The sequence below is a fragment of the Myxocyprinus asiaticus genome, chromosome 35 (assembly GCF_019703515.2).
Source record: "Myxocyprinus asiaticus isolate MX2 ecotype Aquarium Trade chromosome 35, UBuf_Myxa_2, whole genome shotgun sequence".
Taxonomy (NCBI): Eukaryota; Metazoa; Chordata; class Actinopteri; order Cypriniformes; family Catostomidae; genus Myxocyprinus; species Myxocyprinus asiaticus.
Genome location: NC_059378.1, coordinates 26443455 through 26731812, shown reverse-complemented (window position 1 = coordinate 26731812; position 288358 = coordinate 26443455). Strand labels below are relative to the sequence as shown.

The window sequence follows — 288358 nt, the reverse complement described above, 5'->3', positions numbered from 1 at the left end:
TAGGTCATTTCTCACGGCGACTGCAGCCCGGGATGCTCGTGCACTGGGCAGTCTTCCTGGCACAACCAAGTTGTTGTCCCCAGACACAAGCATTCTCCATTCACCTGGCATGTGATCCCCCAATGCTGTGGTACCATCTGCAAAATTTGGTGGAATGTACTTTGATGCAGGAGACGTTGCAGCATCTGTGAGGGCTAACATATTGTGAAGAGCCACACAGGCCTTCACAACATCCACTGCCTTTTCAGGCTGGAACTCCATGGATCACCCAATAATCCTCCAGCATGCTGCCAGATGCCAAAAGTGTTCTCAATATCTCTTTTGGCCCGTGAGTGTCTATAATTGTACACTTTATGGGCATCATCCAAGTCGGCACCTGAAAAAACAGACACAAGTTCACAGATTTGAGAAACATGTTCTATTTTTATGTGTTACATTATGTTCACATCCTGTATATGTCATATTACGTAGTAGTTTATGGTATATATATAATACTATTTTTACCTGGATAAAGTTGCACCAAGTTCACATGCAGTGGAAATGCAACATCTCCCTGGAACACATGTGGCAGTTTGGTGTTGGTGCCTGGCAGGTTTTCCAGCTGTGGAAGTTCAAGGGTGCTGTGATGTAGCCTGGAACCAAAAATACTGTCGCTGAAAATCCCACCATCATTTTCATGTCTGTACGAACCAATGTCCACCATAGTGAAGCGATATTTGACATCGCAGACTCCATGAGAACAATGGAGAGTGTTCCTTTATAATTGTAGAAGTCACTCCCAGCATTTGGTGGTGCCTTGATTACGACGTGATTCCCATCCACGCACCCCAAACAGTTGGGAAAGTTCCACATTATCCAAAAGTCCTGCCTGATATCGAGCCATTCATTGCCTTTTGGTGGGGAGACAAAATCACCTTTCTGAGCAATCCAGATGGCTTGGCAGACCTAACTCACAATCAGCGAGACTGTGGTCGATCCCAATTTATAACTTGAGGCAACACATTTTTGGCTACTACCAGACACAAGTACGCGAAGTTTGACAGCCAACCTCTCTTTCAAACTCAATGGGCTCCTGTGGGTTCTTTCACGTTCAAGATAGATATGGTTTGATGCGATGCAACAAGACGTCAAACCGGTGAGCAGACATTTGGAAATAGCTGAAGTGCATTTCCTCGTCCATTGCACGCATCTGTCTAACAAAAGCAGTGTATTTGCCATCTCTGTGTCTAGTGGTATTTAATGGACGGACATTCCATCTTCTCCTTCGTCTTTTAGACAACAACAACAAACACAACAATTCCTCCTCAGCATTCAGCAACTCCACGCGAGACGGCATGTTTATGAGCGTTGTTCTGGCAAACTACTACTTCTCACAGCTACTTCCTGTTGGTTTAGAGGATGATTACTCAGTCACCCCTTTCGTTTCAAAGAATAGTACAATGGAGAGCGCGTCAAGTATAAATGCCTCGCCGTTTGGGGAGGTGCGCGCAGTCAGCAGAGGCTCGTGGTGTGGAGCCAGGCGAAAGGATAAACAAGGCATATAACTCATCCGTTCGCGCGTGTCTGTGAGTGAGAGCACGTGCGCAAAACTAGTTCGGTAAGCCTGTTTATTTTTTCATTCATTACAAACCCGAACTCCGCCCGAAACCCGTTGGGTTGCAGTACACTGAACTGAGAAATGCCTCTTTCGGACATAATACTGAGAACTGATGATCAGTGAGCTGCTGATGAGCATGCGTGAACCGAGGACATGAATGAGGGGGTGAAACTTTTCAATCGAGAGATGAAAATACATTTTACTATTGAGTGTTGTTGGTTGGTTTCTGTAAGAAAGGTTGATTAAATTAAGACTAGTTTAATCACTTTATATGCTTTATACATGTGTAGAACATCCGTGTTTGTATATTAATGTCAGTATTGGGTGCTTTAGGTGCAAAACTTGAATCAGAATGAAAATCAGAATGAGCTTTATTGCCAAGTATGCTTACACATACAAGGAATTTGTCTTGGTGACAGGAGCTTCCAGTACACAACTATACAAAAAAACAGCAACAAGACTTTTAAAAAATAATTAAAATTGAATAAAAAACAGATAAATATTGAAAAGAAAAAAGTATATATAGAATACACAATAGACAATATATATATATATATATATATATATATATATATATATATATATATATATATACACATACATATACATACATACACACATACATACATATACATACATATACACACACACACACACACACATACACATACATATACATATACATACATATACACATATATACACATATACATACATACATACACACACACATACACATACATAGTGCAAATCTAAATACAAATTGGTTATGTACAGTGCAAGAGAATGTAATGGCAGAAGAGGTAGTATTTGTTGGATAATATAAAAAGACTAAGCTGTGTATTGCACATTAATTATTACTCAAAGGGGCAGTTTTAACTGTTCATGAGATGGATAGCTTGGGGGAAAAACTGTTCCTGTGCCTGACAGTTCTGGTACTCAGAGCTCTGAAATGTCAGCCAGAAGGCAACAGTTTAAAAAGTTAGTGGGCAGGGTGAGTGGGGTCCAGAGTGATTTTTCCAGCCTTTTTCCTCACTCTGGAAGTGTATAGTTCTTGAAGGGGGGGCAGGGGGCAACCAGTAATCTTTTGTAGTCTTCTGATGTCTGATTTCATAGCTGAACCAAACCAGACAGTTACTGAAGTGCAGAGGACAGACTCAATGACCGCTGAGTAGAACTGTATCAGCAGCGCCTGTGGCAGGTTGAACTTCCTCAGCTGGCGAAGGAAGTACAACCTCTACTGGGCCTTTTTCACAATGGAGTCAATGTGGGTCTCCCACTTCAGGTCCTGTGAGATGTAGTGCCCAGGAACCTGAATGACTCCACTGCTGCCACAGTGCTGTTTAGAATGGTGAGGGGGGACAGTGTTGGGGGGTTCCTCCTAAAGTCCACAATCATTTCCACCGTTTTGAACATGTTCAGCTCAAGGTTGTTTTGACTGCACCAGACAGCCAGCTGTTTAACCTCCCTTCTGTATACAGACTCACCGTCATCTCGGATGAGGCCGATGACAGTGGACACCACTGTCAGGAGCTTGACAGAGGGGTCCTTGCAGTCATTGGTGTAGAGGGAGATGAGGCCGATGACAGTGGACGCCACTGTCAGGAGCTTGACAGAGGGGTCCTTGCAGTCGTTGGTGTAGAGGGAGAAGAGTAGTGGGGAGAGCACACATCCCTGGGGGGCACCAGTGCTGATTGTACAGGTGCTGGAAGTTAATTTCCCCTGTCTCACATGCTGCTGCCTGTCTGTCAGAAAGCTGGTAATCCACTGACAGAAAGATGTGGGAACAGAGAGTTGGTGTAATTTTGCTGGGATGATGGTGTGAAAGCCGAACTGAAGTCCACAAAAAGGATCCTTGCATATGTCCCTGGTCTGTCCAGATGTTGCAGGATATGATGCAATCCCATGTTGACTGCATCATCCACAGACCTGTTTGCTCGATAAACAAATTGAAGGGGATCAGGAAAGGGTCCAGTGATGTCCTTCAGGTGGGCCAACACCAGTCTCTCAAATGACTTCATGACCACAGACGTCAGGGCGACAGGTCTGTAGTCATTAAGTCCTGTGATTTTTGATTTCATTGGGATGGGGATGATAGTGAAATGTTTGAAGCAGCATGGGACTTCACACTGCTCCAGTGATCTATTGAAGATCTGTGTGAAGATGGGGGCCAGCTGGTTAGCACAGGATCTAAGACATGCAGGTGAAACACCATCTGGGCCCTGTGCTTTCCTTATCCTTTGTTTTCGAAAGACGCGGCTCACATCATCTTCACAGGTCTTAAATGCAGGATGAGTAGCAGGAGGGGGGAGGAGGGGGGTTGCAGGAGGTGTTGGTGTTTGTGTGAAGTGAAGGTCAGAGTGGGTGTGGGGTGTGAGATTGGGCCTTTCAAATCTACAGTAGAACACATTCAGGTCGTTAGCCAGTTGTTGGTCCACCACAGGGTTGGGGGTAGGAGTCCTGTAATTCATAAGTTGTTTCATGCCACTCCACACCGATGCAGGGTCGTTAGCTGAAAACTTGTTTTTCAGCTTCTCAGAGTATCTTCTTTTAGCCACTCTGATTCCCTTATTCAGTGTGTTCCTGGCCTGATTGTACAAGACTTTATCCCCAAATCTGTAAGCATCCTCTTTGGCCTGACGAAGCTGCCTGAGTTCCGCTGTAAACCATGGTTTGTCATTGTTAAATGTTAAATAAGTCCTAGTTGGAATGCACATATCCTCACAGAAACTGATATATGATGTAACAGTATATGTGAGCTTGTCCAGTTCTGTGGCTACAGCCTCAAAAACACTCCAATCCATGCAGTCAAAGCAGGCTTGTAGTTCCAGCTCTGCTTCATTGGTCCATCACTTTACAGTCCTTACTACAGGCTTAGCAGATTTTAATTTCTGTCTGTAGGTTGGAAGAAGATGAACCAGACAGTGATCAGATAGTCCCAAAGCTGCTTTAGGGAGAGAGCGATATGCATCCTTTTTTGTTGTGTAGCAGTGATCCAGTATATTTCTGTCTCTGGTTGGGCATGTAATGTGCTGTTTATATTTGGGCAGTTCACGTGTGAGGTTTGCTTTGTTAAAATCCCCAAGAATAATAATAACTGAGTCCGGGTATTGTTGTTCTGTGTCTGTGATTTGATCAGACAGCTGTTGCAGCGCTGTGTTCACACATGCGTTTGGCACGATATACACACTCGCCAGAATAAACGAGGAAAACTTCCGCGGCGAGTAGAAAGGCTTACAGTTAATAAAGAGCGCTTCCAAATTAGGACAGCACATCTTCTTTAATGTTGTTACATCTGTACACCAACTTTCACTGATGTAAAAGCATGTTCCACCTCCTCTCGTTTTCCCCGTTAACTCCGATCCACTCTGAACAGCTGAAAGCCCGGCAGATGTAACATGCTGTCCAGAATGGCTTCACTCAGCCAGGTTTCTGTGAAGCACAAGGCAGCAGAGGTTGAAAAGTCCTTGTTTGTGCGGGTGAGGAGATGTAGCACATCCGTTTTGTTAGGGAGACAGCAGAGATTCGCTAGATGATTGCTCGGCAGCGTTGTTCGAAAGCCCTGCCGACGGAGTTTGACCAGCACGCCTGCGTCTCATTGCACGTTTAAACAACACAGCCATGCCTCCGACTAAAATGTCAAACAAAACGTCAGAATATTCAAAATCCCGGAAAAGATTGACTGGTATATGCTGTCGAATGTTCAGCAGTTGGTAAAACTGATTGGAAAATTACTAAACACGGGACAAACAAACAAAAACAACAAAACAATACAAGCGCTCCACACCGAGGCGGCCATCCGCGCTGCCATCATGATGTAAATGTAGGATGTATTGTAAGATCACTGAATGAAACACTGATGACAAGAAACATAACTAAATAAAAAAAATATAACATAACTTAATTAAATAAAATGTAATAATCAGCAATATGTGGTTACAATTTATTGAATGTGTTTGAGCGTGTATTCTATGACGGCGGCGTATTAGCATTCTGTACAGGGATGTCATTATGCAATGACGTAAATTAACTGGTGAATCGATTTTTGAACCGGTTAATTGAAATGAACCGTCCGAAAGAATCGGTTTGTGGAAAAGAATCCCGAGACTTCCCATCGCTACATTGTACACCCACTCAAAGTCACACCACTGGTCAAGCCAATGTTACTGTGTCATGTTAGATGGGCTGCTCCAATAAAGAGGAATGTTTTGACACAACAACATTGCTCAGCCGATGATGTTCTATCCACATCAACTGTAGCAACAGTTGCTAAAGAAAATAATGTCAACTTATACACTTACAATGGAAATCGCCTGGTTACTTGTGTAACCTCCATTCCCTGATGGAGGGAACGAGACATTGTGTCGAAGAAGGTCCTTCCTCAAGGGATTTGCCAGGGGGGGCTGTCGTGAGGAGCGTGAGGTCCAAGAACCACGTCTGGGTGGGCCAGTAGGGTGCTACCAGGACGACCTGCTCCTCATCCTCCCTGACCTTGCACAGGGTCTGTGCAAGTAGGCTCACTGGGGGAAATGCATATTTGCGAAGTCCAGGGGGCCAGCTGTGTGCCAGCGCGTCTACACCGAGAGGTGCCTCGGTCAGGGCATAACAGAGCGGGCAGTGGGAGGATTCTTGGGAAGCGAACAGGTCTACCTGTGCCTGCCCGAATTGACTCCAAATCAGCTGGACCACCTGAAGGTGGAGTCTCCACTCTCCCCTGAGGGTAACCTGTCAGGATGTGAGTGGCTCGTGCGACTTGAGGTGCTGCTGACTCCAGAGGAGGAGACGGCGGGCGAGTTGTGACATACGACGGGAGCGTAAACCACCTTGGCGGTTGATGTATGCCACTGTTGCCGTGTTGTCTGTCCGAACTAACACATGCTTGCCTTGGATCAAAGGCCGAAACCTTTGCAGGGCGAGTAGAATTGCCAACAACTCGAGGCAGTTGATGTGCCAACGCAGCCGTGGGCCCGTCCAGGAGCCGGTGGCTGCATGCCCATTGCATACGGCGCCCCAGCCCATTTTGGAGGCGTCTGTTGTAACCACTCATATGCATCAACCTGAGCGGAGTGACCACCGCTGAGAATGCCATATGCCCCAGGAGCCTCTGAAACAGTTTCAGTGGAACCGCTGTCTTCTGTCTGAACGCCTTCAAACAGGTCAGCACTGACTGTGCGCGCTCGTTTGTGAGGCGCGCCATCATCGAGACTGAGTTCAACTCCAAGCTGAGAAAAGAGATGCTCTGAACCGGGAGGAGCTTGCTCTTTCCCCAGTTGACCCGAAGCCCTAGTTGGCTGAGGTGCAAGAGCACCAGGTCCCTATGTGCACACAACACAGCTAGGATTAGCCAATCGTCGAGACAGTTGAGGATGCGAATGCCCACTTCCCTTAATGGGGCAAGGGCTGCCTCTGCGACCTTCGTGAAGATGCAAGGGAACAAAGACAGGCCGAAAGGGAGGACCTTGTACTAATACGCCCGACCCTCGAATGCAAACTGCAGGAAGGGTCTGTGTCGAGGTAGAATCGAGACGTGGAAGTACGCGTCCTTCAGGTCTACCGCCGCGAACCAATCTTAATGCCGGACGCTCGCTAGAATGCGTTTTTGCGTCAGCATCTTGAACAGTACTCGCAGGTCCAAGATTGGCCGCAACCCACCGCCTTTCTTCGGTACAATGAAGTAGGGGCTGTAAAACCCCTTCTTCATCTCGGCCAGAGGGACAGGCTCTATCGCACCCTTCCGTAGGTAGCGGCGTTCTTGCCCTTCACCGAGGTGAAGTGGACGCCGCTGAACCTGGGCAGACGCCTGGCGAACTGAATCACGTAGCTGAGTCGGACGGTCCGGACCAGCCATCACGATGGGTTGGAAAGTGCAAGCCACGCATCCAAGCTCCGGGCGAGGGGGACCAAGGGGACAATCTCGTCGGACGTACCGGTGGGTGGGGCCTAGTGGCGGGGCGGATCCTGAGGTGCCACGCCGTGTCGTGGCCATGCTGAGTTCAGGGACATCGAAGCACTTACCCGGCTCCTTGTGACCACCCCCGGAACAGCCTGGGACGGGGGAGGAAGAGCCCTGTCCTCGTGACCTGTGGAGACCGTCACATCGGGGGCGGATTTGTGCCACAGCTGGGTGCTCAGGTGCGGGGAGACCGCCGCTGGAGTGCCAAACCTGCCAAAATGGAATGGTGGACGGTGGTCATGATGACGGCCATGCGCACCAGGTATGTGACCCAGGGAACAAGGAAACTGCTCTTTTGCTGAACTTTTGGGTACCGCAGCCACTTGGGCATGCGGTGGAATTAAATGAAAAGGTAACAAATATTCTCCTCCTGGCCCTCCACCAGGGGATGGAGTGGTCTGCTTACCAGCTCCAGAGCAGCGGGTTTCGTCGTCCCTGGGTTGCCCGTCTCAGGGGCGCTTCGAAGCTTTTTGCGGGTTCTTGGCGGCCGGCAGTGAGACGGGTGGCGTCTTCTTCCTGTGGTGGGCTCCACGCCAGGCCGCAGGGGCAGGCTGCGGCGGAGCTGGTGCAGTCACCGCAGGGGGACGCCCTTGGCGACGAGCAGATGAGGTGCAGGATCTTGAGCTGGGGCAGGAAGTACCGGATAGCCTCCGTCTGCTGCTTCACCGCCGAGAACTGCTGGACAAAGTCCTTGACGGTGTCGCCGAACAGGCCAACCAGGGAAATGGGGGCGCCAAGGAACCATGCCTTGTCGACCTCTCCCATCTCAACCAGGTTGAGCCAAAGGTGGCGCTCCTGGACCACCAAAGTGGACATCGCCCACCCGAGAGACTGCACCGTGACCTTCGTCGCCCAGTGAGCAAGGTCAGTCGCCGAATGCAGCTCCTGCATCAATCCCGGGGTGGAACTACCCTTGTGCAGTTCCTTTAGCGCCTTGGCTTGGTGGACTTGCAGGAGAGCCATGGCGTGCAGGGCGCAGGCGGCTTCTCCAGCGGCACCATAGGCTTTGGCCATCAGGGACAACATAAACCTACAGGCCTTGGACGGGAGCTTTGGGCGCCCACGACAGGTGGCGGCGCTCTGCGGGCGTAGGTGCACCGCAAGCGCCTTATCCACCGGGGGGAACATGTCCGTCATCTCCGCGTCAGCCTGTGACTGGGTGACCGTACCCGAGGGGGGGAGCCCAGCTGAGGCTTCCGCATCTGACTGGACGAGCCTGCTCTCCGATGCTGCGCTCGAGAGCTCATCACCTTCGCTGGCTCCGAACAAGAGGTCGAACTCGCCATAAGATGAGCCAGTGGACCCCTCCGGAAGCCTGATCGGGGCAGACGAGCGTGCTGGGGAATGGGAGGACCGTGGGGGGATACCCGGCAGAGGTGGTCCCATTGGGGTCCCCAAATCGCCCCCAGTGCTAGCCGCGCTGGCCTCATACCTGTGGGTAGAAGGACCGAGGTGGGGAGCCGCTAGGGTGGCTTGCTTTCTTATGAAGGCAAGCCGCGACCGCATCGTTGCCATGGACATGTTCTCGCAATGAGTACATGACCCATCCACGAACGCTGTCTCCGTGTGGGCAGCGCCCAGACATGAAAGACAGTGATCGTGACCGTCAGAAGGTGAGAGATAATGACCACAACCAGGAATAACACACAAATGGAAAGGCATCTTTAAAAAGACGCGTCTTTAAAAAGACGTTCCATGTGTGCTGCTCTTTTAAAGAAATATACTCTTTTTTAGAATATACTCTTTTATTTCTGCCAAAGCACCCAGGGGCGTTCTCTGCAGTGCACCAGTGCAGAGGGGGGAGAAGCCACTGAAATGCGCCGTCAGATCCAGCAGAGGTGAATGAACATCCGTGGGAATTCAGCTCAGTGAGCATCTACCGTTCGGCTCCGAAGAGAATATCTGAATGAGTGGTTGCATACCAGCTCCTTTTATACTTGTATGTTCGGGGAGTGGTATACAAATACCACTTGCAAATTTTCATTGGCCTTTTTTCAAAGACCAGAGGTGTTTCGGGCTCCCAAGAGTGACCCATTGTGTCACTACATCGACACAACATCAAGTGAGTGACAGATAGGGAACTAGAATTACCAACCTATAAGGGATGAGTCGAAATAATTTTTCTTGGTAATCATCAGCAGGTCAGATATTTCATATAGTCATGGTAACCTGCAAAATATGTACTTTGAAGATCTATATTAATTGTAAGGAGTAAAAAGTATATATATATATATATTTTCCAATGGAAATGTAATTAAGTAAAAGTTAAAGTAATTAGTTTCAGTCCTCAAGTACATTAAGTAATGTACTGCAGAGAACACCCCTGGGCGCTTTGGCAGAAATAAAAGAGTATATTCTAAAAAAGAGTATATTTCTATAAAAGAGCGGCACACCCTGGACTCAAGATGGCGCTGAGTATGGCTGCTGCGTTGCGAGCTCCGACACAACATGGCAGTGTTTTGTTTGTTTTGTTCACAATTCTTATGTTTTTTGTCTTGGATGTTGTCTGCCTTATTGTCTACGACAGACAAACACTTTTGGACATTGGTTCAGCAATTTCACACCGTAAACCGGACTTCAAATTCCTCAATGCCGACCCGCTGTTTACAAACACGCAAGCGGAGCCCTTTGTCTGTGCTGCACGGCCGCAGAAACGCAGGAGGAAAAGGGGAAGGAGAGCCGGCGTTCTCATCAGAGTAAGACGCTGCGCAAATCGACCCCCACTACCCAGTATTCTACTAGCAAATGTTCAGTCTCTGGATAACAAACTCTGCGAGCTGAAAGCGCGGATCTCTTTCCAACGAGAGATGAGGGACTGCTGCATTATCTGCCTTACAGAAACTTGGATGTCTGTGGAGATTTCGGACTCAGCCATTGAACCCGCGGGGTTCTCCATGCACCGAGCGGACAGAGCGAAAGACCTCTCAGGTAAAAGCAGAGGTGGTGGTGTATGTTTTATGATCAACAAATCCTGGTGTGATCAGAGGAACGTACATTCTATCAAGTCTTTCTGCTCTCCTGATCTGGAATTTCTCATGCTTCTGTGTTGACCATTCTGGCTACCGAGGGAATTCACAGCGGTCATTATCACTGCTGTGTATATCCCGCCACAAGCCGACACAGACTGGGCACTCAAGGAACTGTATGGGAGTATAAGTGAGCAGGAAACCGCGCACCCTGAGGCCACGTTCATTGTGACCGGGGACTTTAATAAAGCTAGTTTCAAATCAGTCGCACCAAAATACCACCAGCACATTAGTTTCAACACACGAGGGGACCAGGTTTTGGACCACTGCTACTCTCCCTTCCGGGACGGCTACAAATCCCTCCCCCCCCACCATTTGGCAAATCGGACCACTCTTCCATTCTGCTTCTGCCCGCTTACAGGCAGAAACTGAAACAGGAAGCATCCACCCTCAGAACGATCCAGTGCTGGTCGGACCAATCAGACTCTATGCTACAAGATTGATTTGATCACATGGACTGGGAGATGTTCCGGTCCGCCTCTGATGATGACATCGAGGTTTACGCTGATAGTGTAATGTGTTTCATCAAAAAGTGCATTGAGGACGTAGTTCCGACCAGAACAATATGGATCTATCCGAACCAGAAGCCATGGATAAATAGTGATGTACACACGGCACATAATGGGCAGACCTCCGCTTTCAATTCAGAACAGCAAAATGCCAGTACAGGAGCAAGATTGAAGGACAGTTTAACACCACCAACTCTAGAAGCATGTGGCAGGGAATTAACATCATCACGGACTTTAAAGGGAATAAAAACTCTGCCATGAACACCGCTGCCTCTCTCCCGGATGAGCTAAATACTTTTTATGCTCGTTTTGAGGGAAATAACACCGCCCTCATGGAGAGAGCTCTCGCGGCCGAAGCTACAGAGGTTAGTTCACTCTCCGTCTCTGTAGCAGATGTAACTCGATCCTTCCGATGGGTGAATATCAGCAAAGCCGCGGGCCCAGACGGCATTCCGGCCCGCGTCATCAGAGCATGCACGAACCAGCTGGCTGGTGTTTTTACAGACATTTTCAACCTTTCCCTCTCTTTGTCTGTAGTCCCCACATGCTTTAAAACATCCACCATTGTGCCTGTTCCAAAGCAATCAAAAATAACTTGCTTAAATGACTGGCGTCCTGTTGCTCTGACCCCCATCACCAGCAAATGCTTTGAGAGACTAATCAGAGATTACATCTGCTCTGTGCTGCCTCTCTCTCTTGACCCATTGCAGTTTGCTTACCACAACAACCGCTCCACTGATGATGCCATTGCATCTACAATACACACTGCTCTCTCCCACCTGGAAAAAAGAACACTTATGTGAGAATGTTGTTTGTAGACTACAGCTCAGCATTCAACACCATAGTGCCCTCCAAGCAAGATGAGAAACTCCGGGCTCTGGGCTTAAACAGCTCGCTGTGCAGCTGGATCATGGACTTCCTGTCAAGCAGACGCCAGGTGGTTAGAATAGGCAGCAACATCTCCTCATCACTGACCCTCAACACTGGAGCCCCACAGGGCTGTGTTCTCAGCCCACTACTGTATTCCCTGTACACACATGACTGTGTGGCAACACATAGCTCCAATGCCATCATTAAGTTTGCTGATGACACGACGGTGGTTGGTCTGATCATTGACAATGATGAAACAGCCTACAGAGAGGAGGTGCACACTCTGACACACTGGTGTCAGGAGCACAACCTCTCCCTCAGTGTCAGTAAGACAAAGGAGCTTGTGGTGGACTTCAGGAGAAAAGACAGAGAACACAGTCCCATCACCATCAATGGAGCACCAGTGGAGAGAGTCAGCAGCTTCAATTTCCTGGGTGTCCACATCACTGAGGAACTCACATGGTCCATCCACACTGAAGTCGTTGTGAAGAAGGCTCATCAGCGCCTCTTCTTCCTGAGATGGCTGAGGAAGTTTGGAATGAACCGCCACATCCTCACACGGTTCTACACCTGCACCGTAGAGAGCAACCTGACTGGCTGCATCTCCGCCTGGTACGGCAATAGCACAGCCCACAACCGCAAAGCACTGCAAAGGGTGGTGCGAACTGCCAGACACATCATCGGAGGTGAGCTTTCCTCCCTCCAGGAAATATATACAAGGCGTTGTGTGAAAAAAGCTCGGAGGATCATCAGAGACTCCAGCCACCCGAGCCATGGGCTGTTCTCACTGCTACTATCAGGCAGGCGATATCGCAGCATCAGGACCCGCACCAGCCGACTCCATGATAGCTTCTTCCCCCAAGCAATCAGACTTTTGAACTCTTGATCTCCCACGATCAAAATACTGTCAGTACTAAAATCAGCACTGCACTTTATTACTCTTACTCTTATATCTCACTGTCATAAATTATATTATTATATATATTCTCTCTTAACAACTTACTATCAACCGACAGCCTGAATGTCCAATACAGTACAATACAGCCTACTGTACATTCTATATATACTACTATATATACTTTTTTTTTTTATTGAATAATGTGTATCTATATTGTGCGTATTGTATACTGTACAGTGTATGTTATTATTTTTATATTGTTGTGTGAAATTATGTATATATTAGACTTTAAATTGTGTTGTGTTAATTTGATGTTATTGTAAATTGGTATACAGGTGCATCTCAATAAATTAGAATGTCGTGGAAAAGTTCATTTATTTCAGTAATTCAACTCAAATTGTGAAACTCGTGTATTAAATAAATTCAATGCACACAGACTGAAGTAGTTTAAGTCTTTGGTTCTTTTAATTGTGATGATTTTGGCTCACATTTAACAAAAACCCACCAATTCACTATCTCAAAAAATTAGAATATGGTGACAAGCCAATCAGCTAATCAACTCAAAACACCTGCAAAGGTTTCCTGAGCCTTCAAAATGGTCTCTCAGTTTGGTTCACTAGGCTACACTCATGGGGAAGACTGCTGATCTGACAGTTGTCCAGAAGACAATCACTGACACCCTTCACAAGGAGGGTAAGCCACAAACATTCATTGCCAAAGAAGCTGGCTGTTCACAGAGTGCTGTATCCAAGCATGTTAACAGAGAGTTGAGTGGAAGGAAAAAGTGTGGAAGAAAAAGATGCACAACCAACCAAGAGAACCGCAGCCTTATGAGGATTGTCAAGCAAAATCGATTGAAGAATTTGGGTGAACTTCACAAGGAATGGACTGAGGCTGGGGTCAAGGCATCAAGTGCCACCACACACAGACATGTCAAGGAATTTGGCTACAGTTGTCGTATTCCTCTTGTTAAGCCACTCCTGAACCACAGACAACATCAGAGGCGTCTTACCTGGGCTAAGGAGAAGAAGAACTGGACTGTTGCCCAGTGGTCCAAAGTCCTCTTTTCAGATGAGAGCAAGTTTTGTATTTCATTTGGAAACCAAGGTCCTAGAGTCTGGAGGAAGGGTGAAGCTCATAGCCCAAGTTGCTTGAAGTCCAGTGTTAAGTTTCCACAGTCTGTGATGATTTGGGGTGCAATGTCATCTGCTGGTGTTGGTCCATTGTGTTTTTTGAAAACCAAAGTCACTGCACCAGTTTACCAAGAAATTTTGGAGCACTTCATGCTTCCTTCTGCTGACCAGCTTTTTAAAGATGCTGATTTCATTTTCCAGCAGGATTTGGCACCTGCCCACACTGCCAAAAGCACCAAAAGTTGGTTAAATGACCATGGTGTTGGTGTGCTTGACTGGCCAGCAAACTCACCAGACCTGAACCCCATAGAGAATCTATGAGGTATGTCAAGAGGAAAATGAGAAACAAGAGACCAAAAAATGCAGATGAGCTGAAGGCCACTGTCAAAGAAACCTGGGCTTCCATACCACCTCAGCAGTGCCACAAACTGATCACCTCCATGCCACTCCAAATTGAGGCAGTAATTAAAGCAAAAGGAGCCCCTACCAAGTATTGAGTACATATACAGTAAATGAACATACTTTCCAGAAGGCCAACAATTCACTAAAAATGTTTTTTTTTTATTGGTCTTATGATGTATTCTAATTTTTTGAGATAGTGAATTGGTGGGTTTTTGTTAAATGTGAGCCAAAATCATCACAATTAAAAGAACCAAAGACTTAAACTACTTCAGTCTGTGTGCATTGAATTTATTTAATACACGAGTTTCACAATTTGAGTTGAATTATTGAAATAAATGAACTTTTCCACGACATTCTAATTTATTGAGATGCACCTGTATGTCTCATCACTGTCACCCGGAACTGCACCCAAGAATTTCACACACCATTGCACTTGTGTATATGGCTGTGTGACAATAAATGTGATTTGATTTGATTTGATTAACAATTCCTCAGGTTTCTCCGATGTTAAATTACTTTCTGCTGTCCCAGTTTAATGTTTAATGAGTCAATGATAAAGTAGCCCATTTGTTGGTTGATTCCCCTTAAAAGGAGGAAATTAATTAATGAATTGTGCCTGCTAAAAGTGCCATTCATGTGTACATGCTGTATGCAGGGTGTCAGGGCCAGATTCACTAAAGGAATTATGCAAACCAGACAATGGTGCAAACCAGGGGCGGTTCTAGGGTCAGTGGGTATTCAAGGCTTAGCCCAGACCTCTGTGGATACATATGAGGCCATCCTTTGATTAAATATCAGAATATAATACACTTTATGATACAAGTTTAAATGTTACATCTGTGAGATATAATTTATATAGGAAATATTTATATATTATTGAAACAAAAAGGTCCCACTAGCTTTTCTCTCAGATTTAGATATGCTCGAAAATTATATTTTGCGGGCTTTTAACACTAAAACGTGATTAAAAAAACTATATTGTCCCTTTCATCTTTCTGTAATTCAACGCATATTGAATTATGCACATCGCCCCCGGAAGGCGATCGCTATCGAGGGGGACTGAGTGCATTCGACTGGGACTTATGAGGAAAAAATTGCTAGGCTGCCAAAGTGTTTTAACCTCGTGTGACCCTGCGTATACATGCATGGACATTGTATTTTGCCTGAAAAACTGAAAGTTTAGTTTCAGGCTGCAAATGATGTTTTGGACCACTCAACAGACATGAGAAAATGGTAATCAATACATAGATTCAGAATTTATAATATATAATTTTATTTTAACATGGTTGGCAGTGACTGGATGATGCTGGCCATTACTTTCAATCAGAATTAATTATGCCAATTTCTGATGTGATGTTTGTAACGTCTCAAAAACTTTAATAACCAACACTCCTGGAAACACAACATATCTGTTGCCATAAATATGTAGGAAAACTATTTGCTCTAGATTTTCTTTTCTTTTCTTTTCTTTTTTATTTTTTTATTTTTATTTTTGATGTTTATTAGGTTCTACTAGTTACAAATCAAAAAGGGAAATGGAAAATGCACACATCAGTCACGCTCTGGTCTCAGGAGGTTAATAAAAGAGTTTGGCAAAAAGACACAAATGTCTTGACTTAAAGTTTGCAAATTCCTTGAGCACATCTGTATATATTACTCTTTGTTTTCAGGGTTATATTTCTAAATATTTGGAAATAACTGTATCTGGATGGACCAACTCAACACAGTTTCCAATTTCTCATCAAGACAGGAATGTTGACCAAACACACCGGCCACAATCGTGTGCCACGTATGCTCTTCTTGCAAATGTGTTAAAAAAAAAAAACTGCCAACAAACGTGTACTTTATTGAGTCTGTATTTGGTGTTAAAGATACTGTAGAAAGACAGGTATCATTAATTTATATATATATATATATATATATATATATATATATATATATATATATATATATATATACATACACACACACACACAGTATTTCTTAATTTTAAAACATATTGTTAAAATACTAAATTATAATAAGTTTTAAGATACTGAAGCACTGGTCCTTCTGACATCAATACAAGATGATAAAAACATTCAGGGTTTACAGAAAACATTCATGGCCTACCATGGCTCAAACATGCCCATAAAAAATGTGCTGAACGCAATTTGAATGTCACAATTTCAAACTTGAGAGTCGGTTTTAAGTGCTAGGTTGTGGAGGATGCGGTAGACTTCCATGATCTGGCATACTCTGCCGGGACTGTACAGCATCAATCCAACACTGTGATCTAGGCACCTGAATACACAATAATGCTGCAACTGTTCAGATACTGTATAAAGAAATGTGTACTGTAAATTATTATTCCTTGTTTACAAATGAGAGAGTATGAGGGGTGATGTAAATAAAACATTTCAGCTGTGTTTTCCTAACTTTGCAGAATTTTCAAAGAATACAACCAAGAAATTGCAGCAATGTTTGAACCTGCCCTTCGGCTCTAGAAATAATTTGTAGAGATAATTGTTTGATGACTACATTTAGCTGTCTGTTCCATGTTTTATATTGTTTACAAGTGGTTAGGTTTAGGAATGGGGTTTGGGGGATCTAAAATATTGATATATAATATCTATAAATCGATATTTATACACCGATATATCACCCGCCTAATATCATGTAGGTCCCCCTCGTTCACCAAAACAGCTCTGACCCGTCAAGGCATGGACTCCACAAGACCTTTGAAGGTGTCCTGTGGTATCTGGCACCAAGAAGTTACAGCAGATCCTTTAAGTCCTGTAAGTTGCGAGGTGGGGCCTCCATAGATCGGACTTGTTGGTCCAGCACATGCCATAGATGCTCAATCAGATTGAGATCTGGAGAATTTGGAGACCAAGTCAATACCTTGAGCTCTTTGTCATGTTCCTCAAACCATTCCTGAACAATTTCTGCAGTGTGGCAGGGTGCATTATCCTTCTGAAAGAGACCACTGCCATCAGGGAATACCGTTGCCATGACGGGGTGTACATGGTCACAATCTTTAGGTAGGTGGGACATGTCAAAGTAACATCCACATAAATGCCAGGACCCAAGGTTTCCCAGCAGAACATTGCCCAGAGCATCACACTGCCTCCTCCGGCCTGCCTTCTTCCCATGGTGCATCCTGCTGCTATCTCTTCCCCAGGTAAACAATGCACACGCACCCGGCCATCCACATGATCTAAAAGAAAACATGATTCATCAGACCAGGCCACCTTCTTCCATTGCTCCATGGTCCAGTTCTGATGCTCACGTGCCCATTGTTGGCACTTTTGGTGGTGGACAGGGTTCAGCATGGGCACTCTGACCGGTCTGCAGCTATGCAGCCCCATACGCAGCAAGCTGCGATGCACTGTGTGTCCTGACACCTTTCTATCATGGCCAGCATTACGTTTTTCAGCAATTTGTGCTACAGTAGCTCTTCTGTGGGATCAGACCAGACGGGCTAGCCTTCGCTCCCCTTGATCAATGAGATTAGTTAAATGTCATCACATTTGTTTACCGCAATTGATGCATTTGCCTGATATGACATTATAACGGTTTCATTCTGTTCTGTGTGATTTCTGCTGCCCTTTTTAACTCACTTTAAAAGATGACATCACTTTAACCAAGACTATACTTTAAAATGTTTAAAAAAATTCTGTAATCCTTTAATGATTTTATGAAGCATTGCATTTTTTTTTTTTTGCCATTAGACACAAAAGGAGTTTTCAGAATATGCTGCGGCTCAAAAAGACCCCACCCCCCTAAAGAACACATAAAATACACTACAAAAGCACCATAAAACAGTCATAAAGTAATCAATTTTATTTGTTTGCTTTAATCCAAGTCTTCAAATAGCTCTGTTTGAGGACTAGAACCAAATTCAACCCTGATAGCACACATCCTCACACAGACGTCTATTTGATGTGTGTGTTTACATCTGGAAGATGTTGTTACATCTTTTTTTACATTGTTTGCTTATCTGCAATACATCTGTAAGACATATGTCAATAAGTATAACTCGGATGTCAATCAGACATTCAACAGATATCTTTGAGACATTTATGATTTAGAATGTTTGTAAATCTGATCTTTTTAAGATGTTTAGCAGTTGTTAATTAGATTGTAATGCTTTCCAAAAATATCTAAAACAGACATCTCGGAGATGTACGTGTGCTATCTGGGAAGCTTTTTATTCAAAGATTTCTCCCATAATGCCAGATTCACACATACTCCGTGAGCGGGGCGTGAGCGAGGCGTGAGCGAGGCGTGAGCAACGCGTCGCGTTTGGGCTTTCACACTGGCCTTTTCTAGGTTCCTACGGCAATGGCAGGCAATCACTTGCACTTGTTTATCAGTGTATTTGGTCATGATTGTTTAATATATCAAAGCCACTCTGCAGTCATCTTTGGAATGCTATAAGGCAGGCTGGGCAGCTTTTTCTTTGTAAACAAGCACCATAAAAGTACAGCTCCTATCTACTTGAATGGGAAAAGACTGAAATTTCCAAAATGGTTGGTCATGATTATGATCAAAGAACATATTTAAAGTCAGCAGTAAAATCTGACAACAGTAGTATCATAAATTGTGCTGCTTTACCAAAGGTTATGCTAAAAAATGCTTTTTTCAGACTGGATCATCTAAAGCGCATGCGCGTTCTTGAGTTGATTGACAGGTGATGTCTTTATCTAAAAGGTGATTGGCTTTTTTACTTGTAAGGTGGAGTTCCAGTTTCTCCCATTCATTTTAATACCAGTGGTTCGTCTCTTCTAACGTGTCTCTGTATTGTATACATACAACACGGGCAAAAGTCCTGCAGTTTATTTATTTATTTATTCTTTCCTTTATTTAGTTATTTTGTGTTTGTTTGTATGCAGTATAGTTGTATTGTATAGTAGGTTCGGTTTAAATATTGTTTATATGCTTTTGCATCTTTTCTATATTCTCCTGATTATTTTAGTTTCCTGCTACCAGGGTTGGGGAGTAACGGAATACATGTATCGGGATTATGTATTTAAAATACAAAATTTAAGTAACTGTATTCCACTACAGTTACAATATAAATCATTGGTAATTAGAATACAGTTACTTTCAAAAGGTATTTTGATTACTGAAGAGATTACTTTGCATTTTATTGTCATTTTTTTCATTTAATATTTAGTCCTTTCCGATGGAAAACATTTATACATATAAATGATTTGATCCAAAGTGCATTTGAACAGCGGTGAAACACTTTCTTATGATGTGTTACATTCATAAAGAGAAGTACGTTATTAAGTTTGGTGCAGAAGAATATTGTCAGCTTTACGCTAACAATGCTATTAATAAAATGCTATTTCAAGCCATTTTACATGCACGTTACCAGGCACGATCATATTTTTTTATCGAGAAAATTCACGTTGGATCATAATTTCTTTTTTTCTAGCAAGACCTTTGATATTAGGGCAAAAATCATATTCTTGATAATATTTTTTTTATTGTTTTCCTGTAAATTTTTTTAAAAATCCTTAAAACAAGATCAATTAGATGAATCTTGTTTTAGAAACAACACTGCATAATATATTTAGGTTTTTCAGAATGTATTTTTAACATGTGTATTTTGTCTTACTGTACTGGCAGAGTTTTTATAGTCAAAACAAGTGAAAAAAATCTACCAGTGCTGAAGAAGTAATCTAAAGTATTTAGAATACGTTACTGACCTTGAGTAATCTAACGGAATACTTACAAATTACATTTTACAGCATGTATTCTGTAATCTGTAGCAGAATCCATTTCAAAAGTAACCCTCCCATCCCTGCCTGCTACACGCTGAGTTCAGCGTGAGCTGCGCAGCAAAAATTGGCTCAACGCTGAAACTATCCGCTCACAACTGCATCTGGGGCACTTCTGGGATGTGTCACCTTGTGACTCACACTTGCAATGTGAAGGGTGTAATCTGTTAACATGGGTGCCGAAACAAAAACGCGCTGCTCACACCTCACTCACAGCCCGCTCACGGAGGATATGTGAAAGCGGGGTAACACCGAGAACCTTCGACTCACACACTGATGATAATTAAAACATTGCCACCTCAGAAAGCGTTATGACACAGGTTTTACAGCAGTGATGTCAAATGCTCGTTGGCTCTCACGTATCTTGTGACCAATTGCGACTTGCCATATTTCATAATGTATTTTTTGAATAAGTTATGATAACACCTTCACGGAGTGGATCAGGGGAAGATTTTCAATGATTAATAACTTAAATTCCACTCTCTGCCTCACACAAAGACCTTATTCACAGCAGCGCCATCTTTGACTTTAGATCGTCCTGGTTACTTTCGTAACCTCCGTTCCCTGATGGAGGGAATGAGACGTTGTGTCAATGTAGTGACACTAGGGGTCACTCTTGGGAGCCCCAAACACCTCTGCTTTTTTGAAAAAAGGCCAATGAGAATTGGAATTTGCATGCCACTCCCCCGGACATATGGGTATAAAAGGAGCTGGTATGCAACCACTCATTCAGGTTTTTCTGCTGAGGAGCCAAGACCAGGTCCCGGCCATTTCAGCGGGTAGTTCAGCATTGTGGCAAGAGGGACACAACATCTCGTTCCCTCCATCAGGGAATGGAGGTTACAAAAGTAACCAGGACGTTCCCTATCTGTCACTCACTCGACGTTGTGTCGATATAGTGACACGAGGGGTCTCTATACAAAACGCCACAACTAGCTGAACTGTGTTGCGTGAACTGGTGGTGTGTGACGGGCAGACTGCTGTGTGCCTCATAGCCAGCGCACCAGGCCGTCACGTAACCTCCCCCAGCGCTCTTATGAGCGTTGAACGGTCCATCATGAACAAGTCGACTGTCCAACTATAGGAACAGGCTAGCCCAGCCGAGGCCTCTTTTCCCTCTCTTTTCTCCCCAAAAAGAGTGGAATTTGTAAACTGACAGGGAGCCATAAGTGTCTGCGTCGGGCAGAGACCACACCCCGGCCAAAAAGAGGGGGTGGATTTTGAGTGGAATATGTCACATGGTCTTACCGAGTCTTGTCGGAAGTATGTCATGTGGAGAGGTCCTATGGTAGATCCTACCCAAAGGGGGAGGTGTTTCTACAGAGCATGGTGACCGGGGGCTTAGAGGCCTCTGCCCAAGGAAGACGCAGTTTGCCGTCAGGGAAACAATTTTGCAGAAGATATCACATGGGGTTGCCTTCGGGGAACCAGCACATGTGGAGCACCTACCTCAGTACAGGGGCTCATTAGCGTGCGTACTGGGCAGGTCAGCGAGTTTCTCCACAAACTCAGCGGCCAGAGGGCTAAGGAGGAAAGTCATCAAGGGATCACAGTCTGTGAACATGACTGGGAATCAAGAGCGCACGTCTTCACCTCAAGGTGAACTTACCTGCTCGTGCCTGCCAATACACGGGACGAGACCGGCTCAACCCAGAGACTGTAGAACCTCGCAAAGATGTTGGGTGTTGCCAGATGTCTGCCAAAGAGGCACCACTGGCCAGGGCCCAGGAGGCCGCCACACTCCTGGTGGAGTGGGCTCGTAACCCCACAGGGGGTGGCAAGTCCTGAGCCTGATATGCCATCGTGATGGCGTCGATGACCCAGGGGGCGATCCTCTGTTTGGAGACAGCGCTTCCTTTCCGCTGTCCAACAAAGCAAGCCAAGAGCTGCTAGGAGCTTCTAAGGCTCTGCGTGCGATCCAAATAAATGCGTAAAGCTCACACTGGACACAGCAATGCCAAGGCTGGGTCTGCTTCCTCCTGGGGCAGCGCTTGCAGGTTCACCACCTGATCCCTAAAAGGAGTCGTGGGAACCTTGGGCACATAGCCCGGTCGGGGTCTCAGGATGACGTGAGAGTAACCCAGACCAAACTCCAGGCACGATTCGCTGACAGAGAACGCCTGCATGTCCCCTACCCTTTTGATGGAAGTGAGCGCAGTCAGGAGGGCAGTCTTCAAAGAGAGTGTCTTAAGCTCAGCTGACTCCAAGGGCTCAAAGGGAGCTCCCTGTAGACCCATGAGGGGACGAGGCGCAGTCCGGAGGTATTCAACCTCCTAGCGCCTCTCAGGAACCTGATGATCAAGTCATGCTTCCCCAAATACTTACCATCTACTGCATCGTGATGTGCCGAAATAGCGGCTACATACACCTTTAGGGTGGAGGGGGACAGCAGCCCCTCCAGCCTCTCCTGCAGGAAGGAAAGCACTGATCAGACTGTGCATCTCTGGGGGTCTTCGCGTCAGGAAGAACACCACTTAGCGAACAGACGCCACTTCAAGGCATACAGGTGCCTCGTAGAGGGAGCCCTAGCCTGAGTGATCATGTCTACCACTGCGGGTGGTAAGCAACTTAGGTCTTCCACATCCCGTCCAGGGGCCAGACGTGGAGATTCCAGAGGTCTGGTCGCAGGTGCCAGATGGTGCCCCGTCCCTGAGAAAGAAGGTCCTTCCTCAGGGTAATTCGCTGGGGGGGGGCTGTCGCGAGGAGCGTGAGATCCAAGAACCATGTCTGGGTGGGCCAGTAGGGTGCTACTAGGATGACCTGCTCCTCATCCTCCCTGACCTTGCACAGGGTCTGTGCAAGTAGGCTCACTGGGGGAACACGTATTTGCATAGTCCAGTGGGCCAGCTGTGTACCAGCGCATCTATACCGAGGAGTGCTTCGGTCAGGGCATACCAAAGCGGGCAATGGGAGGATTCCCGGGAAGCAAACAGGTCTACCTGTGCTCGACCGAATAAACTCCAAATCAGCTGGACCACCTGAGAGTGGAGACTCCACTCTCCCCTGAGGGTAACCTGAAGTGACAGCGCATCTGCTGTGGTGTTGAGGTCACCCGGGATGTGAGTGGCTCATAGCGACTTGAGATGCTGCTGACTCCAGAGGAGGAGATGGTGGGCGAGTTGTGAGATGCAGTGGGAGCATAGACCGCCTTGGCGGTTGATGTACGACGATGTGTCCCGCGGTGCCATGCCCATCTCGGGACTCGAGTCTGAAGCCAGAGCTGAAGCGGTCTCATATGCATCAATCCATGTGGTGTGGCTGCCACTGAGGATGCCATATGCCCCAGGAGCCTCTGAAAAATTTCAGTGGAACCGCTGCCCTCTGTCTGAACACCTTCAGACAGTTCAACACCGACTGTGTGCGCTAGTTCGTGAGGCATGCTGTCATCGAGACTGAGTCCAACTCCAGACCGAGAAAAGAGATGCTCTGAACTGGGGAGAGCTTGCTCTTTTCCCAGTTGACCCGAAGCCTCAGTCGGCTAAGGTGCCGGAGCACGAGGTCCCTGTGTGCGCACAGCAACTCTTGAGAGTGAGCTAGGATTAGCCAGTCGTCGAGATAGTTGAGGATGCAGATGACCACTTCCCTTAGCGGGGCAAGGGCAGCCTCTACAACCTTCGTGAAGATGCGAGGGGACAGGGACAGACCGAAGGGGAGGACCTTGTACTGGTACGCCTGGCCTTCGAAGGCAAACCGCAGGAAGGGTCTGTGTCGAGGTAAGACCGAGACGTAAAAGTACGCGTCCTTCAGGTCTAACGCCGCGAACCAATCTTGATACCGGACGCTCACTAGAATACGTTTTTGCGTCAGCATCTTGAATGGGAGTCTGTGCAAAGCCCGTTTCAGTACTCGCAGGTCCAGGATTGGTCGCAACCCACCGCCTTTCTTCGGTACGATGAAGTAAGGGCTGTAGAACCCTTTCTTCATCTCAGCTGGAGGGACAGGCTCTATCGCGCCCTTGCGCAGAAGGGTAGCAATCTCCGCACGCAAGGAAGCGGCATTCTCGCCCTTCACCGAGGTGAAGCGGATGCCGCTGAACCTGGGCGGGTGAGTGCGAACTGAATCGCGTAGCCGAGTCGGATGGTCCGGGTGAGCCACCGCGACAGGTTGGAAAGCGCGAGCCACGCGTCCAAACTCTGGGCTAGGGGGACCAAGGGAATGATCACATCGGACGTACCAGCGGGTGAGGCCTCGTGGCGGGGCGGAGCTCGAGGTGCCACGTCGAGGGGACTCGAGCCCCATGGCCGTGCTGAGTCCAGGGACATCAAAGCACTTACCTGGCTCCTGCCGCCCACCATAAGATTGGCCGAGGAGGGGGGAGGAGGAGTCTCGTCCCCATAGTCCACCGGACCCAATCCCGTGTGGCTGTGTTTGTGCCACAGCTGGGCACACAGGGGCGGGGGGACCACTGCTGGGGCGCCTTACCTGCAAAGATGGGACGGTCAATGGTGGTCATGACGATGGCTGTGCACACCGAACATGTGACCCAGGGAACAAGAAAACTGCTCTTTTGTTGAATTTTTGGGTACTGCAGCCTCTTGGACATGCGGTGAAATTAAATGAAAACGAAACAAAAGATTCTCCTCCTGGCCCTCCACCGGGGAATGGAGTGGTCTGCTCACCAGCTCCGGAGAAGCGGGTCTTCTTGCCCCTGGGTTGCCCATCTCAGGGGCGCTTCGAAGCCTTCCTCGGGTTCTTGGCTTCCTGCGCTGGGCTCCACGCCGGGGCCAGGACACAGGTGCACCACGAGCGCCTTATCCACCTGGGGGATCACCAAATACCCCCTTGGCCGCTCCACCATCGAGGGTAGCGAGAGCGGGGGAGCTGAAAGACCGGGACCGGGCAGTAAAAGGTGCCTCCCACGACCTTTTCAGCTCCTCATGCACTTCCGGGAAGAAAGGAACAAGGGCGGAGCATGAAATGCTGGGGAATGGGAGGTCCGTGTGGGGATACCCGGCGGAGGTGGTCCCATTGAGGTCCCCAAAGCACCCCCAGTGCTACCCGGCATGGCCTCATACCCGTAGGTAGAAGGACCGAGGCATTTCTTACGAATGCAAGCCATGACCGCAACGTTGCCATGGTCATGTTCTCGCAGTGAGGACAAGACCCATCCACGAATGATGTCTCCGCGTAGGCAGCACCCAGACACGAAAGACAGCGATAGTGGCTATCAGAAGCGGAGAGATATCGACCGCAACCAGGAATACACACAGACGGAAAGGCATCTTTAAAAAGACGTTCCGTGTGTGCCGCTCTTTTAGAAAGAAAATATACTCTTTTTTTTAGAATATACTCTTTTAGTTGTTTCTGCCAAAGCGCCCAGGGACGTTCTCTGCATTCAACGGGTGCAGAGGGGGAGAAGCCATTGAAATGCGCCGTAGAATCCAGCAGATGAGATGAATGAACTTCGCGGATGAATTCAGCTTCAATGAATAGAACTGCTTGGCTCCGAAGAGAAAAATCTGAATGAGTGGTTGCCTACCAGCTCCTTTTATACCCGTATGTCCGGGGGAGTGGCATGCAAATTCCACTCGCCAATTCTCATTGGCCTTTTTTCAAAAAAGCAGAGGTGTTTGGGGCCCCCAAGAGTGACCCCTAGTGTCACTACATCAACACAACGTTGAGTGAGTGACAGATAGGGAACGGAATGACAACGAGGCTGTGAGCGATAGACTTATCATCTCTTCAATGGGTTGTACAGATGTTTAAAGAGTTTTGGAATATCTTTCCAAGATATTTTAGTAGAAAAAAACTTCAGACAACTCCAGACAACATGAGTTATAATTAGACATAATCTAGGAGCTTTTTGATAGCATTATAGTGGATGTCATTGAAGAGATGGTAAGTCTATCCCTCACAGCCACGTTTTCCTTCCCATCAAATATTAAAGATGGTGCTGCTGTGAATAAGGTATGTTCCTTTGGATTACTTTTGTACTGAATTTTGTCATTTTTCTAATATAATATTGTGATTAAATTGATCTGCCTGTTGCATTTTTAATATGGTTTAGAAATGGTTATGGTTTGGTTTAGGTAGGGGTAGGATTAGCAGCTGTAATATATATATATATATATATATATATATAAATGTTTATTGTTACAAAAATTGTCAATGTGCATTAATCTGCCTTTTATTTTTTTATAATGGTTATGTTTAGGGTTAGGGTTAGATATAAAACTAAAATAGATATAAAACAGTACAAATATATATTTATTTAGTATGAATATATAATAAACAATTTATACAAATATATTTATAATCGTTTTCTGGATTAAAATAATATGTATTATGGATTCGTAATTTTTTACATCACTAAAGCTGAAAAAACATATAAATGGTTACATTTTAGATGCTTTTAAAACCTGCATATTGTACTTTTAAATGTTAAAAATATTAACACAAATAGCTACGTCAATAATGAGATCAGGTTTGAACTGAGGTGAGAACGGAATGACAAGGACATTTCCATGATTTCCAGGCAAAAGTTTGCTCCAGTGATGTCTTCGTCATGTGACTGCCACATTTATACTGTATATAGGCAAGTTTTACTGTATAATGTGCACATAACTGTTGTTACAATTCTTCACAAGAGCATACAACTGATGAAAAGGTGTATTTTAAGGCACTATGAATGCAATGTAATGGAATACAAAAATAAAACAACAACAACACATATTTCTCTTGAGCCCTCCTCCCTTTCTCCAAAAAACCCTACTCAGGGTTTGAGAGTATTGGAACCTATTGATTTTGCCTGTATTGTCCCATTAGGATGATGTTTATTACGCTCTGGTTATGTGCAATATTGTTTTAAAGGCAACTTTCATTTCACATCAGACCTTTAATTGCCGCAAGATGGACTTCATAAGCCGTTTAATCGATACAGATGCTGGGTTACATCACTGTTTTGCTGCTGTAATTGGACATGATGGCTGGCATTCTGACAGTAAGTGTTAGAAACCAGAGAGCTTTTACATTGTTGATGGATGGCAGAATAATGTTACAGCAGATGTGACTCAAGGCCCACACAACACAAATACACATTCAAGGACAAACTGTTCATGTTTTGTATATTTGAACCACCATTTAAAGTTTATATAGAGTCTTACAAAGATTTATGCTTTAGTGTTTAAGAAGTGATAAAGCATTTTTATCTTGTAGGAAAAACTGTATGTGCTTGAGACTGATTTAAACACAGTTAAAAGGAATAGTTCACCCAAAAATCTGTATTTACTCCCCCTCATGTTGTCCAAAACCCATATGACTTTTTTTTGTGAATTCTTTTGTGAGTGAAGCAGCAGATATAGTGACAACCTCAGCACTCAGAGTGCTCAGAGTTGTATGCTGGTCAAGGTTTATAACAAGGGCTGTTGATTGAACATGTTCATTTAGTGTGATTAACTAGATGAAAAAAAAAGTGTTAAAATACACCCTAACCCATATGTTATTTCCCGTAGTAAGTAATTTTCCTACCATCGGAGCAATTCAAGCTTAAAATACTGTCTTGATGTTTTTGTAAATCCACAGTCAGCAGGGGGCAGTCAGCACTGCCTCAGCTTGGGTCTGAGGCAGCACACTTCATCAAACCAATGAGAGCTTCACAGATAACTTGCGTTCTAAGACAGCTGGATGGAGTACATCCTGTGTTCTGACAAAGAGAATGACAAATTAATTTCTGTCCAGAGTAGGTCAAATATAGGCTAATCTTCAATAATATGAAAAGAAAAACAAGCAATATATTTGACACTTTTTGTATTAACAATAACATAACATTACTCAGTTGATACAATTAGTGCTTTTGAGGATAAAATAATTGTTGGATTAGCCAAAGTTTGCCCAGGTTAGTGACATCAAATCTTTGAAAGGTAGACAGAGTTTTGTTTGAGGCATAAGTAGCAAGTAGGCATGTCATAAAATATTGATATATCGATTATTGATCGGCAAGTTATTGATATATTTTTGAGGAATCGATATTTTAAAATGAGCCGACATTTAAATTAGAAGCCCAATTTGTGTGCTTTCCAATTGTCTCAGTTGGCCTCTGTTTAACAGTCTGGCGTAATAGCATTGGGAGACCACAAGAATAACATGTATCTCACACTCTTACACACACACACACACACGAGAGCTGAAGCGACGCAGGAGATGGTAGTAGTCCAAAGTTATGAAGGTTTTTGTACTTCTTCAAGAATGAACAAAGTGACATTGATGAGTTTGCTGCAGGTTAGTCAAACTGGGGAAAATGTGCAAACTGAACGATTTGAAATGGTGATGTTTATTATGCAAATTCTCTGTATGTACATTAGCCTTTAATAGGTCTTTCATTAAAGCTATCAAATCACAAAACTACTTACTTCTAACTGAAAACAGGCTCTATGAAAGATACATGTTCACAATAAATCATCCAGTGATGGCTAGAGTACATAATCTTTGTCCTTTGATAATGATTTGGGTCAAATTTAATGGAGAACTATGCCAGTTGCGCTCCGTGGCACTTCAGAATGTTGATGCTGAGCGTTGCCGGTGTGTGTACCTTCATAGAAAATAAATGAATGTTCTGAATTTAAGAACGCACCATGACGTCCGCTAGATGCGTCCAGTGGGCGACCCCATTTAATTTACCCTGCCGCTCACACTTTCCACAGATATCCAGAAGCAGAAAAGAGTTATGTCTGTGTAGCAGTTCTCTTTGTTCGGGCAATGGAGGAGTCAGGAGACAACTAAGCAGATTCAAGGTCAGTCTCTTTAATGTTCACTTTTTGACAGTAACCATCAATACAAACTAAATGATTTCAAAATAATGGCAAAACACTCTGTGTTTGGCTGTAGGGTAGTCGGTCACTCTCTCTCTCCCTCTGATGCTCTGGCGTGCCTTTTTAAGTCTCCCTCCACCATCACTATAATGAGAGACAGGTGTTATGGATAATTATGAACCAGGTGACGAGCTTTGCTGCTCTCTCTCTCCCGCAGACCGACACATGTCCACACCCCCCATGCCACAGTCTGTAAAAAAGTCTGAACTTATTTTCTGTACTTCACTTTATGCTATTTTCCTACGCAATTGTTTGTGGAGACCGCTGTGCCATTTTTTTTGTAACTTTTTCAGTTAATTATTGTGGTATAATCTATATCAAATCACCCTTACTTTAAATGGCACACAGGAATAATACAAATTGTGATTGATCATTTTGCATGTCAGTCATATGGCTCTTCCTGTCTAAGTGGGTGGTTCTTAGCCAGAATAAGTTACAACACACACCAGACCTGTTGCCGTTCAGTCAAAATTCTGGCTATGTGAGGCTAATCATAGGCTAGAGAGGTTAGCCAATACTTACCACTGTCATTTACACAAACTCCTCTTGACGTGGTCAGGATTCAACTGGCACCAGAGCGACCCCAGAGATTAAACCCCACAGCTCTTCCTCATTATTCAAGCAGCTCATCTATAAACCATGCACTGAATGGAGATCTTCATAGCTGCTGAACTATTAATGGGTTTAGGTGCAAGACAGCCACCCAATTTAGTTTATTAATGGACTAGGAGAGCCCAGTGCAACATGACTCCTTGGCCCATGTTAAGTCTAATTGCATGTAGAATGCCTGCTCTTATCACACTTCCTGTGCTGTAATTGCTCACAGCTGTGGTTGGATTCATGCTATTAACTGATTGGTTACAAGCTGATGTTTTGTCTGTTGTTACAAGGTGCTAATGCTATTTAATCTATATCTATCTTAAGTCCAGTTCACACTGTAAGAATTTGGGTAAAAGCCAAGGCAGACTGTGCAACATCAACTGTCACATATGTCAGACTGTACAATATACACCTTAGCTAAGATTTTGGCATGGCTGACACGTTGACTGGGCATTTTAAGTTACCAGTCCGCATCAGTTCACCCATCCTCATTTACACAAGCAATTGTAACACCACACAAACCCAAACAATATGCCAATTATGAAGTTAAAATAGTGCCTAAATGATTTGCATGTGCAGAGTAAAATTTGTATAAGCGTAAATGAAGGTACAAGCGTGATAGAAATATTTGCATGCACAGAGTGTGATTTGTGAAAGTATAAATCAAATTGCAAGTGTATAAATAAATTTCATGCGCACAGAACATTTTATAAAGGTGTAAATCAAAAAATGGATGGATGGATGGAATTTGCTGGTATCATTGAACTCATTCTAAAAAACAAAATTATATAAGTAAACTATCTATCTATCTGTTCACAGAGTTTTGTTTTATATGGCTTACTTTATTAATTTGTTTTTTAGCATGAGTTCTGTGATACCAGCTAATTCCATCTATTCACCAAAATACCTTGCCAGTGATAATTAATAGTAAATGTAATTAAATCGTGTATGTATAAATATTCAAGTTTAATATTTATGAGAGGAGAGATACACAGAGGAACAACGCTGAGTGATAAACTCAGCGCTGTACATCGGATTATTTCTGGAAATTATTTATGCCACAAACACAAGTCATTTACATGTTTGCAGTAGTTTATTTTACACATACAGACTGATTCTACGCGGTCAATCCATTTTGCTGTTCATTACACTATTTCTTTGCTTGCATATCACTGATTGCATGTTTGCAATGTTTTTGGGCATGTTTAGGCGCAAAAACAGTGCCAAAAGTGTAAGCGCAAAAAAAAAAAAAAAAGGAAGTCAGAAGAATACATACCAAATTTACTTTGTAAATTTACTTTCCTGAAAGTTTGCGGTGGCAAGCTATTTTAAACCACATCAACGAACTCAAAAACACCTTTTTTTGGCCATATTTTTGTTTGAAATCACGTAACACTCGTTCTTTCTTCGATTTCTCTAGAAGTGTATTGGTGCCTTTAATCTCCTTTTGGGGAAAATGTCACAATATAAGATCTGAGAATGAAGATTTGGCTCTATGATGAAAGAAATCTTTTACGATTCCCAAAATAAGTCTGAAACTGCAAAATCTTTGTTTTTGTTACACGTAGTGGTATTTTCATTTTACACTCCAGATACAGTATTCCTCAATTATTATTAGTCTTGTGAACCATGTGAACTGACTTTTTTTTTATTTATTTATTTTTTACATTTAGCTGAATATTTAATTATATAAAAAGAGTTTGCAGCACTACTCCTAGAATGCATATGTGGGTCCTCTATGACCCATATGCATTTACTATGGTATTTTAATTTAACAATGATGACTTTTTTCATATACCATCAGTTAGGTAATCATCGACTTTCTCCCATTCTTCAAGTCTGCACTCCCCGATTCAGACCTGGTTGTTTTGTTACCATTTTCTTTTGTTACAATTCATTTTACGGAACTACTTCTTTTTCTCTTTAATAAATTATGCTTTGAGCAGTTATCCAACATGTAGTCTCTTATTGTTGCGGCTTACGAGCCGGTCGTGACAAGTTGCATATGCATTCTAGGGTTCAATGAATAGTTCACCCAAAAATGACAATTCTTTCTTTAACTCATTGTTTTGTTCCAAACCCATAAGCTGATATTTTTTTTCTGTGGAACACAAAAGGAGATGATTGAAGCATCTTAAAACAGCTTTTGTCCAAATAAAGACAGCTCACAGTAACCACAGCTGTCAAACTCCAAAAAAGACAAAAAACATTATAATCAAGATAAAAGTAGTCCACACGAATCATATGCTATATTCCAAGTCTTCTGATCCAGGTTTGATGTCATGATGTTTGGTCCCAAGATACACGAGAACCAATGATGTTTGTAATGATGTCAAAGTTACTGACATCCAGTTATGCAATACGACACACCAAATTTGAGAGCTAGACTTGGAACATGGGAGTACAGTACAAGTTAAATGGACTACTTTCATACTTTCAAGAAAAAGTTGTATGGAAAGACCTGTGTGAAGATTCACCTTATGGTTTGCAATAACATTAGGGTGGGTAAATAATCAAAAGAAATTTCCAGTAAACTTTTCTCCTAACTTTGCGAAATGGAAAAACATTTGTTTAAATTCCTTAATCCTGTGTTATTTTCCCCCATTCAGAAATGAAAAGTCTTCAGGAAATGCTGCAACAGCTTTCTTTAAGAGTCAAACGCATGACCCATGTTACACCTCTTGGTTTCACAACCATCTAAGACACTGATCTGGAATCTGATACAGCATCTCTAATTGATCAATGTGTTCCAGTGAGGAAAGCCAAGGTCGTGCCATCCTTCTGACGAGATGAAGGAATCTGAGACATATGACCCAGACGCGACTCCCCAGTTCCTTGGAGAACACTTCCGCTTGATGACATCACCTCAAAAGCATGGCGTTCCAGAGATTGCACTCCCACGGCCTCAAATCCAGAATGTCAGCTGCGTGTCGAAATTCATTCCACTGCTGGCAATAAATCCAGGTTATTAATGGCTCAAGATGGGTTCACAATTGCACTGTTGCAGTTTTTATGGCTTACATTTGGCCCAAAATATTTGGCCTGTGGAACATGTGCTGTCTGTTTGCGTTTCTGTGACAGCTAAAGACTGTGAGCTCCCTACTGAGTCATTGTAATAATAGACGAGGAGGAAATTCACATTATTTTGAATTCATTGAGTGGAAAAACAAAAACTTTTCTGTGAAAAGTGTAAGTAGGATTTTAGAAAGTAACTTGAAAGTAAAGTAATTAAAAATGTTATCACTTTTTACATTAAGTAATGTGTAGCATAATCTGATTATTTGGCTGTAGGCATGAGGTCGAAGGAAATCACAGTTGTGCTGATAGATGGACAATAAGTGATATTGTTTTTATATTACAGTTCAACGAACAAATAATACATAAGCAGGACTGTCTTGTGTGTGGAACTACTTCCTTACGCCACAGGATCTGACATTTATAGTTCGAAAGATGCGCCCAAGCCTCTGTTACTAATTTGAAAACCACACTTTAGAACTAGTAATGACAGCTTTGGTTGGTCTAACAAGTTTTTAACAAGAGAAACAAGAACGAGTGTGTATGAGAGAGAGAGAGAGAAAGAGAGAGAGAGAGTGACTGAGCATGTGATTACCTGCATCTGTTGCGACACACAAGCAGTGATGAACATGCTGCAGATGTTGTTTTAACTCTATTCCTCAGCTGTAGTGTGATAGTAATTGGCTCCAATCATGAGTGATCTTGCCATACGTGCTATCTGAATGATCCTACAAGTATTTCACGTGAAACGTGTACTGTATCAAGTAGGCTCCCTGACCATATTTGATTACTCCTTCTGTCGTGAGTCTCAGCTGTGATCGGCAGTAATGCTGAAGCTGTTAGTTTAACTCTATTTCTCATTTAAAGAGTAGTAGTAATCCGAGCGACTTAAAAGAAATTTGTGCGATGACTGACAACACAGTTTGTCAAAGTCAGCTCAACTCATTCATAGCACACACAAGTTAGTTTTTACCTGCTGGCTCCAATCTTTAATGCCACAGGGATGAATGAAATGTCTAGCTGCTCTCTTACACATCTGCACTGTTCTTACACGTTTGGAACACCACAAACACAAACACTGTTTGTATGGAGTGATACAAACAGTAAAGCATCCAAGTGAGCTATCAGCACTCTGGGAATGCCTCTCGTCCAATCAGATTCGAGGGCTGGAATTAACTGTTGTATAACATTAGTTTACATGAGCTAACAATGAATGATACTTTTACAGCCTTTATTAATCTTGGTTAATGTTATTTTCCACATACAGTATAGTAACACATTTTTAAAATCAAAATTTGTATATGGTAACATTAATTAATGCACTATGAACTAACATAAACTAACAATGAACAATTCTATTCTATCATTAAAAAAGAATAATAAATGCTGTAAAATATACATTGTTAGTTCATGATACCTAATGCATTCACTGTTTACAAATGCAACCTTATTGTAAAGTGTTACTAAAACAACTTTAGACATATCAGAATAAGTCCATAAAGTGTGGGTAAAGTTGTTGAATTAGTGCACATTTGCATGAGTTCCATGTTTGCATTTCCTGTGCATACTGTTTGAGAAATATATATACAGTATATATATTTGTGTGTCTATGTGTGTGTGCAAGTGAAAAGAGTTGCATAAATGTCATCCACACAAACTGCCATGTAAAATAATTACACAGTCTTGTTATTTACATGGAACAGCCAAAACGCAGATTTAATTATGCATGTAAAAGTATTTATCATTATTTGATTATTATTCATTTAAATTGATTATATATAAAGTTAAATGTAAGCAATACAATACACAAATGTACTGCATTTAAAGATGAAATCTTACGTTACTTGTCTTGTGGTAATTATTATTCTAGTATAGCAAATTGTTTGTTTTTATTACATAATAAACTAAACTATAGCTCAATTTCAAACCCTATGCTGCTTTGCTTTCTACCTCTTACATAGGCATAGGAGCAGTAGAAAGCAAAGCATGGATCGATAGTAAGTGACTGATTTAAAACTCTCTACATAGGAAGCAACTCTGCAAAACACAAACAGTAAAACTAACATGAAGTGTACTGGAGAACTGACTATTTTTATTTCAATCAAATTTGCCATATACATGTCGCTTACTTAACAACACAATACTTTAAGAAGCATAAAAATACATAGTACACAAAAATATTGGTTAAAATTGTTAAATTAGTATTTTATTAATGCTGCATTTTAAATTGGCCAAAACAAGCAGACAGCATTATTTTGCTGAATACGTTTTGGAACAGAAGTCAGATAGGGACAGTTAATATTATTCCTTAAACTGCTGTGTAAGTAGGCGGCTCACAAAGTTTTATGTCTTCTTTCAATTTAAGCAGTACTTTGCAGCTCAGGTAGACACTGCAATGTTCAATGCTCATCAAGCAACTGTGGTACTGGTACTGGAAGATCCTCTATTCCTCACAACAAGTTGATCATCTGGTGAACACCTCCACTAGCAGTCTCACAAGAGCCCTCAGGGTCCACTATAGTCTCCAACGTTAATTTGCAACCAACCATGCCTGGTTTCTCTGTCATCTAGGAGTGATAAAGTGAAGGAGGTTTCCTGTAGTTATACAATTAGGTAATTATTCAAGAATAGCTCTGTGAAAGTGATTGAGGCATGAGTTAAAGTAAAATACAAGGGGTCAAGATTAGAGTAACCATATGCAAGTAATTATCGGTATGTATAGGTACATGTGAAAGTTTCACTTTGCTTCACTATGGGCTCAAAATATGCTAATGAGAATTGGCAAAATCATATTTAAGGAAGACCTCTTTTAGTCTTTTCACGTTTCATTACCAATGAAAAAAATAAGCTCTGTTCCAAACCCTAATGAGCTGCCTTGCTGTCTGTCTGCATAGGCAGCTACCTTCTAAGGTATTTTTGTTCCTGGGTAGTAAGTGTTATTTCCTAATTGCTTATGCCTCAAAAGTATAAAATTATTCCCCACAAACTTTGCTTTTGTGACCAGAACAGTGATATTTTGAAATTTACCTGTTTCTAATGAGAAAACGGGCGAATGTGTCTTTTCGTTCACATAAAGTCAGAAAAAAACAACATGTGAATCCAAATAAACATGTATTTATACTAAAGTAATACAAAAATGACTACAAAAGATTTAGAAGTGAGTAGTTTTTTGAGATTTACAATTATACTGTAAATCACTTTCACGAATCAGCCCCCAAATGTAGTCTAACATCATGTTCTCATTATACTGTCCTTGGTAGCGGCGTTCAAAATCCAGTATATCCTGAAGGAAGCGTTCGCCTTGCTCCTCGAGTACGCTCCCATGTTCTCTTTGAATTTATCAAGATGAGCATTAAGGATATGGACTTTGAGGGATTTCAGAGGTGGAGCTGAGGAGAGAAACCCATACTACCCCAACCAAAAAGATCTCAGTGACTTGATTAGAGATCTTGGTCTCACCAAGTCCAGTGCCGAGCTTTTGCTGCTCCATAAAGGTAACAAGTACCCATCTCCTCCCCTGGCTCACTCGGTGCACCTCAAAGAGGATTACAACAGCATCAAGACCTTGCTGGATGACTTGAAGTATGATGAGTAGGGCTGGTAGGTCATAGGAGACTTCAAAATGGTGGCATTCCTGATGGGTCTCCAAGGCGGTTTTACCAAGTTTCCCTGCTACCTTTGCCTTTGGGAGAGCAGGGACACCAAAGCGCACTACCACAGGCGGGACTGGTCACAGCGGACCGAGTTCTCAGTGGGGAGGAACATCGTCAAGTGGGAGCCACTGGTGGACCCCTGGAAGGTGCTGATGCCACCACTGCACATCAAATCAAGTACCTTCAAGACTTCTTCCCTAAGCTGTCTGAGGCAAAGTTCAAAGCTGGTGTCTTCGTCGGACCACAGAAAAAGAAGATCATGGAGTGCAATGAATTCCCCAAGAAGCTCACTAGTAAGGAGAAAGCGGCTTGGAACAGCTTGGTTCGGGGATTCTTGGGCAATCACAAGGCCGAAAATTATGTGGAGCTGGTTGAGACTCTGGTGAAGAACTACAGCACAATGGGCTGTAGGATGTCCCTCAAAGTCCATATCATTAATGCTCATCTTGATAAATTCAAGGAGAACATGGGAGCGTACTCGGAGGAGCAAGGCAAGCACCTCCATTAGGATATACTGGACTTTGAATGCCGCTACCAAGGACAGTATAACGAGAACATGATGGGAGACTACATTTGTGGGCTGATTCGTGAAAGTGATTTACAGTATAATCGTAAATCTCGAAAAACTACTCACTTCTAAATCTTTTGTAGTCATTTTTGTATTACTTTAGTATAAATACAAGTTAATTTGGATCCATATGTTGTTTTTTTCTGACTTTATGTGAATGAAAAGACACAAATTCACCCGTTTTCTCATTGGAAATAGATACATTTCAAAATATCACTGTCCTGGTCACAAAAGCAAAGTTTGAGGGGAACAGTATCCATTTTCTATACTTTTGAGGCATACGCAATTAGGAAATAACACTTTCTACCCAGGAACAAAAATTGTATTACATAGTGTAATGTAATACTGTGAAGAGGAATGCATATTTTATTAACGGAACCTCTGAATAACAGTCATAACTCACTATGTGAATGCAGTTACTTCCTGGTTTCAGTGTGGGACAAGAACCCAGGTCTCCTAAACTGCTGATGCAACATGCTTCTGGTTGTGCCACAGGTAAAGCTAAATACATTTAAACCGATGCAAAAATGTCTGATGGGAGACGCTGCTTGTCAGTACTTGGCATCATCAACACAACTTCATGTGTGATCATGTTGGACTTTTGAGATTTTATCAGTTTCCATTTCCAGGCCTGAGAATCACAGTTTAAAAATGTTCTGATATTTCCAGGTTTTCCATGACCATGGGAACTCTGACTCATTCTTCAAAGCAAACTTTGGGTTATTTTGACACTACAATAATAACATGAAGGGAACACTAAATAACGAGATATTTATGTTGCATATCATATAGAAAAGCTGTGTATCTCTGACACAAGCTAAGATTCTTTACAAAGGCAATTAATCTTTATTCAGAAAATCACAGTCACTAAGACATCCAAGACTGTTTTACAATTCCCAACATTGGTCTCAGATGGCAAAATCGTGGAAGAAATCTTACTGTGGGCCTATGAATTGGGATATTCAGTATGTATACAGGCTAAATTGTGCATGGTCTAAAGTTTGGTTACCCAAGTTCAGACTCAGACTGTTGTCATTGTTTCATTGAGTGTTGTCTTATTACACTTATAGCATATGCTTTTTTTCTAAAACCAGTTTGAAGTTTCTTTCAGCAGGATACTACTTATAAAACATTTATATGAAATGCAACAGAGGTATGTTTTGTTACATTTACATTGAACATTGTTTTTCTTAGTTGTAAAGGTTAAAATAAGCTTAAAATATTTATCTAATGGCTAAGTGTTGAGTTTACAGTTAATTTTAATTCAGATTCATGAAAGATTCACTTGGACTCTGCCTGTTATGGACAGCATAAGAAACTGTACGCCCCTTCAGATCGAAGTAGTGTTTTCTACGCTTATGGCTGGTGTCCAGAGCTGCTCTGGCATGATTATGAGCATCTTGCAAGGAAGCTCTCAGGCTCTCTGGGTAAGGCACATTGGGGACATCCATTCCATCAACACTTGGTTGTGTTATTAAATCAATTGGGGTCTCTAATTCACATCCATATAACATCATCAACGGAGATAGGCCTGTGCTCTCATCAGGTGCAGTACGAACAGCAAAACAGATCTGGGGTATGTATTCATCCCATGAAGTGTGTTCGTCTCCAATGTATGTGCGGATGGCAGTTTTCAAGGTACGGTTCACCCTCTCCATGGCGTTTGTTTGTGGGTGATATGCCGTCGTCAGCCTGTGCTCCGTACCAAGGGTAGCCACCACATGTTCAAAGAGGTTGCTCACAAATAGCGTGCCTCAATCTGATATCAGGTAAGTTGGTGCGCCGTGGCGGGCAAAGATCTCATTGAGGAATTGACTTGCTGTGACCTGTGCTGTTGTTGCCATTACTGCGTTTACTTCGAACCATTTAGAGAAATAGTCGACAAAGATGAGTATGTACTCATTTCCATTCTGTGCACTAGGCAGAGGGCCTACAAAATCCACTCCTGTATATTCCCAAAGTTTCTGTGGTTTGATTGGGACCATCAGACCTGCTGGTTTTCTTTGGATCGGCTTTGTCAACTGACACACAGAGCAGGAAATAACGTATCTTTTGACATCTGCTGCCATTTTTGGCCAAAAGAACCTAAGCTTTAGCCTGGTCAACGTTTATGTGACGCCGATATGGCCAGCTGTAGGGTGGTCATGGTAGTATTTCAACAGAGTACCTTGAATGGCTGTCGGGGCATAAAGTTTGAGCTGCTTCATTGGATGCAGGCCACAAGTCATCTTAGAGACTTTGAAATAAAGAAGACCCTCTTGAATGATGTATTTTTCATCCGTCTCCCTTTTCATTACTCTCAAGGTCACAGAGAAGATCACTGACCACTGGGTCATTACTCTGCAATTGTCTCAACTGTGCTCAGTTTATTAGCATGACTAAGGAGAGGTTATGAAGATCCATCCCTCCTATGATGGCACAGTCTGGTAGGATGTCAATGGGGTTGTCATCATTTGAAATTGGGCTGTGGGATAGAGCATCTGGGACTTTGTTTTGAACACCTGGCTTGTGGACGATACTGAAATCAAAGTCCTGTAGGTGCAAGGACCATCTTGCTAGTCGTCCTGAAGGGTTCGGGTGGTTTATCAGCCATCTCAGGATGCTGTGGTCTATATAGACTGTCACATGAAGGCCTTCTATGTAAGGTCTGAAATACTCCAGATCCCAAATCACTCCTAAGCATTCTTTCTCAAGTGTTGAGGTTTCTCAGCCTTGTGTAAAGCTCTGCTTGCATAAGCTACAACAACATCTCGCCCCAAGTCATCTTTTTGCATTAAGGCCGCCCCAAGACCTGTTACAGGCATCTGTGTCAATGAAGATTGGGCGGTTGAAGTCTGGGAAGCACAAGATTGGTGCGGACGTGAGGCTCTCTTTCAAGAAATTCACGGAAGCTTGACAACTCTCATCCCAGCTAAACAGAATATCTTTCCTGATGAGAGCGAAAAGTGGTTCTACTTTGCAGCATAATTTGGTATGAAACGTTGGTAATAGCCTGTGAGGCCAAGGAATCCTCTGACTTGTTTCACGTCTTTTGATGTTTTAAACTCAGTCACAGCTTTCACTTTCGTCAGGTCTGGTGATATACCCTCTAGTGTGACACGATAGCCAAGGAATATGAGATCACTTAAACAGAACTGACACTTGCTTAGCTTCAGAGTTAGACCCTCTGCCTCCAGTCTTGACAGGACTTCCTGAATGTCTTCCAGATGTTGTTCAAAGGTCGGCGAGGCGATGACAATATCATCCAAGTACACTGCGCTGCATTTATAGATCAGGCCAGTGAGGACAGTGTTCATGACCCTTTGAAATGTAGCTGGGGCATTGCTAAGCCCAAAAGGACGAACTTTGACCTGAAAGAGGCCACAATGTGATATGAAAGCAAATTTTTGGTCTTGACTTCTCAACGGACACTTGCCAGTACCCTTGAGCTAGACCCAGAGTAGTAAGGAATTTCCCACAAGCTAGGAATTCCAAGGATTCATCAAATCGAGGTAGAGGGTACAAATCTTTCAATGGGAGTTGATTTAGACCTCTGTAGTTGACACAAAACCTGGGTTCACCACAAGGCTTTTTAACAATCATGACTGGGGCAGCCCATGGTCCTGAAGATTGTTCAATAATTTTCTCCTCCAGCATCTTTTTAATTTGGTCCTCTATGATTTGTTTCTTGGCTGAGGAAGTACAGTAGTGTGGGAGGTTGATAGGCTTAGCATCGCCAGTATTGATCACATGCTCTGCTAATGAGGTGTGGCCCAGGTGACCATCGAGAAAGCTCCCAAAGTCCTCAAGAAGGTCTGGTAATTGTGTTTTTTCTCCTTTTTCAGGCATGCTTCTTTGACTTTCTCACACAAAGCAGATGGCTGGACATCCAGAAACATCAAGCTTCCAAACTCTGGCTCCTCCATTCAATCACTCCCTAACTCACATGGAAGGGGGTTTGTTACACCGATAGTTACAGTCCTGGATGGAATATAAATGCTAACTGATGCTCTTAACATGAAATCCATCCCCAAGATGAGTGGTGAAGAAAGCTTGGGAGTAAATCGGTGGTAGAAGCATTTTCCTTGAAATCCAATATGCATCCAGACAATGCCAGTTGGACTGCAAGCTGCACTATTGGCAAGTTGAATTGGGGGTGATGTCCAAGGTTGAACTTTTTCTGAGTGTTCCAGGACTTCTGAAATCATATTTGTTTGAACCGCAGAGAGGGAAGCACCGTATCAAGTGCTTTGTCGACAGCTTTGTTGTTGAGGTTGACTTTGATGATAAATTACGTGTTCCAGAATGATGGAGACATTGGATCCTCCACAGCACCAAGGACAGGTGGCTCAGCTGTGGGCACAAGAGGAGATTGAGGCATATTTATCTTTTGGAGTGAGGATCGCCTCTGTAAAACATCCTCCCTACCCTGAAGTTTCCCTTCTGCCGGTCAAATGTTTTGCCCCGCTCACCCCTGTTGGCATTTGTTGAGGTTTCACCATCTTGACTGGGATTTTGTGCATCGTTTGATACTTGAGAGTTCTGCTTTACAATGACAGGGAATGCACTGGCTTGTGGGACAAAGCTGCAGTTTGGACAGTTCTGATACGTGAACCCAGATGCAGAACATTTAAAGCAGTAAGTTTCCCATACTTTTTTTGGAGGGCTCATGACAGCTGTCAGGGTCGAGAATAGAATGAAGCTTATGTGCATGCATAAGGAGGTCTATGAATGAAGTAATCTCTGTGCCATAAAGTGTGACTCTGTATCGCTCGAGTGCATGCTTACTAATGAGGTGAATTTATTCTTGCTCTGGTTGGGGAGACTTTAGCTTTTTGAATTCGCTCAATATGTAAGCCAAATCATTGGAAAAGGTTCATCAGGGGCTTGAACATGGTCAAGGATACCTCTCAAGACACGTTCTTGGTTGTCTGATGGAAGTTCAACAGTTCAGTTAGGACAACTCTCAAAGATATATTAAAGACTTTTATTGATTATAATGACAGTGAAGCTTAGTCTTGGCAGACTAGATTTGCTTTACGCATGCTTCTGCTTGACCTGAGTCAATATGCTCCTGCTGTTGGCACGAAAACATGATGCTGCTAAGACAGAAGAGACATGCTGCTGCTGATACTGTACCAATATCAAGATAAGCCCCCCGTAATGCAGATCTAGACATGTGGTGCTGGCGAGGTGGAGGGATAATGCTACACACACTGCGATGCTGTAGCCATTTCCCAACAGTAAATCAAAGTAGTTTCAACATGTTAATTGTTCCCTTTTCACATGCAGAGAGTAATAGCAAATGCAAAATGTCAATTAAAGTATTTAAACGCTCTTTGGAAATCAACAATGAATCAAGCAATTCAATTTATATGAAAGTTCCCTTGAAAAAAATTCTCAACAATTAATACAGAAACAGAGAAACAGCTTTTTTTACCCTTTAATTTTGCAAACTTCAAATCAGTTGAATATGTACTTTCACTTCAATTAAATGCAACAAACAGTTCAAATGATGAAGTAAAGGCTTAATTTCAGTTCGAATCCCAGTTAAATCCAGATGAATCAGTTACTTCCATGCAATGGACAAGAACAGTATAGAAAGTGTTCATTCGTTTTAAATCCACTGGTTCATTACAGGCAGTTCCCAAGGGCAAACGGACAAAAGAGCAGGAAAATCACCAGAAACAAAGTTTAAGTTCAAAGACAGGAAAAAAATTCCTTTACCTCAAGGAACCACAAACCAAAGTGTTCAGTAAACCTTTCGTAGTCGGTTCCCATATTCAAACGAATCCTTAATTTCCCAATGAATCTCTTCATGCGTCTTGATGAATCTTACGTTTCTGGATGAATTGCTGGTGTCTGAATAAATCTTCTCACATGTCTGGATAAATCTCACGTATCTGAAGCACAAAATGTCTGCTTGTGCTGTGTAGTCAGGCTCACAGGCATGCAAATCAGCAGCAGGCAGCATCGTGCAATGCTGACACAAGGCTCAGAGCACTGCAGACACTGGCCGCCTCATACACGCTGTACATTCATGCAGATATGTCCGTAGATCCAAGGCCAGAGACAAAATGTTTGGGCGCCACTTGTAACACACTTTTTATTGGGGATAGTACAATTAGTTGCAGCAGAGTTAGACAGAGACTCACAATGTGGCTGGCATTCCACAAGTGGCATTTATTTGCAGATCTCCGTCAGTCTCAAATGAAATTGCAGTTGGCAAACACTCCACTGTCAACAGCGTTCCTTAGTAAACAAAATACCTCAAAAAGAGCAACAGAAATGTGAAAAGCTCCTGTGCCCTGCAGACATACGATGTGCACAGCTTGTGTTCACTACCTAGACTGAGCGCTCAGCGATAAAGGAAACAATAAAGAGCGTTCTGCTCTTAAAGGGGCAGTACCAAAGGTGGACTCAAACCCAATACTAGCATGGACTTTTAGTGTGATGTGGCCTTTCAGTTCATCTTAATTCTGCCTGTGTTAGGCTAGTTCAAGAGATGTAGCAATGACACAGATTTCAGAATCTACTTAGTCTCACAGATAAGATTCAGAAATTATGAGAAACAGACATTACTTAACCACACCCTGTGATTTTTGCTGCATTTGTGTTCAGAACATTTATCTCTTTTTTGTGTTAGTGTCTGATTAGTGTCCTGTTTAGTGTGAGTCATCTCTCCAAGCAGCTGTGTCCCTCATTCTGCAAGTTGCTGCTGCCACAGTGCCATGCTTTTAGCTTGTCCTCATTCTGAAACTGATAATTAATTTTAACACACACACAAACTGTTAAAAAATGCACAGATAAACATATGCTTCTAAATGTACAGAATGTTAAAAATTAAAGGAAAATTTTACCCAAAAATAAAAATGAAAAATATCCTGGCCACTCTTTCAAATATAATGAAAGTGAATGAGGACTAGTGTCTAGTCAAGCTCCAAAATTAGAAAAAGCACAGACTGAGATGTAAGTAGCTGTTCACTGAAAATCTTTACATCTGTCCTAGCTCTCTTTGGCACATTGCAATGTCCAATTCGGAAACAAATAGCTCTTTTTGAGTCAGATCTTTTCAAATCCTCAATTGATCCAGTTAACTAAACCAGTGTGATAGATTTGTTCACAAAACTCAATTTTTCAAAACTTTAATTTCGGTCCATTCCGAAGTGAGTAAATAATGACAATATTTTCATTATTGGGGGTAGTGTTCCTTTAAGAATCCAGCAGTCAAACAATGACTAGATTTTCGCCTGATGATTTTCATCATATGATTTTTATGAATTTTATTGCAGACAATTAAATGGCTGAAAAAAAATCCAACAGATTTACTTTGAAGGAGAAATCCAAGCCATATCCAGAGACCAGAACATTAGAGACTTGTTTGTGATTTTTTTAACTTAATTTCTGGGTTTCCCTAATGCAGTGGTTCTCAACTGGTTTTGATTCATATTTTACACTGGAGATCAAGTGCTGACCCAACACAGAAACATAATCAAAAAATCATTTTCACGAGTTTGCCTGCCCATGTCTTTGAGTGGTATAGGGTAAACATTTTTGGCTTGCTGTCCTCAAAGGAGGGGCTCCAGGATGAGACTCTGCTCAAGCTCTAATTTACCTCCCAATGGGTCTACTTAATGGATGAAGATAGCTATAGGGCAGGATCTCTTAAATGAGAGAGGATGGAGATGGGGAGGTAGAGGTAGAGGGTAAACACATTGTGGTCAGCACAAACCTTTGTTAATCCTCGTTGCAAGTGAACCCATATTTATTGTATTCTAGGTTGATTCCATTTATATTGTGCAGTTTTGTACAGCATTTTTGAGGATGAGAGCATGTCATGCAGGGTGTGACAGATGAATTTGATGCAAAATACTGTTGAGTTGGATCATTGGATGCATGGCTGTTTATGTCAACAACAAAAGATATGAAGAGCATTTTCTCCTCCCTTTTAAAGGTCTTTATTTATTTGGTATCCTAACTATGCACAATTATTTGGTTAGTTCCAATTTATTATTTGCATTTAGCATTTTATTGTTTGAATTTAACATTTAGTTTTTTGCCTGCTATCTGCAACCCTGTTAGTGCTCTGGATGTATCCAACAAGCTTATTAATGAGTACCATATGTAACGCTGACCCAGTTAAATTCTACATACTGCAACTTAGAGTTTATTTATAAGTCCTTCTTTTTAATCTCAACACATCTCATGAGAGAGAGAGAGAGAGAGAGAGAGAGAGAGAGAGAACAATGTGATGACAGTCTACAATCTCACTTCCTTTGTTGTGTTTGATCACTGTATAGCCTTTACCGTGAGTCCCACCATAATCAGAATCACCCCCACATCATACATTTCAATAGTTTAATGCGAGAGCCGTTTCGCAGTTTAATTTCACTTCCTCTGGCTGTAATGTGCAGTCATTCTAAGAGTCGCCCACGCGGGCACTTTTGTCAGAATGCTCTTTTATAATGGCATGACAGGATGAGCGTTGTGAAAGTGCTATAATCAGGCTCTGGTGTGTGTTCTGTGAGTTTAATTATGGAGGGGACAGAGTGGTAAAATGTGTTAACATACCAGGTATTTTTGGGAGAACATATGTGTCTATAGGTGTGGGTAGCACCAGAGCTGTATGTCCAAGGATAAGGCTGAAGAGGCTGGTGTCGACAGGGAAAATTCTCTCCATTTTTGCAGCAACACTTCAGCTTCTGACAAATACACACACAAACACAAATTACGCTACCCCCTAGTGCCTAAAATAGGACTGTGTGCAAGAAGCAATGGAATTCAAGCCAATTTTTCTTCCTCTTTTCACTGCATATATGAAAGTACTCAGATGTATAAAAATAATAATGGGGACTAATCTTGCTATAAAGTAGAATTATTATTATTATTATTATTATTATTATTATTATTATTATTATTATTTTATCTGCGCATTCAGTGTCTACTGTTCATCTTATCAAAGAAATAAGGTACAATATTAATTGAAAACTCAGGCTCTGTTTGGAAACCTAGTGAGCTGCCTCACTGCATTCTGTTTAAATAGGAAACTGCCCTCTTATGCCCCATTTACATTGACAGTGATTTTATCACTGGAGGTCACTATGTCACTGTATTGTCACTAGTGGGCGTTTCTTCCACGGAATACCCTGACATCATTAGTGAGCTGCACAATTTGCCATAGCTCTAAAAAAAAATCTGATCACATATGAGATGTATTGCTTGTAAAAAATAAGATTTCATTCTATTTTGAAAATGGATCAGTTTTAAAATTACTTTTAAGTACATTACTTGGGTTACACATATTTCTAATATATATATGTATGTATTTATATAGAACATTTTTTAAACATGAATTATATTCATATGTACATCTGTTTGTGTTTCTGTGACAGCTGAAGAGTTACTAACGAGTCATTGTAAGTGAGAAACGTGTGGTGCTGAGTGTATGCAACAATGAACATGAGGAAATATAGACATTATTTTGAATGCCTTGAGCAGAATTTTTTTTTAGAACGTAACTTAAAAGTAATCATTAAAGATATCTGACTGTTTGTCACTGCAGATCACTGTCAGTATGAACGATCCTTAAGGCAGCATCCTAACTGTGGTAATTTACCAGTTCTCTCATGACATGGAGGAAGCGGAAGCCGGGTAAACAATCCAACACAAGTTCTTTTAATGACAACAGTCTGGTGTACAACAAGTCTTGCTTTTCAGCATCACATAAAATAGATACACACACTGCTTTTCTGCAGACACAATAACCATGTGTCTCTCCCCGAATGCTGTGGCTTTATTTCTCTGCAGCTAACACCACAACCACCAACAGCTGTAAGAGATCATTTTTCCCAGGTGTCCATCCTGGCCTCACTCTGCACTGACGTCGTTCGGCCATGCCCTGATCACCACACTAACCTTTATAGAACCTCATTAGTGACAGATTTGGAACACTAAATAGGCAACAACAACACGCACCAAACAAATAGCACAAAAATGTGAATCACAATGGTTTTCAATGGAGTTTGATGTTAGCATATTGCTATGCTAACAACACAATAGTCTAATAAGTACAAAAACATTTACCACACACAAATATCCCTGTAGAAAAAAAAAAAAAAACTGCTTAAATCAACATAAACTGATTTTCTGGTCTGTTTTGCTGGTTTAAGAGGGTTTTTGGGCACTTGTCAGCTGGTTAGGCTGGGAGACCAGCTGGGTGACTGATCGCTAAACCAGTTAAATACCAGCTTTGCCAGGCTGGTAGACCAGCTAGACCAGATAAAAACAAATAAGATTTACAGTCTTGCATCTTTTGATCTGGTGACATAAGAAGTTTAAAATCATCAGGAAAAGAGGGAAAGAAGGAAACAGCAAGTCAGTTTGCCAGTTAATCGCCCACTGCTCTTAAACATTGTTATTAGCCCTTAGCAAGCAGCTGCTATACTGCTGACCGACAAACTATGCACTAGAACCCTTTTATGTCATCTCTAGTCCCTGTGCTGTGATGAACATTTGAGCAAATAATATCAATAAATTCTATTTTGTGAGTGCATGATGAACAACATTGCAAAACATCTTTTTCTTGATCATTTTTTCCATTGTTTTCCAGTAAAAGCATCTAAACATCCATAAAGCAAAGTTAATTTACTGTAGTTATTACTAAATCTTGTTAGGTCACCCAAAAATGAAAATGCTGTCCATTCATTCACAGTCACATATATATATATATACCGATCAGCCACAACATTAAAACCACCTGCCTAATATTGTGTAGGTCCCCGTCGTGCCACCAAAACTTTCTGAGATGCTATTCTTCTCACCACAATTATACAGAGTTTTCTGAGTTACCGTAGACTTTGTCAGTTCGAACCAGTCTGGCCATTCTCTGTTGACCTCTCTCATCAACAAGCCATTTTCATGCACAGAACTGCCGCTCACTGGTTGTTTTTTGTTTTTGGCACCATTCTAAGTAAATTCTAGAGACTGTTATGTGTGAAAATCCCAGGAGATCAGCAGGTACAGAAATACTCAAACCAGTCCATCTGGTACCAACAATCATCTGTGCGATTATCTAATCAGCCAATCATGTGGCAGCAGTGCAGTACATAAAATCATGCAGATACAGGTCAGGAGCTTCAGTTAATGTTCACATCAACCATCAGAATGGGGAAAAATGCGATCTCAGTGATTTGGACCGTGGCATGATTATTGGTGCCAGTTGGGCTGGTTTGAGTATTTCTGTAACTGCTGATCTCCTGGGATTTTTACATACAACAGTCTCAAGAATTTACTCTGAATGTTGCAAAAAACAAACAAACATCCAGTATATACAAGGCCGTAACCATGTCTTGGGGGGACCAAACCATTTTGGGGGTGGGGGGTCACAGGTGTTAAGGTCACAAATATAATGGTCCTCTTTGGTCCTTTAATAAAGGTGCTTAATGCAATAATTTTCTGAATAAAGTCTGGAAATGCGATAAAGGCCCAAAAGTGTATCATTTTTTATTTTAAAAGATACATGTATTTTTAAAGTTCACACAGTACAAGACAAACACTGTGTCTGCATTGCTATCAATTTGCCTGTTTCGGTCATCTTTTTTTTTTTTCGTGCTGCCTCAAAGAAAAGATAAATATAATTTGAATTTTTTCTCATCATTGAAGTATCTGTAAAATGACATGACTGCTGACATGCTAGCTGGCTAGCAGAAACAAAATACACAAAATTATTTACTGCCCTCAACTTGTCCCTCATTGTTTTTTCCTCCCAGTAGACTCTTAACACAATATTTTCTTCAACAATCCTAACGCTGCTCTTTTCCATACAAAAACAGTTCATATTGACCACTGCTGTCAAGGTCCAAAGAGAAAAAAATAAAATAAAAGATAAATGATAAAAAAATCATTATAAAAATACCATAAAAGTAGTCTACTAGTCTAGTATTTTTATAATGATTTTTTTAAAACATTGTATGGCCCCAGAAAGCTTGAAATATAGTGCACTTGTCATATGAACTACTGTTATGATGTCTTTATACTGAACCTTTAATAGTGCTTTATATTATTTGTCCTTTATGAAGCTTGATATCTCCTGCTCATAAACTATTATTCTATGGAATAGAGCTGCTTAAAATATCTATTTTTATGTTCCAAGAATAAAAACCAACATATAGGTTTTTAACAATATAAGGGTGACTAAATGAGTGAGTAAAAGTACATTTTCCATTTTTAGGTGAACTACTTTAACTGGTGGCTCATTTTTTGAGCACAAACCTGACAAGACATACTAATAAAATGGTCTCTTTTAAAAGTAGACACTTAGGAGATGCTGTACAAATTCAGAATTAATTAAAGACAAAGAATTTATTTCGAAAATCTTAAATTGATTTTAAATTATTACCTGATAATATTTGCATTAAGAATATATGACACTGTCCTTCCCAAAACCTAAAAGCACAATAGAAGTCACAAGTCACAGGTCTGACCATGTTCTAGTTCTGATCTGGGTGATAACGCTCTACTTTGTGTGTTTTTTTTATTTTTTATATATAGATAATTTTCTTAGACAAAGTCAAGAAGCCTGCCAGATTACCAAATTCATTAAATTCCTTTATAATATACACACATTCGCACTTTGTCTTAAATCTGATTTGCTGAAAACTGCTCCGTTAATGTTTTCACATTCACAGTTATGAACGACATACAAATCACGTACTATACATGACATATTTTAAATTCAAAATGGCAAATTTCGCCAGATGGTGAATAGTTTTGCACCCTTAAATTAATGTCAACCAGTACAAAAATTAAATCATAAAACAGTGGTCAAATATTGCATGTTTAGTTAGATACTTTCATCTCACATGACATAAACACTCTTAACCTGAACTGCTTGCAAATGTGTAGCGCTGGAATAATCCATGAGGTTCCTGCTTAGCTTCTTAAATTTAAGTCCCGCCTTCATCGATTTGATTGGCTATCTCATATGACATTGACCAGCGGTGCAGCAGAACAGCAACAAGGATATCAATTATTGGGGGGGACTTGTCTCCCTCAAAGTATATTGTGGTTACTGCCCTGTATGTGTATATATATATATATATATATATATATATATATATATATATATATATAGATAGATAGATAGATAGATAGATAGATAGATAGATAGATAGATAGATTATACATAGAAAGTAGGTCCTCTCATAAGAGCGTTTTAGGGACGGAAACCAGAAAATGTCTTGAGATAAAACCCTGAACAATGTCTTAATGTGTGGTAACCTTGGTATAAGTGGAATAATTGACTCTGGCCCATTGAATTGTTGAAAACTAATGCACACCCGAGGTGTAACGGTTGTGGCCGTTGAATTGTTGAATTCGACCATTACAAGAGGCCGTTACACCTCGGGTGTGCATTCGTTTTCAACAATTCAATGGGCCGGAGTCAATTATCCCACTTATACCAAGGTTAACACACATTAAAAGTAGCATTGCTTCAAAATCATCAAGATGTAACTTTAAGCACTTCTCAGCAGCAGCGAGTGTCACCATAATTCCGTTGTACACCTTAACAACTTTTTTCAACCCCACTGAGATGCAGGAGTGCACTGACATGACAGCTTTGTATTTCTCTCACGAGTAAGTGTGTACATATGCGTATAATGGATGTGTGTCCACGTGTGTGGGAGTGTGTGTGAGAGAAGAGGAGGGGGGATGAAGGAGTTTCCCAAAGATATTTAAGATAATATAGAAACTGTTGTATTGATCAAGTGTATCTAGCTTTGATACAGCTCAAGCCTTCGTTGCTAGTTCGAAAACGTCACTTTAGAACTAGCAACGGAGGATGCACTGCTTCTTGGCATTGGAGTAACAAGGTAGTGCGTGTGTGTGTGCGTGAGTGGGTGTGTGTGTGTGAGCGAAAGAAAGAGAGAAACTGAGAGAGATCGCGAGTTGAATTGCCTGTGTTTAAAGTGGCTCTCATCAGGAATAATATCGCTTAAAATTGCCAAAGTGTAAGTTTAAGTCTCAGCAGCAGCGAGTGTCACCATTCTTGTATATAGTATTTCTATTGCTAAACAACTGTTTACAATCGCAGTGAGTCGAGGGGGAATGTTGACTTTGCTTCCAAGAGAGTTTGTGTGAGAGCAAAAGAGAGGGGGTGGGGGAAGTGTGGTGCTTTTTTCCACTATAGCTATGTGAGGCAAAATACAGATAATAGAAACTGTATTGATCAAGTCACAGGGATGCGACTCTATTTGTTGGTCACGACTCGATTCTCAGTGTGTGTGTGTGAGTGTGCATGCGCATGCGTATGTATGTGTGTGAGCGTGTGTAAGTGTGGGTGAGACGAGTGAGTGTGAGGGCTCTTTTTAATGGAAATTGAAATAAATGTAGGATATTTTAGACATTGTTTGATGTTCTTAACCAATTTACTTTAACCAATGTCTTTGTTTTAATTAGTTATTTTGTTATGGTAGCCTTTAGGGCTCTTTGAAATAACTGAAATAATTTGGCGAAGTGATACGGAACCGTTATGCGGTCAAGACCTGGAACAACTTCATAGCCATGCGTTTACTTGAAACGTAATTGCACACCTTAGAACATCCGTGAACCAATCAGAATCAATCATTCAACAGACCCGTGGTATTTATACAACAGTCTAGCTCGGCTTGGCTCCATCCGGAACACGAGACATCTTGACATTTGCTGCCCCATCTCACTGTTTCTATACTTCAAGTGATCAGCACGACAAAACAATGGAGCTGTGTACAGCTGTGATGATTTTTCAGCGCTGTATCCTCAAATACTTTTCTCTTTTACAGAACATGCTTCACTTGTACACTTTCGCGCGCTGCAGACACGGTTATTTTAACGACAGTAGACCATAGCAGAGAAATACAGTGAGCAGCAATATAGATGAATACTGGCATCTTTCGGAAAACATACTGCAGAAAACGAGAATGAAGCAAAGTGAATTCAACTTCATGTGTCTGAAATTAATCTGACCATTCAGCTAAACCAGGTTTGTGACAGGACAATGTGCCTCCAGAGTGCCTTTAATCTATAAAGTTTTTTTTCATCAAAAATTAGCTTTATTAATCAGCATGTTTCGAGACTTTCACAAACTGTTTATTTTTGTGAAAATTAATCAAAGATCATCTCTCACATAAATGACTAGGAAAAACAACCAAAAATTGGATTTTATTAGTAGCATAGTGGAGTTCTCATGAGAACGTTTCCATTATTTGATAGTCTGACAATTTATAGGCCTACTTAACTTTAGCTAACTGTATTTTTAAGCTTCACTGTTGTGCTGTACATTGTTTGTTGTTGGTAGATGTTCATTTTAAGGAAAATATAAAATGGTCCATTCAGACTTTTACATTTTCAAACATTTTCTCTCAGGGGATACCCCTGAACCCCCAAACAATATATTTCCTTAATTGTCACAAGGCCTCCAGTGCCCCTTGAGTATCTAAAAATATTCAGACACAAATACTGAACTGTTGTCATTCAGCTTCAAAATGAAAAGTTGATTTTATCTTTTAATATTTATAAAAAAGTGCTCTCGATTGATGAACTCATTGAAATATTTTTATCTTTTGGTAGAAGATATCCCCAACCCCACTACTTTGGCTTTGACTCTGGAGCCCCAATGTCCTAATCCTTGCCCAGTTTTAAGAGACTGTTTTGACTTTGATGGGGGTTTTTTTCTTCTTCTTTTACAAAGTACTATTATTGCCAACTTGGAAATTTACAATTAGGCCTACTATTTCAAAAAATTAGCATTCCTTATGTCATTTCATAGCTATACTGGCTACTAACACTATGTAAGTTATTGTCCGCATCTTTGCTGGGAAGGAAATCTAGAGACCGGACCTCTTGGAACCTTAATTTTATACCTCTGGGCTATAGCTTTACTGTTCATTTCTGCTTGGGAGTTGCGACAGACACAGGTAATCGCACACACTCAATCTTTTTCTCTCTCTCACACACACACACACACACACACGCACGCGCACACACACACACACACACACACACACAAACACACCCTTGTTTCTCCAATAACTTATTAGAAACAGCCAAAGCTGTCGTTACTAGTTCTAAAGTGACTAAAGTGAAAAAAAGGCTTGGGACGGCTGATCCTGATCCGTGGCATAAGAAAGTAGTACCAGGCACAAGTGCATTTTTTTGTGACAGGCCTTAGTTTTTCCAAATTGTTTATTTACTTTTTTTTTTTTTTTTTTTTTGGCATAAAAGCAATATCGCACTCGCAATCGTGCTGCCTGACCACAAATCACAAATTATCTGTGGCCGAATCACAATCGTGCTGATGTAGGGCCATACAACACTCTTGCTCATGTGATATTGCTTCAATATATATATATATATATATATATATATATATAGGGTTACTTTTGAAATGTATTCCACTACAGATTACAGAATACATGCTGTAAAATGTAATTTGTAATGTATTCCGTTAGATTACTCAAGGTCAGTAATGTATTCAAAATACTTTGGATTACTTCTTCAGCACTGGTAGATTTTTTCACTTGTTTTTACTATAAAAACTCTGCCAGTACAAAATACACATGTTAAAAATACATTCTCTGAAAAACCTAAATATCTTATGCAGTGTTGTTTCTAAAACAACAAACACATAAATCAAATTGAGCTTGTTTTAAGGATTTTTAGATATTTTTACAGGTAAACAATACAAAAATTATCATCAAGAATACAATTTTTGCCCTAATATCAAAGGTCTTACTAGAAAAAAAGAAATTATGATCTAACGTGAATTTTCTTGATAAAAAAATATGATCGTGCCTGGTAACTGTGGAAGTAAAATGGCTAGAAAAAGCATTTTAGCTTAGCGTAAAGCTGACAATTTACACAAGGTTTATTTCTATTTCTTCTGCTCCAAACTTACTTCAGACTTACTTCTCTGTCTGCTCGTATGAATGTAACACAACATAAGAAAGTGTTTCAACGCTCCTCAAACGCTCATATATGGATATATGTTTTCCATCTGAAAGGACTAAATAATAAATGAAACAAATGACAATAAAATGCAAAATAATCTCTTCAGTAATCAAAATACTTTTTGAATGTAACTATTCTAAATACCAATGATTTAAATTGTAACTGTAGTAGAATACAGTTACTTATATTTAGTATTTTAAATACGTAATCCCATTACATGTATTCCGTTACTCCCCAACCCTGTATATATATATATATTAAATGCACATGTTAAAAAAAGTGAATGTACTAATATAAAAAAGTGATGTACTGTATCTTGTTTAATGTCTTATCTGAAAGCTTTCTAACAGACTTAAGGATTGTCATGCTGCCACTGTATAATGTGTATGATTTTTGTTGTGGTATGAATAGATGTGGCAGTGGCAGTGCTCTTGACAGGGTCAGACTCTATGTGCCCTCTTACATCTGTGACACCAATCACAAACACAGGAAAAATCATGAAGATAAATAAAAGTATTGACTTTTTTTTATTTATAAAAAATACAAATAAACCCCAAACAACCAACAGAATGTCCTGTTGCCCATTGTGAGGGGTTAAGAGACAAACAAAGTGTCCATGGCCAGTCAAGAACCTAATAGACAAATAAACCCTCTTATAACATTTATTTATGACACAGTGATACCTTCAAACCATATCTACTCAGGAAACGCATGCCTGTCAGGGTGTAGTCATTAGTGAATCCTGAGGTCATTAATGAGGGAAAATAATTCTCGAATAAGTGTCCTGTCCTCTACAGCTCTGCGTTGAGAGGGGGTTTGGTTGCACTCCTAAGTCCAAAAATAGCCGTTGCATTAAAATTCAACATGTCAAGCAGCTATTTCCTGCTTGGTCTGACTGCAGGGGTTTAGGTTACTGAAATGGAACTCTGTTGTTGTGGCCAGACCTGATGCATTTGAGGACATCCAGGAGAGACCTGCGATCTGTTCTGAAAGCCTTTTGGAGGACAGACTTTGAAAGAAGTTTAGAATGTTATGAGGTTTCAAATGGTTTATAATCATGAATAATTTGTTGTATTGTTTGTATGTGTGTTTTTTCATTCATGTAAGCACTTATTAATGTGCAGTTTGGGGTTTAAAAAGTACTCAGAAGTGAAAGTATGGATACTGAGTGAACATGTTACTATATTAAAAGTCCATGTTTCTAGACAAAAACATACTTGAGTGAAAGTAAAAAAGCATTCACATGAAACTATAAAAAAAAAGTAAAAAGTAACTTTTTTTCCTAGCAAAAATGTAATCAAAAGAGGAGATTGTGTGAGAGAAGATGTTGTTAAATTCGATTGGTTTGTTAAGTCACCTTTTTACTGTCTCTGATGACTCATATTTCTCCCCCATTGGCATTTGCAACCTGGTCATAGAATCATGTTACAATAACTACATTTTTGCAAACTTATTTTTACATGGCCTGTTGTATGTAACACAGCAATTTCTCGTTGGAATGAACACTAGAGGCACTACAATAACAATGGCTTTTATTCACGTTCACTCAAATCACGAGTAAAACGGCAGATTATCAGTTCATATACACTTACTTGCCACTCTGTTTTTCACACAATGCTATATTATGACATATAAACACTTTTACTCTAGCGCATGACACATTTTAACATTTGCATTACTTAATCAACTACATTTACAAGCTTGTTCAAATGTGTGATCAAATTGGGTGGTGGCTCAACTGATAGAGCGTTTACATGCACTTGTAATGTAAAGGACCTTGGTACGAGTCCTGAAGAGCATGCAAGTCGACATGTGAGCTGAAAGTGTCATAGAAGCACTACAAAATGACGTGGTTGCTTCAGATATTGTGTTTTTCATGTCACATTTGCTTTTTATGACACTATCGGTTAAGTTTAGGTTTTAGGTTTAGGGAAGGGAGGTAGGATTTGTTGATTTAAATCTCGATAGAACATCATCTGTTCAGGAGAACATTTCACTCGCTTTTAGCGCCACACAGTGGACATTTCATTTAGGAATTGTCATGAAACGTGTAATGAACTACAGAATTTTATTTTGCAAAAATGTTGCCACAGTTCACGCAATGTTCGTTGCATGGTAGAAGGCACTGACAAATTGCAATGTCAGAGCACCCAGCCTCTTGAGGCATAGAGAAATTCAAAATAAGCTTTGAAGAAAGTTGGTAATGTTGTAGGCGTTGTGAATTGTTTTCTGAGGTTTGCTACCAAACCTTGCTGTTGAGCAGATGGATGAATTCAATAAAATTCATAATTAATATTCCATTATTTTTATTATCATTATTATTATCATCATCATTGCTGGTTTTATAGCTATTATTATAATAAATGGTTGTCTAACAACAATAATAATTCAGCATATAGGGAGTAGAAATTCATAGATATGATTTAAATATGAAGGCAAAAGTAGAAATAAATTACATGTACAGATTTAATTACAAAAGCCTTTTGTTTATACGTATATATTCGCAACGTGAATGATCATTTTTTACTTCATAACCGTCCAATCTGTAGAATTAGCAGGCATTTAGAATAAAGTTTAGGACAAGTGTGAGGAAGAGTGTTTCTCACTTCATGCTAATAGTTTTGAATGAATACATCACATTCATTCGGGCTGTCACATTCGGTCTAGTCGCACAAATATTTCAACATATCTGAAGCTCAAATCAGATCCGAAATTCCGTCTCTGCAGATGGTCGGAACTCCACACAGCCACCGTGCAACACTCCATTTGAAATGACTGGTCTGTCATCTTTCGTTTGTCAGATGCAGTGAAAAGGCAGCTTCAGTCCAATAAGACAAAAGAAAATGATCTGCAAAAATGTAATGAGTACTTTTCAAGTTTAAATAAAATTGTGAGTAAAAAGTACTATTTATTCTTTGGAAATGTAATTAAGTAAAAGTATTAATATTCCATTTAAATTGCACTCGAGTAAAGTATAAATCCCAACAAATAATACTTAAGTATAATACTTAAGAATTTTTACTCAATTACTTTACACCCCTGTGTGCAGTACCAACAATATTAAGTTAACAAAATTAAGATATGTTTGATATGGAATTCTACAATCGCTTGGAATTCAACAGTTGCAACAGTGCCATTCTGTGGTCAAATATATTTGCATAATGATGCATAAAATTTATTGACTGTTTTCCCAGGCAACCCATTTCTGACATAACATAGCTAGTTTCATGCCCCTCGTATCACTACATACTCTGTTTTTATCACATAATACAATTATTTACACTCAAATCAAAATTGATGCCCATTTATTTATTTATTTATTTGGTAAGTAGCCAAATAATAAGCATACAGTCAGTCAGTCAGTCATTATTGTAAAATAAAGAAGACCGCTACCTATATGAGCAGTAGGCAGCAAGGCAAATCACTAGGTTTTGGAACAGAATTTCTGTGTGTTTATGTGCAGTATGTGTGTGTGATTCATGGTAACTATATAGCTGTAGTTTACTATTGTGGTTTAAATGCATTTCTATAGATTACATTTGAATGCTTTTTACATTATCACAAGGAGATCTGGTCTCACATACAAATGATCAAGATCTCATATGGGGGTTTTTCGTTCTTTTTTTAAAGCTGGCTGGTGGAAGCAGTATTTTAAACATTCCATATACTCTGAACTGCGCTGTCTTACTGCCCTACTGTAGCAGCTCATGACATAACTGCATATAATGTAATAACTGCACATAATGTAATAAGTTAAATGTAATAAATGTTCATAATGTAATAATTTTCTCAAAATGTAATAAAATTGTGAGCGCATATTGTATTTTTTACTTATTCTTTGTTATTGCGTTTTGAGTTGCTACTTGCCCTGTTGTAATGTTTGCTGCTGCCAACTGTTTATTCATGTGTTGCTATTGTGCTCTAAATTTTCATAAGGGGATCAATAAAGTCTCAAACCAACCCTATCCAAAGTTAACATCTTGATGTATCTGAACACATGACATGATTGGCAAGGAGAGGATATGTTTGTATATTAGCAAACAGATAGGAACATGCAGTTCCCAGCCTTTAGTTTAATTATGGTTCAGAACATCTCCTTCACTGTGCGCCATGTGTGTGAGAGAGAGGGGGATGCTGCCCTCTTTATGAGATTTATCAATTACAGTATTCATACATTATTCATCCATTATGCTAAATTTATTCTCTAATCATATTACTACATAGATGAGGATCAAGACAACAGATAAACAATGATACATGTCTATATATGGAGGATTATAAAGGCATAGCTATGTATACAAAATAAAAACTCTGCTGCAATATGATCAAGGAGTTGTCTTCTTTGTTCTCATTCATTTCCATATTTTACTTCCCTTGAGAGCAGAGGTTGAGGGAGATTATGTAATGTGGCTTTTAGGAACTTGTGCACTTGTTGGCCAGTAAATGCACATTAATTAGTTACGTGTACTGCATCTTCTGAAATGCCAGTAGACCCGTAGGCCTTCAGTCTCTGTGCTCAAGTGCTGTTTCAGTCCCCACTGCAAAACGTGACACACACACACACACAGACTTAGACACACAATGTTTTATGTTTACTGTTTTATGATAATTCTGACAGCAATGCTTGCATACAATATATAGAGTATATGATAATTCAGTCATCATTTACTCACCCTCATGTTGCTCCAGACCCAAATTACTTTATTTCTTCTGTGTAACACAAAAGCAGAAATTTTATAGAATGTACTGGTCGCTCTTTTCATGTGGGTACAGGGAATGGGGACTGAAGCTTTCAAGTTTCAAAAAGGACATAAAAGCACTGTAAAAGTATCATAAAAGTGGTCCATAAGATTAATGCAAAATTGAAGTCGTTATTCACTGATAATCTTGACATCCAACCTAGCTCTTCTTGGAGCATTCATTAGAGAAGTAGCAATTGGTCAATAATTGGTGATGAATGAATCATTGCAATTTGAAGCTTAAAGGCTCCAGTGCCAGGCTCCTTGGAAAAGAATGACCAGTACATTCTTCAAAATTTCTGCTTTTGTGTTTCACAGAAGAAAAACGGTAAAATGGCTTTGGAACAACATAAGGTTTGGTGCTGCACTTAAATCTCATTCATGAATATATGATATAATTGGTGTGTTATGAGACATACTGTATACTGTAGGAACTCTGCCATCGGAACTGTGCCATTTAGTGCCATTGATGTCAAACCTGGCATAATATATATGAACGTGAATGAGATGCAAGAGCTACTGCGAGAGGAAGATTATCAGCAAACAACAAGATTTTGGTCTGCTTCTGACATAAAGCCATTGTATGAATTCAGAACACTTGGAATATGGCGCACATACTGTATGGAATATGATGGAAGTCGTATGGACTTGTATGTGGAATGGAATGTATGTGGTTCAGCAGCACACATTCCCATTCACTTTGTATGGAAAAGAAAAGTGTAAATATTTTTAAAAATATGTCATTTTGTGTTACCGAGACGAAAGCAAGTTAAAAATGTTTGAAACAACATGAGGGTGAGTAAAGAATGACAGAATTGTCATTATTGTGTGAGTTATTCCTTTAACCAAATTTTCAGCGTGTGTAAACATTTGATTTCAAACTGTGAGACAGACATCTCATGTTGATATATTGCCAAAAAATAAATAAAAAATTAAACACACAGTTTACATTGATTAACACAGAACAAACAGTAACACCATATGATATATGAGTGTATTCAGACTGGTTACATGAGTTTAATTGGGCATCTGTTTGACACCATCATATTCACAAGGCCGCTGCAAATTTAACTTATAAATATTGCTCTTACTGAGATAGAAAATGTGAAAACTCAATCACGGCCTTCGCAAACCTGCAATTTTTGGTCTTGTTCTCTTTTCCCAGCTGCAGGAGGAGAATTAAAACTAATCCGGCATTATGGGAAGAAGGTTGGCGACACTAATGACTTGAGATGTGACTCACAGCACTGGCCGCATAATCCCTCCACAACAGGAAATGAAGTGAAAACAACATCATTCAGATATTTGTTGCAGATCATTGGGGGAAACCTTACATACAAATGACCAGCAGTGACTCCACTGCAAAAAAAAACAAAAAAACTTTATTAGTATTTTTGTAAAAATATACAAACATTCTTGAAGAACGAATTCATTTGCTTTAACAAGTGCAGTTTTCATTCCTATGTTGTATTGAAATAGGATGTTTGGGTGGCACATATCGAATGGCTCCTTTTTTTTTTTTTTTTTTTAATGGTGACAAGGCTTAATTTAAGTTACAACATTGAACAATGATTTGATACTTTCTTGTTGGTAACAAGTACTATTAGTTGGTAACAAGTACTATTAGTACTTTCTTGTTTGTAACAAGCATTTAATTGGCAAAAAGCATTTTCACAGACAAAAATCTGTGTAGTGCAGTCATCAATATTTTTGGTCCGTTTTCCCGGAAGAGAAAGACTGTAAATTTGTACAGTCCATATCTGCTGAAGTATACTAACATATACAGTGGCAAGAAAAAGTATGTGAACCCCTTGGAATTACCTGCATTTATGTATAAATTTGTCTTAAAAATCTGGTTTTAGTAATTACATGAGTAAATTAATGAGTAACTTAACTTAATGAGTAATAAGTTACAGTAATGAACAACACAATCTGTTTTAACTAATAACACACAGATTTATCATTCAAATATTCACAGTGTAGGTTGGAAAACATATGTGAACTCCTAGGCTAATGACGTCAACGAAAGCTAATTAGGGTCAGGAGTTGGGAAACCTAGCATCCAATTAAAGAAACGAGATTGGAGGTGTGGTTTAGAGCTACCTTGACTTATAAAAAACACTCAAACATTTTGAGTTTGCTATTCACAAGAAGTATCTGCTGACATAGACCATGCCTTGCAAAAATGAGATCTCAGAAGACCTACGATCAAGAATTGTTGCTTTGCATAAAGCTGGAAAGGGTTGCAAAGTTATCTGGAAGGGCTTAGATATTCATCTGTCCACAGTTAGACAAATTGTCTATAAATGGAGACAATTTAGTACTGTGGCTACTCTCCCTACAAGTTGCCGCCCAGCCAAGATGACTCAAAGGGCACACTGCAGAATTCTCAATGAGGTAAAAAAGAACCATAGAGTGACAGCTAAAGACTTGAAGGAATCATTAGAACTGATTAACATCTCTGTTCATGAGTCTACTATAAGGAAAACATTAAACAGGCATGGTGTCCATGGCAGGACACCACGAAGGATGCCGTTATGAAGGTATCCTACAGGATAATGTCAGGGTGGCTGTGTGCCAGCTGAAGCTCAGTAGAAGCTGGGTGATGCAGCAGGACAATGACTCTAAACATCGAAGTAAATCCACAACAGAATGGCTTAAAAAAAAAGAAAATCCACTTTTTGGAGTGGCCCAGTCAGAGCCCAGACCTTAACCCAGTAGAGATGCTGTGGAATGACTCCAAGAGAGCCATACACATGTGACATCCTCAGAATATGGCTGAGCTGAAGCAGTTCTGTAAGGAAGAATTGTCCAAAATTCCTTCTGAATGTTGTGCAAGTCTAATCCACAGCTACCCGGAAACACTTGGTTGAGGTTATTGCTGCCAAATGAGGATCGACCAGTTATTAAATCCAAGGGTTCACTTACTTTTTCCAAAGCACTGTGTATGTTTAATGGGATGTGTTCAATAAAGACATGAAAGATTATAATTGTTTGTTTGTCGTTAGCTTAAGCACACTGCGTTTGTCTATACTTGTCAAGTATATACTATACTTGAAGATGAGAGCACATTTTATGACTAATCAATGCAGAAACCCAGCTAATTCCAAAGGGTTCACATACTTTTTCTTGCCACTGTAGATGTTCCAGCTAACACACACGACTAAAAGCCATAAAAAACAGTAAAAATTGTGTAAGATAATAAGACTTGTTTTCAGAGAACATATCTTGGCTGATGAGTGTAATCTTTTTAATGTAAAAGTTCTTGTAGATTGATTTGACCTAAAAGTTATTATTTTAGCAATTCTATTTGAATTACACACTTCATCTTTTTATTTAAATTTAGTCAGGTTTGTAAGTATGTTGTCAGTATGTAAGTGCTTACTATTTAAAATTATTAAAGTAATATGTTTTATTCTTAAAAACAAAGAACATAATAAGGGCTGCTTTTCGTCTATGGAATTACAGCTCAAGTCAGTCAGCGTGTTTTCACAAATGGATGAGAAATTTCTATCTAATACCACCAAGCATGTGCAGATTGTGCCAAACAGATCAGGATTACTATGTGCAAACGTCAGTTTGCTGGCATGTACGGCATATCTCCCTCTCTCACTCACACAAATTCATAATAAGTCAGATTCACTCTCTTTCACTGAAGTATAAATGTGAAACTCAATCTTTTCTCCTTAGTAAGAGGTGACCATCTGCAGTCTGTGGACCACAACACCTAGTCAGTGTTTGTTAGCATGATCATAGACCTTGTGTGGATGTGAGTGGAACAAGAAATGCCCTATAGCAATAAAGTCATTTTTGTTTAAAGTCTGATTTTATTATATATTCACTTAAAGAGGTGTTGCTGTAATATATTTGAGATTAAAACCAGAAAAAAAGTGCCTTATTTTACATGATAACAATAATAAACATTCCATAATGTCAGGCAACAATAAAGAAATGGCACATGTACAAATGTATTCCTTACAAGTAGTGTTTGCTATTCAAATCAGTCATAACTACTGTTTATTGCTCATACCCCCAACCCTAATTTTTAAACTTGAGTGCATAACCTGCATGCACCATCTGCACTATGGATATGAATGATACCTCAAATTGTGCAGCTTGTTTAGGAGAGGTGTGCTATTGTTCCCTATCTGTCACTCACTCGACGTTGTGTCGATGTAGTGACACTAGGGGTCACTCTTGGGAGCCCCAAACACCTCTGCTTTTTTGAAAAAAGGCCAATAAGAATTGGCGAGTGGAATTTGCATGCCACTCCCCCGGACATACAGGTATAAAAGGAGCTGGTATGCAACCACTCATTCAGATTTTCTCTTCGGAGTCGAGCGGTTCTATTCATTGAAGCTGAATTCATCCGCGAAGTTCATTCACCTCATCTGCTGGATTCTACAGCACATTTCAGCAGCTTCTCCCCCTCTGCACCCGTGGAGTGCAGAGAACACCCCCTGGGTGGCGCTAAAAGAGTATATTCTAAAAAGAGTATATTTTCTTTCTAAAAGAGCGGCACACACGGAACATCTTTTTAAAGATGCCTTTCCGTTTGTGTGTTATTCCTGGTTGCGGTCGTTATCTCTCCACTTTTGATGGCCACGATCACTATCTTACGTGTCTAGGCGCTGCCCACGCAGAGACATCATTTGTGGATGGATCTTGTCCTCATTGCGATAACATGACCATGGCAACATTGCGGTCGCAGCTTGCATTCGTAAGAAAGCAAGCCACCCCAGTGGCACCCCGCCTCGGTCCTTATACCTACGGGTATGAGGCCGTGCCGGTTAGCACTGGGGGTGATTTGGGGACCTCAATGGGACCACCTCCGCCGGGTTTCCCCCCACGGACCTCCCATTTCCCACCACACTCGCTTGCCCCGGTCGGCGCTCGGACGAGATCGCCGGCTCGTCTCAGGGCGAGTTCAACCTCTCGTGCGGAGCCCGGGAAGAAGACGAGTTATCGAGCACAGCATTGGAGAGCGTGCTCGTCCAGTCGTACGCAGAGGCTTTGACTGGGCTTCCTCCTTTGGGAAGGAATGTCCGTCATCTCGAACGCGGAAATGACGGACATGCTTTCCCGGGCGGCCGCGAGCATCGGGCTAGAATGGAACCCTCCACTCTCCCCTGAACCCTCGCGGCTCGACGATTGGTTCCTAGGCTCCGGGCGCCGCCCACGGCCATGCCCCACTCCCGTTCCTATCTTCCCGGAAGTGCATGAAGAGCTGACAAGATCATGGGAGGCACCTTTTACTGCCCGGTCCCGGTCTTTCAGCTCCCCCGCTCTCCCTACCCTTGATGGCGGAGCGGCCAGGGGGTATTCTGTGATCCCCCAGGTGGATAAGATGCTCTCAGTGCACTTGTGCCCGCAGAGCGCAGCCACCTGGCGCGGGCGCCTGAAACACCCGTCCAGGGCCTGTAGGTTTACATTATCCCTGACGGCTAAGGCCTATGGTGCCGCTGGACAAGCCGCCTCCGCTTTGCACACCATGGCTCTCCTGCAAGTACACCAAGCCAAGGTGCTAAAAGAACTGCACGAGGGTAGTTCTGACCTGGGATTGATGCAGGAACTGCGCTTGATGACCGACCTCGCTCTCCAGGCAACGAAGGTCACGGTGCGGTCTCTCGGGCAGGCGATGTCCACTCTGATGGTCCAGGAGCACCACCTTTGACTCAACTTGGTTGAGATGTGAGAGGCTGACAAGGCACGGTTCCTTAACGCCCCCATCTCCCAGGTTGGCCTATTTGGCGACACCGTCGAGGACTTTGCCCAGCAGTTCTCGGCGGTGAAGCAGCAAACGGAGGCCATACAGCACATCCTGCCCCGGCATGGCTAAAGACCCCACACCCCGTCTGCTCGTCGCAAAGGGTATCCTCCTGCAACTACAACACCGGCTCCGCCGCAGCCCGCCCCCATAGCCCAGCCCTGGCTTGGAGCCCAGCGCAGGAAGCAGATGCCAAGAACCCGAGGAAGGCTTCGAAGTGCCCCTGAGATGGGCGACCCAGGGGCAAGGAGACCCGCTTCTCTGGAGCTGGTGAGCAGACCACTCCATCTCCCGGTGGAGGGCCGGGTGGAGAATCTTTTGTTTCATTTTCATTTAATTTCGCCGCATGTCCTAGAGGCTGCGGTACCCAAAAATTCAACAAAAGAGCAGTTTTCTTGTTCCCTGGGTCACATGTCCGGTGCTCACGGCCGTCGTCACGACCACCGTCCACCATTCCATCTTTGCAGGTATGGCGCTCCAGTGGCGGTCCCCTCGCCCCTGTGCGCCCAGCTGTGGCACAAACACTGCCACACGGGATTGGGTCCAGTGGACTACGGGGACGAGACTCCTCCTCCCCCCTCCTCGGCCAATCTTATGGTGGGCGGCAGGAGCCAGGTAAGTGCTTCGATGTCCCTGGACTCAGCACGGCTCAAATCCCCTCGACGTGGCACCTCGAGCTCCGTCCCGCCGTGAGGCTCCACCCGCCGGTACGTCCGACGTGATTATTCCCTTGGTCCCCCTCACCCGGAGTTTGGGCGCTTGGCTTGCGCTTTCCAACCCGTCACGATGGCTGACCTGGACCATCCGACTCGGCTACGCTATTCAGTTCGCCAGGCGCCCGCTCAGGTTCAGCGGCATCCACTTCACCTCGGTGAAGGGCAAGAACGGCGCTACCTTGCGTGCGGAGGCAGCATTTACACTGGTTTAATGCACAGATCTGATCTTTTGACACTGTGGAGGTGAGGGCGTGGTCAAGCACCCATCTGGAGAGAGAGAAAGCGGTAAGGAGTTCCACCTGAGATGTATTGCTACTAATTACCGTTTCTATGTTCGCAGTGAGAGACGGGGGGGATTAAAGCGACCTAGTCCACAGAGAGACAGAGGGAGAGAGCAGAAGAGAGACTGCATGTTTTCGATTGTGTTTTGATGCTGAAAAGCCGAACTTTGTGTATGCTAAGAAGCAGAACTTGATTTATATAGACTGACAACAAACCTCTGTTGAGTGTAACTGGAAAGTGACTCGTTTGTGTGAAATATTAAAGAACCTGACTCACGTGAACTGTGGAAACCAGCTCCCACTTCCTCCTTATCTGTTTGTCAATGAACCTTGTCACAGACACATATCCATTTTAAAAGTTCTATATAATCTGTCCAATATAAATTATGGGTCATGAAGCAAAATTAGTTGAGAATCACTGGTATAGAGTATGTATCAGGTTTTGTGCATATCACATTATGAAAACATTGAGCCAAGAGTTTTGTATTAAGTGTGGAAACACCAGCCGGAAAACAAAATATAAATGTGTGTAGTTCTGTCAAAAAGCCACATGGAAAGGATACAGATGGAGGCCATTGGTCTTTTCATCGCAGTTCCTCTATTTTTGACAAACACAGCACAGTCATATTTGCTTTCTACTGATCTCAACAGGAACATGACACAAACTTCCTTCCTCCTGAAGATTACTAAAGTCTGGGTGATGTCTGATGTGAAGCAGTTACAAAGTGCTTAACACGCAAGCTTAGTGTTTTTTTTTTTTTTTTTTGAGAAAAATTAACTCAGTAAGTTTTTATACTTAATTTAGAATAAGTTGTCTTAAAACTGAAGTGTGTGATTTTTCCCATGTTAATATACTTTCTCCTAGCCCAGTTTAATGTGCAGAAACAACTATAAGTGTGAACACTGGCGCTATCAAAACTGTAATGTTAAAAAGGCTGTTATATGCTTATTACCTATTCAGCAAGATTCTGAAAGATTTGTGTTTTTTTTTAGTGTGCTATGAACAAACTTTACATCAAATCATGTTTTTATGGTACAGCTTTACAGTTTTAAGCAGTGTTTCCTACAGAATTCTGTTTTTGCAGCAAGAGAACACAAAAATGTATCTCTACATTTTGTAACTACATACTAAATACTATTTTTCAGCCTGATCTCATGAAAATTAAATGACAATGGCAAAATCTATGTTAAATTAAATTACGTGGTTCATTACACGCATTGCGCATACCTGCCAACACTCCCGATTTTACCAGATTTCTCCCGTTTTCCACCCCTCCTCCCGCTGTACTCCCAATTTACAATTTCTCCTGATAAACTCATGATTTTCCACATCCACACTTTGCTCATGAGAATGAATTAGACCTCCAGGAAGGGCTGCCACCCATCCCGTAAAATACGGGATTGACCTATATTTAAATATGAAATTATGTGCCCTGTTTTGAATCAATACGGACCGCGATTTGTCTAGTGAAACTGGTCAGATGGCGTCATAGTGAAATTGTTCCAGATCGTTAATTTAACCTTGATATAAGATGGAAAGGTTTCATACCATGGGTTAGGACCCAACTCTTTATGTGTCTATTCTCTACATTGATGACCACCCTATCGCCCAAAATACAGAGTCTGGGGCAAAATGAAACCTGAGTGCCCAATACGTCACACACTAAACTCTGAAACTTCAACCAAAACTCCTGGATCTTATCACACCACCAAAAGACATGGGTTATGTCTCCATCCTCTGATTGGCATCACCAGCAGGTGGGTGTTTCTTTAAGACCAAGCCTATACGATCTAGAGGGGGTCCAATAGAATCGATGTAAAATCCTGAATTGCATAAGGTGCACCCTTGCGTCTCTACACTGCGTGCCCTATTATTAGGCAAGTGAGTATTCTGATCTTATCATTATTTCCATGCACATTTTCCAACTCCAAACCATATAAACTTGAATGCTTATTGGATTAAATCATTTTCAGGTGGTATGTATTTGTGTAATGAGGGAGGGTGTGGCGAAAGTGAATAACACCTTATATCAAGGTGTGCATAAATATTAGGCAGCTTCATTACCTCAGGTAAAATATTGTAAAATACCTTTCAAATGGATGCAACACTCTTGAAATAGCTAAACTATTGAGGCGTGACCACCAGACAATCAAACATTTTGTTGCGAACAGTCAACTGGAGCACAAAAAACGCATGGAGAAGAAAAGGTGCAAATTAACTGCAAAAGACTTGAGAAGAATTAGAACCCATTATCCTCCAATGCTACCATATTCCAGAACTGCAACCTACCTGGAGTGTCCAGAAGTACAAGGTGTCAAATGCTCAGAGACATGGCCAAGGTCAAGAAGGCCACCACTGAATATATTCACAAGTTGAAGCGTCAAGATTGGGCAAAGAAATACATGAAGACAGATTTTTCAAAGGTTTTATGGACAGATGAAATGAGAGTGACTCTTGATGGACCAGATGGATGGGCCCGTGGCTGGATCACTAATGGGCACAGGGCACCACTTCGAGTCAGGTGCCAGCAAGGTGGAGGAGGGGTACTGGTATGGGCTGCAATCATTAAGGATGAGGTAGTTGGACCTTTTCGAGTTGAAGATAGACTGAAACTCAACTCTCAAACCTACTGCCAGTTTCTGGAAAGTACTTTCTTCAAGCAGTGGTACAAGAAGAAGTCCTCAGCATTCAAGAAGGATATGATCTTTATGCAGGACAATGCTCCATCACCTGCATCCAAGTACTCCACTGCTTGGCTAGCCAGCAAGGGCCTCAAAGATTCCCAAATAATGATTTGGCCCCCTTCCTCACCTGACTTAAATCCTACTGAGAACTTGTGGGCCCTTCTCAAACATGAGATTTACAGTGAGGGAAGACAATACACCTCTTTGAACAGCATTTGGGAGGCTGTGGTTGCAGCTTCAGTGAAAGTTGATTGTGAACAGATCAAGAAATTGACAGACTCCATGGATGGAAGGCTCATGGCAGTTATTGAAAAGAAGGGTGGCTATATTGGTCACTGAATATTTTTGAAAGGCCAAAAATGTTATTTAATTGTCATTTTGTGTTACTTATTTGTTGCACCTACTCTAAAAATTGAGAATAAACAATTGAGTTGGGAGAAATTATTTTTGTAATTTAGTTGCCTAATAATTGTGCAAACTAATAGTTGCCTAATAATTGTGCACACTTATATATTCCCCTGAGAAAGACAAAACTCACTTTTTCTTTGTTAAACATTCAGGTTTGAGGTTCAATAATATTTTGGATTGACTGAGAGCATTGTGTTTGTTCAACAATAAAATTAATCCTGAGGAATACAATTTGCCTAATAATTGGGCATGCAGTGTAGATGCAGACTTGACGTTTTTTAGAATCCTAGCCTGCTCTCCCTCCTCCAATACCAAGTTTAAATCTTTCTCCCATAGTCTTTTGATAGAAGTTAAAGCTCCGTCCCCCAGACTCTGAATTAGCAGGGAGTAATACACTGATGCCTCATGACCTTTTCCAAAAGCAATAATCACCCCTCCCAGAGTGTCTGCCACTTTAGAGGGGTGTATGCTACTCCCAAAAATAGTACAGAGCAGGTGGCATAGCTATAAATACCTAAAGAACTGAGATCTGGGAATCCCAAAATGTTGAACCAAATTTTCAAAGGATCTCAACACTCCGCTCTCATATAGGTCACCGAGTGTAGTAATCCCCCTCACAATCCACTCTGACCAGCAGAAAGGGGACTTATTAATACATAATTTTGGGTTCAGCCATATGCTTGAGGCAACATTTAAATAAATGTCCGAATTAAACACTCTGGACACTTTTGTCCATACCGAGTGCAAATGCGAGATAACGGGGTGTAACTTAACTTCTCCGGTTAGTTTGATAGAAAGGCTTTGTAATGGCGAAATAGGGGCAAGAACTTCCTGTTCAATACAAAACCAGGAAGGGGCTCTCTCAGGTGGAAGCGACCAATGAGCCAAATGTCTGAGACAGAATGCATAATAATAAAACAAAATCTTGGGTAGGCCTAGCCCACATTTGTCAATCAGCCTATGTAATTTACTGAAATGTAATATGGGACATTTACCATTCCAAATGAAGTACTTTGCTATGCTACCAAATTGCTTGAAATAAGAGAGGGGGACATCTACTGGGAGAGACTGTAGCAGGTAGTTGAATTTTGGAATAAAATTAATTTTAATAACATTAACCTTCTCAATCATCGATAAATGTAATGAAGCCCACCTGCCCACATCGCTCGCAAATCTTTTTATTAAAGGGTCAAAATTAACTCTAACTAAATCACACAAATTTGCTGGGTATAAAATACCCAAATACTTAATGCCCTGTTTGGGCCACTGAAAGGCACCTGGCTGAAAAGCTGTTACCTGGCAATACGCTGTTAGAGCCAAAGCTTTGGATTTAGACCAATTAACTCTGTATCCCGAGAACTTAGAAAAGGAATGAATAATTCTGTGGAGGCAGGGCATAGATCTAGAAGGGTCAGAGACAAATAATAAAATATCATCTGCGTAAAGCAAAAGCTTATGCGCCACACCTCCCGCCATCACCCCTGGAAAATCATCCTCCTTTCTTATCGCGGCTGCTAATGGTTCCAGGGCAAGACAGAACAATAATGGGGAAAGAGTGCAACCCTGCCAGGTGCCCCTATCCAGAGTAAAATAATCTGAAATTAATCCATTTGTTTGTACCATCGCAACCGGGTGTCTATAAAGTAACTCAATCCATCCAATAAACATAAACCAAGATTTTTACATATCCTGTGAAGCGTCAATGTTTCTCTATGGGGTTTGCACACTTTTGCTTCACTATGATCAAGGACTGAGTCCATCAAAAGAATTAGAGCCCAACCGATATGGGATTTTTGAGACCGATGCCGATTTTAGAGGGGGATATTTCACCTATTACCGATATGGTGGCCGATATAGTTAATTTTTGAGCTGGAATGAAAACAGTCCTTTTCTATGTGGATTGTGCACTGATTTTGCACCAATATGACTATGCAAAGGTACTCAGAAGGCTGCTTTCTTAAACAAATATTTTTATCAAAGAATATTTGACATTATTATTATACATTGTCAACAAATTCTAGAAATGAACACTGAGAAAATAAAGAATAAATAAAAATACAATGAATAGCTTAATAAACATCAGTACTGTATGTTCAGTATCAGTCAGTTGCTGACCATTTAAATAAAGAATAAATTAAAATAAAATAAATAGCTAAATAAACATCAGTACTGTATGTTCAGTATCAGTCAGTTGCTGACCATTTAAATAAAAAATAAATAAAAATCAAATAAATAGCTAAATAAACATCAGTATTACTGTTTAGTATCAGTGAAATGCTGACTATATTAATACTGCCAGTCAATTAGGGGCAGGTTGTAAAACAAGAAGCATTTACACCTGCCGAGTCAAGAGATAAACAGTGGCAGTGGTGTTACACCGTATTCTGTGATACAAGTTCAGGGGAAACTTTCAACGGTGGAAAACCAGACTTTTAAATATTACATTTTATAAATGCAATGACTGGAATTGTTTGGTTGAAGGGGTACCAAACTGTGAATCCTGAACTAAACAATTTGGTGAATACATGTTTACACATTAGCTTCCACTCAATTGACAAGCAATGAAAGTAGCTACGTGGTTAGTTAGTTAGCTCTAAGCTCGTTGTCACGGAGAGTAAAAGATGAATGTTGTTTATTTATTTTCCAGCATTGCGTCTCACTAACTAGGTAACAACGTAGCGTGAAATCAACACTCAACAGACACAATCCACCACTGCACCATTGTCTGCTGAGCTGCAAAAAGATGCTCTGATGTTTACCTTTCAATCTGCAACATTACTGACTGCACTGACAAACTATAGCTTGCTAACATAGCAAACAGATGTGATAAACATGAGTGACATGGTTGTCAGGGACAGAGTTAACATAATATTAGGGTGTGTTCACACTTGTAGTTCGGTTCTCTTGGTTCTCTTGGTCCGGACCAAAAAAGAAAATGATACATTTAGTCCTGGTTCGCTTAGCGTTCAAACTGGCATTTTTAACACTGAACCTAAAGCTACAAAAACAAAAGGCATCAGGAAAAAGTCACAACCTGATTAGACAGCTTTTATGATGTATATTTTGTGATGGAACTTGCCGAACATCAAAACAATGCTGGCTGCTGGGCGAAATGCACTCATTAGATTTATATATGTATATATGGTTGTATTTTTAACTTAACTAGAATTAATTTTCTAGTATGTATTTCACAAGCTAGTTAGCAACTTACCGAGAAGACACTGCTTAACTCCACACCACTTAACTCTGCCCTATCTGCAGAGCCACCATCAGCTTAGAGTCAGCTCTGTAAACAGTGGAGTCGGAGCACGCTTTGCTGGACAAACTACGTTATGACACCAATTCTAAAGCATTGTTTTCTGCATTATATGTTCTGAAAAAAAGTTTTCTTATCTGCACATATCGGTAAACATATAAACCAATACCGATATATCGGTGAAAGGCACTAAATAGAATAAAGTCTCCTCCCAATATAATATCATAAGGGGTGCCAGCGGCTTGCAACATCCCTTCAAGATCTATAAAAAAGCCCTGATCATCAGCGTTAGGTGCGTAAATATTAGCCAAAATCAGAATTTACCCCAGAATTTCTGCTAAAACAATAATGACTCTTCCTAATTTATCTTTTATCTGTTTGAGACATTTGAATTGTAGATGCTTACTTATCAATGTAATGACTCCCCTGCTCTTACTTGAGCCAGCATTAAAGAAAACATGTCCACCCCATATCATCCCAAATTTTTCAGCTTCCTGCGGGGAAAGATATCATATTCTATATCATATTTTGAATGTTTAAGAAGAGATGCCCCAACCCATTCACATTCCACGTGGAGAGAAACAATCCATTCATACTAACATTTGACATTTTGACTAGTGCCCGAACGATATTAGCCTTTCACCGATATATCTTTATCGGCGTATATTTTTACCGATATGCGCCGATATGAAAACTTTTTTCAGAACATATAATGCAGAAAACAATGCTTTAGAATTGGTGTCATTACGTAGTTTGTCCAGCAGAGCGTGCTCCGACTCCATTCTTTACAGCTGAACTGACGGTGGCTCTGCAGACAGGGCAGAGTTGAGCTGTGTGTTGGTAAGTTGCTAACTAGTTTGTGAAATACATACTGGAAAGTTAATAAACAATGACCCCATCATTTTTCCTTTTCAATATTACTAATATAACGTTAACCCTGTCCCTGACAACCATGTCACTCATGTCTGTTTGCTGTTAGCCAGCTATAGTTTGTCAGTGCTCTCAGTAATGTAACAGATTGAAAGATAAACATCAGAGCATCTTTTTACAGCTCAGCAGGCAACAGTGCAGTGGTGGATTGTGTCTGTTGAGTGTTGATTTCATGCTACGCTGTTACGTAGTTGGTGAGTCACAATGCTGGAAAGTAAAATAAACAACATCAGTCTTTTACTCTCCATGACAACGAGCTTAAAGCTAACTAGCTAATCACGTAGCTACTTTCATTGTTGTCAGCTGAGTGGAAGCTAATGAGTAAACATGTATTCACCAAACTGTTTTGTTCAGGATTCACAGTTTGGTACCCCCTTCAACCGAACAATTCCAGTCCTTGCATTTACAAAATGTAATATTTAGAAGTCTGGTTTTCCACCGTTGAAAGTTTCCCCTGAACTTGTATAGCAGAATACGGTGTAACACTGCTGCTTATCTGTTTATCTTGACTCGGCAGTATTAATATAGTCAGCATTTGACTGATACTAAACAGTAATACTGATGTTTATTTAGCTATTTATTTTATTTGAATTTATTCTTTATTTAAATGGTCAGCATTTGACTGATACTGAACAGTACTGATGTTTATTTAGCTATTTATTGTATTTGTATTTATTCTTTATTTTCTCAGTGTTCATTTCTAGAATTTGTTGACAATGTATAATAATAATGTCAAATATTCTTTGATAAAAATATTTGTTTTAAGAAAGCAGCCTTCTGAGTACCTTTGCATAGTCATATCAGTGCAAAATCAGTGCAAAATCAGTGAAAAATCCACATAGAAAAGGTCACCATATCGGTAATCAGTAATAGTAATAGTAATAGTATCTATTCACAATTTGGCAGTGAACATCAGTGCAAAAGCGACCTTCCGTTGATATAAGTGTTTCTTGCATTCCTTGAATCGATCACATTTCTCTCTTGTCAAATTCGCAAGGTCTGGGAACAAGAAAATGCTGTGGTTCTTCCAAGAAAGCCCTCCTTTACTCCTCACCTCGCGTAACATGAGATCTTTATCTAATGATCTCAGAAATTTGGCCAGAATTGATCAGGGCCTGTCTCCCTCCGTGGATCTCCGAGCCGGAATCTCGTGAGCTTGATGGAGGAGGAAGGAGGAGCCCGTCAAGGAATTTCACCATATTTCGGCCTTCTTCATCCTCAGAAATTCCAACAATTCAGACATTGTTTCGCCGGTTACGAAGTCTTCAGAGACACTCCAAATCTGCCTTGGTCGCTAGTGGGTTAACAGCTAATTCCCTCTCCGATGACTCCAAATAATCAATCCATTTCTCGACATCCCCCACTCTTGCAACCATCTCAGTGAATTTCGTCTCCATGGCAGTGATCGATCGACGTATTACAGCAAGATCCTCCAAGTCAGCAATGACCTTCGTCAGCATTGCCGACACGTTCATCAGTTGACGCTGAATTTCCTTCACTTCACCATTCAAACTGACTTCCAGGCTTTCGACCTGCTGCTCAAGGGCTTCAGCTTAAGCACATAAGTATCTTTTAATATCTCCAGAGCCCGAGGATTTTGAATTCTTTGACATATTGTCTTCCTAGAACAGTTAAAAATCAGGTTATATTGAATCTCACCAGTTTATGACAAAAAAATTATTAAAACGCAAAGCTCGCCATTCACATGTCCGAACCTCGCATGGTGCCCGAGGACTCCCTATTGAGTTTTAAATCAACAAAATCTACCCCCAACCTAAACCTAACCAACAGAGTCATGAAAGCAAATGTGAGGTGAAAAATGCAATTGCTGACAAAACTGCATAATTTTGTGGCCCCTGAGAATATTATGACGTCATTTTGTCATCGGACCAGCTGACTTCGAGCACTGGTGGTAATGATGCAGTGTTGGATGTGAGATATTCCTACTTGATATCTCTGACCATAAAGACCTTACGGAGGATAAACGATGCTATGCAATGCTAGCATTTGTTCTACAGGTGTAAGATTATCAAAAGAGAGTATAGTTTACCATATTTTACAATTGTCTTTGCAACGTTTTATTATCATGTAATGTAGGAATTTTGCCTAAAATTGGATGTTTATCATTAACTCCCTGGGTGCCGATATGTTTAGAAAAGGAATGTTGAGGATTTCTGCAAGAGTTTCCAAGTTGGAAGTTCAACTTCAAGTGGTGATCCCTTGCATTTTTCAAAGTAGGAACTTGGAAATTCTGACTTTCTGAGTTGAATAGGGCAGCATGACAATGTATGAGCAACATGGCACATTGGGCCTCATTCATGAAACAGGAGCAGAACAAACTTTTGTGTAAATCATTCATAAAGCCATTCTAATGTAAATTCCCGGATTCATGTAAGTTTTCGTATTTTCAAAATGTTAGTTGCACGAACAAAATTTACACCTGCTCCCGACTACGTGTAAATGGTGAGTAAGACATCGGAACGTGTTGTGTTCTTTCAGGCAAACTATAATGACTACGTTTTGATAGAAGTGAAATTAAAAAAGTTATGATTAAAAAATAATTAAATGAGTGAAATAAACCGTAAAAAAATAACATAAATTTGTAAAAAAAACAAACAAACAAACAAACAAAAAACATATCCTTACTTATTTAGAAACATTTCTTTACAGATTTAAAAAACAAAAATAATAAATAAAATTAAATCCATAAAAAACACATCGCGGGCAGGTTTGTACACAATACTGTGGGGGGAAAATAGAAAAATCCTGCACATTGTCATATAGCATGCAAATCTGTAATATCTTACAGCATTGCGGCCGTGTACAGTACTGAACATTTTTTACATTTTTTATGTCAAACCATTTTTATTGACTTCTTGAACTGTTTGATTCAGAAAAGAGCATCATACGACAGCAAAAATATGCGACAACAGTAAGTCCTCACTTTACATATGAGAAGCCATTGTGCTTGATAAATGAACATTTTACGATGTAAATGCACTTCATTCATAAAAACGATTTCATTATCATTTTGCATAGATGTTAACAGCATTTACTAGCGAGTCTGGTGCCTTCCTTATGGCGTTTTCATGGGCGTGGATTATGATAATTGTGAATGAACGTGCACACGCCCCCTCTTTACGAATGTTTGTAATTTACAAATGAACACACGATTTACTAACAAATCTGAGGAGTACGAAGCGTTTCTGAATTCGGGGGAAAGTTTTCGGGAAGGTTTATTTTATGTGGAAATTACTCCGAAATTACTCATATATTTACGTTTCTTGGATGGAAATGGAACTGATTTTCTCTGTATTAAAAAAAAAAACAAAAAAAAAACAAAAAAAAACAATGTCTCACCTCCTTAAAGTCAAATTAGCTCCAGACAAAATGGTATTGTTGACCTACTTTTTCTCCAGCTTAAAGTTACAGAGCAGTTAAGATAAAAAAAAAAAAAATGCTATAAAATAATACAGTGCTTTCCATCTTTTGTCCTGTGCACCCCCATAGCCCCAGTAAGACTCAAGTACCCCATTATTGACACCAAACCTGAAATGTGTTCCTTTTTACTTATATTATATTGAATATCTTTTAGCATAATCACTAATATTATTAAAGTCACTTGAAAAAAGCAAACAAACATTGATATAGTGTCACCAAGTAGCACATATGTTTTACAAATTTATAAAACTTGCGCACATTACACACATTATTTTGTTTACTCTCCTTTGATATAGAATGACAAAAATTATGACATTAAACATTATTCGTTATTTTAATGTATTAATTTTTATTTTTTATAGTAGGTTTACTAAAGTAAAATCTTGGGTCCAGGTCAAAATACGACATAAGGCCCCACAAATTTTGCCATTTGCCGTCCCCCTTTGGATGTTTTGCTATCCGGGGACCCACGATTGACACTGGACACTTGCCCCCGCCTTTTGACATAGGCCTGGGTGTGACCCCTTTTTGCGCCATGATGGTAGGGATGTTTGAACATGCAAATAATATAGTCCATAAAGTAAAATGTAAACTGAAAGCAGGCGGCATTGTAATAAAATTAATTCCAATCTACAATCTATAATTTTGCAAAACTGCATGATTTGAAAAATATTTACGTCACTGAATAAAATACATTGTTGCATCTCAAATGAAGCGAATCGTAGCATATTTACACTGAGTAGACTTCATCCTGTCATCACCCTGCAATATGGGACAGTGCGGAATGCCATCCAATCTCTCGACAGGATAATCATCTATTCTCCCAGTGGGGAACTTGAGCTCTCTGATGGGCAGAGGAGAGAAGATGGGTGGGGGTGCCAGGGATATGTAATCACTATAATAGCCTCTTATCCAGCCCCCGAGATTCAGATTTGAGATCATTCTCACTTACTCTCTGCCATTTGGGAGGTTAAATGGGGCTTATATGAACTGACAGGAGACCAATGTCACATCTCTGCATGGAATATATGATTTCACTTCAGTTAATTTTGCTTTGACATGTATTTCAAATTAAGAAAAGAATGTGCAAAGGTAATATATGTACTTCATTAAAGATTTGATATATTTATTTTGTTTAATACTGTATATGCCTGTATGTATAATATGTGTTGTATGTACAATATGTATATCGATTTATATAGGTGAAATGTTATTATGTTTCAAAACCAAGTGAGCTGCCTATGTAGGCAGCATTTTAACGCATCATAGGTGCACTCCAGACGCAAAAGTAATAGACAGCAATGCAGCTCACTAGGTTTTGGAACAGAGCTAATATATCAAATGTTACAAATATGTTTTTGGATCATTTGTTACATACATAATAAACAACCTTTATTGATGTTATGGTAAATGTTTAATTAGTAGGCAAACATCACCTTACCCTAAATAAACTGAACACTCTGATCACTGCTAGTGAAACTGACCCTGTGCAAAGTATTTCAGTAGTGGCATTTTCAGAGTCTATCTGAGAGACCAATAGAAATCCAGTAACAAAATCCAGTTTCAAACACAAAACCAAAGCACTATGTGAAGTCACTTTATCTTCCTGTGAAAACATTTAATTTCAAGTGAGAAGCTATGTGAACACATAATAAGATGCTCTTTATTCTTTACCCTTTATACTAAATTTTAAAGAGACAGTGACTCATTTCCATTGGGTTATGTGCAAGGTAAATAAATAAACTCAGCAAATATAATGTAGCCATTATTGTATTAGAATGGAATGATCTTCACCAAAAAATGAAAATTCTGTCATTATTAACTCACCCTTCTTCCACAGAAGGCAAAACATAGATTTGTAAAAAAATTCTTCACAGAGTTTATTTGCCATACATATACAGTACAGTATAATGAAGTGATTAGTGACTCTGGTCTATAAAGGTAAGAAAAATGGGCAACATTTTGTTCTCAGTGATGTCATACAATGGCAGTTTATGATGACCACCTCTTCAATCTTCAAAAAGACATGAGGTCCTAATAAAGTCTAATAAATTATTCCATGAGACTCATGATTGTTACGAAAGCATACAATAAGGTTTGTTGCATAACAAACCAAAATCGAATGTATTATTTAGTAAAAATGTTCACTGACTGTTTTTCTCCTGGTCGCGTTCATGAGTCTGCACGTGAGCTTTAGAGCTCATTGCACGAGAGCAACAGTAGTTACACAGCACGCGCGAGATGGGGTGTTCAAGCGAGAACTCATTTTGTTGCACTTCAACAGGACCACTAGCGATATTAACAACAGAAAACACAACATAGCTGCACATAATCCAGAGAACAGAACTTACAAACATGACTGAACAGTTTGTAGTGGAAGAATAGATGACTTTCAATGTCCATTTTCAATGATTCAGAGTCCTCTATCAAACAGAGTGATGGGGCTGAAGGTAGCTACAGTCACACTGTGTCCTCCTCAGACGGCAAACGACATGCAATAAAAGTTATCTTTTCTATTTTTTTGTCCTAAGCAGCTGTGACGAGCAACGGGACATTCTGTCGATCACTTGGTTTCTATATTTGGCGTCGCGCCGGGTAACCCCGTCTGCTATGAACTGGCACCGTTCCAAAATCCAATGCATGGTGCGAGTGCAAGGCGATCATCTGTGTTCCGCGACTGGACTTTTGGGTCCTTGAATAATGTAAAACGTGCGAGTAAGGGCAACCGGTGGAGATTCTGGTGCACCCCTTGGGTAAGATCGTGTCCCCCTAGGGAGTTGGTGCCCTACGCAGACTGTGTCAAATGCGTATAGGTAGCGACGGTACTGGTAGCTACCTTCAGCCTCCTCCATCACACTGTTTGATTGAGGACTCTGAAACATTGAAAATGGACATTGAAATGTATCTATTCTTCCACTACAAACGCTTCAGTCATGTTTGCAAGTTCTGTTCACTGGTTTGTGTGCAGCTATGTTGTGTTTTCTGTTGTTAATATCACTGATGGTCCTGTTGAAGTGAAACAAAATGAGTTTTTGCTTGAACACCCCATCTCGTGCGTGCTGCGTAACTACTGTTGCTCTTGTGCAAAGAGTTCTAAAGCTGGCGAGCAGACTCATGAACGTGCACATGAGAATAATGGTCAGTGAAAATTTTTACTAAATAATACATTAGATTTCGGTTTGTTTCACACCAAACATTATTGTATGCTTTCATGACAATCATGAGTCTCATGGAATAATTTATTAGACTTCTGAATTATACTTTTGTGTCCCTTTGAAGCTTGAAGAGGTGGTCACCATAAACTGCCATTGTATGACATCACTGAGCACACATTTTTTTCACAATTTCTCCCTTTTTGTTAAGCAAAAGAAAGAAAGTCATATAAGGTTATAACAAAACAGGGGTTAGAAAACAATGACTGGATTTTCATTTTTGGGTGAACTACTCCTTTAAATTTAAGGTTTAGAGCAATATTAGTGTTTATATGGAGTAAATAATGACAGAATTTTCACTTTTGGGTGAACTATGCCTTTAACAACTGGCTCCCTTTTAATTCGTAAGTTGACATTAGAAATTTGTCTTGGACACACCCTGCTGGATGTTGAGTTGGAATTTGAATTGGAATAACAGGAAGAGGAATTAACTGAAATGCAAATCAAATAAATTTCATTAGTCCAACACAACAACACAGTGGGCAAGAACAGATCAATTCTTAGGTTTCTGTGTAAGGTTTTCATCATGTAAGCTTGCGTTATATTGTTTGGGTCCATTCTAAAGACAAAGAGCATAATGAGTATATATATATATATATATATATATATATATATATATATATATATAAACAGAATAGAATAGAATAGAAGAACAGGGAGCACTGCAACAGATGGCATGGCCCTCACAGAGCCTCCCACTGAACATCGGGTCAGTCTGGGATTACACGAAGAGACAGAAGTAATTGAGACAGCCTAAATAAATAAAAGAACTGTGGGGAATTCTCCAAGGAGCTTGGAACATCCTATCTGCCAACAACCAAGAAAAACTGTGTCCAGGTGTAACTAGGAGAATTGGTGCTGTTTTGAAAGCAAAAGTGTTCAGACCAAATATAGATTTAGCTCTTTTTTCTGTTTACTGGACTTTGTATGACGTTAACTGATAACTATTTATGGCATTATTTTTTTAAGAAATCCTCACTTTGAAAGTTTTTCACAAGTGCCTAAAACTTTTGCACAGTACTGTATATAAACTGTATTATGACATAATTGCTTTATACTTGCCATGTAAAGCTGCACAACATCATTTGCTGTATTTTGCTGTTTAAACTTTTGGTATTCTTGCTTGATTTGGTATACTCTTCCTGTGAGTATTATTGTCTGGTTCCCTGTCCTGACCCCTGGGTTTAATCTGAATTGCTCTCTTCAGCTCTAAGTGAAAGCTGGATGCGCTGCCACGCACACATTATGAAAATAGCCTCATAAATGGGGATTAGAGCAAAGCACCATGGCAAACAAATTGATTTGGGATGGGGCGAGGGGGATGTGCCAGTAGGGAAAAGCATGTTATACAGCTCGCACCTGTTCTCTCCTGAATATTTTCCTTGATCTTAAAGGGTTAGTTCATCCAAAAACAAAAGTTCTGTTATCATTTACTCACCATAATGTCATATTTAAACCAGTATCACTTTTGATCAGTGTCAGTACAATGTCAGCCTCAGTCACCATTTACATTCATCCTACGAAAAAAGATGTTTTGAATGTCTCGCGCGTTGTTTTGAAGTACTCGTGCGCATGCCTATAGACTGAACTCTCAAGATTATTCAATAAACTCTGCTCATTTTTACCATCACTTCGTCTCCTGCCTTCTTCTGTATTCCCCCTGCTGACTCTTGGGCTGGTAGGAGAGTAAGTTAACATAACAAGCTGTTGATGTTGACTGGTTTTGGATATTAGACAGAACTCTGATATATGGATGTCTTCTGATGGAGAGAGAGGTCTTGTGTACACTGGACCTAACATGCATTTTCACTGCCTCATGTTTTCATATTCTAAGCATATCATTGAATATTGTACATGGCATCACATCTCTGTCTATAGGATATATACAGTTGTGCTCAAAAGTTTGCAAACCCTGGCAGAAATTGTGAAATTTTGGCATTGATTTTGAAAATATAACTGATCATGCAAAAATTGATAAATAGTCAATGAGTTTGTTAGCTCTCATGTGGATGCACTGAGCAGGCTAGATACTGAGCCATGGGGAGCAGAAAAGAACTGCTAAAAGACCTGTGTAACGAGGTAATGGAACTTTATAAAGATGGAAAAGGATATAAAAGATATCCAAAGCCTTGAAAATGCCAGTCCATACATTAATTTCAAGAAGAATTGCAGGTTCTGCCTACTGTACAATGTTCACATTCCATACAAAACACTCCAAATAAATAAATTGTTGATTATTGTTATTTGCACAGATACCAGTATTCATACTGATAATTATACATCTCAAATTGATGCCTATCAATCCATCACTCTTTATATAACGCGTAATATGCATGCGCATGATGTCATCGTTTTCACAAATTCGCGTTTTTGTATGTTTACACGGAGACGATAACGACATCGTTTTCAAAAACTTGCACTTTGAAACCCCTTTTTAAAAGTTTGTGTTTTCAGGCCCCAAAATGCCGTTGTCCTGTAAACGAACAGCCAAAACGCATAAAAGGTTTTCCGTTTTTAGTTGAAAATTTTGTCGTGTAAACAGCCCCTAAAATTACAAAAGAAACATTTCAACCAAACACCCCTATGTCACGAGGGCACTGGGCTCTCCCTCACCGTCAGTCACCTGCTCTCACTCGCCTGAGTGTTAATCACACACATCTGCAGCTCATTATCATCTCGTTTGGACCTGCACTTAAACCCCACACTCACACTCAGTCAGTGCCTGGCCTTGTTGTAGTTACCTTGGACTTCCCTTTTGCACTGCTGCAGTGGAATACTGCTTTTCTGTTTATTACTTTCCTGATTGTCGATGACCTGTTCTGGAGATACAAGATAAGTTACTTTGAGAATTCTGTGAATACGGCATATCTACTCACCTGTGTTAACCTCACCTGTTTGTCAATGATCTGTGCTGGATATACACGACAAGTGACTCTGAAAACACAGCATTTCTACTCCCCTGTGTTAATCTCACCTGTTTTTCTATGTTCTGCTCCAGACTTGCAAGATAAGTGACTTTGTGAAACCGAGTTTACTGCATATCTACTTACCTGTTATACTACGAGCCTCTCTGAATGCTCAGGAACCGTGACTTTGAGAACCCTGAAAATACTTTGATTATACTAACCTGCTCCTCTGTCTATGAACGTGACTCACCTTTGACCCTGCCTGAAGTTGGAGATCCCTGTTTGGGCATGTTAATTTGGAAGTTACCATTTATGGATTTGTGCCCTCTGCCTTGGTTCACTGTTTGATCATAGACTGTCTCCAAAGACTTTGTACTGTACCAGAATAATTACCTCGCTTGCTTACCTGCTTTTCCTGTGTCTATTATAATAAACTCCTGCACCGGGGTTCATCTCAAGCTCCTGAGTTGGTGTGTCATTACACCCTACTTCTGAGATTATATAATCCACTGATATGCATAGCATTTTGCTTGGTGCATTAAAATGTCTATACGAGGGTTTTGAAGCTGGGGCCGCTCATCAAAAGCAAATCGCATACCACTGGACTAACAAAGACATAGATAACACTAAAGTGATATCACTTTAGTGATAATTGTACATTTAATATTTCTTTCATTTGTTACTATGTATTTTTGTTCAATAATTATGCTGTTTGTTGTAACGGGGGGGGTCATTTTACATCTTGCTAACAGATTTTAGGGTTCTCCTGCCTCTAAAGTCCCATTTCAACCTCTGTTAACAATACCAAACATCTGACCTTAACATCAGACGAGCTGTTTTGAATTAACTTTGCTGGGTATAACTTAGATACACGTGTCTGTTCTAATGTTTGCTAGCAATACTCGCATGAAGACTAAGACACCACAGTAATCTTAATAGCAAGATGGGCAACAGCCCCTTCTGTGCCAGTTCACCTTTCAGTCAGTGATCAACGTAGATCGCGATCACAACCATGACGCAGACTAAGGGAGGCGCAGCCACTATAATCGGCCAAAAAGCACAGGTATCGTCATTAATCTTGGAGGCGTGCAAATCCGAAGCTGCAAACATGCCCTACCTTGCATTGTTCCTGCAGGGCACTGTCTTAACCAGCCACACCAGTTTTCTGTAACCTGGGATGAGGAAAGCGTTTCATCGTAAGGGACGCAAACGCATAGCAGTGGTTCTTCTGTACATAACTTACTGTAATTGTTACAGTATTTGTTGGTGTCTTTGGCAGCTAACATCAAGTTATGTAAGCACACTCTCAAGAAATATTTGACCTTGTTTTAGTTGCAGTTTGAAATGTGCTCAACCACATGATGGGTATCCAAATGTATTTTCAGAATACATTCTGATCCTAGACACAGGACTTTTTAAACCTACCCTGAAAATATTTACTGGTGTAACAACTAGCCCCAGTCTCCCCTTTAATATGTATAGTTAATGAAAAAGTACCACAATTATGTATATTAGTGATATACTGTACAGTTATGTAAATGAATGAAGAGCAGAATATAGATTCACCAAAAATTGTCTAGCAATTTTTTCACAAAGGATGCAGCCAAGAGAGAGGATGGGTTTGGCCTGAAAGGGGAAAAAGGTTATATTTAATCATTTATTGAAACAGGCATAAATATAATTTTGATAAATATTCACTCATACTTATAGGTTTTATTTGACAATGTAAATGCCTGTTGGGGGTTGTAAAATAATGGCACGGTTAACAAATTCTAGGAAGAACTAACCATAGGTTTAAAAGTGTGCACAAGATAAGGGCAGAATTGTTCTGCTCATTACAAAAAACATTGCATCTCATCTGTTTCCCATACTGAAGTCACAGTTAAAAAAAAAAAAAAAAAACTGCAACACAGAACATGTTTGTTTTGAGAATTATCATAAAACTAAAAAGTGTTTGCAAATATTAACGCATGATACTTGAACAGAAAGTTGGTCCTAATTAGTGTATTACAGTCTTGGAGAAAGAATCGAAATAGAAAGCACAGATTTGATGTCTTGTTTCTGAATAGGACTAATGAAATTTCTGTCCACAGGAAAAATGTGACCTGTTCTTCATCCCAGAGCTGAACCAGGCGAACAGGATAAAAAAGATGAATGAAGCCATCTGTAAAAAAAAAAAAAAAAAAGAAAAAACAAAAGGCAGCTTCAAGCACGCCCGCACACGTTGTGTAATGTGAAGTGTTTTAAAGTGTGATAGGTTTTAACAGGAGGAGAATGTCTGGTTTAGCTGAAGGGCCTACTATTTGAATTTGAAGTTAAATGATCTTAAAACTATTGTTGACCTGAGAAGAGCTTATTTGAGTTTAAAAGGTGTTATTTTAACACTCATGTTGTAGTATGTTACATTAACTCAAGCCACTGAATGAAGATCTTGAGTTTATATACCATTAGGGGTATAGTAATCACGGCCCCTAACCACATCCTCCACAGTTTTAGCAATAAATGCATTGAGTTAATATGCATTATTAATAAAAATTGTATATCCTTTCTTATATGCTAAAATGAGAACTTTCCTGATCCATGACTTGTAAAAAAAAAATAAAAAATCAAAATACATCATATATGTTAAAAATATATTTATTTAAATTTTTTTGATTATTTGTCTTTATCTTATTTATATATACATTTTGGATGGTTTATACATTTTTATTTTTTTTTTATAATTTTATTTTGTTTTTTTCCTTCATCTGTACTTGTCTTTATGATTGTATTCATACATTGTTTGATCTTATTGAACATTTATATAGAAAAAATCCACAGTTTTACCACCATTTGTGGACTTTTCAGACGGTCCCTTATCACACCCTCCACAGTATTAGCACGTTTTAGCACATTGTGTGGACATTTCAGACGGTCCCTTACCCACCATTGGCAAATTTTCCAACTTATATCAATGTTAAATTGGCGATCTGGCATGATTTCTCCATGACGCCATCTGACCAGCTTAAATACGGGACAAACTGATTCACTGATTCAATATGGGATGCATCATTTTATCTTTAAATACGGGACGACCCCGTTTTTTACGGGACGGGTGGCAACTCTATATACCGTATTATGTATTGAAGACCCCACAAAATGGCTTGATAAACTCAGATGTCTTGCCTGAGTTGACATATTTCCAACTGAAAAAGGAAGTTGGGGCATTATGTGTTTGGAATGACATACTAGCTTACTACTACTGAATACTATACTGCCTACCATTTTTATATATATATATATATATATATATATATATATATAAGTAAAACAGTTAAACATCACTGATAAATGATAACAACTGTAAACAGTTCTAGATTAACCGGATGTGGGCAGGGCTTCAACCGGATGTGCATCAAAATGAATGAAAAGCCCATAACTCTGTTTAATTTATTGTTTCCATATAGCAAATTTGCCTTGTATACTTCAATATAATATAATTCATATTTCTTCTTTTAATATTATTATTAAGAATTTTATTATTATTATTATTATTATTATTTTGTATTTTTTTTTGCACACAGAATAGCATGTCATTCACTCTGAAGCGTACATAGCCCATGTAGTCAATACATTTCATTTAATCACAGCCTTTTGCTGTTTAATAATCACATATGACTTTTTTCATGTTTTTTTATGTTATTTTGATTAATTGTGCAGCCCTGAAGGATCGTGAAATTAGTGTAATAATGTGCTCTTTAGAAAATCAAGTAGCCAAATAGAAAACGCATTTAAATCATTGCAATATTAACAATATTGCTTCATTTTATATTGCAAGCAAAATCATTGAGATGATATCACAGCCCTGCAGTCTGTGCTTGTGCTTTGCAGGTGACTACTTTTTGATTTGTTTTAGGAAGAAATCACTTCACCAGTCCCTCATCTCACACACACAGCATGCTGCCTGCTTGAGGAGCAAGTGAGACAGACACATGTTCTCATATCTGGTTTGAAAGTTTTTAAACATTAACATAGACATCAAAAAGTAGAAAATGTGAATGATATACGTAGTATCTTAGGTAATCTCCACCATGGACGGTCCCAAGTCTGGCTGAGAAAGGAGGAGTGTTGGTCTCCTGCCAAGGGGCCGTAAAACCCAACAAGAAACCAAATGGAAAATGGATCAAATTCATGTGCTCATGCTACCACATCCGGGGCAACCGATGTGCCAGCATTGGGATCCCAGTGTGCTGGTGAGAAATGGACTACTGGTCGAAGTATCAAAGCGATCAAGCCGAAAACGGAAATTCGACTCGCTGCGTGGAACGTACTGAGAGGACATCACGTTGGGCAGAAAGAGATCATTGCCCAGGAACTTACGAATTGCAAAATTTAGATTGCTGCATTATCTGAACTTCGACTCACTGGCTCTGGAACTACGACCATCCGCGTGCCAGACAGTGACGAAACGATTATATTATACTATTCCGGTGGCGATAAGAGACAAGGTGGTGTTGGGTTCATGGTCAACAGCAGGATGACACGAAGCATGATAGCCTTCCAACCATTTTCAAACCGTCCGGCAATCCTGACCATCAATGGCACAGTCACAACGCACATAGTCTCCATCTATGCGCCCAACGATGTCAGCCCTGACGACATGAAGGATGACTTCTACACCCAGCTACAAGGTGCGCTGGTACGATCCTTGGACATGATCTGGTTATCCTTGTCAGCGACATCGATGCCCATGTTGGTACAGACAGGGCCGGATGGAAAGGGTCTATGCCTAATGTCCTTTGCTGCATTCAACAACCTGATCATCGGAAACAGCCACTTCCAACATCCATGCAAACATCAGCTTACATGGCGCCATCCATCCGGCAAGGACACAACTGTCTTGGATTATTTTCTGATCAGCTCCCGCTTTCGATCATTGTTAAAGGATGTCTGTGCAATGAGGGGACCAGATTGCGGATCTGACCACAATCTCGTCCGTGCTAAGCTGCAATTGCGACTGAATAGGATGCGTCTTATGGACCCAGCAACCAAGCGAGAATTCCAAATCGCCCTCTCCAACAAATTCGCAGCGCTAGCTCAGTCGGATGATTTGGACGACGAAGAACAGCAGATATCACAAGTGATCCTAGAAAGTGCAGTTCCTCTCTGCCCACCAAACCGCCACCAGATGTAGCCGTGGATCTCGGACGAATGCCTGAACCTGGTGGATAAGGGAAAACGAGCCAAACACGTAGATCCTAAGCAATACCAGCACCTGAACCGAGAAGTTCGGCAGATGATGAAGACAGAACGTGAAGCCTACTGGAATAATGTAGCAGCTGATCTTGAAGAAGCTGCATCTAGGCAAGAGTACCGGACTCTGTACCAAACGCTCAAGAGACTGAGTGGAAAGACCAAGTCAACCAATGACAACATCAAGAAAGCAGATGGAACCTTTGTGAGGTCTCCCAGCGAATGCCTGCAACGGTGGAAAATTTTTTTCCAAGAACTATACAATCACGATCCACCTCAAGGACCACCGGCAGAGCCACCACCTATTGACCCACCAGTGAATCCATTCCTTGACGACGAACCTACAGTTGACAAAGTGAAAACCGCCGTCAGATCACTGAAGAACGGTAAGGCACCCAGATTTGATAAGGTCACCAGCGAGGCAATCAAGGCAGGAGTAGATGTCCTGCTGCACGGACTTCACGCATTCTTGTCACTTATCTGGCACTCTGAACGAATACCATCTGCTTGGAAATGATAGTGCCAATACTGAAGGCGATAATCGGGAGTGCAAAAACTACCACGGCATCAGCCTCCTGTCCATTACCGGCAAAGCTTTTATGAAGATCATCCAATCCAGGCTGCAGAAACATCGTGAACAGACCAGTTGAGAAGAATAGGTGGGATTTAGGCCGAACTGTGGATGCTGTGATCAAATCTTAGCCATTCATCAACTGATGGAAGAAAGGATTAGATGTGGGAAGCGTACCATCATCGTCTTTATAGACTTCAAGTCTGCTTTCGACTGTGTCCACTGGCCAGCCCTATGGAGAGCATTGGAGACCGAGCATGTCCCCGACAAGATCATTCAACTCCTGAAAATGTCATACGTCAGCTCAACCAGTTGCGTGCAGATACGGAATTAACTATCAGAGGAGTTTCCCATCCAAACCAGAGTCTGCCAAGGAGATGTCACCTCTCCTCTGCTCTTCAACACTGTGATTGACGCTGTCATGAGAAAAGCATTCGAGGGAAGGCGTGGAGTTCAGTGTGACGAGAACACCTACGTGACCGATTTGATGTTTGCCGATGATAGCGCGATCTTCGCCAATACTGACACCGAAGCTCCTGATATTCTTTCTAGCATCGCCCGCATGGCCTCAAAATCAACGCAGACAAGACCAAAGTTTTGACAACAGATGGGTCGCTGGAAAATGTCCACCTCGACGGCGCCCAGATCGAACAGGTTCAGGAATTCAAGTACCTAGGATCCATGGTGCAGGAGAAGAAAGTGGCGTCTTCAACTGATGTCCATGGCAGAATCGGCCAAGCAACCGCGGCATTCATTTCACTCAAGTGGTGCCTATGGAAAAGGGCCAACATCTCCGTTAAGACCAAACTCCGCCTTTTCCGGATGCTGATCCTGACAATTCTCCTATTCGGGTCAGAAACAGGGACTCTACTGAAGCAAGACCTAAACAAGCTCGAGGTCTTCCAAATGCGATGCCTGCGGCAGATCCTTAGTATCACTCTACGCGACCACATCCGAAATGAAACCATCCGAATAAGATGCGACCACCAGCCAGTGGTCGAGGAAGCGATCCAACTAAGACTGAGATGGTTCGGGCACATCTGCAGAATGAGCATCACCAGGACACCGTACCAGCTTCTCTGGCGAAAACGTCCAACAGAGTGGAAAATTCAAAGAGCAGCGCCCAAGAAGACATGGTCAAAACAAATTGAAGAAGACCTGAAAAAGTGGCGATCCACCCTCTGTGATGCCAAGGCCATTGCCATGGATCGAAAAGCATGGGAAATCCAGTGGCACCCACAGTAGCATATGGGCTCCAGAGGAAACCCTGTACTATCATTGACTAGGGATCAAAGAAGAAGAAGATCTTAGGTAATGTTACTCTTGACAAGTTCAGATTTCTGAGACGTGCAGAATAAACAGAGACTGCAACATGGCATTTTTATTTAAACTTGAGATCTGTGTTCATTTGCATTCATAAAGTTTGCACTTCAGTCACACTGTTCACATACTCACCATTGCGTTGTAAATTTAGATATATTTATTTAAAATATCGCTTTATCCTTGTGCTTGTTGGATAATCAGTCCAACAAATTATTTTTTTTCTGAGACGCGCACAATAAACAGAGACTGCAACGTGTCCATCTGATTTAAAATTGAGATCACACCGTGCACCTTTTCATTCATAAGTTTACACTTTAGTCATATTAAGTTCACAGACTCATCGTTGCATTGTAAATTTAGATATGTTTATTAAAACATCTCTTTATCCTTGTGCCTGCTGGATAATCAGTCTAAAAATATTTTTTTTCAATTATTTGGTAGAATTTGTTATTCGTTGTAAAGTCATTATTTGTGCCTTTCCAAATAATAAGGTATTCAACTTCGGGAACATCACTAAAATGATCTAAATATTGAAACAGAGGCCTTTAAATGGTTTAATTACAATATTTTGCACTTTTTGCTCACATCAGACCAAATTCTTACATTCCCCTCAAAAACCACAGAGTGGACCTCAGTATTCATTGCATCTGTCCAGCAAATGCAAACTAAAATTCTCACACCTGTTGCCTGATATTATCAACTATCTCATGGTAGATTATTTCCACAGCTGGAATCTGATGCTGGTTTCACATTAAATAATTTGTGGCTGCCACTGAATGCGACGTGTAAACGTGAGTCAGATATACTGTATATCACAGTCAAATGCAGCACTTTGCAGCATTGACCTATTGTGGTTTAGGTTGTCAGAGTCGCTATGTACCTAGAAACTGGTAAACAGATGACAGTGCTGTTCTCTGTGGTGGTGTGGATGGAACTCAGGGGTCTTTGGAGTCTTTCAGAGTTGTTAATTTGTGTCATGCAGGGTTAACAGTCTAGGAGGATATGGGAGCTTTACTGTTTTTCAGAGCTCCTGGACATAGATTTTCGAAATTTGGCCAATTAAAACATGGATGGTTCTGTCTGTGTTGCTACTGCCTACCCAAATCTTAATAGTGCATTCAGGCAGTGCAGCAAAGAGCTCGTGACTGTGCTGCTCAAAGCACTGAAAAAGGCACTGGTGGGCAATTTATTGCCTCTCAGAACCATGAATGTCGGAATGGCTTTGTGCAGCACTCCTTTAACCAACAACCAGGGGTTGAGGATTGTGTATTATTTTGATGGAGGTATTTTCGCAATCTTTTGAGGTCTCCTTATAAGTCTAAGCAATTTAACTTTCTGGTAACTACTGTATGTAGTCATGGTCCAAAATGAACACTTGCAAACTGTCAAATGCAATTATAAATTGGAGTAAATAAAACAGACATACTTGCCAGTTGGGTTATAACTTTATTAAGAACCGCAACATCATGGGACAACATCACATGTCTTAACATTCCTAGCTTGCAAGGTCATGGGTTTGATTCCCAGGGACAAAGTGATAAAATGTGTACCTTGAATGTACTGTAAGTTGCTTTAGATAAAAGAGTCTGCCAAATGTGTCGAATTTAAAGAAAATGATCTGACCCTCACTAATGACATTTGCAATTAAAATCAAAAACATTCAAGCTATATACTAATGAAAATATCAGTTGTGACTTGTGCATCTTACCTCAGTGGAAAAAGTTTATATTGTATGCTTAAAGGGTTTTTTTAAGATCTCAATGTGGAGACATACATGTGGAATATTCCTTGTATAAAGCCACCAAAATGAGGAACAAAAGTACAATGTGCCATCTTAATGTTTTTGTGACTAGTTCACAGAGAGATGGAAACTAGCTAGTATATGATGCTGTGAGTGACCCAATGACCTGCACTGTTTATCACAAATATGCAAGGAAGAAAAGCTATAGAGACAAAATATTTATACTATAAAATAACAGAAAATATAACATATACGGTATAAAATGTATATACATATACAGTTGTGCTCAAAAGTTTGCATACCCTTGGAGAATTGGTAATATATGTACCATTTTTAAAGAAAACATGAGTGAGCAGGCAAAACACATTTCTTTTATTTCTTATGGGATTCATATTCAACTGTAGGTTATAACGTCATGGTTACTGGTGTAACCTCCGTTCCCTGATGGAGGGAACGAGACGTTGGTGTCGATGTAGTGACACTAGGGGTCACTCTTGGGAGCCCGAGACACCTCTGGTCTTTGATAAAAGGCCAATGAAAATTGGCAAGTGGTATTTGCATGCCACTCCCCTGGACATACGGGTATAAAAGGAGCTGGTATGCAACCACTCATTCAGGTTTTACGCTGAGGAGCCGATATAAGGTCCGGCCATTTCAGCGGGTAGTTCAGCGTTGTGGCAGGAGGGACCAACGTCTCGTTCCCTCCATCAGGGAACGGAGGTTACACCAGTATCCATGACGTTCCCTATCTGTCACTCACTCGACTTTGGTGTCGATGTAGTGACACTAGGGGTCCCTATACAAAACGCCACAAGGCTGAACGGTGTTACATGAACTGGCGGTGTGTGTTGGGCAGACTTGCTGTGTGCCTCATAGCCAGCACACCAGGTCGACACGTAACATCCCCCAACACAGTTATGAGTGTCGAATGGCCCTTTTTGGGGACAAGTCGACTACCCAAAGATAGAGACAGGCTTAACCCAGTCGTGGCCTCTTTTCCCCTTCTCTTTTTCCACTCCCTAAAAAAGAAGGGGGATTATCCGACTGGGCCGCCAGGTCTAGTCAGGGGGTGTCCCTCCCAAGGGGAGGACACAGCGGAGACCACACCTCGCCTCAAGAGAGGGGGGGATATTTAAGTGGAAGAATATGTCACATGGTCTTTCCAACCATGTGGAGAGCCTTCAAGGTAGATCCTGCCCAATGGGGGAGGAGTTATTACAAACATGGAGACTGGGGCAGAGGGGCTCTGCCCAAGGAGGACGCAGTTTGCCAGCAGGGAAACGAATTAGCGGAAGATATAGATCGCATGGGGTTAGCCTTACAGGGAACCGCCACATGCGGAGCACCTACCCCAGAACCGGGCTCTTAGTTAGCGCATGTACTGGGCCGGCAGCGAGTCTCTCCGAAAACTCGACTGCCACAGGGCTCGGAGGAAGTCAACCAGGGAACAAATTTTGTGAACACTACTGGGAATTAACGGCGCACGTCTTCAGCTCAAAAGGAGGTGGAAGGCGCTATGTGCAAGTGATACACCCGGCCGGCTAACCCAGCTTATCCACTTGTGTTGCGTGCCACTACCTGGGACGAAACCGGTTCCACCCAGAGGTTGTAGAACCTTGCAAAGGTGTTGGGTGTTGCCCAGCCCGCTGCTCTGCAAATGTCTGTTAGAGAGGCACCTCTGGCCAAGGCCCAAGAAGCCGCTACACCATGGGTAGAATGGGCTCATAGCCCTACCAGGGGTGGCATGTTTTGGGCGAGATATGCCATAGTTATGGCGTCAACGAGCCAGTGGGCGATCCTCTGCTTGGAGACAGCACTTCCTTTCCGCTGTGCACCAAAAGCAGACAAAGAGCTGCTCAGAGATACTAAAGCTCTGTGTGCGATCCAAATAGATGCGTAAAGCACGCACCGTACATAGCGACGACAGGGCTGGTTCTGCCTCCTCCTGGGGCAGCACTTGCAGGTTCACCACCTAGTCCCTAAAGAGGTGGTGGGAACCTTGGGCACATAGCCCGGTCAGGGTCTCAGGATCACGTGAGAGTAACTTGGACCGAACTTCAGGCACATTTCGCTGACAGAGAACGTTTGCAGGTCACCTACCCTCTTGATGGAAGTGAGCGCAGTCAGGAGGGCAGTCTTCAAGGAGAGTGCCTTAAGCTCAGCTGACTGCAAAGCTCAAAGGGGGCTCTCTGTAGACCCTGAAGAACTACAGAGGTCTGATGAGGGAACGAGGCACGGCCTGGAGAGATTCAGCCTCCTGGCGCCTCTTAGGAACCTGATGATCAGGTCATGCTTTCCTAAGGACTTACCGTCGACTGTGTCGTGCTGTGCTGCTATGGCAGCAACGTACACCTTCAAGGAGGAAGGGGACAGCCTCCCTTCCAACCTCTCTTGCAGGAAGGAAAGCACTGATCTGTCTGCGCATCTCTGGGGGTCTTCCCGACGGGAAGAACACCACTTAGTGAACAGACGCCACTTCAAGGCATACAGGCGCCTCGTAGAGGGAGCCCTAGCCTGAGTGAACGTGTCTACCATCGCAGGTGGGAGACAGCTTAGGTCTTCCGCATCCCGTCCAGGGGCCAGACATGGAGATTCCAGAGGTCTGGGCGTGGGTGCCGGATGGTGCCCCTTCCCTGAGAAAGAAGGTCCTTCCTCAGGGGAATTTGCCAGGGGGGAGCTGTCACGAGGAGCGTGAGGTCCGAGCACCATGTCTGGGCGGGCCAGTAGGGTGCTTACCAGGATGACATGCTCCTCGTCCTCCCTGACCTTGCACAGGGTCTGTGCAAGCAGGCTTACTGGGGGAAACGCATATTTGCGAATGCCAGGGGACCAGCTGTGTGCCAGTGCATCTATGCCGAGGGAGGCCTCAGTCAGGGCATACCAGAGCGGGCAGTGGGGAGGATTCTTGGGAGGTGAACAGGTGCACCTGTGCCTGTCGAATCGACTCCAAATCAGCTGGACCACCTGAAGGTGGAGTCTCCACTCTCCCCTGTGGGTAACCTGTTGTGACGGCGCGGCCACCGTAGTGTTGAGGTTGCCCGGGATGTGAGTGGCTTGCAGTGACTTGAGGTGCTGCTGACTCCAGAGGAGGAGACGGCGGGTGAGTTGTGACATACAACGAGAGCGCAAACCACCTTGGCGGTTGACATATGCTACCATTGTCGTGTTGTCTGTCTGAACTAACACGTGCTTGCCCTGGATCAACGGCCGAAACCTCTGCAGGGTGAGCAGAATTGCCAGTAACTCGAGGCAGTTGATGTGCCAATGCAGTCGCAGACCCGTCCAGAGGCCGGCGGCTGCGTGCCCATTACAAACAGCGCCCCAGCCTGTTTTGGAGGTGTCTGTCATGACCACGACGCGCCTGGAGACCAGTTCTAGGGGAACACCTGCTCGTAAAAACGAGAGGTCGGTCCAAGGGCTGAAAAGACGGTGACAGACCGACGTAATGGCCACGCGGTGTGTCCCATGGTGCCATGCCCGTCTCGGGACTCAAGTCTGGAGCCAGTGCTGAAGTGGCCTCATATGCATCAACCCGAGCGGGGTGGCCACCGCCGAGGATGCCATATGCATCAGGAGCCTCTGAAAAAGTTTCAGTGGAACCGCTGTTTTCTGTTTGAATGCCTTCAAACAGGCCAGCACCGACTGGGTGCGCTCGTTCGTAAGGCGCGCCGTCAAGGAGACCGAGTCCATCTCCAAACTGGGGAAAAGAGATGCTCTGAACCGGGAGGAGCTTGCTCTTTTCCCAGTTGACCCGAAGCCCTAGTCGGCTGAGGTGTGAGAGCACCAGGTCCCTGTGTGTGCATAACACGTCTTGAGAGTGAGCTAAGATTAGCCAGTCGTCGAGACGCTTGAGAATGCAAATGCCCACCTCCCTTAGCGGGGCAAGGGCAGCCTCTGCGATCTTCGTAAAGATGCGAGGAGACAGGGACAGGCCGAAAGGGAGGACTTTGTACTGATACGCCTTTCCCTTGAACGCAAACCGCAGGAAGGGTCTGTGTTGAGGAAGGATCGAGACGTGAAAGTACGCATCCTTCAGGTCTACCACCGCGAACCAATCTTGATACCGGACGCTCGCTAGAATGCGTCTTTGCGTCAGCATCTTGAACGGGAGTCTGTGTAAAGCCCGGTTCAGTACTCGCAGATCCAAGATTGGCCGCAACCCACCGCCTTTTTTCGGTACGATGAAGTAGGGGCTGTAAAACCCTTTCTTCATCTCGGCTGGAGGGACAGGTTCTATCGCGTCCTTCCGTAGGAGGGTAGCGATCTCCGTGCAAGGTAACAGCGTTTTCGTCTTTCACCAAGGTGAAGTGGACACCGCTGAAGTGAAGTGAATCGTGCAGCCGAGTCGGACGGTCCGGACCAGCCCTCGTGACGGATTGGAAAGCGCAAGCCATGCGTCCAAGTTCCGCGCAAGGGGGACCAAAGGGACAACGTCATCGGATGTACCGGCAGGTGGGGCCTCGCGGTGGGGTGGAGCTCGAGGTGCCACACCACGTCGTGGCCATACTGAGTCTAAGGATATCAAAGCACTTACCTGGCTCCTTGTGACCACCCCCGGAACAGCCTGGGACGGGGGAGGAAGAGGCCTGTCCTCGTGGCCCGTGGAGACTGTCACATCGGGGGTGGATTTGTGCCACAGCTGGGCGCTCAGGGGCGGGAGACTGCCGCTGAAGCGCCAACCTGCCAAATGGAGTGGTGGACGGTGGTCGTGATGACAGCCGTACACACTGGATACATGACCCAGGGAACAAGGAAACCGCTCTTGCTGAGCTCTTGAGTACTGCAGCCACTTGGGCATGCAGCGCAATTAAATGCAAAAAGTAACAAAAAGATGAAGATCTGCTTACCAGCTCCAGAGCAGTGGGTTTCGTTGTCCCTGGGTCGCCCGTCTCAAGGGCACTTTGAAGCCTTTCACGGGTTCTGGGCGGCCGCGAGACAGGTGGCGTCTGCTTCCTGCGGTGGGCTCCACGCCGGGGCCGGGCCGAAGGGGCGGGCTGCGGCGGAGCCGGTGCAGTCACCGCAGGGGGACGCCCTTGGCGATGAGTAGACAGGGTGCGGGATCTTGATAACATGCTGCAATCATCTTGCTATCAGTTTTCACAAGATTCCCTGTGCCTTTAGAGTTCACACACCCCCAAAACATCAATGAGCCACCACTATGCTTCACAGTGGGGATGGTATTCTTTTCACTATAGGCCTTGTTGACCACTCTCCAAACATAGCACTTATGGTTGTGACCATAAAGCTCTATTTTGGTCTCGTCACTCCAAATTACAGTGTGCCAGAAGCTGTGAGAAGTGTCAAGGTGTTGTTGGGCATATTGTAACGGAGCTTTTTTGTGGCATTGGCGCAGTAAAAGCTTCTTTCTGGCAACTCGACCATGCAGCTCATTTTTGTTCAAGTATTGTGCTCCTTGAAACAACCACACCGTCTTTTTGAAGAGCAGCCTGTATTTCTCCTGAGGTTACCTGTGGTTTTTCTTTGTATCCTGAACAATTCTTCTGGCAGTTTTGGCTGAAATCTTTTTGGTCTACCTGACCTTGGCTTGGTATCAAGAGATCCCCGAATTTTCCATTTCTTAATAAGTGATTGAACAGTACTGACTGGCATTTTGAAGGCTTTGGATATCTTTTTATATCCTTGTCCATCTTTATAAAGTTCCATTACCTTGTTAAGCAGGTCTTTTGACAGTTCTTTTCTGCTCCCCATGGCTCAGTATCTAGCCTGCTCAGTGCATCCACATGAGAGCTAACAAACTCATTGACTATTTATACACAGACACTAATTGCAATTTAAAAAGCCACAGGTGTGGGAAATTAACCTTTAATTGCCATTTAAACCTGTGTGTGTCACCTTGTGTGTCTGTAACAAGACCAAACATTCAAGGGTATGTAAACTTTTGATCAGGGCCATTTGGGTGATTTCTGTTATCATTATGATTTAAAAAGGAGCCAGACAAATATGTGATAATAAATGGCTTCATATGATTACTATCCTTAAATAAAAGAAATATGATCAGTCATATTTTCAAAATCAATGCTAAAATTTCACAATTTCTGCCAGGGTATGCAAACTTTTGAGCACAACTGTACATATATATATATATATATATATATATATATATACTTAACAAAAAATAGCAGAATGCAGTTTCATTGGCAGTTGTGGCAAAAAGAAAATATGCTAATTAAATGGTTACATTTTTATTATTCTGCTGAATAATTTCCATTTTATTTTCAAGAGCTGCTGGAAGAGTAGTCATACCACAGAACAGAAAATACTTTTGCAGTCATGGATCATTTAGGACATTCTTCATTTAAGACAATTAGCCAGTATCCACACTGTAGACTGAGAAACAAAATAGTGAGTTGGTATGCCACGTGTGGTATTTTGTAACACTGTTATGTAAATCTAATGACAAACATTTTAGCATAAAGAACAAAAAATCCAGTAAGACTGCCACTCTCAGAAAATAATATCTGCTGTCCGTGTTAGATCCTACAGTACCTTAAATTGATTCCCATCGAATGCTCCATGACTCACTGAGTAAAGGCTCCAGTATCCTGGATAGATTACCAAAAAGCTCTGGCCTAATTCCAGCTTTCTGTGTTTATGTGGGATTCACTCCATTTTGCTGTAGAAAATGAGAAAGCTTTATTACGAACAAAGAAATAGGTCTTTGTGAAGCTGAATTTTGATGTTTTACTGACATTTACTAGGTCCTAATTTATCGAGCTGGCTAACATAGATGAGGTTTTGTTGAAATTACGAGAATGACTTGTGATACAAAAATAACAAAAAGGCCAGCAGAAAAAATCCTCACTGTTTATCCCTGGCAATTTGGAATAGTGGCTGTATGTTTTAAGTTAAACAGGTCAGTTTTGATTGTGTCCATTGTGTGTAAATAAGATTAACTGCACTCACACTTACAGTAAACTTGTTTTCATTTAGTTAACCTTTGTGTGCTTCTGGTTGTGTGGCTTAAGTATTGTCAGAGTAAGTATATTTACTAGCAAAAATGTACTGCTTAAATTATAATGTTTTTAATACAATTTCCATATTCGTGGTTTGCTTTAATTAACCGGTTTCCTTAACCGGTAACTGCTTTCCATTTGATTATGAGCATGGTGTGAACGACACTGTATGGAGGTGTGTTATCATACTGTAGTTGTTAAACAGGCCAGCTTCTCTCACACCTACTAGCTTAACAGCCACAAATTGTTGGTGGTAGATAAGCATGTCTTAAATTTGTCATCCCTAGCCGTATCGAACAAACACTCAGTTGGACAAAGACTAGTCTGTTTGTAGGAGTTATTACTCATTTGGACAATTAATAATAGTATTAAAATGTATATGCATTATTGGCGAAGCTATTTTGAAACCATAGCTTCCTTATCTCAAGAAACAGTCAAGTTACCTTTTTCTATGTAAAAGTAGTTAGTTAAACTACAAGCTATTAACAAAAAGTAGCTATACTTCAAAGTCTGCCGCGATACGATTTCGATTTGATTCGATTCAGGGCCCTGTGATCGATATTCTGATATTATGTGCCTATTTTACACGATCAATTAAATTTTTTTTTTGCCCTCAAATGCAACCAAAATATAATTGGAATATTTTATTGAGCTCTCTGAAAAGAGCAAATTTAGTATCCACATTGGGACATCCATAACAAAATAAGGTACTTCAGATGTTGAAAAAAAATTATACAGATAATAATATAAAAAATAACGTCACATACAAGTGATCATCAATCGTTTGATTATACAGCTTATTTTTCAGTTTAATCAAATTCAAAGTACTTACATACCTGTGACTTGTTTCCACCTATCCGTGCTATCTGTGGTTTTCTCTGCTACAACTTCCACAGTTGTAATTAAAAATTCTGTTATAGTTAACTGGGATAAATGTTAGTAAGGGTGTAGATGTGTAAAGTCTTATAACTGATGCTAGGCAGCAGGTGATTTTTCTTTCCCTCATTAGTGCTGTTCAGAATGTCGGCATTGTCAAGACAATTCTCATGTAAATTTCAAATGGGTTGCATGTGCAACGATATCACGTTTGTCGCGAGAGCTCACATTTTATGGAGAGCCCGGTTGACGCATGCGCACTGATCCTGTCACTGGTCTGGAGCTCGCATTTCACGGGAAGCCAAGGAATACATTTTATCAGTTTGTGTGTTCCAAGGGAATCGAACCCATGATCTTGTTTTAATAGAGCATTAATAGAGCAATGCACTACCAGATGAGCTATAGGAACCCTCTAACATAATGGAAACTGAGGTCATAATGTGTCTCCAGGGAAACCTGAGAACTGACCCCTTTGCAACTCCTATGATATAAATGGGTTAGAACAGTTTAAGAATTTGCACTGGCCCAGGAACCCGCACCCGAACCATGTCGGTGGAAAAGGGCTACTAGTGAATCAGAAGCAGTGGAGGACTTCTGTTTCTGAAAAGAAACAAACTTGAGGTATGCAAGCATGTAATGGCAGATGTATGAAATGCTGAGCTAAGGATCAGAAGTGAAAATAATATTTAGGGCTTCTGAGTCAGCAAAAAGTAGCGAGTCATTAACTACCTTTAAAAGAGCTGTGTATGCTAAGGTCTATGTTACTGTCTCCTTAGGATAAATCGCTTATGTTGTAGCATTCCTCTTTTTTTTTTCTCTCCCCAATTTGGAATGCCCAATTCCCAATGCACTCTAAGTCCTCATGGTGACTTGCCTCAATCTGGGTGGCAGAGGACAAATCTCAGTTGCCTCTGTGTCTGAGACTGTCAATCTGTGCACATGGTGTGTTGAGCATGTTACCATTGAAATGTAGCGTGTGTGGAGGCTTCATGCTATTCTCCATGGCATCCACACACAACTCACCACGCACCCCACCGAGATTGAGATCCACACATTATAGTGACCACAAGGAGGTTACCCCATGTGACTCTACCCTCCCTAGCAACTGGGCCAATTTGGTTGCTTAGGAGACCTGGCTGGAGTCACTCAGCACGCACTGGATTTGAACTCACAGCTCCAGGGGTGGTAGTCAGCGTCTTTACTCGCTGAGCTACCCAGGCCCCCAGCATTCCTCATTTGTAAGTCACTTTGGATAGAAGCGTCTGCTAAGTATTAAAAGGTATGTGCATTGTAACCATTTGTAAGATTCAGATAACAGCAAAGATTCACAAACGTTTATTCATTGGGAGTTGGATATACATCAAACGCTATTCAGAATAGCAGGGAATAAACTGCACAGTGACCTTTTTGCCTAAATAGCACAATACATAGATCTGCAAATGATAAAATCACTTACATTGAAGTCAATCAAAAATAATCAAACTGTCAGAGCCTGTATCATACTATACTTAACTAACGGAAAATACATAATTTAAGTGCCAAACCTGATATGTGAACCTGCCCGGGCAGAGCATATTTCCACGAGCCAGCGAACGCTAGTGTTTTCTGTGCGCGAGGTTACACTACTGCGGTTTATTAGCCTCTCCGGGACAATTTAATTTTTAAATGGTTTAGCATTGAACTTGTCCATTTTTGTATGCAAGTAGCACACCAGAGCAAAAGTTAAAAAACACTGGCTTACCGTTTACCAAGCGCTCAACTTTGACAGGTGAAAAACAACCTGGAATCATGTGTAACAGTCACATGAAGTCCTCTTTGCGACATAAACTTCTTCAGAATGTCGGAGCTTTGTAAAACCTGTGTAAAAAGCCAGACGCAGCACAACAAATAAAACAGTGATTTTTATGAAATGTTAATATATTTTTATCTTGAAACAGTATCTAAAAATGCACTGGTCCTGCGCAAGACGCTTTTCTAACATCAGCATGTTTACTTAGAATAACTGCACAGACGCATGCAAAAACAGGGGTTTACAGACATTAATTCACCCTAATTGAAAAACTGGCCCAAATCCAATGGTTTGTCGTGTCTCATCGGGCTCAATAGTAACCGAATAGTGATTTTGGTATTCGAATAGAGGTGCGTCGAACGGTTAACTGAATGTTGACATTCCGTGCATATCTCTACTAAATATAATGTACATTTAAGGACAAACCCAGACTGAAAAGGTGCATTGAGATTATTATAGATTAATGACGACTGTAGCTAAGAGACAACCACTCTGCTGAAGACTTTGGTGGAAAAAGGGAAGTTTGAGATACGCCTGTAATTTTTCTAGACAAAGGTTTTTTTTGATTATTGGGGTGAGAGCAGCAGTGTTTAGTTATAAGGAACAATGCCAGAAGCAAATGATCTGTTGCTCAAATGGAAACTTGGTGTTGTAAGAGCAGAGAGATTGTAGAGGAAAAGGTACAGTGTCTAGTTGATTTGATGAAGAATTCCATTTAAAACAGAAAGGCAATAGCTTATAGGCTCAAAATGTTAGAAACCCAATTTTTGCCCTTCCGATGCCTGAAACTACCAACCAGTCTCACTCCTACATTTCATGGGTACAGCTTTAGTGTTCCTCTTGCTTTTTTTTTTTTTTCTTGCCTCCAGGTGTATTAAAACTCTTGATTTCATCAAGTCAAGTCAAGGCTTTCCTTTGTGGACCTGGTCCTGCTTCTACTTCCTTTAAAACATGAAAAAACAAAGGATTAGTCATTTAATAGCTACTGCAACTCTCTTCTTCCAGCCTACCATGAAAATGCTACAGTTGAAAACTTTTTAACTCGCAGAAATACTCACAATTTACATCTTTACTCAGGTTTTAACACTGCTACCAGTATCTGCTAGCTTGCAAATGGCTTAATGAATTCCGAATAACAGACTAAAGACATTAAAACCTTCTTGACCAAGCTTAGCATGTGTCTTATATTCTCAGCTGACTGACTGAGAACTGTTTAGCTCCGAGACAGACCACATGTATTAAAATATAGGAGAAACTGGAACAGCCAATATGGCGAGTTTAGAAAAAGAAGTCCCACCTTACAGGTAAAAGAGCCAGTCATCTTTCAGATACAGACATTGCCTGTCAGTTAACTTGAGAATGTGCATGTGCATTAGCTGAACCAGATGAAAAAATAGTGTTTGTTAGTATGATCTGAGCTAAAGAAGCACACTTTATGATACGATTATTGTCTGATTTTTACTGCTGATTTCAAATATGTTATTTGATCGTAATCTGGACCAACCATTTTGAAAACTTCAGTCTGTCCTTATTCAGGAAAATAAGAGCTGTTCTTAATTGCCGCTTGTATCGGCATTAAAGAACAGTTGCTTGTAAAATAGCTGCCCTGGAGCATTCCCAAGATGGCCGCTGATTGGGCTGCTTTGGCTTGAAAGGTACTTTGCTGTCTTTGGGATTTTCTTTCTTTTTTTTCTGATTTGACATTATATATCTCTGGGTGTAAATAAGGTGGCTCCGGAAAACTGCTTTTGTTTTGTTCCCAATCATGTCAACTGTAATTAGAAAAAATCTGTGTTGTGTGAGCTGTTTTGAAAGATAATCACCTCCTCTAAGTAATGGTATGTGCTATTTTATGTTCTGTTTATTTTTCATCAAGTTATAAGCGAAAACGCGGCATATAAGCAACACCTGTTCACATGAAACATAAATGTCAAAGACATATACACTATATTGCCAAAAGTATTCGCTCACCCATCCAAATAATTGAATTCAGGTGTTTCAATCACTTCCATGGCCACAGGTGTATAAAATGAAGCACCTAGGCATGCAGACTGCTTCTACAAACATTTGTGAAAGAATGGGCCGCTCTCAGGAGCTCAGTGAATTCCAGCGTGGTACTGTGATAGGATGCCACCTGTGCAACAAGTCCAGTCGTGAAATTTCCTCCAGTCAACTGTCAGTGGTATTATAACAAAGTGGAAGCGATTGGGAATGACAGCAACACAGCCACGAAGTGGTAGGCCACGTAAAATGACAGAGCGGGGTCAACGGATGCTGAGGCGCATAGTGCGCAGAGGTCGCCAACTTTCTGCAGAGTCAATCGCTACAGACCTCCAAAGTTCATGTGGCCTTCAGATTAGCTCAAGAACAGTGCGTAGAGAGCTTCATGGAATGGGTTTCCATGGCCGAGCAGCTGCATCCAAGCCATACATCACCAAGTGCAATGCAAAGCGTCGGAGGCAGTGGTGTAAAGCACGCCACCACTGGACTCTAGAGCAGTGGAGACGCGTTCTCTGGAGTGACGAATCACGCTTCTCCATCTGGCAATCTGATGGACGAGTCTGGGTTTGGCGGTTGCCAGGAGAACGGTACTTGTCTGACTGTATTGTGCCAACTGTGAAGTTTGGTGGAGGGGGGATTATGGTGTGGGGTTGTTTTTCAGGAACTGGGCTTGGCCCCTTAGTTCCAGTGAAAGGAACTCTGAATGCTTCAGCATACCAAGAGATTTTGGACAATTCCATGCTCCCAACTTTGTGGGAACAGTTTGGGGATGGCCCTTTCCTGTTCCAACATGACTGCGCACCAGTGCACAAAGCAAGGTCCATAAAGACATGGATGAGCGAGTTTGGTGTGGAAGAACTTGACTGGCCTGCACAGAGTCTTGACCTCAACCCGATAGAGCACCTTTGGGATGAATTAGAGCGAAGACTGCGAGCCAGGCCTTCTCGTCCAACATCAGTGTCTGACCTCACAAATGCGCTCCTGGAAGAATGGTCAAAAATTTCCATAAACACACTCCTAAACCTTGTGGAAAGCCTTCCCAGAAGAGTTGAAGCTGTTATAGCTGCAAAGGGTGGGCCGACGTCATATTAAACCCTATGGATTAAGAATGGGATGTCACTTAAGTTCATATGCGTCTAAAGGCAGATGAGCGAATACTTTTGGCAATATAGTATACTTAGCTAATACTAGCTATATTTTTGTCTGTGAGTAAAACAAATAGAATGGTTGTATTCTACTCTTTGAGAGCTTTCCAACAGCATATTACACATGGCTATTTGATGAGTTTGATGTTTTTACTGATTGCATTAATATGTACAGTGTAATTTTTTTATATATATAAACTATCAATACGGAACACTTCTGATTTATCTGCCAGTGGGCCTTACTGAGCTTAAAGGGTTAAATATAACCCCTAAATATTTTACCGTCTTTGAAGATCTAAAGATCAAAGTATCTGATCTAAGAGAGTATATCAAATGAAAGGACAATTTTTCACTCATTCATCTAAAACAGAGAACATGGATTACAAAGAGGAAGCTGAGCGGTGATAGTTTAAGCAATCGGATGTGGTGCCATCACATGCTTGAGAAACCATCTGTATCTGAAATTAACCACAAGGTAACAGGAAACCAAGCCCGAGAGTGGGTGTGGGGAGGAAGTATCACCTCATGTAAGACTCATGTCGCAGAAAAACACCCCTCGAAGCCCAGTTCTCCGTCAATAATCCTGAGCCATACACAAAACGAAACATAAAACTGGTATCAGATCAGCATTCACGGAAGAAACATTAGAAGCATCATAATGATCCTCACTCTCAATTTAGGAGGTTTGAAAAACTCAAAGAATTTGATATTTATGTCAGAGCCCTAGCAGTTTTTTTTTTTTTTTTCAGTAGTCAAAATCAAAACCTGTGAAATTTTACAATACCAAAGCAAAAACTAATATACTACTGAACACACTTAAAAAATTATCAAAGTAAATTAAAACAATGGCATGGAAATATGAATGGGGAGTGAATGGGGCCAACCCGTAAACATTAAAATACTATTTCAAAAGTATAGCCACTTGACATAAACAATATTTGTGTGTTAACATGATTTAATGTGATAAAATCACTTACTAACCTTTTCTGTGTAAAGTTATAGCCAATTTTACAACTTTATCGCAATGATGGCATAACACTGTAAACCCTAAAACAGCCTTAATAACGTAGATGTTAACAACTTTACAGCTCAGATAATACACATTTTAACAGAAGAATTAATGTAAGTGCTTTTATAAAATTATGAGCTTCACATTTCTGCCTTTAAACCCTCCAAAAACTGGCCACATTCACTTTCACTGTAGGTGCCCTTACTGTGACATTGATTTTTGCTTTTTTAAAGAAAAGGAGGGACAAGTCAAAATTATCTTATATGGTAATCAACATTATGCTGCAAATGCTGTCAGTTGAGTTCAACTTCCATTGAACCCTGAATATTCCTTTAAGTAAACATGTCTTTTATCCATTTATACCGCAATACTGCGGTAATAATGAAAACACCCACCTGTAAGTCACACATCGAGCAGGTACCAGATTAAGTCTGCACTTGATACTACCACTACTGCAGAAAGATTTTATTTTTATTTTAGAATCAACTTGGTACTATAGTACTGGTAATTCTGATCCCTAGGGAAGCAAAATCTGGTATAGTGTAAAACAATTATAGATTTGTTAAACTTACAAATGGACACACATTTGTGATTAATAATAATTAGAAAAAAATAAATAATACACAAACAGCCAAGATAACCAAAAAAATAATTCAATATTTATTTGCAGTACAAACAATTATTGTATTGGTTTTCATACAATACATAGGGACAATTGTATTCCTTCATAAACCAGAAAATTTAACTGCCCAGTCACCAAGCCCAGTATTATACACATATAGATTGTATCTTTTAAAAAAATTTATACAGCACATATAAAACAGCTCTTGACATTTGAAGCTGTAACACGATGCCGACACATTGTCAAATAAAAATCCCTGAAAAATTCCTCAGTGAGGTAAGATATACATTTCCTTATTCACTCATCTCTGTCCTCTATCTTTCATTCTTACACTTATAACTGCATCACCATCTCTTACTGTTACGTAGCTACAAGAAATATCCACAGAAAACCTTGTTTCTGTGTTCTGGCAACATACAGAGAAAACATTAAAGATTTCTCTTTTCCATTGTTACAGATACAAACATTCCTCCACAAGAAGCAGCTTGAAATCATGATTTACATTACTAAAATGAAGTACATTTCAGTCATAGGGTGTAAGAGTTGGGTTTAAGAGATTTTGTGTTATTTTTATTAATGGGTGATGACCCTAATAAGTGGTTTTAAGCATTTGAAATAGACATCCACGATGATATATTAAAGAGATGATGGTTGCCTATCGGCACAAATATATTAAAATACACTAAAAGGCCACAGGAGTCTGCATATAGCACATTATGAAATTCCAAGGGCTAAATTAAATCAGATGAAAAGTGAGTGTACAGATTGGTCAAAATGCCACATATCCTAATGAATTCACCCAGTAGCCTACATACAATGCGAGGCCAAGCCCTGTACTTTGGACACCTCAGGTGAAAAGCTACCTCAGTTTCAAAGAAAATGAAGCTATATTTCTGTGGAATTCTAGTACAAAAAGTAGAGGAATCAAAAACCAGAGGCCATTTTCTAGAAAATACTGCAAAGGGTGGTTGAGTATATTGCAGAGTAACAAATACAACCTTGACTGACCCGTTAAAGACCATTAGTCATCTATTATTACTACATATTGATTACTGTAAAAAATGAACAAAGGTTTATTTAATACAATGATTTCTAAAGTGAGATACAAATAGTATTGAACAGTCAGAGTATGAAAGAATTAAAAAGGTTATATAAGGCCAGCTTAAAGCAACCCTGTTAACTCAGCATTTGTCCACTTAGGTCCAATCGTTTGTTTCTGTGGTCAGAAACGCCATCGCTACACACTGCTTACTGCCCTGATCGCCACACACACAGGAGCAGCAATAGTAGTAAAAAAAAAAACTATTCTCAACATTCAATGCTCTTCTAACCGACAACGTTCCACAACTCGAGAGGAACACATGGCCAAATACATACTAAATGAATAGATATACTCTTATTTAGAAATTAATACAAATATATTCATACTGTAATCAGAATCACCAAGGCCAGAAGGGGACGAACCCTAACAAACACTTTCATTAAAGAATGTTGGGACTCGTAGCTAGGACAGAAACATCAATCTGTCATTTGAAGTTAAGGAACAATGAGCTTTGAGTAAGTGCGTCGTCCCTCGCCAGCGCTGCCCGACCGCCCCATGCAGCTGCAAGGCCTCGTCGCAGCCTAGAACTGGCCTTTGAAAGTCTCTTTATGTGTATTGGAGTACCGGTTTTAAGTGCCAAGAAGTGAAAGGCTTCACCACTGTGCAAAATGCATTAGGTCATTGCAAATGTAGAAAAAAAGGTTCCTATGAAAGGGGGAGGGGGGCACAATGTTTGTTTTTGTTGGTAACGACCTCAAATTCGGTTCTGTTACAACATACCACAACTTCTTTGGACAACGTTTCGATGCATGTACAGGTTTGTTGCAAATTTTGTGAGGAAATGCAAAGATATACAAACAGACAAACTGCATGTATTGAATGTATTGTGCACCTCTTTGATGGTGTTTTAGTCTTTGTTTTGAGAAAATAAAAAATCCAACCCTACATTCCACAGAATGAGATTCCCTCCAATTAAAAAACCCCAAAACAAAATCTCAGATCATTGGCACCCCTCAAGACAAGAGGTTAAGGGCATTGTTGCAGCAAGACAGCAACTTGAAGCACAGCAGTTCTGCTTCCTTCTCTTTGTATGAAGCACTGTGCAAAAGTCTTTCGTTTCTTCTCTTTTATCAAACCGAGACAAAAAAAGAAACAGTCTGTTCCATAAAGGCAAGAAAAGCTGCATTAAAATCCACCAGAACAGCTGCAGGGGTTTCAAAGGGTACACCTTTAAGAGCAGTACCCTTCTGAAAAGCGAACCCATGTGCTTAACCACCCTCCATCCCACCCTTCGACATTGCTGCTGGCCTGGTCCTCCAGGTCAAAAACTCCTCTGGAGATGGGAGATAAACATTCAAGGGGAGGCTGCTCCCACCCAGCTTCCTTTGCTGGCCTTCATGTGGACTCCAGCGAATCCAACTGGAACATATTGTGATTAGTTGGCGTGGTGAAGAAGAGCCGGTCGTTGGCCGAGCGGTTGTCGCAGGGGCTGTTGAGTCCTAGTGTCCTTTCGAAGTCTAAAAGTTGCCCCATGAAGTTGAAGTTGGGCGAGATGTTGGACTTCTTGCGCTTGACAAAGTCGTAGGCGTCATTGAGTGACAGGTTGAGCTTCTGCATCAGGTACGCCACTGTGACGGTGACCGAGCGACTGATGCCCGCTAGGCAGTGCACCAAGATGCCACACTTTTTGGAACGAGCTTCATCTAGGGAACAGAAGAACACATTAATAAGCCTTGTATGCCAGCCAAATTACATAATAAACTATATAATAAATAAACTGTGTAAATAAGAAACTAAAGGCAGTAGTTTGGTAGCATTACAAAAAGTGAACGGTTAGAAGTATTTCATCTGGTCCACCATGGTCAACTTGTTGACCATCAGTAACTAGTGACATCGACAAGTGAGTTTATGTCAGGTAAATTTAGAGACACAACTTTTAAGAGAGAGTTTTGGCGTGTTTTGCTTAACACCCACGGTTTTCAAACTGGGGTATGCTATATCATGTCAGGGGAGGCGTGAAGAATGATGATAAATTCACCAAGTAAAATCAAAAGATAAATACAATAAAAATATATTGTGAAGATAAATAAAAATTAATAGCTTAATAGACCATAGTCCAGTTGAATATACCATAGCTCTATGGTATTATAATACTGCATGTCATGTGAGAGCGATCCATGTACCGGTTGCGCGAGCGCAAATCTCTACGCTCGCTCCTGGATTTCTTTTGCTCTTGCACAAAACAGGACACATGCTGCTCTCTTATAAAATCTCCCTGCTCTCGCTCACCGGAGTTTGAGGAATCAAACTCACCATTTAGCTGGTAACTTTTTTAGGAACTGCAGCATAATACAAGGTTAAATTTGTATGGTGAGAATGATATTCTGATGCTATGATGTAAGAGACATGAGCAAAACAAAGGCCATATAAACTCAGTTAAGAACATCTGTTGCATCATCTAATGACTTTCACTTCAGTGGAAAGAAAACTTAGCTAAACAAGTTTATCTAGGATGCATAAAGGTTTTTTTAGAACTCACATGGCGGCACATACATAGAAAATCTGAAAATATGTGGAACAAAATTACAACATGTCCATTATTAAGAGTTCAACAAGATATCGGGTTGACGTGTCTTCATGTGATTGTGACAAGTGCAGATCCACAGAGACATATGTAGACTGGCTCATGTGATGCGAGTTTACATGTATTTTTAATCAAAATAATGCAAAATACAGTTTCATATTATTAATAGAAATATGTATGACCATTAATCATGCATCAATGTATGACTCATTGCCAGATTGAATTCAAGGCTATTGATCATAATTGGCGAATTGCTCCAATGCCTGAAAAATGATTAATTTTGATAATGTATGAAAAACTAGAAGAAAATACCTGATAAAACTTCAAATAATTGGGCAGAATGTACTGCTGTTTTTAGTAGAAGAAAGATTTTTTGGAAGCACTTTACAATAAGGTTACATTTGTTAACATTAGTTAATGCATTAGGTATCATGAACTAACAAGTAACAATAGCTAGTCTATACAGTTGTGCTCAAGTTTGCATACCCTGGCAGAAATTGTGAAATTTTGGCATTGATTTTGAAAATATGACTGATCATGCAAAAAAAACTGTCTTTTATTTATGGATAGTGATCATATGAAGCCATTTATTATCACATAGTTGTTTGGCTCCTTTTTAAATCATAATGGTAACAGAAATCACCCAAATGGCCCTGATCAAAAGTTTACATATCCTTGAATGTTTGGCCTTGTTACAGAAACACGTGACACACACAGGTTTAAATGGCAATTAAAGGTTCATTTCCCACACCTGTGGCTTTTTAAATTGCAATTAGTTTCTGTGTATGAATAGTCAGTGAGTTTGTTAGCTCTCACGTGGATGCACTGAGCAGGTTAGATACTGAGCCATGGGGAGCAGTAAAGAACTGTCAAAAGACCTGTGTAACAAGGTAATGGAGCTTTGTAAAGATGGAAAATGATATAAAAATATATCCAAAGCCTTGAAAGTTCCAGTCAGTTCTGTTCAATCACTTATTAAGAAGTGGAAAATTCGGGGATCTCTTGATACCAAGCCAAGGTCAGGTAGACCATGAAAGATTTCAGCCACAACTGCCAGAAGAATTGTTCAGGATACAAAGAAAAACCCACAAGTTATCTCAGGAGAAATACAGGCTGCTCTGGAAAAAGACGGTGTGGTTGTTTCAAGGAGCACAACACGACGATACTTGGAACAAAAATGAGCTGCATGGTCGAGTTGCCAGAAAGAAGCCAATGCCACAGAAAAGCCCGGTTACAATATGCCCGACAACACCTTGACATGCCTCACAGCTTCTGGCACACTGTAATTTGGAGTGACAAGACCAAAATAGAGCTTTATGGTCACAACCATAAGCGCTATGTTTGGAGAGGGGTCAACAAGTATTGTGCTCCTTGAAACCACCACACTATCTTTTTCTAGAGCAGCCTGTATTTCTCCTGAGGTTACCTGTGGTTTTTTGTTTGTATCCCGAACAGTTCTTCTGGCAGTTGTGGCTGAAATCTTTCTTGGTCTACCTGACCTTGGCTTGGTATCAAGAGATCCCCGAATTTTCCATTTCTTAATAAGTGATTGAACAGCACTGACTGGCATTTTCAAGGCTTTGGATATCTTTTTATATCCTTTTCCATCTTTATAAAGTTCCATTACCTTGTTAAGCAGGTCTTTTGACAGTTCTTTTCTGCTCCCCATGGCTCAGTATCTAGCCTGCTCAGTGCATCCATGTGAGAGCTAACAAACTCATTGACTATTTATACACAGACACTAATTGCAATTTAAAAAGCCACAGGTGTGGGAAATTAACCTTTAATTGCCATTTAAACTTGTGTGTGTCACCTTGTGTGTCTGTAATAAGGCCAAACATTCAAGGGTATGTAAACTTTTGATCAGGGCCATTTGGGTGATTTCTGTTATCATTATGATTTAAAAAGGAGCCAAACAACTAAGTGATAATAAATGGCTTCATATGATCACTATCCTTAAATAAAAGACAGTTTTTTTGCATGATCAGTCATATTTTCAAAATCAATGCCATAATTTCACAATTTCTGCCAGGGTGTGCAAACTTTTGAGCACAACTGTGTATATATATATATATATATATATATATTACACCATTTATTAATCTTTGTTTTTATGTTTTCACTTTAAGTTTTTGTTGGTGGGGAGGGATCTTATTGTTTAAAACTTTACAAACACCTGCTTTGCACCACATCCTAATGTGATGTGATGCAATAAAATTTCATGGACAAACAATTTGTCTGTTCACACTAAATGTGAAACTGCTGTGTTAGAGTGCTGGTAATTGTTGGACTGTTAGCACACCAAAACCTTATCAGAGAGGTTGTGTCTCTAAATTCATCCCTTTTAAAGCACTGCTGATAGAGCTGATGATAGAGCCATCAAAGCTTTTTAAACAAATCCAAGACCTTCAACAATACAGACAATTAGTCTACTGTTGGACTCTAAATATTTTTAATTGTTGGTCTATGTATACATTCAGACGGATTCTTTTGGCCACTGCACTCTTTCTCGGCACCATCAATGTTGCGTTTTTACGATGATGTCAAGTTAAAATTTATTTAAAAACGTGCCTCGAAACCCCTGGGTACCCTTCAGCTGGTTTTGAATGCAATAACTCATCCTATAGCTGGCAGTGTCTTTTGACTTGACCCATATCCAGCATGGCTTACTTAATTCATACATAGCTTCCTTAAAACCAACTAGCCAACAAGTCGATCTGACGCCTAGTCGATTTTAAAAATTAGAACTTCTGCACATCCCTAGTTCATATGCAAAATATAACGCTTTTTTCTTAAAAGCTATTCACATGTCAAGGCTAAAGAAAAATACTGCTGTGAATTGGAGTCTCCTTCAATACAGTAGTGTTTACTGTCCTGTTATGAGAGCAAACTGCATTACAATTCTTCTTTCTAATCATTCAAACAGGCTCTTCAAAGAGAACCACTGCAGTATGCTCAAAGATACAGCTCCAGTCAATGGCTCAGTGAATCTATGGGCAGTTTAACAATAGATAATAACACTGCTCCCGGCAACCTCTCTGAACTATTAAAATATAGCTAACAAGTGAGAAATTCCCTCTTTAAAATTTGAAACTAATCCATAAAGGTGTGAAAGATTATAGCTATACATTATTTACAGCCAAAGTGCATCTGTTTTTGTGGGGCATGACGTACTACAGATCCATTAGTGCCAGGCAAGGCAAAGTAAAGTGGCTATTTCCTCTTCTCCTCTGGTGATGGATCGCAACAACACTTTCAATCCAGCTGAACTCTGGAACAATGAGGTCACTTCCACCAGAAGCATTGACTATAACAGTGAGGCTATTATCTTCTTTGTACACAGCAAAAGAAAGACTTAAGCTTCATAAAACTATAAAAATTCATAAAAAGTCTACTTTTAGAATGTAAAAAGAGAACAATGCCACTGAACTCTTTACACTATAATTTTTATTTATTTATTATTATTTAAACTTAATAATTTAGTAAGGCCTGGTAATGTTCCATGGCTCTTTTTTAAACAAGGGTACAATTTGCATGAATGAATCACATTAAATGTCTTTGTATATTTGTGCAGCAAAAGTGAAACTGTTTTTAAACTGAACAACAACGTCCAGCCACATAACAGGATGTTGTGAGAGTTTGGCGTGCACCACTTTTCCCTTCCTCTGAGACTGTACAAAAGGAAATGTCTCTTATCAAAACGACCACATAAAGATTTTTATTGTAACTTATTTACATTAAAAGAAAGTTTTCATTACTGGGTGATACATTACATGGTTAACTTAAGCCTAGGACATACTACACAACTCAAGCTTGTCTCCTGTGATGTTTTGAGTCAGCGACAAGAAGTTTCAGATTTAAGTTACGTTTTGGGTGATCACACCGTTGCTGGTTATGTGCAGATTTAAAAGAAAATAACTGGGGATGCACCAATTTATTGGCTGCCGATATTTATCTACCAATTATTGACCAAATTAAAACAACCAGCATATCAGTTATAAGCAAGAAAATGCAGACATGAAAAAACTATGGTTTATTTAGAATTAATGAGTAACACACGTTTTAAAACTCAATAATTCAAATGCACAATCCAGAAATAATAATAGCCACAGTATGTAGAAGACTTTTGAGACATCGGTAAGATACCCATTAATGCTGAATGATTGATTGAATTAAGATAGAAATCACAATATGGCCTTGCGTGATTACTAAACCCTAAAAGCCTTTGTTTTAAAATATAGTCTGCATTTAGCACTTCAGTCAGCGCTGTGTGAGCAAGCGGCACTCTCTAGCGGTCTGGATGGCATTATCCATTATACCACTATAATACAGAATTTAAAAGGGGGGTTAATTTTCCTTGATATGGTTGACATTTCCATGGAATTGCCCAACATATGCACAGTATGAATTTGTAATGTTCCATTTCTGTTGTATTAAACTGCAAAAACAGAAGTGCAAATTACAAAATAACTTTTTTATTTTCAAACCTCATGTTACCATATTTTTTATATATATATGCACACATACCATTTATCTTTTATTTGTGACTCTCTTTTCATATCATGTGTTCAACAGATCCAATCCATGTTCAATGGATATTATTTAATGTTAGAACAGTAAAAAAGTGTTTGTACCTCTTTGTACATTTTTAAAGCATAATTCCCAAGTAACATCTGATGACAAAATAAGGTAAGTGGGGGAAATAAAAAACGTATTCACTTTAATTTAGCGAACGTGTAATGGCAAATGTTATTTGTCATTATAGGTTCATACACGCCATGTTCACGACACGCAGTGAGACAGAGGAGCCATGTGTCACACCCGCTTAATCTATGAGATGTTAGAAAGAAACACAGAATCTCAAAGATTTGTCTTCATGTGAAATAAGGGCTTGTGGGTTTCATTCTAGAGCCTTATAATAACGTGAAAGAATTTGACAAATATTTTACCATTGCATATTTAATATAATATAATATAATAGCTATTTCAACAACAACAGTGTACAGTTAAAGCAAAATGGACCAAGACTAAAGCTGACAAAAAAGAGAGACTGATATTTAAGTATTTTTAAATATTTTTATATTTAAAATATTATTTTTAATGTCATTCATAAGTTTTAAAAGCCTTAAAGGAAATCATGTAAAAGACTTCTTAAGGTTTATGAAGAACACATTCACCTATGACAAAAGTATCATTTGTATGACAAATAATCGAGAAAGCCATATAACAGACAATTAATCATCATAATCACAATTATTTGTTTGACAATTAATCGTCAGTGAAATTTCATAATCATGACAGCCCTATACACCATGATCGACCATAGCCAAGAATGAACGCCTCAAACCAGAACAACAGGTTCCAGTCAAAAGCACGTGGATCTGAGATAACACAACTCCAGACTATTGTTTGCTACATACACCACCTCAAAATGCAGATGGGAACTATTACAATTTTAAATACAATTGGTCTCTCTCAAGTGGGTAAAGCTGTACATCAAAGTATACCGCTGCCACGGGGCTGCAAATTGGATGTAACCACTGCAACAAATTTCAAAAGCTTGTTTCCATTTGCTCTTCAGTTACAAAAAGATGCCCACACATACAATTATAACTCGAGTCCAATGTATAGGGCGAAGCCTACCCCCTACTGATATAACCTTTCTAGCCATCGTAATTCTGCTCAAAAGTGGCATTTAGTAGATGAAACACTTTCAAGAGGCCCAAAACCACTCCATATTCTCAAACTGTGACAGGACAGTGATGGCTCCTTCAAGAATAGTCATCAAATAAACTAACACTTAAAGTTGCAAACAGTCCTGTCCTATGATTTTAGGCTGCACAGTTTATTCAATATTGATGTACTTGATCCAATGTGGGGAAATACCAGTATGCTGAAGGTTTTACGTACAGTATTTAAATCAATAAATATAGGAATATACTATAATGGAAGGTATACATTATAAAATAAAAACAAATATTTCTAAATAAAATTTAAATTGTGATAAAGCCTGGTAAGACTATTAAAACGCAAAATGCTGCAATTTAATTTGGCTGAAAGAGGTGTGAGTGTGTTTGTTTTATAGATGATTTTGAACACTCTTAAAGGGATAGTTCACCCAAAAATGTAAATTCTCTCATCATTTACTCACCCTCATGCCATCCCAGATGCGCATGACTTTCTTTCTTCTGCAGAACACAAATGAAGATTTTTAGAAGAAAATCTCAGCTCTGTAAGTCCTTACAAATCAAGTGAATGGTGACCAAACAAAACTTTGAAGCTCCAAAAAAAGAAAAAAAAAAAAAAAAATCACATAAAAGCAGCATTAAAGTAATCCAAAAGACTCCAGTGGTTCCATGTCTTTTGAAGCAATCAAAACGGGTTTGTGTGAGAACAGACCAAAATGTTTCTCCTTTTTCACTGTACATCTTGCCATTGCAGTCTCTGGGCACAATCATGATTTCAAGCTCAATTACACTTCCTAGCACTTGATGCATGTGCATCAATGTTGACACTAGGAATTGTAATCGAGACTGAAATCACAATCGCCAAGGAGACTCCAGATGTTAAGATTTGGAGTGAACAATTAATTATATTTTGGTCTGTTCTTACCCAAAACCAATTGGACTGCTTCAGAAGCCATGGATTAAACCACTGAAATCTTATGGAGATTACTTTTAAGCTGCCTTTATTTGCTTTTCAGAGCTTCAAAGTTTTGGTCACCATTCACATTCTTCTAAATATCTTACACATCTGGGATGTCATGAGTAAGTAAATGATGAGAGAATTTTAATTTTTGGGTAAACTATTCCTTTAAAAGGTAAAATGTGCAATTTCTGCGCCACTAGTGGCAATAAACAGAACTGCAAAAAATGACTGTTTTCAAACAAGTTTCAAAAACACCTCCCATTCGTCACTGGTCTGACAAACAGGTAGTCCTACCTCAGTGTTGAATGTTTGGTGTTGCCAGTTGCACAGAAATAACACACTTTACATTTAAAGAGCAACTCTTTCTATTGGCAGCAGAGCACAGGCAAATCATTTGGAGACCAAAGGCATCGCTAGTTTTTGCACTCTGTTCAACATGATTTTATACCTTTTTGTTCTTTTAGCCAAGTCAAAATGCTAATGATTTTTAACCAAATTGTGAGGCCCATACAAGCCTCAATTTAAATGTTTTCATCTCTTTAAAAACAAAATTTGCTCTTCACTTCCCAAAAACGTACTACTAATATTTATAGCACTTAATACAACTCTGAAAAAGATAAACTATGGGCTATAACCAAATTTGGTTAATGAACTTTGTCATGCAAATGAAACCTCTGACAGGATGTTTTTAGGAAATTACTTTAGAATGTGTCAACCAAGGTCTGCCACAAAAAACAAATGTGGTAAAAACACTGACATAGCCCACTCAAAAAGAAAGAGGAAGCAAACAATTTACCATCCTCACAATAAAATGTTTCAGCTATTCTTTTTAATAACTATAAGTAAACTAGTATAGTATAAACAAGTATTTAACAGGTTAAAGAATTATTTTCATTTCATCTGAAAGACCTTCTGAATATTTTGCCAGCTAAAATCAAAACAAAGTTATTCAAACAAGCAAATAATTCATAGTTTTGTTTTTTTCTATTTTGTGTACATGCTGACAGAATTTGTTCTGGTTTGCATGCATGACTCTCGATTCACACTCACATGGTTCAGTTCAGCATTAGCAAAGCAGCTCTGTGATCTATGGCCTAGATTGATCACTTATGTACAACTCACTAAATCAATATGATCTACTTCCTCTGCTTCACTCTTCCCGTTTCTGCCCTTGATTTTTCTTTTTTCTTTTTTTTACCCTGAGCAACCTTTTTGATCTGACGATGGTCATTTGGTTGAGTAGTTGTCAAATATGAATATCTGTCGGACACTAAATAGGTTCAATGTGTTATTCTTCATTCACACCAAAATGCATCTTATGTCAGTAAATCCAATCCATTTTATATTTACTTTTTAAATGCCACATTGTTTAAAAATTTTCAGATTCAACCGAAATGAAACCACAGAGTTTTGAATTTTAAAGTATAGATTGTTGGGGGTTAAATGGGGCATCTCCATAACCTCAATTCAAGTATACAAATATATATATATATATATATATATATATATATATATATATATATATATAGATACACACACACACACACACACACACACACACACTCACTCACTCACTCACTCACTACCGGTCAAATGTTTTAAAACACTTACTCATTCTTTATTATAATTTTTTTTTTTTTTCACATTTAGATAATAGTAAAGTCATCAAAACTATGGACTAACATAAATAGAGCTATGGGAATTATGTTGTGACTAAACAAAATCGAAAATAAATAAAAACTGTGTTATATTTTAGCATCTTCAAAGTAGTCACCCTTTGCCTAGAATTTGCAGAAATGTACTCATGACATTTTCTCAACCACCTTCTTGAGGTATCACCCTGGGATCTTTTTAAACAGTATTGAAGGAGTTCCCATCTATGTTGGGCATTTATTGGCTGCTTTTCTTTATTATTTGGTCCAAGTCATCAATTTCAAAAACTTGAAATAAATTAATATGGTGGCATAATTATATTTTTGTCTACAAAACTAATTTCAAACATTTAAGCATACACCTTCAGATCAAAAGATTTTTAAGATCATGAGAAACATTTCAGTCAAGTGTTTCAAAACATTTGACCAGTAGTGTGTTTGTGTGTGTGTGTATGTATGTATATATCCTGAGGTTATGTCCAGTCTTCATACACAATGAAAATAATAAAGAAATAAACCATCAGGCAGGCAGAACAGGGTTAAATTTTAACATTCCAAGAGATTGGCCACTTACCAATAAAAGAAATTGCTTCCGGAAAAAACTGAGAAAGGTTTTGGCTCCAGTGATCAGAGATGGGAATTTGCTTGTACTTGAATTCCCCATCGTGTTCAAACATGTTAGGCAGGTTGGGAGTTACATTCAGGATGTACTTGATGTTGTACTTGCCCAGAACATCCAAGTTGGTGGAGTCTTTGGCACAGCCCAAGTAAAGATAGGGTAAAATTTGGACTGGGAACGCTGGTTGGTTATTGGGCAAGGGGCTGCCCTCTGACTCTGTGGCACTGCCTGGTTCCCGGTCTGATTCACCATCAGAACAATCTGAACTGATCCGTAGTCCCCCAAGGCCCAGAACAGATGAGGGTGGAGAGCTGCTCGGACAAGAGCAGTCCAAGTTAGTCTCGCAGTGCTCTGGGTATTCAGTTTGAAATTTGTTAAATCCCCCTAGAACAACCCAGATAAAAAAATAAAATAAAAAAAGTCAATCAAAAAATATTCATACATTTACATTAATTATATGAATACACATTGTTACATTAAGTCCTAAAGGAATATTCCAGGTTCAATACAAGTTAAGCTCAATCAACAGCATTTGTGGCATAATGTTGATACCACTAAAAATAATTTAGACTTGTCCCTCCTTTTCTTTAAAAAAAAAATAAAAAGCAAAAATCATGGTTACAGTGAGGCACTTACAATGGAAGTGAATGGGGCCAATTTTTGGAGGGTTTAAAGGCAGAAATGTGAAGCCTACAATTTTATATAAGCACTTACATTAATTCTTCTGTTAAAACTGTATTATTTAAGCTGTAAAGTTGTTTAAATCGTCTTTTTTTTTTTTTACAGACTTTTTAGGGTTTTATTACATTACATCGTCATAGCAATGAAGTTGTAAAATTAGCTATAACTTTACACAGAAAAGGTTAGCCTATTGTTTACGTCATGTGGTTATACTTTTGAAATAGTGAGTATTTTAACGTTTACAGATTGGCCCCATTCATTTCCATTCTAAGTGCTAACCTCGAATTTTTCTTTTTCTTTTTTTTTTTTCATTAAAGGAGGGACGAGTCAATATTAATTTTTGTGATAATAAATTGTATGCCACAAATACTGTCGATTGAGATTAACTTGTATTGAACCCGGAATATTCCTTTAACAGATCATTGCTTATTATGCTACAGTATATTCAAATAGTTCGAAATGTCATAAAACTACATGACATGTATATTCATATACGTACATAGATTACTGATCTTTATTAGACATTAGCCTATATAATGACTTGTTTATTATAATAATTTGAAAGCTTCACCAAAAAGAATAGCTGTTCTGAGTTTTACTGTAGCAGTCACGCCATAAAGCTATCATGAGTGCAACTCTATTTTGTGAATGGTGGCGATACGGAGAAGTACACAACCAAACACCATTTCACAGCTAAACGACAGAATGCAACCATACGCTTTTATTAGCATCAAATATAGTATAAAATCTTAATATTTATCGAAAAGCGTTACATTCCGTCGTAATTTAGTCACTTTCGCCGTTCATTCATGAATTGCTCGCTATCCTTCTGAAAGACAACATGGCGGAGCCATTTTAGGAAATTAATTGAAAACATCTTTGTTTCCAAACCCTTTTCTTAAAAGTTTGCGGTAGAAAACACAGCTCCAAAAAAGAAAGAACCCCGTAAATATCCGCAATTTTAGGGGGAATTAAACACGTCATAGACGAAGACTGACAGATCTAAAATATTAATAATAATTATATATATATATATATATATATATATATATATATATATATATATATATATATATATATATATATACACACACATACATACACACACACACACAAACGTAGGACGGACATCTGAAGTTTATGACTGTTTAAACAACTGCGAGCGAGTTGCTGTATTCGTGAAATGGTTACTTATACGTTCTCTAAATAAGGTCATTGTTTCACTATAGCGATTGTAAACGTAACTTTGTTACGTTCAAAACCTAAACACATTTTTGTCATCTGACAGAAATGTATTCGCAATATTCAACGCGTTAAATCCGTTTGAATAAAACCGTTTTCACAAAAACGCAGCTCTTTGCTGGAAGGTAAAAGTTTTGAATGGCAAATAAAAGGACATTAGTTGTGGTTATTTCCCTGATCGTTAATGCTGCAGTATTCATTTCGTGTTTATATCCATATCTTGTAAGGAACGGATGCTTTTACCTTCCAAATAATACGCTTTACATCCATCATCCCGCAGTTTCTGCATGAGAAGTCCGAGCACAGAGCCCGCGGCTCCGCTCTCTTGCCAATCGGTGGTCGCCTCGTCATACAGCACCACCGTGTCCGTTTTACAACGCTTCACGAACTTCTCCTTGTCCTCGTTATTGGGAATGATGGATCGGATGGGCAAATTGCCCTTCTTTAATCTCCGCAGCATAAGTCCCGGGATAGCCAGGTTGATGGCGGACTCTATGTGCGAGGACTCGAAGACTTCGTGCGACCTGCAGTCGAGCAGCAGCAGCGAGCCCCCGCCGGACTCCAGTTCATCCTGCAGCCATTCCGCGCTTTTGCTCGACATCATCACGCCGCTCCAGAGAGTATTTTTCATGGGGGAAATAGGGCGAGGCTTTATGGTGCTATAAACTAATGGGAGGATGAAAATCAGGCTATGAAAAGTTCCCCCGTAGACATATCCACACGCGTGGAGTGGTGCGGATCTCCTGCTTCAGTGTGATGGCGCTGTGATTGAGTGTGCGATCACCACCAACACATCGCAGGTTTCCTCCTCTAGTCTGCGAAAACAGGAGAACACGGACTTGGCGTCCATATGAGACTGTAGTCTGGCGCGTATCCGTCAAATGATGGCAAAACACATTGAAAGTTTTGGGGATGTCGGATGAATCGGGCAGCTCATGATCGCTGTGTGTCTGCTCGCCTGTTTGTCATTTTCGGATGGTTGTTTGACAGGCTGTAATAAAACAACTACGTCACAAGAGTGGGAGGAGTCTGCCATGTAAGATTTAAAGATGCAGTGTGCCTTTTACTTTCCCTCTCAAATTTATGAATTAATCTGTAGCAGTAGAGCGGATTTTTGTAATTTTTTTTAGATGTTAACATTCTTTTGTATCCTTTTTTCTTAAAACAGAAAGAAAAAAGAATCAGAAATCCGGGTTAAAGCGAGGCACTTACAATGGAGGCCAAAATGAAAACGATAAAATACTCACCATCTCAAAGTATAGCCACAAGACGTAAACAATATGCGTGTTAACATGATTTTAGTGTGATAAAACTGCTTACTAAAAATTTTTTTGTGTAAAGTTATATCCAATTTTACAACTTCGTTGCCACGATGACGTAACACTGTAAACCCTAAAACCCTCAAAACGACTGTAAAAATGACGATTTAAACAACTTTACTGTATAAATAATACACGAGTTTTAACAGGGTAATTAATGTAAGTGCTTTTGCAAAATTATAAGCTTCACATTTCTGCCTTTACCTCGATTGTTTTTTCTTTTTTCTTTAAAGAAAAGGAGGGACGAGTTGAAATACATTTTTGTGGTAATCAGCATTATGCCACAAATGCTGTCGATTGAGCTTAACTTGTTTTAAAGCCAGAATATTCCTTTAACCCTAAAATGCATGCATGGATGTCGTCCAAGTATATCTGTCTGCATCCAGCAAGAGGACAAGGAATACCCACTACAGGACATGCCCACTCCAAGTAACGCCCCCCTTGGATCACAAAGCGAATCTATTGGCTGAAAAAACAGAGATTCTATTAATTACTGTGATAATAACCTCTGCACTTTTAACATAGGAGAGAGCGTAAAGGCCAAAGTATACTTCGGGTGTCCGTGTTGCGGATCGCTCCATGCACAGTATGTGTAACGAAAATTCAAACGCGTTCGTATTCGCTCGCCGTCAGAAGAGTATACTCACAAAAGCAACGCAGTCAACCAGCCGTGAGCCGATCCGGAATTCACAAAAATGAAGTATACATGGGCCTTAAAGGCCAAAGTATACTTCTGTTGTCCGCGTTGCTGATCGCTCCGCCTTAAGCTAATGAAGCTAATTTCGTCATCAGCACAACCGTACAGCCTGACCGCGCCTCACCCAGATTTTCTTGACCCGCGAACACGGTCCTCGTATGTGCACATCGTCGGCACATGCTTCGGCCATTGACTGTACTAAAAGAGTATCTCAAACCATAGTAGTGCGCATGCGTCAAATGCGTTCGTATTTGCTTGTGTTTAGAAAAGTATACTTTGGAAGGCAACGCAGTAGGCTGGTGTCCTGAAAATGTATGCTACCTATCAGGATGTGCTACCAATGCTGTATTCGCATAGTTTTAGGGTTAGGGTTTGGGGTAGGGTTAGGGCTTAGTACAGCCTTACACTATATCACACTATCTGATAGTTATGCTGGTAGCACATCCTGATAGGTATTATCTGCCTGATAAGATGTGCTACCTAGGTTTTTTAACACATTTCATGCTGTTGTAGTATATACTGACAGGTTTGCTCGTGCCTCCCGACATGTGCTACCCATGATTTAACTTTACATATCACTGTTTTTACTGCTGGTAGCACAGACTGTCAGAACACCGGGCGCGATCCGATTCGGAACACAGAAAAATTAAGTATACCCGGGACTTAGCGGTTAACTATCGTGTTACAACAGTAAGTCACCATTTATGGACACCTTACAAATGAATGGGGAAAACTGTAAACTGACACCTGTCGCAAAATTGTCAATGACTTCTCATATAAAACAGAAATTTATTTTGTAGTTAACTCCACACATAGTTTTTTCCAAAAGGATTGTTTAGTGTAAAACATGTTGAAGATTGGCCGACATGTGGTCAGTTCATTAAGTGATGAGCTGTTTCCTCACAAAAGCAGTTTATTCAATTAAGCATCTCCTCCATAGACATCCATAAAAATAAAAAAAACGGCATCTTGTCTCCTTGCCAGTGTACCACCTATAGAATGTCTATGGAACTGCTGCATTATGCTATTTTATGCTAAGCTTGTAGGCTTCCCTATGTAGAATGTTTCTGTTTTAAACTCCTACGCAATTGCTTTATGATTCATGTTTAAAGGGATAGTAAAAAAAAATACATAAAAAAATTCTCATCATTTACACCCTCATGCCATCCAAAATCATACTTTATAAATCTCCATAATACCTTACAAATAACCAAAGGCACAATTTTAAACAAAAATGAAAGGATGTATTTTATTTAAATAAACTTTTATTTTATTTAAATTTATTTAACTTAAAATTTTAAATGGGTTCAAATAAGCATTTCTCTTATTTTATTTTATCAAGAGGTACTTTCATAGATGCCGCTCATCCTCTGTCTACCAAAGTTGCTCTGACTATCACATGACAAAAATGGTCAGAGGGGGAAATATGTTCTGGCCTGGGTGCAGAACAGAAAAAGGAAGATGGAAAATGAAAAACAGTACATAGAAATGAAGAAAACAATGCCCAAGTGGATAAAGAGGGATTGGTACGCTTAACTTATCACTTTATTACTGAAAATCTTGAAGAAAGGCTTGATGTTAACCGACATTTAACGTTACTGAGAGGCAGAGGTCTGCATTCCCATGGAACTCCTGCAGGACCAGCGGAACCCGATGAGATTTCTTGCGGCATGGTATTAAATTTCCAAGTTGAAGGCGGTAGCGGACAGTATGTCCATGAGTTGTGTGCGAAAGCGGGTAATCACAGAAGAGCCTAAAAAAATCAGATGTGGAATTCTAGGCTATTTTTATATTAGGCTATTAATTCATGAATGCAATTTATATATACACTGGCGGCCAAAAGTTTGGAAGAATATACAGATTTTGCTGTTTCGGAAGGAAATTGGTACTTTAATTCACCAAAGTGGCATTCAGCTGATAACAAAGTATAGTCAGGACATTACTTATGTAAAAAAACAGCATCACTATTTGAAAAAAGTCATTTTTGATCTAACCTAGACAGCACCCATTTCCAGCAGTCATCACTCCAAAATCTTCTGAAAGCTATTTGGTTCGATAAATGAAGCTTAACTTGTCTTTGTGTTTGTTTTTGAGTTGACACAGTATGCAATAGACTGGCATGTCTTAAGGTCAATATTAGGTCAAAAATGGCAAAAAAAAGAAACAGCTTTCTCTTGAAACTCATCAGTCAATCATTGTTTGAGGAATGAAAGCTATACAATGCTTGAAATTACCAAAAAACTGAAGATTTCATACAAAGGTGTACACTACAGTCTTCAAAGACAAAGGACAACTGGCTCTAACAAGGACATAAAGAGATGTGGAAGTTTAGCAAGATGTACAACTAAACAAGAGGATAAGTACACCAGAGTCTCTAGTTTGAGAAATAGATGCCTCACATTTCCTCAGCTGACAGTTTCATTGAATTCTAACTGCTCAACACCAGTTTAATGTACAACAACAGTAAAGAGAATACTCAGAGGTACAGGCCTTATGGGAATAATTGCAAAGAAAAAGCCAATTTTAGTGGTTAGGGTGGGCAAAGAAACACAGACATTGGACAACAGATAATTGGAAAAGAGTGTTATGGATCTTAACTCCATTGAGCTTTTGTGGGATCAGCTAGACTGTAAGGTGTGAGAGGATTCCCCGACAAGTTAGCCACATCTATGGCAAGTGCTACAGAAGCGTGGGGTGAAATGTCAGCTGAGTATCTGGACAAACTGACAGCTAGAATGCCAAGGATCTGCAAAGTTGTCATTGCTGAACGTGGAGGATTTTTTGATGAGAACTCTTTGAAGTAGTTTAAGAAGTTCTTAACATTTTTTTTCAAATTGTAATAGTAATTTTTCACGTTATTAATGACTACATTGTGATCAGTTGATTGCCACTTTGGTGAATAAAAGTATTAATTTCTTTCCATAAGAGCAAAATCTGTACATTATTCCAAACTTTTGGCCACCAGTGTATATATTATTTTACAATTAATTTATTTTGATAACAATAAACAGAAAATCCAACTTAAAAATGTGCACACAACACATGCATCAAATATTCCAATATTTAGTGCAGGCTATAGTCAACGGCGCTTTACAAGAATGGCAGAGCAAAGCGTGGACACAATGTGTCTTAAAAGAATGTGAAACTGGGACTGGAAAATGGTCAATTTAAGTGTTGAGAACCCAACCTCAGTCAAGTCACATGTCATCTGATAATAGCAATAACAGAAAAATAAAACGTTATTTGTGTACAATTGTTGTCTATTTGAATGGCTTTTGCCCTATGTGGAAAACAAATGCGGGGTTTTGGGAACGGGAGCAGTCGGGAAGAAAATCACTGCGGGCAGAGAGCAGGTTAAACATGGAGTAAAATTCAGTATAAGTGTTCGGATGAAAATTTGCGGGAACGCGATGAATAACCGTTCCACGCAGACCTCTAACAAGATCTAATAATGGTCAACTAATATAAATATCAGTTCATTTTCGAGTATCTTTTCTGTCATGGTTATGCAAAAAGTCGCCGTATGTGTGGGAATGGGCTTTCAATCGCTTTACATTTAGAGAGAAACGTTTGTTAAAGTTGTTAACTGACCCTCCACCATGTCTAGCCTATTCTTGGGATCCTCTTACTAACCATAACTAATGTTGCTGCGCTTTCCTACCTTTGCCTGTTGTTGTCTCGCTGTCAAACACGATGTGAGAAACCACCGAATGTGGTGTGAGTAAATTACCTCAGGAATTATTAAACAACATCTGGATCATTTATTGACTAAATCCTAAAAATTGAGCAAAGAAATGTGTGATGGAGAGGCTGCCTCAGACTCAGTCATGTTGAACAATTAAGCCTCTTCTTTATTTTCTTTATTTTTCTGTTTGGATGCAAAATAATGATGCAGATAACATTAAATTAATAATTTTTTACTAATTTATTATTTTTCTATGTACATGGCTATTCATATAAAAATTCTAAATTAAATTCTTAATATGGAAATTCGAATTAAATAATTGGCTTCACATACCGTTGTAATTTTTTTTTATTGAATTCTTGATTTTATTTATTTATTATTTTTTTTTATTGGGTTCCGAATTGTAATATTTTTTACATTTTGAAGTAATTTGAAAAGTGTTGAGTTATTAATGGTTCCGTTCTAGGTGTCAGTTTTTGTTACCTTCACATGACTAAAGTATTTAATATAAAGTTAAAAGGGCTCCAAAGGCCACGTAATTTGTCTATGGGTTTTTTGCTTTTTATCTGTGTAGTGTGTGTGTGTGTGTGTGTGTTTGGTGGGGTGGGGTGGTTCCCAACATTGATGTTGCATACCCCTCAACAAAAGTATAGTTGTGCCCCTGATGCCATCCAGATGTGTATGACTTTCTTTCTTCAGCTGAACACAAACAAAGATTTGTAGAAGAATATCTCAGCTCTGTAGGTTCTTACAATGCAAGTGAATGGTGGCCTGACCTTTGTAGCTTCAAAAATCACATAAAGGAAATCACATTATTGAGGAGTATTTTCTAAAGAAATTGCAAACTGTATTTGAAATTGAGCTTTCTATTTGTGGATGCATGCATTGTGACATAATCCAAATGCAGTTGCAAACAGTGTATTTGTGTTTGTACTCCCTCAAGAACGCCCGATGACTTACGAGATGCCTCTCCTCAGCGTCACACTCCAATCCTGTCAAAATTCAAACAGAATTGCAATCCCTTTTGCAGTTGTATTTGCCAAGCATGGACACCTGTTAGCCTTCCGGTTTTAACTGGAAGTGATGTCAGTAACAATCCATAACCTAAAGAAGCGAAGGTAGGGTGTGCTGTGCAATTTGGAGAAGAAGCTTTACTTGTAAATTGCTTCACTTAATCTTTACAAGATCATCCTCCAAGCTGCTAAAGATAATTAATGTCATAAGAGTGCTATGAGTGGAGATTGTGAATGCTTGGTCTAATTTGGGTGGGCCCAGGCCCACTCTGGCACACTCTTGGCTATGCCACTGCTTGTAACAAAGCCTAAATGCTAAATGCAGCATTAAATTGGGGCTAAAAGAAAGAACTTTTGATTTGAGAACAGATACATTATAGGAGGAGATGAGATGCTCAGGCAGGACACAATGGCCTTTTTATTTGTATTTACTCCAAACTGTTAGCTCTTTGTGTCTCCATCCTCTCAACCTAAAGGCCTCTCCACAAAAAATAAGAGACAAGCCTCTCACTGAGAATAGATCTTCTTATTCAGGTTAGGCTGAGCTGAGGCTAATTATTCAATATATACAGTGGACCCAGAAAGTACGAAGTATTTGCATATTTGTGGACACTTAAAGGTTTAGGTCACACTTAATAATTTTTGCAATGACTGGTGTAAAGGTGACTTTAAGTGGATGTATAAAGTCAGTCCTCAAATTCAAAGGGCCAATGAATATAAAAACGTTTGAGATCAGTAATGAAATGCTTCTATTTTGCATTGTAAAGCGAATAGTTCCAGCTCTAAATTCTGATTGGATGAGCCACGTTTGAAGCCGCTTTCATTCTATGTAACTGAGCCAAGTTGCCACTTTGTTTAAAGTGTTTCCATTAAAGTGTTTCATGAAGAATTGTCATATTTTATGCTTTACTAGAATCATGTTGCATTTGCACTGCATATTTGTTTCTATCTGTCTTTGTGCCCAAACTTGTAAGAGCAAAGGATGATAGACAGGAAACCCCACTTAACTTTAATTTCCTGTTGGAATCAACTCCATGCCAACTGTTCCAAAAGTAAACGTCATCCGTACAAACACTGTTGAGTTATGTACAGCAGGTGAAATACACATTCTTACCACATCAATAAAAAAAAAAAAACAACAACAAAAAAACCCACTATGATTTAAAATTCTGTGCCAAAGCTTCAGACAAGTAGGGCAGAGCAGGGGTCATTGTAATACTCAATAAATGTAACATAAGTGACAACATAATGCAAATGCAGTCATTGTAGTCATATCAGCTATGTGCATGCACAATTCAGTCCCCTCCACCCAAAATAATAGACAGTTACAGTGAACAAGTAAAAATGTCTTCCTTATGTTTTCCTTTGTTTAAAAACCTTTTAAACAGCTCCTTCAGAAGTTGAGCATTGTGGCCTGATTTAGTAGCAATAAACAGTAACAAAACCTCTGTGATGTTCCTATCTATATGACTGTCACATTCAGTGTGAATGTGTCTATAGTGGAAACGAGGGTCTATTGCATGAAGAATTCAGAAGGCAACCAAACATACACTTGCTATAGCGATTAATGCTAAAAATTGGATGAGGGTTAGATTTGATGTACATATCCATTTAAAGTATCTCTTTGAAGTTTAGAGTTTAAAATATGTATTTTCCAAATCAGCTTGTTTGTCTTGCTTGCTGTGCCCTTACAAAGTCTGACGTCACTATAAATGTACTATTAAACCTTAATACCTCAGGTCTTTAGCATTGTTGTTGTTGTTTTGTTGTTGTTATTTTTTTGCACTTCCATAAATTAAATGTTTATGATTATTTCATATATACAGTTGTGCTCAAAAGTTTGCATACCCTGGCAGAAATTGTGAAATTTTGACATTGATTTTGAAAATATGACTGATCATGCAAAAAACTGTCTTTTATTTAAGGATAGTGATCATATTAAGCCATTTATCATCACATAGTTGTTTGGCTCCTTTTTAAATCATAATGATAACAGAAATCACCCAAATCAAAAGTTTACATTCCCTTGAATGTTTGGCCTTGTTACAGAAAAACAAGGTGACACACACAGGTTTGGCAATTAAAGGTTAATTTCCCACACCTGTGGCTTTTTAAATTGCAATTAGTGTCTGTGTATAAATAGTCAATGAGTTTGTTAGCTCTCACGTGGATGCACTGAGCAGGCTAGATACTGAGCCATGGGGAGCAGAAAAGAACTGTCAAAAGACCTGCGTAATAAGGTTTATAAAGATGGAAAAGGATTTAAAAAGATATCCAAAGCCTTGAAAATGCCAGTCAGTACTGTTCAATCACTTATTAAGAAGTAGAAAATTCTGGGATCTCTTGATACCAAGCCAAGGTCAGGTAGACCAAGAAAGATTTCAGCCACAACTGCCAGAAGAATTGTTCGGGATACAAAGAAAAACCAACAGGTAACCTCAGGAGAAATACAGGCTGCTCTGGAAAAAGACGGTGTGGTTGTTTCAAGGAGTTGTTTTTTTGCATGATCAGTCCTATTTTCAAAATCAATGCCAAAATTTCACAATTTCTGCCAGGGTATGCAAACTTTTGAGCACAACTGTATATAAGATCACTATCACATGACATCTATTTCTTTGTTTATTTCTGTATTCTTTGTTCATATCATGAACAGTATGATATGACTATTGTCATTTGGGTGTACTACTGAAATTATGTATGTTGTCCATCTATTTAGACTCAATAAGTGTCTGAGAAAATACTTGTAGCTTATGTGTAGGGGATGTGTATCTTACATGTTATGTGTAGTTCAAAAGGTTTTTGACAGCCAATTGCATCACATGAAATTTCAGTGTGAAAATAATGAATTCTGGTCTAGATTTGTCCTGATTTGTTACATTATCTCTTTAATATAAAAAAAAAAAAAAAAAAAAAACATCAAAATATCTAAATATATTTTATTCTATTTTTTTCTAATTGTCTTGAAACTATTTTGAAAATTTGACACAATTTGACACAATTTCTGGGCATTTGGTAGATCCATTTGTGATAGATATAAGTGCCAGGTCTCGAAAGACCCAAATATCTTCTTCTTTCAGCTGCTCCTGTTAGGGGTCACCACAGCGGACCATCCGTGATCCGCATATTTTACTTGGCACAGGTTTTACGCCAGATGCCCTTCCTGACGCAACCCCCAGTGGCTGGGGGACTCTCACTCACACCTACAGGGCAATTTAGAGTCTCCAATTCACTTAACCTGCATGTTTTTGGACTTGTGGGGGAAACCGTATCACCCAGAGGAAACCCACGTGAACACAGGGGAGAACATGCAAACTCCTCACAGAAAGGCCCAGTTGAGCCGGGTCTCGAACCCAAACAGTGCTAACCACTGAGCCACTGTACTGCCCTGCTCAAAAGAGTTTTTTGAACATGAACATAAAATGCAAGTTAACATTATAGAGCTTTTTGTTTACTGTTATACAGTGTTGGGAGGGTTACTTTTGAAATGTATTCCACTACAGATTACAGAATACATGCTGTAAAATGTAATTTGTAACATATTTCATTAGATTACTCAAGGTCAGTAACGTATTCTAAATACTTTGGATTACTTCTTCAGCAGTGGTAGATTTTTTCACTTGTTTTGACTATAAAAACTCTGCCATTACAATAGGACAAAATACACATGTTAAAAATACATTCTCTGAAAAACCTAAATATCTTATGCAGTGTTATTTCTAAAACAAGATCAATCAAACTGATCTTGTTTTAAGGATTTTTAGATATTTTTACAGGAAAACAATAAACAATTATTATCAAGAATAACATTTTTGCCCTAATATCAAAGGTCTTACTAGAAAAAAAGAAATTATCATCCAATGTGAATTTTCTTGATAAAAAAATATGATCGTGTCTGGTAACATGTGCATGTAAAATGGCTAGAAAAAGCATTTTAGCTTAGCATAAAGCTGACAATTTACACAAGGTTTGTTTCTATTTCTTCTGCTCCAAATTTACTTCAAACTTACTTCTCTGTCTGCTCGTATGAATGTAACATCATATGAAAGTGTTTCACCGCTGTTCAAATGCACTTTGGATCGCATCATTTATATGTATAAATGTTTTCCATCTGAAAGGACTAAATATTAAATGAAAAAAATGACAATAAAATGCAAAGTAATCTCTTCAGTAATCAAAATACTTTTTGAATGTAACTGTATTCTAAATACCAATGATTTAAATTGTAACTGTAGTGGAAAACAGTTACTTATATTTTGTATTTTAAATACATATTCCCGTTACATGTATTCCGTTACTCCCCAACCCTGCTGTTATATTCCATAAATTATATTTAATATATTTCAAGGTAGCCTGGAGAGGTACTGTGTTTAAGTCACATCAGCTAATCACTGGGGTACCTCAGGGTCCAGTGCTTTACCCACTTCTCTTCTCAGTGTATACAACATCACTGGGACCCATCATTCAAGCACACGGTTTTTCTTACCACTGCTACACCGATGACACACAGCTCTACGTGACTCCGTGTCCTGCCTGGCAGACATCTCGTCCTGCCTGGCAGACATCTCGGCCTGCCTGGCAGACATCTCGGCCTGGATGAAGGAATCCTACCTTCAACTCAACCAAGCGACGACCGAGCTCCTCATCTTTTACAGCCAACCCTGCTGTTGAGCACAACATCAGCATTCATCTGGGTCCATGTACAATAACACCATCCAAAACTGTCAGAAATCTAGGTGTAAACATCAACAACCAACTCAATTTCACCAACCACATCTCAAAAGCAGCCCGATCATGCACTCTACAACATCAGGAAGACCCTTCCTCTCTGAACATGCCACACAACTCCTTGTTCAGTCACTTGTCATATCTAGAATGGATTACTGTAATGCTCTTTTAGCCTTCTGCATGCGCAGTTAGGCCTTTGCACATGATCCAGAAAGAATCAGCATGGCTGGTCTTCAACAAACCCAAGAGAGTGCATGTCACACCCCTCCTTGTCTATCTACATCAGCTGCCGGTTGCTGCACTAAACTTATCAGTTTACCTAAAATCATTCTTGCAAATCTACGTTCCCAACAGAATGCTGCGGTCTGCAGATGACCGGCGCCTTGTGGTACCAACACAAAAAGGCACCAAATCACTTTCCAGGACTTTCAGTTTCACGGTACCTCGATGGTGGAATGAACTTCCCAACTCCATCCATGAAGCAGACTCACTCTCTGTTTTCATAAAATGGCATAAAGACAACTTTTTCGTGAGCACTTGACTATACACTCAAAATAATAAATAAAAAACAAAATTACTTGTACTCTAATCTCAGTCTTGGCAAGTACTTTTCTGAAACTTTGTTATGCAGCACTTTTCGTGTTACTGTCTCCTTAAGATTAATCGCTTATGTTGTATCCTTCATCATTTTGTAAGTAGCTTTGGATAAATGCGTCTGGTAAACACACCACTGTTACGGTTATGCAGCATGGGTGTTATGAATTTTGCTGTCTTTTGCATACCTTTAGTTTGTTCATTAAATTGACATGCTGTCATATCATATAAATGTGAAATAATAAATAAGAAAAAAAGTGTTACATTTATCCCTACTCTACTCTACAAATCTTGCTGTCGCAAATTATTTGACCATACATAACCAGCAAAAACATCTACATTTGCATCCTCTCCATTACTGAGAGGCCCGTGCATCTGTTCAGACCAAGTAAGCCACCATTTGAGCTACCCAAACAAAGAGCTCTCCTATACAGACCATTAGAGAGACTCTTGAATGTTAATGTCATTTGTGAAGGTAAGCAGTATAGGTGATAGCTTGGATGAAGTTGCGTTTCGTAATTCAGCAGCAGTGAATGACACTGGCCTCGGCTGCAGTTTCCATACAGCCCACTCGAGTGCTAATCCACTCTCATAGTGTAAACTCCCACGCCTTTACTGACATTTCTTTGGCTCACATTCAGCCTGGAAAACCCATTAATGCAGCTCCAGTGCTCTTTCATAATGAAATCTAAAGTCAAAGCCATGAATGATACAGCTCATTTTGTCAATACAAAACTAGAGAAGGTGACTCACTCCTGAACTTTGTCTGTGCCACACCCTACTATCTCCAAAGTGTAACAAAGAGATTGGCATGTCCTATGGTCATAAAACTGAATGAAAATAGCAAATGTTCCTGTATGCTCAATTATAGCTTTGTTGTCAGGTGCGATCAATAATAAAAGCTTGGCAGGTACATCAGAGATGGTTTGGTTACTGTATGTGATACAAAAGTTAAAGTCCTGCTCATTAAAATGGGTGTGATGTCTTATTGAGATCTTTGCTGTCTGGGCTGTTGAGTTCACTCCAGTTATTATTCATAATTACCACTAGTCATAGTATAACTATTTATAAAGGTCCACACCTGCAGAACTCTGCAGGAAGCTCTTTACATTTCTGCAGAATAGGCATGCCCATCATTTACAACATTCTACACATCCCCACCCCCTTTGCACATTTGTTTATTTAAAATTTTGGCTTATTGGTTATGCTTTTAGCCAGGTAGGAGTGTATACTTTTTTTTCCATTTAATACAGTACATTTTACCATATCGAAATCCATTCTCTAGTTTTTCCCCTAAAATCAGCACAGAAAATGTGAAAAAGTTTGAAGATTCTGTCTAGGCCTGGTTATTGGCCTATGAATTCTTTGAATAGCATTTTTTAAAAATCTGATATGAATTCATAAAGTCTATGGGGAGGTAGATGCCATAAATAATTTAATCACGAATGAAAACAAAGGCTATGAAGAATATGCGTACACACTTCACCACTATAAAGCCACGCGTATATTTGATACATGATTTTATAAAGCTTGATGAAACTTCAAGCTTCAACATGATGAAAACTTCACTGAAAAACCTGTTGTATACAATATTCCACATGTGTACTACCTCCTGGGGAAAGTTTCCGTGCTCTAATGGAAGTAGAAGACCTTCGCTGCGTCTGAATATCCATACTTCCTTATTATATAGTATGCCAATGGAGTAGTATGTCTGAATTCTCAGTATTCATAAAACAGTAAGCGACCTACTATTTCCGGCGAGATTCTGAAGTGCGGAACAACTGGAAAATTTATGATCCCATAATCCCTCTGGAGCTGAGGAGATGTCACGTTTAAAAGTCTGCATTTAAAAGAAAAGCTATGAATAGCGAGTCGGACGGCTCTTTTCAACAGTAAGTGATATATGTACCAAGAAAGTGGTTCCTTGTGCTTAAATGGTGCGTGTTTAACAAAACCTGAGGAGATTATTTTTCACAGTTGTTGTTATTATGTCATATATTCCAGTCACGGATCAATACCCACGTCCCCGGATTAAGTATGTCCGAAATCTATTCATACTACTCGCATGCATACCTAAAGACCGTATTGTTTTACCGGCCGAGAAGTGAGTCCTTCATCAAGTACAGTACATACTGTGACAGTACTGTGATTTCGGGTGCAGGCCTTCGTATTGTGTTGCACGTTTTTTTTTTGTTTTTTTTTTGCTGTGAAATCTTTGCTGAAGTAACATTAACTGAGTCACGTGACGCCATGCAAGGAGCAGACATGTAAATGGCGAGCTCTGCGCACTTTGCTAGTTTTAATTATTTTTATGTCATAAACCGGTGAGATTCAATACACATACATACATATCTGTTCTTTGAAGTCAACATGGCAAAGAATTCAAAATCCTCGGGCTCTGGAGATATTAAAAGACACTTTCATGCTCAAGCTGAAGCCCTTGACGGGCCCGCGGACCAGAGACTCAATTTGGGCGGTGCGGCGGGAGAAATTCAACGCCAACTGGCGAGCATGTCTGTAATGCTGACAAAAGTTGTTGCTGACTTAGAGGATCTTGCTGTAATACGTTGATTGATTACTGTGATGGAAAATAAATTCTCTGAGTTGGTTACAAGAATTGGGGATGTCGAGAGACGGATCGATTATCTGGAGTCATCCGAGAGGGAGTTAGCTGCTAATCCGCTAGTGACCAAGATAGACTTGGAATGCATTAGGGAAAAACTGGAGGATTTGGAGAATCGTAATCAGCGAAACAACATCAGAATTGTTAGAATTCCTGAGCATGAAGAAGGTAGAGATATGGTGAAATTCCTAGATGAGCTCTTCCTGAGACTTCTCAACATAACAGTCCATAAGCTGGACTCAAGCGAGGTCACAGAGTCCCGGCTCGGAGATCGGCTGAGGGAGACAGGCTCTGATCAATTCTGGTTAAATTTCTGAGATCAGCTGATAAAGATCTGAGATCAACCGATAAAGATCTTGTGTTGCGTGAGGTGAGGAGCAAAGGAAAGCTTTCTTGGAAGAATCACAGCATTTTCTTGTTCCCAGACTTTGCGAATTCGACAAGAGAGAAACGTGATCGATTCAAGGAATGCAAGAAACTCTTACATCAATGGAAGATCGCTTTTGTACTGATGTTTCCGGCCAAACTGAGAATAGATACTAAGGATGGCCACAAAGTATTTACATGCCCACAGCAAGCGATGTCTTTCATAGAGACAATGGGGTGAGTGAGCCATTTGGTGATTTTCATATGGTCCCCAAGTGATCTTGACTCGCTGTACATATACTTGACTGTCTGAGGAAGCTAGGCACCTTTTTTGTTTCTTTTTGTGTTGGTTCCGCCTAGAGGCTGGAGTTTGTTTTGTGGAATAACACTCCTTCAAGAAACTTTTGCATCGACGAAGGGTCGCTTTTACACTGAAGTTCCCGGCCAAATTGAGAATAGATACTAAGGATGGCCGCAAAGTATTTACATGCCCACAGCAAGCGATGTCTTTTATAAAATCAACGGACTGAGGAAGTCATGGTGTGTTTCTCACGTGCCTCCAAGTGAGCTTGTCTCACTGAACATACACTTGACCCTCTGAGGAAGCTAGGCGCCTTTTTGTTTCTTTTTGTGCTGGTTCCGCCTAGCGGCTGGAGTTTGTTTTGTGAAATAACACTCCTTCGGGACAGTTGTGGATTAATCTGCTCATTCTTTGTGTTTATGCCTCCTATTGGATGGAGTTTGTTTCGTGGAGTATTTTTTGCAGGACATTGGAATGATTAGGTCATCTCCTGCACTCATGAACAGCCGGCTCACTGAACGTTCGTTTGACTGTCCGAGGAAACTGAACGGCTTTATTTATTTATTTTTTTTATTTTTGTATTATTATTATTTATTATTGTATTTTTTTTGTGCTGGTTCCGCTAGCGGCTGGAATTTGTTTTGTCTCACAAAATTTGTACAGAAGCACCAGACTTGAGCAATCTGATGGCAAAGTTGTCATGGGGACTTTCGTAGGCGTACATGGACTTTTTGAGTTTAGAGGTATGGACGCCGGTTGGCGCTGTCGTGTGCGGGTTTAATGCGCACGTTTTTCTTTTTTCTGTTGTTTGGTTCTGGGGGAAGTTCGTGGTCTGACTGTGGCACTAATGTTGGATTGTGGTCTTTATAATTTTAGTTTTGACACACAATCTATTTTTTCTAATATGTCAAAATGTCAAATGTTAATATGAGTGGATTGTCTCTCCCCATATGGAATGTGAATGGGCTGGGGCACCCCATAAAGAGAAGGAAGGTTATTTATTTTCTTAAACGTAAGAAATATGATATAGTGTTTCTTCAAGAAACGCATCTTTCCCCACAGGAAGCTGAAAAATTTGGGAAGATATGGGGTGGACATGTTTTCTTTAGTGCTGGCTCAAGTAAGAGCAGGGGAGTCATTACACTGATAAGTAAACATCTACAATTCAAATGTCTCAAACAGATTAAAGATAAATTAGGAAGAGTCATTATGGTTTTAGCAGAAATTCAGAGGCAAAGGTTGATTTTGGCTAATATTTATCCACCTAACTCTGATGATCAGGGCTTTTTTATAGATCTTGACGGGATGTTGCAAGCTGCTGGCATCCATCATGATATAATATTGGGAGGAGACTTTAATGTATTGATGTACTCAGTCCTTGATCATAGTGAAGCAAAAGTGTGCAAGCCCCCTAGACACTTCACAGGATGTGTAAAAATCTTTTTTGAACCCATCTGGTAGGGACTATACATTTTTTTCATCAGTCCATAAGATTTATTATAGAATGAAAAAAGTCCCTCATTTCATCTGTTGTTGATTGCTCAATTGGAAACATCTTAGTCTCAGATCACGCCCTGGTGAGTTTAGAGGTGTTGCCACATACAGAGAAAAAGAGATCATATAGTTGCCGCTTTAATGTATCCCTTTTGCAAAATCCTGATTTCCAACAAATGTTAAAGACTGAAATCAATGTTTATATGGAGACCAACTGGTCCTCAGTATCATCTGTGGGCATGGCTTGGGAGGCACTTAAGGCAGTTCTTAGGGGCCGGATCATACAGTATGCCTTATTCACAAAAAATCCAAAGCACGTGAACTCGTGGATTTGGAAAGGAATATTAAAAGTGCAGAGGCAGAGCTGAAGCACCGAATATCGTCTCGTTTGAAATATAACACTATAATACAGATATAATACTATTTTATCACGGAAGGTGGAGTTTTGTTTATTCAGGGCAAGACAGTCATACTTTGAGTTGGGTGACAAAGCAGGGAAGCTTTTGGCTAGATATATAAAGCAGAGAGAGTCTTTTTCTACCATTCCCTCTGTGAAATCTGCTGGTGGTGAAATTTTTACCTCGGCCATTGATATTAATAATGCTTTTAAAGAGTTCTATCTTGATCTCTATAGTTCCACGTCTTCGTCTACTGATGAAGATATTAGAAATTTTGTGGAACCATTAGAACTCCCTAAATTGATGACTTAGCAAAAAAATTCTCGATTCTGAGATAACCTTGGAGGAGCTTGATGAGGTAATTAAGGCCCTACAGGCAAGGCTCCGGGGCCAGATGGTTTTGCCACTGAATTTTTTAGATCTTATGCTACAGAATTGGCTCCACTTTTACTAGAAGTTTATATGGAATCATTAAAGAATGGAAAGCTTCCAAAAACCATGACACAAGCCTGGATCAGTCTGATTCTTAAAAAAGACAAAGATCCAAGCGAGTGTAAGAGTTACCGTCCAATTTCCCTGATCCAGCTAGATATAAAAATTTTGTCTAACCGATTAAGTAAAGTTATGACATCTCTTATACATATAGATCAAGTGGGGTTTATTCGGGGCCGTAGCTCTTCTGACAACATTAGGCGTTTCATTAATATCATGTGGTCAGTAGCGAATGATCAGACTCTGGTCGCTGTCATCTCACTTGATGCCGAAATGGCGTTTGATTTGGTAGAATGGGATTATCTTTTTAAGGTTTTGGAAATGTAAGGGTTCGGGAGTACATTTATTGGTTGGATTAAGTTACTTTATAGACACCCTGTAGCGGCAGTACAAATGAATGGATTCATTTCAGATTATTTTACTCTGGATAGGGGCACCCGGCAGGGTTGCCCTCTTTCCCCATTATTGTTCTGTCTTGCTCTGGAACCATTAGCAGCCACGATAAGAAAGGAGGATGATTTTCCAGGGGTGATGGCGGGAGGTGTGGCGTATAAGCTTTTGCTTCACGCAGATTATATTTTATTATTCATCTCCGACCCCACTAGATCTGTGCCATGCCTCCACAGAATGATCAATTCCTTCTCTAAATTTTCGGGATACAGAGTTAATTGGTCTATATCCGAAGCTCTGGCTCTGACAGCGTTCTGCCCGGTAACGGCTTTTCAGTCGGGCGCCTTTCAGTGGCCCAAACAGGACATTAAGTATTTGGGTATTTTATTCCCAGCAAATTTATGTTAATTTTGACCCTTTAATAAAAAAGTTTTCAGGTGATGTGGAAAGGTGGGCTTCATTACATGTATCTATGATTGGGAAGGTTAATGTTATAAAAATGAATTGTATTCCAAAATGTAACTACCTACTACAGTCTCTCCCCACTGAAGTTCCCCTCTTTTATTTTAAACAATTTGATAGAATTGCTAAATCTTTTATCTGGAATGGTAAGCGCCCTCGAATGCATTCTAACAAGTTACACAGGCCAATTGACAAAGGTGGGTTAGGTTTCCCCAAAAATATTGTTTTACTATTATGCTTTTGGTCTCAGACATTTAGCGCATCTCAATTCTTCAGGTACTTACAGCTGCGCCATCTACTTTGTACCATCTTTGGGTGTAGTACGCAGCCCCCTAAAGCTGCAGACACTCTTGAGATGGTACTAGTGGCTTTTGGAAAGGGTCACAAGGCTTCAGCATACTATTCCTGACTAATTCAGAGTCTAGGGGATGGGGTTTTGACATCTCTCAAGAAGTTATGGGAGAAAGACTTGAATTTAGTACTGGAGGATGCTGGCTACCACCCCTGGAGTTCACTAGTTCGCTAGTTCAAATCCCAGGGCGTGCTGAGTGACTCCAGCCAGGTCTCCTAAGCAACCAAATTGGCCCGGTTGCTAGGGAGGGTAGAGTCACATGGATAACCTCCTCGTGGTCGCTATAATGTGGTTCGTTCTTGGTGGGGTGTGTGGTGGATGGCGTGAAGCCTCCACATGTGCTATATCTCTGTGGCAATGCACTCAACAAGCCATGTGATAAGATGCACGGGTTGACGGTCTCAGAAGCGGAGGCAACTGGGATTCGTCCTCCGCCTCCCGGACTGAGGCGAATCACTACGCGACCACGAGGACTTAAAAAGCACATTGGGCATTCCAAATTGGGGAAAAAATAAATTAATTAAAAAAAAAGTATTGGAGGATGAAGAATGGGTCTATGTCTAGGGATGCAAGGTTGCGCCTCATTCAATTTAAGATTCTGCATTGTTTTTATTGGACTTCCTCTAGATTGCATAGGCTTGGTCTTAAAGATACACCCACCTGTTGGCGATGCCAATCAGAGGATGGGGACACAGCCCACGTTTTTTGGTATTGTACTAAGATTCAAGAGTTTTGGTCGAGGGTTCAGAGTTATATCTATGAGATCCTGGGCACTCAGATTTCGTTCTGCCCCAGACTTTGTATTTTGGGTGATGGGGCAGGGGTTAACTTAGGGAATACACATGTTAAAAACTGGGTCCTTACCAGTGTGATGATCGGCAGGAAAGTGATCCTTGGGGGATGGAAGCCGGTATTTTGTTGAAAGTTGATTCCGTGTTTTCATGTGCTGTTTGTGTTGATTTGAGTGTGGAATCAATAAAAATTGTTAATGACAAAAAACAATCACAATAGGGTTTCAGCGCTAAGCGCTTGAACCCCTAATAATAATAATAAAAAAATCTTTTAAATCGTAAAAAAAAATAAAAAATAATAATAATATATATATATATATATATATATATATATATATATATATATATATATATATATATATATATATATATATACACACACACACACTGGCGGCCAAATGTTTGGAATAATGTACAGATTTTGATACTTTTATTCATCAAAGTGGCATTCAACTGATCACAATGTATAGTCAAGACATTAATAACGTGAAAAATTACTATTACATTTTTTTTTCAGAACTTCTTAAACTACTTCAAACAGTTCTCATCAAAAAATCCTCCACGTGCAGCAATGACAGCTTTGCAGATCCTTGGCATTCTAGCTGTCAGTTTGTCCAGATACTCAGGTGACATTTCACTCCACACTTCCTGTAGCACTTGCCATAGATGTGGCTGTCTTGTCAGGCACTTCTCACTCAACGTACAGTCTTGCTGATCCCAGAAAAGTTTAATGGGGTTAAGATCCATAACACTCTTTTCCAATTATCTGTTGTCCAATGTCTGTGTTTCTTTGCCCACTCTAACCTTTTCTTTTTGTTTTTCTGTTTCAAAAGTGGCTTTTTCTTTGCAATTCTTCCCATAAGGCCTGCACCCCTGAGTCTTGTCTTTACTGTTGTACATGAAATTGGTGTTGAGCGGGTAGAATTCAATGAAGCTGAGGACATGTGGGGCGTCTATTTCTCAAACTAGAGATGTAATTATCCTCTTGTTTATTTGTACATCTGGCCTTCCACATCTCTTTCTGTCCTTGTTAGAGCCAGTTGTCCTTTGTCTTTGAAGACTGTAGTGTATGAAATCTTCAGTTTTTTGGCAATTTCAAGCATTGTATAGCCTTCATTCCTCAAAACAATGATTGACTGACGAGTTTCAAGAGAAAGCTGTTTCTTTTTTTTTTTTGTGCCATTTTTTATTTGACCTAATATTGACCTTAAGACATGCCAGTCTATTGCATACTCTGGCAACTCAAAAACAAACACAAAGACAATGATAAGCTTTATTTAATGAACCAAATATTTTTCAACTGTGTTTGATATGATGGCAAGTGATTTTCTAGTACCAAATTAGCAATTTAGCATGATTACTCAAGGATAAGGTGTTGGAGTGATGGCTGCTGTAAATGGGGCCTGTCTAGATTTGATCAAAAATAACTTTTTTTCAAATAGTGATGGTGCTGTTTTTTTTTTGTTTTTTTTTACATAATTCATGTCCTGACTATACTTTGTGATCAGTTGAATGCCACTTTGGTAAATTAAAGTACCAATTTCCTTCCGAAACAGCAAAATCTGTACATTATTCCAAACTTTTCGCCGCCAGTGTGTGTGTGTGTGCGTGTATATATATATATCATACTATATTTTATTTGATGTGCTGTAATGATGTTGTAATGTCATACATTCCTATAGACCAAGGAGCCCAGGGTGTCCTCTCTTAAATGTGCCTTAAGTGATTTTTTTTTAATTAAATGACATAGAAAACTTTTTCTTTTTACCTCTCAGATATCTTTAAGATTAAGATTCAGGTAAAACAAAACACACACAAACAGAGTTGGGTAGAGTAGCCAAAAACTGTACTCAAGTAAAAGAACAATTACTTTAAAAAAAAATTACTCAAGTAGAAGTAAAAGTGCTAACATAAATAATTACTTGAGTATGAGTAAGGAAGTATCCAATTATAAGAGTACTCAAGTAGTGAGTAATTCGTTACTTTCACAAATGACATAATGGACGTTAACTCCCTACATTCCATTACATAATACACATTTAACATATATTACAGAATTATTATTATTTTTATTATTATTATTATAATTATTAATGGAAATTCTGCATCATTCACAATCATGTTGTTCCAAGCCTGTATGACTTTCTTTCTTCCATGCAGCGCAATAAGGAGATTTTAGACAGAATGTTAGCCTTGGTCACCATTTACTTTCAGTGAATGTGTTTTTTTTTTCTCTATATATATTTTGAAAGTGAATGATGACCGAGACTGTCAGTCCCTAACATTCTGTCTAACATATTTTGTGTTCCACAGAATACAAAGGGTCACACGGGTTTGGAACCACATGAGGGTAGGTAAATGATGATGGAATATTAAATTATGCTGAGCTATCACTTTAAAAGGGTAGTTCACCCACAAATGAAAATTCTCTCATCATTTACTCACCCTCATGCCATCCCAGATGTGTATGACTTCCTTTCTTCAGCAGAACACAAATTATGATTTTTAGAAGAATATTTCAGCTCTGTAGGTCAGTACAATGCAAGTGAATGGGTGCCAAACTTTTGATGCTCCAAAAAGCAAATGCAGGCCCCATAAAAGTAATCCATATGACTCCAGTAGATAAATCCATATCTTTAGAAATGATATGATAGGTATGGGTGAGAAACAGATCAATATTTAAGTCATTTTTTGCTAGAAGTTCTTCTCCCAGCCCAGCAGATTGACAGAAAAAACTGCAACGCACACGCCTCATGCCATACAGCATATGTCAATGACGCAAACGACAAATAGTTGTTGACTGTGGCTCCATTCATACAGCACACTGAATTCAATCTCAAAATGCAGGTGCGAGTCCTGAACATTTAGGTGAGTCAGTTCAGTTAAAGAATACGGCTGTCACTCTCATCTATAACTGAACTGTGTGTAAACAGAACTGTATATTTAGCCCTCTAAAACAGGAATGACAATCATATTCTGCTGTGTGAACAGCTTTACTGCCCTGCAAAGGAAAAATTCAGAAACTACACATTTTGTAAAAAATAAGTTACAACCAGAACTGGGTCTCTTAGACCATAATCTGACTGTCCTATAATAGACGGGTTTGGCTCAATTACTGGATGCTCAGACTCAGAGAAAACAGACCAAGATGATTTTATAATCCACATTTGGCTGGACAATCAAACAACTCTGAAGCCATTTTCTCAGTTTCTGTGGTAGCGTAGTTTCTAAGTTTTGGCTATGTAGGGCAGCATAGTGTGGCCTGGCTTCAGTATTTTCATTCATTTGAATATGTGTTAAGTATGTCAAGCTATGTGACAAGCTACTACTGAATACTGTTTTGTGCTACTTTAGAAACAACCTATAATTTACCAGTAGGTTTGGAAAATTGCAGTTGGTCAATTCTTTACCATTCTTCAAATAACCCCCTTTTTAGCCTACAAAAATCTGCAGAATCATTAAATGGCTGTTTTCTTTTTTCTTTTTCTTTTTTTATTTGTGGGCTGAAACTTGAAGCAGGGCAAAAGAAACGAGTGGAAACATCATTGTGCAGCTCTTGCGTGGGCTGCTTGTGAGAGGAAAGACAAGGCCTGAATTCCCAGACTAACACAAACCCAATTCTCGCTCAGGGAGAGGAAACAGGAAATGAGGCACTGCTTTGCCCAGCCAAGCTTGAGCAGTATTAGTGGTCAGGAGGGACATCACTTTTCTTCTTTTATCTGAAAACACTGTTGTAGTGTTTTTGAGGCTGCTGCTTTTGCTTTTTGATAAACACATAATATTTAAAATATTTCCTAAAATATTCAGGTGTACAGCCATCATACTGTTACAAAACAGGATAAAAAAATAAATAAAAAATCAATAAATAAAAAACAAACATCACGTCATTTGTACATTTTCCATTCAGCACAAAACGACACCTGCTGATATCACCTCAAATCAACAAACTAGAAAGTAACTAGTTAATATATAAAGTATAGGTATAATATAAAGTAAAATATGATAAAATATGAAAAGTTAAATGTACAAATGAATCTTACCATGTACGCTGAAAAATAACATTATATATAAAGTATATGTATAATATAAAGTCAAATATGATTAAAAAATTCAAAGTAAAAGGTATGATCTTCCTTATAGTTAACAGTGAAAATGCAGATTATTTTTAACAAGACAAAAGATGTAGCCTACATCTACAGTAAATTATTGTTACATTTCTAAATAATAATAATAATAATAATAAACAAATTCTTAGAAGCCCTTGGGTGCCCATCACATTTGATTATATTCTATTGAAATATTTATGTTTCTTCTTATTTTCAAATATCAGGAATGTGTTTTATATTACATCTTATGCTGTTTTGTTTATGTTTATTGCATTATTTTAGTGTCACATATGTTACCCTGATGGTGTTTTGTGTTTGTGTGAGTGACACTGTGCAGTGTCTATATATGTTTATTGGCAATTGCTCCTGCAATTTTTTGTAGTTCCAGTAGGTTGGTATTTTAACATTACATTATTTTATGATGTATATTGGTAGTGAACTGTCAAATATTCAGGCACCAAAATGAGATCCCGTAATGCCTGAAACATGGTCACTGTATTTGTAATGGTGAATATCTGGCAATCTACAGCTTTTTTTTGTTTGTTTTTGTTTTTTTTATACCATAAAATAAACAGGATTTTGTTTACATTGTCCAACTACACTTTACTGTATTAGCAAATGTGCAAATTTTGATTGAAAAAAAAATGTGTATATATATATATATATATATATATATATATATATATATATATATATATATATATATATATTGACATAAAAGCTATTTCTTTGTATTCATTCCCTCTTTACATATATATCTATATATACAATTAATTAGATGAATTGCAACTATGCGATTAATTAAAAAGTAATGCAATTAATTGTACATTTTCATTGCATTATTTTTACATGATTAACAAATTTACCAATTTTGATATTAGCTTCTGACATTTCATTCAGCTCTGTGTGAGTTCTAATTACTGTTTGGAATAGGGCAGAACCTTCGTGATGTGTCTGGGGTTTGTTATATTAAGCTACACACCACAAACACACAACAGTGAATCTGTGTCAATGATCAAGTGGTAGAGAAAAGACTTTTTAATGTACAAACCTTTTGTACAAAGTAACCCCAGATGGTACTTGTGACAAAAATAAAGTTCTTTGTGGAATTTAATTACCACAGAAGCACATCAAGTATTAACTATCACCTAAAAGTCAAACGCATTACACATGGCACTGATGAGAAACTGCAGCAGCTAGCTTGTTGGAGTTCTCCCGTGAAAGGTCTGTAGACAAACACACGCTAAGCAAACTAAAGCCGCATTCACATGACTCACCTCAGCCTTGCCAAATACATTGAGCTCTATGGAATAAAGCAAATCAGGGTTTCCCCTGGTGCCATGTTGCTTATCAGTCAAGCTTTTTTATGCAACACAATTTCAACTTCAACCCTGCTGCTGCTGACCTTTTAGAAGCGAGTAAGTGTAGAATGGGTAGTATAACATTCTGAACTTGACCGTTTTTTGTAGCACTTTTCATGTGGAGTTAAAATTTTAAAGTGGCACTTGACGCTGGTGTTAAACGGTGTGTTGACGCCCTGACGCAAATCATGCAAATGCAGCTTCACGATTGCTGTAGCAAAGCGGAAAGCCACAGCAGCCTGCTGGATGATTAATATTGTGGAGGATGAGGGTTTAAGAGATTTAAAGCGCATAGCAAAGAACACGCAATCTATGGGGACAAGTTCTTTCAATTAAACAACCTCCCACTTAGACTTTGGGAAATATTTAGTGTTGCTGGAATTGGTGCTATTTAAGTGCATTTCTATTGTTATACTGTGTAAGGACTTGTTTAGGGAAAGTTAATAAACATTATTGTTAAATATTGTTTTGCTTCCTTTCCTTAAAATGAACTAAATGCATTATGATAGTAAAAAGAAATATATATAGAGTGAAATGTCAGCACTTTTAAAATCTGCAATTCATAATAATAATAATAATAATAAATATAACAATTTTTATTTATGTAGCGCATTTCAAGGACCCAAGGACACTTTACAAAGCATAGGCAAAAACAATAAATTAACATATAAAGTAATATCAAGTATGTAAACAACCATACATAATACAAAAAATAATAAATAAATAATAATAATAATACAGAGACAACAGCTTTACGGGGATCAGTCAGTTGAAAAACATCGTGTAAATAAATGAGTTTTTAACTGAGTCTTAAAGATCCAAAAGACTACAGATGTAGTTTCACTGAGGTTTTGGGGCAGTGTGTTCCAAAGCTTAGATGCAGCAATGCTGAAAGCCCTAACTCTAACAGCAGACAGTCTAAACTTAGGTATGACATGCAAGTTTCCAGCACCGCATCTAAGAGTGCGGAAGGGAACATAAGGACGGGTTAATTCAGTCGAATATGAAGGTGCTAGTCCATGAAAGGCCTTAAAGACTAATACAATAATTTTGAACTGTATGCGATAGGTAATAGGGAGCCAGTGTAGTTGGCGAAGTATAGGAGTGATGTGAGCTGATTTCTTGTTATGTGTGAGAAATACAAAAGAAGTCCTGCGCCAATTCATAAAGTCACAAGTGTTAAGTGGGTGTGTCGATTAAATTCAAATAGATCTAAGAAAACAAAAAGGAATCCGCACACCAGGCCATAAAAGTTGCAAAAATAAACAATTAGGTTCAGAGTTCAAGATCCATTGAGAAAAATATTTCACTGAAGATTTGCCATGTATAGTAGGAAAAGTGTACAAACGTGCACAAACAAAAAATGTGTTCCAGTCTTCTGGTAACTGGTGAACTGCGGCATTCTGCCGTCAAATATTTTTGTACTATAATTGACCATTACTCCAGGCAACGATTTCCTACATAACTGCTAGTTTTATGTCTCGCCTATCACTCTATAGTCTCTTTCTTCTCACATAATATAATCACTTAAACTAAAATCAATATTTCATGTCCATTTAGAGTTGCCCTGAGTAGGTGAACATTATTACACACAAGAGATAATGTACAGTTAGTCTGTCATAAACCCCTTTAGCATGATACACTTTTATTTTGCAGTAATGACTGGCTGACTTTACATAATCCCCTGCTTAATTTAGCTTGAGATGGCACAATGCAATTCAGACATTCTTTGTCCAATAGAATGTTTGAAATCATACAGAAATGTACTTAAAAACCCCTCTTTTCATATCAGAAAAGGTCCCAGTTTCATAGAATGGCCTTCCTAAATTTTATGTCCTCAAGGGCTAAGGAGAAAGCTTGTTTATGTTTTAAAACCTATAAATCTTAATAAAAAAATAATAATCAGGCGAATTAAGGCCAAGAAAACAGACAGAAGAAAGCTCTCGGATCAGTGTTGCGTGACGCTGAACTCTGACATAGCGCTGCTCTGCAAATGGCAGTGGCACACAGCAGATTGGGGGGAAAATGCATCCAGATGTTATTTCCATAAAGGCCCAAAGAGAGAAAAAATGTGATTGACTAATTCTTCCCCCAGCCTTGTGGGCCACACATGTTCAGCTTGAAGCCGACTATGGCTCCGGTTTTCTTTCCCCCCATTTTCCCCCCTTAAAACAAACATAAGCACTGTATGAGTGAAGAACTAACTGCACTTGTAATTAACTCCAGATGTTATAACTGTCACCATAGGTTCAGTCTCAGATTGCCCACAGCCCATCTGATGCATATTGCACACAAAACCAGAAAGAACATTCTCAATCTGCAAAGTTTCTGAAAACAAAGTTGTTTAAAAGGTACCGTGTTGATACAACAAACACTTTTGAGGATTTAATAATTATAGGATTTGCCAAAGTTTGCTAGGTTAGTGGCAATAAATCTTTTAAAGATATTAATAGCAATTAAAGTCTGATAATTAGGTGCAGAACTGTATAATCCACTTTGTTAATATTTATATATATATATATATATATATATATATATATATATATATATATAAAAATTCAGTGTTTTGTACAACTGTTCACAGAAACTGCCATCTCACAAGTTAAAGGGATAGTTCACCCAAAAAATGATTATTCTCTCATAATTTCTCACTCTCATGCAGTTACCATGATTTTACCGTTATGATTTTCTTTCTTCTGTGGAAGACAATAATTATTATTGTGGGATAATCTATGTCCAATTAATCCAGTCCTACATGGCATGAAAACAACATTTCTAGTTGTTGGTCGCCTTGTATGTCATTCAGATGGTCTCTTGAAGTGGCTATATTTTGGCCAAAACAAGATGCAATGTGAACCAAAACTCATGACGTTTAGTCAAAGGTCTGGCTACATTACACTACTGTCACCATCCCCACTTAGCCCAATCATTTTGGAAGTGTCTTGAACAGGGCAGCTCTAGGCAAATCTCTTTTTATCTCGACCTATAAAGCAAGGCCCTGTTCAGTAAAGAGTCAAGCCCTCAAATAGGAAGGAAAAAGAGTTGAAAATAGTCTTTTTTTGTTATTAACCATTTTTATTGATTCCATTCATAAAACAAACAAACAAACAACATAAAATACGGAATCAATTATATACATTAAACCCCTCCCCCTAAATTAACAGGGAGTAATACACTGATGCCTCATGACCTTTTTTTAAAAGCAGTAATCACCACTCCCAGAGTATCTGCCGCACTAGGGGGGTACATGCCACTCCCAAAAATAGTGCAGTGTAGGTGGTGCAGCTGTAAATACTTATAAAATTGAGATCTGGGAATTCCAAAATTTTGAACCAAATTTTCAAAAGGTCTCAATACTCCACTCTCATATAGGTCACAGAGTGTATTAACCCCCCTCTCAATCCAATCTGACCAACAGACAGGGGACTTATTAATGCATAGTTTAGGGTTCTGCCATATGCTCGAGGCTACGTTTAAATAAATATCCGAATTAAACACTCTGGACACTTTTGTCCATATCGAGTGTAAATGCAAAATAACGGGGTGTGACTTAACTTCTCCGATTAATTTGATCGAAAGGCTATGCAGAGGCGACATAGGGGCAAGAGCTTCCTTTTCAATACAAAACCAGGGAGGGGCTCTCTCAGCTGGAAGCGACCAATGAGCCAAATGTCTGAGACCAAATGCATAATAATAAAACAAAATCTTGGGTAGGCCTACCCCACCTTTGTCAATCGGCCAATGTAACTTATTGAAATTTAACCTGGCATGCTTACCATTCCAAATGAAGGACTTCGCTATGCTATCAAATTGCTTGAAATAAGAGAGGGGGACATCTATAGGGAGAGATTGTAACAGGTAGTTGAATTTTGGAATACAATTAATTTTAATTACATTAACCTTCCCAATCATCGATAAGTGTAATGAAGCCCACCAGTCCAAATCATTCGAAAACCTTTTTATTAAGGGATCAAAATTAACTCTGACTAAATCAGACAAATTTGCTGGGAATAAAATTCCCAAATACGTTTGGGCTACTGAAAGGCGCCCGGCTGGAAAGCCGTTACTGGACAGTACACTGTCAAAGCCAAAGCTTCGGATTTAGACCAATTGACTTTGTATCCTGAGAACCTGGAAAAGGAATGAATAATTCTGTGGAGGCAAGGCATAGATCTAGTGGGGTCGGAGACGAATAATAAAATATTATCTGCATAAAGCCGAAGCTTATGCGCCACACCTCCCGCCATCACCCCTGGAAAATCATCCTCCTTTCTTATCGCGGCTGCTAATGGTTCAAGGGCAAGACAGAAGAATAATGGGGAAAGAGGGCAACCCTGCTGAGCGCCCCTATTCAGAGTAAAATAATCTGAAATTAATCCATTTGTTTGTACCGCTGCTACGGGGTGTTTATAAAGTAACTTAATCCAACCAATAAATGTTCTCCCCAACCCATACATTTCCAAAATCTTAAAAAGATAATCCCATTCTACCATATCAAATGCCTTTTCGGCGTCAAGTGAGATGGCAGCAACCGGAGACTGATCATTCGCTATTGACCACATGATATTGATGAGATGCCTGATGTTATCAGAAGAGCTGCGGCCTCGAATAAACCCCACCGGATCTATATGTATAAGAGATGTCATAAGCTTACTTAATCGGTTAGAAAAAAATTTGTGACAAAATTTTTACATCTAGTTGGATCAGGGAGATTGGACGGTAACTTTTACACTCGCTTGGATATTTGTCCTTTTTAAGAATCAGACTGATCCGGGCTTGTGTCATGGTTGGAGGAAGCTTTTCCTTCTTTAATGATTCAGTATAAACTTCTAACAAAAGTGGAGCCAGTTCTGTAGCATAGGATCTAAAAAATTCTGCAGCAAAAATATCTGGCCCCGGAGCCTTGCCAGTAGGTAGGGACTTAATTACCTTGTTAAACTCCTCCAAGGTTCTCAGAATCAAGAGCGTTTTTTTGCTCAGTCTTCAGTTTAGGAAGATCTAATGGTTCCACAAAGTTTCTAATATCTTCATCAGTAGACGAAGACATGGAACTATAAAGATCAAGATAGAATTATTTAAAGGCATTATTAATATCAATGGCTGAGTTAAAAATTTCACCACCAGCAGATTTCACTGAGGGAATGGTAGAAAAAGACTCTCTCTGCTTTATATATCTAGCCAAAAGCTTCCCTGCTTTGTCCCCCGACTCAAAGTATGACTGTCTTGCCCTGAATAACCAAAACTCCACTCTCTGCCTCTACACTTTTAATATTTCCTTCCAACTCCATGAGTTCTCGTGCTTTGGATTTTTTGATGAATGAGGCATACTGTATGATCCGACCCCTAAGAACCACCTTAAGTGCCTCCCAAGCCACGCCCACAGAGGATACCGAGGACCAGTTGGTCTCCATATAAACACTGATTTCAGTCTTTAATATTTGTTGGAAATCAGGATTTTGCAAAAGGGACACATTAAGGCGCCAACTATATGATTTATTTTTCTCTATATGTGGCAACACCTCTAAACTCACCAGGGCATGATCCGAGATTAAGATGTTTCCAATTGAGCAATCAACAACAAATGAAATGAGGGATTTGGATATAAAAAAAATTAAAAAAATCTATTCTAGAATAAATCTTATGGACTGATGAAAAAAATGTATAGTCTCTACCAGATGGGTTAAAAAGTCTCCAAATATCTGTAAGACCAAGATTTTTACACATCCTGTGAAGCGTCAATGTTGTCTAGGAGGCTTGCGCACTTTTGCTTCACTATGATCGAGGACTGAGTCCATCAAAAGATTAAAGACTCCTCCCAAAATTATATCATGAGGGGTGCCAGCAGCTTGCAACATCCCTTCAAGATCTATAAAAAAGCTCTGATCATCAGCGTTAGGTGCGTAAATATTAGCCAAAATCAGACTTTGCCCCTGAATTTCTGCTAAAACAATAATGACTCTTCCTAATTTATCATTAAACTGTTTGAGAAATTTGAATTGTAAATGTTTATTTACCAATATAATGAACCCCTTGCTCTTACTTGAGCCAACACTAAAGAAAACATGTCCACCCCATATCTTCCCAAATTTTTCAGCTTCCTGCAGGGAAAGATGTGTTTCTTGAAGAAACACTATATCATATTTCTTACGTTTAAGAAAAGAAATAACCTTCCTTCTTTTTATGGGGTGCCCCAACCCATTCACATTCCATGTGGAGAGAGATAGTACACTCATACCAACATTCGACATTTTTATATAATAGAAAAAATAAATTGTGTGCCAAAAACAAAATTATGAAGACCACATTTCAACATCAATGCAACAATAAAACCCCGAACTTCCCCCCGAACAAAACAAACAGAAAAAAGAAAAATGTGCGCATTAACCCCACGCACGAAAGCGCCAACCGGTCAATCCCTTTAAACTCAAAGAGTCCATGTACGCTTACGAGAGCCCCCGCGACAACTTTGCCATCGGATTGCTCAATTTTGCCTCACAAATTTGTAAGGCAAAATTACATAACATAAAATATTTTGTAAAACAAACCCCAGAAAATAGGCAGAATAAACACAAAGAACGTGTTGACTCATTCACAGAACTGTCTCGAAGGTGTGTTCCTTCACAAAACAAATTCCAGCCAATATAAAGCCATTCAATTCAAGAGTCAATTCACTCGGAGGCCGCATAAAAGTATATCCCATGATTTACACAGTCCGCCAACTTTATAAAAGACATCCTTTGTGTGGGCATGTAGATATTTTGCGGTTATCCGTAGTGTCTATTCTCAATCTGCCCAGGAACTTCATTGTAAGTGATCTTCCGTCAATGCAAAAGTTTCTTTAAGGAAAAGTGTTAATCCACAAAACAAAACAAACTCCAACCACTCGGTGGAGCCAATGCAAAAAGAAACAAAAATGGTGCCCAGCTTCTTCCAAAAGCCAGAGTATGTTCAGTGAGTCAATCCACTCACAAGAAAAACACCCAATGGTTACCAATAAAAGACATCGCCTGATTGGGACATGTACAGGTGCATCTCAGTAAATTAGAATGTTGTGGAAAAGTTCATTTATTTCAGTAATTCAACTCAAATTGTGAAACTCGGGTATTAAATAAATTCAATGCACACAGACTGAAGTAGTTTAAGTCTTTGGTTCTTTTAATTGTGATGATTTTGGCTCACATTTAACAAAAACCCACCAATTCACTATCTCAAAAAATTAGAATACATCATAAGACCAATAAAAAAAACATTTTTAGTGAATTGTTGGCCTTCTGGAAAGTATGTTCATTTACTGTATATGTACTCAATACTTGGTAGGGGCTCCTTTTGCTTTAATTACTGCCTCAATTCGGCGTGGCATGGAGGTGATCAGTTTGTGGCACTGCTGAGGTGGTATGGAAGCCCAGGTTTCTTTGACAGTGGCCTTCAGCTCATCTGCATTTTTTGGTCTCTTGTTTCTCATTTTCCTCTTGACAATACCCCATAGATTCTCTATGGGGTTCAGGTCTGGTGAGTTTGCTGGCCAGTCAAGCACACCAACACCATGGTCATTTAACCAACTTTTGGTGCTTTTGGCAGTGTGGGCAGGTGCCAAATCCTGCTGGAAAATGAAATCAGCATCTTTAAAAAGCTGGTCAGCAGAAGGAAGCATGAAGTGCTCCAAAATGTCTTGGTAAACGGGTGCAGTGACTTTGGTTTTCAAAAAACACAATGGACCAACACCAGCAGATGACATTGCACCCCAAATCATCACAGACTGTGGAAACTTAACACTGGACTTCAAGCAACTTGGGCTATGAGCTTCTCCACCCTTCCTCCAGACTCTAGGACCTTGGTTTCCAAATGAAATACAAAACTTGCTCTCATCTGAATAGGACTTTGGACCACTGGGCAACAGTCCAGTTCTTCTTCTCCTTAGCCCAGGTAAGACGCCTCTGACGTTGTCTGTGGTTCAGGAGTGGCTTAACAAGAGGAATACGACAACTGTAGCCAAATTCCTTGACACGTCTGTGTGTGGTGGCTCTTGATGCCTTGACCCCAGCCTCAGTCCATTCCTTGTGAAGTTCACCCAAATTCTTGAATCGATTTTGCTTGACAATCACAAGGCTACGGTTCTCTCGGTTGGTTGTGCATCTTTTTCTTCCACACTTTTTCCTGCCACTCAACTTTCTGTTAACATGCTTGGATACAGCACTCTGTGAACAGCCAGCTTCTTTGGCAATGAATGTTTGTGGCTTACCCTCCTTGTGAAGGGTGTCAATGATTGTCTTCTGGACAACTGTCAGATCAGCAGTCTTCCCCATGATTGTGTAGCCTAGTGAACCAAACTGAGAGACCATTTTGAAGGCTCAGGAAACCTTTGCAGGTGTTTTGAGTTGATTAGCTGATTGGCATGTCACCATATTCTAATTTTTTGAGATAGTGAATTGGTGGGTTTTTGTTAAATGTGAGCCAAAATCATCACAATTAAAAGAACCAAAGACTTAAACTACTTCAGTCTGTGGGCATTGAATTTATTTAATACACGAGTTTCACAATTTGAGTTGAATTACTGAAATAAATGAACTTTTCCACGACATTCTAATTTATTGAGATGCACCTGTAAATACTTTGCTGCCATCCTTGGTGTTTATTCTCAGTCTGGCTGGAAACATCAGAGCAAAAGTGATCTTCTGCTGATGTAAGAGTTTCTTGCATTCCTTAAACCGATCGCGTTTCTCTCTTGTCGATTTCGCAAAGTCCGGGAACAAGAAAATATTGTAATTCTTCCAAGAAAGCTTTCCTTTGCTCCTCGCCTGGCACAACATGAGATCTTTATTAGATGATTACAAAAATTTTGCCAGAATCGATCGGGGTCTTCCTCCCTCAGCAGATCTGTGAGCTGGGACACTGTGAGCTCGCTCGATTTCCAGCTTGTGGCCTGTTATGTCGAGCAGACTCGGGAAAAGCTCGTCTAGGAATTTCACCATATCTCTGCCCTCCTCATGCTCAGGAATTCCAACAATTCGAATGTTATTCCTGCGGCTTCTATTCTCAAGATCTTCAAGCTTTTCAAGAACACGTTCCAAATCAACTTTGGTCACGGGCGGATTAGCGGCTAATTCCCTCTCTGATGACTCCAAATAATCGATTAGTTTTTCAACATCTGTCACTCTTGTGACTAGCTCAGAGAATTTTTTTCCATCACCGTAATCGATCGACGTATTACAGCGAGATCCTCCAAGTCCACAAGTAACTTCGTCAACATCACCGACATGTTGGACAGTTGACGCTGAATTCCTTCTCCTGCCACGCCATCCAAATCGAGTCCCAGGTCCACAGGCCTGTCTGGGCTTTCATCTTGAACCCGTAAGTCCCTTTTAATGTCTCCAGAGCCCGAGGATTTTGACTTCTTTGCCATGTTTACCCCGAACAGTAAATGTGTAACTGGGTGTATCAAATTTCACCGGATTATATCATGAAAATAATTTAAAAAATCAGCAAAATGCGCAGAGCTGTCTCTCACACGTCTGCCCTTCGCATGGCGTCACCGTACTCACGTAAGTGTCATTTAATGTCTCCAGAGGCAGAGGATTTTGAATTCTTGACATATTGTCTTCCAAGAACAGTTAAGGATCAGGGTGTATCAATCTCACTGGTTTATGACATAAAAAGTATTAAAACTAGCAAAGTGTGCAGAGCTCGCCGTTCACACGTCCGAGCCAAGCATGGCATCATGTGATTCCGAGTAGAAACGAGTCTTGAGAATTCCGGCTTTGTTTTTCTTTTTTCATGAGTGTTAAGCACTGTGCAAACTTAAGCACACTCTAATGGTTGGGCCAAGCATGTATTTTGTGGCCAGCAGCCATTCCCTGCTCTCTCTAGGGAACAAACACAACAGAAGAGTCCTCTCACCTGAACTACAGTGAGGTCATGCGTCTGGCAGCTTGTATGACAACAAACTCCAAAGTACTTGCTTTCTCTTTTGTTTTCCATAGGGAATAGTGTCTTTCTGTCCTTTTAAAGTGGCTTGTTATTTTCTGGATGCTTCTGAAATTGAGCAGTGCTACTCTCTAAAACGGGTTTTCAACTTTTAACGTGAGCAAATAAAGACAAGTATATAGCCCAATGAATGCATTAAAGAAAAACTAAATGAAAATTGAATAGTTGCTATTGCATATACTAACAAGTAGAACTAATTGAAATGAAAATTCTGTCATCATTTGCTCAACCCTTTCCAGAACCATATGATTTTCATCTTAAAAAAAAAATCCTTGCAATGGAAGTGGATAGGGACCAGTGTCTGCAGTTAAATGTATTATTCACTGAACATCTTGCCTTGAAAATGATCCTGACAGCTGTGGTCACCATTCTCTTTCATTCCATGGACATCAGACAGCTTAGACATGCTGTTATAAATAATTTTTTGTGTCCTTTACGGAATAAACAGGTCATACAGGTTTCTAAAATGTGGATTAGTAAATTATAACAGAATTTTCATTTTTGGGTAACTAAACTATTCTTTTAAATGGTGGTGCAGCCTATTTTGTTGTTCAGTTATCTAAATGTTTCAGTAAAGCAAAAATGTGTGAAAGGCTGTGCTATGACACAAATTCAGTTACAGCTAAAGGGCATGGTTAGGCATGATGAGCAGTAGAGTAAATTCACAATACAGCACTGAGTGCCTTATAGCCTTTATAAAACGGCCACTACATACAGTGTTGTATACTTTTAGAATGAAATTCAATGACTTTTTCAGTAATTTGTTATTACTGGATGAGGATTTGAAAATGTTTATAATAATTGCACTCACAAAAAGCTTAAGCAAACTTAAGGTTGTATTATGTTGTAAATATACACTCATTGAGCACTTTATTAGGTACACCTGTACACCTACATTTTCATGCGATTATCTAATCAGCCAATCATGTGGCAGCAGTGCAATGCATAAAATCATGCAGATATGGGTCAGGAGTTTCAGTTAATGTTCACATCATCCATCAGAATAGGGAAAAAATTTGATCTTAGTGATTGACCATGGGATGAGTGTTGGTGCCAGATGGGCTGGTTTGAGTTTTTCTGTAACTGCTGATCTCCTGAGAATTTCACGCACAACAGTCTCTAGAGTTTACTCAGAGTGGTGCCAAAAACAAAAAACATCCAATGAGTGGCAGTTCTGCGGACGGAAACACCTTGTTGATGAGAGAGGTCAACGGAGAATGGCCAGACTGGTTCGAGCTGACAGAATGGCTGCGGTAACTCAGATAACCCCTCTGTACAATTGTAGTGAGCAGAATAACATTGCAGAATGCACAACACGTCGAACTTTGAGATGGATGGGCTACAACAGCAGAAGACCATGTCAGCTTCCACTTCTGTCAACCAAGTACAGAAAGCAGAGGCTGCAGTTGGCACAGGCTCACCAAAACTGGACAGTTGAAGACTGGTCTGATGAATCCCGATTTCTGCTGAGGCACACAGATGGTAGCGTCAGAATCTGGCACCAACAGCATGAATCCATGGACCCAACCTGCCTTGTGTCAACAGTCCAGGTTGGTGGTGGTTGTGGTGTAATGGTGTGGGGAATGTTTCTTGGCACACTCTGGGCCCGTTAATACCAATCAATCATTGCTTATTAATAAGCCTAGTTGAGTATTGTTGCTGACCATATACATCCCTTCATGGCCACAATTTACCCATCTTCTAACAGCTACTTCCAGCATGATAATTCACAATGTCACAAAGCAAAAGTCGTCTCAAACAGGTTTCATGAACATGACAGTGGGTTCACTGTTCTTCAGTGGTCTTCCCAGTCACCGGATCTGAATCCAATAAAAGACCTTTGGGGTGTGGTAGAATGGGAGATTCTCAGCATAAATGTGCAGCTGACAAATCTGCAGAAATTGTGTAATGTAATCATGTCAACATGGACCAGAATCTCAAAGGAATGTTTTCAACATCTTGTGGAATCCATGCCATGAATAATTGAGGTTGTTTTAAGGGCAAAGGGAGGCCCTACCCAGTATTAGAATAGAGTTCCTAATAAAGTGCTCAGTGAGTGTATACTGTAGTCAATTTTCTAATAGTGTCTAACAGCCTTCAGCTTCAACTATATTCACAATTTAGGATTGCTTCTCTTTATTGCTTTATTCTGAAGCACTGTTGAACCTCGCATAGACCAATCAGCATCCATGACCCGGAAGTATCCATTCTATAATTTACAGTAATACATAGTAAGATTACAGAATATTACGCACAGAAAGCATAATGTTATATAAACACACACAAGTTTTATTGACATTTTCTTTGAGAAAAATAAAGCAAAACATAAAATGCACAATACAAAACATTTAATGAGCTAGTTCACCCCAAATATTATACATTTTCTGTCATCATTTACTCCCCCTCATGTTGTTCCAAACCTGTATGACTTTCTTTTTTTCCATGGAACATAAAAGGAGATGTTTGGCAGAATGTTAGCCTCAGTCACCATTCACTTTCATTGTATATATATATATATATAATAAAAAAAAAAAAGGGAAGGAAAGTGAATGGTTACCAAGGCTGTCATTCTGCCAAACATCTCCTTTTGTGTTCCATGAAAGTCAAATGGAATAACATGAGGGTGCATTATTAACGACAGAATTTGCATTTTTTGCGTAAACTTACCCTTTAAGACCTACAGCTTATAAAAGTTTTATTTGAAAATAACAAGTATTTATCACAGTTTCACAGGAAAAATGAACAATCAACAATACAGCAACACAAGTGATAAATACAACAAATCCTAGTTAGTGAAGTTTAAAATATGAAAATGTATACTGCTTAGCTTCCACAAGTAAAGAATGCATTGCATTTTGATTTCTCTTATCAGATTTCCACCCAAGGATGAATTTCAGTGTGTGATTTGAGGATGAATTGCATTACGGTAAAGTTGATGCTTGCGCTGATGCTACTGGCTGCAGCACTGGACACTTGCGGAATGCCCATATTCTGCAGAAATGAATACACCCTCAGCAAAAATATGTCAAAACAGTGCTTTTCAATGCAAAAAATGCACCTCATACAAAACATCTGCCACCAAGTAATAAATGAATTGTAGCTTGTTTCATTCACAACTATCAACAACAACAAAAAATTAGGATGTTGAAAAAAGAATTTGACTGTTGTTTGGGTATGAATGATGCAGAAATGGACACAAGTAAACCACTATAAAACATTATTCAGTAAGTGACTGAGAATTAGTTGTAGCTCCAGCAGAGTGATGAGAGTGTGTGTCTCTCTGTCTCACTCAGCTGCTCTTGTGCTGAATTTCAATACAATCCTTCAGTTTGTCCTCTGTTAGTGTCAACCTCTGCTCCAAAATGGCCACCGTCTATAAAACAAGACATGAGAGAGTGATGAAACTGTACCAAAATATAGGGGAGACCAGGTCTAGTTGTCACATTTTTTTACATTAGAAATTTCTCAGGGCAAGTTTTATTTTTGAAAGTCTTTCTTAATACTTAAGTACAACTGAATGTAAACACTTTTTTACTTTCACTCAATTAATGTTTTTAGCTAGATACTTGGATTTTTAATTGAGTAAAATTTTCACTCCATACCCATATTTTCACAGTAGAATTTCTAAGTACTTTTAACACCTATATACACGATCAGCTACAACATTAAACCACCTGCCTATTATTGTGTTGGTCCCCCTCGTGCCACCAAAACAGCACCAACCTGCATCTCAGAATAGCATTCTGAGATGCTGTTCTTCTCACCACAATTGTACAGAGCGGTTATCTGAGTTACCGTAGACTTTGTCAGTTCGAACCAGTCTGGCCATTCTCTGTTGACCTCTCTCATCAACAAGGTGTTTCCATCCGCAGAACTGCCGCTCACTGGATGTTTTTTGTTTATCGCACCATTCTGAGTAAATTCTAGAGACTGTTGTGTGTGAAAATCCCAGGAGATCAGTAGTTACAGAAATACTCAAACCAGCCTATCTGGCACCAACAATCATCCATGCGATTATCTAATCAGCCAATCATGCGGCAGCAGTGCTGTGCATACAATCATGCAGATAAAGGGGCAAGAGCTTCAGTTAATGTTCACATCAACCATCAGAATGGGGAAAAAATTTGATCTTAGTGATTTGGACCATGGCATGATTGTTGGTGCCAGCCGGGCTGGTTTGATCTCAGTTCAGGAGACTCTGGGCTGTCAGTAAAGGGTTAAACTTTCGAGTCATGTGACAAAACAACATGGCGCTGACCACAGCAGAGTTTGTCTTTGGGAGAAACGGCAACAAAACTACATCTGGTAAGAAACCTAATTAAGTTTGAACAATAAAACCTTTTTGAGTCAAAAGATTATTGTGTAGTTTCATCCGATATGCCATTTTTTAAATGAGCGATTTGTTGCGAAACGCCACACTGCTAAAAACAATGTATCCTAATGTGTACTTCAGTGCATTTTTTCCTTAGAAATCCTATATTTACTGTGTATTATCACATTGAGAATTAATGGGTTCATCCAAAAGCTGAAATATTTTGTTTTCAGTGGCTTAATATGGAGTTAGGATGAAAATAAGGTGCATTTCAAACTGTTCTGAGACTGCAGACGTGGGACAATGGTAATCAGTACATAGATTCAGAATTTTTAATGTAATTAAATGGTTGGCAGTGATTGGATAATGCTGGCCATTACTTTGAACTAGAATTAATTATGCTAATTTCTGATGTAATGTCTCAAAAACATGAACAACCAACACTCCTGGAAACATAATAAACTATTTGATAAAAAACTAAATCTGACTTTCAATAGCTTGGTATTATTTAAAATTTCATAACTTAGTCCTGCTATCCACATATGTTGCCGTCAATTCTTAGGAAAACGATTTGTTCTAGAATATTATATATATATATATATATATATATATATATATATATATATATATATATATATATATATATGCATGTTTATTAGATGCTACTAGTTACAAATCAAAAATAGAAATGGAAAATGCACAAAGCAGTCACGCTTGGGTCTCAGGAGGTTAAACAATTCTAATTAATTGTTTAAATTTATAAAAAAATATAAAAAAATATAAAAAGGGCCCCAGGCCTTTCATAAAAAAAATCAACCCCAGGGACATAACAGTGTCTGCAGAAACACAAAATTATGAAAGAACAAAAATGACAGAGAGAAGCACCAAATGAAAGCAAAACAGTGACATCTTGAGAAAATAAAGGATGGAGAAAGAGTGAGGGAGTTAGGAAGAAAGACAGATTCAGGCATGGGAGGGAGTCATAATCCACCGTCACAAGAATGCATGAATGCAACTATTTTGGCCGGCCCCAAACAGATGTGCTCGTAGACAAACCCGCTGATTATGCGGGGCAGAATACAAGTCCTCTCGCTTTTGGCATGAGACAGAAACCAAACACCAAATCCTCTATGTAGGGCGGAAGCACAGACAGACCCCCTCAAGAAAGCACCCGTCTCTGAGCACTGCTGCAGATGAGATGAGATGAGATGAGATGAGGGAATGGAGGCAGGATGTCTTGTGCCATGGTTAGCATTGCGTAGTGCGCCCATCATGAAGGCACAGGCAGGGAACACGCTGACATTAATGTAGTGTGGGGGCTGGGCTGAAGCCCTGCCATTCACAACAGCACATCTGTTGTGGGAACGCTACTGGCGTGTCCTGAAAACAAGCTCCCAGGGAGAAATGTGTAGTAATCATTCATGCATTTCTTTGATTTAGTAGTACTCAGTCAAAGCTAGAAGGCTGAAGGCACATAAGTGTATATTTATATTATTACTAAACATATTATTGTTGCATTTATCTCATTTTGTTACAAAATTACAGTGGGGTCCAAAAGTCTTAGACGCTAGTAAAAATGCTTCTATTTTGAATTCTTTTTAAATTATTATTATTTTTTTATTACAAATTATATTGAGCATAACAATTTGAGTGAAAAGATAATAATTAACAGTATGTCCACATTTTGCATTAAAAGTGTAATTTTTTTCAGATGGTAAAATTAGGGCTTTCGATTTAGTGTGATGAATTTTATGAAAATTATCACAATTAATAATGCCCCCTCCCAGTACATACATTTTGGAATAATACATTTTGTTCTTCTACCATTAGAGCAATTCAAGCTTGAAGTACCGCCTTGATGTTTTTGTGAATCCGGGGCAGTAGGGGGCAGTCAGCGCAGACTCTGGAACACAGGCTTTACTGGCAATGTGCCTCATCAAACGAACAAGAGCAGCCAAGATGGGGCAGACTGTACAGTCTTTCACAGATGATGTACAATTGTGGTCAAAGACAGCTGGACAAAGGACAACAGAATGCAGGAATCTCAAGACAGGTTTTTTCAAAATTTGAAACTACACTTAATTTGAAACAGCATCCTAAAAACATGGCATTTGGGGCGCAAGGTGCTGAAAACCAATTAAACACGATGCAACCAAAGCGAGACGCTCCAAAAGCGTCTGTTTGATGCAAGGTTATTATAGTTTTTTAAATGAGTTTTTATTTTAATACCGTTTTCAAATTTGTTTTAAATTTGAGTTTAGTTTTAGTTAGTTTCATTAATGGTTTTGTTAGTTTTCGTTTAGTTTTTATTTTGTGGACGCATTTCTATTTCATTTTTATATATTTTAGTTTCAGTTTTAGTAATTATAGTTTAGTAATTAAAGGAACACTTTTTTTTAGAACACAGATTTACATCTAAAATAAGCAAGACCTTTAAATTTAAGATCAATTGGCGAACTTTTTAACTAGCTTATATTTTACACATAAGAATTACTGTTATTTGTATTATTGGTGTACTATAATGTGCTTATCTATGTTAAGTATACAAGTAAAAGTATAGTAAGAAAAATTTAATAGAAATTATTTGATGTCATAAGAAAAAAGGCAACACCGACAAAAGTATAAAAAAGAGACTTGATATGATTATAAAACAAATCGGTTCAGTTGACCAGCATCTGCGGAGAACATCAACAACTTGCACATGTGCGCAGTTTTATTTTTTACTGTGCTTGTGCATTGTGGGAATTAAATGTATCCATGTGGCTCGAGTGTTTTGACTACGTTCACCAAAATTCATTCAGATCCATTTAATGATTCAGTGACCATTTCTGGTGATGCCAGTAGGTGGTGACAAATGAGTGTATTGTGTGAAATGAGTTAGTCACTGAATCAATGATCAAAAGAAAATTTTAATCCTTTAAAATTTGTATGTCTACAGACCTACAAAGAAAATTTAGTAGAGGTTTTAAGCATTATATATCAAAGCAAATCTATCATTTCCCTACAGTTTGTGAGCTGCTGAGCATGACTTTTATCAAAAGACAACAATAATAGTCTTATATTATTATGAGTTTCAATAACGTCTCTGTTTTCATGTAAACAAAAAGCATGTCTACATATCTATTCACTTCAGTAAAATGCCTGTGTTCTAAGAACACAGCAGATCTATCTTTTTTCCTACAGTTTGTCGACTGCACACCAACATAGATGTAAAAAACAGGAGCTGATATTAAAAATAGCTTTACATATTTAACACAGATCTAGTAATCTGCTTAAATTGGCAAAAACAACCAAACCATTACCTCACAAACAATGTAAAAAGAATAACTTAATGAAGACTCAGGCGCTGATATAAACTCCACTTACAATGTGTGCTTCAATGAAGGATTGTCCTTTGTTTTTGTTTTTTGCAGTGCATTTCACGTAATGCTGCCAATCAAGAATGATATGCCGATAAATAACTCTCGTTTGTGTGTTCCTCATCTCTAGATTATTAATTTCTATAAACATCAGTGCTGATAAAAAACATGGATAATTGAGCATTGTTGAAAGCAACTTTGTAGAAATGAGCGGAGCCGCGTTAAGACTGTCTGACTGACGGCCTATTATATAAGGTTTGTTACGGCTCATGAAACTTACCTGTGATTGGCTGGATGGTTGCTCAATCAGCCCAAAATAACAAATCGCAAATAATACTGTATACAAATCCACCATTTGGACTCGATATGGGTTTAGCTTGAAAAAGTGCAGGGACAAAATCACTTTTTCAAGCGGCTGCTATGCCCTTACATTTAGTAGCGAAGTAAATTAACAGCGCAAATTATGACGACTATCGCAGCACGAAGCAACGGGAGACAGGAGCGCTGACGGGAAATATAGACAGTCTGATTCAGCTAAACTACCAATCAGAACATTCGCTTCAGCTAGGATGAGAGATTTGCTAACCAATCATAGTTTCAGTTTAAGTAATGAGCGGGACATTTGTAGTGTCTATACTTCACACTTAAAAAAAAAAAAAAAAAAAAAAAAACGGTGCTTCAGCATCGCCTCAGTAGATTAAACAGTTACGGGAAAAATAACTACTCATTGTTCTTGGTGCTAGACTACACTACTGGATTCTGCCAAAACCCAAATGACTGTAAATCTTTTTCGTGTTTCTTATTTTCATATGAAGCTGTCGTCCATACCTCAGATCTTTGGAAACATGAGGTCAGCATCTACTGCTTCCCACACTGAGAGCTACTTTTCCAGTTTCATAATTAAACTCAAGATCCACACAAGGCTTTTACTACCAGCCATCATTAATGTCCTCAGAATCCCCTAACCTCACGTGCAACACACGCCACATCGCCATCTGCAGGTCTTCACCAACAAAGCCACACAGGTCAGATTATTCCGCCATGAGGAGTAAGTGCTTGATGATTATGAAAACGACCATTTATTTTTTATTATTATTATTTTATTTTATTATTAGTTTTTCAATAACTGTTGTTAGTTTCGTTTAGTTTTTCATTAATTTAGCAATATTTACTTTATTTCAGTTTAAGAAAATGTTTTTAAATCAAGTTTTCATCTTAGTTTTAGTTTACGAAAATAACCCTGGTTTGATGCAGATGGAATGTGTTCTGAGAGATTGATAATCTCAATGCCAAATAGACCAATGTCTGAGGAAGGCCAATAACACGTTTATGTTCAATGACATGGAAATAGAAGAAACAACAAAATAGACTTCTAAAGCCACTTTATGTATTGTCTATCAGTGCTTTACTTTTACGCTCCCATAATAATGTAATGTATTTGAATGATCTGAATTCTGTTTATATTGCTTAGAATTATTTTAATTATTATATACTAAATTTTCTTTATTTGCTGGCATTTCTCAGTAATAATTGATGTATGCAATTAATTCAATAAATTAATCAGCACATCTGATTGCAACTTACAATGGTACCATCTGTTTGATCGATCAATGGTTGGCCTGTCACAATTATTACATAATCACCTAATTGTGATTATTTTATCTAACTGCAGTTATTTAAGATAACTGCATTTATTGTGCAATTAAATTTCCAGTCTTGATTTGATATCCTAATAAGGGAATTTTAAGCAAATATATAAATGCCATGAACTTGGCATTTTTGTGTCTCATTTTCAGATGTCGTACAGCATTAAATAAACTAAGACCATCTCACTGACCTACACCACGAACTGCACTAAGATCAGCTCCTAAGTGTGCATGAAGATTAAACGCTTCTGGAGCGATCTGGTGTGCACACGGCATCTTTTGTCGTTCGCGCCACAATCCCATGAAAATATATACAAGGATCACAACAATCCTATTTAGAACCAGTAAAAAGATCAAAAAGATCCCATAGCCATGTGTTATATATCTCTGTAAACGTCTTGATTGGTAGGATACAATGAGCAAATTTGTTTCACTCAGTGACCAAACTACAGTGAGTATTAGTGTGTGAAATCCACATTTCATAAACAGATAAACAGAATTTGTGTCACATTTTGGTTTATGGCATATTGGAAAATGGCATATTGCAACTTACATCAGACCATACTGAACGTAACATGACGTGTAGATACTGAAATATTCCTCAAAAGGTGTCATGGCTAATCACTAATGGCATCTCTATAGCGATGGTTTCCCTGGGATCGATTCACTGGAACATGATCTTTCCTGTGTTAGTTCATCTTTATTGGATATTTAAAGAGCATTTGAATCCATATTTGGAAAGATGCATTATCCCACCTGTGTAAGCAGAGCCAGAGCGCGCACACACAGAAAACGCAAAATTTTTGGAGTGATGGAATAAGATGCCCATGTGATCTGATTTTCATTATTAGGTACTTCATTGAAATAAGTTTATGTATTTTCTAAGTTGAGATGTTTTCATACATAGATTTCAGTTATTCAATTTTAATGTTCAATAAAACACATGAATACTTGCTTGGAGAGGTTTTTGGACACTTATAGAAGAGCCACCTGCATTCCAAATGCTGTAACTTTTGATTCCACTGTAGTATCAACACAAAATTTTTGCCTTATACACATGACATGTTCGGGAACAACACAAAAGTTCTCTCTTATTTGCATCCTAAAGCCCCATTCACACTGCCAGCGGCATCACGTGATCACACAATCCTATTCATTTTCAATGAGAGTACATCGACTTCCGGTGACACGTGCTGCCAAGACCATTGCGGACAGAGATCACCATGGCAAGCGACAAGACATGTTGAGAAAATTTCAACTTTATGCAAATGACGAGCGACATTCGCAAGCGACTACCAATGAGAGTGAAGACCGTGAAGCTCATGTAACCTGTCTGCTGTGAGTGAAGATACTGTATACAAATGCAGGCAAGATGGAGAAGTTAAAAGTTTCTGTGAGCAATTTCACTGTTCTATATAATTTTTCTGTAACCACATACATGGATATGGGCTAATAAAATGATGCGTGGAAAACCGTGTCGGCATTCTGAGCGAGTTTGATTCATATATTGATATAATGTTGTTTATTGACATCTTGTTTAATGACATGATGCATTAAGCACTAATGCAGTTTATATAAAATGCTCTCCTCTGGAGAAGGTTCATTTTTAGAGGCAAGAGAACTGATTCCTTGTCAAATTAGAATGTAATCCTAGTTTTATCGACAGTATCATCTGTAATCAGCATTTCAAAAGATACTATGGCCAGTTGTGCAGTCCACCAATAACGTTAGAGCAGTGGCAGCACTAGGAACGCCCACTAGCGAAATAGATCGCAGAGTCTAGCGACACCAAGCGACAATGCCATTGGCGGCGTGAACGGGGCTTAAGAAATATAAAAAAAATTAAAAAAAATTCTACTTTTGACAACTACTATTTGAGTAGTTTTCTCAGCAGAGTCTAAAACTGAAAATCTCAGAATTGTTCAAAATCTCTTTTTTTTTTTTTTTTTTTTTTAAAGGGGTTTTATATAAAACAAAATCCATGCAATTAACCAAATAATAATAACAAACACATTTTCTTAAAGTTACGAGCATTTATTTTCTGTTTGCTCTTTAGAAGGTAAATCTTTCAAAAATGCCTTTAAGGTGTTAATGTGGATCGTGAATGCAAAGCACTTTGGTTTCACTTGAATTTAACTTATGTGTAATTGCAAATGTTCTTGGACCTCGTTTACATCATTTAAGATGCATTTTAGGTGATCCGATCAAAAATGTATAGCACCAAGTACACCGTATGTGATTGGATTACTGAAACCAAATAAAGAGGTGGTCAAAAATGTATGTGACCCATTCTGATGCATCCTAAACAGTAACAAAGTACCACCTCTCACTTGTAAATCAACCCCTGTTGATTCTGATTCTGTGCTAAAACAAGAGCTTATTATGCACATTTAAGTTCTTGCCAACAGTGGCAATATAATTTAGAGTTTCAGCACTTGACACTTAGTATAACTGAGGGACTAGGTTACAAAAGGTGCAAACATTCATTGATGCTCAAGAAGGCAACACACTACAGGGGGAATGTACACTTTTGAATAAGCATCATTTGTGTTAATTGTTTTCATTTTGTCTTGTGGGATATATGTAAATATCTGTTACATAGCTTCTGAAGGGCAGTTCCAAATAAAAAAATATAATCTTTTATTTCTTATATTTGTATAAATTCTGAAAGGGGTGTGTAAACTTGAGACAAAAGGGGGTTGCAAACTTAATTGTACTGTATCATGGGCATTTTTGTGGAGCTGGTCCCCCTTTGCTGCTTCTAACAGGTATTTGATGGTTTAAGGTCAGTACTCTGTCCAGGCAAGTTAAGATCTTCCACATCCACCTTGACAAACCATTTCTCTATGGATTTACTGTTGTATCTAGGAACACTGTAATATTGAAACAGGAAAGGGCCCTCCTCAATCTGTCGCCAAACATTTGAAAGCACAGAATTGTCAAGAATGTCATGAAAAACAGTCCTATTTCATTATTGTTTCTTCATCAAATACTGGCACGATGTATTTGGGCAGGTAGTTTTCTTCTTGGCACCCACCAAACCCAGATTTGTCTGTTAGACTGCCAGATGGTGAAGAATGATTCATCACTCCAAAGAACGTGTTCCCACTGCTTCAGAGTGCAACAGCAAGCATTAAACCAATCCGGCCAACGCTCAGCTTTGCAAACAGTCATCCTTTGCTTGTTTCTTCACGACCAGTGACACGATTTCATGAAGCTCCAGATAAACAGTTCTTGTTTTGACATTGCTTCAATTACAGTATAGATCTGTTAGTGTTGCAACCAAGGACATCCAATGTTTTTGTGCTAAGCGGTTTAGCACTTCTGAAAGCTTGTGTAACCTACCAATTCATGACTGTACTGTTGTTGTTAAGAGACATTTCCATTTAGCAACAACAGCAATCTGTTGGTCACTACAACTCTATCAGGGCAGAAATGTTTTATCCTGACATAGGGCTGGGTGGTATGAGATTGTACTATACCATTTATATAGCAAAATATCCAGGCAGAAAACCATAGTCTACTCTGAAAATGTGACTGTCGCAGACAAGTGTTAATTTTTACACTGTTTATTTTAGTCATAATTGTTTTCTTCAAAATGTAAAATTTCTTCAGACATTAAACAACTATTCATAAAATTTCTAAAAACTTGGTATAAACATTTAATTATTTAAACAGATCAAACATATGATATATTAGCATAAACAATATGAGAAAACTGTCTGATAAGCCTGATCTTCTTAATGGCCTATAAATACTGCATACTGAAATACAGTATTAGCTACTTTTTAGAAGTTATTATTTGGTGAATCTTTCATGCTTTAGAGACTATTCCATGTTTTAGACAGTTTAGGATACTGCACTGTAGTGCGTTTTACGTAAACAGCATATTCACAATACAAGGTACATATTCTGACTAGCGGGTAACAATTCAAGTTCACCAGTTCATTTGCTTCATTGTCTGTGCAGTTTAGAGGTAGACCGATATATAGTTGCTTTTTGGAACTATTGTTATTGGCAAAAATCTTTGCCTATAGTTGCCAATAGTTTTTTTATTCCTCCGTGTTCCTCTGATAATTATTATTATTATTTTTAAATTGAAGTGAGGGCATGCATAGAAAATTTAGACTATATGGAAAAGTCTCTCATCAGCACATACATCGTGTCTCTAACTTCATATATTGTGAATAATAATAATAATAATAATAATATAGGTTACAAAAAGCTTAATTTGGTAAATATTAAATATAGATCATTGTAACAGAGCCTTATTCATTTCAAAATAAGAGTCCCTGGTGTGTTTCAGGTTTGTTTAGTGTTAAAAGTCCCAGGTTATGCACCCAGTCTTTTTTTTCTGATCATTATTGGGATTTTGGTTGAAAAATATACTACATCTGGGATTTTATTCATTTTGGAATCTGGCCTCTACGTCTGTGCCGACAAATTTTTTTTTTCTAACATTCTATGAATCCATTTTAAAAACTATCATCCGATTAATCAGTTATCTGCCTTTTCCCACCACCTTAGTTATCGGTATAGGCAAAATCCACTATCAGTCGATATTTAGTGCAGACGTAAATTGTAAGATTACATTTAGTTGCAAATATAGCTGATTAATCTCATATATAGGATGCGTTTAAGTGATGAACCCATTTGTGAAGTGGGAAAATCGCTATATACTATGAATTAGTATTGGGTTAGAGTCCACCTTAGTCGAGTCCGAGTCAAGTCCGAGACTTTAAACGGTCAAGTCCGAGATGAGTCCGAGTCCAAAAGGGGCCAAGTCGGACTCAAGACCAAGTCCATAACAGGCCGAGTCCGAGTCGACTCTGAGAACAGTTTGTCAATATAAATTTAACAAAAACACCTCTGTTGCATTTCATATATACAATTTATGATTAGTATCCTGCTGAACAGACTTCAAAGTGTTTTTAGAATGAAAGCATATGCTTTAGGTGTATGAAGACAAAGCTGTCCTTCAACACACTTCTTATTGCGTTCTGTTGACATTTAAATTATTTGCTGCTCTTTCCCCTCCACTCAAACATAGATTAAAGAAAGTGAAAGCTGCGTTAGTCATTACAACCAAGGTTATTATGTTTTGAATTTTAATTTAGTTTTTATTTCTACTTCATTTTTGTCAATTTAATTTAATTTAGTTTTATTTAAATTATACCTATCTAAAGAAATAATAGTCTATACTGAGATTTCCTTCTGAATCTTTTTCTCTATCTGCCAACTGATGTGGGAAAATACAGTACATACAAATGAGTCAACACAGTAGTAATTAGCACTCGCTGAGAAGTTACGTCTCACGATTTGACTGCAAATGCTACATCCAAAAACACTGGAAAAACCCACTGATAATATTAGGGCCATGTCGTCACGGACATGATTTTCTAGTTAATTTGCATGAAATCGCACAATGCAGGGCAGTTCTGCGTGCTCTGCTCGTGTACCTAAATCCCTGATGCGTCCGTGTGCGTCTCGAAGCAGCTGCCGCAGAAGATAAAAAAAATTAAATAATAACTGATATTTGCTTTAGCAGCAGCCACGTTGGTCTGCAATCAGTCTGAAATCTTTAAATACCAACCAAAGAAAATTTCATTGAGCTCTTCTTTAACCGCAAAAACATGAAGAATCATAATATTGAGTCATAAATTTAACAGAATTGTCCTTCAAAAGTGTCAGAGATGTAGGCTAAAAAAAGATGTACATAAGTTACCCGGTGGTTTACAATAAAAATAAAATAAACATTTAAAATAAAAATGGTCGTAACATGAAGTTTAGCTTCATACACAAACTGTCATCGAATAATACATTTATTTTATAGTCTATGATTAAATTATAAACTAAACATTTCACTGCCCAAAATATCCTAATATTTTATTGTGCATGGTTGAATGTTGTGAATGTTGGACAAATGCTGTAAAAGAATGTATTTTATGCAGCTCGTCAATGCTTTGAAAATAGTCAATCAATAATAAATAGGTGCTGTTTATCTGTTTAGAGTTGCTGTCTGCTTTAGCAATAACGCTTTTTTCCCCGACTACTTAAAAAGTTACACAGTTATTCATCAAGCTATTATGGACCAGTTCAAGCTGACAACACTGCGTGGACCACAAGAGACTACAGAAGCCTACATGTGTAGATACATTATACCTAAAAAGACTTAATATCCAATATTAATACTATTTTTTATTGCGATACGCTGTTCTTAGTAAACTTTGAGAGACAGGATGTGGGTGACTTGACTCAATGATGTTCTTGATTTAAAATATATATATTTTTTTCACCCAATTTGGAATGCCCAATTCCCAATGTGCTTTTAAGTCCTCATGGTCGCGTAGTGATTCACCTCAATCCGGGTGGCGGAGGACGAATCCGTCGAGACCGTCAACCCATGCATCTTATCACGTGGCTTGTTGAGTGTGTTGCCACGGAGGCATAGCGCGTGTGGAGGCTTCACGCCATCCACGCTCAACTCACCACGCGCCCCACCGTGAACGAACCACATTATTGCGACCAAGAGGAGGTTACCCCATGTGACTCTACCCTCCCTAGCAACCGGGCCAATTTGGTTGCTTAGGAGACCTGGCTGGAGTCACTCAGCATGCCCTGGGATTCGAACTAGCGAACTCCAGGTGTGGTAGCCAGTGTCTTTTACCACTGAGCTACCCAGGCCCCCCTTGATTTTAAGATTTTAACCATAACGAAAACGCAATGCGAGCACCGTCTTGGCTGCACAAATGCCACACGCAATTTTACCAGTTGTCAGGTCCCATGTCATGTGAAACTGCCTTGTTTTAGTTTCTATTACATTGGATACATACCCATCTTTATGTTTTCGTCGTGCCAGCCACCTTGGTAGTCGATGTTATACAGTAGTCTCTGTAGTAACATTCAAGCGTTTTGGTTGGCTGATGAGTGTGCCTGTGCACGTGCGCACGTATGTGTGTGTGTGTTTGATTAAACAAGGTGAAACAATTTTGGCTACGTCTACAACTTCAGGGGCTAATACAGCTGCATGCAGACAGAGATGTGTTCATTAATTTCGGTTTTGTAATTTTTTTTTTCATTGCATCACAAATGTTATGGACTTGGCTGGACTCTGAAAAAAATCCCGAATCCCAAAGGCTCGAGTCCGAGTCAAGTCCGAGTAAAAACGCCGTGACAAGTCCAAGTCCATTAAAATTGGACTTGTGACTCGGACTCGAGTCTGAGTCCAAACTCGAGTACCCCAACTCTACTATGAATGTATTAGGCTATTTGAATCAATTCTTTCTAGAATGTTCTTTAAAGAAAGAAAAGAGAAACATTGATAGTGCAACTTGCAGTACTATCATTTTAACATCATATTTTGGTCAACAGTATGTTCTATTTTAAATCGTTTGATTATTGTCATAATGCGTCTTTTTCGTCTTGTCTTCACTATCTTTGATGAAATCCAAAAAACCCTTAATCAACAAATATTTTCTTCAGTAATTTTATTAACGAGATTAACACTGGTCGCAGGCGAGACCATTATAAATTATATGATTTTGGACATACCGCCCATCCCTATACTGACTTGTTGAAAAGTTGGCATTTTATCACTGTGTGAAGATCTAAGTATCTGGGCCCGGTTGCAAGAAACCCCTTTAAGTAAAATAAATAAATAAATAAATAAATCCTTAATGACAATAATGACTTAATGACACTTACAATTATAACTAAGGGCTTTCTTAACTTAAGGGGTTTCTTGCAACTGGGCCCTGAGCTATTTGGTTAGGGCCATTTTAGTGAAATTATCTACAAACATTTCTATCTCGACCTGTTTACATCTACAACATTCTTTGGGAACAACAAAAAGGCACCAGTGTGTATGTTAGAAGGACAGTTGTAAAGATGGTGATCATACAAAACATTATCCAAGGGTTTGGGTGTCCCAATTGCCACTGTTTGTTCAATTATGAAGAATTGGAAGCAACATCAAACCATCCGGATACTGCCTAGAAAAGATCAACCCTCAAAACTCTCCACACAAACAAAAGGGCACTTGTTAGAGAAGCAACAGAGATGCCAACGATCACTGTGAAGGAGATACAGAGGTCAGTCACTAAGAATGGAGTAAAAGTCAACCAGATCAAGAGCTCTAGAGAGCTATGAGAGGAAGGCACAAAATAAGCTATTACTTGGAGTATCATCCAACCACACAAATTTGATATGCAATGTCAATGGCAGTGTGGCCCTTAACAGCAATTGAAAGGTAAAAAGGAAATCAGTAAATAAAGAATAACACAGAAATCTATCAGTACTGTCAATTAATTATAGAAAATAATTTTTTTAATGCAACCAATCATGCCTTCTGACCCATACATAAGGAAATGAAAAGCATGGTTTTAGGAATTCTGCAGTCAGCCCATCTGCTACTACAAGCAACGCACCTTCATCAAACCACATTACCAAGAGCAGGGAGCAAAATGGGTCAGGAGCCTTTCACAAAGGACATGTTCTTGCACAATGGAATAGAACAAAATGCAAGTCTCTCAAGATGCATATTTCAAAGTTAAACTACTTAACACTGCATCTTAAAAACAAACACTGAAAAAATAGCAAGACATGACAACAGCAAAGGATGTCTATATGATACATGTGTATGTAGACAAACAATTTCCAAAATATTGCAGACAGAAAACAAGAACACATTCTGTGTGAGCACCCCATAAGTCTACCTCATACAGATTGACCGCTTGATTGCAAAAAGTATTGCTGTGGACTATTATAGGTAAGTAACAGGCTTATATCCAATGCAAATTGAAATAAACCAAATATTGACTTTTAAAGTCACTTTTTGCAATGTCTATTCAATGCTTTAATCATCTGCCACAATAATGTAAGGTATTTTAATTATGTATATGTATGGGCTTTTTTCATCTCCCTGCTCTATTTTCCATACATTAGCCGCTTTTTCACAATCGGGCCAGTGCAAACCAGGGCTATTAACTGGTATGCCGGTGCCTGCATTGCCCTAAAACCCACCCATAATATACTGCCCTGGAGACAAGGTCACACACCCTGTCCATTTCACAAGAAAGAGGGAAACTCAAGCTGAGGTATCAGACTCTGGAGACTAGCTAGCCCTCGAAAATTAACATGGATTTGAACTGTGTCTACAATTATTATTATAATTTTTTTTTTTTACTTGTACCATTGTGTGATGGGTAAACAACTTGGCAAGTCTGGCAACAATACACTTTTTCTTTTTGGCAAATGCCACCGACCTGACATTTCAAATTTTCATAAGCCCAAATATTCGGAAGAGCCCTGATTTCGTCTAATGATCAGTACTGATGATTCTCCATTCTCCAATGATCTGTTGACGTAAGCTGGTAGCTAGATACGAAAGATTGGTTGATCTGACCAATCCGCCTTTGACGTTGACACAACCTCAATCTTCAGTTGGCCTTCTTTGGCCTAAGGGTAAACAGCGGGCCAGGGCGCTTGGCCGTTGGCCCCAAGGAAGCCCAGAGACAGCATGATGAAGCCCTGGAAGTGACCGCAGAAACGCAACTGGCACGCACTAGCACAACCTCGTTTGGCCATAGTGGAAACATGAGTAAATGGGGACTGAAGCTGTCATTGCTAGCATTCTGTCTCCTTTTGTGTCCCACGTAAGAAAGTCATACAGGTTTGGAACAACAGAGTTTCTTTCTTCATCAAAACAGAATTTAAGACTTTAAGGATTTGTCCTATTTGTCGCCTAGAGTTGTGTGGATTATTTTGATGCACCCTAAATACGCATTTTGGACCATCAAAAAAATGGAGTACATTCACTTGCATTGTTTAGAGGAGGAGGCCTGAAATGAAATCCTAAAAGTCTTAAATTCTGTTTTGATGAAGAAAGAAACTCAGATACATCTTGGATGGCCTGAGGGTGAGTAAATTATCAGCAAATTTTCATTTTTGGGTGAACTATTCCTTTAAGTGGAATCCGATTCAAAATTAGACTAAGTTTTAATGCAAATGACATGGAGTTAAGACCAGTTAAAGATACATTTTAGACAACTAACTTGTAAGACTAGTCTAAAACAAATTTATGCATCAAACCCCTCGTTTTAAGACATGAAATACCATATTCAAGAGCACTTTGAACCATTGGCTGATGGCTGATTTGGGGTAAACAACACGGCACACAATAAAAACAGAAAATCCAATAACAGGCATTCCTTGTTCTTTTTTACCTAAGTAAATTTTAAGGATTGAATTTTAATTTTGTCTTGTCAACTGTTAATTGCTATGTTTCTGAGAACTTGTGATCCAGTAAAAGATCTAAGATCTGTTTTGAGTCTTCGGCTTGTTTTTATATAGTTTGAATCAGTTACAGTAACAGGCAAATCCTTGCAATGCTAATTATGGCTGGGGAGTTAAATTTGATCATACTTCCACAAAGGTCTAGTGTTCTGAATCTTCCCTTGATCTGCCTTTGAGCAAAGCACTCTTCTACAAGGACATACTTGATGTGCGGCTCTGGGTTAGGGCAACCTAAGGATGACCCCCCAGAGTGCACACAATTCAGAATGTGGGCGAGACTGGGGCTGATGCTCAGTAAACAGGCTTCCTGAGCCAGCCCTCTGGGGCCTGGGAGGCAGAGCTCGATAACATCTGCTGGCATTTTATGCTAGAGGGAATGGGTTTAGCATTTCCTTCCTCTGCAAGTGTGCTTTTCTAATCAATATGAGCAAAAGCCTATCGGGCCCATCTGAAATTGCTGGGCATCACTAGACTCCGGTGCAGCAATGAAGGTCATTGGAGTTAGTGTAGGTAAAAGCATAATAATATTACACTACACAAGACTTGCATGCTGTTTACAGAAGCAGTGTTCAAAATGCTTGGTGTCGCTGTGTATACTGTCAGTTGAAAACACTGCTTATATTTTGTTGAACTTTGACATGCTATTATTTGGTTGACAGCCAATGTCTCTTGTTGAGAAGAAAAGCATCATATTTTATTTTCCCTAGCAAGCGTGAAAAATTCTTTTTTGAAGGTTTTGGCATCTTGTATCTATGATCCTTGTTTGTGGAGTGCATCATGTTTTCAGTTGGGTTCTAAAGACAACTTCTAACTAGTGGTCATCTGATATGGCTTTTTTTTTTAATGGCTAATGCCAATACCAATACCAAGATATCTAGAGATCATGGTGTCTTAAGTTAACAATAGCAAATAAGATGTAAGCATAATTTCTGTAATTAAGCAGATAATGTGCACTCATTTGACAAGACTGAAGGGCCATACATTTTGCAATTGATATAAGGCAGAATGACCACTAATTGGCCAATCTGGCACAGTTATTGGCTGATGCTGATAATCACCAAACCCAGAATATCAGTCGATAAATCAGCCTGGTCGATATTTGGTTTATCACTAGTTCTTTCCATTCTTTAAGTATACTAAATACAGGACTGAAATCAGTTTTCCATAAATAATAAGCTACTTAGCATGAACCAATGAAAGTTAGGCTGATGTAGTGCAGATGATAATAATTTTTAAATGAGGCTATCTGGAATTGTTTTCTGGCATGCAAATATACATTTCAGTAAATCAAAGTCAGTTAATCTAAAATAGATGCATTTATACAGAGTAAAAGAGCAACTACCTTTTAATACCTTTTTTAATACCCATATTACAGGTCTATTAAACTCAATCCAGGTTTGATCCAGCTCTATTTTTGTTTCATAAGCAGCTCTATTGCCCACATACCCCAGCTGTGGCTTTCAGTTTTTTTTAAATGAGTCTTGGACATTAAATTTGATAGCTAGCACACCCGGTGACTGATGGTAATGACGTTTGGACTCACTTTCATAAGTTGACCTATTAAAATGGTTCTTAATGTTATCAATCCTGTGAGCTTTATTTCCCATAATAACATTTGTAATGTGCAGTAAGGGTGTAAGGCTGATATAGGCAGTAAGTGTATGAAAGTGTGTTGCTTAGCACTTTCCCCTGTATCAGGTTTAAATGTGAATTATTCATCAAGCCCTTCCAGCAACTGGATACAGTGTTTTCTCTGTAAGGATCCTCTACCTGAGGCTCAAAGCATGCAACAGAAATATGCTACACTGTATCAGTGCATTCTGAAATTACAATGGAATTCGGAAATTTAAGAATGTACACTGGCGGCCAAAAGTTTGGAAAAATGTACAGATTTTGCTGTTTCGGAAGGAAATTGGTACTTTAATTCACCAAAGTGGCATTCAACTGATCACAAAGTATAGTCAGGACATTCCTGATGTAAAAAAACAGCAACATCACTATTTGAAAAAAGTAATTTTTGATTCAATCTAAACAGGCCCCATTTACAGCAGCCATCACTCCAACACCTTATCCTTGAGTAAGCATGCTAAATTGCTGTTTTGGTACTAAAAAAAAATCACTTGCCATTATATCAAACACAGTTGAAAGCTATTTGGCTCGTTAAATGAAGCTTAACATTGTCTTTGTGTTTGTTTTTGAGTTGCCACAGTATGCAATAGACTGGCATGTATTAAGGTCAATATTAGGTAAAAAAGGGCAAAAAGAAACAGCTTCTCTAGAAACTCATCAGTCAATCATTGTTTTGAGGATTGAAGGCTATACAATTCTTGAAATTGCCAAAAAACTGAAGATTTCATACACTACAGTCTTCAAAGACAAAGGACAACTGGCTCTAACAAGGATAGAAAGAGATGTGGAAGGCCAGATGTACAACTAAACAAGAGGATTAGTACATCATAGTCTCTAGTTTGAGAAATAGATGCCTCACATGTCCTCAGCTGACATCTTCATTGAATTCTACCTGCTCAACACCAGTTTCATGCATAACAGTAAAGAGAAGACTCAGGAGTGCAGGCCTTATGGGAAGAATTGCAAAGAAAAAGCCACTTTTGAAATAGAAAAACAAAAAGAAAAGGTTAGAGTGGGCAAAGAAACAGACATTGGACAACAGATAACTGGAATAAAGTGCTATGGATCTTAACCCCATTGAGCTTTTGTGGGATCAGCTAGACAGTAAGGTGCCTGAGAAGTAACCAACAAGACAGCCACATCTGTGGCAAGTGCTACAGGAAGTGTGGGGTGAAATGTCACCTGAGCATCTGGACAAACTGATTGCCAAGGATCTGCAAAGCTCTCATTGCTGCACATGGAGGATTTTTTGATGAGAACTCTTTAAAGTAGTTTAAAATTTTCTTCAAATTGTAATAGTAATTTTTCACGTTATTAATGTCCTGACTACACATTGTGATCAGTTGAATGCCACTTTGGTGAATAAAAGTACCAATTTCTTTCCATAAGAGCAAAATCTGTACATTGTTCCAAACGTTTGGCCGCCAGTGTACATTAAACAATATTTTCTTAAATCAATTAAGATAAAATAAAGGGCAGAGGAGATATTGTATGTCATCTGGTTGCACATTTTGTTGAAATATATTTTGCTAGTCTAATGTAAGGTAAAAAGGAAATGTTAACAATGTTGTGTTTATGGGTAGTTGACACAAACTGTTACATGTCAATGGGAGATTTTATTTGATCAACATAAATATTATCAGTTAAAATTTGTATGAACGTATAAGGGAAAGTATCATTTAGGGGCTGTGACTGGTTACCATTGAAATCCACATAAATGTTTTGCTGGTTTATGTCCATATCTACTATCTTTAAGGTAATTTATTTGCTAATGTACTTGTAAATGTTTACAAAATAAGATTTCAGATATAAGGTATAATATATTATGTATACGATATAAGCATTTAAAATCTACAGTCTCTCTCTTCCGGTTAAACAGACCCAAGCAAAATCATAACGTCACATAGAGCTTGAGAAACTTTGTCCAATCAAATACTTTCTAGAGCGAAAAAAGCACCCTCCCCTTACATCTGTTCAGCGCACATGCATAATGCCTTCGCAGGGCAATTCGAATGGAGCACAATCGATGCTGTGGGGTCGCTCCAAACTGAATTTCCAATGAGAATCACTTGTGAGTTCTGAATGACCATTATCACCTTTCAGCCCTCTGAAGCTCTCACAGTGGAGGGTAATTGTCTTTGAAGGGAATAGGACATAGGCATGACCACTTCTGAATAGAATGCGGGAGCTGAATATGAGGAAAGTGGCTGGAGTTTATTCATGTTTAATGCAGGCATTTCTCAGAGGTTTCTTAGGATGTACAGCACGAGAAGTGTAGGGTGTAATCCAATTACAAAGTAATTGGTTACTGCAATCTAGTTACTTTTAGTCAAAAAAGTAGTGTAACATTACATTGATACAAATTTCTAATCAGATTACAGTTACTATCTTTTAATTAATTTAATACTTTTAAGTACATTTATAGGGTTATGCTTATATTATTTATGTAGATACATGAATTATGGCCACGTAATGAGTCATTATGAAGGTGAAATGTGAGGTGCTAAGTGTATTATCTGTGGGTAATAATGAACAAGGAAGAAATATAGACATTATTGAGCAGAAAAGTATTTAAGAAGGTAACTTAAAAGTAATCAGTAAAGTAATCTGATTACAATTTTAGAGAAATTAGTAATTTTTTTTGTGGATTTAGTGGACTATTTTTTAGTAACTTACCCACTGAGCACAAGTAAGTGATCTTTATTCTTTGTGTTTCTATGAAAACATTGACATATTATGATCTTTTACTCGCTCATTTCTCATTCATCAACAATGACTTGCACAACAGCTCCAGCCTTGTTGTAATCAAAGACCATTATGCGCAGTGTTTGTTTGTCGGCTGGTTATGTAGCAACGTGGTCAGTTACAGTAGATCATTGTTCGGTTCTGAAGTCAGTGGAAAAGCAATCTCCTTATTGAGATTACTTCTAAGTTTCTTTTTGTATTAGTCACCTTTTGTGCCTTCACTAATCTGTGGTGTAACAATTTATTACTATAATTTTTTTTGTAGTATCTCAATTAATATGGGGTCATAAAAGCTGCATGCATAGTAATTATCAAATAATTATGCTCTTTAAAATAGTTTAAAATGGAGTATAGGATGTTCCACTGCCAGACAAGTAAACTTTCCAAAGGTATTTCATGTCAACTACTCATATGTAAAATAATGTAAGAAAAAATAAAATAAATACTAGCAGTCTTCTTTTGTATAAGCAGAAAAAAAAAAAAAAATCTCAGTCCTGAGTAGGGTTAGCTAACCATGCTGAGAAATCCATGCCGGGAACGGTTTGTTTGAACTGAATCAAACCGTACTCAAGTGGAAATGCTACTGGAACAGACCCAACAGTGGAAACGCTCTTAATGTGTCCTTTCTGAGATAATTGGGTTATTAGTTGTTATTTAACGAGTAGTTTCAGTGAATTACATTTAAAGCTGCTGTAAAATGCCAAAAAAACAACCACATATGACTGACATTCTTTATGTATTTATGGAACTATGCCTTTTATCTTATTACTGTAACAAAAGGGGACCTTACAACTTCTGTCATATTAAATTCAAAATGATTACAACTTCATTGTGCAGAACACAAATTAATATTTTTAGAAGAATATCTCAACTCTGTAGGTCCATACAATGGGAGTGAATGGTGACCAAACAAAACTTTGAAGCTTTAAAAAGGACATAAAGACATTATAAAGATAATCCATATGACTCTAGTGGTTCAATCCATATCTTCAGAAGCGATCTTATCATTTTTGTGTGAGAACAGACCAAAATTGTACTTATTTTTTAATGTACATCTTGCCATTGCAGTCTCTAGGCATGTTCATGATTTCAAGCTTGATTATACTTCCTAGTGCTTGAAACATGCGCAGAACACCATATGGCGTTAGGAAGTGTAATCCAGCTTGAAATCATGATTGCCAAGGTGATTGCAGATGTCGAGATTTAAAGTAAAAAAGGAGTTATGTTTTGGTCTGTTCTCACCCAAAACCGATTGGATCGCTTCTGAAGACATGTATTAAACCACTAGTCTCGTATGGATTATGCAGCCTTCATGTCCTTTTTAGAGCTTTTTGGTCACCATTCACTTGCATTGTATGGACCTAGAGTGCTGATATACTCTTTTATATTCTAAAAATCTTCTGCAGAAGAACGTAAGTCATTCACATTTGGGATGGCATGGTGGTGATCAAATAAGAGAATTTTGGGTGAACCATTCTTTTAATGACTCCAACAACGGAAAAAAACAGTTCTGTTGAATTTGAACGCACTTAGCCATATTACAAACACTGATTGCAATCCATTATGACTGTGTCACCAAGTGTTTTTCTTGGGTTCTTCTACACTTAAATGACTAATAAAGGCAGAGGCAGAGGCAGAGGCAGAACAGTATGTGTTTATGAAACATAAATCCTTTTCTCACTGGAAGATGCATATACGGAGTGGTGGTGGCGTAGTGGACTAAAGCACTAAACTTGTAAGCAGAAGGTTGTTGGTTCGATCCCCACAGCCACCACCATTGTGTCCTTGAGCAAGGCACTTAACTCCAGGTTGCTCCAGGGGGACTGTCCCTGTAATAAGGGCACTGTATGTCGCTTTGGGTAAAAGCGTCTGCCAAATGTAAAATGTAAATATGGACATAAGCTTTTTTCTCTTCTTCCGACTAAAGAGAGCGAGATCTCAGCAAACAGTCGGTAAGTGTGACATCTTCGGCCAAAATAGAGTTGTTTGGTGTTCGCTTTTGAGACACCAGCTTAACTGGATCAAGTGAAGTCATAATTTAGTGACATTACACTTGGACAGATCAGAATGGGACAGGTCATGTGGAAATGCTGACCCAAGGAGCTTAAAGCATTAGCCTTTACTTTTTCCAGCTGATGGTGAGACAGAAAACATCTAATAATATGTAAAATGATTAATTCATACTGTCAAAACATCTCTAGTGGTCAGAATATATTACCCTTTCCCATTATTTCATTACAATGACTTTAAAAAAAGAGATAAAATTGACATACAATGGCTTCATTGACTAAATAAAACGGGGGTTTACGTAGGTAACCAAGGTTCTATGAATAAGATCAACACGCCACCATAAGGGTCAAACCCGTTAGAGGGTGAGCTGTCAGGAGACCGTATATAAAATTAAACGTGCTTTACCTGTGCGCAATCAAGTCCCCGAGTGACCATGTTGTGTGGCATGTTGACCTTATTCATAGAACCTTGGTTACCTGCGTAACCCCCCGTTCTATTTCATTGCGGTTAACATGCCACCATATGTGTCAACAGTGTACCACATAAAGTCAGGAGGGGAATGTGGTGGGGCAATAACAACAGGAGACAGATGCAAGTTAAACTAGATCCTTTATTGAACAATCTGTCATCAAGCCATAACCGAAGTGAACACCAGTCCCTGGAACTAAAGACTAAACAGCAAGCCAACCACCAATTATTTACACCTTGAAAGAACCAAGTGTTTAGGGACCTATTTAGACCTCCCCTGCTTGCAGTACAGAGGTAGCCACAGAGGAAGCTACATTCAGGCGATAAAACTGGCCAAATGTAAGCAAGGAAATCTAGCCTGCTGCTGCACAGACCTCCTCTAAAGACACACCTTTGAACAGTGCTCAGTAGGCAGCCATCCCTCTGGTGGAGTGTGCTACCACCCCAGCGGGTGGAGGCACACCCACGCTGCTATATGCCATCTCAATAGCCCTAACCACCCAGTGGGCCTGCTGCTGTTTCGACACAGCCTGGCCCAGTGCTGACTCTCCATAGCAAACAAATAGCTGATCTGTCTGCCTTATGGACTGAGTATTGGCTATATACCTTCTCAGGGTTCGAATTGGACAATTTAGGTGCAACTGGGCTGCTTCCTTCGTGACACGAGGAGATGCGTAAAAGCGTTCCAGAATCAAAGGCCTAGACGCATATGAATGAGGCAGGACCTTAGGCAAGAATGCATGGTTTGGCAAGAGCGAGATGGCCCCGTCCTCTCCTCCAAGTCTCAAGCATGCTGGGTGCACAGAGAAGGCATGCAACTCACTTACATGCCTTGCAATAGCCAGAAGTAATGATGTCTTCAGAGAGACAAGCTCTAAATACAAGGAGGACAAGAGCTCAAATTGGGGCCTTGTCAGGGCCTCCAACACAATCTGCAAATCCCATGAGGGGATCATATGTGAACGTGAAGGGCACAATCTCCGGGCGCCTTTCAGGAACCGGTCTATAATAAGCTGCGAACTGATAAGCCATCAATGAGGTCATGGTGATCAGAGGTGGCTGCCACATACCCCCTCAAGGTCGATTCCTTAAGACCCCTTCCAAAAGGGACTGAAGTAAAGACAGAACTGAGGACATGTCACATGAGACTGGGTTGATATCCTTAGATTGGCACCAGCGATTGAACCTTTCCCAGCAGCCAGCATACAGCACCACTGTAGAAGGTGCTCTCATCGCCTGCAATGTTGTCAGGACCCCTTGCCCCAGACTCTCTGATGGCTCCCGTCCAGAGGCCAAACATGCCTGTTGTACAGTCCCAGATTGGGGTGCCAAAGCTGCTCCCAGGCTTGGGAGAGCATGTCCTGTCTGAGTGGGAGATGCCATGGGGATCCCCTGAGCAATGCAACCAGATCTGGCATCCACATCTGGTGGGGCTAGTTGGGAGCTATAAGCAGGACTCTGGCTCACAATTCTAGAATCTTGGCCAGTACTACTGGCAGAAGAGGAAAAGGGGGAAAGGCATAAAGAAGGCCCAGAGGCCACTCATGTACTAGCGCATCTACCCGAGGGTCCCCCTCGGGCCCACCATTGAGAACCACAGGGGACACTGAGTGGTCTCCTGAGAAACAAAGAGGTCCACCTGAGCCCTTTCAAAACAATCTCTGGGTGCAGCCACCATTCCCCGGGCCTGGGTCCTCCCCTTGACAGAAGATCTGCTACACTGTCTACCCCTGGAAGATGTAAGGCCCTTAGGGAAAGACCATGTGCATACACCCATAGGAGGAGCTCCCGAGCCTTGCTGTGAAGAGATGGGGAGCGTGATTCCCCCTGGTGGTTTATGTAAGACCACTGTGGAACTGTCTGTGCACACAATGACATGTTTTCTCTGCAGGTCTGGGAGAAAATGCCCCAAGGCTCTATGCACAGCCTCCATCTCCAGCAGAATTATATGAACTCCTGTCCAAGAGGGCTCCTTTGTTTCCTCGAACTGGGCAATTTCGCCACATGGCACCCTCTGGATGGAAGTCCGCTGTGAACCTCCCCAGCCCTGGATAGACGAGGCTGAATGGCCCCAACCTCCAGCTGCCAAAGGCCACCCCATTTGCCTCGTCTGCCGCACCGCATGCATCAGCTCCCTTGTCTTGCGTGATTGTTCCAGGGCTGCTTCGGATGGTGGGCCAAAGACTTCCCCTGGCAGAAATGGAGCAGCCACAACTGCAGCACAATCCTGGTCAGACACATTTGATTGAGACAGTTAAACCTGGTGGCACGCTTGGACCACCGAAGCCATGGACTGGCCAAGCGCCCGGGTATGTGCACTGGTCCCCTGGATCAGCATGTCCACCACTCACAGCATTGCTGGTATTTCTTCATTGGGAACAGTGGACCCCAAGTCCTGTAACAAGCCCTCCAAATAGACCAGCAAGTGGGAACTTGTACCAGAAAATCTCGCAGCCAAGGCCGATGCCTGGTACGCTTTACGCAGCTGAACATCCACAGCCCTACAGCGCTTCTTTGGATGAGTTGCATCTCTACCTGCCCTTGCTGTTGCTCCAGCCAACATAGCAAATGTAGGCCCCACCAGGGAAGCTGTGACAATGCCACAGCCTTCCACCCTGTCACATTGGCCAGCTGTGTCTTGGGTAAGGCGATAGTGCTAGGTGCCTTGCAGGAGGATTGTAGCTCCACCACAAAATCGGGAAGGATCGGCAACCCCTCCGATTTTTGGTGCTGGGAACCTCTATCAAAAACAGATGTTGTCGATACAGAGGCCGATACCGGCACCTGAGCGCACTCTGCCGATCTAGAAATCACAGCTTTATCCAATGGATCCAGAGGTGCTGGATCTGAGGCCTGGGAAATATCTTCATCCAGCTCAGAATCTGAAAGATACTCTGAGTCCATCCTTGGAGGACCGTTCCCCCATCCCACCTTTCTGAGACTGCTAAGGGCAGCTCATCAGGATGGAGACAGGGACACTTAGCTGCTGATTTCCCTGTGTCCGCCGCACCAATTGGCAACTGTTGTGCACGCAAAAGCCCCTGCAATGTGTTCTGCATTACCTGCATTAGGCACTGCAGATGTTCCACATGCACTTCCACATGCTTGCGCTTGCAGGTGTGTTTTTTTCCTTTTGGCTCACACATCTGTCATCCTCCCCTCCATCTTCCCACTCCGGCTGACTTATTTCTTGGCTGGAGGGAACGTTTGGAGATGAATTACTGTCCTGCTGCATTCTTATCACTTCCACAAGGCAATGTGCCTGGAGAAGTGAGAGTATGGGAAGCTTGAGTAGCTTTCTCCCTTATGAAAGAAGAGGCTCTCAGATGCTGTCTCAATTATCTTAATTATATACAGTACTGTACATCATTTTTAGGCATTTGTGAAAAATGTTGCATAGTGAGGATGTCTTCAAATATAATGGCATAAATAGTTTTCATTTATCACTTAATATCATACAAAGTCCAGTAAACATAAAAAAGCTAAATCAATATTTGGTGTGACCACCTTTGCCTTTAAAACAGCACCAATTCTCCTAGGTACACCTGGACACAGTTTTTCTTGGTTGTTGGCAGATAGGATGTTCCAAGCTTCTTGGAGAATTCGCCACAGTTCTTCTATCTATTAGGGTGTCTCAATTGCTTCTGACATTTTATGTAATCTCAGACTGACATGATGTTCAGTGGGGGGCTTTGTGGGGGCCATGACATCTGTTGCAGGGCTCCCTGTTCTTTTATTCCAATATTTTCTATTTGCAAAAGTAATGTTTGGGAGTCTAACATTTATATTTCCTATTGACACACTAAATCTGAAGATATAAATAGCCATCTTAAGACAAATGCTTTTGTGAAACATCTTATGTGCCCAAGACTTTTGCACAGTACTGTGTATATATATATATATATACACACACACATATATATATATATATACACACACATATATATATATATATATATATATATATATATATATATATATATATATATATATATATATATACACACACACACACACACACATATATATATATATATATATATATATATATATATACACACACACACACACACATACATATTGTATTTTTTATTATTGTTAATTATTTTTTGGTACTCACAACACCTTGATTCCAGCTCAATAATCTCCGACACCGAAACATAACTTTCTCCCGAGAGAAGAGGTTCCAATCAACTCCAAGTAAACGTTTCTTTCCTTAGCTTCCCTTAAACGTAGTCTTACTACATCTCCGCTCTTCTAGGAGGCAAAAAAGAGAGTGTGCCAGTGGTATTTCACCTGTATTTGTAGGGGTGGATTGCGCTCAGGTTGAACGCATTTAATTTGATATTCGGTCTCCTGACAGCTCACCCTCTAGCGGGGCTGACCCATATGGTGGCGTGTTGACCGCAGTAAAATAGAACACCATATTTAGTCATTTCTAAATGCATAGATATGTCTTATACATTAATAAATTACCAACTTCACATCAATTGTTTTGAAGAAATGTTTCACTTCAGTACAAGGTATCTCTGTCAACAGCATCTGAGGCATGCCATCAATTACCACAGAAAACATTTTCGAATTGTCCCTTAGTTTGTAAAAACAAGCAAAAAACGCATTTACAATGGAATTCTATGGACCAAAACTACAGCCACAAGACATTATGGGTTACCATGAGTCTACTGTGATAGAATTACACGTGTCTGTGCAAAGTTATGTCCAATCTTTCAACTCATGTTATGACAACGTAAAGCTGGAAACACTTCAAATTTTACATTATATGAGTAAAGATACCAGTGAAGGGGGTGGGTTTACGCCTGTCTCTTCGGCCTATTGATGAGTTGATTACATTCACTAACAATTGTTTCAATCAAAAGATAATCATCGTCTTCTTAACCATGTGCATTTATTCAGTTTATGTTATAAATGTGAATGTTACAGGTAATTTGTGTATTTGACATCTGAGCAGTGACTGAGGGTCTGATCAATGTCAGGAATGCAGTAACTGTGCTTGCTCAATTTGCCTGGCTCCTGGAGAATGAACATATATGTGAGTTGTAATTAATTAATTGATCAAAGTACGTACGTTTTATTGCGTTTATGTTTTAGGTCAATAGTGTACCTTCTGTACCCTTTTACCCAGAAATAGTCTGAATAAAATGTCTGCAGGCTTTAAAACTGTGTACATGAGAGCTGTGGTTTATCTGTGTTTTGTTCTAGCAGAGAAGGCCAACATTCAGCCTTGGCCTCGATGACATTAAGCATTAAGAAGATGCAGTCCTATCTTTCTCTTTATATCTCTCTGTCTCTCCTATAGTCTTTATCTAAATCAATAACAGGAATTGTTGGAGTGATGAGAGCAAGGTGATTGGATAAATTCAACAATTCCTGTAATTAATTTAGATAAAGACTATTCCTTGCCAATGGGTTTAGGATACACTCATTCCAACTGCAGGGCAAGTCTGGTGCCAGCAGCTGCAGTTATTCCAGCTCCAATAGCGTTTATTAAAGTTACTCCATTCCTGACATAAATCAGACCCTCAGTCACCCCTCAGAGGTCAAATACACAAATGACCTGTGACATTCATAAGTATAACATTATCTATATAAATGCACATGGTTAAGACGACGATGATTACCTTTTGATGAAAACAATTGTTAGTGATTGTATTCAACTCATCAATAGGTAGAAGAGACAGGGGTAAACCTACCCTCTTCACCAGAAAGGGGCGTGAAGTAACTGAAAAAAGCAATGTTTACATCAAGTAAACTTCACACACAATAATTAAACAATTGCAAAAATAAGGATTGTTTTCAAACAGGTTTTCCCAAACATTCTTTCCATCTGCCATTTTTTAGCCAAACAGATAGTCCTGCCTCATACTCATGCCACTGGTTGAGTCAGTGTTGCTAAAGTATATCAGACTGGTCGGGATACTTAAAGGTGAGCAATGTTTTGATAGCATCAGAGTCCGTGTTCTCACATTTTGTGAAAGGAGAATGTATTGACATTGAAAAACTTTAAATAGTTCTATTTTAAAATGGTAGTTAAAGGCTACAGTGGAAACAATCTTTCTTCCTTCTACAACACTCTTTTAAATGTAATGCTGCTCTTAAAGCCTGCTATACACTGAATAGCAATATGTAATATGGCCACGTTACAAGAGCGTTGCGGAATAGAAGCGAAACAGCGAGATTTGCCCACCAGGGAGGAGCATTTTTTTTTCTTCTGAAAGTCAGGACATCAGCATTTCCATTGCTTCAGTACCACTCCATCACGAGCATAGGCTAACATATAAAAAGAAAGATGGATTTTGTCAAATAGGCCTATAATAAGATAGCCTGATCACAAATACAAAAAAAAACAGATGTTGATAATGAATGCAAGTGCAGGAGGTAGCCTACAGTAATAATTAGCTACCATAAACAAATATTCATTGTGGAAATAAAAAGACTTTTGGCCTGAAAAATGACAAACTATGAAACGTTCACATTGGGGAATACAAAAAAGGTGGGTTATAGTACGTCTTTCTCCTCTTAGTAACCTATCGGCCACGCAAAAGTTTTAAAATTCACATAGGCTGATAATATATCGCGCTTGCAAATTCCCTATGGATAATGCACAAACATGACATAGATTTCTATAATTGTATCCAACTGTATCTGCTGATTTGGATTAAAATGTCCCATAAATACTTACCAATATAAATTGTTCAAACTTTTTTTGTTTTTTAATAAAATTGGAGTGGTGTGAATCTTAACTAAAGAAGTTTACAGACGTTTAAAGTAAATTGATTAAAAGTAAAATAGTAATTAAAATAAAGTTGTAAAGAAAATGCATGATAAATGTAACGAGAAAAAAAAACGTGTTAAGAAACGTGTTAAACGTGTTATTTTCGTTTTGTAAGCTCTGTATTTAATTCAGGGAATAATGCTTTCATATTGCTGAAGTGTTACACTTTTCTCCAAGTATTTTCTGCTTATTTATTAAAACATTTTATACAAAATGAAAAGAAGAAAAAACATTGAAAGAGCCTAAGTAGAGTGATAACTGGGCACAAATGTTGCTATGGTGGTGCAAACGTGGAGCAGGTTTCTTTCCAAGTGAAATGGGGTGTGAGAGAGGAGCACAATATCTCATCTGGCCGTTGTAATAGCAGTCACACAATACGGCTGCGATGCAAAATTTCGGAAACTTCCAGAACTTTGTCGGAGAATAAAGATCATCGCAAAGGCTATTAATCTGCCTTCGGTGAACATATCACACTGAGCGTTGTAAGACTGCTGATTTTGCCCTACGACGACAGAAATCCTTCAGGATTCCCGAAATTTGTCTCAGACGGCAGAATCGTGGCCAAAATCGTACAGTGTGCACCGGGCGCTCAGTGGGGCTGTGTTTGCTAATATACTAAATTAAATATAATAATAAAAAAATACAGAACTTTTTTTTTTTTTAAATAAAAAAACAAAACACATATTGGCCAAACTGTGTGCACACTGAAATCCTGAAGTATTAATTATATCCTTTCTGATTTACAGTAGGACTTTAGGATAGCACTGACCATTGTTTTAATCAGACTGCAGTTATTTTCCATTGCTATGGGTACATTAAATATTAATGCCAAAGCAGGTAAGCTTTTCTAAGCCCTAAGGCATATGAGTGATGCACTTTCTTAGTGGTTATGGCCATAGATTTACAAATTAGCACTGAAAAAAAAAAAAAAAAATAGAGAAGAAACATTGCAGTGAGCCCTATCTCAAAGCAGATTATAACTCATTTTCTGTATAGTGAGCTGATGAACCCAACGACACTAATAGTCCATTAGGGGTTTTATTTGCGTCGCTCATGCTAACCAATCCGGAAAAGAGCAGCCATACTTTCATTTAAAATGAGTTTCTTCTAAAAACTTCAACAAGTGCAGAAAAACAGTCTGCGAGATTATTGTTTAAAAGTTGTAATACCTATTCCACCCGAGTTATGTTCATTAAAAGGTCCTTCATATATGTGCAATTAGAAATCATTATAGCCAATTACTCTAGATGTACTGCTAAAATGGCGAAGACTGATTTTATTTGAATCAAATACTCTTTCCCTAGTCTATATAATCACCACTGAGAAAAAAATAAATGGAAATTAAATAGTTTGTAAATGTTTATGTCAGGGCTCAACAATAATATTTTTTTCTGCTGTAGTAGTAATTGTATTACTATACAAAATCATTTTGGAATTCCCAATGTGCTTTTTATGTCCTCGTGGTCGCGTAGTGATTCGCCTCAGTCCGGGTGGCGGAGGACGAATCCCAGTTGCCTCCGTGTCCGAGACCGTCAACCCGCGCATCTTATCACGTGGCTTGTTGAGCATGTTGCCATGGAGACATAGCGCGTGTGGAGGCTTCACGCCATCCATCGCGGCAACCATGCTCAACTCACCACGCGCCCCACCGAGAACGAACCACATTATAGCGACCACGAGGAGGTTACCCCATGTGACTCTACCCTCCCTAGCAACCAGGCCAATTTGGTTGCTTAGGAGACCTGGCTGGAGTCAATGAGAGCTGTTGTTAAATGTAATTTTATGTTTTTTATGTTCTTTTAGAATTTATATCTAAGCAGTGGCAACAGTGATTTTGTTTTTTTGTTTTTTTTTTCAAATTGTGCAGACTTGTAATAAATTGACAGAATAATCGTGATTAAAATTGACCATTATCGTGCAGCCCTATTTAAACATAAGCATTGTTTTGAACTAAAAGAAAAAGTACAGGATATATGATTTAATATGTATAATGTACATACTGTAAAAGAACAACCAGTGGCATTTGCCATCAAATGGTGTTGACGTGCCATTATTGTAGCTAATTTTTATTGTCCATTTCAGAAATTCTGGGAGGGGAATACAGTGCCCTCCATAAGTATTGGGGCAGTAGGCATAAAAATTGGGGGTATGGAACTCTAAAAGTGCTGTTTATTTTATTTGGTAAAACATACACTCAATGAGCACTTTATTAGGAACAAATAAAGGTCTAAATAAAGTGCCCAACGTGGTCTTCTGCTGTTGTAGCTCATCCGCCTCAAAGTTCTACATGTTGTGCATTCTGAAATGCTGTTCTGTTCACTACAATTGCACAGAGGGGTTATCTGAGTTACCATAGCCTTTCTGTCAGCTCGAACCTGTCTGGCCATTCTCTGTTGACCTCTCTCATCAACAAGGCATTTCCATCCATAAAATGTTTTTTTTTTTCACTGGATGTTTTCTGTTTTTGGCACCATTCTGAGTAAACTCTAGAGACTGTTGATTGTGAAAATCCCAGGAGATCAGTAGTTACAGAAATACTCAGAACAGTCCATCTGGCACCAACAATTATGCCACGGTCGAAATCACTGAGATCAAATTTTTTCCCCATTCTGATGGTTGATCATATTTACAGATGCCTTCAGTGTACAGCAAAAAGAGCACATTTGTATTTATTGTCCCAATACTTACGGAGTGCCAAAGAGCTTCCTTCAGGTCCTATTTTTAACTGAGTCAAATATTTGAAGCTTATGAGAAGTGCAGTTAGTTGTTAGTTGAACTAACATTGATAAATGTGTGCACACCTACAGTAAATGCACTAATATTATGGGTTTTCTTGCCTGAGTGAGCACATCCAATTGTCCTACAATGTGCTCTAGGGTGCTGGCTAGTGCAGCTGGAATGCTATCTGCTGCAGTCTGCTTGAGGTGCTGCTGTTGAGCATAAGATGAAGACTCCACACTATGTCCAGTGTAGATCTGGGTGGGCTGGCTGAGGGTTCTACTGCCACTCCTGTGTAATGTTAGTTCATTAGGTAGCCCAGTGGCATCCGACACCTGTAGAAGTGTTAGAAATAGGAAATTAACACTAGCCAAGCCCCAGAAGTAAGTAAAATTGGCTTTGGCAAGTACATAAAACACAATTTTTTGCCAGCTGGCCAGTTACTTTATTATGAACAGCAACATTACATGGTTTAAGTCAAATTTTAAGAATGACAGTCTGATCCTCACTGATGTAAACAAAATGAAATCACACAAACAAACAAACAAAACAATCTGCTACGGAACAATTTGTCATGGCTCATCTCTTTTATGATTAAATAATAGGGCTGTAAATCAATTAAAATGTTTTAGTTAATTAGTCGCACAGTTATCTATGATTAATCTCGAAAAAATGTATCACAGAAAAAATATTTAAATATAATCATAAATATTTACATTTTATACTTTCAATACAAGAAATTGGTTGGTCATCATTTACTTTATTTAATATATAGTTTAATTATAGATAGTTAATTAGATGTTTTTAAAGGTATAAATCTTTGATACAAGTATATGTTTACATGCCATAAAATCAGTGAACATTCTGTAATTAAAACATCTGCCGTTTTTCCAGTGGACTTTTTTAGTATAGGATCAAATGGGCAGATTCAATTTATATCAAGCTTTACTGGCAAGATAAATGTATGTATAAACTTAAACGCTTAAGTTTAATTTGATAAAGTTTAGTGTCTTAAAACTATTATTTTCTCTGTCTGCCATTCAGTCTCTCATGCATGGTTTCGTTGTTTTTGACACTGGTTCAGATGACAGTGAGTGAGCTTTTTCGGGCGATGCAAAGAGATACGGCAGCTGGCTCACCGCTTGTGGGTGAAGTCTCCATTCTTCATAGAGTAAATCCACTCTCGTGTTTATTATGCCCAGGACATGCGTTGCGCATAATAAATAAGCATGCACTGCTCCACACAATCAGTTACTGTGCTAGGATATGTAGTCGAGTCGAGCGTACACTACCATTCAAAAGTTTGGGGTCACTTGCCTGAAATGTTTCTCATCTTAAAAACCTTTTGATTTGAAGGCATATGCTTAAATGTTTGAAATTAGTTTTGTAGACAAAAATATAATTGTGCCAACATATTAATTTATTTAATTACAGAACTAAAATTGTATTTAAAAAAAAAAAAAGTTTGAAATGGATGACTGGGGCTGAATAATTATGAAAAGCAGCCACTAAGTGCCCAGCATATAGATGGGAACACCTTCAATACTGTTTAAAAAGCATCCCAGGGTGATATCACAAGAAGTTGGTTGAGAAAATGCCAAGAGAACATTTCTGCAAAATCTAGGCAAAGTGTGGCCACTTTGAAGATGCTAAAATGTAACATAGTTTTGATTTATTTTGGATTTTGTTTAGTCACAACATAATTCCCATATTTTCATTTCTATTATTCCATAGTTTTGATGACTTTACTATTATTCTAAAATGTGAAAAAAAAAAAAAAAATGATAAAGAACGAGTGAGTGACCCTAAACTTTTGAACAGTAGTGTATACCTCCTGGAAATTTATATATGCCAATTTTAGCCAAAGGAAGTGGGGAAAAACATTAGTTAAGTTTCAGGAAGTGAAAAAAGAAAAAACAACAACAAAAAATAAAAACGTATACTGCATTAATTTAACACATTAAACAGTTAATTATTAATCACAGAAATTAACACGTTAAATGTCCCAACCCTATTAAATAATAACAACAATACCATAGTCATAGGACCAATAAACAGTATATATATATATATATATATATATATATATATATATATATATATATATATATACACACACATTTGAAGTCAGAAGTTTACATACACTTAGGTCATTAAAGTCATTAAAACTAATTTTTTTAACCACTCCACAGACTTAATATTAGCAAACTATAGTTTTGGCAAGTCGTTTAGGACATCTGCTTTGTGCATGACACAAGTAATTTTTCCAACAATTGTTTACAGACAGATTGTTTCACTTTTAATTGACTATATCACAATTCCAGTGGGTCTGAAGTTTACATACACTTGAGAGATTTTATCAAATCGCAGGAGATCAGCAGTTACAGAAATACTCAAACCAGCCCATCTGACACCAACAATCATGCCATGGTCCAAATCACTGAGATCACATTTTTTCTTCATTCTGATGGTTGATGTGAACATTAACTGAAGCTCCTGACCCGTATCTGCATGATTTTATGCACTGCAGCCACACGATGTATGGTATTTTTGTGTGTATATGGAAAATTCAGTTATTATACACAAAAATATTTACAGGTAATTGCACTTATTCTGTCATTGAAATAAATGATGATTATTTGTAAGACTTCACTGACATCAACAACAACAACAACCTGCAGAAAATGGCATCGCAAGTTTTGATAAATGTTGCAGCAAATTCAGTCATTTTGGGATGCAGTAATGAAGAAAATTGCTGTGAAATCCTGGTGGGACTGATGAAACTGTATTTTACATTTTATACCCCATGCACTCAAACCAGCCTATCTGGCACCAACAATCATGTCACGGTCCAAATCACTGAGATCACATTTTTCCCCATTCTGATGGTTGATGTGAACATTAACTGAAGCTCCTGACCCATATCTGCATGATTTTATGCATTGCACTGCTGCCACATGATTGGCTGATTAGATAATCGCATGGATGATTATTGGTGCCAGATGGGCTGGTTTGAGTATTTCTGTAACTGCTGATCTCCTGGGATTTTCTAACACAGGTCTCTAGAATTTACTCAGAATGGTGGCAAAAACAAAAAACATCCAGTGAGGGGCAGTTCTGTGGATGGAAACACCTTGTTGATGAGAGAGGTCAACAGAGAATGGCCAGACTGGTTCGAACTGTAAAAGTCTACAGTAACTAAGATAACCGCTCTGTACAATTGTTGTGAGAAGAATAGCATCTCAGAATGCTATTCTGAGATACGGAATGGCGCTGTTTTGGCAGCACGAGGGGGACCTAAACAATATTAGGCAGGTGGTTTTAATGTTGTGGCTGATCGGTGTTATATATATATATATATATATATATATATATATATATATATATATATATATATATATATATACACACACACAGACACACACACACACACACACATATACAGTATACATACACACTGTTTATAAAATGTCAATTACAGTTTCATCAGTCCCACCAGAATTTCGCAGCAATTTTACATTTACATTTATGCATTTGGCAGATACTTTTATCCAAAGTGACTTACAGTGCCCTTATTACAGGGACAATCCCCCTGGGGCAAAATGGAGTTAAGTGCCTTGCTCAAGGACACAATGGTGGTGGCTGTGGGGATTGAACCAACAACCTTTTGCTTACCAGTTCAGTGCTTTAGTCCACTACGCCACCACCACTCCACAGTGGTAATTTTTCTTCATTACTGCATCCCAAAATGACTGAATTTGCTGCAATGTTTATCAAAACTTGCGATGCCATTTTCTGCAGTTTTTGTTGTTGTTTTGCAGTGAAGTCTTACAAATAATCATAATTTATGTCAATTATATTTTACTGCATAATAACTGAATATGCAACAAGCATGCAAAAAATAATAAATACACACAAAAACACCATACATTTAAGAGGTGATACCCATTAAGTTCAATGGAAGACCCTTAATTATTTTTATATAAAAATTTTCTTCCCCAGAAAATACAAGTAATGTTTGGTAAAGTTAAAATAAAAGTCTAAATAAAGTGCCCGACGCGATCTTCTGCCTACAATAAACTGTAAACTGAAAACACAAATGAGAATACCCATACAGAAATCTCATATATGGCTTACACACACACACACACAAACACATATATATGGTGTAAATATAAAAATGCCATGAACGCTGCTTTTTTGTCTCTCATTTCCCGATGCAACAGTGCATTATATGAGCACTCAAAATAAACTATTCAGCAGCAGTGTCCCCCTCTGTGTCACTGCGTGTCATTAAGACTGTGGTGTATAAACCGCCAATGATTAAGAACATTTGCCATTACATGAATGTTAAATTAAAGTGAAACCGGAGTGCTTTGCATTCACTATCAAAATGTATACTTTCGCAGGACCGTAGACAGCACACATACGTCACAGCTAGAATTTCATTTTCAAATGCTTTTCAGGAGCTGCTCTGAGTGTGGTCCACAGTGCAGGTCTCTCACTGCTGTTATTTCAGAATGGAGATGATAGAATAGCGACTGTGCAGTTGTAAATGTCTCGACTGCGTCAAGCTTTGAGCATTTGATTTGCCGCTGCCAAACATGGAAAAAGCAAACGGATTACCTTAGATTCATGGTTTAAGCAGAAAATGTGTGGGCATTATGCAAAATTGTATGCAAATAATGCAGAGTTATTGAATCTGCAAAAATTCTTGTGATTGCATGATCGCAAAATCCTGGCTTTCATGGCTGGTAAATGGTATTCTAGAAATGAACATTGAATAAAAATAAAATAAATAGCTTAAAAAAACATAAGTACTGTTTAGTATAAGTTAAATGCTGACCATTTAAATAAAGAATAAATATAAATACAATAAATAGCTAAATAAACATCAGTACTGTTTAGTATAAGTCAAATGCTGACCATTAAAATAAAGAATAAATAAAAATAAAATAAATAGCTAAATAAACATCAGTACTGTATGTTTAGTATCAAATGCTGACTATTTTAATACTGCCAGTCAATTTGGTGCAGGATGTAAATCAAGAAGCATTTACACCTGCCGAGACAAGAGATAAACAGCGGCAGCGGTGTTACACTGTATTCCGCTATACAAGTTCAGGGGAAAGTTTCAACGGTGGAAAACCAGACTTTTAAATATTACATTTTTTATAAATGCAACAACTGGAATTATTCAGCTGAAGGGGGTACCAAACTGTGAATCCTGAACAAAACAGTTTGGTGAATACATGTTTACACATTAGCTTCCACTCAGCTGACAAGCAATGAAAGTATCTACGTGGTTAGCTAGTTAGCTATAAGCTCGTTGTCAAGGAGAGTAAAAGATGGAACATCATTGTGTCACACCAACTAGGTAACAACGTAGCGTGAAATCAACACTCAACAGACACAATCCACCACCACACCGTTGTCTGCTGAGCTGCAAAAAGATGCTCTGATGTTTACCTTTCTGCTACATTACTTACTGCACTGACAAACTATAGCTGGCTAACATAAACAGATTTGATAAACATGAGTGACATGGTTGTCAGGGACAGGGTTAACGTTATATTAGTTATATTGAAAAGGGAAAATGATGGTGTCATTGTTTATTAATTTTCCAGTATTTTTTTCACAATCTAGTTAGCAACTTACCGAGAAAACACCGCTTAACTCTGCCCTCTCTGCAGAGCCACCGTCATTTCAGAGTCAGCTCTGTAAACAGTGGAGTCGGAGCGCGCTCTGCAGGACAAACTACGTTATAACACCAATTCTAAAGCATTGTGTTCTGCATTATATGTTCTGAAAAAAAAAAAAAAAGAAAAAAAAAAGTTTTCATATCTGCGCATGTTGGTAAACATATATGCCGATACCGATATATCGGTGAAAGGCTAATATCGGCCGACTGATATATCGGCCGGGCACTAATATTGAGCAAACATCAAATATGGCAACATGTCAATAACATTAAACCTCATTAGTTCTTATGTCATAACATTTGGTCTCAAGGCATGCAAGAACCAAAGTCTGAAATGCACAACAAAGTTTACTTAAGTACCCAAGTAGATAATTGTAGATAATTGTAGTTCAGTGACTAATTATTTTTGAGGCAACTGTCAAGCTAGTTATTACTGAAAGTCAAGGAGCAGAAAATTGTTAAATCATTTAGGCTAGGAGAACAGATGGGGTAAAATGACTTGAAATTAATTTGATTGACACTTTTGAGGATTAAACTGTGTTATGCAGATCAAGGGTGAATCAGAGAACACAAGAGTTCCAAATTGTGTACCAAGCATTTAACTGTGCAACCACACCACAGAGATTTTAACATCAGTTCAGGTAAGTGTAATTAGGCAAATGCAGTTGTTCTCAAATGGTTTTGCTGTTCAGTTTGTAGTCCTAAACCAGGAACATAATTAGCATTTTGGAGTCATGGGTTCCCTCAGGAAATTATGGGTTATTGGAATAGGGGGTTTTCAATTGTTGAGTCAAATAATTTCTGTGGAATATTCTGGGTTCAATAAAAGTTAAGCTTAATCATCAGCATTTGTGCCATAATGTTAATTACCACAAAAAACAATTTTGGCTGATCCGTTCTTTTCTTCTTAAATCAAGGTTACAGTGAAGTATTTACAACAGAAGTGAATGGGGCCAATTTTTGGAGGGATTAAAGGCAGAAATATAAAGCTTATAATTGTATTAAAGCACTTAAACACTTACATTAATTCTTCTGTTAAAAATCATGGATTAGTTGAGCTGTAAAGTTGTTTAATGAATTGTTTACCAGGATTACAGGGTTTAGGGAGTTACATCGCTATGGTAACAAAGTTTTAAAATCGGATATAACTTTAAACAGAAAAGGTTAGTAAGAGATTGTATCACATTGAAATAATGTTTACATGCATATTGTTTACGTCTTGTGGCTATACTTTTGAAACAGTGAGTATTTTAACGTTTATGGATTGGCCCCCATTCACTTCCATTGTAATAGCCTGACTGTAACCCCGATTTGTACTACAGTCAGATTTGTGCCTGACTGTAACCCCGATTTGTGCTTTGTAAGAAAAAAGGGACAAGTCTAAATTAATTTTTGTGGAATCAAAATTATGCCACAAATGCTGTCGATTGAGCTTAATTTGTATTGAACCTGGAATATAACGTTAGACTTTTACATTTGGTTGTACAACATAAATTACACACATTTATATCTGAAATGTGAATTTTGAAACTAGTGTGTGCTTTAAAAATGCAAGTTGCCAACAAGTTGCTTCACATCATTATCAAGTACATATGTAAGTTTATGTGCCATAGACTTTATTCTAAAAAAGCTATCCTAAAAACCCATTAGAAATTCCCAAAGGAACCCATGGCCAATCAGCCTCTGGGGCTGAAAAAACACATTGTGGTCAGCACAAAACCATGTCCTTGTTGCAAAGTTTTGTTAATGGTTTTTTAGGATGAGGGCATATCACACAGCCTGTCCAAGTTGACATCTGCCTAATTTAGCTAGCTTATACCAAGTGACAGCTCAATTGATCAGATGCATGGCCTTGGTGCTATACTACGAAAATGTTTTTTCGGATTTACTGCATGGACCTTTCAACGCTCAGCTGTCAATGCATGAGATTAATATATTTAATGCTGTTAAGGTATTTATTATCCTTATTTGGTATAACTGTTTTTTGGTATAACATTGCGTTCTTTCAATGTATTTGATGCATTTTGAGGAATATAGGAACTTTGGGTTTTTTTTACGACTGAGATTGTAAGAGAGTAAAGAGCGCTGCTGCATAAATATAAGTCCTGTGTCTTTATATTTAGACATGTATTTTGCAACGAGTATATTTCAAACAAAACCCAGCTTCTCTTTTATTAATGCCTGGATAAAATAATACAAGGTACAGTGATCTTACTACACATGGAATAATGTACATTAATAAAAAATAGGCTACAGTATAAAATATGATGCATAACATTTAAAATAATATATCTGTTACAGAAATACTTTATTATCCTTCGGCAATTCGTCTGGCTTCACTTAAAACTTAAAATATCGCATGGAAAGATTATTTTATGTGATATTTTATTTACTAAGTGAAAATAGTGTCACTGCAGTTTGTTTATTGTGTTTATTTAGAGTTCCACAGTCACCCTACACCTACCCCTAAAACTAACCCTAACCTACTTTACAAAAATGTCCATGGTATTTTGTAGTAACCATAAAATTAAACATGGTTACTATATTAACACCATAGTACTGTAGTAACACAATGGATAATTGCATTAAAACTATGGCTTGTCAAAAAACACGGTTACTACAATATAGTAAAACCATGGTTAATTTTACCTGGATCAAACCTTTCTCTAAACTGCCAGACCGTCATTGTAACCAAATCACTGCAAGGCAATCAACCTTATATTAATTTTTATTTATTATTATAAGTAGTATTAAAGGAAATATTAAGTGTGGGAACAGGAAACAGGATGGGAAAAAGTGGGACAAAAGGGGGAATCAAACCCAGGTCATCCGCATTAAAAAAGAACATCCTCAACATCTTTACACACTACGCCATTGCAGCAACACTGGGTGGTGCAGTTTGTCTTAAATTTCTGTTTCCACCAGACTATTTGAGTGCAAATAGCAGCGCTATGTGGCAGGTACTATTTACACCGAGTGCAAATAGTCACTCCATATAAAATATATGATAAAAGCACATTACATAAATATTCTAAAAATAATGTTTACAGCTTCTATATTATTTATATACTGCATATTTGCATTGAATTCAGAGTTCTTGTAAAAGAGTAAAAGAGCACATGAATACACTCATGTCTTTATATAAGCAGACTTTCAAAAACAGATCAGGTATATGTTTGTAGTACAAAGGGATCATGAACCACAACTATTTAGTTTTACATTTAAATTAGCATCTGCACATCCAAAGGTGTTTGCCAGTTGACTAGCGCCACCAAAGCACTGGATTGTGCAGTAGCAGCGACTCTGGAAACATGCCACACCGGGTTGTCGACCCGGTGTGAATAGCGCCTTAGGAATCCATTATTCCAAGTCAAAAGCTTGTTCAGAACAAACATTTGCACTGAGAATATAAGCTTGGTGTGAATAGGCCTTTCGGCAGCCAATAGGGTCAGGCAGACAAAACAGACAGCTCTCCTACTGTACCATAAAACTCCTCCTGGGAACATCTGGCAAACAGGTGCTATTCGAGCAACTCTTCCTGGTCCAAGCAAGGTAAATATTTGCCTGTGTGACCCTGGTGATTTCAAGGCAAATAGGGGTAGCTGTTCAACATGCACTACTGTGATGGTGGAACAAAACCCCACTGAAAACAAGCAGTCTTTGTATGGTAAATAAAGAAGTTCTTTAGTAAAGTCCCCCTACACCAAGTAGTACATTTACTGTAGCTACAGGAAGCCAAAGATTAGCATGGATGGTAGCAAGTGATTGTATTAAAGGCCATATTGTGACTAAAATATAATGCTCAAATAATTAGTGATCTTTGCTATGGCAAATAGCCATGGATAATATATACACTATATTGCCAAAAGTATTCGCTCACCCATCCAAATAATTGAATTCAGGTGTTCCAATCACTTCCATGGCCACAGATGTATAAAATGCAGCACCTAGGCATGCAGACTGCTTCTACAAACATTTGTGAAAGAATGGGCCGCTCTCAGGAGCTCAGTGAATTCCAGCGTGGTACTGTGATAGGATGCCACCTGTGCAACAAGTCCAGTCATGAAATTTCCTCGCTACTAAATATTCCACAGTCAACTGTCAGTGGTATTATAAAGTGGAAGCGATTGGGAATGACAGCAATGACAGGCCACGTAAAATGACAGAGCGGGGTCAGCGGATGCTGAGGCGCATAGTGCGCAGAGGTCGCCAACTTTCTGCAGAGTCAATCGCTACAGACCTCCAAAGTTCATGTGGCCTTCAGATTAGCTCAAGAACAGTGCGTAGAGAGCCTCATGGAATGGGTTTCCATGGCCGAGCAGCTGCATCCAAGCCATACATCACCAAGTGCAATGCAAAGCGTCGGATGCAGTGGTGTAAAGCACGCCGCCACTGGACTCTAGAGCAGTGGAGACGCATTCTCTGGAGTGACGAATCACGCTTCCCCATCTGGCAATCTGATGGACGAGTCTGGGTTTGGCGGTTGCCAGGAGAATGGTACTTGTCTGACTGCATTGTGCCAACTGTGAAGTTTGGTGGAGGGGGGATTATGGTGTGGGGTTGTTTTTCAGGAGCTGGGCTTGGCCCCTTAGTTCCAGTGAAAGGAACTCTGAATGCTTCAGCATACCAAGAGATTTTGGACAATTCCATGCTCCCAACTTTGTGGGAACAGTTTGGGGATGGCCCCTTCCTGTTCCAACATGTCTGCGCACCAGTGCATAAAGCAAGGTCCATAAAGACATGGATGAGCGAGTTTGGTGTGGAAGAACTTGACTGGCCTGCACAGAGTCCTGACCTCAACTCGATAGAGCACCTTTGGGATGAATTTGAGCGAAGACTGCGAGCCAGGCCTTCTCGTCCAACATCAGTGTCTGACCTCACAAATGCGCTTCTGGAAGAATGGTCAAAAATTCCCATAAACACACTCCTAAACCTTGTGGAAAGCCTTCCCAGAAGAGTTGAAGCTGTTATAGCTGCAAAGGGTGGGCCGAAGTCATATTAAACCCTATGGATTAAGAATGGGATGTCACTTAAGTTCATATGCATCTAAAGGCAGATGAGCGAATACTTTTGGCAATATAGTGTGTGTATATATATATATATATATATATATATATATATATATATATATATTATTATTTTTTAAGCACAGGGTCTTTTCCTTTCATAGTTTTATGTGCACAGCATTGCAGATATTTTGGACTGCAATGGCAACTGATTAAATATGGCTATTTTAACAACACATCTGCACCTGAAGTGTAAAAAAGCTTACTTGCATAAGCTTATTTGAACTCTGCACACGGGCAATGAGCTCGTGCTAGACTGCGGGTACAGACCTCCGCAATGGGCACTTTTAGCTTGTATCTTAGAAGTGTAAATTTGCGCTTCTTAAAGGGGTCATGAGGGGTCATTGATGGAAAATCTAATTTTCCTTGATATATTGATGTAGCGAAGATGCCGGGGCAAATAATGCTTAGAATTGCAGACTAGGCAGAACAAGACTTCGCACTGAATGCGTGTAAACAGGGAACTTAAATAGACAGAGATAATGTGAAACAGGTGGGTGAGTAATCAGTCTGTGGAGGGTTACTTGGGAGGGTTATGGGAAAAGTAGTTCATGAAAGAAGGGTTAGTATTCTGGAGATGGCGACCTCTGGCGGCATTCATGAGAGATAACAGGTGCTGCCGGTGTAACAGAGCCTCCTCCTGTGAGTGGATCCTGACGCGAGGAGGTTGTCTGTGTCGGGGGTCTGCCACGACCTCTGGGAGCGGGACGATTAGGGAAATCGTGGTGGAATTCAGAGATGAGAGCAGGGTCCAGAATGTCCTCTGAGTTCATCCAGGAATGCTCCTCAGGACCGTAGCCCTCCCAGTCAACCAAGTATTGGGGAGTCCGACCCCGGCATCGAGAGTCCAGGAGCTTGTGTACCCGAAAGGCCTCCTCTCATCAATGAGGAATGGAAGGCGTCTCTGGGGATCTTGAGAGCCCTCCTCTCACTGAGGTGCCGTGGGTTTGAGCAAGGAAACATGAAAGGTGGGGGAAACACGGTAATTAGCAGGGAGCTGAAGCTTGAAGGACACAGGATTGATCTGATGATGGATTTTGAAAGGACCAACATACCTGGGACTTAATTTCTTGCATAGGAGCCAAAGACGAAGATCCCGGGTGGATAGCCAAACCCACTGCCCTGGGGCATATTTGGGGCCAGGCCGCCGATGGAGATTGGCCTGCTCCCTCTGTCAGTGAATAGCATGTTGTAAGTGAAAGTGAGCTTGATCCTGGATAGCCTCACTGCGCTGCATCCAGTCATCGACAGCAGGTACATCGGATGGCTCCCTGGACCAGGAAAAGAGTGGGGGTTGAAATCCTAGGATGCACTCGAAAGGAGTGGTTCCGGTGGCCGGTTTGAACAGGGAGTTTTGAGTATATTTGGCCCAGGGAAGGAAACGGCTCCAGTCGTGCTGGTTCACTTGACAGTAAGCCTGAAGGAATTTACCTAGGTCCTGATATAGGCATTCAGCTTGTCCATTGGATTGAGGGTGATATCCAGAGGTTAGACTCACGCTGATGTTAAGCAATTTGAAGAATGCAGACCAGACTCGGGAGGTGAATTGAGGACCACGTTCGGAGACAGTGTCTTCTGGTAGGCCATAGAAGCGAAAGACATGCTGGAACAGGTTCTCAGCACATTCCATAGACAAGGGGAGTTTGGGCAGAGGGATGAATCTACAGGCCTTAGAGAAGCGGTCCACCACGGTTAAGATGGTAGTGAAACCCTGAGAGTTGGGTAGATCCGTGACAAAATCCACAGCGATATGGGACCAAGGATGACGAGGGGCAGGCAGAGGCTGAAGGAGACCAGACGGGAGCTGTCGAGCAGACTTAGAGGTGGCACACACATTGCAGTTCTTAACATAGTCAGTGACCTCAGTCGCTATGTTCTCCCACCAAAACCGGTTTTGAACTAACCTGCAAGTAGCTTGTGCACCTGGATGTCCAGAGCAGGCCGAGTCATGTACCCACTGAAGAACTCTGTTGCGTTAGGATCTGGGATCAAAGACCTTATCAGGAGGGCAGTCAGTAGGAGTGGGTTCTTGGTTCTGAACTTGGGTGATGTCAGCCATAATGTCCCATTGTACAGGAGCGATAATGAGGGTTGGTGGGATTATCGAAGTCACAGGGTTGTTGCAAGTAGTGGACCCATAAATGTGGGACAGGGCATCGGCTTTGGTATTCTTGGAGCCAGGTCGAAAGGTTATGGTGAAATCAAACCTGGAGAAGAATAGAGACCATCGAGCTTGACAAGGATTTAGACACTTAGCAGACTGGATGTATTCCAGGTTGCGATGATCCGTGATCACCAGGAAAGGATGACGAGCTCCCTCTAACCAATGTCTCCATTCCTCAAAAGCCACTTTCATGGCCAACAGTTCATGGCTGCCGACATCGTAATTTCTTTCAGCAGCTGACAACTTGCTTGAGTAGAAGGCACTGGGATGGAGTTTGGTGGGAGATCCTTGTCGTTGAGAGAGTACTGCACCAACTCCTGAATCAGAGGCGTCCACTTCCAGCACGAAGGGTCGAGTGGGGTCTGGATGATGGAGAATGGGTGCAGTCGTAAAGTGTCGTTTGAGGTCATCGAAGGCTTGATGAGCAGAAGGTGTACAGATTAGTTTCAGAGTTTTCCTCGGAGCAATGAGGTGAGTGGAGCAGCCACCGAGCTGAAACCTTGGATGAAATGTCTGTAGAAATTGGCAAAACCAAGGAAGTGCTGTAGTTCCATGACAGACGCAGGTAGTGGCCATTGCAGCATGACTTGCACCTTAGAAGTGTCCATGGTGACCCCCTCGGGGGAGATGACATACCCCAGGAAAGAGATGGTAGATTGGTGAAACTCACATTTCTCCATTTTGGCATAGAGTTGATGTTGAATGAGGCGGTTGAGCACCACTCTGACATGTTGAACATGTTCATCAAGGGAAGAAAAGTTTATCAGAATGTCGTTGATGTAGACAATAACCCATTTGCCAATAAGATCAAGAAAAATGTCATTTACATAGGCTTGAAAGACAGATGGACTGTTGGAAAGTCCGAAAGGCATCACCTGGTATTCATAGTGGCCAGTGTGTGTAGAAAAGGCAGTCTTCCATAAATAATAAACCCTCTTTCTAGGGACTCCGATATGTACTCCTCCATAGCTTTAGTTTCAGGTGCAGATAAGGGGTATATTCGTCTGCATGGAGGAGATGTGCCTGGCAGAAGGTCAATGGCACACTCACAGGAACGGTGAGGAGGAAGTTGCGTAGCCTTTGATTTGCTGAATGCCTCCTGGAGAGCCGAATAATAATGTCTCCTTCTAAGTGAGGATAGTCGTGGTGCTTACAGGAGGGAAAGAGATGGGTTCAGGAAGGTTGAGGCAAGACTGGAAACAGGAAGCAATCCAACAAGTGATTTGTCCATCTCTCCATGAGATCTCAGGGTTGTGAAGTCTCAGCCATGGCAGGCGAAGAACGATCTGATTCTTAGGAGAGTGAGTGACTAGGAATTGAATCTCCTCATGATGGAGTCCAACTTGAAGATGAATGGGTCGGGTGATCTGTTGAATCTTGCCAGAGCCCAGAGGTCGTCCATCTAGCGCTGATACATGTAAAGGAGGGACACAGGGGACAAAAGACAGATTTAGATTCATGGCAAGACCCAGGTCAATAAAGTTACCTGCAGCCTCAGAATCTAAAATGGCAGATACACGATGTTCATCATTTAACACATGCAACGTAACAGAAACTTCAAACTGTTCGATATGAATTAGGTTTGAAAGTTCCAAACTCACTGCCACGTCCCCTTTCCTAGGGGGACGAGTAGGGCAGGCAGCCAGTAAATGTCCCGACTGTCCGCAGTAGATACATAATCTCTCCCGGAGACAGCGTCTTCGTTCTTTGGAGGAGAAAGAAGAAAGGCCCACTTGCATGGGCTCGTGATAACTGGTTGTAGCAATATCAGAGTGAAGTGTCTGTTGGGGGCTGACTGGACGATGGGATTTGATCAGGTTATCCAGGCGAATGGCTAATTTGAATTCATCAAGAGATCTCCCCTCATCACGACATGCTAGTTCAGCTTGAAGATCAGGATTTAACCCCTGACAGAACAACAGTTTCAAAGTGTCCTCTACCCACACAGTTTGCGCTGCTAGCGTGCGAAAGAATAAAGAGAATTAAGCAGCAGACCTCTTCCCCTTTTAAACACAATAGAAGTTCACCTGGGTCCTTACCACCCTCAGAGTGTTCAAAAACCTCCCATAAACGAGCTAGGAAGTGAGACAAAGAGCATTTTAAAATGTTCTCACGACTCCATACTGCAGTAGCCCAGTCTAGTGCCTTTCCTGACTGCAGTGATACAATAAATGAAACACGAGCTTCATCATTGGGATACATTTGAGGTAGTTGAGAGAGAAAAAGCTCACATTGCAAGAGAAATCCTCGACACTTACTGGGTGATCCTTCAAACTTCTCAAGAAACGAGAGTCGAGGATTAACAACAGCTGTAGAGTGCGATGTGCTGCTGGCAGATTTGCAAATGGAAACCCCAACGGAGATACTTGCGGTTTTGGCTGCACGGATTTAAAGAGTTCATCCGTGATAGAGATGAGCTTGCACAGCTACTGATGTTGACTGGTAAGCATTGCTGCTTGCGCTGTAACAAGCTTTTGTAACTGTTGGAAGGCTGCTGGATCTAGGTTTGGTGAAGTCTTCTGTAGCGAAGACGCTGGGGCAGTAATGTTAAGATCCATATGCAGTTTAATAAAAGTATAAACAGTACAACAAAGTAGCAAATCAAAGGGTAAACAAAAAGCAGGCAAGGGTTCGGTACACAGGAAGACATTCCAAGATAGGCAAACCAAGTAAATCCGAGAGACAGAGGGGTAATCCAGTAAACAGGCAATAGGTCCAGAAACACACAAGCAGGCTGGGAAATACAATGAACAGGCAGGAGTCAAAACACAGGGAAAACAGTAATGGTAAATAATACTCAGGATTGCAGACTAGGCAGAACAAGACTTCTCACTGAATGCGTGTAAAAAGGGAACTTAAATAGACAGAGATAATGTGAAACAAGTGGGTGAGAAATCAGTCTGAGCGGAGGGTTATGGGAAAAGTAGTTCATGAAGGAAGGGTTAGTACTCTGGAGATGGTGACCTCTGGCGGCGTTCAGGAGAGATAGCAGGTGATGCCGGTGTAACATATAAGAGGTAACTGTACTATAAAAACATACTGTAAATTTCAGAACTCAAAACTTCCTCCCCAGTCTAAAAAGAGCATTTATAATTGCCACCCTGCAATCTCGTTTTGAATTCGGTCTGTTTGTGACGTCACGAGACATTGCTCATTTGTATTTACACATCCCACAACATGTGTCATCGCACCTTTGGCGCCGCCCACTGGCGCTCAGTTTGAGAGCAGGCCTTTTGTGGCTAACTATTCCTGAACACCAAAGGGGACCCATCTGGAATATTATAAATAATTTTGTATATAAACATGAACTACACAGACTGTTTGACCGCTGCCATGTGTCATACCACTTTTAAAAGATGCGGTGTCAAGTTACCACTCAGAAAAGGAGAAGCAATTCTCTTTCATTCAGCTGCTCTGCCTCTTGTTGTTTTGAGCACAAATGCGTCATGGATGCATTCTTTCACCCATTTGCACTATTTTTAATTGTTGGTGTATGTAAACATGAACAAGATGGATGTCTTTGACCGTTTCGATGTGTTTCCAGCGATGTGCACCTCAGTGTGCCTACAGTATGTGTGTGCGTCATTTCACTGTGCTTTGGACTATGTGTGCGCATTTTTTTCCGGGTCATATCAGCATCAATTGCTTGTGAACAGTCATAATATGATTCAAGCTTTACAAAGGAACTTTTTTGAAGAATGGGGCAGTTAAAAACACTTAGACCTGATCAAAAACGCAAGTATACTGTTTCATTCATGAATATTTCAAATGCCATGACTGTTTGATAGTTTATGGTGCTGAGTGTTAAAAGTTGCGCTTGAGATGAACAGTTTAATATATTCGGATGCAATGTGTTGGATGTGCGTTATGTGTAAACCCTGAAATGTACTTTTTTGATGTTGAGGGGTTTGTTCATTCTATTCCGATTGAGTTTCAAATATGGCTGATTTCAAAGGGGCTGCATGCTGTTAGCCAATCATAACAGTGGGCGTTTAAGTTGAAGTTTTAAGGAGGCGATAAGGCCAAAACCGAGCGTTTCAGACAGAGGGCCAAAAACAGTGTGGAAAATGATCATATATTACTAAATTATGACTTTTATAACATTATCAGTGGACCTCGGGGAAGATAATAAAATGATACAAAATAGCACTTAGGACCCCTTTAACTGAAACTATCAGTGGGTGACAAAATTGTCCCAACACAACCCAGCTTTCTCTAGAAACTCATCAGTCAATCATTGTTTTGAGGAATGAAGGCTATACAATGCTTGAAATTGGCAAAAAAAAAAAAAAAAAAAACCCCGAAGATTTCATACAAAGGTATACACTACACTACAAGGACAGAAAGTGATGTGGAAGGCCCAGATACCACTAAACAAGAGGATAAGTACATTAGAGACTCCAGTTTGAGAAATAGATGGCTCACATGTCCTCAGCTGACAACTTCATTGAATTCTACCCATTCAACACCAGTTTAATGTACAACAGTAAAGAGAAGACCCAGGGATGCAGGCCTTATGGGAAGAATTGCAAAGAAAAAGCCACTTTTGAAACAGAAAAACAAAAAGAAAAGGTTAGAGTGGGCAAAGAAACAGACACTGGACAACAGATAATTGGAAAAAAGTGTTATGGATCTTAACCCCATTGAGCTTTTGTGGGATCAGCTAGACTGTAAGGTGCATGAGAAGTGCCCAACAAGACAACCACATCTATGGCAAGTGCTACAGGAAGCGTGGGGTGAAATGTATCTGGACAAACTTGACAGCTAGAATGTCAAGGATCTGCAAAGCTGTCATTGCTGCACGTGGAGGATTTTTTGATGAGAACTCTTTGAAGTAGATTCATTTTTTTCAAATTGTAATAGTAATTTTTCATGTTATTAATGTCCTGACTATACATTGTGATCAGTTGAATGCCACTTTGGTGAATAAAAGTACCAATTTCTTTCCATAAGAGCAAAATCTGTACATTATTCCAAACTTTTGGCTGCCAGTGTGTGTGTGTGTGTGTATATATACACTATATTGCCAAAAGTATTCCCTCACCTGCCTTTAGACGCATATGAACTTAAGTGACATCCCATTCTTAATCCATAGGGTTTAATATGACGTCGGCCCACCCTTTGCAGCTATAACAGCTTCAACTCTTCTGGGAAGGCTTTCCACAAGGTTTAGGAGTGTGTTTATGGGAATTTTTGACCATTCTTCCAGAAGCGCATTTGTGAGGTCAGACACTGATGTTGGACGAGAAGGCCTGGCTCGCAGTCTTCGCTCAAATTCATCCCAAAGGTGCTCTATCGGGTTGAGGTCAGGACTCTGTGCAGGCCAGTCAAGTTCTTCCACACCAAACTCGCTCATCCATGTCTTTATGGACCTTGCTTTGAGCACTGGTGCGCAGTCATGTTGGAACAGGAAGGGGCCATCCCCAAACTTTTCCCACAAAGTTGGGAGCATGGAATTGTCCAAAATCTCTTGGTATGCTGAAGCATTCAGAGTTCCTTTCACTGGAACTAAGGGGCCAAGCCCAGCTCCTGAAAAACAACCCCACAACATAATCCCTCCTCCACCAAACTTCACAGTTGGCACAATGCAGTCAGACAAGTACCGTTCTCCTGGCAACCGCCAAACCCAGACTCGTCCATCAGATTGCCAGATGGAGAAGCGTGATTCGTCACTCCAGAGAACGCATCTCCACTGCTCTAGAGTCCAGTGGCGGCGTGCTTTACACCACTGCATCCGACGCTTTGCATTGCACTTGGTGATGTATGGCTTGGATGCAGCTGCTCGGCCATGGAAACCCATTCCATGAAGCTCTCTAAGCACTGTTCTTGAGCTAATCTGAAGGCCACATGAACTTGGGAGGTCTGTAGCGATTGACTCTGCAGAAAGTTGGCGACCTCTGCGCACTATGCGCCTCAGCATCCACTGACCCCGCTCTGTCATTTTACGTGGCCTACCACTTCGTGGCTGAGTTGCTGTCATCCCCAATCGCTTCCACTTTGTTATAATACCACTAACAGTTGACTGTGGAATATTTAGTAGTGAGGAAATTTCACGACTGGACTTGTTGCACAGGTGGCATCCTATCACAGGAATTCACTGAGCTCCTGAGAGCGGCCCATTCTTTCACAGATGTTTGTAGAAGCAGTCTGCATGCCTAGGTGCTTCATTTTATACACCTGTGGCCATGGAAGTGATTGGAACATCTGAATTCAATTATTTGGATGGGTGAGCGAATACTTTTGGCAATATAGTGTATATATATATATATATATATATATATATATATATATATATATATATATATATATACACTGTTGAAGTCAGAAGTTTACATACACCTTAGCCAAATACATCTAAACACAGTTTTTCACAATTCCTGACATCATAGAAAACACTCCCTGTATTAGGTCAGTTAGGATCACTATTTTAAGGATCTGAAATGTCAGAATAATGGTAGAGAGAATGATTTATTTCAGCTTTTATTTCTTTCATCACATTCCCAGTAGGTCAGAAGTTTACATACACTTTGTTAGTATTTGGTAGCATTGCCTTTAAATTGTTTAACTTGGGTCAAATGTTTTGGGTAGCCTTCCACAAGCTTCTCACAATAAGTTGCTGGAATTTTTGCCCATTCCTCCAGACAGAACAGAGTCCGGTTTGTAGGCCTCCTTGCTCACACATGATTTTTCAGTTCTGCCCACAAATGTTCTATCAGATTGTGGTCAGGGCTTTGTGATGGCCACTCCAATACCTCGACTTTGTTGTCCTTAAGCAAACAGTTCAATTTTTGTTTCATCAGACCAGAGGACATTTCTCCAGAAAGTAAAATCTTTGTCCCCATGTGCACTTTTTTATGGCGGTTTTGGAGCAGTGGCATCTTCCTTGCTGAGAAGCCTTTAAGGTTATGTTGATAAAGGACTCATTTTACTGTGGATTTAGATACTTGTCTACCTGTTTCCTTCAGCATCTTCACAAGGTCCTTTGCTGTTGTTCTGGGATTGATTTGCACTTTTTGCACCAAATTATGTTCATCTCTAGGAGAAAGAATGCATCTCTTTCCTGAGTGGTATGATGGCTGTGTGGTGCCATGGTGTTGCGTACTATTGTTTGTACAGATGAAAGTGGTACCTTCAGGCATTTGGAAATTGCTTCCAAGGATGAACCAGACTTGTGGAGGTCCACAATTTTTTTCTGAGGTCTTGGCTGATTTCTTTAGATTTTTCCATGAAATCAAACAAAGAGGCACTGAGTTTGAAGGTAAGTCTTAAAATACATCCACAAGTACAACCTCCAATTGACTCCAATTAGCCTTTCAGAAGCTAATTGGCTAATTGCCTAAAGGCTTGACATCATTTTCTGGAATTTTCCAAGCTGCTTAAAGGCACATTTAACTTAGTGTATGTAAACTTCAGACCCACTGGAATTGTGATATAGTCAATTAAAAGTGAAAAACCTGTCTGTAAATAATTGTTGGAAAAATTACTCATGTCATGCACGAAGTAGATGTGCTAAACGACTTGTCAAAACTATAGTTTGCTAATATGAAATCTGGAGTTGTTTAAAAAAAGAGTTTTAATGACTTCAACCTAAATGTATGTAAACTTCTGACTTCAACTGTATATATAATTTAATATATACAGTGCATCCGGAAAGTATTCACAGCGCTTCACTTTTTCCACATTTTGTTATGTTACAGCCTTATTCCAAAATGGAATAAATTCATTATTTTCCTCAAAATTCTACAAACAATACCCCATAATGACAACGTGAAAGAAGTTTGTTTTAAATCTTTGCAAATTTATTAAAAATAAAAAACGATAAAAAAATCACATGTACATAAGTATTCACAGCCTTTGGTCAATAGTTTGTTGAAGCACCTTTGGCATCAATTACAGCCTCAAGTCTTTTTGAGTATGATGCTACAAGCTTGGCACACCTATTTTTGGGCAGTTTCTCCCATTCTTCTTTGCAGGACCTCTCAAGCTCCATCAGGTTGGATGGGGAGCGTCGGTGCACAGCCATTTTCAGATTTTTCCAGAGATGTTCAATCGGGTTCAAGTCTGGGCTCTGGCTGGGCCACTCAAGGACATTCACAGAGTTGTCCCATAGCCACTCCTTTGTTATCTTGGCTGTGTGCTTAGGGTCGTTGTCCTGTTGGAAGATGAACCTTCGCCCCAGTCTGAGGTCCAGAGCGCTCTGGAGCGGGTTTACATCAAGGATGTCTCTGTACATTGCTGCATTCATCTTTCCCTCGATCCTGACTAGTCTCCCAGTTCCTGCCGCTGAAAAACATCCCCACAGCATGATGCTGCCACCACCATGCTTCACTGTAGGGATGGTATTGGCCAAGTGATAAGCGGTGCCTGGTTTCCTCCAGACATGACACTTGCCATTCAGGCCAAAGAGTTCAATCTTTGTTACATCAAACCAGAGAATTTTGTTTCACATGGTCTGAGAGTCCTTCAGGTGCCTTTTGGCAAACTCCAGGCGGGCTGTCATGTGCATTTTACTGAGGAGTGGCTTCCGTCTGGCCATTCTACCATACAGGCCTGATTGGTGGAGTGCTGCAGAGATGGTTGTTCTTCTGGAAGGTTCTCCTCTCTCCAGAAAAACGCTGGAGCTCTGTCAGAGTGACCATCGGGTTCTTGGCCACCTCCCTGACTAAGGCCCTTCTCCCCCGATAGCTCAGTTTGGCCGGGCGGCCAGCTCTAGGAAGAGTCCTGGTGGTTCCAAACTTCTTCCATTTACGGATGATGGAGGCCACTGTGCTCATTGGGACCTTCAATGCTGCAGAAATTTTTCTGTACCCTTCCCCAGATCTGTGCCTCGATACAATCCTGTCTCGGAGGTCTACAGACAATTCCTTGGACTTCATGGCTTGGTTTGTGCTCTGACATGCACTGTTAACTGTGGGACCTTATATAGACGGGTGTGTGCCTTTCCAAATCGTGTCCAATCAACTGAATGTACCACAGGTGGACTCCAATCAAGTTGTAGAAACATCTCAAGGATGATCAGTGGAAACAGGATGCACCTGAGCTCAATTTTGAGTGTCATGGCAAAGGCTGTGAATACATATGTACATGTGATTTTTTTGTTTTTTATTTTTAATAAATTTGCAAAGATTTCAAACAAACTTCTTTCACGTTGTCATTATGGGGTATTGTTTGTAGAATTTTGAGGAAAATAATGAATTTAATCCATTTTGGAATAAGGCTGTAACATAACAAAATGTGGAAAAAGTGAAGCGCTGTGAATACTTTCCGGATGCACTGTACTAAATACATTAAATCAGATATTCAGATTGAAATATATTGCATTATTGTGACAGAGGAGTAAAGCAAAGCCAATATAGAAGTTAAAATATTGTTTGTTTTATTCCCATATCATTAAATATAAGCCTAAAGTCAACAGCAATTCATTTTGCAATTGAGTTCATCAATCTGTCCTGTTGTCATGGGATGTGTTCTTGCATTCCATCTGTATTTTTAATTTTCAGTCTATATACTGTACATACAATGCATTGCAATGTTAAGCTTTTAGAGCATCTCACTGGTTTTCAGCATCCTGAACACTGCGTTTTAAGGATGCTGTGTCAAGTTAAAAAGAAAATCGCATCTCAAAATCCCTGCATTCTGTTATGCTTCCTCCAGCTGTCAAGAACGCGTCTAGTGTGTAATACCTAGTGCAGTTAATTGTAACTAACACCGGCTCTCATTCTGTGGTTGTGCCTGTGAGGTTTGTTGAAGCACGCTGACTGCCCCCTGCATATGCAGTTCACAAAAACCCTTGATTGAATTGCTCCAAAAGTAGGAAAATATATACTTTTATTACGAAATTTACGTACGTGTTAGGAGACATGATGAACAAATTTTTAAGCGCATAATTTTATATATACATATTAATCACACTAAATTATCCTGTTAAACTGACAACCCTACAATAATATCAAAGGTCTCCACTGAATGATTATTAGATATAATACATTAATATTGATTTGATGGGTTTAACTGAGTTTATTTCTTTAGGCCTAAATTAATTATAAATATTTTTATACTTAATTATTTTTTAGTTTTAGACAGCTTACTAATGCTACTAAAGTAATCCAACTAAGAGCAGTGAATGGTCTTTTTCTTGTCAATAATATTCCCTTGTCAATCTCATATGTAAGGCTAAGGGCTACAGTGAATAAAATTAGCAAATTTCCTGTGATCCCTTTTGTTTTAGCCTAATATTCATTAAGCACAACAAATTTGATTTTGAACTTTATTAACTCCAGAAGAGCAGGTGTCATGCACAATGGTGAATATCTGCACTGCAGAACGATGAATTTTTAAGAATTAGCCTATACTTTTGCCAAATGTACCAGCCTATAGTGGGCAAAATTAACCCACACAATAGAGATCACAGAGACATATCATAAACCACTTTTCCACCATCGGCCCAAACAGTTCTCAACGCAAAATTGTAACATTCCGTGTCGATCCGGGCCAGTTGGTGCGGTTACAATTTCCTTTTTCCCTGTAGTGTGGTGAAATCAGGAGAATGTCCGTAACAGATCTGTCTGTGACGACAGCGTAAAGGGTAAACATTGGAGAGAGTGCACTTTGGAGGGTGATCGCATGTTCCAGTTTTTGGACTGCTTTTTTCCCCCTAGTTTTACTCACAGAAAAGACACGGCCCATGTCGCAAAAAGGAAAGCAAAGAGAAAAAGGCAAGAGGTTTATCATCATGAGGGCTCATGTATGCCGCCGGACACGAACATGCAGAAAGGTAAAAGTTCTCAGACTAGCTAATAAGGATATTTATAATAATAATTCCGGGCTGAGAATGGTTTATAATCGTGCCGTGCTGAAGTGGAAATGCTACTGTAACCGTTCCGTAAGGGAACAGCAGTTGGCTGGTTAGCAGGTCTCTGTTAGCCCCTGCTGGTAGATGCAGGAACTACACCCTCTGGTGATTAAGATTAAGAATGACGGCCATTCAAAAACAACCATGTATTCTGACTAGTCTTTTTTTTTTCCTAAGACACACATTTTGTAGGGGCCTGGGTAGCTCAGCGAGTATTTATGCTGGCTACCACCCCTGGAGTCGCGAGTTCGAATCCAGGGTGTGCTCAGTAACTCCAGCTAGGTCTCCTTAGCAACCAAATTGGCCCGGTTGCTAGGAAGGGTAGAGTCACATGGGGTAACCTCCTCGTGGTCGCGATTAGTGGTTCTCGCTCTCAGTGGCGCACGTGGTAAGTTGTGTGTGGATCACGGAGAGCAGCATGAGCCTCCACATGCTGGGAGTCTCCGCGGTGTCATGCACAAGCCACATGATAAGATGTGTGGATTGACGTTCTCAGAAGCGGAGGCAACTGAGATTTGTCCTCCTCCACCCGGATTGAGGTGAGTAACAGAGTGAGTGTCTTGTTCATAATATTTACTTTCATTTAAAAGCAACAGAATTTAAATTGGATCCACTTTATTAACAACAAAGCACATGAACAACAAAGCAAATCACACAATATCTTCCTTTGATCTCGTGGTGGCTGATCCACCTACGAGAGGTGAGAACTCTCCGACTTAACAACGCTTATTTCACTCCTCCCCTGACTGCAGCTCTCATCTACTTTCAAGGCGAGGCATTTGGCATCTTAAATTTACTTTTATTTTCCTGGTTTCATACTATTGACGTCACAGCTCGTGTACGAGCCTTGCGTAAAAAAGCACTATTAAAGCACCCAAACAACAGCAATGGGTGCAAGCTCTCACTTGCGTGAGGTTGGAAACAAACTTAACTCGCACATACTTTTTCCACACACAGAAAGAGATGACAATGAGGTACCTGATTCCTACACTTTATGTGCATATGTGCATCCATTTTTGAGGAGGCTTTTTTGACCAGGACATGGAGGCTGTATTTAAGTCAAGTTTACCATCTAGAGCATCTGTATCCCAATAGTGATGCTTCTTTTTCAGATCTTTCATTATTTGCTATTACTGACATAATCTTTAATACATTAACGTGTACTGGCACATTAACTATTGTGGAAAGGTTGCATTATATTAGTAGCCTAAAATGATGTCTAGCTTTTTTGGCTACTGATTAACACTATCCAACAGCTCAGGCAGCCTAGGTAATGCCAAAAAGGATGCAGAGGATGTTACAAAATGTAATGAAAGATTACAAAGATATTTGATTTTTTATTTTTATGTGAACTGATGAAGTAAATAATGCAATTTTTTTTCATGTTGACTTTAAGCTGTGAACCCTGGTAGGCCTTTGTAGTGTTTGGAAAAAAGCTTGGTAGCTCCACCTGTCTGACGCCAGTGCAGCTTTCCAGTCAACGTGGAAAACTAAAGCAAGACAGTAAGAAGTGGAACTCTTTAATCATCACCCTAACGCCAGCTCGTCTCTAATGACTAAGCCCTGCTGCTTTTGAAGGATATTTATTACAATGAAAAGCGTGGGATTGTCTTAATCACCATCCTTGATCCATTATATGTAACAGAAAAAGGTGCATTTAGTCATTTGTTAGCTCTGAATAAACTCTGCTAGGGTTTTTTCCCCCTTGGTATGACATGAGGACACCACAAGGTGCACTTTTGCAGTTCCAGGTAAGTGGCAGTGCCCAGCCAGTTCAAATATTTTGTTACAGTGAAGTATACACTTATTTAAACCATGAGCGGCTGGCCTAGCACACTGCAGGTCTATATTTAATCAAGCTGGGCCAGTCTGTACACGCTGGTTAAAAAAAAAACAGTTAAAATACTTCATCCACATAGCTTAAACAATGGAAACATTTTCAGTCAACCAGCAGAAAGACGAACTATAGAATTATGATTCCTAAAACTGGGTTGCTGAGTGAAATACACACTCATTAGACTGTTTTTTTTCTAATATGTCAGCATCTACATTATTCAGAGTGACAAACCAGGTCATTTTTAATTCATTATAGCTTACCTATGGCAAGAATCTACAGTGGTATTTCAACTAGGGCTGCGTGATGCAGCTAAATGTTCTAAAATCTACTCTAAAATGGCTTTAAAAAAAATAATAAAAAAATATTTGCTCCAAAATAATTTGTATTCATATGTATAGTGACAAACAACAATATTTACCTACATATACATTTATATTTATAATACAACATTTTAATATATGAAAAATGTTATGGAAACTTCCATGAACACTGAGTGATGACGCAAACAATTGGATCCAATTAGAGTTTTGAAGTGATACATGAAAATAAATCAAACTTGCCAACTCTTACACCATTTGTTTAACTTTTATAATGGTATAAAATCACAACTTTTAAAAAGCTTTTAAATTATCTCTGTCTTAATGCACTCATACTCACAAGTTGCTAGACAAGTATCGCAACATTATTCTAATGACATCACAATAATCATTATGTTTTATGTTGGCAACAAAATCATTGTAAATACATAGTGAATATTCTATATATTACCCAGCCCCAATTTCAATCGAACTGTATAGAGTTGAGGCATTTTTCAGCTCTGCACAGAGGCAGATCTCTGGAATACTGTGCGGGCAGTGGAACTGGACCTGAATGCTAAGGAAGGGGGAGACAAACCAACACAAAAACATGAAAGCTGAAGAGAGCTTATGCTGAGCCAACAGGCTTCCGAAAAACAGGATTAACTCTTGTTGAGAGGTGGACTTATTCACAGCTCAGCAGTAACACAGCTGCTCAAACACACACACACCCTTTAAAACCCTCACCATGAATCACCTGGACTGGAAAAACCAACAGTGGAAAATTTCCTGAGGCCCCAATGAAACTCTGAATTGCACTGGTCTGATGGATTCATCAATAGTCACTTCCTCCATACACACTCATTCATCAAGATCCACCCCATACACCCGTGCGCACACATACACAGCACACAGGAACACAGAGGAGGGGGCGCTTTATCGTGTTGCCATGCTATAAAATTGGGAATGCACATGTAGAGTAATTAAGAGGTACTGAAATCAATCACACCTGAGCACTAATGGTAAATATGCTATAACCATCACAACTACTGTATGCAAATATGGATTATCTATTAAGGCTTGTAAAATGACTGAATGAAAGAATGACTGAATGAATGAATGACAGTAAACAATTCAATGACATTTTCTTCTCACTAAATTTCTATATGTAAAAATGACACTTGTTCATATCCTTGCTGTCTGTCTAGTATGAATTAGATAATACAGTCTTGTAAAATAGATTCTGTTGTAATAAATCATACATATAGACAGGGAAATAACTGATGGGTCATATTATTGGATATATTGTCTGGTCATATTTCACCCCAAAACACAAACAAAGAGAAATAAGAAAGTACATTTTTTGCAAAATCAAGATTATTATTATGCATTAATTTTTTTACATTGTGAGATTATTTTCATGCTTATTAAGCACATATTAATAAATCTCACACAACATAAATCTCATTCTTAATGCCATTATACTGTAATATTTTTATTTTTTTTTGTTAAAGTCAGCACAAGTCTAATACTACTCATTCCCCATGTATACTTACAATTGTACAATACTTTACAAGTGTACTTATTATTTACATTTAAAACACACTTTATCCAAAGCAACTTACAAATGAGGAACATAGCAAGCAATTTGTCATACAAAGTTCAACAACATCTACAGTGTTGTACAGCCAAGCTCTCAAGATGGCTGTAGTATAGGTGCTAGCGCAGAAGAAAGAGACAGAAGTATTTATTTATTTATTTATTATTTGCATTAGAGTAATTAGAATGAGACTTCATCTACAGATCTAAAATGAGATCTTCAGTAATGAGAACTGGCGAAAATGTGTTTAATTGTCACAATGCAAAAAAAATCTGAATGGTCTAAAAGAATATGCTTCATTTTCTTTATCAAAAATATAATTTCGTACTCTTTTCTTTTGAATTTGGGTCATGCAGAATAGTCTAGTATTGAGAAAATGTGTTATGCGATGCACTAAAAGAAAACAGCTCCCTTGAATGCCCTTACAATGGCAAAATATGAAATTTTACTTTCTGCTGCTCGCAAATGAGAATATTTGATCCACATGAGGTTGTGCATTCAGAAACAATGCCAAAGATCCTTTTTTCTGTGTGAACATCAATTTGTGACCATGTGCTACCATTGTAGCTCAGCTCCAAACTCTGGATTATATCAGATGGGTCATCAGAGAGCAGGGCTATCAGTGTATCAATGTGTGCAGCTATCACATGGTCAGGCTCTTTGATAAGCAGCTCTACATATTTCTATCTCTGATTCTCTGAAGTGTATTTCATGGAAGTTGAAAGTTCAGGCTTTAGACAGTGAGAGAAAGAGCATCTTCAAGTAAGAGCTTTCAACCTGTCAAAGGCAATTCTGTGAAGTAAAGCCAAGCATGCAGCTGCCTGAGGAATAATGGTACACACATCGGATCTCATTCATGAAACATGAGCAGAAATTTTGTGTACATCATTCGTAAAACTATATATCATATCGTATACAGTACATTATATACACTATATACACTAATATACATATATATATATATATATATGTACCAATCCTGTGCAGGTGTTGTTACAAGTGGTCTACCACTGCGAGGACACGCGCACACACACACACACACACCCGGTAAAAAGTTTTGAAACACTTACTCATTCTTTATTATAATTTTTTTTCACATTTTAGAATAATAGTAAAGTCATCAAAACTATGGAATAACATAAATGGAACTATGGGAATTATGTTGTGACTAAATATCCAAAATAAATTAAAATTGTGTAGCATCTTCAAAGTAGTCACCCTTTGCCTAGAATTTGCAGACATGTACTCTTGACATTTTCTCAACAAACTTCTTGAGGTATCACCCTGGGATGCTTTTTAAACAGTATTGAAGGAGTTCCCATCTATGTTGGGCAATTTTTGGCTGCTTTTCTTTATTATTTGGTCCAAGTCATCAATTTCAAAAACTTTTTTTTTTTATTACATTTTAGTTTTATAATGAAATTAATATGGTGGCACAATTATATTTTTGTCTACAAAACTAATTTCAAACATTTAAGCATACACCTTCAGATCAAAAGATTTTTAAGATCATGAGAAACATTTCAGTCAAGTGTTTGAAAACCTTTGACCGGTAGTGTGTGTGTATGTATGTATGTATGTGTGTATGTATGTATGTATGTATGTGTGTATGTATGTATGTATGTATGTGTGTATATATATATATATATATATATATATATATATATATATATATATATATATATATATATATATAAACTCAGCAAAAAAAAGAAATGTCCCTTTTTCAGGACACCGTATTTTAAAGATAATTTTGTAAAAATCCAAATAACTTTACAGATCTTTATTGTAAAGGGCCATAACCATAAACAATTAATGAACATGCACCTGTGGAACGGTCGTTGAGACACTAACAGCTTACAGATGGTAGGCAAATAAGGTCACAGTTATAAAAACTTTGAACATTAAAGAGACCTTTCTACTGACTCTGAAAAACACCAAAAGAAAGATGCCCAGGGTCCCTGCTCATCTGCGTGAACGCACCTTAGGCATGCTGCATGGAGGCATGAGGACTGCAGATGTGGCCAGGGCAATAAATTGCAATGTCCATACTGTGAGACGCCTAAGACAGTGCTACAGGGAGACAGGAAGGACAGCTGATCTTCCTCGCAGTGGTAGACCACTTGTAACAACACATGCACAGGATTGGTACATCCGAATATCACACCTGCAGGACAGATACATGATGGCAACAACAACTGCCCGAGTTACACCAGGAACGCACAATCCCTCCATCAGTGCTCAGACTGTCCGCAATAGGCTCCTTTTTTGCTGAGTTATATATATATATATATATATATATATATATACACACACACACAGGTGCATCTCAATAAATTAGAATGTCGTGGAAAAGTTCATTTATTTCAGTAATTCAACTCAAATTGTGAAACTCGTGTATTAAATAAATTCAGTGCACACAGACTGAAGTATTTGTTAAATGTGAGCCAAAATCATCACAATTAAAAGAACCAAAGACTTAAACTACTTCAGTCTGTGTGCATTGAATTTATTTAATACACGAGTTTCACAGTTTGAGTTGAATTACTGAAATAAATGAACTTTTCCACGACATTCTAATTTATTGAGATGCACCTGTATATACATACAGTTGTGCTCAAAAGTTTGTATACCCTTGGAGAATTGGTAATATATGCACCATATTTAAAGAAAACATGAGTGAGCAGGCAAAACACATTTCTTTTTTTTCTTATGGGATTCATATTCAACTGTAGGTTATAACAGAATGTCACAATCATAAAACAAAACACTGCAACAAAGAAAAAATGAAATGACCCGTTCAAAAGTCTTCATACCCTTAGTTCTTAATACTGTGTATTGCCCCCTTTAGCATCAATGACAGCGTGCAGTCTTTTGTAATAGTTGTCTATGAGGCCCCAAATTCTTGCAGGTGGTATAGCTGCCAATTTGTCTTGGCAAAATGTCTCCAGGTGATGCAAAGTCTTTGGTCGTCTTGCATGAACCGCACGTTTGAGATCTCCCCAGAGTGGTTCGATGATATTAAGGTCAGGAGACTGTGGTGGCCACTCCAGAACCTTCACCTTTTTCTGCTGTAACCACTGGAGGGTCAACTTGGCCTTGTGCTTAGGGTCATTGTCGTGCTGGAAAGTCCAAGAGCGTCCCATGCGCAGCTTTCGTGCAGAAGAATGCAAATTGTCTGCCAGTATTTTCAGATAACATGCTGCATTCATCTTTCCATCAGTTTTCACAAGATTCCCCATGCCTTTAGAGCTCACACACCCCCAAAACATCAGTGAGCCACCACCATGCTTCACAGTGGGGATGGTATTCTTTTCACTATAGGCCTTGTTGACCCCTCTCCAAACATAGCGCTTATGGTTGTGACCATAAAGCTCTATTTTGGTCTCGTCACTCCAAATTACAGTGTGCCAGAATCTGTGAGGCATATCAAGGTGTTGTCATTTGTGGCACTGGCACAGTAAAGGGTTCTTTCTGGCAACTCAACCATGCAGCTAATTTTTGTTCAAGTATCGTCGTATTGTGCTCCTTGAAACAACCACACCGTCTTTTTCCAGAGCAGCCTGGATTTCTGCTGAGATTACCTGTGGGTTTTTCTTTGTATCCCGAACAATTCTTCTGGCAGTTGTGGCTTAAATCTTTCTTGGTCTACCTGACCTTGGCTTGGTATCAAGAGATCCCCGAATTTTCCACTTCTTAATAAGTGATTGAACAGTACTGACTGGTATTTTCAAGGCTTTGGATATCTTATTATATCCTTTTCCATCTTTATAAAGTTCCATTACCTTGTTACGCAGGTCTTTTGACAGTTCTTTTCTGCTCCCCATGGCTCAGTATCTAGCCTGCTCAGTGCATCCACGTGAGAGCTAACAAACTCATTGACTATTTATACACAGACACTAATTGCAATTTAAAAAGCCACAGGTGTGGGAAATTAACCTTTAATTAATTTAAACCTGTACATGTCACCTTGTGTGTCTGTAACAAGGCCAAACATTCAAGGGTATGAAACTTTTGATCAGGGCCATTTGGGTGCACAACAGAGCTTCACAGTATTAATGAAAACATTCATGAAAAAAATCTGATTACCTGTGGGACAAGGCTGCTTGCATTTGTTATATTGCTTACAGATAATAATAATAATAATAATAATAATAATAATACAACCAATTGTGATTATGAGTATTATTGCTACTTTTTGAATATTACCTTTTTATACAGTAGTTATATTTTTCTGTCTTCAATTTCATGCATCCATTTGAATAGAGCTTTCATGTTAGTGGGTCTTTTATTTTGACAGACCTTTAAGTTCTTCCTGTTTTTACGGGTAATATCAAGTTTCCCATTAATGCTGGGATACTCCCATTGCGACTCCCAAGCTGAAATCTCCGAGCTGCACCCGAGGAGTTAATTTAAGTGTTAACAGCCGTTTATACTCTAAACATGCTGCATGAAAATTAAGCACCAGCAGTGTGAATTGCATTTTTGTGAGTGTGTGCGCATGCGTGCACCTGTGTGTGGGAATTATATGACAAAGCAGAATCGCACCTCTTGTTCATTCTGTAGAGTGCAGCACATATGACTGTATATAATTTCATTAAATTACATCCTTCTGCTGTTTAATGATCACACTTGGCCACATCCAGATTTTTTTTATATTATTTTCAAATGGTCACTGATTTCATCTCAAATTTGTCATCTCATATAATTTTGTTAATGACAGCATTCTGTAATATGGTAACGCAATTAGCAACAAATGGTTCGCACCATTTGGATTTTTTTTGGTATCTTGATACTTCGTTAGAACCGGTAAACAGCACAACCCTAATATACAGTATATATACACACATACGCAAATAACGTTGATCATCTGCTAACAAGGCCACAAGTCAAGGTCTGGGCAGAGTCGATTGTAAGAGAACAATCAGGTCTCGAAGTCAACGTGTTGAATGCAGGAGACATGGCCAGGAGTAAAGACCTGAGCGATTTTGACAAGGGCCAAATTGTTACTGCCAGATGACAGAGTCAGAGCATCTCTGAAACTGCAAGGCTTGTAGGGTGCTCCCGGTCTGCAGTGGTGAATACCTACCGACAGTGGTCTGAGGAGGAACAAACCACAAACCGCCGACAGGTTGTTGGGTGCCCAAGGCTCATCGATGCGTGAGGGCAACGAAGGCTATCCCTTCTTGGACGAACCGACAGAAAAACTACTGTGGTACAAGTCACAGAAAATGTTCATGATGGTTACTGGGAGGAATGTGTCACAACACAGTGCATCGCACCCTGCTGCAAATGGGACTGTGTAGCCGCAAACTGGTCAGAGTGCCGATGATGACCCCTGTCCAATGTCGAAAGCGTCTACAATGGGTACATGAGCGTTGGAACTGGACCTTGGAGCAGTGGAAGAAGGTTGCATGGTCTAATGAGCCATGTTTACTTTTACATCACGTGGATGGCCGTGTTCGTGTGCCCTGTTTACCTTAGGAAGTGATGGCACCAGGATGCACTGTGGGAAGACGACAAGCTGGTGGAGGGAGTGTGATGCTCAAGGCAATGTTCTGTTGGGAAACCCTGGGTCCGGCCATGTTTACACTATAGCTTCATGTCAAACCATTTTTATTAACCTATTAGACTGTTTTATTCAACAAAGATCTTCCAATGACAGTAAAAACATGCAATGACAGTAAGTTCCATGCTTTCTTTGAGACGCTTTTGTGTTTGCTAAATCAAAATTGTGAATGCACTTCAATTATAAAAATGATTTCTCTACTATGCCACACAGATGTTAAAAGCATTTACTAGTGAATCTGGTACTTTCCAAAAATGGCGTTTTCATGGGCATGGATTATGATAATTGTGAACGAATGTGCACACACCCTCCATTTACGAATGTTTGGAATTCACTTACATATACATATTTAACAAGCAAATCTGTGGTGTACGCAGCGTTTGTGAATCCGGAGGAAAGTTTTTGGGAAGGTCCATTTTACGTGTAAATTACTCTCAATTTAAGTTTCATTTATGAGGCCGATTTTTTCAGTGTTCCCAGTGACCCCACGGACAGAAATATTGATTGTTACAATGCTAAAGGACTATTAAAAGTTGAACACTGCAATTCCCTTCATTTCCAAAAATAAAGCATTTCATGAACTTTCCAAATGAATTTAAATGATCCTGAGCAGTTTAAAGGCAGACATTTACCATACACAAATATATAGTTTCACCTTAAGTTCAAAATGCTATCAAAACATTAGAACTTACATTAGATTTTTAAGTCACTGAGGTAGGTAAGGACTGCATGAATATTTCGCAGTATACATTCAAAATTATGACTCTGTGGAATATGAACTGCTTTGAAAGACTTATGATGTCTCATGTACTGTATTATCCATGTTACTGTGTCCAGCAAGAGAACATTACTAATAAGAAGTACAAAAATGTATATCATGATTTACTTAAATGTTTGGCAGATAACGATATATTCAAACATTTCTGAAGAAATAATCAAAGATACTTTATTTAAAACAATGTCAACAATAACGGTAGACCTGTCATGTCCTTTGCGATGAAACATCTTTATCAATAAATAACTGATTAGTAAAAAATATTTTAATTGTATATACCTAATAAGCATCGTTTTCCAATCCAAGCAAAAAGGTTTCTTTCTTTTTAGTTGAACATTATAAGCATTTGCTTTGATTTTGAAGCAAACCTCTGCACCACAAATATGTTTTGGATTTAGATTTCCACTGTATACTGGAAAGCTTTTTGGCGAGGATATGTCACAAAATGGGAAGCGAGGTCTCAAGATTGCGGAAGTCCAGCTTCATGAAGTACTTTGCCCCCAACAGCAACTCGAAGGCTGACGATGTCAACAGCAAACGGTATTTATTTTTGACAGTGATGTCATTCAGCCCATGAAAATAGATGCAGGGGGTGAAAGGAACCATCTTTCCCTCCAAAAAGTAGAACACTGCACCCGCCGGAGATGAGGAGGGATAGATGAGGCCAGCTACCAGAGACTCAGTGACATGTTTCTCCATGGCCGCATGCTTGGGGGCGAACAGGGAGTAAAGATACCCCAGAGAGGGAGAAGTACCTGGAACCAGGTTGATGATGCAGTCGTAGGGCCGGTGCGGAGGGAGAGATGTAGCCGGGGACTTACTGAAGACTCGCTGAAGATTGTGGTACACAGTCAGCACTCAGGACATGTCTACCGCCTCCTCCTGGGGAAGACAAGGCAGAACCCAGACAATAAACATGAAAATAAGTGCTCCAGGCAAGCACAGTGTTTCTGGTCCAGTTAACGTGGGCATTGTGCTCCATCAACCACGAGTGCCCAAGAGCTAGTGGTGCAAAGGATAATTCGAGGAGATAAAACACAAACTCCTCACAATGATTGCCTGACATCAACAGACTCACCAGGGCAGAGAATTTGGAGACTCTGGCCAAGCGTTGCCAGGTAAGGGCACGAGCAGTCAGGGGAGATGAGAGCTCTGAAATCGGCAGCCCCCATTTGGGTGCCAGAGCTCCATCAACGAAATTCCCCTTTGGATCCAGATTTGAGCAGGGTATAACAGTGGTGCCCCACTGCAGAATGGTGGGGAGAAGAGTGCATGCTTAGGGAGTGTTTCCAAGAGGAGTTATGTTCACCAGTTTACTGTACAACCCGATGAGAAGTGCCCGACTTGCCACAATAAAATGTTCCTCCTTCGCAGTGAGGTGGGTCCTGCCAATCTGCATGGGCTCAAGCTCCGGTGCAAAATGACCGGTGCCACAGGAAGAAGATGGGGCGAGCTACTCAAATCCCCCATGACATGGGCAGAACAGTTCCAGTGGTAATTAGAGAGCCAGTTATCCACGCGGATGGCCAGGTCCACTGGGTTGTCAAATTGCACCGGCAGATCGAGGGAGTAGATCTCATTCTGAATGTTGTCAGAGAACCATTCCTATTTAAGGGAAAACTATTCCCTTTAAGCCAGAGCATTCCAGCCGCAGGGGGCTGCTAATGTGCAGAATTTGATTGAGTAGTTTGACGCCATTTTCTCTCCTTGCTTGAGTGATACCAGTAGACGTGCAGCTTTCCTTCCATGCACAGAGCAATCGAACAACTTACGCATCTCCACCTAGAGCTCTGAGGAGGCTGAGCAAAATGGTAGTTTTGCCTCCCATGCAGCAGTTTCCCACTCATAGGCATATCGGGCTGGAGGGAAAATACCAATTAGCACTGGGTCAGGAAGGAGTGGCATGTGTTAGGGTCGCCAGCATAACAGACTGATTGGCTGATTCTAGGCTCATAACAGGGAGGTGGTGGAGGGGTGGTGGAGGCAGCGGCGGCAGCTGCGGACAGGACTGTGTCCCACTTGGTCCAGAGCTGGGTGAGTTTGGTGGCGAGTTCTGTAATCTGGGCTGCCAAGTTTCCATTGCCTGTTGGGCAGAGGTAAGTCGATCCCCATGACGGCTAAGGAGTACGCCCTGCAACTCGACTGCCGATCTCATGGGCTCTTACCGGCCATTCCAGTCAGGGCTGCGTTTCCCAAAAGCATCATAAGCCTAAGTAGATTGTAGAAACCACTGGCCCCAATGGTCTCTACGATCAACTTAAGCTTGCAATGCTTTTGGGAAACGTAGCCCAGATTGTTCCGTCATGTAATGGGAAATGAGGACAGAATGAAAAAAACAGTTCCACACTGGGTGAGATCTGCAAGGAAGGCTGGGCACAGAGGCAGACAAATCCAGTGGGGCAGGCAAAGAGTAATCCACCAAAACAGTCCAGGGTTAACACAAACATAGCAAGCAGTCCAGCAAACAAAGTCAAGGGAAGGGTAAACAATAGGCAGGCTTGGGTCAAGATCTAGGAGGGCAGCAGACAAAACAAACTAACAAACAGAGAATACCTACTGGAGACAGGCAGGAGTGCTGTAGAAGCAAAGAGCATCGCAAGACAATCTAGTACAAGACAGAAAACGAAAGCAGAATAAAAAGTGTAGACCTAATCAAAACAAACAAGGAACAAATGCCTTCAATGAGATGATTAGCTGCTGCGATGATCGCACCTCTGTGGGCAAACCTGCTGCCGGCAGGTGGCACCTGTCAAAAACAAAAGTGCACGAGGGAAAGAGAGCACGCTGACAACCAGGAGAAGACAGAAAAACCAGAGTGGTCAGCCTGGAGTTATAACAACTTTAGGCCTACTACATATAACTGCATGTTTTTTAAGGTGTTATTTAATAATTCCTTAGTTAATTTATTCAGTGAAATCGCTCCTCCATCATGGCAGAACAGATGTAGTTAGGAATGTTCACCACAACTTATTCTGTTCCTGGCTGTGTAGCACTTTCCACTTTGCATATCCCTCTGAAGAATCCCAATGTTAGAAACGAGCAGCTGAAGATTATTTTTAAGAAGATCCCTGATCATTTCAGTCTGATCTTAACAGTTTGTGCAACACATTTTAGCCCAGATAGGTTTTTGAATCTGACACAATGTAATGTAGGCTTTGCAAAGAGGCTGTCATTAAAGTATGGAGCAGTTAAAACCTGCAAGCTTCCATGTTAGCACTAGACCAGCGACCTTTGTTGTTTATTTCACATGCTGTTTGCTGCTTAATTCACATGCAAAGGGAACATTTGGCAAAGGCACAACAACAACAAAAAACCAACAACATTAAATTCTAAGGGGTCAGGGAGAGTCAGTGAAATTGTCACAACAAAATTAAAATATGACTGTTTGCAGTTTTTCTTGCACAGCTATAGTGGTGTTGCTCTGCAGCAGCAAGAGAAACTATTTACTTATTGAGCTTGCAATCTGAACTGAATGTGACAAGTTAAAAGGGGCAGGAACCGCAAAATAAAACAAAGACAACACATCTATCTATTGCGTTGTCTTTGCTAGCTGCATGGGAAAACAAACATACAGTGTGACCAGTGTAGACTGATTCACAAACATATGACTCTTATGAGCCATTACTTTTATTGAATCATCAAGACTGGCGAACTCCATGTTATCAGTTTGAATAATTTCAACGAATATTTCACTAAATCCTGATCGGTTATCAAATTAAAATCTGATTTACTTAATGACCAGCATGTCATCATAACTTCAACTGACTTAAAATTAACAAAGAACTGTTACCATGTTATGTGGTCTTCAGGTTCATAGACTTAAATCAGTATAATTCCAGACTGGTTGTTCTTATCATAACATTATATAACACAATGTAAACATTAGAACAATAGATATTGTTAGTAAAACTGTTCGTAAACAATAGATTTTTTATTATTATTATTTATTTATTTTTTATAAATGGTATTAAAGGGCTAGTTGACATGAGATACTGACATGGCCTGTGGTGTGACTAGCTGATCTCCAACTAAAACTTTAAACAGCATTTTGCTCATTCTTTTCAAATTACTATGCAAGCAGCCTTTATGAGCTCATATTACTTGAGACTAGGGTTGTGCGGTTTACCGGTACTAACGAAATATTGTGATACCAAAAAAATTAAAACAGTATGAAATCATCTTGTTGCTAAATTCGTTACCATATTACAGTATGCCGTCATTAACATAATGATTTGAGATGTGACAAATTTGAGATGAAATCAATGACCATTTGAAAATAAAATAAAAATCCTCTGGATATGGCCAAGTCTGATCATTAAACAGCAGATGGATGTAATTTAATTAAATTATATACAGTCACATGCGCTGCATGCTACAGAATGAACAAGAGGTGCTGCTCTGCTCTGTCATATGATTCCAACACAAACACACAGACTCATGGGTGCACACATGCACAAAAACGCAACACACACTGCTGGTGCTTAATTTTCAAGCAGTGCATTTAGAGTATAAATGGCTGTTAACACTTAAGTTAACTCTTTGGGTGCAGCTCGGAGATTTCAGCTCGAAGTCGTGACGGGTATCCCTGCATTAATGGGAAGCTTGATATAACTAACTCATAAAAGCAGGAAGAACTCAAAGGTCTGTCAAAATAAAAGTCCCACTAACATGAAAGCTCTATTCATATGGATGCATGAAATTGAAGACAGAAAAATATAACTACTGTATAAAATGTAATATTCAAAAAGTACCAATAATACTCATAATAACAAATGGTTGTATTGTTATTATTATTATTATCTGTAAGCAATATCACAAACGCAAGCAGCCTTGTGCCACAGGTAATCAGATTTTTTCATGAATGTTTTCATTAATACTGTGAAGCTCTGTTGTTCAGCATTTTAATTTATCAAAAATAAAATTGCAATTTTTTGTAATTTGTTTTAAAAATAATTATATTTTTATTTGATTAAAACTGAAAGTATCAATTTGATTAAACACCATTTGATCATAACACCTAATTAAAACATTTAACATGGAATCCAGAAAAATGCAAATGGAAAACGCATCATTTGTATCTGTAAGACTTTATGCAGTTCTTTTAATCAAGTTATTTTCTGTGTTATTTCATTAAAAATCTGAGGCTTTTTATTTGTTGATTACAGTATCGATTTAGTATCGATACCGAGGTACCAGGGCTGGGATCATACCGAAGCCAAAATGTTGGTATCGGAACAACCCTACTTGAGACATCACATAGAGTATTTTGTACTTTAAAAGAAAAATTGTCACACCGCAGGACTTTTTACAATTAACTAGTGAGGGCTAAAAGGTGTTTAAATACCAATGATATACTATATATATCATTACTTGTTTATTATTATAAAAAAATATATACTAGACACAAAACTATAGTTTTCTGTAATAGGATGAAGGTTTCCAATGGAGTGCTACTGCTGTGTGAATTGTGCTGCTGTTATCATGATTCTTCCCCACCCCCCGGCCCAGTATCTGTGGGCACTGGGAAACTGCTGTGTTGCTCGTATGTCTGGGCATGTGAGTATATGCAGCGGGAGGTGGGAGACACAGATGTGAAGCAGGAGAGATTACACAGAGTGTGTGTGTGAAAATGTAATATCAACACACTGATCTGATCACTTCACCAATGTCCCGACTTCCTATAACCCCTCTTTTACATAATCTCATTTAAAACAACCTGCATGATACACACACAGATGCTGAAAGAGCACCAGCTGTGATGACTTGCCAAGCATACTGTATATGACAAATGGTGCATAAAAGAACATGCATGTGCTGGACTGGGTGGCCATTATGTACTATTAGAGATGTATAGTAGGGGAGAACACAGTTGTAACACATTACATATTTGTTTTATTACAGAGTGATGACACTGATTCAGCAAATGCTCAGTAAAGTCTTCCAGAGAAAAAGTGAGATTGTTTCACTTTAAAATATATATAAAAAAATAAATAAAATAATATTTATATATATATATATATATATATATATATATATATATATATATATATATATATATATATATATATATATATATATATATATATATATATACACATACACATATACACACACAGGTGCATCTCAATAAATTAGAATGTCGTGGAAAAGTTCATTTATTTCAGTAATTCAACTCAAATTGTGAAACTCGTGTATTAAATAAATTCAATGCACACAGACTGAAGTAGCTTAAGTCTTTGGTTCTTTTAATTGTGATGATTTTGGCTCACATTTAACAAAAACCCACCAATTCACTCTCTCAAAAAATTAGAATACATCATAAGACCAATAAAAAAAACATTTTTAGTGAATTGTTGGCCTTCTGGAAAGTATGTTCATTTACTGTATATGTACTCAATACTTGGTAGGGGCTCCTTTTGTTTTAATTACTGCCTCAATTCGGCGTGGCATGGAGGTGATCAGTTTGTGGCACTGCTGAGGTGGTATGGAAGCCCAGGTTTCTTTGACAGTGGCCTTCAGCTCATCTGCATTTTTTGGTCTCTTGATTCTCATTTTCCTCTTGACAATACCCCATAGATTCTCTATGGGGTTCAGGTCTGGTGAGTTTGCTGGCCAGTCAAGCACACCAACACCCCAAATCATCACAGACTGTGGAAACTTAACACTGGACTTCAAGCAACTTGGGCTATGAGCTTCTCCACCCTTCCTCCAGACTCTAGGACCTTGGTTTCCAAATGAAATACAAAACTTGCTCTCATCTGAAAAGAGGACTTTGGACGACTGGGCAACAGTCCAGTTCTTCTTCTCCTTAGCCCAGGTAAGACGCCTCTGACGTTGTCTGTGGTTCAGGAGTGGCTTAACAAGAGGAATACGACAACTGTAGCCAAATTCCTTGACATGTCTGTGTGTGGTGGCTCTTGATGCCTTGACCCCAGCCTCAGTCCATTCCTTGTGAAGTTCACCCAAATTCTTGAATCGATTTTGCTTGACAATCATAAGGCTGAGGTTCTCTCGGTTGGTTGTGCATCTTTTTCTTCCACACTTTTTCCTTCCACTCAACTTTCTGTTAACATGCTTGGATACAGCACTCTGTGAACAGCCAGCTTCTTTGGCAATGAATGTTTGTGGCTTACCCTCCTTGTGAAGGGTGTCAATGATTGTCTTCTGGACAACTGTCAGATCAGCAGTCTTCCCCATCATTGTGTAGCCTAGTGAACCAAACTGAGAGACCATTTTGAAGGCTCAGGAAACCTTTGCAGGTGTTTTGAGTTGATTAGCTGATTGGCATGTCACCATATTCTAATTTTTTGAGATAGTGAATTGGTGGGTTTTTGTTAAATGTGAGCCAAAATCATCACAATTAAAAGAACCAAAGACTTAAACTACTTCAGTCTGTGGGCATTGAATTTATTTAATACACGAGTTTCACAATTTGAGTTGAATTACTGAAATAAATGAACTTTTCCACGACATTCTAATTTATTGAGATGCACCTGTATATATATATATATATATTAGAGGTACAAAACTGTGAATTTCTGGATGTCCAGTGTTTGGTGCCTTTGAATTTAAGCTTTTACCCAATAATCTCTAGGTTGTTGGTTAAAAGTTAACATGAATTACAGGTGTGTACAGCGTCAAGTCAAGTCTTTTGTCACGAGTCCATGTGAAGTCTTAAGACCTTTCGGTATCAATTTTATGCTGCATAATGGGTGAGAACAGACCAAAATGTAACTCCTTTTTCACTGTACATCTTGACAGCAGTCTTCTTGGCGATCATGATTTCAAGCTTGATTACACTTCCTATAGCGGCATCTAGTGCTCTGCGCGTGCGTCAAGAACTAGGAAGTATAATCAAGCTTGAAATCATGATTGTACCTAGAGACTGGCAAGATGTACAGTGAAAAAGGAGTTATATTTTGGTCTGTTCTCACTCAAAACTAACTGGACACTTCAGAAGACATTGATTAAACCACTGGAGTCTGATGGATTACTTTTATGCTGACTTTATCTCCTTTTTGGGGCTTCAAAGGCCTGATCACCATTCACTTGCATTATATGGACCTACAGAGCCGAGATATTCTTCTAAAAAATTTGTGTGTGTGTGTGTGTGTGGGGGCAGGTTTAAGTGGTTTGTGAGGACTTTTTTTTAGGTTACAAACTGGTAATTACAAGGGTATTATGCTATAAATGTGGTTTATGAGGACATTTCTAGTGTCCCCATAATTTAAATTGCTTAAATAACATAATGATGTTTTATTAAAAATGTAAAAATGCAGAAAGTTTTTTGTGAGGGTTAGGTTTAGGGGATAGAATCTATAGTTCATACAGAATAAAAATCATTATGTCTATGGAGAGTCCTCATAACGATAGTTGCACCAACGTGTGTGTGTGTGTTCTGCAGAAGAGTCATACACATTTGGGATGGCATGAGGGTGAGTAAATGATGAGAGAATTTTCATTTTTGGGTGAACTATCCCTTAGGCAAGGCAAGTTTATTTATATAGCACTTTTCATACACAACTGGCAAAGTGCTTTATATAAAAATTATTTACAAAAAATTAAAGATACAAATAAAATCAATTAAGAACAAGAAATAAGAATTAAAAAGTAATAAGTTAAATAATAATTAAAAAAATATATTATTAAAATTAATAAAAAATAAAAAGAATAGAGAAATAATGATGCAGTGCAATCAGTAAGTGCAGCACAGTGCTCAGTGAGAAAATGCACAGTTAAACATGTGTTTTCAAGTCTGGATTTGAATGTGGCTACTGTTGGAGCACACTTGACCTCTTCTGGAAGACGGTTCCAGCTGCGGGTGGCATAATAGCTAAATGTTGTCTCACCTTGTTTTGAGTGAACCCTTGGTATTTCTAACTGACTTGATCCTAATGACTTGAGAGGTCTGATAGGTTTATATTCAACAAGCATATCTGCAATGAATTTAGGTCCTAGGCCATTGAGTGATTTATAAATGAGTAATAGTACTTTAAAATCAATTCTAAATGTAACTGGAAGCCAGTGTAAAGACTTGAGGACTGGAGAAATATGCTCAGATTTTGTGGTTCGGGTAAGAATCCTGGCAGCAGCATTTTGAATGAGCTGTAGCTGTCTAATGGTCTTTTTGGGAAGGCGTATGGCAAAGTCCATTGCAGTAATCCACCTTACTGGTGATGAACGTATGAACAAGATTCTCTAAGTCTTGACTGGATACAAAACATCTAATTCTCACTGTATTTTTTAGATTATAGTAGGCTGATTTAGTTATTGATTTGATGTGACTACTGAAACTAAGGTTTGACTCCACAATGACACCAAGATTCCTTGCTATATTCTTTGTCTTTAGACCCTTGAAGTCAGGGTATGTGTTCACCTTGGGGATTTCGTCTTTGTTGCCAAATACAATGACCTCTGTCTTGTCATTGTTTAACTGAAGGAAGTTTCTGCACATCCAACTGTTAATTTCATCAATGCACAGGCACAGAGAATCTATAGGGCTGTAGTCATTTAGCGATAGGGCCTGGTAAATCTTGGTGTCGTCTGCGTAGCTATGGTACGCAGTGTGGTTCTTTTTCATTATTTGGCCTAGTGGGAGCATATATATTTTGAACAGTAGCGGTGCAAGAATTGAGCCTTGTGGGACTCCACACATCGTGGATGTCCACTCAGATTCATAGTTCCCTATGTTCACATAGTAGCCCCTCCCTTCAAGATATGACCTGAAACAGCTGAGTACCGTTGCAGAGAGCCCAACCCAGTTCTCCACTCTGTCTAGGAGAATGTTGTGGTCAACAGTGTCAAAGGCAGCAATGAGATCTAGTAATACCAGCACTGATATTTTGCCTGAATCAGTATTTAGCAGAATTTCTTTAAGCATTTTTTATAATCGCCGTCTCTGTGCTGTGATGTGGTCAGAAACCAGACTGGAAATTGTCTAAGTAGCCATTTGATTTTAAGAATTTGTTCAGCTGATTGAAAACAACCTTTTCAATTATCTTGCCTATGAAAGGAAGATTTGAGTTTGGTAGTTGTTGTTGTTTAATAAAAACTTATCCAGATTATCCTTTTTTTTTTTTTAAGGGGCAGGGACTTCGGAAACGTGCCTGAAAGGAGTGAGGCATTGACTATTTCAAACAGATCTTTTTCTAAACAGTTAAACGTTAACCGTTTTTGAAAAATGATGTAGATGTGTGTCAAGACATCAGGTCTATGTTTTTAGATGCTGTACTATTTCTTCCAGTTTTTTGCCATCTATTGCCTCAAAATCCGACAAAGTGACTAATGTTTTTGTGGTGGGTGCTGTCCAACCTCAGCGCAACACGAGGACGAGCTGATTGCCATTCTAATATCATTGATCTTCATGAAAAATGATGCAAATTCGTTGCATTTGCTGTCAGAGAGCATTTCACAGGGAACTTGTGTTGGGGGGTTAGTTTTTCACTCTACAGTAAGAGAGTACGGGTGTTGTTTATTTCAGTTTATGTTTGAGAAGGTCTGCCTAGCTGTGCCTAGTTCCATATTGAAAGCATGAAGGCTGTCTTTATAGATATGATAATGGACTTCAAGTTTTGTTTTCCGCCACATTCGTTCTGCTTTCTATACCTTGATCTACAGTATATGAATGTTGAAATCCCCAGCAATAACAAAACAGTCCAATTCAGAGGACGTTGCTGATAACAGTTCTGTAAAATCATCAACAAAGGCTGGAGAGTATTTAGGAGGCCTGTAAATAATTATAAACAGAATGTGTGGAGCACCTTTTAGTACAATATTTAGATATTCAAAGGTCAAGTTATCACCAAGTGACACTTGCTTGCATTGAAAGACATCTTTAACTATCGCAGCTAATCCTCCACCTCTCCTAACAGCTCTGCAGACACTCATAAAAGTAAACTTTGGAGGGGCTGATTCATTGAGAACTGTTGTACTACAGCTGTTATCCAACCAAGTTTCATTTAAAAACATAAAATCCAGGTTGTTTGTGATGAAGTCATTGACTCAAAATAATTTGTTCTTAAGTGAGCAGATGTCTAAAAGTGCTAACTTCACAGTATCTGTTTTTGGCCCCACAGCAATGTCTGATTGATGTTTAATAGGCAACAGATTAGATAGGTTTGCCATACGTCTTGAGAATGTAGTCTTTCTATCACTTGATCGAACAGATATAGAGAAAGCTACAGGCACATTGGGTTCCCGCTAGTTCTGTGTACATTTGTGAATGTGACTGCTACCGTATAAGTGACCCGACACACATTAATGAGATGCCTTCACAGAGAGGAAGATTTTCATTGATAACAACCTTGAGTTTCACTCTGTTCTTCACACAGAGCTATCGTGTATCTTTGGAGAACTTTTAATGCAGCATGAGTTGTGGAATACATTCATAATGAGTTTTGGTAATTTTTTGAATAAATTATTGTGATTGTACATCTTGCATCTGCTTGTTATATCTTTTAACATTTTTTGTGTGGTTATATTGTTATTATTGGTTAGACTTAGTCACAAGGGTGGGGTTAGGGGTTTAAAAATATCAACATTATAGTGTAATGTAAATAAAATTATTCTGACTACATGTACCTGCGGACTTTTCCAAACTGAGGTGAGTATGGAATGACAAAGTTGTTTACATGATGCAGGCAGAAAGATGCTACAGTGACATCTATATCATGAGACTGCCCTGTCCAGTGTCTCTGATCCTCTGACTGACACGCTCAGTTTTGGCACTGCTTCTTCTTTAAGACTTTATTGTAAACAACCACTGTTATGATTTGCAAACATCTTTTTGTAGCAAATAAGCCTTTATGCATTCGCAATTCATGTGACGTCTGAATGGTAACCGGTGCGACCCCTCGAATGCAGCAGTTCAAGTTTGAAAATCAATCTGAATAAACCAGCTCCGCAACCACAAAACTATATTTCAGTGTTAACACATAACACACATCCAACAACATACATCATATAACTGGTTCACAAGCAATCCACGTTGAAATGTGGCAAACACACATGATCCCTCACTGACACATTTAGAAATTTTGTTAAACTTCTGGCGTTCATTCTTTTGTTGGAATCCTTCAACAGAGGCCAAGGCAGGGATGCTGTTCACCACAACAGTGACATCTCACATCTCCGTTTACACAGGACACATTCTTGCAGCCAGAGGCAGCACAGAGGAATGGAGCTTCTTAAAAACGTGGCACTTATCGCACAAGACACATCCCTATGGTCAAAAATGTCCATCTAGTGGATGTTTATATAAAGCAACAATTAAAAACAGAGCAGATGGGCACAAGAACATGGCCTGTGAAACCACCCTTAAGATAAAAATTTAATTCCTGTGAAGACCATTGCTAAAACACAATTCACATAGTTCTTAACCCTAACCTGCACTGAAACAAAGTACTTTGCTGTGATGGGAAAGGATGAGTAGTAGTAGTAGTAAGACATTATTAGTACATACTACCATTTCATAAAATTGTGATACCACAGACTTATTTACATGTTTAAATAAGCATTTCTTACCTTAAAAATACGATATAACTTAACTCTCATGCGTTGCTCTTTTTCTAAAAATGAAAGTTGAAAAAAATAACCATCACAAACTTCTGCAGCGCAAAGTTTTTTTTTTTTTTTAATTATTAGCAGAAATTCGAAAATCCACTGGAAATAGTGCAGAATCAGTCACCTTTGATATCTTCAATGAAATATGATTTGATATCCACAAAATAATTTTGCATACCATTTAGGTGCTATTTAGTATGTTAACAAAATGAATAAATACATTTTTTTTAAAGCTCCTAGAAAGGACGATAAGACATCCATAATGGGTCCTTATTGAGAACACAAAGTACAGACAGTTATCTACCTAAAGAACTTTGACTAATTCAGGACCATGTTCCAGACACAGAATTCAACTGGTTTTCAATGAAGAGACAGACAATGAACACTATTTAACATTTTCAGGAAATGGGTACAGAACTTTTGTGAAGACATGTCCAGTTTTAAGGTTCTTCTAATTACATCTGACAAATATAATGAGTCCATCAAAGGCCATTAATAAGCCCTGGAGAAAGCACTTCTGTGAATTACAGTGTATTTGAGTTTGACATTTACAGAACACACAGCCTGATGGTTTTAAAGACTCTTCACAAAGCCTAGTGTTGAGAAAAGGCTGTCCTTTCAGCAGCCCTTAAATGAAATTATGCATAACAAAACATGCTAGTCTAAAAACCCATGCTAAGCTACGCTCATGATTAGCAGGAAGGTAGAAAAGCACTCAGTAAAACACAGTTGTGTAAACTATATCCCGCAAATGCAATTACAGGTTAAGACAGCATGTCTTGCGACCTATGTTCAAGTAACATTTCTTTTGGTCGCCGATTACTTATAAAGTGAACAAGAGTAAAATTAATTCCAGAATAAACAGACTAATCTGCAAAGTATTCTGACTCTAAATAAAGACACATTTTTTAAAGACTGAAAAAAGATCAAATCAATGTCATCAGGTTGCATGATGTCTTAAGCACCACTGTGATGACAACAGATACCTGAAACAGAGCTGGTGGCAGTGCACAGCCGGTGCTCGTTTGGTGGAACTGCAGACTTTCCAAAAGGAATAGTTCACCTAAAAATTAAAATTTTGTCATCATTTACTCCCCTCATGTTGTTGCAAACCCATATGACTTTCTTTTGTAGAACACAAAAGGAAATAATTTATTTCCTTTTAGATAATTTAATATAATGGCAGTACATGGAAACTCCGTTAACATTTAATAAAGCATAAACCAAAAGTGTCATAAGAGCAGTTCATGTGATTTGTGCGTCATGACGTCATGTCAAGGACCAGTGAGGTTGCAAAATGACATTTGGTCATAAGACACGCACGAACCAATGAAGTTTGATGTTATCAATGTAGCAGTCATACTTTATCTGAAATCTGCCTGTAAATTCTTACAATGTAAACTTTCTACGCATATCCTGTAATTTTTAGAGTCTGGAATTTTTCCTGTTTCTTGAAAACCAGAGCGAGTTATGCTCATCATTATTAGAGACAGTAGCTCTAACCAATTTCAGTCACAGACAGATCAGCTGGCAGATGAGGCACCTAAATCCAAACAAGTCCACTGAAAATTAGGATACAAACAGACATTTTCAGACATATGTATTGCAAATGTAAAATGGTCACTTGCCTGAGAGAGTGCGTTCTCTCTCGTTCCCCCTCCCCATACATACACAGTGGGCGCGCAGAGAGAGAAGCCATGCAAAGATGGTTATTGTAAAATGAAATCTGATCCACTAAATGTAAATAGTTTTTAAATGGCAAATACACATGCAGAATGTGACATGACTATAGAGAGCAATATGTCAACATGACAACAAAGCCAAATCATGAGCATTTAAGGCCATTTAAAAAGTATGCCACAGTATTATCTTGAGGTCAGAGAAGGTGAAAATGTGGCGGTATTGCCTGTCAGTCATTGCGGCCCTATGGTGAATAGAGAATACCAACATGTCCGTTCGAACACTTCAAGTGGCTTCACCTCCTGATGGCTGTATACAGTTGTGTCAGCAATCCAGTTTTGTATTATAAATCATTGCTTTTAAGACACTTTGGGGTGCTTTATTAAGCATTTATTAGGCTGCCTTTTTATTGAATTCAGACAACGAGACATTAATTTAAGTATTTCCTTTTGTGTTCCACAGGAGAAAGAAAGTTATACAAGAATGACGTGAGGGTGAGTAAATGATCACAGAACTTTGATTTTTGGGTGAACTATTCCATTAATGATAACATAAATGACAATGTTACTCCCTAAGCTACCACAATGTTTGTTGTGGTAGCTTAGGGAGTAACACTGTACACCACAGTCTTTGTTTATGAGTCTTAGGCCTGTTTCACACTGCACCCATTTTGGCATCCATATTGAAGGAATAGTTCACCCAAAAATGATAATTCTCTCATCGTCTACTCACACTTAAGGGGGTCGCAAACCAGACATGGTCGTCTGGTGGACGACATGGCGCATTCTAAAACTCGAAACCACTGTTTTCACTGAAGGTACACACACCGCCGCCACTACTTGACATCTGTCGGTGGCGCCCAGCTACGACTCCGGAGGCTGCTCAAATTTCTGCCCTGCCACCGAGGGCAACTCGCATATTTTCAGTTAAATTCAACCCAAATCATTATCAAAGGACATAGATTATTTACTTTAGCGTTCTTCATTCTTGAACAAGGGAAAAACCTTGGTAACTTTTGTGTGTACTGTCTGCAACCTGAACCGCATCGACGTGCCCCGTGTTTGATACGTGTCCTAGCATGTGGCACGTGGCATGGCGCTTCTCGTCCGATGTGCTACCGCCTTTATGCTGTCTCAAACTCGTATGACTTCCTGTCTTCTGCGAAACACAAACAAAGATAATTAAATGGAGATAGGTGGAGCTTGAAAATTTGGTCACCATTAATTTGCATTGTATGGACAAACAGACATCCTATCTCTATTAAAATAACTTTGTTTGTGTTTCGCGGAAGAAGAAAGTCAAACTCATTTGAGATATAAGGGAGAGCAAATGATGAGTGATTATCATTTCCGGGTAAACTATCCCTTTATCAGGTTTCAGCATTCACACTACCCGTGTAAGCAGCACGGTGCTGCATAGCCTCGAATCTGACTGGCCAAACAATGTTCCAAGAGAGCTAATATTTAGTATAACAGCACTCGGACACTTCACTGTTTGTATCACTCAACTTGTCTGTGTTCCCAGAATTCCAGACCAGAGTATGAAAGCAGTATAAAGTGGAAGTGAAGCAAGATTTCTGAACATCATAGCGTCTGTGTTTTCTTGCACAAGTAGGAGCGGAGTTATATGATTTTGCCTGAAGCATGGAGCAGGATTTTAAAAGTCAGTGTGTAAGTGCTTTTGCAGAGTTTCTACAAGGAGATCTGGGTTTTCTCTCACTAGTTAGCACAGAGCAGCAAACTGAAAACTCAGAATGGAGCTATAGCCCAGTGATTCCAGAAAGCTTTGAGTGGGGAGGGGAAATCTCTGTCTCTCCATTGCATTCACATTTACTGTTCCAGACCTGTTTTTAAGTTTTTGTCTGGCTTGGTGACACACAAAGCTTGATGTTTTGGCTTCTTCTGGAATGAGTTTCTCTATTATTTTGTGGTATGTCGAACCTTTGTATAAAATCAATATCACACTTGCAATCATGCTGCTGACCTGAATATCATCAGCCTTGTGCCTACGACCGAATCAAAGCCATGCTGAGATTAAGAGCTGCACTCCTGCTTGTGTGATATTGCTTAATTATCAACAGTCTTTTGAAATATAAGTTCTTATGAAGCAACAAAAATAATGGAGCAAACTACCCTCCCATTTAAAAAAAAAAAAAAGACATACGCAGTGACATGCACACAAACAGGCCTTACTTTTAGTTTGGAGAACATATTTTAACACCCCAAAAAATGTACTTTAGCATGTTTCTACCATCACTAGCTCTTGTTCAAGATCAGGTTTGAAGGGCCCGGAGGAGCCGGTTTTTCTGGCCCAGAAATGGTAACAATGGTCAATGTCTATGGTAACTTTCAGAACCGAGCCAGACTTGGCACCAACACTATGACAGTGGAAAAAGGGTAAGTGTCTGTCAAATATTTTACAACTATGCCTATTATTACCAAGATGGCCATGAATCAAACGAAAGTGAGTAGAGTGGTTTCCATTTACAGCATCACTTAAAAGCTCGATGCCATTGATCAATGTTAAAAACAGATGCTGGTGGACTAGAAGCCATAGAGTGTTCAGAGGCATCTAAGGCTTTTTTGCCTAACTGTGAGGAACCATGGATATGACCTTGTTGATGTAAGGAACACTGCTGCATTCAAAACAAAAAGCCAAAACTTTACATGTGGTTCCACTTCACCCACTCCACTAGAGTCTGATGCTTCTAACTGTGCTTCCCACAATACCTACACATAATGATAGCTTTTGATATTTAACCGCCATAATGGTGTTCTTCATTTCTCAGCCTTGTTTGAAACACCATTTTCAAAGGAGCAGGTAAAAATAGTGAATCATTGGTGATCTGGAAGCTATTACCTACACATGAGACCCTATGAAGAGCAATCTATGTCTGCAAGACAATTACTGCTCATATAAGAAGTGGCTGAGGCTACAAAGAATAATGTACTAGATGTACTAGATAATACTAGATTGTTAAAGTAGGGTAAGTGTACCCATTAAGCCCACCAAAATCTGTTTTCATAAAATTTGTATTTATATTTTCATTAGTTTACATGGAGAAAAAACCATGGATAAAATTAAAGATTAATCTCTCATTTGAATTTTTATGTCAATTCAGTTTCTAAAATATAAAAGAAAATATTTCATGAAATATGTGAAAAGTCTGGAATGGGCTTACAACTGTAAGAATACAACTGTATTCTGCTGCTCTTTGATCATAGCACATGTCTTCTTGTCTAATAGCTCAGTATAGGAACTTAAATAAATAGGAGTTTAAATAAGATGAAGGTCAATATGGAACAAACTCAACATTATCAAAACTCCTGCATGATAAGAAACTCTACACTCAGGCCTTTTCTCTCTATTCATCTCAAGCAGAGCATCCTTTTCTGAGGAAGTCTGAGCCCATTTGTTCACTGCACACTGATGCTAGGAGTGTGGGGCACACTGCCATTATGCAGGGATTTGTCTTTGGTCTATCAACAGCATGATAGCGTGACGGGTCAAAAAACAGTAACTTTATTTTGATGTCGCTGGACCGTGTGGAGTGGTGTGACATATCTGAGGCTGATGCAGGCAGGAAATCGGCCTTTAGCAACAGCATTTTTTATGTTGGCTTGACAAAGCCTACTAGAGCTTTGAAGCTACATCCAGCAAACTCAGTACAATTGAGTCAATTCTGACTTTTAGTAGGCTTTATTTTTATCAACTGATCAGACTTACAGTTGTCCCTTGCTGATGTCCAAATCACTCAAAAATTCCATAGACTTCTACTGAAAACTTCTGATTTTAACATTCACCAAGTTCGGCACAGACTTACAGTACACGTTTTTCTGAATGCCCTAGCAACTGCCCTGCAACCACTCTCAATAATCGTTGTCTGTCTGTCCGTCCATCCATCTGGCCTAAGTAACCTTTAACTTTCCTTTTCAAGTTAGTGGTCATAGTTGCATAAGAAATCTTTTCAGTCCCTCATAAAAAAGGTCTGTATTTCCTTAGTGCAAAAAAACTGATTGTTCAAAACAAATGCACAAACACATTACAAAATATCATGCGATTTTTCTGTAAGATACATCTATTTCACAGTTTACAACAAGAAATGGATTTTACAGCTCCTATTATTAAGAGTGTTTATTAGGGATGTGCCCGAAGCCGAATACCTTATTCGGAAAGGCGCGAATAATGACTTAACCAATAACGGATTCATCCAAATAATATAAAAAATATTTGTTTGACTGATTATCCAAAAAGCACAAGAATAAAGCAACATTTTAAATAAACATATCCAAAATGACAACGAATTTATGAATCTGTGCAGCCAATTCTAAAGTGTAAACCTTATAAATGAAAATGTGCACGTTGTGATTTCCACGGTCTTGACTCCGTTTGTGGTCTCTGTTAATTGTGCACATCTGGAGCTTATCAAGTGTAACATTGACTAAGATACGACATCATGTACACTTTCCACTTCTTGAAATGTCTATGTTAATGTGTCACACAATTCACACGTGATTCTCATATATTTATTTATAGCCTAAACCCGAGCGCAATGTTAAATTCCTGACCTGAAGTGATTTAACGTCGGAGCTTGTCTTTCCATCTCTTAAAGTTGACCACATTTATATTCACATCAGCGATTAAGGTAATTAACTGGTTAACACATGCGCTGTCTTTTCTTCTTCTTAAACTGTGCTAAATTTGAAAATGTTGTGTTCTTGAACTCTGGTAAGGCGCTATATAAATGTAACATTATTATTATTATTATTTAAATAAATAATGGTGTCCTATCGTAAAAATTCCTGATAGACTTAAGGGACTTTCACCTGTTTGTAGGCTATATTGATTTTATTTTAATTTCTTTTAATTTTTGAATTTGTATTTATTATTTACTGCAAAATGTGTGCTTGACATCTCAAATTTAGCTTGAAACCTCTTGCCTCAAGAATAATGTTGTTATACATTCACAGACAAACTAAAATTCTGTTTCATGCCGATATAAATATCTGAAATACCAGGAGAAACCACAACATATTCCACAGTTAATGTAGCCTACAAATTCAGCTTCATCTGGTAAGAAAAAAAAAAAGAAGAAAATAATATTTTTTAAATAAAAATTATTATTATTATGAAAAGGCATATACAAGGCGTAATTTATAAATAGAAACTATATATGTAGGAGCAACACTTAAAAATGGGCGTTTCATTTAGTTTTGACGCACTTCTGGTTGAAGCCCCGCCCACACCAGGTTTTATCCGAATACAGAGACAGACCCAGATAATTTTGTCATATGAACAGTGTGACGAGGAGGAGGGCATGGCCGGGCCATGACGATGCATGGCCGGCGCTGAATCAGCTGATCAGTGGGAGAGCAAGATAAAGGGGGGCCGGAGATACCAGTTAGAGAGACACACGAGGCCGCATTGCATGTGTGTCTGTGTCCTTATGTTTTATGTTGTTTTAAGTTCATTTATATCATTAAAGTTTATGTTTACTATTCAGCCAGTTCCTGCCTCCTCAGATAATGGCTTCGCTGCACACCCCTAGTATTTACATGCACATTCTTATACTGATTATGCTTAATAAGCAAACAATGTGTGTGGTCATATAAATGCCTTAAACAGCTTATCTTAATCGGGGTAGAGCCATAAACGGCTTCAGAATAAACCAATCGACACAGGTAGATTTTTGGCCATTACACTGATTCTGACGTTCTTACCAGCTTATCCAATGTGCACAGGTGTTGTGCGCATGCTTGTTTACATTTTGACATCATAAACAGAGAATAACCCAATGAAAGCAGTCACTGTTTTTTGCAATTCGTTTGGTTACGCAGTGGAGCAGAAATTAGCAGTCACTGTTTTTTGCAATTCGTTTGGTTACGCAGTGGAGCAGAAATTACACACTTCATCATTAAAGGTGCTGTAAGCGATTTTTCATGGAAAGGTATGCAAAAAACGTTCCTACTCCCTGAAAGATATTAATGAAATAAGTGCCCTGAGATGTGTTACTGGTCTCTGTGACAACTCTAGACTCTGTAAAAAAGCAAACAAAAATATGTCCGCGATCAGTGGACAATGACGATTTCTGCCTATCAATCATTTTGCGCGTTCTCATAGTATTGTAGTTGCAGTGAATTATTGAGGCGTAATGCATTTTTATACCATGTTGTTCATAACAATTGTCAGTTGAGGGTGCTATTTGTCTCAATAAAGCTCATTTTGCTATCTTTGGAGTTCGGGGTTTTGGAAAGAGGGGGCGTGGCTAATCCAACGGCTCAGTCTCGTGGAAGTGGAACGGCTGAAATCACTTACAGCACCTTTAACATTAGAATACTATTATGCAGTAGTGACATATTTTTGTCCTAATTTCTTCACTCCCATGCAGCATTCTAAAGTGGTCTGTTTTAATCCTTGATTCTTCGTTTTTTCATTCCAAATCTGGAGCTCTTATCTCCTCTTTTGCTGTTGTGTTACAGTAGGTTTGTTTGGTTGAGCAAATGACAAAATTAAGTGGAGTACTTTGTGTTCAAAATGCGATTGAGCAAACACCACACCCAAAGCGAAACGATCACAAATAATTGCAATCAGATGATTATCTAATAATCACAGAAGGCTTATCTTTACCTGTGCTGAGAGCCGTGTGTTGGAGCTGTGAACAGATGTTTTGGAGTCTGGATTAAGTGGCTGACACTCAGGATTATTGTATTTCAGCTCCAAAACGTCACTGTAATCCACACTGTCAAAGTTCGTCTTCCACATCATCACCTGCAACAGCCACAAAAACATTCTTCAAACATTCTTAAAACACTGAAAGAATTTTGTTTGGTGCCACCATTCTGACAAGATTTTATACCTCAACAAGCTATTTTAGCATACTGAAAGCTGCAGAACTATAAAAGTCATGAGTACAAGTTCATGTCGGTGTATTAAAATATACAATCACCTGTTCATCTGAACCACCAGAGGCAAAGTAGTCTCCAGTCCTTGAGAAGGCTACACAAGTGGCAGGGCCCTACAAAGTACAAGGAATAAAATATGAGATACCACAGGTAGAGATAGACCACTAAACGGTTTAACCGATATTTAGAAGCAGTCATGTTTTTCCAAGTACATTTCCAAGGCACTTCAATTTCCAACAGACAAAGTTGGCAGCACCATTCATACATTTTTTAAATATGGTACTACAGCAACCTTCTTGGGGTGTGGAAGAAAGCAAAACTTCACCAAGGGAAATGTTGACTTGAATATGCAAGAAGTAATAGGAAAGAAGTAGGAAAGACCTGTGGAGTCCTGGAAGAAGTTTTTATAGACGTATGACACTAAACTGAAAATGAGTTTTAGACCCATGGGTCAGCAGTACGTCTGGAGTAAGATGACAAGGTGATGACAAGAACGACACCATCCACACAGTCAAGCATGGAGGTGGATCAGTCCTGTTTTTGGGGGTGTTTTGCGGCTGCAGGAAGTGGCTATTCCTGACTATGTGACTGACACCATGGATTCTTTCAGGTATCAGGCCATTTTGCCATGAAAAATGTAATGCCTTCAGTGTGTAAATTGAAACTCGGTGATCACTGGACTTTCCAGCAAGACAATAACACCAAGGATACATCCAAGTTGTCCAAAATCTGGTTCAGGGATAGGCCGTGGAATGTCCTTAAATGGCCTTTTCAGTCCATCATTAAAATCCCATTGCAAACCATTGTTGGGATTTCAAGGAAGCAGTGGTAGCACAGAAACCAAAGAATGTCAATGAGCTGGAAGCTTTTGCTCATGAGAAATGTGTAAGAATTCTAATAGAGAGGTGTCTGAAGCCTGATATCACTTACCTGAAACATTTATTTGCTGTTATTAAGGATAAAGGATGCTCCACAAATGATTGACTTTGGGGGTTGAATATTTTTGACATGACATTTGTGGAGAGAATTACAAAATTTGGGTAAACTGAACTCTTTGTTCTCAAAATCACTCAAATGTGTATTAAAAACTTACTTTGACTGTTTACTGAGGTTTTAGTTGATGTGTTTTAATTCACATCACCAGAATGTATTGCTGGTCAGGGGGGCTGAATAATTTTGATTGCATCTGTAAGTTACTTATGTAACTTATGTTTAATAGTTAGACATGAAAATATTTATGAAAATACATTTGCAACTATTTTAGATTACAAATCAACTTTTCATGAATATAATGACAGTTAATAACAACATTAACATACTCCTAATGTATGTTATGTTTATATTGTTGTTGCCTGATTATTTGTTTTTGTGTCAAAAAGCATATATAAAATATAAAACAAAAAGCATATATATATATATATAGCATATCAGTTATCACACACTTAAACATATAATAATTAAAAAAAAGGTATTGGAAATACTGTATGAATGCTTTAACGTTATGTTAGGTGAAAAAATATCATGGCACAAAACAACGCTGTAAACAACAATGAGTATCTATCAATAAATATGTTTCTTGTTCATAACCCATGCTGCCAAGGAAACATTTCACACAGCTCAAAACGTGGTACAGCAGTTGAACTGTGACTGGACCGACAATAATGCATGGTGAAGGAAGAAACTGCTTTATTTTTGCAGTTTAATAATCCATTTGGCTATAAAAAAAGAAAGTTAAGACACCATTGCTCTCATATTATACACACAATTATCGATGAATGATGAGAACAGAAAAAACCAGTGGCTAGCTTGTAGGAGGAAAATTATAGCATTACGATGCCATATTGACTTTGGTTAAACAGAGAAGGTTAAATTTAGGCAGTACATGGTGCTGAACTCAAATCAATCACAGTTACACAGACAAAGCCCTGGCAGAGCCAAAAGACATGGGATCACACTCCACCCACACAACTGGCACAGTGCATGTTAAAAAAATACTACAAAAACACTGGTCATAATGCACAGTTTAGAATAAAAAAAGAATATATATATATATATATATATATATATATAAACTCAGCAAAAAAAGAAACGTCCTCTCATTTTCAACTGCTTTTATTTTCAGCAAACTTAACATGTGTAAATATTTATATGAACATAAAAAGATTCAACAACTAAGACATAAACTGAACAAGTTTCACAGACATGTGACTAACAGAAATGGAATAATGTGTCCCTGAACAAAGGGTTTTTTTTTTTTATTTTTCCAAATCAAAAATAACAGTCAGTATCTGGTGTGGTCACCAGCTGCATTAAGTACTGCAGTGCATCTCCTCCTCATGGACTGCACCAGATTTGCCAGTTCTTGCTGTGAGATGTTACCCCACTCTTCCACCAAGGCACTTGCAAGTTCCCAGACATTTCTGGGGGGAATGGCCATAGCCCTCACCCTCCGATCCAACAGGTCCCAGACCTGCTCAATGGGATTGAGATCTGGGCTCTTCACTGGCCATGGCAGAACACTGACATTCCTGTCTTGCAGGAAATCAGGCACAGAACAAGCAGTATGAATTGTGTGCTCCTGGTTTAACTCGGGCATTTGTTGTTGCCATCCTGTACCTGTCCTGCAGGTGTGATATTCGGATGTACTGATCCTGTGCAGGTGTTGTTACAAGTGGTCTGCCACTGTGAGGACGATCAGCTGTCCTTCCTGTCTCCCTGTAGTGCTGTCTTAGGCGTCTCACAGTATGGACATTGCAATTTATTGCCCTGGGCACATCTGCAGTCCTCATGCCTCCATGCAGCATGCATAAGGCACGTTCAACTGTGACTTTAATTGCCTACCATCTGTAAGCTGTTAGTGTCTTAACAACCGTTTCACAGGTGCATGTTCATTAATTGTTTATGGTTCATTGAACAAGCATGGAAAACATTGTTTAAACCCTTTACAATAAAGATCTGTAAAGTTATTTGGATTTTTACTAAATTAACTTTAAAATACAGTGTCCTGAAAAAGGGACGTTTCTTTTTTTGCTGAACATTTCTTTATATATATATATATATATATATATATATATATATATATATATACATATATATATACACACACACACACACACACACACACACACACACACACACAACCCCAATTCTGAAAAATTTGCGACAGTAAGAAAAATGCTAATGAAAACAAAAAGGAGTGATTTGTAAATTATATTCACCCTTTGCTATATTGAAAGCACTACAACTAAGCATTATATGATGTTTTACCTTGTGAATTTCATTGTTTGTTTTTATGTTCAGTAATTTCAAATCAGATGATTGCAGCATGCTACAAAAAAGTTGAGACAGGGGCAATTTAAGACTAATAACAATTTGACAAGTTAAAATAACAAGGCAATGTGAAACAGGAGATGTTAAACAGGTGAGGCAATCGTGTCGTATATAAAGGAGCCTCCAGAAACAGCCTAGTCCTTCAGGAGCAAGGATCATTCGAGACTTGTCAATTTGCCAACAGATACTTCAGCAAATAATCCAGCACTTTGAGAACAATGTTCTCCAAAGACAAATTGGAGGGATTTTGGGAAATGCACCCTCTACAGTGCACAATATAGTTAAAAGATTCAAGGAATATGGTCAAATCTCGGTGCGTAAAGGGCAAGACGAAAACCACTTCTGAATACATGTGATCTCTGATCCCTCAGACATCACTGTCTTTAAAAACATCATTCATCTGTAATGGATATCATGAACATGGATTTGGGATTACTTTACAGTAATCTTTACAATACAGTCTTCTCTAGCACTCTTGAAAGTGTCGCCACCCTTCAATTAAAGAAAATTAAAGAAAAAAAGCCCTGCACCATGGTACAATGATCACACTTGTACTCTCAAGAGAGCAGTTTCGAAAATGGAGCGCAAGTGGAAGAATACAAAATTAGAGGTATTTCACAGTGCATGTAAGGATAGTGTCTGTAGCTACAGACAGGCACTAAAAGCTGCCAGGTCAGCAAAACATTGCAAACGCAAAGAAAATAACCACAACAATCCTAGGTGTTTATTCAGTACTGTGGCTAAAGTGGTTAGGAACAAAGCATCGACTGAACTAGATATTCTGTCGCAGCACAATAGTAATGACTTCATGAATTTCTTTACTGATAAAATAGAAATCATCAGAAATAAAATTGAAATTATGCAATCAACTGTCACTGCACCTCAGAAAACAGTGTCTCATACATTTCCTCACGAGCAACTTCAATCCTTCGCTGTCATAGGTCATGAAGAGACTGCACATATCAGAGTTACAAATGACTTGCTCTTAACATCTGATCATGGCTGCATTTCTCTTTTTAGATCTTAGTGCTGCCTTCGACACCATAGATCACGACATTCTCTTGAATAGGATCCTATATATCAGACCGCTACCACTTTGTATGTGTAAATGAGGAATTGTAAAATCAAACAAAAGTTAAGTATGGAGTGCCACAGGGATTAGTTTTAGGGCCTCTGCTTTTCTCTTGGGAGATATTATCAGGATTTGTGGAATAAGTTTCCACTGTTATACTGATGATACCCAACTTTATATTTCTTCTAAACCCAACGAAATTTCATAATTCTGCAAATTAACAGTGTATCAATGAAATCAAAGATTGGATGGCCAGAAATTTCCTTCTACTCAATTCCGACAAAACAGAGATACTAATTATTGGTCCAAAAACCTCTAAAAATAAGCCACTAAAATATAATTTGACTCTCGATGGATGTACTGATACGTTGTCTTCTACAGCGAAGAATTTGGTGTTATATTTGATACTAATCTGTCCTTTGAAAATCAAATTTCCTATGTTTGTAGAACAGCATTCTTCCACCTCAGAAATATTGCTAAATTATGACACATGCTCTCTGTTGCTGATGCCGAAAAACGAATTCATGCATTCATGACCTCAGGACTAGATTATTGTAATGCATTACTGGGAGGATGTACTGCAAGTTAATAAACTTCAATTGGTTCAAAATGCAGCTGCCAGAGTGCTGACTAGAACCAAGAATTATGATCATATTAGCCCCATTCTATCATAGTTACATTGGCTACCTGTTAAATTTCGTATTAATTTAAAAATTCAGTTACTACATACACAGCTTTGAATGGTCTAGCTCCACAGTACTTAAGTGACCTTCTGAACCGCTATATTCCTTCACGTTCATTACGATCACAAAATTCTGGCCTGTTAAAGAGCACCTATTATGGTTTTTAAATGTGCCTAATTTTGTTTTAAAGGTCTCATACAATAGATTTACATGCATCCAAGGTCAAAAAAACACTTTAATTTGCTCAATTTAAATTGCAGCATTACCTTTTTTTCCCAGTGTCAAAAACGACTCGTTCAATGATACGTTCTAAAGGATTCATTCTAAACTCCTCCTTTCAGAGAGCCTACTCTGCTCTGATTGGTCAGATGTCCCAGTCTGTTGTGATTGGTCTACCACTTAGTGTAGTGTTTGAGGGTGGGCCAGAGCTGTTCGCAAGCAGCCTGTGAAGACCAGAGGTGGGTTTTTTGTTACCAAATTACGTAGGTTAGTACAGGAAGTAAGTCTGGAATTACTAACAACTCGTTTCAGGTGTTCAGAATCGGTTCTTTCTTTCTTCTCTTTCTTTCCATTTGTCGTGCACTTTTTTGAATTTTTTGAAACTTTGCAGACTTTTTTACATTCACAAACAGCTATAACACACTACATGAAAGGTAATATTTGAAAAACCACAACAGGTGCTCTTTAATAGTTCCTAGAATATCAAAATCCACAAAAGGAGGTAGATCCTTTTCCTATTTGGCTCCTTGACTATGGAATAGTCTCCTTAACACTGTTCTGGATGCAGACACACTCACTCAGTTTAAGTCTAGACTAAAGACTCATCTATTTAGCCTGGCATACACCTAATTTATCCATCAACTCACAATTAGGCTGCTTTAGTTAGGTCTGCCGGACACAGAAACATTTCTCATAATTTATAACTCTGCAATAAATTGAATGGCATCTATGCTAATATTATTCTATTTGTTTCCCTGTCTCAACCCCAGGATTCATATCCCGAGGTTACCAGAGCCGGCCAGATCCAGCTCCGTTCCTGCTTGTTGTCAGACTGCACTGCTACATGTCGCTGAGTGATGCCAACAAACTACAGCCGGTGCTAGCCAGACATCACTTCAGTCTTTTACGATGGACTTCAGAGGATGAACTGATGCCAACTCCAACTGTAAGACATCGGATACTTCATATGCCACTGCCTGAAATTTGGACTTAGGACGGACCCCACCGAACCTCACCAAAATGACCTGCCAATTGAACTGCGATGCACCTCATTGATCTCTGTCTGCATCACCTTTGTCTATTGATGGACTACACTCTTGAAATGGAATACATAGACTATCAATTAATTGCCAACAAAAGCATGCATCAGCCAACTATCAAAGGACAATGCAACTATGTGAACTTCTGCAGTTAATCCAGGATGGACTCCAAAGACATTAGACATTAATCTTACAGTTCATACAACATCTTTGTTTAAACACTGGACTTTTACAAATTTTAAACCATGACTTGCACTGCACACAAATAACTAATATTGGCATTATATTCATGCTGTTTAGCCAGAGGGGAACTGGCCACCACAGTGAGCCTGGTTTCTCCCAAGGTTATTTTTCTCCATTAACCAACATTTTATGGAGTTTTGTGTTCCTTGCCACAGTCACCTTAGGCTTGCTTACTGGGGTTCTAAATACAATTATTATTTAATTATTTAATGATTTTTTTACACAATTTACAATCATATTTAATCAAACTACACAATGATGACTAAGACTTGTAGATATTAAAGTTTCATTGTCTGTTAAAGCATGATTTTCAGTAAAGCTGCTTTAAAACAGTGTGTGTTGTGAAAAGTGCTTTACAAATAAAAATGACTTGACTTTAGTAAATCTATGTTAGTCAACACCATTTGCCACTGCATCCACAAATGCAAGTTAAGACTTTACTATGCAAAGCAGAAGCCCAACATCAACACTGTCCAGAAGCACTGCCGACTTCTCTGGGCTCAGTCTCAACTTAGATGGAAAGTAGAACAGTGGAACCATGTTTTTTTGGTCCGATGAGTCCACATTTCAAATAGTTTTTGAAAAACACAGCCGTCGTGTTCTCCGGGTTAAAGAGGAAAAGGACCATCCACGCTTTTATCAGCGTCAGGTCTAAAAGCCAGTGTCTGTATGGGCCGGGGGTGTGTCAGTGCCCTGGTACCCATGACATGGGTAACTCGCACATCTGTGAGGGCACCATTAATGCAGACAGATATGTACAAATTTTGGAGCAGCATAAACTGCCATCCAGCACAGTCTTTTCCAGGGACGTCCCTGAATTTTTAGCAGGACAACTTCAAACCACATACTGGCCGAATAAGCAGAGAGTGCGGGTGCTAGATTGGCCTGCCTGCAGTCCTGACCATCTCCAATTGAGAATGTGTGGTGAATTATTAAGTGCACAATACGACAACGAAGACCCCGTACAATTGTGCAGCTGAAGACCTGCATAATGGATGAATGCGGGACAATTCCAATTTTTAAACTTACCAAACTTGTGTCTTCAGTGCCTAAATGCTTTATACACACACACACACACACACACACACACACACACATGGGGAAGTAAGCGCAAATTCAACTGTATATGTAACACGCAGCCATACAGGCAACAAACCACACAGCAGCAGAGCCTGTTCTTTTTGAATGGATGTCAATGAAGGAGATGCTTCAGTGTGCCGAATACAATGCTTTTGTGAAGAAACACTTAATCACTTAATTAATTGACCACCTGTCCACTAATCTTCAACATGTTTTATGTTAAACAATACTTTTGGAGTGAAGTATGTGTGGAGTTTACTACAATAAAATTACTGTTTTATAAGAGAAGCCACAGACAATTTTATTACAGGTACAGTAGGTGTCAGTTTACAGGTCTGCCCATTCATTTACACGTTATCTTCAAATGGTCAACTATATTGTAATGGTTGTACACCCAAACATACATTTAAATTATGAATTAAATATACAGTATTTGGGCCCAAGAGAGGTTAGGCCTGTCAAAAATAAATAATTTGCCCTGGATAGCTCTAAAAACACCCGTTACAAATTAGAATTAGCAAAGAACATTGAAGTTAAGTACATTTAAGTTGTCTGTATTCATTATATTAATAATACATTTTTGAGTAAACTATTCCTTCCTGCATATATTCTTAAATACATGAAGTTTAAAGTATGACTAATAGTGTGACTATAATTATATAAAGGAAACAGGAAATTTTAATTTTATTAAGTTTAAATCGAAAAAGTCCTTTTTTACTCATAGCGATTAAGGGTCCTTGATATAATGTAGAAATCCCCACTCGCTGGATTAGAGTAGCTTTATAACTGAGAGTGAGTGAGTGTGTGTGTGTGTGTGTGTGTGTGTGTGTGTGTGTGTGTGTGTGTGTGTGTGTGTGTGTATACAGGGTGACACACAGTGAGTCACTGAAGCGACACCTCCTGTCAAGTCCTCAGATGCAGAGGTGAATGCGTATGATTCCACTAATAACTTCAGCAGCGTTAGCCACACATTAAAAATAACCAACACTAAAATAATCAGTCCAAACCCTTCCCACTTTCACAAGCTTCCCTTGAGATGGCTTAAATCACCCATAATCCAGTATGTCACTATTTCAGGTTAAAACATTAAAAAAAAAAAAAGTAGAAAGAAAGGCTTTGTACAAATGCTTTTCTACTGAATCAAAATCAGTATCACTAAGTGAAAGTAGTTGATAAGAGAAAACTGAATGTAAAGGGAGACTTCTATAGCACCCCTTGCGGCCACGTGATGTTTTATGAATTGCGCTTTGGCACATTTCAGAACGCAACAATGTATGAAATTGATTTTACATACTTGCATATTTGTGTTCATTTCCCAAGTTGAGAATGCTTTTGAGCAACATATCACATTTTGTCTTTGCTCATAGCAGCTAAAATATTTTTTTGTTTTTGTTTTTATTTTATCCCCTTTTCTGCCAATTTGGAATGCCCATTTCCCACTACTTAGTAGGCCCTTGTGGTGGCGGTTACTCACCTCAATCCAGGTGGCGGAGGACAAGTTTCAGTTGCCTCCGCTTCTGAGACCGACAATCCACGCATCTTATCACGTGGCTCGTCGTGCATGACACTGCGGAGACTCCGCATTTGGAGGCTCATGCTATTCTCCACGCTCCACGCACAACTTACCACGCCCCCACTGAGAGCGAGAATCACTAATCGTGACCACGAGGAGGTTACCCCATGTGACTCTACCCTCCTTAGCAACCGGGCCAATTTAGTAGCTTAGGAGACATGGCTGGAGTCACTCAGTATGCCCTGGATTCGAACTCACGACTCCAGGGGTGGTAGTCAGCATCTATACTCACTGAGCCACCCAGGCCCCCACAGCTAAAATGTTTTAACAGAATAAAACTTTTAACAACACCAAAACTCTCAACCTTTTTTAACTTTCATACTTTAGGCTACACCTTTGGATGTGGTGATACCATCAACTTCAACATAGCATGTCATTATCACTACATGTCATAAGGTATGCAAAGAACACGCTGTCTGTCCCAAAGAACAGGCAATGCTGAAAAAGCATGCAAAACTTGTTCCAACCTGAAAAAGTATAAAGTCTTTCTGGTGTCAAAGAAGGAAAGATAGAGGACGAGTGGTTGTGAGGGAGGAGGCAGATGACGGCAGATGGAAACATGGAATGTAAACTTGGCTGAGGTGTCGAGTACGACAGACTTTTCAGCTGGATCCAGGCATTTCAGAAAACTTCTGCTGAATAGCTCTGTAGCACGTAGATTTACAAACATGCACAAACATGCTCAGAGATGACTAACCTCCCCTGCCCTCAGCTGATGTGGTAGATCTTAAGTTACCTCCCCAGATTTTCACAGAATACTTCAGAATTTCCATCATAAACAAAATTCTACAAATCTCCCACCTCCCAATAAACCATAGTTTATTTGTTTAATTGAGTCTGCTAGTGTGACCCCAGCTTTACCCACGCCAAATAGAACTTACTTGCTTTTTACATCATACTATGATAACTGTCTTTTAGCAAAAAAAATAAAAAAAATTACTATGGACAAATAAAATGCTTTCCATCACTTTGACAGTTTAGGGTTTTTCCTGCATTGATATAAAGCTAAATTTGGGCCACCAAAGCAAATCTAATGATTAGATTTAATTAATCTCGCATTCGGCGCTTTATACTGTAAGTGCTAAATATGCTTCTCATCTAAAACACGCACCTGTGAGGTACGTCTGAAGCCTGCTTTCACGAGTGTCGCGTGAGCCACATAGTGATTAGAAAACAGATGAAGAGTGTCTGTTGTGTTCTTCACATTGCAATGGCAGAACAAAACTGAACAAGGCAAGAAACCATTGTTTTTGTATTAGAACCCAATTTTTATTTTTTTTAAAATGAGAATAAGACATATATATCTCCATTTCTTATTTTCTTGCATTGAACCAGGAAAAGAGGCATACCTCAGACTTGCTTTTAACTATGTCATTTACAACTACTTGTTCAGTTTTGTTTTGTACATACTACACTTTTAATCTAAATAAGGTTGACTTTACCTGTATTTTTCAGGAGTGAACTGGGTTGTAGCATGTGTTATGCCACATAAATTACCAAACTCTGTGCAAAAACTACTGAACGGGATTAAGTACTAAAACAGGAGTGAAACCCATATTAAGCTGCAGTCAATGTACATGGCCAGAGTGTAGTATGCTGTGTAAGACATTTTATCATATTTAAATCCATACCAGAGAATTAAGAAGGCTTTTCTAAACAATCAGTGTAGAAAATCCATTGTCTAAATCTGACTGTATTATAGGTAAATATCGCTAAATTAGGGAGATATGTGTGCAAACTATGGAGTTTCCTGAAATATATAGGCTACCATCAAAAGTTTATAATGCCAATGGTATTAATAAACCTCTCCTTAAAATCTGTGGTTTCTTTAGCTTATTATTGAGGACCTAAACCTAGCTCTTAATGAGTACATGTGGTTTTATTCAACTTGGAAGTTCAGAAGAAGCTGTTTAGGTTCAATGTTCCTTAGTCTTATGCTGACCAGAAAGCCTTTTGTGTTGCACAAACACTGGTAAACATGTCTAATTGTGAATATGCCCAGTATAACCACAAACAGACTTTAAAAAACACACATGACAGACAGACTGTGTTGCTGACTAATAGACTGTCCCAGCCACTGTCTCACGAGTCTATGAACCTTACAGGCTGTCTAGCACATGGAGGCACAAGCTATACCCTGTGTCTTGTGGGTTAGCATGTACCATGCTAGCAGCAGCACCTGCTAATCTTCTCAGAGCCAAAACTGGCTCAAGACTTATGACAGCTTCTCAAAGGCAAGACAGTTGCCAGTGTCTACAAGAATTCAGTGAACCCTTATGGAGCATTCACAATGATGGAAATGTGCACAAACAAAGCAACTGACTTTCCTCAAGAAACTCAATGTCTTCTCAGAGCAATGCAACAAAGAAAATAATACATAAGCAAACAAAAAATTAAAAAGTCCAACAAAAATAAACACTTAAAGGCTCCTAAAGATTTAAGTTCTCTCTATAGGAGAATATATGAATATCTGAAGGCAAACATGGCCAGTTTGTTTCCTAACATCCAGCATCACTCAGAATCTTAGTAAGGATGATGATGTTTAGCTCAGTTAGAAACTCTTTATTTTGGCGCATGACACGGTGTTGAAGCTGTTTTCCTCATCAGTAGTGGTTAAAGTGTTGGGCTGTCTAGCCGTTTGAGATGTTTAACTTCGTCCATATAGCTTTAAAAGATAAAAAACAAAAAAAAAACTGTAGAATTCAAATGGGTCACATACGTTTTTTGGTCTGATATCACTCTGCGCTCTCCTATATCTGAAGCACAAATCGGGAAGCCTGCCGGACTCTTGTGCACTTGCGTGCTCCAGAGATAGCATGCGCGACACTCACGTGAAACACAGATGTGCATGTCAGATGAGAAGCATATTTTGAGCTTTTGAAGCGCCGAACGCAAGATGAATTTGCGTCAATGATGATGTAATTTAATTTGCTGAATTTTGTAGACATTTTCAATGCCGGAAAACCCTACTAAATGAGCTGATACTAAATGTGACATCAAAACCCTGCAGATCACTGATTGGTCAGAGAGAATCATCACTACCAGCATCACTGGATTTGCGACATGGGACATCATGGGACATCAACCCACTAGTTTTAAAGTTAGCAACAGCAATATCATTTGTTCACGCGACTTTCGAATTGTAAAAAGAAATGGCTGTGCGCAAAACCACGCCGTGGTCAATAAACAAGATGCAGACGTTCCTCTCGTTAACGACGAACGAAACGACGTGAAACGAAAAAGTCTTTCAGAAAGTGTCTCAACTGTTGGCCACACACGGCTACCATCGGACCTACCACAGTGTAGAGAAAAGTTAAAAAAAAAACTTAAGTGACTACAGAACCATCAAGGACCACAACAGCCGGAGTGGTTCAAACAGAAGAAAGTGGAAGTGGTTCAACCAAATGGACGCTATCTATGGCAACAGACCGGCGAGCAATGGGAGGAAGAGTGCCCTGGACTCGGCCACGGCGTTGTTGGAGTCCACGATGGAGGATGGTACGTTTTGTTACGTTAACTCTATATTCTGCTTGAAAGCTTCACTTTATTTAGTTGACCAGCTACTGGAAAGCTTGCTTCTAAAAGAACCAGGCCAATTTAACTGTAACACTTTAACACATTTTAACTGTAAAATGACCATGCAACAACTGCTTTATGCAGCACAATGAGCTAGTAGCTAACAGCTAGCGGTCGTGTTATTGTTTATGGTCAGTAATGTTTGTGTTGCGTTTAAGATGATGTCACGGCAGTAGAGGCGTCGAAACTATGACGATCATCCTATAATCCCACCCACGTTGAGGCGGCACTAAACTGCAGTGGAAAAGCAAGCTCAGAAAAGTAAAGCGAGCAGAGTCGAGTCGAACCGTAACGTGCAGTGGAAAAGTGCCATAAGTGACACAGATTATGTTGTGGATACGCCTGATCACAGATGTAAGAAGAGAGTTTGTCACGTTAATATGTTAAAGCCATATGTTACACGTGAGGAACCCAATAACTCTCTGCCTTCTCTATCACAGTGTAAACCCTGTGTTACAGTCGTTCCTGCCTACATTTCTGATGAGGATGTGATGATGCTGACTGAACCTCAATCCACTGGTGTGCGGTTGAACAATTCAACTATACTTGGTAATATAGATGCACATTTGTCATATTTGCCTAAGAATCAGCATGAGGATATTGTAAAGTTGTTACAAAAACATCCCACCCTGTTTTCTGATGTTCCTGGAAGAATGTCAGTGTTGTCACATTACATTGATGTTGGTAACTCTGTTCCTATCAAACAGCACCCGTACAGAGTAAACCCTACAAAGCGGGAGATTATGAAGGCTGAGGTAGATTATCTGCTTCAAAATGGGCTGGCTGCACCCAGTCAAAGTCCCTGGAGTTCTCCTTGCTTGCTGGTCCCAAAATCGGATGCTTCCTTTCATTTTTGTACATACTATCGGAAGGTAAACAGCATTACAAAGCCTGATTCTTTTCCCTTACCGCGTATGGAAGATTGTGTGGATAGAGTCGGCGCTTCCAAGTTTGTCACTAAATTAGACTTACTAAAAGGTTATTGGCAAGTCCCGCTAACTTCGTGCATGTGAAATCTCTGCCTTTTTAACCCCTGACAACTTCCTGCAGTACAATTGCATGGCGTTTGAGATGCAAAATGCCCCAGCGACATTCCAGAGACTCATGCAAAAAGTTTTGTCAGGGTTACCTAATTGTGAAGCTTACTTGGATGACTGTGGTTTATTCTAGTGAATGGTAAGACCACATTTGTAATTTAGAAAGGCTGTTTGACAGATTGAATAAAACTCACCTAACCCTTAATCTGGCCAAGTGTGAGTTTGCTAAAGCTGTGGTAACATACCTTGGTAAGAAAGTGGGTCAAGGTTGCGTGAAACCTGTTACAGTTAAAGTTGATGCAATTGTGCAAAAGTGTTAATTCTTTGTTTCACATTTTAAGATACTGATACTCATAGAGAATCCTTAGTTCATTGTTTATTATTTTTTTTTGTATTTTATTTTTTTGTTCTTCTGGAAGCAGTAGGGAGGACGCCATATTTGTTATCGACCATGTTTTCTCCTGTGCTTGGTTTAGAGAGGGAGTAAGAAAGTTTTTTGTTTATTTTAATTTTATATGTAACGATTAGAAAGTACTCCCTAAAACAAAGTCAGAAGAACTTTATGTTTGTTGTTTTGGCCTGGTTCCCTCCTGAAACCTTTTGAAGTTTCCTTTTTCATGTGTGAACTTGTAAATAAATATTATTTTTGATTGATTTGAGATTTGAGTGATCTTTGTGACAGCGCTGGGACAAAAGAGGATACCTTTTTAGCTGCCTGTTACGTTTATTTTTATACATTTTTCCATTCTTATTATTTCCTATGTTACCCCCTTCCCAACCCTAGACGGGGAGGGACGTAACAGTTAGAAGATGCATTTTTAGATGCACAAAGCTGGAAAAGACTACAAAAGCACTGATTAAGACCTGTGTGTTCATCAATCCACGTTAAGACATATTGTCTACAAATGGAGAAAATTCAAGACAGTTGCTACTCTCCCTAGGAGCGGGCGTCCTGCAAAGGTTACTCCAAGACTACAATGGGCAATGCTGAAAGAGGTGAGAAAGAACCCAAGAGTAACAGCAAAAGACCTCTACTTAAACTCTACAAACTGCGAAAGTCTTTGTTCATTGTCCACTATCAGAAAAACACTGAACAGGAAGAATGGAAAGAAATCACTGGAAACCACTGCTGTCCAAAAAATACATTGTGGCATATCTTAAGTTTGCCCAAGGCACCTGGATGTTCCACAATGCTTCTGGAAAAAATATTTTGTTGACAGATGAAACAAAAGTTGAATTTTTTGGCAAAAATTCACAACGCTATGTGTGGAGGAAAAAGGGCACTGCATACCAACTAGTGCCCGACCGATATATCGGTCGGCCGATGTTATCATACATCATTACATATCGGTGTATCTGCGTATTTTTTACCGATATGCGCCGATATGAAAACTTTTTTCAGAACATATAATGCCGAAAACAATGCTTTAGGATTGGTGTCATTATGTAGTTTGTCAAGCAGAGCGTGCTCTGACTCCATTGTTTACAGAGCTGAACTGACAGTGGCTCTGCAAACAGGGTGGAGTTGAGCTGCGTCTAGGTAAGTTAACTAGTTTGTAAAATACATACTGGAAACTTAATAAACAATGACCCCATCATTTTCCCAATTCAATATAACTAATATAACATTAACCTTGTCCCTGACAACCATGTCACTCATATTGATCACATCTGTTTGCCATGTTAGCCAGCTATATTTTGTCAGTTCAGTCAGTAATGTAGCAGATTCAAAGGTAAACATCAGAGCATCTTTTTGCAGCTCAGCTGACAACGGTGCGGTGGTGGATTGTTTCTGATGAGTGTTGATTTCATGCTATGTTCTTAACTAGTTGGTGCGACACAATGCTGGAAAGTAAAATAAACAACGTCCATGTTTTACTCACCGTGATAACGAGCTTATGGCTAACTAGCTAATCACGTAGCTACTTTCATTGTTGTCAGATGAGTGGAAGCTAATGTGTAAATATGTATTCACTAAACTGTTTTGTTCAGGATTCACAGTTTGGTACCCCCTTCAACCGAACAATTCCAGTAATTGCATTTATAAAATTTTATATTTAGAAGTCTGGTTTTCCACCATTGAAAGTTTCCCCTGAACTTGTATAACAGAATACGGTGTAACACCGCTGCTTATCTGTTTATCTTGACTCAGCAGTATTAATATAGTCAGCATTTGACTGATACTAAAAAGTAATACTGATGTTTATTTAGCTATTTATTTTAATTTTATTTATTCTTTATTTTAATGTTCAGCATTTGACTGATACTAAGCAGTACTGATGTTTATTTGGCTATTTGTTTTATTTTTATTTATTATTTAAATGGTCAGCAATTGACTGATACTAAACAGTAATACTGATTTATTGTATTTTTATTTATTCTTTATTTTCTCAGTGTTCATTTCTAGAATTTGTTGACAATGTATAAAAATAATGTAAAATATTCTTTGATAAAAATATTTAAGAAAGCAGCCTTCTGAGTACCTTTGCATAGTCATATCGGTGCAAAATCGGTGAAAAATTGGTGAAAAATCCACATAGAAAAGGTCTGTTTTCATTCCAGCTCAAAAATTAAATATATCGGCCACCATATCGGTAATCGGTGTATTTTCCCTCTCTAAAATCGGTCTCAAAAATCCCATATTGGTCGGGCTCTAATACCAACACTAAAACCTCATCCCAACTGTGAAACATTGGAGGAACCAACATGGTTTGGTGCTGCTTTGCTGCCTAAGGGCCTGGACGCCATGCAATCATTGAGGAACATTTTACAGTGGAATGTCGGGGCAGCAGTCCATGACTTGTGAGTTTATCCATTCTGGAACTTCCACAAGACCAGCCGTTGAATTAGCCGTGGAGGTCGATGGGTCCCCATGAGCATTTCACTCAGACTGACCCTGAAGGTTCTAGTGAAACAGGACACTGTACCGGCACTTATGCGTGCATATATGGGCTGCCATATGAACACGCACAATGATTGACAGACACCAAATCTTCTGATTGGCTAAACAAACGATCTGAAAGAGACCCACGGACATCTTTTATCCCCTGGTTACTAAGCCTAGGAGAGGTGTGACAGTTCATGGTACCTATTTAATTGATACCTGACATATCTGATAGGGATATTTTCTGTCATTCCATTTAAAAGATCACTTGCAGCACCTTTAAGAGAGGTTGGGTGATGCAACAAGACAATGATCCAAAGCACACAGGTAAATCAACTAAAGAAAGGCTAAAAAAGAAGATTTGTGTTTTGGAATGGCCCAGTCAGAGTTCTGACCTTAACCCGATTGAGATGATGTGGCATGACCTGAAAAGTCAGATTGTGTTTGTCTATAATTGTGACTAAAGCCCGGTTCACACTGTACGATTTTCGCTACGATTCAGCCGTGAAAATTTCAGGAATCCTAAGGGATTTCTGTTGTTGTAGGACAAAATCGGTCATACATCATTTAGTGTGACATGCTCACAGACGGCCGATTAATTGCCCTTAGAATTATCTTTAGCCTCCAACAAAGTTCTGAAGTGTGTCTACTCCTACGATGCCCAACTAATAAAGAATTAATAGAAACACAACATCTGATGACGCAATCACATCTGCAGATGAGACAATGTGACGTGGACTGATGACTAAGGCCCAGTCAACACATTAAATCATGTGTAAAGTACTAAAATAAGTACAGTATATCGTACAGTCTGACATGTTGCACAGTCTATCTTGGCATCTATACTGGGGTCACAGTCTGACATGTTGCAATCGTAAAGGACAGAAAAAAATCGTACAGTGTGAACCGGGCTTAAGAAAATCACACCACATTTTATGAGTAATCAATGCAGAAATCATGTTAATTCCAAAGGGTACACAAACTTTTTCTTGCAACTGTAATTGCAAACAGGGCACACCCAGGGATGCTAATATTACCCTTAAGAATTCCACTGCAGAGTAACTAATGCGATTTTCCATTGTAACTATTCACAAAAAACTGTTTGGATCAGTGGAGATGTTGTCAAAGTAAGATGGTAAAACTGATTCCTGCGTCACTAGCGTTACTAAACAAAACTGCAAAAATAGATTCTGTTTTCAAACAGGTTTCCTGAACACTCTCCCCATCAAGCCAATTATGCTGATTCCTGCACCACTAGCATTACTAAACAGAACTGCAAAAATAGGTTCTGTTTTCATACAGGTTTCCTGAACACCCACCTCATCGTGCCAATGATACTGTGTCGGGCTGGTCGGTATGCTCCAACAAAGAGAGTAAAGTTTTAATAAGAACCACAAAGCTTTAGTGTTTAGCCTACACCTACTGTGGAAATCAAACAACAAATGGCTTAATCATAATTGTCTCTGCATATTAGTCTGGGATAGGAGAAAGTATTTTAATTGAAAAAGATTACAGACTTTAGCTTTAAGATAATAAATACCTTGCCATTATCAGAGCTTAAATAAACTAAGAAATGTTTTGTGATTTAGCAGTTTGTAAAGGTTAATCACACTGATCTATGATTTCATGAGTTCAGGAAACTGAAAATAAGGATAATCTCAGCGGATACATCATGTTCAGTCAGAACTATACTGAAATCCTGCTGATTATATATGTATAATAAAGGAAAAATGACTGGGTTCTGAGGAAAATGCACATTTAGATACCCAAAAGCAAATGCTGATATATAACATCTTGCACTTGGACACTTAGAAGAGGAAATAAAAACTGAAAATCTCTCCCTCAGAAATATAACCAACTCTTTTGGCATTGGAATAACTGGACTTGCTAAACCTCCCATTTAAAAGCCAAACATACTGCTGGGGAAATAACACCAATCGTTTTGAGCATGCAGTTCCAAATGTGGTGAATGCGGATTGAAAAGAGCCAAGAGTGGGAAGTTACGCAACAGGCACGTAGGAAGAGGAGGTCAGTGCAGCAGAGGCTGACATTTCACAAAAGCATTTCATAGTCCAGAATCTGCAGTTGTCAAATAGCAGATGGAATGGGAGACCCTTAGATAAGGGTGGTGGATTCTCAAATGAGGCTATTTGTCTTAACTTGGTGAAAGGCCATAAAAATGTGTCAGAGACAAATCCACAAATAGGCCAGTCATGTTTGCCAATGCATGTCTGAAAAGGATTTATAGCAATTAAAGGAATAGTTCATCCAAAAAATGAAAATTCTCTCATTATTTACTCACCCTTATGCAATCCCAGAGTTGAAAGTCACACATATCTGAGATTACATTAGTGTAAGTAAGAATTTAAATTTTTTGGATGAACTATTCCTTTAAGGCTGTTCTATGACTTTTTTATCTGAATCCACCCTCCTGCCCCTGCAGGTCTCTTTTATCATGGTACTTTTGGGTCAGATGCAAATTATACATCATCAGTAGCAGTTCGCTTCAGTGAGTTAGGGCATATTGCCTTTATATCAATTGCAAATTGTGTTAGTAGCTTCCTCCATAATGTTATACTCAATAGCTCAATAACTGCCTGGCCGTGTACCGCATACTCTAATATTACTCTAATATTTCGTTGGACTGCCTTTAGCTTTGATTACGGCACGCATTCGTTGGGGAATTGTTTCGACAACCTTAAGCAATGTCACAACATGTATTTCTGTCCAGTGCTGCATTAACTTTTGGCCAAGATCTTGTATTGACGACAGGAGAGTCGAACCACTCCGTAAAGTTTTCTCCAGCACATCTCAAAGACTTTCAATGGGGTTAAGGTCAGGACTCTGTGGTGGCCAATTCATGTGTGAAAATGATTCTTCAAGCTCCCTGAACCACTCTTTCACAATTTGAGCCCGAAGAATCTTGGCATTGTTATCCTGGAATTTGCTTGTCGTCATTGAAGAAAAAAATCAATTGAAGGGATAACCTGGTCATTCAGTACATTCAGATAGTCAGCTGACTTCATTGTATTGCCGCATAACATTGCTGAGCCTAGACCAGACCAATTAATGCAAACCCATATCATAACACTGCCTTCAATCCAAACAGTGATTTAAGTCAGGCAGTGTAGTACTAGCACCATACGCTTTAATTTCCTGTTACCTCTAGTGGCCTAAGAATGTATTTGGACACTTACTCCACACTTAGATGTATGAATGTCATTGCACTATATAACAAAATATCAAACCTAGCAGCATTTATTTTAAAGAAAGAGCAAAAACAGACAAAAAAGCAAAACATTTTCCAAAAAGAAGTTTGAGTTTCAAATAGTAAAACATCAGAAATATTGTTCAGAATTAAGACAGACACTTTCTTGATGTCTTGTTGTATGTCTTTCTTGTGGTTCCACATTAGTGGAATAGATAAAGCTGGCATGAAACGGAAGTTGCGACTGACTTTACTTCCGTATTGTGAAATATTTCAGAGTGATACAGCTTATCGAACAAGAAAAAAAAATGTAGGGCAGGGATTTGAGTTTATCCACTGGTTGTTGTTTGGACTGTGAAAATATGGGCATTGCATAGCAGAACAGAGGCAGAACTGAATGCGAGTTTGCAGTGGACATACCTTCCCAACCACCGTGGTGCTCAAGTCAGAGCCGGTTATCGGTATATTTAAGCAGCGATCTCAACACATTTATTATCAAACTGACAACATAAATGCATGAGCACATCACGGTCTTTGCTTACGAAGAGGATGTAGCTTTTGAAAAAACGAGTGAGTAAAAGAACCACATTTTAACATTTTGAACCACAATATACTAAATATAAAGGGGAAAAAAACACTTACTCGTGCTGTGCATACCAAGATAACTGCATTAAAAAATATAAATAAACTCCAGAGGCATCCGAAGCATTGTATTCATTAGTGATCACCTCAGCCATTCAGGCGTGAAATGTCTCAAACACAACCGCAATCTGCGTTGTATATTCAAGCCAGCTGACCCGTAACCACAGAAGTTTGGGTTAAGGAACGATAGTTTTGAAGGAAAACAGACGAAAATACACCTTGTCATCTTCACAAACATGCGATTGATGCTTTGTTCAACTCTACACAAGGTTGTGGTATTTATAAGAAAGGGGCAGGGTTAGGGTTAGGCGGTTTAAGCAAACTAAATGATTGGAGAAGATCTGCATACGTCACCAGAAATCTGTTGTTTCACCGAAAGATTAAGTTATTACATTTTGATTAAAGATTACGAGGTCAAAAAATACATAAAAAAGGGTTAGGTTTAGGGGTAGGTGAAGTGTTTCTGTGGGACTCCAAATAAAAATAATAAACACAATGTGTGAACGTCACACACGGCTCTTGCGAGACTTTGGGTAACCGGGGGGATTACCTTCTAGACACGACTTGGTACATATACAAATATTAATATTTCAAATTTGATTTTATCTTTAGTTTTTCATTATTTTGGTAGATAGTATATATATATATATATATATATATATATATATATATATATATATATATATATATATATACACACACATATATATACACACACACACACACACACACACACACACACACATACACACATACATACACCGATCAGCCACAAAATTAAAACCACCTGCCTAATATTGTGTAGGTCCCCTTGTGCCGCCAAAACACCACCAACCCGCATCTCAGAATAGCATTCTGAGATGATATTCTTCTCACCACAATTGTACAGAGCGGTTATCTGAGTTACAGTAGACCTTGTCAGTTCAAACCAGTCTGGCCATTCTCTGTTGACTTCTCTCATCAACAAGGCATTTCCGTCCACAGAACTGCCGCTCACTGAATGTTTTTTGTTTTTGGCACCATTCTGAGTAAATTCTAGAGATGGTTGTTTGTGAAAATCCCAGGAGATCAGCAGATACAGAAATACTCAAATCAGCCCATCTGGCACCAACAATCATCCACAACATTAAAACCACTTGCCTAATACAGAGCCCTGTGTGGGACTATTTCAAGTTTGATTATGAAACTGGAAAAAGCAAATGGAATGCCCCGTCCAATCATACAATTTGTGGTGCTGAAATTAAAGGAAAAAAATAAAAATCACATAAACCTGAAAGTGCATTTGCAAAGCAACTATCACAAGGAGTACAAATTATTCACGGCTAAAGATGCGGTAAGGAAGAGCAGACTCTGACCTTGCGTTTCAAAAGATCTGAGGTTTGGACAAGTTCACATGAATATAGAAAATGCACTTGTACATTTTTTTGTTGAGACTGTTATGTCCACAAGACTGTGTGATTCGGCAGCGTTCAAAACATTTAATGCTGCTCTTGACCCCAAGTTCATCACTCCAAACACTGAACAAATTGATTCATGACTGTGCTAAAAATGCAAACTGTAACTCAGCATGTAAAGGTAATGCTGAGAGATGCAATAAGTAACTATGTGTAGATGGATGGAGTAAAAATTTTAGATTTAATTTTAGATGTAAATAACTCTAGAAGTGTTATGTTAATTCCTCAACTACTATTACTAAAACTGAAACTAAAATATATAAAATCAAAATAGAAATAGAAAAAAATAGAAATAGAAAAAAAAACTAAAAACTAAACTGTAACAAACAAAAACATTCATGAAACTAACTAAACAAAACTGAAATTTATAGCAACTTTGAAAACGGTATTAAAATAAAAACTCATTTTAAAAAGCTAAACTAAAATAACCTTGCTCAAGACCTCTAAAAAAACTGCAGATGAGTGGCTTCAATTAATCAATTAGCTCTTCATCATCAGATGTAAATAGTGGATATAATATGCCGCATCTGTTAAAAAAGTAAGGAGGATGGAGGAGAATACGTAGGTAAACACAGCTCAGACAGTACTGTTGAGACCCTCATTCTCAATGTTCCAATGAAGCGGTGCTGGTTCTCATGTTGGAACCGGTTCTTGGAGGGTACTCAAAATTTTGAACCAGCTTGCATTTTCACTGACTTGAAAGGCAAAGATGACATAACTTGATTACGTTACTACAGTTGGTAGTCAACCAAAACGGCCCTGACAAAGGCCTTGCAATAAAGTAAAAATTTCCTTCTTAAATTACTTTTAAAAAATACAATAATTTGTTATTATTGTTATTTTCAAGGACAATCGCATAGGCCTCCCAAAGTTCGCATCATCTTGATAATTATTTACGTGACTCTTCAGCAAACCTATATGCGTGATGTATTTTTTAATTTGAATAACAGCACACTTGAATAGGTAATACCACTGTCATTCCTAACACAGCAAAATTAAATTGAAATGGTTAAACTGTTTGAAACAAGGTCAGCAACGACTTGAAAAGTTTAAGGGAGCTGGGATAAAATCTAATGGAGAAAGCCTTCTAACAAATCCAAGGGATTCTGGTGAATTTAATTTCACCACTATCTCGGTTAAGTTTCGAGTTTGATTTAGAAGTGGTCGCATATTGATTTTAATGTGAATGTAATTAAAAAAGGAATGTTTTACATACTTGGATAAACTTGTTTTAATGCTACCATAATTTAAAGGAACAGATCACACCAAAAATATATTTCATCATTTACTCACCCTTATGCCATCTAAAACTTTTAAGACTTTTTTCTGCAGAACACAAGAGATATTTTTTAAAGATGTATGTGTTCATCCATACAATGCAAGTGTTTTTAAGCGATACGATCGGTTTTGGGTGAGAAACAGACCAAAATGTAACTTCTTATTCACTATAAATCTTGACATCAGCAGTCTTCTTGGCACATTTATGAGAGAAGCTCGATTTCCTTGCGCTTAACGCATGCACAGAGCACTGTACACTTGTCTCATTCGCAGGAAAAACAACAGATTCTCTGTTTCTCAAATGGCATCAAAACAGAACATGCAAACACCGAATTCAAACCTACAATAATTAAATCAATCAACTCTTCTCACACTTTATGAATGTAATCATGTGTGGAGATGACGCAGGCCTGCACATTGTCCTCCACTGGTATATACATTTCTATAAATTCCTGTGTTTTGCTCGTGGGTGATAACACTTGCTGAGCTTTAATGATGATTCAGTTCCACCACACCAAGAGTGCAAATGACTTTTTTCAACATCCCGTCAGGGTTTGATTTATAAACATATTACCCGTAAAGAGGGTGTTCCTAAATTATTTACTGATAAACGTGTGCTCCGTTAGGGACATGTGTGCATACATGTGTGTGTGTGTGTGTGTGTGTGTGTGTGAGAGAAAAAAAAGAGAAAAGGGGGCTTGCTCAGAAACCACACATAACAGAGTAAATATGTTATAATGTCAAATTCAATAAATGTAAAAACATTTTTTTAAATGAATCATAATTATTTGCATGCATTAACATAGCTCTTAAAAATACTACTTTACCTACTAACTAGCTAGTAGAGTTTCCCTAATCTACTTGTAGCATAAGGGATAAAAGTGGTTAACCAGTTATAACTTTCCTTATTTCATGTACTGCAGTCATTTAAAGCTTCAAGACTTACAGAGATTATTCACAACTCATCCCACTCCTACTGATGATAGGAGGTGTTTAGTACACTCTGTAATGCCACTGCAACACTAACCAAGAGGCTTCAGGTTAGTAATACATATGACTCATCATCAATGGGTAGGCGGTCCGTTATTAATACTTAGGACAGGACTGATATAGCCAACGTTCCATTAAAGGGAAAATAAAACAGCCATTGAACTGGCAAGGACTCATGAATATGCCTAGGAATGAATAGATCATTAATGAGGTGTGATTAATTCATTCATCATACATAGAATGAAATGAGTAAACCAAAATAGCTTTAATCCATCAAGCAAAGATTACCCAGCATATTTCCCAAGCTGTGCTTTATTAACAGTTATGCATAAAGATGTACTTTATGCATCATCTAAAATTGATGCATTGCAGCATGGAGCACCATATGTGGAATTAACCCTTTTCTAAGCTCCACGCTCTTGGTTAGCTGGCTGCTCAGACATGTTTTACAGAATGTGAATGGAGATTTCCATGAACAGCGCAGTTTTCAGTAAAATGTGCTCATTAAGTGGTACAAATAAAATTTAGTATTAGTATATTCTATGACATTGCAAACCAATTTTCCCTGCCATTTCTCTTTAAATAAAATTAAGTTATGCAGTAAGGGGCTGTTCACACCAAACTCGTTTTATGGGTCCACATATGCAGTTTTTCAATATAAAAATGCTCTTGACGGATATCTTTGTCCATTGCACCACTTGCTGTTTTTTTCAGCGTCTCGCACAGGAAAGCCAAATTTTTAAGATGCTGTGTCAACTTCTAAAAATGCGTCTGTACAGACACCTACGTTCTGTTATATTAGTTGCACTGCATCTAGCTTTTTTAACGCAAGAATGCGTCCATCCTGATGAGTTCTCTAAAATTCAGTTGACGCCAAGCTTAGTGAAGGATCAATTGGTTTTGGTGCAACGAGCTTGATGATTTTGGCAGTTTCTGTATGCAGCGTCATACCTGATGACCGTGCAGTGTGTACAGCAGTCGTCCTTCCAGTAAGTCCAGGATCTTGAGTGTGGAGTCGTTGGAGGACGTGATTAGGTAGTTTCCAGATGGATGGAAGGAGAGTTCATTCACAACTGCACTATGAACTGAAACAGCCCACACAAAAACTTTACACACTAGAGATACACAGTCACAGATCTCACCCCAACTGACCACACCACTACTATGACAATGACCCTGAGAACACAGACACCAAATCACAGTGCATTAGATATCAAAACATGAAAGTGATTTTTATTTTTAAGAAATACTTTTAGGGCTTAACAACGTCAGATCTTGTATGAACACGTGAGCCACTGTAAACAAGCTTCTCTCACAGCACTCAAGAACTTGCAATGGACGTCAAGCATTTCAATGAAAAATAACTTAAATTTCAGGTTGTTCTCACCAAAACCTATCATATGCCTTCAGAAGACTTGTAATATGATGTAGGAGTCACATGATACTTTTGGGTCCTTTTTTAACTTTAATGTAAGCCCCTATCCACTGCTATTGTATTTAAATATGGACCTAGATATTCATTAAAACAAATTCACATGGACTGTTTCAATGTTTCTAGTATGCAGGAATTTTTTTGTAAACAAATCGATTGACAAGAAATATATACTTCATCCTGAATTAAACAACTCAGCTAAGGCAAGTCTGTATGGCATTATGGTAATGATGGAATTGTGAACCAAGTCTCAATCATGTTTTCACTGAAAATCTTATTTTTGTTCCTGTACACATTTAAGTATCACAAAACAGCCCTAAGCAGAGCTATAAAATGGGTAAGACTACATCTCTCTCTGTCTTGTAGACAAAGTCTCTGAGGGCAAATAGCCTTTGCACTTCAAACGACATCACCCACATGGACATTCAACAGCTAGCATAAAACGCCCCCCAGCAGATTTTTGTAGGAATTACAAGATAAAATTAGATGAGAGAAGTTGATGCATAACATGAGCTTTTGTATTTTCATTTTTTTTTTCTTTTTAAATCAACACCAAGATTTTAGGTTTAATTTAATTTGATTATATTTATATTATTATTATATTATTTTATTATATAAGGGAATTTGTGTGTTTTAGAAGCTTTTACTAGTCACCATTGTTTTTCTCCCCTATTTTTAATCATCTTTTTTGCCTTCACTAGTTCGTTTTAAATGGTGCTGCGGTGACACATGAATTGTTAAAAGATATGCCAACTTTGTCTCAATTAAGAGTTGGAAAAAAAAAAAGTGTTATTATTAACGAAAACTTAAATGGAAACATTTTCATTAACTTAAATAAAAATACAAACTAACATACAGTATTTAGAAAACTGAAACTAAACTAAACTAATAAATTTAGGCTACTTAACTCCAAAACTAACTAAAATAAAATAAATGACCTTGAATTAATTTTAGTATTAGGTTTTGACACAAAGTATTTTAGAACATTTTAAAACCTTTACAACCCACCTTTCCTAAACCTGAAAATTGTGGCCCTGAAAGTGACATCAACATAATTAAGTATTAGCAATTTATTTGATGAATTCTGCGATGTTTTGTGGTATTAGTTGGTATGTCTCATTCTAAAACATTCAATCCCGTTTGATAAAATTACAGAAATCACTATGATATTATCAAAATGTAAACAGAAAATTCACTATTTTTCAGCCTTATCCAAGCCCCCTGAATTGATTTTAGTCATCATGTTGTCTCGTATTCACCTAAACACCCCATAAAATCTAAATTAAGGTTGTGTTGCTTTTATGTTTGTTTGCTTTAAGATCATCAGTATGTGCATTTCTAAAAGTTGACAAAATTTACAGCCTCTCCCTTCCAAGAATAGTGATTTAGAAAAACTGATGATGGACAAAAATACTGGAGAAATGTTGTCCAATAAAATGCTCTTTAGAATAGAAAGTCCCTTCACCCTAAATCTGTTCCAATGCACTTACATTAATGTCTGCATTCCAAACATCATAACTGATGCCTTTGCAGAACACATTGAAAGGAGACTGTGACTAGGAGGAGGGCATGGCCGGGCCGTGATGATGCACGGCCGGCGCTGAATCAGCTGATCAGCGGGAGAGTCAGATAAAGGGGAGGCGCCAGTTCGAGAGAGAGACGCACGCAGCCGCATTGCATGTGTGTGTGTTCATGTTTGTTTTATGTTGAGTTTCTTTTTAAACTTTATGTTTACTGTTCACCCGGTTCCTGCCTCCTCCTTGCCCATCCTTTATCTGTTACAGTGGTGCCGAAACCCGGCAGGGAGGAGGGATGCGCTGTCGCAGAGTCCTCTCCGCTGCTGTCCGCCAGAGGAGCAGCCACGGCCGTCTGCCTGGGGATGGAGGGGTCGCTGTTGGCCGCTGAGAGCTGGAGGAACTGCTGCCATCCCCCGAAGATGGGGAAGAGCGGTTCCGTCCGCCAAGGGCCGGAGGACTCGCTGCCATCCGTCGGGGAAGGAGCGAGCTGGTGTCCGCCAGAGGGTGGAGGAACGGTTGAGGACCAGGCAACAGCGCATTCGGGAGCCGGTGAGCAAGTTCTTCTCTCTCTCTCTCTCTCTATCTCTTTGTGTGTGTCTCCGCTCACCCTTTCCCTCTCCCCCAGGTTCACAGGAGGCAGGGTGGACCTGGGGGAGAGACGAGGGGAGACAGAAAGGCAGCATCTCTCCTCCAGAGATGGAGAGGGAGTTGGTCAGACCGGTGACGCTCCAGACTGAATCGGGCAGGGGAGGAGTGTGACGAAGAGGAGGGCGTGGCCGGGCCATGATGATGCCCGGCCGGTGCTGAATCAGCTGATCAGCTGGAGAGCAAGATAAAGGGGAGCCGGAAGCGCCAGTTCGAGAGAGACGCACGTGGCCGCGTTGCATGTGTGTCTGTGTTTGTTTTATGTTGAGTTGCTTATTAAACTTTATGTTTACTGTTCAGCCGGTTCCCGCCTCCTCCTTGCCCATACTTTATTTGTTACAGTGGCTTCCCTCCCGGGATTCGGCACCACTGTAACAGTTCAATGAGGCAGCGAGAACCAGCTGAAAAATAAACATAAACTTTAATAATATAAATGAACTTAAAACAACATAAAACATAAGGACAGAGACACAATGCTGCGTGCGTCTCTCTCTCTCAAACTGGCGCCTCCGGCTCCCCTTTATCTCGCTCTCCCGCTGATTCAGCGCCGGCCACGCCCTCCTCCTCGTCACAGAGATCAATCATGATAGCCTTCCTATAGGGTTGTTCCAAATAGAATTTCCTATAGGAGTTACTATTTTTTAGCCCTTTAAAGCTCTCACAGTGGAGTGTAAAGTCTTTGAAGGGAATAAGAAAAAGGGATGATCACTTCTGAATAGAACACACCTAGTAGTCTGAAGCACCTCACATGGCATGCATGCTTCATTCTTGGACCACAGACTGCTAAGCATTCAATAATTCCCTCTCTATCAGACTAAACGTGTCATACATGGCATAGTAAAAGCATTTGTATATTCAAAGACCTATTCATTAATAAATGTGTCTATTCAATCCAACAGTAGCAGCAACAATTTAATCCACCTGTATCTCACTTCTTAAAATGTTTGCAGAGACTTTCCCATTTTCTTCTGACGAATGACCAAGTGGACCAATGGATTACTTTTACCCGTCCCTTCATCAAAATGATATATCTATTATCTATGACAAGCTTTTTCATTGGGAATGTTATCCCATGCCAGAACACCTCAAGGTGGCATGGCAGGGAGAGATGCATTGGGATGGGGCACATAGCAAGTATCTCTTCTTAGTGTGTATCAGAAATGGACATTTGTAATTCAAGATACTGCATAAACTTCACCCTTCCACATTAAAGCTCTCTAAAGTATTTTCATCTCGATCAATGTGGACAAAGAATTTGGAATTACTGGCTTTTCTTCCAAAATTCTTCGTTTGTGTTCAGCAGAAGAAAGTCATACACATCTGGGATGACATGAGGGTAAGAGTAAATGATGAGAGAATTTTCATTTTTGAGTTTGTACTGGAAGTAACAAATCCTCTTCTGCACTAATGAGGGATTGAAATCATTTTGCATATGTTTATAAACCATATTCTAAAGCTTGTAGAATTACAGTGAAAGTGATTCTCACCTTGATAGTGTTGCAGGAGTTTGTGGGTGCGAATGTCCCAGACTTTCACCGTGTTGTCTGAACTAGCAGCTGCAATACAGGTGCCGCTCGGGTGAAAGTCAGCATAATTCACATATCTGAAAATGACAGCAAAAGATGTTTCTCTGTTACTGTTTTCCAGATTTAGTACACCACTATATACATGGTGTGGTGCTGTCCGTCACTCACCCTCCGTGCTCATAAAATGAATGAATGCACTCTCTGCTGTTCTTGTCCCACAGCTTCACTGTTTTATCATCACTGGCAGAAACAATCAATTGCCCATCAGATGAAAACCTATAGGATGGTTAAACTACACATGAGATAAAACTTCACCATTATTCACTACTCAACTCAGAAACAGATTCTTTTGCAACAGGTCAGTCAGACAATGGGCCTGATATGCTTGATATCTACTTGGGACATCTATTACAATTGAGCTTGAAGGCGTGTTAACCTTCGATAAGTTTTGATTCTGTGTTAGTGAAGAAAATGAATATATATTGGCCATTTTACCAAATTAGTTCAAACTGCGGTCCCACAATAAAAATAACTTTTTAAAAACAATAAATAATTCAGATACTGGATATTTCATAAAAATACATTATGATTTATTTAAACCTAAGGCATTAATTGAGATAATAATAACCTAAATATATACAAAATCATAATTTGTAGAGTACTTTCTATTAGGAAGTGGCTGTTCCAAACCCTTACCCCCTAAATGTCTTATGAAAATAATATTTAATCTAAATAACATTTTTATTTTAGTTTTTTAATGAAAAGATATAGATTCTACTGAGGATTTAATTACACTGGTGGCCAAATGTTTGGAATAATGTAGGATTTTGCTGTTTCGGAAGGAAATTGGCACTTTAATTCACCAAAGTGGCATTCAACTGATCACAAAGTATAGTCAGGACATTACTGATGTAAAAAAACAGCACCATCATTATTTGAAAAAAGTCATTTTTGATCAAATCTAGACAGCACTCATTTCCAGCAGCCATCACTCCAACACCTTATCCTTGAGTACTCATGCTAAATTGATCATTTGGTACTAGAAAATCACTTGCCAATATATCAAACACAGTTGAAAGCTATTTTGTTCATTAAATTAAGCATAACATTGTCTTTGTGTTTGTTATTGAGTTGCCACAGTATGCAATAGACTGTCATGTCTTAAGGTCAATATTAGGTCAGAAATGGCAAAAAAGAAACAGCTTTCTCTTGAAACTCATCAGTCAATCATTGTTTTGAGGAATGAAGGCTATACAATGCTTGAAACTGCCAAAAAACTGAAGATTTCATACAAAGGTCTACACTACAGTCTTCAAAGACAAAGGACAACTGGCTCTAACAAGGACAGAAAGAGATGTGGAAGGCCAGATGTACAACTAAACAAGAGGATAAGTACATCAGAGTCTCTAGTTTGACAAATAGATGCCTCACATGTCCTCAGCTGACAGCTGCATTGAATTCTACCCGCTCAACACCAGTTTCATGTACAACAGTAAAGAGAAGACAAAGAGGTGCAGGCCTTACGGGAAGAATTGCAAAGAAAAAGCCAATTTTGAAACAGAAAAACAAAAAGAAAAGGTGGGCAAGGAAACACAGACATTGGACAACAGATAATTGGAAAATAGTGTTATGGATCTTAACCCCATTGAGCTTTTGTGGGATCAGCTAGACTGTAAGGTGTGTGAGAAGTGCCCGACAAGTTAGCCACATCTATGGCAAGTGCAACAGGAAGTGTGGGGTGAAATGTCACCTGAGTATCTGGACAAACTGACAGCTAGAATGCCAAGGATCTGCAAAGTTGTCATTGCTAAACGTGGAGGATTTTTTGATGAGAACTCTTTGAAGTAGTTTAAGAAGTTCTTAACATTTTTTTCAAATTGTAATAGTAATTTTTCACGTTATTAATGACTACATTGTGATCAGTTGAATGCCACTTTGGTGAATAAAAGTATTAATTTCTTTCCATAAGAGCAAAATCTGTACATTATTCCAAACTTCTGGCAGCCAGTGTATATCAATAACAAATATTTAAAAATGCTGTCCCACAATTTTATGTCACCACCGAATCACAAAAGTATTAGTCCGTTGGCTAAGCCTGATCACAAATTGATCACATGGCTTTAGAAGACATGGATTATAGTGCATGAGTAATAACTACTTTACTGTGGTTTTATGGTTTCCTTTTTCAAGCTTGAAAGACCAGTGTCACTATTTACTTTCAGTATGACCAATGAAAGTAAATAGTCAATGAAGACTTCTTTAAAATGTACCTTTTGTGTTCCACAGAAGAAAGAATGTCCTACAAATTTGAAAAAACTATACATAATTTTCATTTTTGGGTGAACTATTGCTTTAAAAGCAGGAGTCTTCACGTCCATCCTCACATGTCCGTCCTTGCCTATAAATCCTTTAATGTTACCCCTGGGGTTCTTAAAGGGACAGTTCACCTGAAAATGAAAATTCTAAAACCGTCTGACTTATTGTCCTCTGTGAAACACAAAATGAGATGTTCAACAGAATGTTAATCTAAGTCCCCATTCAATTTAATTGCATCTTATTTTTTCCCATACAAGAGAGTGAGTAAATGATGACCAATGTTTCGTTTTTGGGTGAACTATCCCTTTAATACAAACAAATGAATGCAAAAAGTTATTTTCATTGATAACTTCAAAACTTAATTTTACCTACTAGTAAAGAAATGATTATCAAAATGATTTTGTCTAAAACAATAAAAAGACAAGCTTTTAATTGGGTGAATTTCCATGACTTTTCCCAGTTGTTGTGATTACTGGATCGGATTTTTAATAATTAATTTATAGAGATTTCTGGGCAGATTTCCATTTGTATATACAGGTACCAACCATAATTTACAGATTTAAACTATTATAATTTTAAGTGTACAAATGCATGCATAAAGATAAAAAAAACAAAACGTTGTTATCTCATAAGAATGCGGTTCAACACAGGAATGGCTCAAAGAGCAATTATCTTGCCAATGCTATATATATATATATATATATATATACACACACATACATTCAGAGTCTAACTTAAATCTGTTTATTCAAAAATGTATATTCAATTTAAGAATATGGCTTCTTCAGGACAGGAAATCACAAATTGAACATTCCCTGATAATTTTAGGTTTTCCATGATCAAAGAGTATCAGGAAATACAAACTTTGCACAGCGGACCCAGTTGATGTGCTGATTGAGGGAGAAGAGGAACTTTTGCCGGTGAACAGTCCAGACTTTGATGGTTTTGTCATCAGAAGAGGTGACTAGGGTCTGGCCATCAGGAGAAAAGCTCACACTGCGGACTGTTCCAGTATGGGCTCGGAATACTGTAGATTCCCCTTTCCTGAAATAATAAGAAAATCACAAATTAAGTACACCAACATCTGCTAAATGGTTAAATGTAAAAGATAATCAGCTATAGAAAGTTTGATACAATCAGACATGTCCATAGTGTGTTATGGAAGGGAGTTCTCTTTTGGGAGGGAGATTGTGATGCTTTCCAGATGAAAATATCTAAAACAGACATCTCAGAGATGTACGTGTGCTTTCTGGGTCTGGTTTACACAGGTAAAGACTACCTAGATAGCATACGTAAATCTCTGAGATGTCCATTTTAGATTTTTTGATCTGAAAAGCATCACAATCTAATTAACATCTGCTTAACATCTTAAAAAGATCAGATTTACAAACATTCTAAATCATAAACATCTCAAAGACATCTGCTGAATGTCTTATTGACATCAGAGACATACTTCACATACTTCTTATAGACGTATTGCAGATGACCAAACAACGTAAAAAATACGTCTTCTAGATGTAAACACACACATCAAATAGACATCTGGGTAATGTACATGTACTATCAGGGTAGCTGTGTCTCCAACGATGCATGGTCAGACACCCTGCGCTTTAAGACAGCATGATTATAAGCTTTCTAAATTAGTTATTTATTTACTCACAACACCCACATCAAGCATCTCTCTGAATGAGAGAAAAGACTTATGGGACCATTAGTCACAGGTAGAACAGTGGGTTTGCTTTCTGATATTGGCCAATAAACAATATTAGCGACTGATAAACAATTAATATCATCAATAAAAATTAAACAGACATTTGTGGAAATGGCAAGTGAGATAAAACTAACATGATGACACAACATGATGCATACATTGGCAAGAAAAAGTATGTGAACCCTTTGGAATTAGCTGTTTATCTGCATTAATTGGTCACAAAATGTGATCTCATCTTCATTAAAGTCACAAGTATAGACAAAGCACAATGTGCTTAGGCTAAAAACACACAATTATAATCGTTCATGTCTTTTTTGAAAACATCCCATTAAGCATTCACAATGCTATGGAGAAAGTAAGTGAACCCTTAGACTAAAGACCTCAACAAAAGCTAATTAGAGTCAAGAGTTGGCAAACCTGGCATCCAATTAATGAAACAAGAATGGAGGTGTGGGTTAGAGCTACTTTGACTTGTAAAAAGCACTCAAACATTTTGAGTTTGCTATTGTCCTGTTTCATGTGACGTCACTGTATGACCTCGCTGCCATGTTTGTGACCAAAATTCCATATACCAGAGAATGTACTTTCAACATGCTACGCTGTGTTATGCGTCAAAAGCCAGCTATTTTGTTTGTTTTTGTTTCTATTTATAAATCATGAAAAGGTGATACTGCTGTTTAATTAGCAGAGCCAAAATGTGATTTTTCTTTTAATAAAGTTTTATCTTTCAAGTGACAGCTTAATTTCTCCAAGTTAATTTAAGCAGTGATGAAGAGGGAGAGCGGGGATAAAAACACTTGTGGGTCTTTACTCATTTATTCAGACATGTCAGTTATCTGTACACTTGTCAATTATATTTATAACATCATCGATTCAGATACAATTAAACTGGAAATGCACATAGGACAATGTTATTCATAACACCCAGTATTTTATAATTGTAACACATTGTAATAAATAAAAAGCACTATAATGTGAATTTATACTATATTTAATGTGTATATACTAATGTTAGTGAATAAACAACAAGATTATGAAGCACAGACTTTATTTACACCACCAGACTACAATGTAAACATATTAGTCTTATTCACTAATACGTCTCTGTTGCTTTCTGTGTATTCTTCATGAGTTAAAAACAGCTCTTACATTCATACAGACTGGATCATCACAAATGTGTTGTAATTTTGTAACCAAATCAGAGCAGAAAACAACACAAATATTTGTATCTTCTAAATAATACCGGCGATGTGCCGGTAGGTGTGTGCACTCTCCGCTCACACAAGACTCGCCGGTGTAAAAAGATGAATAATGGATAAAATGTATCTAAATGTCGGCAAAAGTTAAATTTGGCAATATTTGGGCTGACCACAACCCTGTATACACCTTTCCTGGGACTTGGCATGGATCAAAAGTGTTCTTTTTTTTAGGTTTTTCTTGATATCGTTTTACGGGTTCTTTTCCATTCAACGCCATTGTTTCCTCCCGCTGATGGTCACAAACACGGCAGCTGTGGGGAAAAACGTCACTGAAACAGGCCAATTCACAAGTAGCATCTGCTGACATGGACCATGCCTTGCAAAAAAGAGATTTCAGAATAACTATGATCAACTATTGTTGCTTTGCATAAAGCTGGAAAGGTTTACAAAGTTATCTTGAAGAGCTTAGGTATTCATCTGTCCACAGTTAGACAAATTGTCTATAAATGAAGACGATTTAGTACTGTGGCTACTCTCCGTACAAGTGACTACAAGTGGCCGTCCAGCCAAGATGACTCAAATGGCACACAGCAGAATGCTCAATGAGGTAAAAAAAAAAAAAAAAGAACCCTAAAATGACAGCTAAAGACTTAAAGGAATCACTGGAACTGGTTAACATCTCTGTTCAAGGAAAACATTAAACAGCCATAGTGTCCATGGCAGGACACCATAAAGGAAGCAACTGCTTTCCAACAAAAACATTGCTGCGCACCTGAAGTTTGCCAAAGACCACCTTGGTCTTTTGATGAAACTAAGGTTGAATTGTTTGGGAAGAACACACAGCACTATGTATGGTGTAAAAAGTGCACCGTATACCAACATGAAAACATCATCCCAACGGTGAAGTACGGTGGAGGAAGCATCATGATTTGGGGCTGCTTTGCTGCTTAGGGGCCTGGACCGCTTGTCATCGTCGAGTGAAAAATTAATCAAGATATCCTACAGGATAATGTCAGGGTTGCAGTGTGTTAGCTGAAGCTCAGTAGAAGTTGAGTGATGCAGCTGGACAATGAACCCAAACATCTAAGTAAATCCACTACAGAACGGCTTCAAAAAAAGAAAATCCAACTTTTGGAGTGGCCCAGTCAGAGCTCAGACCTTAACCCAATAGAGATGCTGTGGAATGACCTCAAAAGAGCCGTTTACACCAGACATCCATGAGCTGAACAGTTCTGTAAGGAAGAATGGTCCAAAATTCCATCTGAATGTTGTGCAGGTCTACTCCACAGCTACTGGAAATGCTTGGTTGATGTTATTGCTGCCAAAAGAGGCTCGACCAGTCATTAAATCCAAGGGTTCACTTACTTTGTCCACAGCACTGTGAATATGTAATGGGATGTGTTCAATAAAGACATGAAAGATTATAATTGTTTGTGTGTTGTTAGCTTAAGCTCATCGTGTTTGTCAATACTTGTGACTTTGATGATATCACATTTTATGACCAATTAAATAAAGAAAACCAGCTAATTTCAAAGGGTTCACATACATTTTCTTGCCACTGTACACAGTTTTAAACAATTATTACTTCTTAAAACCTACATAGGATAAAAATATGTCTGATTTCTCTACATTTTTATTTGACTGAAACCCCTTTCAAAGTCTCTGTAGCATTCAGCAGATTCTCAAAAATTTTTAGTTTTTGCTGCCTCCCACTGTCAACATTTCACATTGCAAAAGTGCACTGGACATCTAAAGATGCACTCAGTAATTTTTCCCTCATATAAAGAATTGAATTGTACAATTACATGAGATGAAGATTCCAGTTATATCAGTGACTTTAAAAAGGCTTTTTATTTTACATGGTGCTGGTGCCATATGGGCGCAAACATCTTGAGATCACATAACCAGCCAAATACTGCTCCCTTTTTCTCTGTAACTCCACTTTTAGCAGATACTTTTGCTCATGAAATATATTTGCAATGACTGATGGAAAAGAGTGCATTTCTACTATGGCATCACTAACTGAAAATGTTTGTTTTGAATGATGCTGCATCTAAGCTGCTAGGTTTCAGCGCAACATGAACAAAACAATTACTGAGTGCACCTTTAAATAACATTCCAGATAGATTTGACATTATTAATGGTCTTTCTGCCAGTTGTCAACCCCTAAATGTAATCATGCACCAGTTGTGATAAATGTGAATATGCATTTTTCACATTTTTAACAATTATTCAACAATGCAGTTGTGTCAAAACAGCCTAGCTTTATAAAGAAGCATTCTCAGACCAGTTGTGGTGCCCATCCATGTGAAATGTGCACTATAGTAGATAGATGGATAGATAGACAGACAGACAGATCTATTATAGTGCACATTTCACATCCTCTAGCTACATCAACGAAGTATTTTGATTTCATGGATAGGGACTTTATCACTTACACACTGGGTACCCAGAGTCGGACCGTCTTATCTCTGGATGCTGAGGCCACAAGATGACCGGATGGTGAAAACTGAACAGACATCACTGCATCCTTGTGTCCCACAAATCTGTACGCCCTCATCTGAGGCTTCATATTCCAGATCATAACACACGAGTCCATGGAGCCAGTAGCTGAAATTAACACAAAAATAAAATTAAAGAACACTATTTTGCTGTATTTTAAAGAGAGCATGTCAATGAGGTCTAAAAAGTTTTCATGTTAGTCAACGAGTCCTGAAGATGGTTTACAGAACAAGTCATGTTAAGAGCAATCTGGAATCTATTTTACAATCTACTATGGAAACTTGAGACTTAACAAAATTGTCCAGGATTGTGAAATGGCTGGAAAATCATCATTAAAACTAAGCAATAACAAAAATGGAAATAAGGGAAAATGTAGTGACCAAAAAAGATGTTAAACAAATCAAAACTATCATAAATTTTAGCTTCTTCAAAGTAACCACCCTTGGCCTAGATTGCAGCTCTGCACACTCTGTGCATTCTCAACCAACTTCATGAGGTTCATTATGGGATGCTTTTTAAACAGTATTGATGGAGTTCCCTTGTAATATGGCCTCTTATTGGTTTCACTATCCACTCTGACTCATCAAATAAAAAACATTAAAAATAAAATCACAGTGAATGATGCATAGAAATGTGCATAGATGAATACAGGGTTTAATACACAATAATATGCATCACCAGGATGATGGACTGAAAGACATAGGATGCATATAAAACAAAATACCTATTTGTTTCATATTAGAGTTGAAGTCAACACTGGTGATGGCATCTCTATGACCTTTAAAATGCCTCTCAAGTGTTGGATCATCCTGAAACAAAAAGATGAATAGAGCACACAATCTTCACAATATAGCGAAAAAACTTGTTAGTTAGATAGACACCAGGGTAGCATTTGTATTTCTTTTGTTATCAGATTTAAATACACAAGTACTCACCAAGACAGAGTTCATTTTCAGCGCTGATCCTTTTTAACCAATAAAGAAAAATATAATAAGAACGTTTCTATCGATTAAAACTCATTCCATGAAGACTTTACAGTTGTGCAAGATAAGAAATGTATACAATCATACAAATTAATAGAGTAGTTCCTTAAGAGTATGTAGTTTGTTTACAAGCTAGCTTGCTCATAAACTGTTAAGTTAGTATATTCAATTTGCATAAAATTTGTCAAAAAAATAATTTTGAAACCAACACTTAATGAATGAGGCTAATAAACAGCTAAAAATATATTTATTCGCCAGTTTAATGCCGTGTTAAAATAAGCTATTTGATTGCTACGGGCTATCCGTTGGTCGCTAACAGCTTTTATTTTACCCGCCGCGGTTGGCGCGTGCGCGTCCGTCGCTCAATTCCCACCCACTGACGTCAGGAGTTTTCTTAAAGGGGACGTGCTTTGAGGGGCCTTCTGAGCCAACAGAGATTTGCAAGTCATAATGATAATTCAAGTAACAAATCCATTATAACTGCGAGTCAAAACATGGACATAGGGGTAGTCAAACCAGTAAAACATTTAGGGAACAGGTGAGTTGTTCTGATGAACACAGGGAGGCAGTAAAGAGCTATGATGTTGGCTCTTTAATTTCAGTGACTGTCTCATGTATCATACAGGTCACTTACTACCGTTTAAAAGGCATTATGTGTGTACACATTCAGTAGGGTTCAAAAGTCTGAGCTCACAATTGAAAATCTTAGATTCAAAATCTAAATAAGCAATCTGTATGACATAAAATGAAGAAGAATATTTAATATTCTGCACTATTCAAGGTCACTAATCAAATTAGCATCTATCTATCTGTACATCCGTCAGTCTGTCTATCTATCTATCTGTTTATCTGTCTGTTTGTTTGTCTGTCTGTCTGTACATCTGTCCGTCCGTCCGTCCATCCGTCCTCTATCTATCTATCTCTGTATATCTGTCTGTCTGTCTGTAAATCTATCTATCTATCTATCTATCTATCTGCTTTGTCTGTCTGTCTGTCTGTCTGTCTGTCTGTCTATCTATCTATTTGTCTGTCTGTCTGTCTATCTATCTGTCTGTTTGTTTGTCTGTCTGTCTGTCCGTCCATCTATCTATCTATCTATCTATCTATCTATCTATCTATCTATCTATCTCTGTCTGTCTGTCTGTCTGTCTGTCTATCTATTTCTCTGCTTGTTTGTCCGTCCATCTATCTGTCTGTCTGTCTGTCCATCCGTCTGTCTGTCTGTCTGTCTGTCTGTCTATCTATCTATCTATCTGTTTGTCTGTCTGTATGTCTGTCTGTCTGTTCATCTGTCTATCTTTACACTATATTGTTTCAATACAATGTTTTTTATACCATTTATATTCTTTAATTAAAAATCATTATTATTGTTGTTGTTCATAGTAGTAGTATTTTAATGAATAATTTTTTTATGCTTATTGTTTTGTCTATATTATTATCAAATTGGTAGTTTTAAGGACTGTCTGAATTGCGTGACATACGGTATGCCAAGTTATTTATGTTGTGTGCTTGCTGTGACCTATGACCTCACCTGGCCAGTTAGGAGCTTATTATGTCAATCTGCTGAACTGTTTTACTGATGAAGGGTTTGATTTTAGATCCCTACCATTTTAATAATTTTGCGTATACTATATGCCTTTTTAGAATATATTCACGTAAGCAGTGTGAGACATTTAAGTCTGTGTGTGTGTCCTGTGTGCCTTGTTGATAAAAGGAAGGCCTAGGTTATAATGTTCAGTAACTAGATAACTTTCATAGAAAAAACCCTAATACATTATTGTTAACAGGTTCAACTCTTTCTAGCATCCTTAATTCCTTTAATTCACTATTTTAATAGATAGAAAGATTCTATGATTTTTGCTCTGATACTATTTTTGTTTTCTTTACTTTAATATTGTTGTTATTTTCTTTTATGGTTCATAAAAGCAACCATTGATATCCACAGAACAATTTCTAATCATTAATCATTTAACCATATATTTTCCAGCTTTTGTGTAATTTAAATATTCCTTTGGACTTTTGTTCCTCTCCCCAGTGTTTTTGCAGATGGTGAGACCTGTATTCCAACCAAGGCCACAGAAAGGCTGCGGCGAAGATATACACAAGCTACCCTGTCTAATTTATCTGGTTGTAGATGTGTTTATAGTAATTTTTTTCCTTTTAGATAGACACTTGAGTAAATGCACACCTTAAGATTGGAGGTGCAAGTTAGGACAAAAACTTTCAAAAGAAAAATATATAACTGCACACTCTCTTGCAAGTTTATTTTATTACCAACGTTTCGGCAAGAAGTCCTGACAAACCTTGACAAAGGCTTGTTGCTGAAACGTTGGTAATCAAATAAACTTGCAAGAGAGTGTGCAGTTATATATTTTTCTTTTTTTAGTACATTTTTAACATGTGACTCTAGCGTAGCAAAATATTTGGGACTTCGGGAAGCGAAGTATTAACAGCTAATAACTAACCTCTGACACCTGCATACAAGTCTACAAGACCCATGATGAGAACTTGATTAATGTTATGACTACCTAATTATTGTTTGCTTGAAGGTGGATCTAGAATATGTTTTCATATTGTAACCTATCAGAATCTTAGAAAAACCTGTAAGAGTTATATTTTGCATATGCATATAAATTCTTTTTTTCAGTGTTTTAAGTTAGTTCGCTCCCAGAACTCTAACCTGTCTTTCTGATTGTTGCCATTGGAATTGTGGAGAATGGAAAACACTTTATCTTCAGTAAACTCTGTCATTTGATTAAAATCCTGACTTTTGCGTAGTTATTATACATTACCCATATTCTGGACCAAGCTGTCGCCCCCTACACTGATGTCTGGCCTCTTTACCTGCCAAGTCATGATGAATAACAGATAGCAGTCTGTATACAAGGTGTACAATATATTGTCTGTAATTTTGTTTTGAACTGTGTTAGCCTATGCTTTAATGTTTGTTGTGTAACATCATTAAATAGGCTGAAACTCAAACTATAACAAACAGGACATAGGCTAACACTTTTAACAAAAGGTTGAACATTCTATCCGTAAAAGTAAACATAAGATCATGTCAAACTATGGCTTTCTAGCGTATCGTGAATGTGAGGTGTTTATTTTATAATAACCACTGGATGGCAGAAGTAACAAGATATTACAAACCTCATTATGGGCAAAAGGTAAGACTGATTTAATTGCCATGTAAGTGTGATACTGTAAATGAAAGCAGAGCAATGTACAGTACATTTTGTGTGAATGTCAGTTTAGTTTTATTGCATAATTTACAAAAACATAGAGACAGACATAACCACTGGATGGCAGAAGTAACAATTTATTAGCAGGAAGTTTTTTTTTAGAACCTTTTAGGTATGTCAGTATATGAGAATGAGTATGGGATATGGACAGTAAATAGTAATAATGATGTCAGATTAACTAGATCAACTCCTCTAAAGAAAGCACAGCTAGTCTCATCTCATCTGCATGTGAATCTTAACATCATTTTAGATTCCTTGTCAGTACAGTGCTGAATTAGACACTGTCAACCACAAAATACTCCTAGACAGACTGGGTAGGGCTCTCTGGCATGGCCCTCAGGTTTAGGTCATATCTAGATGGACATCCATGATGTGTGGAGTCCCGCAAGGCTCAATTCTTGCACCACTTCTGTTTAACCTGTATGTGCTCCCACTAGGCCAAATTATGAAAAAGAACCACATTGCGTACCATAGCTATGCAGACGAAACCCAGATTTACCTAGCCCTGTCACCAAATGACTACAGCCCTATAGACTCTCTGTGCATGTACATTGATGAAATTAACAGCTGGATGTGCAGAAACTTCCTTCAGTTAAACACAGACAATACAGAGGTAATTGTATTTGGCAACAAAGGTGAATTTCCCAAGGTGAACACATACCTTGACTCCAAGGGTCTAAAGACAAAAAATTAGTAAGGAATCTTGGTGTCATTTTGGAGTCAAACCTTAGTTTCAGTAGTCACATCAAAGCAATAACTAAATCAGCCTACTATCATCTAATAAATATAGTGAGAATTAGATATTTAGTATCCAGTCAAGACTTAGAGAAACTTGTTCATGCATTCATCACCAGTAGGGTCAACTACTGCAATGGTCTCCTCACCGGCATTCCCAAAATGACCATGAGACTGCTGCAGCTCATTCAGAATGCTGCAGCCAGGATTCTCACCAAAACAAAAAAGACTGAGCATATCACTCCAGTAATTAGGT

The 288358-nt window shown here is 39.3% G+C and overlaps 3 protein-coding genes across 7 annotated transcripts; all 3 read right to left on the bottom strand.

Moving 5' to 3' along the window:
- Positions 1-91772: 91772 nt before the first annotated feature.
- Positions 91773-97530, bottom strand: LOC127425963 (uncharacterized). Its single transcript, XM_051672350.1, has 2 exons — positions 97483-97530; positions 91773-97323 (listed from the first exon to the last, which is right to left on the bottom strand). Exon 2 carries the CDS (start codon positions 94321-94323, stop codon positions 93151-93153), a length of 1173 nt encoding a protein of 390 aa, XP_051528310.1. The 5' UTR covers positions 94324-97323; positions 97483-97530; the 3' UTR covers positions 91773-93150.
- A 7876-nt stretch (positions 97531-105406) lies between these two features.
- On the bottom strand, positions 105407-120828 carry LOC127425967 (dual specificity protein phosphatase 7-like). Its single transcript, XM_051672357.1, has 3 exons — positions 120103-120828; positions 117892-118320; positions 105407-108136 (listed from the first exon to the last, which is right to left on the bottom strand). Exons 1-3 carry the CDS (start codon positions 120488-120490, stop codon positions 107829-107831), a joined length of 1125 nt encoding a protein of 374 aa, XP_051528317.1. The 5' UTR covers positions 120491-120828; the 3' UTR covers positions 105407-107828.
- Positions 120829-157296: 36468 nt separating this feature from the next.
- On the bottom strand, positions 157297-284453 carry LOC127425954 (POC1 centriolar protein homolog A-like). 5 transcript variants are annotated; one of them, XM_051672327.1, is made up of 12 exons: positions 284078-284453; positions 283867-283951; positions 283079-283250; positions 278595-278774; positions 275583-275690; positions 275376-275491; positions 271246-271379; positions 246030-246098; positions 245711-245851; positions 238390-238466; positions 237365-237408; positions 217396-217475 (listed from the first exon to the last, which is right to left on the bottom strand). In XM_051672327.1, exons 1-11 carry the CDS (start codon positions 284090-284092, stop codon positions 237384-237386), a joined length of 1122 nt encoding a protein of 373 aa, XP_051528287.1. In that variant the 5' UTR covers positions 284093-284453; the 3' UTR covers positions 217396-217475; positions 237365-237383. The 5 variants fall into 5 exon arrangements, with proteins under 5 accessions (XP_051528289.1, XP_051528285.1, XP_051528288.1 ...); XM_051672325.1 differs by lacking the exons at positions 217396-217475; positions 237365-237408; positions 238390-238466 and adding exons at positions 157298-158382; positions 191102-191317; XM_051672329.1 differs by lacking the exons at positions 217396-217475; positions 237365-237408; positions 238390-238466 and adding an exon at positions 157297-158382.
- Between the last annotated feature and the right edge of the window lie 3905 nt (positions 284454-288358).

What these genes read in the sequence shown, in the direction of transcription:
- LOC127425963 (XM_051672350.1), bottom strand. Translation starts at nt 94,323, where the DNA reads ATGACAGACACCTCCAAAACAGGCTGGGGCGCTGTTTGTAATGGGCAC.
- LOC127425967 (XM_051672357.1), bottom strand. Translation starts at nt 120,490, where the DNA reads ATGAAAAATACTCTCTGGAGCGGCGTGATGATGTCGAGCAAAAGCGCG. An exon ending in TAAAGCGTATTATTTGGAAG is followed by an intron (nt 118,321 to 120,102) that starts GTAAAAGCATCC and finishes GGGTTGTTCTAG; the next exon opens with GGGGATTTAACAAATTTCAA. An exon ending in GGAAGCAATTTCTTTTATTG is followed by an intron (nt 108,137 to 117,891) that starts GTAAGTGGCCAA and finishes TCTGTTCCCTAG; the next exon opens with ATGAAGCTCGTTCCAAAAAG.
- LOC127425954 (XM_051672325.1), bottom strand. An exon ending in CGACTCTGGGTACCCAGTGT is followed by an intron (nt 278,775 to 283,078) that starts GTAAGTGATAAA and finishes TTATTATTTCAG; the next exon opens with GAAAGGGGAATCTACAGTAT. An exon ending in ACACACTGCACGGTCATCAG is followed by an intron (nt 246,099 to 271,245) that starts GTATGACGCTGC and finishes TGTACTTTGTAG; the next exon opens with GGCCCTGCCACTTGTGTAGC.